The 247500-nt window shown below is 48.3% G+C and overlaps 2 protein-coding genes across 5 annotated transcripts; one reads left to right on the top strand and one right to left on the bottom strand.

Moving 5' to 3' along the window:
* The first annotated feature begins 27602 nt into the window (after window positions 1-27602).
* LDLRAD3 (low density lipoprotein receptor class A domain containing 3) lies at window positions 27603-185247 on the top strand. Of its 4 annotated transcripts, none has more exons than XM_072119045.1 (7): window positions 27603-27700; window positions 72000-72143; window positions 74030-74071; window positions 94820-94945; window positions 100812-100946; window positions 181915-182260; window positions 183836-185247. In XM_072119045.1, the coding sequence occupies exons 1-7, from the start codon at window positions 27661-27663 to the stop codon at window positions 184065-184067; spliced, it is 1065 nt and encodes a 354-aa protein (XP_071975146.1). In that variant the 5' UTR covers window positions 27603-27660; the 3' UTR covers window positions 184068-185247. The 4 variants fall into 4 exon arrangements, with proteins under 4 accessions (XP_071975146.1, XP_071975143.1, XP_071975144.1 ...); XM_072119042.1 differs by lacking the exon at window positions 27603-27700 and adding an exon at window positions 44327-44566 and having other exon boundaries at window positions 183836-185245; XM_072119046.1 differs by lacking the exon at window positions 27603-27700 and adding an exon at window positions 60531-60620 and having other exon boundaries at window positions 183836-185246.
* Window positions 185248-208847: 23600 nt separating this feature from the next.
* On the bottom strand, window positions 208848-232527 carry COMMD9 (COMM domain containing 9). Its single transcript, XM_072114399.1, has 6 exons — window positions 232268-232527; window positions 227143-227268; window positions 226918-227057; window positions 226576-226610; window positions 226327-226430; window positions 208848-209109 (listed from the first exon to the last, which is right to left on the bottom strand). The coding sequence occupies exons 1-6, from the start codon at window positions 232328-232330 to the stop codon at window positions 208969-208971; spliced, it is 609 nt and encodes a 202-aa protein (XP_071970500.1). The 5' UTR covers window positions 232331-232527; the 3' UTR covers window positions 208848-208968.
* Window positions 232528-247500: the final 14973 nt, after the last annotated feature.

Below are 247500 nucleotides of genomic sequence, written 5' to 3'. Positions count from 1 at the left end.
CGTACTACTGTACTCACTATCCCCCCCTACTACTGTACTCACTATCCACCCGTACTACTGTACTCACTATCCCCCCGTACTACTGTACTCACTATCCCCCCGTACTACTGTACTCACTATCCACCCGTACTACTGTACTCACTATCCCCCCGTACTCACTATCCCCCCGTACTACTGTACTCACTATCCCCCCGTACTACTGTACTCACTATCCCCCCGTACTACTGTACTCACTATCCCCCCCGTACTACTGTACTCACTATCCCCCCGTACTCACTATCCCCCCGTACTACTGTACTCACTATCCCCCCGTACTACTGTACTCACTATCCCCCCGTACTCACTATCCCCCGTACTACTGTACTCACTATCCTCCTCTACTCAATGTCCTCCCATACTCACTATCCCCCCGTACTCACTATCCCCCCGTACTACTGTACTCACTATCCCCCCGTACTACTGTACTCACTATCCTCCTCTACTCAATGTCCTCCCATACTCACTATCCCCCCGTACTCACTATCCCCCCGTACTACTGTACTCACTATCCCCCCGTACTACTGTACTCACTATCCACCCGTACTACTGTACTCACTATCCCCCCGTACTACTGTACTCACTATCCCCCCGTAGTACTGTACTCACTATCCCCCCATACTACTGTACTCACTATCCACCCGTACTACTGTACTCACTATCCCCCCCTACTACTGTACTCACTATCCCCCCCGTACTACTGTACTCACTATCCCCCCCGTACTACTGTACTCACTATCCTCCTCTACTCAATGTCCTCCCATACTCACTATCCCCCCGTACTACTGTACTCACTATCCACCCGTACTACTGTACTCACTATCCACCCGTAGTACTGTACTCACTATCCCCCCGTACTACTGTACTCACTATCCACCCGTACTACTGTACTCACTATCCACCCGTACTCACTATCCCCCCGTACTACTGTACTCACTATCGCCCCGTACTCACTATCCCCCATACTACTGTACTCACTATCCCCCCCGTACTACTGTACTCACTATCCCCCCGTACTACTGTACTCACTATCCCCCCCGTACTACTGTACTCACTATCCCCCCCGTACTACTGTACTCACTATCCACCCGTACTACTGTACTCACTATCGCCCCGTACTCACTATCCCGCCATACTACTGTACTCACTATCCCCCCGTACTACTGTACTCACTATCCACCCGTACTACTGTACTCACTATCCACCCGTACTACTGTACTCACTATCCCCCCGTACTACTGTACTCACTATCCCCCCCGTACTACTGTACTCACTATCCACCCGTACTACTGTACTCACTATCGCCCCGTACTCACTATCCCGCCATACTACTGTACTCACTATCCCCCCGTACTACTGTACTCACTATCCCCCCATACTACTGTACTCACTATCCCCCCGTACTACTGTACTCACTATCCACCCGTACTACTGTACTCACTATCCACCCGTACTACTGTACTCACTATCCACCCGTACTACTGTACTCACTATCCTCCTCTACTCAATGTCCTCCCATACTCACTATCCACCCGTACTCACTATCCCCCCGTACTACTGTACTCACTATCCCCCCCGTACTACTGTACTCACTATCCCCCCCTACTACTGTACTCACTATCCACCCGTACTACTGTACTCACTATCCCCCCGTACTACTGTACTCACTATCCCCCCGTACTACTGTACTCACTATCCACCCGTACTACTGTACTCACTATCCCCCCGTACTCACTATCCCCCCGTACTACTGTACTCACTATCCCCCCGTACTACTGTACTCACTATCCCCCCGTACTACTGTACTCACTATCCCCCCCGTACTACTGTACTCACTATCCCCCCGTACTACTGTACTCACTATCCCCCCGTACTACTGTACTCACTATCCTCCTCTACTCAATGTCCTCCCATACTCACTATCCCCCCGTACTCACTATCCCCCCGTACTACTGTACTCACTATCCCCCCGTACTACTGTACTCACTATCCCCCCGTACTCACTATCCCCCGTACTACTGTACTCACTATCCTCCTCTACTCAATGTCCTCCCATACTCACTATCCCCCCGTACTCACTATCCCCCCGTACTACTGTACTCACTATCCCCCCGTACTACTGTACTCACTATCCTCCTCTACTCAATGTCCTCCCATACTCACTATCCCCCCGTACTCACTATCCCCCCGTACTACTGTACTCACTATCCCCCCGTACTACTGTACTCACTATCCCCCCGTACTCACTATCCCCCCGTACTACTGTACTCACTATCCCCCCCTACTACTGTACTCACTATCCCCCCCTACTACTGTACTCACTATCCCCCCCTACTACTGTACTCACTATCCCCCCCTACTACTGTACTCACTATCCCCCCGTACTACTGTACTCACTATCCACCCGTACTACTGTACTCACTATCCACCCGTACTACTGTACTCACTATCCCCCCGTACTACTGTACTCACTATCCCCCCGTACTACTGTACTCACTATCCTCCTCTACTCAATGTCCTCCCATACTCACTATCCACCCGTACTCACTATCCTCCTCTACTCAATGTCCTCCCATACTCACTATCCCCCCGTACTCACTATCCCCCGTACTACTGTACTCACTATCCTCCTCTACTCACTGTGCTGTGCTACTTTCCCCCTACCCTACTGTTGCCCTGTACTCGCTATCCCCCTGGAAACCCTGTGCTCTACTCACTGTCCTGCACTACTATTCTTCTGTAGTCTCTGTACTCGCCGTCCCCCTGTACTCGCCGTCCCCCTGTACTCACTGTCCCCCTGTAGTCGCCGTCCTGTACTCACTTGTCCCCCTGTACTCACTGTCCTCCTGTACTCACTGTCCCCCTGTACTCACTTGTCCCCCTGTACTCACTGTCCCCCTGTACTCACTGTCCCCCTGTACTCACTTGTCCCCCTGTACTCACTGTCCCCCTGTACTCACTGGTCCCCCTGTACTCACTTGTCCCCCTGTACTCACTGTCCCCCTGTACTCACTTGTCCCCCTGTACTCACTGTCCCCCTGTACTCACTGTCCCTCTGTACTCACTGTCCCCCTGTACTCACTGTCCCCCTGTACTCACTGTCCCTCTGTACTCACTGTCCCCCTGTACTCACTTGTCCCCCTGTACTCACTGTCCCCCTGTACTCACTGTCCCCCTGTACTCACTGTCCCCCTGTACTCACTTGTCCCCCTGTACTCACTGTCCCCCTGTACTCACTGTCCCCCTGTACTCACTGTCCCCCTGTACTCACTGTCCCCCTGTTCTCACTTGTCCCCCTGTACTCACTGTCCCCCTGTACTCACTGTCCCCCTGTACTCACTGTCCCCCTGTACTCACTGTCCCTCTGTACTCACTGTCCCCCTGTACTCACTTGTCCCCCTGTACTCACTTGTCCCCCTGTACTCACTGTCCCCCTGTACTCACTTGTCCCCCTGTACTCACTGTCCCCCTGTACTCACTGTCCCCCTGTACTCACTGTCCCCCTGTAGTCGCCGTCCTGTACTCACTTGTCCCCCTGTCCTGTACTCACAGCAGCATCAGACAATGGGACTGTGGACCATGGAATAATGTGGGGACACTCCACAGATGTCCAGTCCCTGGGGACATTGTATAGGATGCTGTGCTGATCCTGTGGGAGGGGAGGAGGAGCTGCACTTGTAGTTCAGTGAATGAGAGCTGAGCTGAGGCTCCTGTTCTCTTACTTTTGGAACCTCCTGTAGTAATTATGTGTCATTTTAGAAAACCTTTCCTAGGTGGCGGCATTTAGGAGCTGTACAATGACTCCCCATCCCCCGGTGTAAGCTCTCTAATACCCGACACATGAAGAATGTAATAAACCTGGACGGATGGGGAAGGTTCACGATATTAAATCAGTTTTACTTCACAAATACAAATTAAAGGTAAAGACGACGACTCGGAAATTAATAAAAGAAAATTCCCCGGACGTCTCATCTCTGCCCCGCGGAATCCGGGATCTGGACCATATGAAGTAAATATATTACACATGGGAGGAGACTCATCACTATATATACTGTATACTGCACGAGGGGACATCTATGTCACCTGCCACATCATCTTATACCCCAGAGCTGCACTCACTATTCTGCTGGTGTACACATATTATATGTATTGGGGGGGGGGGGGGGCAGTGGGGTGCATGTCCTTCCTCCCTGGTTTGGGTGGATATAATCCTGTGCTGGATGTGATAGCGGTAATAACTTGCAGCGTGTGACATGGCGGTGTCTCTCCGGTGACAGCTGGTGACAGGGCTGGAGATGTATGAGGATTATGTCTCAGGGCCAGGACCTTGGAGAGAGCAGGAGGTCACAGGGAGAACATCTCCCGTACAAGTCATCACTGCTGTCATTAGAGGCCGAGCCGTGATGGATGAGCCCAAGGGACATGAAAGTGACAACGTGCCTCAGGGGGGCGCCACCACCTCTCCTCTGTGTCCTGTAATCAGGGATTTGCAGCAGTGGACAAAATATATCTCGCCCTCCGCTCCCCTCTACCTCTGCACCTCCGCGCCCCTCTACCCCGGCACCTCCGCTCCCCTCTACCTCCGCACCTCCACTCCCCTCTACCTCCGCACTTCCGCTCCCCTCTACCCCCACGCCCCTCTACCCCTGCGCCCCTCTACCCCTGCACCTCCGCTCCCCTCTACCCCTGCACCTCCGCTCCCCTCTACCTCCGCGCCCCTCTACCTCCACACCTCCGCTCCCCTCTACCCCTGCACCTCCACGCCCCTCTACCTCGGCACCTCCGCTCCCCTCTACCTCGGCACCTCCGCTCCCCTCTACCTCGGCACCTCCGCTCCCCTCTACCTCGGCACCTCCGCTCCCCTCTACCTCCGCACCTCCGCTCCCCTCTACCTCCGCACCTCCGCTCCCCTCTACCTCGGCACCTCCGCTCCCCTCTACCTCCGCACCTCCGCTCCCCTCTACCTCCGCACCTCCCCGACCCTCTACCTCCGCTCCCCTCTACCTCCGCACCTCCACGACCCTCTACCTCCCCGACCCTCTACCTCCGCTCCCCTCTACCTCCGCACCTCCGCTCCCCTCTACCTCCGCTCCCCTCTACCTTCGCACCTCCACGACCCTCTACCTCCCCGACCCTCTACCTCCGCGCCCCTCTACCCCTGCACCTCCGCGCCCCTCTACCCCTGCACCTCCGCGCCCCTCTACCCCTGCACCTCCGCGCCCTTTACCTCTGCACCCCTCTACCTCTGCACCACCGCGCCCCTCTACCTCTGCACCTCCGCGCCCCTCTACCTCTGCACCTCCGCGCCCCTCTACCTCTGCACCCCTCTACCTCTGCACCTCTGCGCCCCTCTACCTCTGCACCTCCGCGCCCCTCTACCTCTGCACCTCCGCGCCCCTCTACCTCTGCACCTCCGCGCCCCTCTACCTCTGCACCTCCGCGCCCCTCTACCTCTGCACCTCCACGCCCCTCTACCTCTGCACCTCCGGGTCCTATGGTTTCCCACACTCCAAAATATACTGTTAGGATCGTGAGCCCCATTGGGGACAGGGACCGATTTGGTAAACTCTGTGCAGCGCTGAGGAATCTGTGTGCGCTATATAAATAAAGGAATTATTATTATTAACGACCCATGATGTTCATGCTGCCTGTCCTGTTGTTAGATCCCACTAGAGGTCTCCTTGTGCAGGAAGAACCTGACCGAGTGACGGAAGATCAGCTGTGGCCAAATTCAACATTATCAAGAAGTATAAAAATCATCTAACAACAAAGTTATGATAAGTCTGCACTAGATCAGGTGACCTCCCCCACCAGACCCCCGAAGATCTGATGCTTAGGATGGGTCATCACTAAAATTCCTTAAACGCCCCTTTAAGATGGAATTAAGTAAGTTATGTCTACAACAGAATCTAAGGAAAGGAGACATAACTCAGGGATTTAAGGATTTAGCTTTTTTTTTTTTTTTGGAGTGTTCCATTACAGACCTTTCACCAATTCCACCAACCCCACTCTCTCTTAGGCTCTTTCATAGACATTGTCCCACTGATTCCGGAACAGTTGGAATTTTTTCTCTAGCCCCCACGGTTCCCGAGTTATCAATGCCGATAGATTCAGCATCTATTATGCTAATTAGGCTCTTTACCGTTAGGTGGGTGGGGCCAGACTGTTTGCTCCACCCCATATGACAGTTAATTAGTGCTAATTACTCTGGAACGGTGGAGGCTAGAGAAAAAATTCCAACAGTATTGGGATCAGAAGAGCTACAACTATTAAAGGATGCAAAGTGTTGGGGGTGGAGAAAATTTCCCCTTTAAGAGTGAAAAAGTTGGGGGTCCAGAACTTTTTGATGTCACTTTGTAACATTTTGAGAAAAGTCTTCCAGAAAAATGAAAAGCAATCCCCACTCCCTATGTCATTAGATCCACCCCCTATGTTACAGGCCCAACCCTATAAGATAATAAGCCCTGCCCCCTGCCATTGGTACCCTCCCCTTTTGTCTTTAGGACCACCTCCTTTTCTCAGCAACACCATCCCCTATCCCAGATTTTGCAACTCTTCTGATCATCCAAGATGTCAAGTATTTAGATACCAGAGCAATAAGAGGCGGTGACTTTTTCAGGTATAAAAATTACTACTTTAGGAGTCATTACTAAAAATGGCATTTTAGGCTTCTAACTGGAGTTCCCCTTTAAATCCTACTGTTTATTTTCCCTTCCCGGGTAATGACATTTCTTTTTTATAATTACTTGGTTTTCTCGAGAGGCAGAAGTCTCCCGCTAATCTTCTTAGGGTCTCGCGCTCGCGCTTGTTACAGACGCGTTTCACCGTAAGCTCTTATACAAACAGCAATCTAATATATCTCAAGGAGCCGGCAAAATCATAATTCAATCTTCCTGAGGTCCTGACATGACATCTAGGATTTATATAGCTCCATGTGTGACAACCGAGCTGCTGGGCCCCTCCGAGGCTCCGCGACAAAAAAATTTTCAATTTCACAGATTAAAGGGAAACTTAACTAAAATGCAGAAGCCATTTTGACAAAAACCGGTAAATTCAAACACCACTGTCACCCGACTGAACTCGATTTTGAGTAAATTGCTCTAAAAAAGTTTTTAAAGGGGATCTCTAACCACCTTGATCATCTCCAGTTTTTTGCATCAATGAATAGTCGCCACTCCACTAATTCCGGAACAGTTGAAATTTTTTCTCTAGCTCTCACCGTTCCCGAGAAATCACTGTCAGTAGTTTTGGCATCCAATATGCTAATTAGGTTGGGCAGTCCTTGACTTGAGTACTTCCCACTTGGCACTAAAACTATCAGCGCTGATATCTCGGGAACCCTGAGAGCTAGAGAAAAAATTCCAACTGCGCCGGAATCAGTGGAGCGGTGCCGATTAAAGGATGGAAAGAGTTGGATTTGTCAGGGGTAGTAAAAGGTCCTCCTTAAAGGGGTTGTATAGGATTACAAAAACAGGGGTTCTTTGTTCAATAAACAGCGCCACTCCTATCTACTGGTCGTGTGTCATATTGCAGGTCAGCTCCATTCCAAGGTAAAGGAGGATTATTGTGCAGAATTTTTCCAATGATTTGTATATATATATATATATATATATATATATATATATATATATATATATATGATTTGTAGATACTTATAGCCTCACCTGACCTTTAAATCACAGAGCAGTCACCCAATGTAACCCCTCTCCCCGTGCGGCCTCCGGCCAGGCAATGGCTTTCCGTCTGTTCATTGTGTGATTGGGAGATTACGGTCTAAATCCCACGCTGGGTTCTCCCGCAGCAGAACAATATTCTACATTATTATGGGGCAGCTTCTATCTGTTTGGCAGGACATCAGTGATCTCTTACAGACAATGTATTCAGGGTCAGATGAGGGTCTGACGAGACCCCGGGGCCCACCATAACATCAGGGGCCCTGTCATGTCTGTAGAAAAGAACAGAATAAATATCAGTAACACAGTGAAAAATACACAGTATCCAATAATACCGCCAGAGAATAGCGTAATAATCCGTTACACAGTGTGTTACCTGCTTAAAATCACCACCTCGTGGCGCTTATATAATACCGCCACATAGTACCTTCCTTCATTACATTGAAACATGATGATACTGTATTTTTTATTCTGATTTACCATTTACCAAGTAATGCTGCCTCTATAAAATTATCTTGACAAAAAAAATATATGATACTGCCATAATTTAAACATATGTTACACCCAAACTAACACAGTATTATGCCCAAATAAATACCATGTACAAATAATACCGCCATATTGCGCCATAATTACAAATGATGTCATTTACCACAATGGGGCTCATTTACTAAGGGTCCGCGGACCGCACTATCGTCGGATATTCTGACTATTTCCGATTTGCGCTGCTTTCATGCAACACAAATCAGGGGTGGCCGTCAGACGATCCGACTGATTCAGAATGAGCACGGGATTAAACATTGTGTCACAAGTACATGAACCAGGAAGAACTCCGGGGACCTGAGCGGGGAAGCGACACATGCAGGATATCGGGGGCAGGATCTTAGTGACTCCCTGGACAGCACATTATACACGGACAATGCACTTACATGCACCAGGAAGAAGATGGTGAACTCCAGGGACCTGAGCGGGGAAGTGACACATGCAGGATATCGAGTGCACGATCTTAGTGACTCCCCGCACAGCGCATTATACACGGACAATGCACTTACATGCACCAGGAAGAAGAAGGTGAACTCCGGGGACCTGAGCGGGGAAGCGACACATGCAGGATATCGGGGGCACGATCTTAGTGACTCCCCGCACAGCGCATTATACATGGACAATGCACTTACATGCACCAGGAAAAAGAAGGGGAACTCCGGGGACCTGAGCGGGGAAGCGACACATGCAGGATATCGGGCACACGATCCTAGTGACTCCCCGCACAGCGCATTATACACAGACAATGCACTGACATGCACCAGGAAGAAGAAGGTGAACTCCGGGGACCTGAGCGGGGAAGTGACACATGCAGGATATCGGGCACACGATCCTAGTGACTCCCCGCACAGCGCATTATACACAGACAATGCACTTACATGCACCAGGAAGAAGAAGGGGAACTCTGGAGACCTGAGCGGGGAAGTGACACATGCAGGATATCGGGCACACGATCCTAGTGACTCCCCGCACAGCGCATTATACATGGACAATGCACTTACATGCACCAGGAAGAAGAAGGTGAACTCCGGGGACCTGAGCGGGGAAGCGACACATGCAGGATATCGGGGGCACGATCCTAGTGACTCCCCGCACAGCGCATTATACATGGACAATGCACTTACATCCACCAGGAAGAAGAAGGTGAACTCCGGGGACCTGAGCGGGGAAGCGACACATGCAGGATATCGGGTGCAGGATCTTAGTGACTCCCCGCACAGCGCATTATACACGGACAATGCACTTACATGCACCAGGAAGAAGAAGGTGAACTCCGGGGACCTGAGCGGGGAAGCAACACATGCAGGATATCGGGCACACGATTTTAGTGACTCCCCGCACAGCGCATTATACATGGACAATGCACTTACATGCACCAGGAAGAAGAAGGTGAACTCCGGGGACCTGAGCGGGGAAGCGACACATGCAGGATATCGGGGGCACGATCTTAGTGACTCCCCGCACAGCGCATTATACACGGACAATGCACTTACATGCACCAGGAAGAAGAAGGTGAACTCCGGGGACCTGAGCGGGGAAGCGACACATGCAGGATATCGGGGGCACGATCTTAGTGACTCCCCGCACAGCGCATTATACACAGACAATGCACTTACATGCACCAGGAAGAAGAAGGGGAACTCTGGAGACCTGAGCGGGGAAGTGACACATGCAGGATATCGGGCACACGATCTTAGTGACTCCCCGCACAGCACATTGTACACGGACAATGCACTTACATGCACCAGGAAGAAGAAGGTGAACTCCGGGGACCTGAGCGGGGAAGCGACACATGCAGGATATCGGATGCAGGATCTTAGTGACTCCCCGCACAGCGCATTATACACGGACAATGCACTTACATGCACCAGGAAGAAGAAGGTGAACTCCAGGGACCTGAGCGGGGAAGCGACACATGCAGGATATCGGGCCGAGGATCTTAGTGACTCCCCGCACAGCGCATTATACATGGACAATGCACTTACATGCACCAGGAAGAAGAAGGTGAACTCCGGGGACCTGAGCGGGGAAGCGACACATGCAGGATATCGGGGGCACGATCTTAGTGACTCCCCGCACAGCGCATTATACACGGACAATGCACTTACATGCACCAGGAAGAAGAAGGTGAACTCCGGGGACCTGAGCGGGGAAGCGACACATGCAGGATATCAGGCGCAGGATCTTAGTGACTCCCTGCACAGCGCATTATACACAGACAATGCACTTACATGCACCAGGAAGAAGAAGGGGAACTCTGGAGACCTGAGCGGGGAAGCGACACATGCAGGATATCGGGTGCACGATCTTAGTGACTCCCCGCACAGCGCATTATACACGGACAATGCACTTACATGCACCAGGGAGAAGAAGGTGAACTCCGGGGACCTGAGCGGGGAAGCGACACATGCAGGATATCGGGCGCAGGATCTTAGTGACTCCCCGCACAGCGGATTATACACGGACAATGCACTTACATGCACCAGGAAGAAGAAGGTGAACTCCGGGGACCTGAGCGGGGAAGCGACACATGCAGGATATCGGGCGCAGGATCTCAGTGACTCCCCGCACAGCGCATTATACAGGGACAATGCACTTACATCCACCAGGAAGAAGAAGGTGAACTCCTGGGTCCTGAGCGGGGAAGCGACACATGCAGGATATTTTGGGGCGCAGGATCTTAGTGACTCCCCGCACAGCGCATTATACACGGACAATGCACTTACATCCACCAGAAAGAAGAAGGTGAACTCCTGGATCCTGAGCGGGGAAGCGACACATGCAGGATATCGGGCGCAGGATCTAAGTGATTCCCCGCACAGCACATTATACACGGACAATGCACTTACATGCACCAGGAAGAAGAAGGGGAACTCTGGAGACCTGAGCGGGGAAGCGACACATGCAGGATATCGGGTGCACGATCTTAGTGACTCCCCGCACAGCGCATTATACACGGACAATGCACTTACATGCACCAGGAAGAAGAAGGTGAACTCCGGGGACCTGAGCGGGGAAGCGACACATGCAGGATATCAGGCGCACGATCTTAGTGACTCCCCGCACAGCGCATTATACACGGACAATGCACTTACATGCACCAGGAAGAAGAAGGTGAACTCCGGGGACCTGAGCGGGGAAGCGACACATGCAGGATATCGGGCGCAGGATCTCAGTGACTCCCCGCACAGCGCATTATACAGGGACAATGCACTTACATCCACCAGGAAGAAGAAGGTGAACTCCTGGGTCCTGAGCGGGGAAGCGACACATGCAGGATATTTTGGGGCGCAGGATCTTAGTGACTCCCCGCACAGCGCATTATACACGGACAATGCACTTACATCCACCAGAAAGAAGAAGGTGAACTCCTGGGTCCTGAGCGGGGAAGCGACACATGCAGGATATCGGACGCAGGATCTTAGTGACTCCCCGCACAGCACATTATACACGGACAATGCACTTACATGCACCAGGAAGAAGAAGGTGAACTCCGGGGACCTGAGCGGGGAAGCGACACATGCAGGATATTGGGTGCAGGATCTTAGTGACTCCCCGCACAGCGCATTATACACAGACAATGCACTTACATGCACCAGGAAGAAGAAGGTGAACTCCTGGATCCTGAGCGGGGAAGCGACACATGCAGGATATCGGGCGCAGGATCTAAGTGATTCCCCGCACAGCACATTATACACGGACAATGCACTTACATGCACCAGGAAGAAGAAGGGGAACTCTGGAGACCTGAGCGGGGAAGCGACACATGCAGGATATCGGGTGCACGATCTTAGTGACTCCCCGCACAGCGCATTATACACGGACAATGCACTTACATGCACCAGGAAGAAGAAGGTGAACTCCGGGGACCTGAGCGGGGAAGCGACACATGCAGGATATCAGGCGCACGATCTTAGTGACTCCCCGCACAGCGCATTATACACGGACAATGCACTTACATGCACCAGGAAGAAGAAGGTGAACTCCGGGGACCTGAGCGGGGAAGCGACACATGCAGGATATCGGGCGCAGGATCTCAGTGACTCCCCGCACAGCGCATTATACAGGGACAATGCACTTACATCCACCAGGAAGAAGAAGGTGAACTCCTGGGTCCTGAGCGGGGAAGCGACACATGCAGGATATTTTGGGGCGCAGGATCTTAGTGACTCCCCGCACAGCGCATTATACACGGACAATGCACTTACATCCACCAGAAAGAAGAAGGTGAACTCCTGGGTCCTGAGCGGGGAAGCGACACATGCAGGATATCGGACGCAGGATCTTAGTGACTCCCCGCACAGCACATTATACACGGACAATGCACTTACATGCACCAGGAAGAAGAAGGTGAACTCCGGGGACCTGAGCGGGGAAGCGACACATGCAGGATATTGGGTGCAGGATCTTAGTGACTCCCCGCACAGCGCATTATACACAGACAATGCACTTACATGCACCAGGAAGAAGAAGGTGAACTCCTGGATCCTGAGCGGGGAAGCGACACATGCAGGATATCGGGCGCAGGATCTAAGTGATTCCCCGCACAGCACATTATACACGGACAATGCACTTACATGCACCAGGAAGAAGAAGGGGAACTCTGGAGACCTGAGCGGGGAAGCGACACATGCAGGATATCGGGTGCACGATCTTAGTGACTCCCCGCACAGCGCATTATACACGGACAATGCACTTACATGCACCAGGAAGAAGAAGGTGAACTCCGGGGACCTGAGCGGGGAAGCGACACATGCAGGATATCAGGCGCACGATCTTAGTGACTCCCCGCACAGCGCATTATACACGGACAATGCACTTACATGCACCAGGAAGAAGAAGGTGAACTCCGGGGACCTGAGCGGGGAAGCGACACATGCAGGATATCGGGCGCAGGATCTCAGTGACTCCCCGCACAGCGCATTATACAGGGACAATGCACTTACATCCACCAGGAAGAAGAAGGTGAACTCCTGGGTCCTGAGCGGGGAAGCGACACATGCAGGATATTTTGGGGCGCAGGATCTTAGTGACTCCCCGCACAGCGCATTATACACGGACAATGCACTTACATCCACCAGAAAGAAGAAGGTGAACTCCTGGGTCCTGAGCGGGGAAGCGACACATGCAGGATATCGGACGCAGGATCTTAGTGACTCCCCGCACAGCACATTATACACGGACAATGCACTTACATGCACCAGGAAGAAGAAGGTGAACTCCGGGGACCTGAGCGGGGAAGCGACACATGCAGGATATTGGGTGCAGGATCTTAGTGACTCCCCGCACAGCGCATTATACACAGACAATGCACTTACATGCACCAGGAAGAAGAAGGTGAACTCCGGGGACCTGAGCGGGGAAGCGACACATGCAGGATATCGGGCGCAGGATCTTAGTGACTCCCCGCACAGCTCATTATACACGGACAATGCACTTACATGCACCAGGAAGAAGAAGGTGAACTCCTGGGACCTGAGCGGGGAAGCGACACATGCAGGATATCGGGTGCAGGATCTTAGCGACTCCCCGCACAGCGCATTATACACGGACAATGCACTTACATGCACCAGGAAGAAGAAGGTGAACTCCTGGGACCTGAGCGGGGAAGCGACACATGCAGGATATCGGGCGCAGGATCTTAGTGACTCCCCGCACAGCACATTATACACGGACAATGCACTTACATGCACCAGGAAGAAGAAGGTGAACTCCGGGGACCTGAGCAGGGAAGCGACACATGCAGGATATCAGGTGCAGGATCTTAGTGACTCCCCGCACAGCACATTATACACGGACAATGCACTTACATGCACCAGGAAGAAGAAGGTGGACTCCAGGGACCTGAGCGGGGAAGCGACACATGCAGGATATCGGGCGCAGGATCTTAGTGACTCCCCGCACAGCGCATTATACATGGACAATGCACTTACATGCACCAGGAAGAAGAAGGTGAACTCCGGGGACCTGAGCGGGGAAGCGACACATGCAGGATATCGGGCGCACGATCTTAGTGACTCCCCGCACAGCGGATTATACACGGACAATGCACTTACATGCACCAGGAAGAAGAAAGTGAACTCCGGGGACCTGAGCGGGGAAGTGACACATGCAGGATATCGGGGGCAGGATCTTAGTGACTCCCCGCACAGCGCATTATACACGGACAATGCACTTACATGCACCAGGAAGAAGAAGGTGAACTCCAGGGACCTGAGCGGGGAAGCGACACATGCAGGATATCGGGTGCAGGATCTTAGTGACTCCCCGCACAGCGCATTATACACGGACAATGCACTTACATGCACCAGGAAGAAGAAGGTGAACTCCGGGGACCTGAGCGGGGAAGCGACACATGCAGGATACCAGGGCACAATTTTAGTGAATCGCGGCACAGTGCATTAATGTCGGACAACATAGGTAAGTAAATGGGCCCCAATGTGTAAAGCTCATTCACTTCTGTCCATGGGAAGGCTCAAAGTCTCTGTGCCAAAAACGAAAGCACCCAACAGGAAGGGGCGCTGTTAAAATGTAAAATAAGTGATACATTGTAACAAACCCTTAGTTGTTACAACAGGTTGCAATGGTATTCGGTCTTGGAATTAAAACAAGAATGTTTCCATTCACTGTCAGCAAGCAGAGACGTAGTATTCAGTACATCCTATCTCTGTCCTTACACGTGGGGGGTCTCTGGTGTCACATATACCCTTCCAGATGTTACACCGTCTCCCGCTGACTCCTGGGAGGTGAATCCTACAGTAACTAAGTTTAGAAACCCAATTTGCAGCAATCAAATTCCAATTTAATGCAAGAGCAACACAATTAACGTCTGGGCGACTCCGAGGTCAGAGGTGACTGTGCCGCCACCGCCGACGCTCCGATAATCCGTCTCTGTCCGGATCTCATTACTCCCCCTCTGTCTTCATGGAGGATCCATGTTCTCTGCAGACACAGTCATACAGCAATAATAACCGAACATCTAATACACAGTCTTAAAGGGGATGTCTATGTTCTCCTGATGTGAAGGACGGGGGCGGGCACAAGGCTCAGGATTTCTGATTTTTTGTACAAAGTGGTGAATGTTCTTCTGGTTACATAAATGATGTGTTTCTTACTTCCTGCAGCCACCACTAGGGGGAACTACATGTAGATGGATGTATACAGATGGAGAAGTCAGTATGGAGTGAGCGCCCCCATGTGGTGGCTGCTGGTAGCATGTATGACTGTACTAGGGTGGTCATACACTTCAGAGGACGGGGCATTAACCCAGGTATAGGGGAGGGGGCAATGACTTATGTGTAGTAGATGTAATGAGGGTCTGGATGTAATACAAAGGGAGGGGGCATTGGCCTGTATACAGAAGATGGGGAGGAACCCTTAATGTTATACACAGGGAGGGGGTAAAGACCTATATATAGCAGAAGGGGAGGGAGCCTGGACGCTATACACTGGAAGAGGGCACTGACCTGTATATGGGGAGGAACCCTTGATGCTATATACAGAAACCTTCATATAGTATATGGGGGGGTCTGGACAATATACACAGGGAGGGGGTAAAGACCTTCATATAGTAGATGGGGAGGGGTCTGGTTGTTGTACACAGGGACCTATATATAGTAGATGGGGAGGGGTCTGGACGTTATACATCTGGACCTTCATATAATAGATGGGGAGGGGTCTGGACGTTATACACAGGGAGGGGGTAAAGACCTTCATATAGTAGATGGGGAGGGGTCTAGACGTTATACATCTGGACCTTCATATAATAGATGTGGAAAGGGTCTGGATGTTATACACAGGGACCTATATATAGTAGATGGGGAGGGGTCTGGATGTTATACGCAGTGACTTTCATATAGTAGATGGGGAGGGGTCTGGATGTTATACACAGGGACCTTCATATAGTAGATGGGGAGGGGTCTGGATGTTATACACAGGGACCTTCATATAGTAGATGGGGAGGGGTCTGGATGTTATACACAGGGACCTTCATATAGTAGATGGGGAGGGGTCTGGATGTTATACGCAGTGACCTTCATATAGTAGATGGGGAGAGGTCTGGATGTTATACACAGGGAGGGGGTAAAGACCTTTATATAGTAGATGGGGAGAGGTCTGGACATTATATATAGGGACCTTCATATAATAGATGGGGAGGGGTCTGGACGTTATACACAGGGAGGGGGTAAAGACCTTCATATAATAGATGTGGAAAGGGTCTGGACGTTATACATCTGGACCTTCATATAATAGATGTGGAAAGGGTCTGGATGTTATACACAGGGACCTATATATAGTAGATGGGGAGGGGTCTGGATGTTATACACAGGGACCTATATATAGTAGATGGGGAGGGGTCTGGATGTTATACGCAGTGACCTTCATATAGTAGATGGGGAGGGGTCTGGATGTTATACACAGTGACCTTCATATAGTAGATGGGGAGGGGTCTGGATGTTATACACAGTGACCTTCATATAGTAGATGGGGAGAGGTCTGGACATTATACATAGGGACCTTCATATAGTAGATGGGGAGGGGTCTGGATGTTATACACAGGGACCTTCATATAGTAGATGGGGAGGGGTCTGGATGTTATACGCAGTGACCTTCATATAGTAGATGGGGAGGGGTCTGGATGTTATACACAGTGACCTTCATATAGTAGATGGGGAGGGGTCTGGATGTTATACACAGGGACCTTCATATAGTAGATGGGGAGGGATCTGGATGTTATACACAGTGACCTTCATATAGTAGATGGGGAGGGGTCTGGATGTTATACACAGGGACCTTCATATAGTAGATGGGGAGGGGTCTGGATGTTATACACAGGGACCTTCATATAGTAGATGGGGAGGGGTCTGGATGTTATACGCAGTGACTTTCATATAGTAGATGGGGAGGGGTCTGGATGTTATACACAGGGACCTATATATAGTAGATGGGGAGGGGTCTGGATGTTATACACAGGGACCTTCATATAGTAGATGGGGAGGGGTCTGGATGTTATACGCAGTGACTTTCATATAGTAGATGGGGAGGGGTCTGGATGTTATACACAGTGACCTTCATATAGTAGATGGGGAGGGGTCTGGATGTTATACGCAGTGACCTTCATATAGTAGATGGGGAGGGGTCTGGATGTTATACACAGGGACCTTCATATAGTAGATGGGGAGGGGTCTGGATGTTATACGCAGTGACTTTCATATAGTAGATGGGGAGGGGTCTGGATGTTATACACAGGGACCTATATATAGTAGATGGGGAGGGGTCTGGATGTTATACACAGGGACCTTCATATAGTAGATGGGGAGGGGTCTGGATGTTATACGCAGTGACTTTCATATAGTAGATGGGGAGGGGTCTGGATGTTATACACAGTGACCTTCATATAGTAGATGGGGAGGGGTCTGGATGTTATACGCAGTGACTTTCATATAGTAGATGGGGAGGGGTCTGGATGTTATACACAGGGACCTTCATATAGTAGATGGGGAGAGGTCTGGACATTATACATAGGGACCTTCATATAGTAGATGGGGAGGGGTCTGGATGTTATACACAGTGACCTTCATATAGTAGATGGGGAGGGGTCTGGATGTTATACACAGTGACCTTCATATAGTAGATGGGGAGGGGTCTGGATGTTATACGCAGTGACTTTCATATAGTAGATGGGGAGGGGTCTGGATGTTATACACAGGGACCTTCATATAGTAGATGGGGAGAGGTCTGGACATTATACATAGGGACCTTCATATAGTAGATGGGGAGGGGTCTGGATGTTATACACAGTGACCTTCATATAGTAGATGGGGAGGGGTCTGGATGTTATACACAGGGACCTTCATATAGTAGATGGGGAGGGGTCTGGATGTTATACGCAGTGACCTTCATATAGTAGATGGGGAGAGGTCTGGACATTATACATAGGGACCTTCATATAGTAGATGGGGAGGGGTCTGGATGTTATACGCAGTGACTTTCATATAGTAGATGGGGAGGGGTCTGGATGTTATACACAGGGACCTTCATATAGTAGATGGGGGGGGGGGGGTCTGACCATTCGGTTGCTGAATGCGATTTTCTAGTAGAAAAGTAAAATATGGAAAAGTTCTTCTCTTCTTAAGGAACAAATAGGAAAACCCCTCACGCAGCGCAGACACATTTGTCAACAATGAGTCTTCGGGGACGCACATAATACGGATGGAGATCCGGTCAGCTTGGCGCTGGCTATATATAGAGGCGGCGCTGGCTATATATAGAGGCGGCGCTGGCTGTATATAGAGGCGGCGCTGGCTGTATATAGACGCTTGTACACAGCTCATTAGCGCAATCCTTTATGTCTTCCAGATCCTTCCGCTGTCGGAGTAAACGAGCGGCCGCCACAAACGGTTGTAGACTCGGGAGCAAATGTCACGGTGAGAGACGAAGAGACGGATTGTGGGAGTGAAATAACCCAATTATATGGAGGTTCACCCCCCCCCCCCCATAACAAGAGACATCAAACCTCACAATAAGATGTCACATCTAATACATCTCCTCCAAATCCAACTAACGAGATCCGGTCTTAGAAGACGTCTGGAGACGTATTGTGACGGTTACACTGACTACATTCAGCCACCGCTGTACGAGGATTATTAGGAACAAGATACACAATTACTGGTGACCCAATCAAGAGGCCAACCCAAAATCATACCCCTAAAACTACCAAAAACACCAACCAGAATGTGAGCCTAAAACCCAACCCAGAAGCAATCCCCAAAACCCTACAAAGCTGAGCCTTAAGCTCAACCCACAAGCTAATCCCCCAACTCAGAACCTGCCCCCACAATCCAACCCAGAAGATGACCCTAATACCCAACCCTAAATCCTACCCCTAAAGCTGATCCTAACACACAACCCAGAAACCAAATCACAATCACACCCTCAAACCCAAGCGAGAAGCTAATCGCAAGACCAAAATCAGGAGTTGACCTAAAAACCGAACCTGTGACTTCATACCAACCTTAAAGCCAAGCTGAAACCAAAAGCCAACCCAGAAGCCGAGCCGTAAACCCAACCCAGAAGCCGAGCCGTAACCCCAACCCAGAAGCTGAGCCGTAACCCCAACCCAGAAGCTGAGCCGTAACCCCAACCCAGAAGCTGAGCCTTAACCCCAACCCAGAAGCTGAGCCCTAACCTCAACCCAGAAGCTGAGCCTTAACCCCAACCCAGAAGCTGAGCCCTAACCTCAACCCAGAAGCTGAGCCTTAACCCCAACCCAGAAGCTGAGCCTTAACCCCAACCCAGAAGCTGAGCCCTAACCTCAACCCAGAAGCTGAGCCCTAACCTCAACCCAGAAGCTGAGCCTTAACCCCAACCCAGAAGCTGAGCCCTAACCTCAACCCAGAAGCTGAGCCTAAACCCCAACCCAGAAGCTGAGCCTAAATTTCAAGATAGAAACTACCAAAAACCCCAACCCAGAATGTCAGCCTAAAACCCAACTCAGAAGCTGACCCCAAAACCCTACACAGAAGCTGAGCCTTAACCTCAACCCACAAGCTAACCCCCAACTCAGAAAACTGACCCCACAATCCAACCCAGAAGATGAGCCTAAATCCCAATCCAGAAGTTGACCCTAATAGCCAAGCCGAATGCTACCCCTAAAAAAAATTCAAGCTGAGCCTTAACCCTTAGCCAGAAGATGAGTCCTAACCCAGAAGCCAACCCATAATCCTAACCCAGAAATGGACCATACGGCCAAACCTAAAAACTGAGCCTAATTTCTAACCAAAAAGCTAACACTTAAAGCCAATACAGAAATTCATTAAAATCCCAACCTAAAATCCAGGCATAAATTTAACCTAGAACCTAACTCTTAATCAACCCAGCAACAGATTGTAAACCGTAACCCAGAAGCTAAGCCTAAATCTCAAACTTGAAGCTGAACCTAAAACCAAATCCAGAAGCTAAGCCTAAATTTTAACCCAGAAGCTGATCCTGAAACCCAACCCAGAATCTGAGCCTAAACCCCAACCCAGAATCTGAGCCTAAACCCCAACCCAGAAGCTGACCATGAAACCCAACCCAGAAGCTGACCATGAAACCCAACCCAGAAGGTGATCCTGAACCCCAACCCAGAAGCTGAGCCTTAACCCCAACCCAGAAGCTGAGCTTTAACCCCAACCCAGAAGCTGAGCCTTAACCCCAACCCAGAAGCTGAGCCTTAACCCCAACCCAGAAGTTGAGCTTTAACCCCAACCCAGAAGCTGAGCTTTAACCCCAACCCAAAAGCTGAGCCTTAACCCCAACCCAGAAGCTGAGGCTTACCCCAACCCAGAAGCTGAGCCTTAACCCCAACCCAGAAGCTGAGCCTTAACCTCAACCCAGAAGCTGAGCCTTAACCCCAACCCAGAAGCTGAGCCTTAACCCCAACCCAGAAGCTGAGCCTTAACCCCAACCAACAAGCTGAGCCTTAACCCCAACCAACAAGCTGAGCCTTAACCCCAACCCAGAAGTTGAGCTTTAACCCCAACCCAAAAGCTGAGCCTTAACCCCAACCCAGAAGCTGAGCCTTAACCCCAACCCAGTAGCTGAGCTTTAACCCCAACCCAGAAGCTGAGCCTTAACCCCAACCCAGAAGTTGAGCTTTAACCCCAACCCAGAAGCTGAGCCTTAAACCCAACCCAGAAGCTGAGCTTTAACCTCAACCCAGAACCTGAGGCTTAACCCCAACCCAGAAGCTGAGGCTTACCCCAACCCAGAAGCTGAGCCTTAACCCCAACCCAGAAGCTGAGCCTTAACCCCAACCCAGAAGCTGAGCCTTAACCCCAACCCAGAAGCTGAGCCTTAACCCCAACCCAGAAGCTGAGCCTTAACCCCAACCCAGAAGCTGAGCCTTAACCCCAACCCAGAAGTTGAGCTTTAACCCCAACCCAGAAGCTGAGCCTTCACCCCAACCCAGAAGCTGAGCCTTAACCCCAACACAGAAGCTGAGCCTGAAACCTCAAACTAGACCTGTTTAGTCTTGACTTACTAAGTAATCAGCAGATGTGCCGTTGGGCTGGGCCGGCCTTTTATTAACGGAGCAGGTGGTGACCCAGTGTCATAAGAGGAAGGTGTATTCAGAAACAAGTTCCGAGATATTTCCAGGATTATTACGACGTAACGAGTTAAATCTTTACAGGAAGTATTCGGAGGTCTCTGGATTTGGCGGTTTCTCTGTGGCACCCGGGGCTGAGCGGACTCTGCGGAGGCTCTCAGTAATCTCGCTCTGCGTAAGCACTTTTATTGACTGCGATATAGATCCGCTCCTCAGCCGCTTCCTTATCAAGTGAAAGGGAAGGGATTTATGAATAAAAATGACTTCCAGCGGAACGTTCTGCCAGGGAACGGGAAGACCAGAAGTTCTGATAATGGAAATTAAAGCGGGCGCCATTGTTTGGGTTTTTACTCATTTCGAGCAGATTGTGGCTCCGATCGACCGCCGCTCCACCATCATGTGCAGTGACTACAGGAACTACAAGACCAAAAGGGATTGTCCGGTCCTCCAGGACTATTTTATTCTGGTGATTTATCCTTAGAATAAGTCGGTATCATATGGGAGAGAGGGGCTCAGACCCTACCCCAATCAGCGCTGCTATATAATGGTCTGGAGGATCCTATAGAGACTACACTACACAGTGGGGGTCATTTAAAAAGGGCCCGACTTGCGGTTTCCCAACGTGTTACCCGAATATTTCCGGTCTGCACCGATTTTCCCTGAATTGCCCCGGGATTTTGGCGCACGCGATCGGATAGTGGCGCATCAGCGCCGGCGTGCACGCGACGGAAATCGGGGGTGTGGCCAAGCGAAAACCCGGCGGATTCGGAGAAACCGCCGCATTTTTTTAAAAAAAGTGTCGCTGGACACGCGCTTACCTGCACCAGGAATAGGATCGTGAACTCCGGAGGACTTCAGCACAGCAGCGACACCTGGTGGACGTTGGAGGAACTGCCTTAGTGAATCGCCGGAAGACCCGAATCCACCGCAGAGAACGCGCCGCTGGATCGTGAATGGACCGGGTAAGAAAATCTGCCCCAGTGTTTCCAAGTGAATGGGTACATGTCCTAACACTGTTGTGTCCTTAGCTCTCTGCCTTGAGATGCTCCTTAGCCCCTCCCTTCTCCTCTGAGTAAATCTGTAGCACTTAGAAATGGGAAGTCCATATCGTAAGGCTCCACTCACTATAAAGAGCCGGCTCTTCTGGCTTCTGAACAGTTCCCTATGAATTAACATAGGAAATCCTTCTTCAGGCTGCCAGCCACCCATTCCCACTCCACCCCTGACCACTGCACATGGGCAGGGCTATCTAAATCATGGCGGTGCTAAGTGAGCCGTTGGCTCCAAGTCCTCTCATTCGCCTAAAAGACTAAGCTTTTTGTGCTGATTGAAAACCCAACCCAGAAGCCAAGCTTAATTTCAACCTAGCAGCTACTCTAGGCTTCTGGTTGAATACTACAGCAGTTACTAAAGGGCAAAGGAGAGAGGTTGTAAAGCAGAGATTCAGAGAGCTTAGAACACAAAGTCCTGCTGCTACTGACAACATCTCTCCAGGGACAATACATGACACTCTCTGCAGGAAGCACAGAGCACAGCAGTGTGAGGACACATCTCTCCAGGGACAGTGCATAACATTGGCTGCAGAGAGCACAGAGCACAGCAGTGTGAGGTCTGATTACACATCTCTCCAGGGACAGTGCATAACATTGGCTGCAGAGAGCACAGAGCACAGCAGTGTGAGGTCTGATTACACATCTCTGCAGGGACAATACATAACACTGGCTGCAGAGAGCACAGAGCACAGCAGTGTGAGGTCTGATTACACATCTCTCCAGGGACAATACATAACACTGGCTGCAGAGAGCACAGAGCACAGCAGTGTGAGGTCTGATTACACATTTCTCCAGGGACAATACATAACACTGGCTGCAGAGAGCACAGAGCACAGCAGTGTGAGGTCTGATTACACATCTCTCCAGGGACAATACATAACACTGGCTGCAGAGAGCACAGAGCACAGCAGTGTGAGGTCTGATTACACATTTCTCCAGGGACAATACATAACACTGGCTGCAGAGAGCACAGAGCACAGCAGTGTGAGGTCTGATTACACATCTCTCCAGGGACAATACATAACACTGGCTGCAGAGGGCACAGAGCACAGCAGTGTGAGGTCTGATTACACATCTCTCCAGGGACTATACATAACACTGGCTGCAGAGAGCACAGAGCACAGCAGTGTGAAGACAAATCCCTAGTGTATTTGGAGAAGCTACAATCCTGAAATATAAATCCATAGTCTAACAACTTATGCTGGCTGCATTCTGATCGCTCACTCCTGCTGACAGGTTCCCTTTTCCAGATAATCACATGTACTGTATAGTTGTGTGTTTTTCCATCCCCTGTCTATTCTTACATAATACGTCCTCCGTGTGAGGTGTTGATATTCCGCTAGGTGAGCGCGCGGATGACGCTGATGCCTATGTGGATGTTATTTATTTTTATCCGGTCCATCATCGCGGTGTTGTCACAACTTCTCACCTCCCTTCATTTACCTTCTCTAAGATTCACAAATTACCAGACATTTCCATAGAAATTGCAGATGAGGGGATTAATGATAATTAGTGCAGATGTCATCAGTCAGTATCTGCAGCATGATGGGACATGATGGGTACCGCCGCCGGTCAGTGACCCCTCAGCAGAGGAAAGTGACCCCGCAGCAGAGGACAGTGACCCCTCAGCAGAGGACAGTGACCCCAGTCAGTGACCCCACAGCAGAGCACAGTGACCCCTCAGCCGGTCAGTGACCCCTCAGCAGAGGACAGTGACCCCGCAGCAGAGGACAGTAACCCCAGTCAGTGACCCCACAGCAGAGGACAGTGACCCCTCAGCCGGTCAGTGACCCTGCAGCAGAGGACAGTGACCCCTCAGCAGAGGACAGTGACCCCACAGCAGAGGACAGTGACCCTGCAGCACAGGACAGTGACCCCACAGCAGAGGACAGTGACCCTGGTCAGTGACCCCACAGCAGAGGACAGTGACCCCACAGCAGAGGACAGTGACCCCGCAGCAGAGGACAGTGACCCCACAGCAGAGGACAGTGACCCTGGTCAGTGACCCTGCAGCAGAGGACAGTGACCCCTCAGCAGAGGACAGTGACCCCACAGCAGAGGACAGTGACCCTGGTCAGTGACCCCGCAGCAGAGGACAGTGACCCCACAGCAGAGGACAGTGACCCTGCAGCACAGGACAGTGACCCTGGTCAGTGACCCCGCAGCAGAGGACATCCTCATCCACTACTCAGCACGACCTCCGCTCATAGACTCCTCACGTAAAAACATCTCCTATGATATAGACTAGAGGGAGGGTCCCACCACCGCGTCCTCCATGGACCCGCCCCATAAAGATTGCAGATAGGAGGAGTCTGAAGGCAGCAGCGGACGAGTCTATGGCAGTGACCTCCCTGTCCATCTAACAATGGAGGACAACACGCCAGAGTCTTAAGTAAGCAAAAAATGTGCCCCTCCCCAGCTTATATCCCTGTCGTACTAGCTGCTCCGTTTACTGAATTTTTTTCTTTCTTTTTATTTTAGGATCCGGCGTTGTGTAATCCATAATCTCATTATCTGTTGTTTGTTTTACACTAAAATATTTATAGTTTCCCTCTTTATCCATAATGGGTGATCTTATATAGAGGGCACATACTTGGTCAGATTCCTCAGGGGCGGGGCCAGAGCAGTGAGCAGGGGCGGTCTCTTTATATTGGGGGCTTTCTTCTTTCTTTTGTTTATATTTCTGTCTCCTTCAATTTCTTTTTTTCCTCTTCTTTCTCTGTTTCTTTATCCTTTTCCTTCACTCTTTTTTTATTTTTCTTCCATTCATTCATTTTTCTTTCTCTTTTTTCCCTCCATTACCTCTTTTTTTCTTAGTTGGTTTTTCTCTTTATTTCTTTTACCTTCCGTCCTTCTTTCTTTGTATCTTTTTCCTTCCTTACATTCTCCCCCTTTCTATACTTTACCTTTCGTTCATCCTTTTCATTTGTTTTCTTCTTTATGTTTTCTTTTCTCTCCATTCTTACTTTCAGTCTTTTTATGTCCTCATTCTTTTCCATCCACCTTTTACTTACTTTCCTTCTATCTTTGTTTCCTCTGTTTTATTCCTTCCCTTATTTCTTGTCCACCTCACTTCTTTCTTTTCATCTCTTCTCTACCTTCTTACCATCTTTGTTTTACCTTTTTATTTTCTCTTTACACAAATATTTCATCTTCTATTTCTCCTTTTATCTTTCTTCCCTTCTCTTTCTTCATTCATCTTTTGCTGCTTTTTCTTTCTTTCCTTCTCTTATTTCTTTTACCCTCTTTCCTCCTTTTTATTTCTTCCTTCTTTGTCCTCCGATTCATCCTTTCCCACTTTTATCCCCCTTCTTCCGTTTTCTTTCTTTCATGTTCCTTTTCTCAACCAACCCCAGACCCTCATGACATGGGCCCCGATCAGTAGCTGGGGGATGTCCTTCCATAAACCAGGCCCATTGATAACCCACCCCTCCATTGATCTTCGCCCGGTCTCCTGATCAGTATCTGGGGGTGTCCTTACATAGACCAGGCCCATTGATGACCCTCCATTGATCTTCTCCTGGGCTTCCGATCAGTAGCTGGGGGTCTCCTTACATAAACCAGGCCCATTTATGAGCCCCCCCCCCCCCTCCATTGGTCTTTGCCCGGTCTTCCGATTAGTAGCTGGGGGTGTCCTTACATAAACCAGGCACATTGATGACCCCCACCCCCAATTGATCTTCGCCCGGTCTCCTGATCAGTAGCTGGGGGTGTCCTTCCATAGACCAGGCCCATTGATGCCCCCCCCCCCTAATTGATCTCCGCCGGGCTTCTGATCAGTAGCTGGGGGAGTCCTTACACAAACCAGGCTCATTGATGACCCCCCCCCCCTAATTGATCTTTGCCCGGTCTTCCGATCAGTAGCTGGGGGTGTCCTTACATAAACCAGGCTCATTGATGACCCCCCCCCTAATTGATCTCCGCCGGGCTTCTGATCAGTAGCTGGGGGAGTCCTTCCATAGACCAGGCTCATTGATGACCCCCCCCCCCTAATTGATCTCCGCCGGGCTTCTGATCAGTATCTGGGGGTGTCTCCTTACACAAACCAGGCTCATTGATGACCCCCCCCCTAATTGATCTCCGCCGGGCTTCTGATCAGTAGCTGGGGGAGTCCTTCCATAGACCAGGCTCATTGATGACCCCCCCCACCCCCTAATTGATCTCCGCCGGGCTCCTGATCAGTAGCTGGGGGTGTCCTTACACAAACCAGGCTCATTGATGACCACCCCCCCCCCTAATTGATCTTTGCCCGGTCTTCCGATCAGTAGCTGGGGGTGTCTCCTTACACAAACCAGGCTCATTGATGACCCCCCCCCCCCTAATTGATCTCCGCCGGTCTCCTGATCAGTAGCTGGGGGAGTCCTTCCATAGACCAGGCTCATTGATGACCCCCCCCCCCCTAATTGATCTCCGCCGGGCTTCTGATCAGTATCTGGGGGTGTCCTTACACAAACCAGGCTCATTGATGACCCCCCCCCCCCTAATTGATCTTCGCCCGGTCTCCTGATCAGTAGCTGGGGGTGTCCTTCCATAGACCAGGCTCATTGATGACCCCCCCCCCCCTAATTGATCTCCGCCGGGCTTCTGATCAGTAGCTGGGGGTGTCCTTCCATAGACCAGGCTCATTGATGACCCCCCCCCCCCTAATTGATCTCCGCCGGGCTTCTGATCAGTAGCTGGGGGTGTCCTTACACAAACCAGGCTCATTGATGACCCCCCCCCCCCCTAATTGATCTTCGCCCGGTCTCCTGATCAGTAGCTGGGGGTGTCCTTCCATAGACCAGGCTCGTTGATGACCCCCCCCCCCTAATTGATCTCCGCCGGGCTTCTGATCAGTAGCTGGGGGTGTCCTTACACAAACCAGGCTCATTGATGACCCCCCCCCCCCTAATTGATCTCCGTCGGGCTTCTGATCAGTAGCTGGGGGTGTCCTTACACAAACCAGGCTCATTGATGACCCCCCCCCCCCTAATTGATCTCCGTCGGGCTTCTGATCAGTAGCTGGGGGTGTCCTTCCATAAACCAGGCCCATTGATGACCCCCCCCATTGATCTTCGCCCGGTCTCCTGATCAGTATCTGTGGGTGTCCTTCCATAAACCAGGCTGATTGATGACCCCCCCCCCCCCCATTGATCTTTGCCGGGTCCCCTGCCATGTAGCTCCAGGTATTCCCGGCGTCCTGGTCCTTCCATTTCCAGGATGTGATGAGTTTGGTTTCTGGAGGATATTTCATCCCGGTTAGTGGCTGCTCTAAGTCACAGATAATATGACACAGGCGGCGGCTGTAATGGAGACACGAGCCGCAGGTAATATAATCAGCGCTCGCTCCCAGCTCTACACCAGACGCTGATCCTTGCGCTGACTCTATGGCTGCTCCCGGGCTCGGGGCCAGGTCTGGTCTGGCTGGCAGGGAGGGGGGGGGACACAAATCTCAAGCTCAGGGAATAAGGAGACGTCTGCGATGTCACCTCCAGGCCTGAGGACACATCCCCGACCCCTGCAGATCACATTCACATATCAGGGAACGATGTCGCGCTGCACGCTTCTGCAGAGGGCCCATGCGTTCATGATACCTCTGGCCACGTAAAGACACCTGAACCTCTGTAAGCACGTGCCGCCATACGCTGCTCCTGTATGGGCCGGTATTATGCAGCAGATACTTGTACCTTACAATTTCATGGTAAAAGAGTTTCTCGGGATTATGACATCACATCCGTAGGTCACATGGTTGAAGTCTTATCCCATTCAACTGAGTGCGAATGAGCTGCAATACCAAGCACATCCACTATACAATGTACAGCACTGTACTTAAACAGAATGGGGCTCATTAACTTATAAATTCGGAAACTGCACTAAAAGTGCATTGTAAGTGTATAATGCTGCGTGCGGCGGTTCACTAAGATTGTGCGACAGAAATCATGAATGTGTCAGGGCAGTACAGGGGGCGCCAGATTCATGAAGAACGTGACCTAGAAATCCTGAATCTGGCGCCCCCTGTACAAAACACAGGACATTGTACACACACTGCACACAGCGCACATAGTACACACCCTGCACATAGTACACACCCTGCACATGGTACACACCCCGCACATGGTACACACCCCGCACATGGTACACACCCCGCACATGGTACACACACCGCACATGGTACACACACCGCACATGGTACACACACCGCACATGGTACACACCCTGCACATGGTACACACCCTGCACATGGTACACACCCTGCACATGGTACACACCCTGCACATGGTACACACCCTGCACATGGTACACACCCTGCACATGGTACACACACTGCACATGGTACACACACTGCACATGGTACACACACTGCACATGGTACACACACTGCACATGGTACACACACTGCACATGGTACACACACTGCACATGGTACACACACTGCACATAGTACACACTGCACATAGTACACACCCTGCACATAGTACACACCCTGCACATAGTACACACCCTGCACATAGTACACACCCTGCACATAGTACACACCCTGCACATAGTACACACCCTGCACATAGTACACACCCTGCACATAGTACACACACTGCACATAGTACACACACTGCACATAGTACACACACTGCACATAGTACACACACTGCACATAGTACACAGCACATAGTACACACTGCACAGGACACTGCACATAGTACACCCTGCACATAGTACACAGGTCACTGCACATAGTACACCCTGCACATAGTACACACACTGCACATAGTACACACCCTGCACATAGTACACACCCTGCACATAGTACACAGCACATAGTACACACTGCACAGGACACTGCACATAGTACACCCTGCACATAGTACACAGGTCACTGCACATAGTACACCCTGCACATAGTACACCCTGCACATAGTACACCCCGCACATAGTACACCCCGCACATAGTACACACCGCACATAGTACACACCGCACATAGTACACACCGCACATAGTACACACCGCACATAGTACACACCGCACATAGTACACCCACTGCACATAGTACACACCGCACATAGTACACACCGCACATAGTACACACCGCACATAGTACACACCGCACATAGTACACACACCGCACATAGTACACACCGCACATAGTACACACACCGCACATAGTACACACACCGCACATAGTACACACACAGCACATAGTACACACACAGCACATAGTACATACACTGCACATAGTACACAAGACACTGCACATAGTACACAAGACACTGCACATAGTACACAAGACACTGCACATAGTACACAAGACACTGCACATAGTACACACACTGCACATAGTACACACACTGCACATAGTACATACACTGCACATAGTACATACACTGCACATAGTACACACACCGCACATAGTACACACACAGCACATAGTACACACACAGCACATAGTACATACACTGCACATAGTACACAAGACACTGCACATAGTACACAAGACACTGCACATAGTACACAAGACACTGCACATAGTACACACACTGCACATAGTACACACACTGCACATAGTACACACACTGCACATAGTACACCCACTGCACATAGTACACCCACTGCACATAGTACACCCACTGCACATAGTACACCCACTGCACATAGTACACCCACTGCACGTAGTACACACACCGCACGTAGTACACACACAGCACATAGTACACACACAGCACATAGTACACACACAGCACATAGTACACACACAGCACATAGTACACACACAGCACATAGTAGATACACTGCACATAGTACACAAGACACTGCACATAGTACACAAGACACTGCACATAGTACACAAGACACTGCACATAGTACACACACTGCACATAGTACACACACTGCACATAGTACACACACTGCACATAGTACATACACTGCACATAGTACACAAGACACTGCACATAGTACACAGCACACTGCACATAGTACACAGCACACTGCACATAGTACACAGCACACTGCACATAGTACACAGCACACAGTACACACTACACAGGACACTGCACATAGTACACCCTGCACATAGTACACACCGCACGTAGTACACACCGCACGTAGTACACACACTGCACATAGTACACACACTGCACATAGTACACACACTGCACATAGTACACACACTGCACATAGTACACACACTGCACATAGTACACACTGCACATAGCACACACTGCACATAGTACACACTGCACATAGTACACACTGCACATAGTACACACACTGCACATAGTACACACCCTACACATAGTACACACCCTACACATAGTACACACTGCACATAGTACACCCTCCACATAGTACACAGGACACTGCACATAGTACACACTGCACATAGTACACACACTGCACATAGTACACCCACTGCACATAGTACACCCACTGCACATAGTACACCCACTGCACATAGTACACCCACTGCACATAGTACACCCACTGCACGTAGTACACACACCGCACGTAGTACACACACAGCACATAGTACACACACAGCACATAGTACACACACAGCACATAGTACACACACAGCACATAGTACACACACAGCACATAGTAGATACACTGCACATAGTACACAAGACACTGCACATAGTACACAAGACACTGCACATAGTACACAAGACACTGCACATAGTACACACACTGCACATAGTACACACACTGCACATAGTACACACACTGCACATAGTACATACACTGCACATAGTACACAAGACACTGCACATAGTACACAGCACACTGCACATAGTACACAGCACACTGCACATAGTACACAGCACACTGCACATAGTACACAGCACACAGTACACACTACACAGGACACTGCACATAGTACACCCTGCACATAGTACACACCGCACGTAGTACACACCGCACGTAGTACACACACTGCACATAGTACACACACTGCACATAGTACACACACTGCACATAGTACACACACTGCACATAGTACACACTGCACATAGCACACACTGCACATAGTACACACTGCACATAGTACACACACTGCACATAGTACACACCCTACACATAGTACACACCCTACACATAGTACACACTGCACATAGTACACCCTCCACATAGTACACAGGACACTGCACATAGTACACACTGCACATAGTACACACACTGCACATAGTACACACACTGCACATAGTACACAGGGCACTGCACATAGTACACACTGCACATAGTACACACTGCACATAGTACACAGGGCACTGCACATAGTACACAGGGCACTGCACATAGTACACACCCTGCACATAGTACACACCCTGCACATAGTACACACCCTGCACATAGTACACAGGGTACTGCACATAGTACACACTGCACATAGTACACACCCTGCACATAGTACACAGGACACTGCACATAGTACACAGGACACTGCACATAGTACACACCCTGCACATAGTACACACCCTGCACAAAGTACACACCCTGCACAAAGTACACACCCTGCACATAGTACACACCCTGCACATAGTACACAGGGCACTGCACATAGTACACAGGGCACTGCACATAGTACACAGGGCACTGCACATAGTACACAGGGCACTGCACATAGTACACACTGCACATAGTACACAGGGCACTGCACATAGTACACACTGCACATAGTACACAGGGCACTGCACATAGTACACAGTACACCCTGCACATAGTACACACTGCACATAGTACTCAGGACACTGCACATAGTACACAGGACACTGCACATAGTACACAGGACACTGCACATAGCACACACTGCACATAGTACACAGGACACTGCACATGGTACACACTGCACATAGTACACAGGACACTGCACATAGTGTACACACTGCACATAGTACACACACTGCACATAGTACACACCCTGCACATAGTACACAGGACACTGCACATAGTACACAGGACACTGCACATAGTGTACACACTGCACATAGTACACACACTGCACATACTACACACGGCACATAGCACACTGCACATAGTACACACTGCACATAGTACACACCGCACATAGTACACACTGCACATAGTACACCCTCCACATAGTACACAGGACACTGCATATAGTACACACTGCACATAGTACACACACTGCACATAGTACACACTGCACATAGTACTGCACATAGTACACAGGGCACTGCACATAGTACACACTGCACATAGTACACACTGCACATAGTACACAGGACACTGCACATAGTACACAGGGCACTGCACATAGTACACAGGGCACTGCACATAGTACACAGGACACTGCACATAGTACACACCCTGCACATAGTACACACCCTGCACATAGTACACAGGGCACTGCACATAGTACACAGGGCACTGCACATAGTACACACTGCACATAGTACACACTGCACATAGTACACACTGCACATAGTACACACTGCACATAGTACACAGGACGCTGCACATAGTACACAGGACCTGCACATAGTACACAGGACCTGCACATAGTACACAGGACACTGCACATAGTACACAGGGCACTGCACATAGTACACAGGGCACTGCACATAGTACACACTGCACATAGTACACAGGGCACTGCACATAGTACACAGTACACCCTGCACATAGTACACACTGCACATAGTACACAGGACACTGCACATAGTACACAGGACACTGCACATAGTACACAGGACACTGCACATAGTACACCCTGCACATAGTGCACAGGACACTGCACATGGTACACACGGCACATAGCACACAGGACACTGCACATAGTACACAGGACACTGCACATAGCACACACTGCACATAGTACACAGGACACTGCACATGGTACACACGGCACATAGTACATAGGACACTGCACATAGTACACACTGCACATAGTACACACCCTACACATAGTACACACTGCACATAGTACACAGGACACTGCACATAGTACACACTGCACATAGTACACACTGCACATAGTACACACTGCACATAGTACACAGGACACTGCACATAGTACACAGGGCACTGCACATAGTACACAGGGCACTGCACATAGTACACAGGGCACTGCACATAGTACACAGGGCACTGCACATAGTACACACCCTGCACATAGTACACACCCTGCACATAGTACACACCCTGCACATAGTACACACCCTGCACATAGTACACAGGGCACTGCACATAGTACACACTGCACGTAGTACACACTGCACATAGTACACAGGGCACTGCACATAGTACACAGGGCACTGCACATAGTACACAGGGCACTGCACATAGTACACACTGCACATAGTACACAGGGCACTGCACATAGTACACAGTACACCCTGCACATAGTACACACTGCACATAGTACACAGGACACTGCACATAGTACACAGGACACTGCACATAGTACACCCTGCACATAGTGCACAGGACACTGCACATGGTACACACGGCACATAGCACACAGGACACTGCACATAGTACACACTGCACATAGTACACAGGACACTGCACATAGTACACACTGCACATAGTACACAGGGCACTGCACATAGTACACAGGGCACTGCACATAGTACACAGTACACCCTGCACATAGTACACACTGCACATAGTACACAGGACACTGCACATAGTACACAGGACACTGCACATAGTACACACGGCACATAGCACACAGGACACTGCACATAGTACACACGGCACATAGCACACAGGACACTGCACATAGTACACACACACTGCACATAGTACACACACACTGCACATAGTACACACTGCACATAGTACACAGGACACTGCACATGGTACACACTGCACATAGCACACAGGACACTGCACATAGTACACAGGACACTGCACATAGTACACAGGACACTGCACATGGTACACACTGCACATAGTACACAGGACACTGCACATGGTACACACGGCACATAGCACACTGCACATAGTACATACACTGCACATAGTACACAGGACACTGCACATAGTACACACTGCACATAGTACACAGGACACTGCACATAGTACACAGGACACTGCACATAGGACACCCTGCACATAGTGCACAGGACACTGCACATGGTACACACGGCACATAGCACACAGGACACTGCACATAGTACACAGGACACTGCACATAGCACACACTGCACATAGTACACAGGACACTGCACATGGTACACACGGCACATAGCACACTGCACATAGTACACACTGCACATAGTACACACCCTACACATAGTACACACTGCACATAGTACACAGGACACTGCACATAGTACACACACTGCACATAGTACACACTGCACATAGTACACACTGCACATAGTACACAGGGCACATAGTACACACTGCACATAGTACACACTGCACATAGTACACACTGCACATAGTACACAGGGCACTGCACATAGTACACAGGGCACTGCACATAGTACACACGGCACTGCACATAGTACACACGGCACTGCACATAGTACACACGGCACTGCACATAGTACACACCCTGCACATAGTACACACCCTGCACATAGTACACACCCTGCACATAGTACACACCCTGCACATAGTACACACCCTGCACATAGTACACACCCTGCACATAGTACACAGGGCACTGCACATAGTACACACTGCACATAGTACACACTGCACATAGTACACAGGGCACTGCACATAGTACACAGGGCACTGCACATAGTACACAGGGCACTGCACATAGTACACAGTACACCCTGCACATAGTACACAGGACACTGCACATAGTACACAGGACACTGCACATAGTACACCCTGCACATAGTGCACAGGACACTGCACATGGTACACACGGCACATAGCACACAGGACACTGCACATAGTACACACTGCACATAGTACACAGGACACTGCACATAGTACACACTGCACATAGTACACAGGGCACTGCACATAGTACACAGGGCACTGCACATAGTACACACTGCACATAGTACACAGGGCACTGCACATAGTACACAGTACACCCTGCACATAGTACACACTGCACATAGTACACAGGACACTGCACATAGTACACACTGCACATAGCACACAGGACACTGCACATAGCACACACTGCACATAGTACACAGGACACTGCACATAGTACACAGGGCACTGCACATAGTACACAGTACACCCTGCACATAGTACACACTGCACATAGTACACAGGACACTGCACATAGTACACAGGACACTGCACATAGTACACACGGCACATAGCACACAGGACACTGCACATAGTACACACTGCACATAGCACACTGCACATAGTACACACTGCACATAGTACACACACACTGCACATAGTACACACACACTGCACATAGTACACACTGCACATAGTACACAGGACACTGCACATGGTACACACTGCACATAGTACACAGGACACTGCACATAGTACACACTGCACATAGTACACAGGACACTGCACATGGTACACACTGCACATAGTACACAGGACACTGCACATAGTACACACTGCACATAGTACACAGGACACTGCACATGGTACACACTGCACATAGTACACAGGACACTGCACATGGTACACACGGCACATAGCACACTGCACATAGTACATACACTGCACATAGTACACAGGACACTGCACATAGTACACACTGCACATAGTACACAGGACACTGCACATGGTACACCCTGCACATAGTACACACCCTGCACATAGTACACACTGCACATAGTACACACTGCACATAGTACACACTGCACATAGTACACACTGCACATAGTACACAGGACACTGCACATGGTACACCCTGCACATAGTGCACAGGACACTGCACATAGTGCACAGGACACTGCACATGGTACACTGCACATAGTACACAGGACACTGCACATGGTACACTGCACATAGTACACATGAGACTGCACTGTTTTTGATAGATGTGGGTCATGTAGTGAGCTCAGAGCACAGCAGTGTGAGGACACACACCCAGTGAAATTAAAGTAGCTTTACTGTTGTATGTTCTGCTATAAAGGGCATTTGTAAGTCATGTAGCCTCCTTTGTGGTTTGTCACCATTTAACCCCTACTTTACCATATCCCAGTTTTCACCAATAGCCTGTGAGCTAATAGTTATCAGTGCTGTGACCCGGAGCGTTATTGAGAGCTATTGATTCCCGGAGCAGGATTTATTGGTCAGATATTTTCACTAATGGACGTTAGAAGCCTCCGCGTTACGTGTAAAGCGAGAGGGGGGGCGCAACGCGAGGCCGGCCATTTATCGATCCCATAAGCATCTATCCCGCTCCTGCGAAACGTCGGCCTGATTATCTCTCTGCAATTGTTCGTGGAGAATCATCACAAATAACGAGCCATTTGCCGGGTGCTTCAGCCCCATTAGACTCCGAGAAAACTGCTGAGACAGAACTGCGGGGGGCCGGGGGGAGACAGAACTGCGGGGGGCCGGGGGGAGACAGAACTGCGGGGGGCCGGGGGGAGACAGAACTGCGGGGGGCCGGGGGGAGACAGAACTGCGGGGGCCGGGGGGGAGACAGAACTGCGGGGGCCGGGGGGGAGACAGAACTGCGGGGGCCGGGGGGAGACAAAACTGCGGGGGCCGGGGGGAGACAGAACTGCGGGGGCCGGGGGGAGACAGAACTGCGGGGGCCGGGGGGAGACAGAACTGCGGGGGCCGGGGGGAGACAGAACTGCGGGGGCCGGGGGAAGAGACAGAACTGCGGGGGCCGGGGGGAGACAGAACTGCGGGGGCCGGGGGGAGACAGAACTGCGGGGGCCGGGGGGAGACAGAACTGCGGGGGCCGGGGGGAGACAGAACTGCGGGGGCCGGGGGGAGACAGAACTGCGGGGGCCGGGGGGAGACAGAACTGCGGGGGCCGGGGGGAGACAAAACTGCGGGGGCCGGGGGGAGACAGAACTGCGGGGGCCGGGGGGAGACAGAACTGCGGGGGCCGGGGGGAGACAGAACTGCGGGGGCCGGGGGGAGACAGAACTGCGGGGGCCGGGGGGAGACAGAACTGCGGGGGCCGGGGGGAGACAGAACTGCGGGGGCCGGGAGGAGACAGAACTGCGGGGGCCGGGGGGGAGACATAGCTGCGGGGGCCGGGGGGGAGACATAGCTGCGGGGGCCGGGGGGAGACAGAACTGCGGGGGCCGGGGGGAGACATAACTGCGGGGGCCGGGGGGGAGACATAACTGCGGGGGCCGGGGGGAGACATAACTGCGGGGGCCGGGGGGAGACAGAACTGCGGGGGGCCGGGGGGAGACAGAACTGCGGGGGCCGGGAGGAGACAGAACTGCGGGGGCCGGGGGGGAGACATAGCTGCGGGGGCCGGGGGGAGACAGAACTGCGGGGGCCGGGGGGAGACATAACTGCGGGGGCCGGGGGGAGACAGAACTGCGGGGGCCGGGGGGAGACAGAACTGCGGGGGCCGGGGGGAGACAGAACTGCGGGGGCCGGGGGGAGACAGAACTGCGGGGGCCGGGGGGAGACAGAACTGCGGGGGCCGGGGGGAGACAGAACTGCGGGGGCCGGGGGGAGACAGAACTGCGGGGGCCGGGGGGAGACAGAACTGCGGGGGCCGGGGGGAGACAGAACTGCGGGGGCCGGGGGGAGACAGAACTGCGGGGGCCGGGGGGAGACAGAACTGCGGGGGGCCGGGGGGAGACAGAACTGCGGGGGCCGGGAGGAGACAGAACTGCGGGGGCCGGGGGGGAGACAGAACTGCGGGGGCCGGGGGGGAGACATAGCTGCGGGGGCCGGGGGGAGACAGAACTGCGGGGGCCGGGGGGAGACATAACTGCGGGGGCCGGGGGGAGACATAACTGCGGGGGCCGGGGGGAGACAGAACTGCGGGGGCCGGGGGGAGACAGAACTGCGGGGGCCGGGGGGAGACAGAACTGCGGGGGCCGGGGGGAGACAGAACTGCGGGGGCCGGGGGGAGACAGAACTGCGGGGGGCCGGGGGGAGACAGAACTGCGGGGGCCGGGAGGAGACAGAACTGCGGGGGCCGGGGGGGAGACATAGCTGCGGGGGCCGGGGGGAGACAGAACTGCGGGGGCCGGGGGGAGACAGAACTGCGGGGGCCGGGAGGAGACAGAACTGCGGGGAACATTGTCATTTCTCTAAAGAGAAGTTCACATCCAGCCGCAACGACGATCCATGAATCTTGTTTACAGCACAACCGAGGCCTCCGGAATGTGATCCTCCAATCCCGTATATACAGCGGGAACGGTAATGGCGCAGGACGGACCGCACCGCAGGATAATGGAGGACGGGGGCGAGGTGCATGCGCAAGGAGCAGATGATGCAACACAGAGACAATGGGGTTCATTTACTTACTCGGTCCAGTTCGCGATCCAGCGGCACATTGTCCGAGGAGGATTCGGGTCTGCCGGGATTCACGAAGATCGTGCGTCCGATGTCCACCAGGTGTCACTGTTTTGCAAGGTCCGCCAGAGTTCACCTTCTTCTTCCCGGTGCATGTGAGTGCTGATCTTGCGACACAATTTAATTTTTTTAATTCCCTGGTTTTTCCGACTCTGACGGCCACGCCCCCCGATTTCTGTCGCGTGAAAGCCGGCTCCACAATCCGATCACGTGCGCCAAAATCCCGGGACAATTCGGCGCAAAACGGAAATATTCGGGAAACCCGACGACAGTGCGGCGTTCGGACCCTTAGTAAATGAGCCCCAATATCTGTTTTGTAGATGAGTAAATTAGATTGCAAGTGCACAAGAGGCGGGATCAATCTACCTACATCTGCAGGTGCTTGTTTTTTTCTCGGAATCGTCACCTCTTTAGCTGTGAAGGACATTTTTAGTCTATGTCTGTGCCGCAGCCGCCTGGAAGCAAATGTGGAACTTCTGGCAAATTCCAAAACAAGAAGAGACTTAAAGGAAAAGAACATGAGAGCCCTGAATATTCCCAGCACTCTCACACACAGCGCAGTACTACTACTCCTATCCTGTATATATGGGCACAGTACTACTACTCCTATCCTGTATATACCAGCACAGCACAGTACTACTACTCCTATCCTGTATATATGGGCACAGCACAGTACTACTACTCCTATCCTGTATATATGGGCACAGCACAGTACTACTACTCATATCCTGTATATATGGGCACAGTACTACTACTCCTATCCTGTATATATGGGCACAGTACTACTACTCCTATCCTGTATATATGGGCACAGCACAGTACTACTCCTCCTATCCTGTATATATGGGCACAGCACAGTACTACTCCTCCAATCCTGTATATATGGGCACAGTACTACTACTCCTATCCTGTATATATGGGTACAGCACAGTACTACTACTCCTATCCCGTATATATGGACACAGCACAGTACTACTCCTCCTATCCTGTATATATGGGCACAGTACTACTACTCCTATCCTGTATATATGGGCACAGCACAGTACTACTCCTCCTATCCTGTATATATGGGCACAGTACTACTACTCCTATCCTGTATATATGGGCACAGCACAGTACTACTCCTCCTATCCTGTATATATGGGCACAGTACTACTACTCCTATCCTGTATATATGGGTACAGCACAGTACTACTACTCCTATCCCGTATATATGGACACAGCACAGTACTACTCCTCCTATCCTGTATATATGGGCACAATACAGTACTACTACTCCTATCCTGTATATATGGGCACAGCACAGTACTACTACTCCTATCCCGTATATATGGGCACAGTACTACTACTCCTATATTGTATATATGGGTACAGCACAGTACTACTACTCCTATCCTGTATATATGGGCACAGCACAGTACTACTCCTCCTATCCTGTATATATGGGCACAGTACTACTACTCCTATCCTGTATATATGGGCACAGCGCAGTACTACTCCTCCTATCCTGTATATATGGGCACAGCACAGTACTACTCCTCCTATCCTGTATATATGGGCACAGTACTACTACTCCTATCCTGTATATATGGGCACAGCAAAGTACTACTACTCCTATCCTGTATATATGGGCACAGCACAGTACTACTACTCCTATCCTGTATATATGGGCACAGCACAGTACTACTACTCTTATCCTGTATATATGGGCACAGCACAGTACTACTACTCCTGTCCTCTATATATGGGCACAGCACAGTACTACTACTCCTATCCTGTATATGGGCACAGCACAGTACTACTACTCCTATCCTGTATATATGGGCACAGCACAGTACTACTACTCCTATCCTGTATATATGGACACAGCACAGTACTACTACACCTATCCTGTATATATGGGCAGTGCACAGTACTACTACACCTATCCTGTATATATGGGCAGTGCACAGTACTACTACTCCTATCCTGTATATATGGGCAGTGCACAGTACTACTACTCCTATCCTGTATATATGGGCACAGCACAGTACTACTCCTCCTATCCTGTATATATGGGCACAGCACAGTACTACTACTCCTAACCTGTATATATGGACACAGCACAGTACTACTACTCCTATCCTGTATATATGGGCACAGCACAGTACTACTACTCCTATCCTGTATATATGGACACAGCACAGTACTACTACTCCTATCCTGTATTTATGGGCACAGCACAGTACTACTACTCCTATCCTGTATACATGGGCACAGCACAGTATTACTACTCCTATCCTGTATATATGGGCACAGCACAGTACTACTACTCCTATTCTGTGTATATGGGCACAGCACAGTACTACTACTCCTATCCTGTATATGGGCACAGCACAGTACTACTACTCCTATCCTGTATATATGAGCACAGCACAGTACTACTACTCCTATCCTGTATATATGAGCACAGCACAGTACTACTACTCCTATCCAGTATATATGAACACAACACAGTACTACTACTCCTATCCTGTATATATGAGCACAGCACAGTACTACTACTCCTATCCTGTATATATGAGCACAGCACAGTACTACTACTCCTATCCTGTATATATGAACACAACACAGTACTACTACTCCTATCCTGTATATATGAGCACAGCACAGTACTACTACTCCTATCCTGTATATATGAGCACAGCACAGTACTACTACTCCTATCCTGTATATATGGGCACAGCACAGTACTACTACTCCTATCCTGTATATATGGGCACAGCACAGTACTACTACTCCTATCCTGTATATATGAGCACTGCAAAGTACTACTACTCCTATCCTGTATATATGGACACAACACAGTACTACTACTCCTATCCTGTATATATGGACACAGCACAGTACTACTACTCCTGTCCTGTACATATGGACACAGCACAGTACTTCTACTCCTGTCCTGTATACATGGACACAGCACAGTACTACTACTCCTATCCTGTATATATGGACACAGCACAATACTACTCCTCCTATCCTGTATATATGGGCAGTGCACAGTACTACTACTCCTATCCTGTATATATGGGCAGTGCACAGTACTACTACTCCTATCCTGTATATATGGGCACAGCTTAGTACTACTACTCCTATCCTGTATATACAGGCACAGCACAGTACTACTACTCCTATCCTGTATATGTGGGCACAGCACAGTACTACTACTCCTATGCTGTATATATGGGCACAGCAAAGCACTACTACTCCTATCCTGTATATATGGACACAGCACAGTACTACTACTCCTATCCTGTATATATGGGCACAGCACAGTACTACTACTCCTATCCTGTATATACCAGCACAGCACAGTACTACTACTCCTATCCTGTATATATGGGCACAGCACAGTACTACTACTCCTATCCTGTATATATGGGCACAGCACAGTACTACTACTCCTATCCTGTATATATGGACACAGCACAGTACTATTACTCCTATCCTGTATATGTGAGCACAGTACTACTACTCCTATCCTGTATTTATGGACACAGCACAGTACTTCTACTCCTATCCTGTATATATGGACACAGCACAGTACTACTACTCCTATCCTGTATATATGTACACAGCACAGTACTACTACTCCTATCCTGTATATATCAGCACAGCACAGTACTACTACTCCTATCCTGTATATATGAGCACAGCACAGTACTACTACTCCTATCCTGTATATATGGGCACAGCACAGTACTACTACTCCTATCCTATATATATGAGCACAGCACAGTACTACTACTCCTATCCTGTATATATGGACACAGCACAGTACTACTACTCCTATCCTGTATATATGAGCACAGCACAGTACTACTACTCCTATCCTGTATATATGAGCACAGCACAGTACTACTACTCCTATCCTGTATATATGTACACAGCACAGTACTACTACTCCTATCCTGTATATATCAGCACAGCACAGTACTACTACTCCTATCCTGTATATATGAGCACAGCACAGCACTACTACTCCTATCCTGTATATATGGGCACAGCACAGTACTACTACTCCTATCCTGTATATATGAGCACAGCACAGTACTACTACTCCTATCCTGTATATATGGACACAGCACAGTACTACTACTCCTATCCTGTATATATGGGCAGAGCACAGTACTACTACTCCTATCCTGTATATATGGGCAGAGCACAGTACTACTACTCCTATCCTGTATATATGGACACAGCACAGTACTGCTACTCCTATGCTGTATATATGGGCACAGCACAGTACTACTACTCATATCCTGTATATATGGGCACAGCACAGTACTACTACTCCTATCCTGTATATATGTGCACAGCACAGTACTACTACTCCTATCCTGTATATATGGACACAGTACTACTACTCCTATCCTGTATATATGGACACAGCACAGTACTACTACTCATATCCTGTATATATGGGCACAGTGCAGTACTACTACTCCTATCCTGCATATATGGGCACAGCACAGTACTACTACTCCTATCCTGTATATATGGACACAGCACAGTACTACTACTCCTATCCTGTATATATGGGCACAGCAAAGTACTAGTACTCCTATCCTGTATATATGGACACAGCACAGTACTACTGCTCCTATCCTGTATATATGTGCACAGCACAGTACTACTACTCCTATCCTGTATATATGTGCACAGCACAGTACTACTATTCCTATCCTGTATATATGTGCACAGCACAGTACTACTACTCCTATCCTGTATATATGGACACAGCACAGTACTACTACTCCTATCCTGTATATATGGGCACAGCACAGTACTACTACTCCTATCCTGTATATATGGGCAGTGCACAGTACTACTACTCCTATCCTGTATATATGGGCATAGCACAGTACTACTACTCCTATCCTGTATATATGAGCACTGCACAGTACTACTCCTCCTATCATCTATATATGAGCACTGCACAGTACTACTACTCCTATCCTCTATATATGAGTACTGCATACTACTACTTCCATCCTATATATATGGAGACACAGTACAGTCACATGACAGACATTGTATATATGGTAAGTCTAGTCTTAGAGGCCGATCAATTCACCTAGATATATTCATATACATGTGGGTGTATGTGTTAGCTTGTTATCCAATCAAACATCACCTTGTATTTTTCCAAAGCAGATTTGATAATGAAAGCAGGATTGTGATTGGTACAGGTAACTCTGCATATTCTAGACAAGGAACATCTGAAGCTTAGAGTTAGTGGCCAATAGGCTCACTGGACTCTATTCACGTGTTACATGTTATCCAATCGAAAGTCACTTTTTATTTCTCCAACGTAGATATAAAAATGACAGCTAGCTTTTCATTGGTGCTGAATCCAGAAGTTTCAGTTGCCAATAAGAACTCTACAATCGATTCACGTGTTGCTAATTAACCAATCAAAATGTACCTTCTATTTTTTCCAACGCAGATTAAATAATGAAAGCTAAATTCCTATTGGTTACCGCGGCGCCGCTGTCATGGACTCTGTGGCGGCTGCACTGTGTGTGGAGGAGATGCGGGCGCCCGTACTGCGCATGCCCGGCTCCCTCACACACTCACACGGGTGATCTGCTTCCAGGGGAGGGCACGATGAGTCCCGGGCTGCCGGCATACTGAATGGAGAGAGTGGCGGCGGCTCCCGGGCAGCGGGTGGGCCCCGGGAGACGTGTCCGGGACATGTGGCTCCTGTGCCTGGTGCTGGGATCTGTAGGTGAGTAGTAAACACTGGGGAGGGGGGCAACGACTAGTGCAGTCCCCCTCCTCCTGTCACGTGCCCCAAGCCCCTCCCCTCCTCTGTTATTGTACAGTGTGGCCCTAAGAGAGCCCCGGGGCCCCAGCACTGAGGGGGATGTGACCCTGGTGTTATAGGGGGCCCCGGCGCTGAGGGGGATGTGACCCTGGTGTTATAGGGGCCCCAGCACTGAGGGGGATGTGACCCTGGTGTTATAGGGGGCCCCGGCGCTGAGGGGGATGTGACCCTGGTGTTATAGGGGGCCCCAGCGCTGAGGGGGATGTGACCCTGGTGTTATAGGGGGCCCCAGCACTGAGGGGGATGTGACCCTGGAGTTATAGGGGGCCCCAGCGCTGAGGAGGATGTGACCCTGGTGTTATAGGGGGCCCCGGCGCTGAGGAGGATGTGACCCTGGTGTTATAGGGGGCCCCGGCGCTGAGGGGGATGTGACCCTGGTGTTATAGGGGGCCCCAGCGCTGAGGGGGATGTGACCCTGGTGTTATAGGGGGCCCCAGCACTGAGGGGGATGTGACCCTGGAGTTATAGGGGGCCCCAGCGCTGAGGAGGATGTGACCCTAGTGTTATAGGGGGCCCCGGCGCTGAGGAGGATGTGACCCTGGTGTTATAGGGGGCCCCGGCGCTGAGGAGGATGTGACCCTGGTGTTATAGGGGGCCCCAGCACTGAGGGGGGTGTGACCCTGGTGTTATAGGGGGCCCCAGCACTGAGGGGGATGTGACCCTGGTGTTATGGGGGGCCCCAGCACTGAGGGGGATGTGACCCTGGTGTTATGGGGGGCCCCAGCACTGAGGGGGGATGTGACCCTAGTGTTATAGGGGGCCGCAGCACTGAGGGGGGATGTGACCCTGGTGTTATAGGGGGCCCCGGCGCTGAGGGGGATGTGACCCTGGTGTTATAGGGGGCCCCGGCGCTGAGGGGGATGTGACCCTGGTGTTATAGGGGGCCCCAGCACTGAGGGGGATGTGACCCTAGTGTTATAGGGGCCCCAGCACTGAGAGGGGATGTGACCCTGGTGTTATAGGGGGCCCCAGCGCTGAGGAGGATGTGACCCTGGTGTTATAGGGGGCCCCAGCACTGAGGGGGGATGTGACCCTGCTGTTATAGGGGGGCCCCAGCGCTGAGGGGGATGTGACCCTGGTGTTATAGGGGGCCCCGGCGCTGAGGGGGATGTGACCCTGGTGTTATAGGGGGCCCCGGCGCTGAGGGGGATGTGACCCTGGTGTTATAGGGGGCCCCAGCACTGAGGGGGATGTGACCCTAGTGTTATAGGGGCCCCAGCACTGAGGGGGGATGTGACCCTGGTGTTATAGGGGGCCCCAGCGCTGAGGAGGATGTGACCCTGGTGTTATAGGGGGCCCCAGCACTGAGGGGGGATGTGACCCTGCTGTTATAGGGGGGCCCCAGCGCTGAGGGGGATGTGACCCTGGTGTTATAGGGGGCCCCGGCGCTGAGGGGGATGTGACCCTGGTGTTATAGGGGGCCCCGGCGCTGAGGGGGATGTGACCCTGGTGTTATAGGGGGCCCCAGCACTGAGGGGGGATGTGACCCTGCTGTTATAGGGGGCCCCGGCGCTGAGGGGGATGTGACCCTGGTGTTATAGGGGGCCCCAGCGCTGAGGGGGATGTGACCCTGGTGTTATAGGGGGCCCCAGCACTGAGGGGGATGTGACCCTGGAGTTATAGGGGGCCCCAGCGCTGAGGAGGATGTGACCCTGGTGTTATAGGGGCACCCGGCGCTGAGGAGGATGTGACCCTGGTGTTATAGGGGGCCCCGGCGCTGAGGAGGATGTGACCCTGGTGTTATAGGGGGCCCCGGCGCTGAGGGGGATGTGACCCTGGTGTTATAGGGGGCCCCAGCACTGAGGGGGATGTGACCCTAGTGTTATAGGGGGCCCCGGCGCTGAGGAGGATGTGACGCTGGTGTTATAGGGGGCCCCAGCACTGAGGGGGATGTGACCCTGGTGTTATAGGGGGCCCCAGCACTGAGGGGGGATGTGACCCTGGTGTTATAGGGGGCCCCAGCGCTGAGGAGGATGTGACCCTGGTGTTATAGGGGGCCCCAGCACTGAGGGGGGATGTGACCCTGCTGTTATAGGGGGGCCCCAGCGCTGAGGGGGATGTGACCCTGGTGTTATAGGGGGCCCCAGCGCTGAGGAGGATGTGACCCTGGTGTTATAGGGGGCCCCAGCACTGAGGGGGGATGTGACCCTGCTGTTATAGGGGGGCCCCAGCGCTGAGGGGGATGTGATCTGCCCCATCGTTGATGCCCGCTTCCCCTTTCCCCTGTGTTGTGGGGTGTCTGCCTCTCCCGTCCCCTGCGTTGGGGGGGTGTCTGCCTCTCCCGTCCCCTGCGTTGGGGGGGTGTCTGCCTCTCCCGTCCCCTGCGTTGGGGGGGTGTCTGCCTCTCCCGTCCCCTGCGTTGGGGGGGTGTCTGCCTCTCCCGTCCCCTGCGTTGGGGGGGTGTCTGCCTCTCCCGTCCCCTGCGTTGGGGGGGTGTCTGCCTCTCCCGTCCCCTGCGTTGGGGGGGTGTCTGCCTCTCCCGTCCCCTTCGTTGTGGGGGGCTTTTCACCCAGGGGCTGTGTTTGGGGTTGTCCTGCTCAGTATAATCTATAGCAGTGTATGATTTATGTCTATATCCCAATGTTTATCTCTACATTCCTAAATATTTGGGGTCTTTCTTACCCAGGGACCTTATTGTGGGGCGTCCGTCGCGTTTAGGGCTGTGACAGTTAGTGTTTTTAGGGTGCAGCTATCCTCTGCACTGTGCTTTAGGGAACCAGTCTCCCCCAGGGGGCAGAAGTTTTGGAGGATCTTATTATATACTGTATTTACATTTGTCTGTACTGTGCACGGTATTTTAGGGTTCCCGTCTTGCCCCGCACAATGTATATTGGATCGTATGCTTTTGCTTTGGGATCTCGGTCTTTGCTATGCGCTGTATATGAGGTGCTGTGCTCAGGGGTTGGGGTCTCCTTTAGGTTTGTTGCTTTTCTTCTAGATGCACTGAGATGTCTGTCCATAATATGTTTTGCAGTTTGGGGCGCCTCTCGCCTCGGGGCTGCAGTTTGGGGGGGCCTCTCGCCTCGGGGCTGCAGTTTGGGGGGGCCTCTCGCCTCGGGGCTGCAGTTTGGGGGGGCCTCTCGCCTCGGGGCTGCAGTTTGGGGGGGCCTCTCGCCTCGGGGCTGCAGTTTGGGGGGGCCTCTCGCCTCGGGGCTGCAGTTTGGGGGGGGGGGGGGCTCTCGCCTCGGGGCTGCAGTTTGGGAGGGGGCTCTCGCCTCGGGGCTGCAGTTTGGGGTGGCCTCTCGCCTGCAGTCTGGGGTGTCTTGTTCATCTAAGGTCAATGTAATCTTAATGCTGAGGTTTGTGTTTGGGAGAGTTTGCATCTTCTGGTGATGTCTATACTTTCAGGTGTCTCTGCCGGGGGCTGTGTTGTGGGGTGTCCTATCTAATTTAGGGTATGTGTTGTCTGCACTGGCTCGTCTATTATGAGGGTGCATTTTCGGCTGATCTCTTCCTGTTCTCATGGTATTAGACTCTATATATCTGAGGGTCTGCATGGCCCCCCATTATGTGCATTAGTTTATCACATCCATTCCCACATCGCGGAGCCTGTATTTGCTTTGTTCTATCACCAGAACCCCCTGCGTTATTGCCACATCTGGAGGGGGGGGGGGGGGGGGGGGGGGGGTGGGGGGGGTAACAGCTTTTGGGGGAGGGGGAGTTGAGGCCGGGAGGAAAACTTTCATCTCCTATAGAAACTTTATCATGTGGAAAGTTTCAAAACAAGTGAAGGATAAGCTGCGGTACGGAGGAGGCAGATCCGGGCGGCTGATATTATGTATCTAATCGTGTAACGTATTATACACCCGGACGTGTCCTGGTCCACGATATAAGCCGCATGGATCGGCAATCACTTCCCTGACGGTCTCCGAAATGAATGGATGACAAACATTGGACTTCATAAAGTAGTCGGAGCCATTCCTGCAGAACTTGTAGGGAACAGATTTGTAAAAGGAGCAATGTGAATGAGGCTCTATCAGGGAGGGGGGGGGGGGGGCGCCATTTGTTTGGAGTTCTGTGTCTGTCAGGGGGCGCCACATCTCTGTTGCTTCCACGTAGTTACATTTTCTTCCTTGGTGATCCAGTCCAGTGGGGTCCTGGCTTATCCGTGCAGGTTATGTGCTCGATCCGTGACTGTGTGTCGCCCATAATTCCTGCTCTCTGCTGCTGTGACTACTTACCTCCCCAGGTCACTGTCCTGGTGTATGATCCCGCCCTCAGTATATGGACAGATAATGGTTCTGATGATCCGTACGCAGGTCGTGCACTGAATACTCCGGGGTTGTAGAGGGGCAGAAGTCTGTGCTGCGGAGCACAACTCATACAGTCGCTCCGTTCGTTCCTGTGATCATTGTGGGGGGGGGAGGGGTCCCCAAATAATGAGCCTGTTATCCCAAATCCGCAGGATGGGGCACCCAGAGCCCCGGCGCTACACCTGATGCCGTGTGTTGTATTAGGGGAATGTGGGGAAATCCTCCTGATGTGAACAGAGGCCGATACCTGGGATTATCCGTGACTCCGCTTCTCTTAATCCCGGAGATTATTTACTTCCGCCTCCTTTCTGTATCATATAGTAACGTGGGGGGCGCGGGGGTTTCTTGTCTGTCTGGCGGGGGGGTCCGGGTTTATGTCTATGTTAAAGGAATAAGCGCAGAGGGATTGTCCCCGAATCCTGCATATCGGGGGGGATAACTTTCTGATCTGTAGGGGCCGATTGCTGGGACCCTGACAAAAAATTGTTCCCCATAGTTGCCAAAGTGGTCGGAAACCGGACCTCCTAGAAGGGTTGGACCTCTCTCCTTGTTACTTTAACCCTTTATTATACATAAGCCGGTGTAAGGATCATCTGACCGCTGCAGGTTTGGCTCCTAGTAGCCACTGAGCCGGCGGTGCTCTTAACCACTGAGCCGCCTTACTAGCTATGACCTGCTTTACTCCAGGTTCTGTCTCCTGCACCTGCGGGGAGTAAGGTAATTGTGTCAGGAGTAATGAGGTTTTGGTTTTCAGGGCCTCACGTTCTGTAAATTGCTTTTTATTTTTAGAATTAATTAACATTTTCTAAACATAAATATGAAGAATTCGTCGTCCGGAAGAGGAGGACAAGATAATAGTTAGAATTCTGACGTTACTGATTATTGTAATGTGTGGGGAAAATTTCAACTAAGCTGAAATCTGACACATTCGGTGAAGCTACAATCCTGGAACGTAAATCCGTATATCACAGTCCTGCTGCTACTAACAACAACAACATACACAAAGGTCTGATTACACATCTTTCCAGGGCTGAAGGGTGAACACACCCAACAAACCTTCACCAAAGACACTTGTGTGGTTTCTCCTGCGCTCCTCCATTATGTGCTCAGCGGAGGTGATGACGGGTATGGAGCGCCAGGCGCCTCGCTGTGCAGACATTGCTCTACCTGCCGGGTTACATCTGTGTCATTACTTATTGGAAAAGTCTTCTGATCACAACGTCCTTTACATAGTATGTGGGATTCACGACGTCTGGAGCCGAGAGGCCGCATTTCTTGTTACATGGCTCCTGGCGCCAGTGTAATCTCTAGGCCTTAAGACGTCTCTTAGACAGTAATAGGAAGGAAATCCCAGAAAGTGACAAGCCGGCTGTAAGTGTCTAACTCCTGGGGCATCCGAGATCTGTCCAGAGGTGGAGTATAATACAGGATGTAACTCAGGATCAGTACAGGATAAGTAATGTCATGTATGTACACAGTGACTGCACCAGCAGCAGAATAGTGAGTGCAGCTCTGGGGTATAATACAGGATGTAACTCAGGATCAGTACAGGATAAGTAATGTCATGTATGTACACAGTGACTGCACCAGCAGCAGAATAGTGAGTGCAGCTCTGGAGTATAATACAGGATGTAACTCAGGATCAGTACAGGATAAGTAATGTCATGTGTGTACACAGTGACTGCACCAGCAGCAGAATAGAGAGTGCAGCTCTGGGGTATAATACAGGATGTAACTCAGGATCAGTACAGGATAAGTAATGTCATGTATGTACACAGTGACTGCACCAGCAGCAGAATAGTGAGTGCAGCTCTGGAGTATAATACAGGATGTAACTCAGGATCAGTACAGGATAAGTAATGTCATGTATGTACACAGTGACTGCACCAGCAGCAGAATAGTGAGTGCAGCTCTGGAGTATAATACAGGATGTAACTCAGGATCAGTACAGGATAAGTAATGTCATGTATGTACACAGTGACTGCACCAGCAGCAGAATAGTGAGTGCAGCTCTGGAGTATAATACAGGATGTAACTCAGGATCAGTACAGGATAAGTAATGTCATGTATGTACACAGTGACTGCACCAGCAGCAGAATAGTGAGTGCAGCTCTGGAGTATAATACAGGATGTAACTCAGGATCAGTACAGGATAAGTAATGTCATGTATGTACACAGTGACTGCACCAGTAGCAGAATAGTGAGTGCAGCTCTGAGGTATAATACAGGATGTAACTCAGGATCAGTACAGGATAAGTAATGTCATGTATGTACACAGTGACTGCACCAGCAGCAGAATAGTGAGTGCAGCTCTGGGGTATAATACAGGATGTAACTCAGGATCAGTACAGGATAAGTAATGTCATGTATGTACACAGTGACTGCACCAGCAGCAGAATAGTGAGTGCAGCTCTGGGGTATAATACAGGATGTAACTCAGGATCAGTTCAGGATAAGTAATGTCATGTATGTACACAGTGACTGCTCCAGCAGCAGAATAGTGAGTGCAGCTCTGGGGTATAATACAGGATGTAACTCAGGATCAGTACAGGATAAGTAATGTCATGTATGTACACAGTGACTGCACCATCAGCAGAATAGTGAGTGCAGCTCTGGGGTATAATACAGGATGTAACTCAGGATCAGTACAGGATAAGTAATGTCATGTATGTACACAGTGACTGCTCCATCAGCAGAATAGTGAGTGCAGCTCTGGAGTATAACACAGGATGTAACTCAGGATCAGTACAGGATAAGTAATGTCATGTATGTACACAGTGACTGCACCAGCAGCAGAATAGTGAGTGCAGCTCTGGAGTATAATACAGGATGTAACTCAGGATCAGTACAGGATAAGTAATGTCATGTATGTACACAGTGACTGCACCAGCAGCAGAATAGTGAGTGCAGCTCTGGAGTATAATACAGGATGTAACTCAGGATCAGTACAGGATAAGTAATGTCATGTATGTACACAGTGACTGCACCAGCAGCAGAATAGTGAGTGCAGCTCTGGAGTATAATACAGGATGTAACTCAGGATCAGTACAGGATAAGTAATGTCATGTATGTACACAGTGACTGCACCAGCAGCAGAATAGTGAGTGCAGCTCTGGAGTATAATACAGGATGTAACTCAGGATCAGTACAGGATAAGTAATGTCATGTATGTACACAGTGACTGCACCAGTAGCAGAATAGTGAGTGCAGCTCTGAGGTATAATACAGGATGTAACTCAGGATCAGTACAGGATAAGTAATGTCATGTATGTACACAGTGACTGCACCAGCAGCAGAATAGTGAGTGCAGCTCTGGGGTATAATACAGGATGTAACTCAGGATCAGTACAGGATAAGTAATGTCATGTATGTACACAGTGACTGCACCAGCAGCAGAATAGTGAGTGCAGCTCTGGGGTATAATACAGGATGTAACTCAGGATCAGTTCAGGATAAGTAATGTCATGTATGTACACAGTGACTGCTCCAGCAGCAGAATAGTGAGTGCAGCTCTGGGGTATAATACAGGATGTAACTCAGGATCAGTACAGGATAAGTAATGTCATGTATGTACACAGTGACTGCACCATCAGCAGAATAGTGAGTGCAGCTCTGGGGTATAATACAGGATGTAACTCAGGATCAGTACAGGATAAGTAATGTCATGTATGTACACAGTGACTGCTCCATCAGCAGAATAGTGAGTGCAGCTCTGGAGTATAACACAGGATGTAACTCAGGATCAGTACAGGATAAGTAATGTCATGTATGTACACAGTGACTGCACCAGCAGCAGAATAGTGAGTGCAGCTCTGGGTATAATACAGGATGTAACTCAGGATCAGTACAGGATAAGTAATGTCATGTATGTACACAGTGACTGCACCATCAGCAGAATAGTGAGTGCAGCTCTGGGGTATAATACAGGATGTAACTCAGGATCAGTACAGGATAAGTAATGTCATGTATGTACACAGTGACTGCTCCATCAGCAGAATAGTGAGTGCAGCTCTGGAGTATAATACAGGATGTAACTCAGGATCAGTACAGGATAAGTAATGTCATGTATGTACACAGTGACTGCACCAGCAGCAGAATAGTGAGTGCAGCTCTGGGGTATAATACAGGATGTAACTCAGGATCAGTACAGGATAAGTAATGTCATGTATGTACACAGTGACTGCACCAGCAGCAGAATAGTGAGTGCAGCTCTGGGTATAATACAGGATGTAACTCAGGATCAGTACAGGATAAGTAATGTCATGTATGTACACAGTGACTGCACCAGCAGCAGAATAGTGAGTGCAGCTCTGGGGTATAATACAGGATGTAACTCAGGATCAGTACAGGATAAGTAATGTCATGTATGTACACAGTGACTGCACCAGCAGCAGAATAGTGAGTGCAGCTCTGGAGTATAATACAGGATGTAACTCAGGATCAGTACAGGATAAGTAATGTCATGTATGTACACAGTGACTGCACCAGCAGCAGAATAGTGAGTGCAGCTCTGGGGTATAATACAGGATGTAACTCAGGATCAGTACAGGATAAGTAATGTCATGTATGTACACAGTGACTGCACCAGCAGCAGAATAGTGAGTGCAGCTCTGGAGTATAATACAGGATGTAACTCAGGATCAGTACAGGATAAGTAATGTCATGTATGTACACAGTGACTGCACCAGCAGCAGAATAGTGAGTGTATTATACTCCAGAGCTGCACTCACTATTCTGCTGGTGCAGTCACTGTGTACATACATGACATTACTTATCCTGTACTGATCCTGAGTTACATCCTGTGTTATACTCAAGAGCTGCACTCACTATTCTGCTGCTGGTGCAGTCACTGTGTACATACATGACATTACTTATCCTGTACTGATCCTGAGTTACATCCTGTATAAGTCATGTCATGTATGTACACAGTTGCAGGTCCTGTAGCTGTATACACTGTACTGTTCTCCCCTGGTCGGTGTATTGGGCTGTGTACCTCCTCCTCTGTGGTGTGGAGGTTCCCTCCTGTCTGTGCAGTATATACCGGGTCTCTCCTTCAGGCTTGGTCGCTGACGTGCGGTCCATGAGTGAGTTGTAGCGGCTCCTTGTATCCTGATCCCTGCTCTGGAGGACATAACGCTGCAGGCCGAGCACAGAGCCTCCTGCAGACATTGCTGTGTATCTCATGAATACATCACATTTCTGGTGCTTGTGCACCCCCGTAGGTTTGTGGAGCCGCTCTTATGTGTGTATATGGGTATAACTAGTAGTGATTGGTTTGGGATATAACGGCGCCCGGGTTACTTTGTAGCCGTTGAGCGCCAGGACCTGCGCCCCCCCATCTTCCTGGACCTGTTCCTGGGATACTATGTATCAGCATCCCCTGGATATTTCTCTCATCTCTCGCGCTCCCAGTGTTTGTCTTCTTTCTCGGCGCCTCCGGCTTCTCGCTCTTGTCGCTGTAATTAAACTCCCACCTACCTAATGGATGCGGATTAGGCAGGTAGGTCGTGCGCAGGGTGGGGGCGGAATCCTAAGTGTAATTGTGTATCTACATTCCAGACATTACTCATAATGAAGTGTTACATCGGAGGCCTCTCCGCATCCGGCAGAAGTCGCGGGAGTCGTGCAGGACTGGGGACATGTCTGGTTCTATCACCCGCGTAGCCTTCACCTTAGGGTGTCTTCTGCTTGTGGGGTCCCATATTTGTGGTGGTCCAAATCTATGGCTTGTTACAGATGAGCTACGGACTGAGTGCTGGATGCATCTGACCATCCTATATGCCTCCAAGCAGTATAGCAATGTGTGATGCAAGGATCCCCTCTACCTTGTCAGTGCAGGGACTCCTTGTCTCATACATTGGGGTCCTGTAAAATCCGGCCACCATATTGTCTGTGTGTAGTGTACAATGGCTGATCAGGGAGGGTCCTGGGTGTAGCACCCACGTGATCTATACTTTGAATACATTGTTGCTAGTTTTGAGTTTGGATACAAGATTAATGGAAATCTCCCATCACAATCCATCCTGATAAACCAGGGACATTACTCCTAGATCCAGGCACCGGGACTGTGATATCTTCTCAGATTTGTTATCTATGGACTCCTCCTTTTTTAAAATTGACTTATTTTATTATGTTAATGAGTCAAAAGCGCTCTGAGGGTGTTACCATGGCCCCTCCGTGCTGTAGCTTTACAGGCTGTTGCACTGTCTCCCTGCTACCCTCTACCTGCTGCAATCTCACACAGTGGGAGGTGGAAGTTCTTCCTCCGCAGTGTAACAGCCTATGATGCTAAAGCGCGGAGGGGCTCTGGTAACACCCTCCAGAGCCCTTCTGGCTCATTAGCATAATAACAGTTCGTTGTAGAAAGGAGTCCATGGATAAGAAATATAAGAGGAATCCACAGTCCCGGGGCCTGGATCTATGATTAATGTAGATGTTCTTGTATAATGTACATATATATATGAGTATATAGATATTCTTTAAACCTGCAGCCCCCTCTGGTCAGGGGTGAAATGTTATTTTCAGAATTTACTTTTTAATTTGGAATCTCACTTATTTACATATAAAAAAAAATTCTCCTCCAAAGTCACGTAACAACATGTAGAGTAGAGTCATATTTTACCAGAGATGCGTCAAATATAGAGGCTGCAGGGGGGGAGATCACTTCAGACTTCACTATAATCACTTCTAGTTCACCTACAAATATGCTGCTGGTGTCATATTAAAGATAAGAATCTTGTCTTTTGGATCACATCAGGCAGCCTCCACAGACTTAAACATCTCAGTTTCTGTAGCTCACAGAACCACAATCCTGGGATCTTAAAAATAAGATTCGTTCTCTTTAATCTGACACAAGCAGCAGCATATTTCTACGGGCTATAAAACTGAAGATTGTGGTGCCGGAAGTCAATAGTCACCTACAGCCTCTAAACTTGACTCATCTCAGGTAAAATTTGACTCTTCTCTGCACATTGTATCATGACTTTGGGGCAGATATCACATGAGAGGGAGTTCTAGAAAGGACATTTTCATCCTGACCTCAGGGGGTTAGTGGTTTAATGGGGTGAAAGCTGCTGACGGGTTCCCTTTAATCATATCCCAATTGGTAGTTTTCTCTTTATGTGCTCCATCTATCTGTACAGTATATAACCTGCCCCCTATATGCAACAATATGGAGCTGAGGTCAGGAGAATGATCTGTATACTGGTTGCTGTATATATCGGAGCGGGATCCATGACACAATGCGGGTGATGATGCTGTGACCCCCCCCCCCGTGGCCTCGGCTCATTCCTCCATCGCTATTTATAGCAGCTCCTTATTACACCGAACCTCTGCCGGTTATTTAAGGTTCCCACGAGGACGAGCGTACGTGATCGCCTCCGCTAAAACCTGCGCATGAGAGGAGACAGAGACGATTATTTAATAAATGTGCGTGTGACCCCTGACCTTTACCGAGATGAAAATCAGCAGAAGCTTCTTGATGAAATCAGCAGAAGCTTCTTGGGGGTCAGAGACAATTACAGCATTGACGATACCGCCATATAGTAGCATCCTCCGCCGCCATATAGTAGCATCATCCGCCGCCATATAGTAGCATCATCCGCCGCCATATAGTAGCATCATCCGCCGCCATATAGTAGCATCATCCGCCGCCATATAGTAGCATCATCCGCCGCCATATAGTAGCATCCTCCGCCGCCATATAGTAGCATCATCCGCCGCCATATAGTAGCATCATCCGCCGCCATATAGTAGCATCATCCGCCGCCATATAGTAGCATCATCCGCCGCCATATAGTAGCATCATCCGCCGCCATATAGTAGCATCATCCGCCGCCATATAGTAGCATCATCCGCCGCCATATAGTAGCATCATCCGCCGCCATATAGTATCATCATCCGCCGCCATATAGTATCATCATCCGCCGCCATATAGTATCATCATCCGCCGCCATATAGTATCATCATCCGCCGCCATATAGTATCATCATCCGCCGCCATATAGTAGCATCCTCCGCCGCCATATAGTAGCATCCTCCGCCGCCATATAGTAGCATCATCCGCCGCCATATAGTAGCATCATCCGCCGCCATATAGTAGCATCATCCGCCGCCATATAGTAGCATCATCCGCCGCCATATAGTAGCATCATCCGCCGCCATATAGTAGCATCATCCGCCGCCATATAGTAGCATCATCCGCCGCCATATAGTAGCATCATCCGCCGCCATATAGTAGCATCCTCCGCCGCCATATAGTAGCATCCTCCGCCGCCATATAGTAGCATCCTCCGCCGCCATATAGTAGCATCCTCCGCCGCCATATAGTAGCATCCTCCGCCGCCATATAGTAGCATCCTCAGCCGCCATATAGTAGCATCCTCCGCCGCCATATAGTAGCATCCTCCGCCGCCATATAGTAGCATCATCCGCCACCATCAGTGGTGTACAATCTGCTCAGCTCCTGCTGCTCTATAACATGCTGCCTGCAGATAGGACACTATGTACAATCTGCTCAGCTCCTCCTGCTCTATAAAATGCTGCCTGCAGATAGGACATTATGTACCATCTGCTCAACTCCTCCTGCTCTATAACATGCTGCCTGCAGATAGGACACTATGTACAATCTGCTCAGCTCCTCCTGCTCTATAACATGCTGCCTGCAGATAGGACACTATGTACAATATTCTCAGCTCCTCATGCTCTATAATATGCAGCCTGCAGATAGGACACTATGTACAATCTGCTCAGCTCCTGCTGCTCTATAACATGCTGCCTGCAGATAGGACACTGTACACTCTGCTCAGCTCCTCCTGCTCTATAACAAGCTGTCTGCATATAGGACACTATATAATATGTGCTCAGCTCCTGCTGCTCTATAGCATGCTGCCTGCAGATAGGAGACTATGTACAATCTGCTCAGCTCCTCCTGCTCTATAACATGCTGCCTGCAGATAGGACACTATGTACACTCTGCTCAGCTCCTCCTGCTCTATAAAATGCTGCCTGCAGATAGGACACTATGTACAATCTGCTCAGCTCCTCCTGCTCTATAACATGCTGCCTGCAGATAGGACACTATGTACAATATTCTCAGCTCCTCATGCTCTATAATATGCAGCCTGCAGATAGGACACTATGTACAATGTGCTCAGCTCCTCCTGCTCTATAACATGCAGCCTGTAGATAGGACACTATGTACAATCTGCTCAGCTCCTCCTGCTCTATAACATGCTGCCTGCAGATAGGACACTATGTACAATGTGCTCAGCTCCTCCTGCTCTATAACATGCTGCCTGCAGATAGGACACTATGTACAATCTGCTCAGCTCCTCCTGCTCTATAACATGCTGCCTGCAGATAGGACACTATGTACACTCTGCTCAGCTCCTCCTGCTCTATAACAAGCTGTCTGCATATAGGACACTATATAATATGTGCTCAGCTCCTGCTGCTCTATAGCATGCTGCCTGCAGATAGGACACTATGTAGCAATCATAGAGCTCGGTGATGTTCCGCACATCACACACACAGGGTAATAATTTTATTTTTCGCTCCCCTCTGTGTCTTCCTCTGTGTGTTCCTTACGAGGCGGCAGCTCCCGGTTTTGCATATTTTATCACAGACAATAAAACATAAGTCCTGCGCTCGTCTTTTTTTTTTTTTTTTTTTGTTTTAAAGGCAATTTTTGTTTTAACCAAATTAAAAATTGATGCGTTGTGTTTACCAAGTCAAATCGCGGCGTCTGCAGCCTCAGCCGGCAGAATGGCCGCACGGAGAAGACATCTGTTACACACACCGCCCTTATCCCGGAGATCTGCACTCCGCGTCTCCTCCGCTGTGAGTTAGCTTTTTTTTTTTTCGGATAAAAGTGCTGATTTTTTTTCCTTTTAATGTCCCCGCCTGACGGCAGAAGATCTCTTTACAGTCCGCGTCCTGCGAGATGGGGGGAAGGCGCGTCCCGTGATTTACAGCCACGCTTAACGCTTTTATTCGGCGATAAAAATATAAAGTCGCAAATTAAAAAGAAAACCGAAAAAGCTAATGTTTTAAGAGCGTTCCAAAAAAAAATAAACCCCTGGGGGGAGAGAGAGAAGCTGTGAAATATTAACCGGAGCGGAGGCTGAGACGGAACGGATGACTGTGCCTTTGTTATTGCTTCGCCGCTGCCCGCGGGGCACGTGGCTGGGGAGCGCTGGCAGACGATGGGTTAATCCGGTTATTTCCCAGGAAATTTTTTTTAGAGGCTGGAAATTCAGACGTCAAATAGTGGATTTTTCTCGACGCCTTGCAAGAGCAGCTTGTTCCATACATATGGGTAATAATAATTCTTCATGTATATAGCGCCTACAGATACCGCAGCGCTGCACACAGCTTGCCAAATCGGTTCCTCTACCCATGGGGCTCACAATCTAATCACGGATGGGACTTGCCGTAGATTTACAATCCATTTGAGATGTTCAAACAGTTGTGGATTATAGTTTGGGCAGTAGCCCAGGGCCCCAGCCTTCGAGGGGGCCCATGATCACCCACACCACCCACCAAATATTTTACCCGTAGAACCTTCACCCATGAAATACATATATACAGCCATTCCGGGACCTTTGAATGGCCTCCAAAGGTCCTGCAACCGCAGAAGGGGCGTATTCTTAATTCCCCAAGTAGATGATTCTAGTACCAAATGTAGGAAGTGATCCCCAGCCCCATTTATTTGAGTAAATGGAGCATGTGACCTGCGGTCGTGACATTACCGTCCTGGGAAGACACGGCGAGGGGTGCTGCAGTCCGGCGAGGTTAACCTGCTATACATCAGTATGTCGGTATATTGTATTAGCAATCTCGACACCCTGTCAAGACAAATTTAAAAAAATATAAAAAACAAAGAAATAATTCAAATACACCCCCCCTACATTCCCTAAAATGGACCTATGAACTCATTAGATAATGGCCTGTCTGTCAAAATAAAAAAAAAGTTTACCCTGAAAAAGGTTTTTTTTTTTTGCTGTATTACCTCCCGTAAAATGTAAGTAACAAGTGATCAAAAGATCAAATACTTCCCAAATTGGTATCGATGAAAACGTCATCTTATCCTACAAAATACAATCCCTTACTTGGCTTCTTAAACTGACGTACTAAAACGCTCAAGTGGCCGAAATATGTAGATCCAGGCTATTAAATGGTGCCAATAGGAAATGTGATGGGTCTCGTAGAAAACAAGCCCTGAAAATGGGAAAACTAAAAAAAGGTTATGGTTTTTGGAAGGTGGTAAGTGAAAAACTGAGAAAGATTTGGGTGAATCAGTCTATAAAAACTGGTCCGTCAATAGATTATTGTGAACGCAATTCCTGGCAAGCAGGGGGTTAAGCCATTTCCCGCTCACGTTGCGTCGGCGGCAGCAATCGCCTCAGGTAACGCGTTGAGTGCGCTGTCAGATTTGATAAAACCGCGAATTCCTCCGGTGAACTATACGGCAGTTCTGCCTATTAAAATATTAAACGTATATTCATGTTCACGGCAGACTCTGAGGGGACGTGGAGGCCGAGCAACGCCTGATATAATGTTCCTCATACCGCGCAAATTAGCATTTCGTCTGCCGCCGAGCAACGCCTCACACGCTGTCTGCCCCCTCAGGTTTCCAGGAATCGCCTTGTAGATGGGGAGATGAAGGGAAACATGGCTTCCAGGCAGATACTACAGTGTGAGGTAATGTGTGAGGGATCGCACTACAGTGTGAGGTAATGTGTGAGGGATCGCACTACAGTGTGAGGTAATGTGTGAGGGATCGCACTACAGTGTGAGGTAATGTGTGAGGGATCGCACTACAGTGTGAGGTAATGTGTGAGGGATCGCACTACAGTGTGAGGTAATGTGTGAGGGATCGCACTACAGTGTGAGGTAATGTGTGAGGGATCGCACTACAGTGTGAGGTAATGTGTGAGGGATCGCACTACAGTGTGAGGTAATGTGTGAGGGATCGCACTACAGTGTGAGGTAATGTGTGAGGGATCGCACTACAGTGTGAGGTAATGTGTGAGGGATCGCATTACAGTGTGAGGTAATGTGTGAGGGATCGCACTACAGTGTGAGGTAATGTGTGAGGGATCGCACTACAGTGTGAGGTAATGTGTGAGGGATCACACTACAGTGTGAGGTAATGTGTGAGGTAATGTGTGAGGGATCACACTACAGTGTGAGGTAATGTGTGAGGGATCGCACTACAGTGTGAGGTAATGTGTGAGGGATCGCACTACAGTGTGAGGTAATGTGTGAGGGATCGCACTACAGTGTGAGGTAATGTGTGAGGGATCGCACTACAGTGTGAGGTAATGTGTGAGGGATCACCTGACTGGAAGCCATTTTACACTCTGGTTTATATGATTTGACAGAAAATTCATGCCCACACCCAGCCAATCGCAATGTAGTTTTCATTTCATAAACTACCCTCAAAGCTGAACTATTTATCAGGCCGTTTTCTGTCATAGAAATATATAGGACACAAAATGGCTTCCAGTCAGGTGATATCTATAACTTACCTGGCGGCCATTTTGATTGTGGAAGTAGAAAGTGTCCTTGTTTTCCATAGAAACCAGTCGCTGTGTAGCTTCCATGACATTACAAGGTCTCTCTGTGAACCGAACCTGCCTGGGATCCATTTTAGATCTATATAATGTGTATGTCACCATGTTAGACTGAGCTATTAAGAACCTCATCTGCCCGGGAGCTATTTTGATCAATTTATCATGTATGTCACCTGCGTGGCAGCCATCTTAGACCGACTTATTGTGGACATTACCTGCTTAGGAGCCATTTTAGACCAATATTATGTGGGTGTCACCTGTCTGGGAGCCATTTTAGATCAATATGTTGTGGGAGCCATTTTAGATCGATATGTTGTGGATGTCATCTGCCTGGGATCCATTTTAGATCGATATGTTGTGGGTGCCATTTTAGACCAATATTATGTGGTTGTTACCTGTCTGGGAGCCATTTTAGATTGATTTGTTGTGGATGTCATCGGCCTGGGATCCATTTTAGATCGTTATGTTGGGGGTGTCACCTGCCTGGGAGCCATTTTAGATCGATATGTTGTGGATGTCATCTGCCTGGGATCCATTTTAGATCGTTACGCTGGGGGTGTCACCTGCCTGGGAGCCATTTTAAAACGATATGTTGTGGGTGTCACCTGCCTGACAGCCATTTTAGATCGATATGTTGTGGTTGTCACCTGCCTGGGAGCCATTTTAGATCGATATGTTGTGGTTGTCACCTGCCTGGGAGCCATTTTAGATCGATATGTTGTGGGTGTCACCTGCATGGGAGCCATTTTAGATCGATATGTTGTGGGTGTCACCTGCATGGGAGCCATTTTAGATCGATATGTTGTGGGTGTCACCTGCCTGGGAGCCATTTTAGATCGATATGTTGTGGGTGTCACCTGCCTGGCAGACATTTTGGACCTATATATTGTGAGCGTCACCTGCTTAGGAGCCATTTTAGACCAATATAATGTGGACGCCGCCTGGCCGGGAGCCATTTTGTGTGAATTTCTTTCAATTATCAATGGCTCCTTTTCCTGAATGCAGTTTCGGTATCAAATATTAAAGGATTGAGTGAAATATTATGCCATTTCAGGTCACGCACCCTGTCATGGACTCCTTGGCACACAACGCTGCCCGATCCTGAGGTATTTTTGGCTCGAAACTGCGCAACAAACTCAAGAGGCGTTTTTTTTTTTTTTTTTTTTTCGTGTACGAACCTAAAACAGAAGACGATTGTGTGAAGCGACCTGAGTGCTTTATGGGAAGTGAGGTGAAAAGTACACGTTTATAATGGAGGGCCCCTAAAATCTGAAAAGCGTGTTAATGACTTAATTATCAGCGTTCAGCCCTAGAAGTGATAAGATGGTTAGTGGCCAGGATTAAAGGCTTTGAGGTTTCACCGCCAGAAAGATTAAACGTTGGCTCGCACCAAAGGAAAATTATTATTTTTTATGAATTATGCAAATTTTTGGTTCCAGTCTGGAGCTGAATAAACATGAAAATTTACCACCTTTTTTATAGCATTTTTTTTTTTTATGCCTAGTTGGTCACAATTACCGAAAATTCCGAAATATGGAGGCAAGTTAAAGGGAGAGACCATGTTTAGGTGGCGATTTCGGCAAATTTTTTTGTTAGTTCGTTACACTGATGATCATGTTTATGTTTTGATTAGAGAGCGGGGGTGATCTTTTAAGATCAGTAGAATTAAAAAAAATTCTGTAGACGCAGACTAATGTATCGGAAAAGATTCCCGCGCGATAAACTTTACGTATCGGAAATTCAGATGAGTGGAGATGTGAAGGTTTTTTCCTGCCGAGGCTTTGAAGTGTTGAGTCTTCTGGGTTTTCGAGACTGTGTGAACCCGCAGCGACCTCATTGATCGGGAAGCAGTCACCGTGAGACGTAGCCTCCAGGAGGAGGAATGGATTTCAATGTCACCGTTTCCTTGAGAGTCGCGGTTACTCTATAAATTAGCATTTTTAAGAGGGGGGGGGGGAGTTTAATATTTGTAAATGTCAAAATTGGGTAATCGGACATGAAGGATTTGAGTGACTGACTATACTCTATGTACGTGGCTTATGTTGTGGTTGTTATGGGATGTCTTATAGTATTACATAAAATGACATTAAAAGGATTCGCAAGTGAGAACCTTCCAGTGCGTTTATACCCGACAAGTCGTTCTAGTAATTGCCCCTTATTAGTTTTATACAGTTGTCGGAACACGCTGGGAAAATATCATGTTTGCCGTGCGGATGAAATTGTCATACAACAATAACGAGAATGGAAGGAGGCGATAAACCTGTTATAGGAACCGCGGGGCGCCGGGGGCAGGGCAAATTACTTGGGAAAGAGGAAAATTTGAAGATCTACATTTTGGGGGTGGGATCAAAATGATCTTCTAATTATGTAAATTTACTTTGTATTGTAAAGTTCTGTGCACTGCTGAACTTTCATTTCGGACGAGGTTCTTTTTGGATTTTTCAACCCGAGCCAACTTTTTTCATGAACTTCTAGTACAAAAAGACAGGAGAGCCGGAGTGTGGGGGGGGGGGGGGATGGGTTGATACAGCAAGGAGATAATGGGGCACATTTACTTACCCGGTCCTGCGCGTTCCTTGATCCGGAGTGTCCGACAAGAATGAACTCTGCCGCAATTCACTAAGATCGTGCGCCCGATATCCTGCATGTGTCGCTTCCCCGCTCAGGTCCCTGGAGTTCACCTTCTTCTTCCTGGTGCATGTAAGTGCATTGTCTGTGTATAATGCGCTGTGCAGGGAGTCACTAAGATCGTGCGCCCGATATCCTGCATGTGTCACTTCCCCGCTCAGGTCCCTGGAGTTCACCTTCTTCTTCCTGGTGCATGTAAGTGCATTGTCCGTGTATAATGTGCTGTGCGGGGAGTCACTTAGATCCTGCGCCCGATATCCTGCATGTGTCGCTTCCCCGCTCAGGTCCCCGGAGTTCTCCTTCTGCTTCCTGGTGCATGTAAGTGCATTGTCCGTGTATAATGCGCTGTGCAGGGAGTCACTAAGATCCTGCACCCGATATCCTGCATGTGTCGCTTCCCCGCTCAGGTCCCCGGAGTTCACCTTCTTCTTCCTGGTGCATGTAAGTGCATTGTCCGTGTATAATGCGCTGTGCGGGGAGTCACTAAGATCCTGCGCCCGATATCCTGCATGTGTCTCTTCCCCACTCAGGTCCCTGGAGTTCACCTTCTTCTGCCTGGTGCATGTAAGTGCATTGTCCGTGTATAATGCGCTGTGCGGGGAGTCACTAAGATCCTGCGTCCGATATCCTGCATGTGTCACTTCCCCGCTCAGGTCCCCGGAGTTCACCTTCTTCTTCCTGGTGCATGTAAGTGCATTGTCCGTGTATAATGCGCTGTGCGGGGAGTCACTAAGATCCTGCGTCCGATATCCTGCATGTGTCGCTTCCCCGCTCAGGTCCCCGGAGTTCTCCTTCTGCTTCCTGGTGCATGTAAGTGCATTGTCCGTGTATAATGCGCTGTGCGGGGAGTCACTAAGATCGTGCGCCCGATATCCTGCATGTGTCACTTCCCCGCTCAGGTCCCTGGAGTTCACCTTCTTCTTCCTGGTGCATGTAAGTGCATTGTCCGTGTATAATGTGCTGTGCGGGGAGTCACTTAGATCCTGCGCCCGATATCCTGCATGTGTCGCTTCCCCGCTCAGGTCCCTGGAGTTCACCTTCTTCTTCCTGGTGCATGTAAGTGCATTATCTTGCGACACAATTTTACTGTTAAATCCCGCGCTCAGTCCAAATCCGTCCGATTGTCCAACGACCGAAAAAAATTATTTTTTTATCATGAAATCCGGCAATAATGCGCCAAAATCCGATCGTGTGTGACACAATCCCCTTCTAAATACCTGTCCCAGTTGCACGATCTCCGATCCTCTTGGTTCTCTGCATTGAGTTGCTCTGTAGTCCCTCCTCTTTGCTCTGAGTAAAAGCAGTAGCAGACTTCTAGTCCGTTGAATACTACACTAGTCAATCAGAGCAGAGGGTGTCAGGAAGCTCATTGTCCAGAACACAGCAGGGTGAAGATAGCCCCTGGTGCACTTGGAAAAGTTACTATACAGAAATATAAATCCATATTTCACAGTCCGGCTGCTACTAGCAACATACAGTTGTCTGATTACACTTCTCTTCAGGGACAATACATAACACTGGCTGCAGAGAGCACAGAGCACAGCAGTGTGAGGTCTGATTACACATCTCTCCAGGGACAGTACATAACACTGGCTGCAGAGAGCACAGAGCACAGCAGTGTGAGGTCTGATTACACATCTCTCCAGGGACAATACATAACACTGGCTGCAGAGAGCACAGAGCACAGCAGTGTGAGGTCTGATTACACATCTCTCCAGGAACAGTACATAACACTGGCTGCAGAGAGCACAGAGCACAGCAGTGTGAGGTCTGATTACACATCTCTCCAGGGACAATACATAACACTGGCTGCAGAGAGCACAGAGCACAACAGTGTGAGGTCTGATTACACATCTCTCCAGGGACCATACATAACACTGGCTGCAGAGAGCACAGGGCACAGCAGTGTGAGGTCTGATTACACACCTCTCCAGGGACAGTACATAGCACTGGCTGCAGAGAGCACAGAGCACAGCAGTGTGAGGTCTGATTACACATCTCTCCAGGGACAATACATAACACTGGCTGCAGAGAGCACAGAGCACAGCAGTGTGAGGTCTGATTACACATCTCTCCAGGGACAATACATAACACTGGCTGCAGAGAGCACAGAGCACAGCAGTGTGAGGTCTGATTACACATCTCTCCAGGGACAATACATAACACTGGCTGCAGAGAGCACAGAGCACAGCAGTGTGAGGTCTGATTACACATCTCTCCAGGGACAATACATAACACTGGCTGCAGTATACGTGGTCACACCTGCTGACAGGTTCCCTTTCATGGATATATTTGGTGACCAGAGCAATTGCCTGGATGGATAAGAATAGACTCCTATTCCACTGCATTACGCTCACAATGAAATCGCTGCCCCGCAGGTCACATATAACTCACCGGCGGCCCCCCGACTATATTCCAGCCTGGCATGAGAAATTCAATTTGCCTTCTTATCAGATCTCACGGTGTTATTAATGTGCAGCGATATTGAGGCAATGAGCCGCACACATCACTCGAGAAGCTTCATTTGCTTTCAAAGTGTCAACCTCTGCGCACAAATCCATAAAAAAAATCCCCGAAAAACACCGAGAAGCCGTCGCCACTCATAAAAGTCTTGTATCCCGTGGACCGTCGTGAATACTTACACCTGTCACTTCTCGGAAAAGTTTCCTGAACTTCACTTTCTATGACTACGGGGCTGGAGAAGAAATACTGCTGAGGACCGATCCCTCTCATAGACCGGGTGGGCTTATAGACATTGGAAAACCTAGGTGGCTTCAGATGTTCCCGACGTCATGGATGTTTGGATAGAAGAACATTGGGCACAGGGAAGTTGTAAGTTCAGCTCAGCTTAGAAGAGGAACCATATGTGGGGCCGTGACTGCGTCCCATGGGCTGGCGAGGACCCACGACCGCACAGTAGACAATGGTGTTGAGATCATATATGGCGACCTTGTTCCTTGGACCACACACTCTTTAGGAACGTCCTAGTTGTCCACATAATGCAGGATTACTGTGCCACGCGGCAAACACAAGCACTTTATGGTTCCGTTGTCCCATGAGGTGGCCAAGTCTTCAAGTCACTTAGTTGACCATGATGTAGGGAGTTATACGACAAAGGTAGTCAACTGATCCAGCAGAACTCCTAGGGCTTATTGGGTTTTCCAACTCTATAGAGACCTCTAGTTGATTATGGTGGCACAGATTCAGGGGACCTTGCGCGGTGTTGGGTCTGGAAAATACGGCCAACATACTGAAGACTTATTGCTTTGGTGCCGATCCGCTTTCAATAGGTCAGCTATTCCGACCAACTATCCACATGGCCTGGGAAGGAAGATGCCACCGGATATCTCTTGTCGTCGTATAGACCTGGAAAATCTCAGGTCTAATACTTTCTAACCACAACATCAAGACCTGCAATCCAGTGAGGAAGAGAACCTGCTCTATCATTCGCAATGCGGCCACTTGGGTCGGACATGGTCCGGTGAGAGGCGATGTGTTCACAGCGACGCTGCATAATGGAAGTCAGTGGTGGCCACGATTTACGGCCTTCAGGCTCATCCTTTGCCTGAGATACGCGTTGGCCAAGCTCTCGTTCAGTTGACCCTCCCACTCCCCTTGTCTCGTTGACCGTCTTGTTGACTCTAGTTGTGTTCTTGATGGTACTGGGTGAGGACAGCGTTGTCCAACCCCTCTGGTGGCAGCTTATCGTCCTGAGAACGGTAGGATCAGGCATGTTGGGATCCCGCATGCCCGAAGCTTCTCTTCCTGAGTATCTGTTGTCTTGGGAGAGTCGGGAAGGCTCCATACACATGAGATGGATCCTCAATCGTTCCGAAATCTGCCTCGACTTCGATAAAAAAGTCAACTAGATTGGCTCTGTCGTCGGCAGTACGTTGGGCGAGATGGAATCCGTATAGTAAATATGTTACAAATTTCTTCTGTATTTTTGTATTGCCGACGGCTCTGTAGTGTTTCAATCTTGGAAACTCCTTTTAACATTTTACCTTCTGCCTCTCACGCAGCCGTTTTTTGTTGCTTCTCTTTGATGTGGTCTTCTGAATCTGTAAGCCTAGAAGGTATTTCTTCGGCTTCTGGGGGAAAAAAAAAAAAAAGTAAAAAATCAAACGTTGCCAAGATAGCACAAACATAGCCGTCTAGGAGCTGTCTCGTGAAGACAACCTTCACCTTCATATGTGACCTATTAGGGCGTCCTAGTGAGTTGTGGACCCGTCATAGTGGGGTGATGCTAATGAGCAGAGCCCCGAGGCTTCACCTGCTGGAGGTTTTTGGATCAGGACTTGGTGATTAATGAATAGGACTATGTATCAGACCATGACCTCCTCTTTCAGTCGACCATCTTTGATGTTTGTGTAGGTCTAAGAAGACCCTCAAGATGTAAGATCAGTATATGGAGCTTATATGTGGAGTGCTTTAGCCAGCACCGATGGGCATTACATTTTTTTTATGTGCCTGAATCCTCAAAAAATGTGGTCCTGGTGTCATTGTAAAGATAAGAATCCCATTTTTTCAAAATTTTTGGGATTGTTGTTCTGTGTGCTACTCGAAGAACAGGATTAGAACTAGAGATGACATTAAACTCCTTACTACGTCTCTGTCTGTCTGTATCTTTGATTCCACTGAGTACCCCATTCATGATGCCTTGTAAAAGATTAGATTCTTATCTTTACAATGACACCAGAAACGTGGTGCTGCCCCTCAAGCACACGATGCTTCCCCTCAAGCACACAGGCCTGTGTCTATGGGCCCAACACGTCCGAATGTAGCCGGCCTAAAAGTGACCCATCTCGGCTAATTTGCACATGGCTTTTTTTTTAAGGCAAGCTTTAGCAAAAGAGGGAATGCTGGAAAAGATATAGTAGAGCATGTATGCTCTTCAAAACTGCTTGTACCTGCAAACGCAGTCTCCCTGGTGACATATTACATCGCCTGACCCACATTGCTAGAAATTAATCAATTGAAAAATCAATGACTCGTCTTTTTCCATTCTTATTATTATTGATCTCGACAAATATCGTCTCCCTCGTGTGAGTAGGACGGTGTTGGCTGTGATATAATTGTCATACATAACTTCACCACTTCGGTCAACAATGGGATGAACATTGGGCTACTTATAGAGATTGGATTTTGAGCTCTTCCCATGAGAAGAAGCATGGATTTTGGGTCTTGCAATCAATATGTCCCTTTGCCCTACCCTTAGTGAAAGAAACCTTTCCAACCGTCCAAGAATGAGATCTTGCCGGTGGTCTACCGGAGATCCTAGATCAGTTTACTGCCGTCTTGTCCAACCGTAGGTGTCGTAAAATTGACTCCAATAATTTTTACGAATAGAAACCTGAACTTGCCCATGTGGCCTCTAACAAGGTCAACCCCACCAAAGGGGTATTAAAAAGCTTCCAGGTGTCTGTATACGAGAAGAACGGCCATTACAGAACCTCGTCTCTCGTAACAAGAGCCGATGATGATCACTGACCTCATCATCGCGGATTGTAGCACAACGTGCACTTTACAAGGAGGGAGTCGAGTGACCTGAAACATTGCCTCGCCCTGTGAGGAAATATAAATCCTCAGGAAGATCGTCTTTCGGGCTGGCTCCTCGCCCAACATCTCACCCCGTGGCTTTAGAAATCTTGGAGGCAAATCAAGCACAACCGGCCAAGAGACGCTGCCTTGATTTAATGGAGGAAACCAACGACTACCGACCAGCACTATTGATGGTTACTTAATAAGAAAGTAATATATTACAAACCGGGTCTGCACTGAACACTTTTGGAAACTTGAAGGGTTAAAATATATTTTTAGGAAAAGCCGTAACGAAGTGCAAATCTACCAGGAGAGGAGAACATGTCTGCTAGATGGATCAGACTGGGGCAAAATGAACGAAACGTCACCAGTTTCCAAACACCTGGACTTTATGGTTTCGTTCCGGTCACTACTTCCCATTCCTGTTTTGACAAACAGGAAGTGCACGCCCACAATTTCTGGTGCTTCCTGTTGTTGATACGGAGCAGGAAGTAGAGACCACCATTGGTCCACAGAGATTGGTGAGGTGCACAATATTTTTTTTTATTGGGGTTTACGATGTTGCGATATCGGACCTTTGGCTCTACTTCTCCACACATGGTCCACTCTTTGGCCCTTTTGGATCTGGCTTGTCTTAAGATTGTCTTCTTATATCTTACTGGGTCAGGCCCAAGACAGAAATAGAAAACGTCTGACAATGGCCATACTCGAAAGAATATAAGGCAGCCGTCTTCTGAATGACCTCCGTTCATGGTTGGACTGCAAGCTTGTCACGTTGGGCACCAATCCCGCAAGTTACGTTGAGTGTTTATACAAGGCCGATAGATGACCTCTACAGAGCTCTGTGGGCTCATCTGAGTTTATATTGATGAATTGGAGAACTTGAATTCAGCATTTACAACCGTGTCAACGGCGACCAAAACATTCAACGCGTCAACTCAACTCAAGTTCTCTCGAGCTTGACGATTGAAAGGGAACCAATGGTTACCATAAAACGGTCTACGTTGGGTTCATAGGTTGTCTCTGTTGACTTGGATGTCTTGGATGAGAGTCCTCCAGCTAGACACATCTGGCAGGTACCATCCGAGCTTTCAGGGGTCACCACAACGTGATCGTGTTGCTCTATGATTCACATATTAGGATTGTAGGCCCATGTGCTCAGACAATGCGGCTGTGTCCTACACCCGTCGGCAGCTTCCCGGTTGCCGAGGACAATTATGACATTTTTTAAGATCCTCAGAAGGTGCCAGCAGCGCGCGACGTTCCAGGTTTTACATAACTCGACCTACTTCCAGGGAGCCGTGTATCTGTCTGGTTACATCGCTCCTCTTCACTCGGAGAAGTAGGTAAAAGCCTTGGGGGGTGGGGACCTTGTAGTAGGGGACACTGGGACCAGAGCTGTCACAACGAAATATTTCGGGAAATGTGAATGCGAGGATCTTATTGTTGTAAGTTGTAGTGATGTCAGAAACCATCGATCATTGTAGGCAGTGGCCGAAACGACGGCAATCGTTCTCGGTTACCTCGTCTTAACTCCGACTACTTCTAATGTGATACGGTGCAACTCGTTTGCATTCACAAATAGGAAAGCTGCCCAATTAGTCAGTCCTCGCGATTAAAAGACCTCGCTGTCCTTCTTGGAGGAGAGCCAGGTTACATACAATTCGTCATCTACTATCTCTACCACCTTGGTGGTCTCCACAAGGAGAAGCGTCGTCCCCCACCCAGACGGAGTACTGTTCTCTGTAAGTGGTTACGTGACCGTTGCTTACATGGAGCTCGCTGCTCCACCAGACCCCGAGCTCAAGTCTGTGATGACTTCTGACTTCCTCCACGAGTTTCCGCGTCTCCTGAAGCGTGAGGGATAGTCGTTAGCGATGCGTAGTAATGAGTTGTGGAGACCGTTAGTAAAGCGATAGAAGAGTGGAGGGTGTGATATGCCATAGCTGAGCTGCAGGGCTCCCACCAACCGTCCACGAGTCTCCGAGTCATGTCCATGGGGCTACTTACAGGTTCCACCATGTTCCTGCTCCTAAGGTTTGAGTAATTATGGTTTTGCACTGGTTTAGGCCTCGTTGTGTATACCGGATCCTCTGCCACCTCCCCTACTTCACACAAACTTCACCTAACTGTTCCTTGACTCAGCCGAAATCAAGAGGTAGCGACCTGGGAGACTACCCGCAACCATGTCCAGATCTCCATACTGGGGTTAATGGGAGGACACTGGACACTACCTTTGGCCATAAGAATGTCTAATTACCCATTTATTAGCGCCCCCTACTGTCTTCTGCTGCGGTTGCTGATGTTTTTTTGTCTTCTTCTCATTGTCTTACAGAAGGACAGCTGATACCGGAGAGCAACAGAACGAGATGTAACATCCCTGGGAACTTCATGTGCAGCAGTGGGGACTGTATCCCAGGGAGCTGGCAGTGCGATGGGGTCCCCGACTGCACTGATGGCAGTGACGAAGAGGAGTGTCGTAAGTTTTTCCCTCTCCAGCTCCTATAGGTTATTAGAGATAATTTAGTGGGTGTCCTTGTTTTGTCATGGAATTGATCAGCATCACAAGAATTTGGTGGTCTTCAACCCGAATGCCTTGGCCTGAAGTGTCCGGGGGTAATGGGATGGCTTCAGCCAATGGTTGCCCACAGCAGACCATCAGATGATATTTATGGTCCAGCGAGGGCACGGATTGGTCGAAGCCGGTCCCATGACCTACCTGGCACTTCTAGCAGAGCCGTCAGTGACTAAGACTAGAATCTGCAGCACAAGGTTTATTATGTATCGACTGTTTATAACAATAAATCTGACCTGTATACATCTGTATGCGGTTAGGCTCCCCCTGGTGGAGGCTGCAGGCACAGTCTGTTATGATATTTATGTCACAAATGTGAATTTGGCTAAACTTGAAGGTGCATGTCTAGCCCTCAGTGTCCTGCAAATCGGCTCAGGTGTAAGATTTTACACTATCACAAAGTTGGTGTCACCTCCATAAAAGGTGCAAATAATTTTAGGGTAACATTCACACCCTGTCTAGCAATTTCTTAGAGAAGATCATTGCATTGATCATGTGATTGGTCCATGTAACCGGGACCAGTGGTGTCTGTCACTTTCAGACCCGTAAGTGATCCAACTGGAAAAGCAGGAAGGTTTCCATGGAGAAAACCGCAAGTGTAACTGACGAGCAGAGGTGTCGTTACATTGTATCAGTGCAGGTTATATCCTGTAGGTTCCCAGTAGATGAGAGCAGGAGGAGCAGATGGAAGGTGACCTCTTGTCACTGAGGTCATTACTTAAAGGGGATGTGCCGGATTACATTGCAGAGGCTTTTCAAGATGAACAAAAACTTACTTTTACGTCTGCCCCACTCTTGAGTCCATCTCGGATATGAAGCTGCAGCAATGGTTTCACACCCTGTATCAGTGACGCTGCCATTGATCCATGACTAAAATCTGATTCTAGAAAACCTCCTCCGAAGTCATGTGAAAATGAGCAGAAGAGAGTCAGATTTTACCTGAGATGAGTAAAGTTTAGAGGCCGCAGGGGGAGGGACACTTCGGATGCCCGTATATTCCGTTATATAGCACCTAGAAGCATGCTGCCAGTGTCATATTAAAGATAAGAATCTCAGCTTTCTGTTCACATCAGGCTTGGGATGTACCGAACCGGAGATACAGGCTGTTACAGATGTAGTTGGAGGTGGAAAGTGGTTGTTTCTCTGCAGCTCACATTCCTAACTATGTCTATAGATACCCGCATCTCCGGTTCTGTAACTCACCTGATGGACTCTTAAAGATGAGATCCTTCTCTCTAATATCTGATGCAGTGGAATCGGTATCATGGGACTCTGCTGCCTCTGCTGGCCCTGAGCAGTACTGCAGCCGTCCTGATACTAGAGCATGTATAACCCGCGACTGTCCTCGGTCTGTGGCTCCTCTTATCTCCTCTCTTACACTGCGGCAGGGATATAGATAAAGCGATTCTGTGATGGATAAAGCCTGGGAGATACTTCCGGGGCCGCTCCGCACACCAGTCGTTTCTCCTGATGGCCGATAATCTGTTGCAGCGCAGGGAGGCTCCATAATGACTGATCTGCAGAACAGTCTATTCCCTCCAGTCTGGAGCCGAGGAAATACTTCATGTCTTGGAAAATGGAGCGTTTACACCCAAAACTGTGAGCTGGAACCGGCCGGTAATACAAGCACAGCTCTGCAGTGAGCAAAGTGTGAGGACACAGCCCCAGGGCACATGGAGAAGCTACAATCCTGGAATATAAATCCATATATCACAGTCCTGCTGCTACTAACATACATCCCTGTGACCGCTTCTCCTTTCTTTCCTCTTTCTTCTCTGCTTTTGCATCAGATAAATACATAAAACCAAGAAGAGCTGCGCCCCTGCGGACAGGTAACGCTCCACCATGGATGTTCTCCATCCCCTGCATGCAGTACATCATCCTCGCCACCGGAGGCAGCCAGTTTATCTGGGAGAACGTGTGTCTCGGTCCTTCCATTTGTAAGACTGAGATATAGTGGACTCCAACAAAATGGCTGCCTCTGACCTATTCCCGACCTCCTGCCTGCACCCCTGACCTCTGTAACCGGTAACCTCTGATGTGAGGGGGCTAGTAAGTCACCACCATCCTGGAGAAAGTCCTTGTGTCAGGATAGTGTCGTCCTCGGGAGAATTTATTGGAGGTCACGTCTCCTGGGAGGGCGTCCTGTCACAAGGTCAGACACCAGGGCCATGATTTATGGTAACACAACCCCTAGTATTATATCTGTGTCATCTCCAGGGCTTCATTGATCATATTAAAAGGGGAAAAAAAACAAAAATCCCACCCCCGTTGATCGATCCCCACCCCCCAAATGTTTTGTTGTATCATCAGTTTACAATGAAGACCCCCGGGGGGTACAAGACTCTACAACGTTATATAATCCTCTATTGGTGACAAAAAAATATACTAGTAAATAGTATCAATGTTTCCAAAATTTTATGGAACACTCAAATATTAAAGAACCACCCCCCGGCCCGGCTCCTCCCTTCTGCTATTGCAGGTGTCGGCCTATTCTCTGTTTCTGTCTCTCTATACTGGATGTTTTTGGATGGGTGGTGGGGGACTCACACCTTCTACATCGGGGGCTATGGAGGTACCAGACCCCCCCTGTATGATGGACTGTACCACACAGACTCTCCACTGGGGGGGCAGAATCTTCTATCATAGCTATTAATAGTAATCACACAGTTATATGTAGGAGCTCACAGCTCAGCCTCCCTGCCTGTATACTTTTGGTATGGAGAATACAGATGGGGAGGATGAGCATAGTGCACCGCCGGCTAGAAGAGGTGGATCTGTCTCTAGATGCTCATGTGATGCTGTGCTGAGGCATCATGAGATTGATGGCAGAGCAGAGGAGAAGAAATGACACCAGGAGATGGTAAGAATGTATAGAGTGTATACGCAGCTGACTGTATATCATGTCTTAGTGCAGGAAGGTGGAGCCGGGATTAGCCTGGAGGTCGTCTGCCAGTGGAATTAACTTTAATTACAACAAAAAAAAAAAATCTAAAAAATACATAATTGGTTTTTCGTTGTACATATGAGCTTAACTACATCCTTACCATTGTGCGACATATATATGATGTCATACAGCAGTAGGGGCTTTATGGAGAGAGCACATGGGCTGAACGTTCCGCATATGCAGTGGGTGTCTGCTGTATTACACCACTGTCACCTACCTGTGACTGCTGCGGTCAGTGCTGCCACATATTAGGTGCAACCAGGGCCGGATTAAAGGAGGGCTCCTGGGGCTCTAGCCCCAGGGCCCCCCACCCCTTTCAATTTTTAAGGGGCCCCCACCAGTTTCCAACAGTCAGCAACTCAGCTCAGCTAGGTGACCTTGGCACCTATCAGCTCTACTCGTGAGCACCACCAACTTTCAATACCGGTCAATGCCCCCGTGACGTCACCGGAGGGCGCCGATCAGCGCTGTCACGGCCGGAATCTCCATAGCCGTCGTTACAATCTCTATATTACAGTCTGGGGCGCACCATAGTATATCTACAATATGCTGCAGTGCTGCTGTATTGTATGAGTGATCAGGCCCCACTAGGGTTAAAGAACCCGAAGGGACCTGAAATAATGGTTACAAAAAAAAAAAAATGTAATTATTTAAAAACAATTCTTGTTCTGTGTTCTTTCTCCAGAACACATATAAGAATAAAAAAAAAAAAAAAAAAAAGTCAAACCATAAACATGTCGGGGATCGCCGTGTCCCATAATGCCCAATATTTCGAAATATTTAGAGATTATTCCCGACGGTAAACCCTGTGAGGGAAAATGTTGGAATTGCCACTTTTTTTCGACATATCTCAACACGTAAAAATTTTATTAAAAATTGATCAGGAGGTGGTAAAAATGGCGTAATGGAGTAAAAAGCGGAAAGGGTTAAACTACAAGACTGTTTTTGTTTCCTGCCGGTGGATACATCGGTGTCACGTGACGCTCGTAACATTGTGACCCCGGACGAGTGGCTTCTCCTGGATGCAGAGCGCGGCCTCCTGTCACTCCTGATTCTCATCACTGCGTACAACGCGCTGAGTTACATGATGGGACTGACAGGTGAAGATTTACCTCCCGCAGAGAGGAGACGAAAATTATGTGCACATAACAGCCTGCAGGCGGCTCCCCCGGGACCCCTAGTCAGGCGCTTAGAGGAGCGTGTGATCTTCTAGTGCCCCTTATACATATAGGTATATGTTCCTGCAACAAGGGAGACGTAGGGTCATGGGGCGGCAAGGATTACACAGACATTACTGCTTTATTTACAAAGAAACAGCGCCACAACTAGCTACAGGTTGTGTGTGGTACTGCACCTTGACTATACCATACACAACCTGTGGTCAGATGCAGTGAGAGGACACATCCAGGTACAATCCTGGAATATAAATCCATAAATCACAGTCCTGCTGCTACTAGGAGCATACACAAAGGTGTGATTACACATCTCTCCAGGGACAATACATAACACTGGCTACACAGAGCACAGAGCACAGCAGTGTGAGGTCTGATTACACATCTCTCCAGGGACAATACATAACACTGGCTGCACAGAGCACAGAGCACAGCAGTGTGAGGTCTGATTACACATCTCTCCAGGGACAATACATAACACTGGCTGCAGAGAGCACAGAGCACAGCAGTGTGAGGTCTGATTACACATCTCTCCAGGGACAATACATAACACTGGCTGCAGAGATCACAGAGCACAGCAGTGTGAGGTCTGATTACACATCTCTCCAGGGACAATACATAACACTGGCTGCAGAGAGCACAGAGCACAGCAGTGTGAGGTCTGATTACACATCTCTCCAGGGACAATACATAACACTGGCTGCAGAGAGCACAGAGCACAGCAGTGTGAGGTCTGATTACACATCTCTCCAGGGACAATACATAACACTGGCTGCAGAGAGCACAGAGCACAGCAGTGTGAGGTCTGATTACACATCTCTCCAGGGACAATACATAACACTGGCTGCAGAGAGCACAGAGCACAGCAGTGTGAGGTCTGATTACACATCTCTCCAGGGACAATACATAACACTGGCTGCAGAGAGCACAGAGCACAGCAGTGTGAGGTCTGATTACACATCTCTCCAGGGACAATACATAACACTGGCTGCAGAGAGCACAGAGCACAGCAGTGTGAGGTCTGATTACACATCTCTCCAGGGACAGTACATAACACTGGCTGCAGAGAGCACAGAGCACAGCAGTGTGAGGTCTGATTACACATCTCTCCAGGGACAATACATAACACTGGCTGCAGAGAGCACAGAGCACAGCAGTGTGAGGTCTGATTACACATCTCTCCAGGGACAATACATAACACTGGCTGCAGAGAGCACAGAGCACAGCAGTGTGAGGTCTGATTACACATCTCTCCAGGGACAATACATAACACTGGCTGCAGAGAGCACAGAGCACAGCAGTGTGAGGTCTGATTACACATCTCTCCAGGGACAGTACATAACACTGGCTGCAGAGAGCACAGAGCACATCAGTGTGAGGTCTGATTACACATCTCTCCAGGGACAATACATAACACTGGCTGCAGAGAGCACAGAGCACAGCAGTGTGAGGTCTGATTACACATCTCTCCAGGGACAATGCATAACACTGGCTGCAGTCTTTATGGTCACATCTGCTGACAGGTTCCTTAATGCACATTTTAACTATAGTGTTCAGTTCATCCTCAGTAGATGTAGCAGCTGATTATCTCGGCCGCGGTTGAGCTGTTGCCGGGTTGTGTTTGATCTGTATCCAGTGTCGGCTCCTGTATATCCCTTGGATATCGCTCTGATCCGCACTGACACGTTGCGCTGTGAGGCTGCAGAGGTTTTCTGCTCCTATCCCAGCCAGGGATTTATGAGAGCAGTCAGTATCTCATCCCGTCTGGGCTGTATGTGAGCAGTCAGTATCTCATCCTGCCTGGGCTGTATGTGAGCGGTCAGTATCTCATCCCGCCTGGGCTGTATGTGAGCAGTCAGTATCTCATCCTGCCTGGGCTGTATGTGAGCAGTCAGTATCTCATCCTGCCTGGGCTGTGTGTGAGCAGTCAGTATCTCATCCTGCCTGGGCTGTATGTGAGCAGTCAGTATCTCATCCTCTGAACTACCTGTTCTCTGGTAATGGTCACAGCTAATCTCCTCCACTTCCCTGCATAAGGCACAGAGCATGCCCACAACACCCTTCCATTGAAGACAATAGATTATGGGCACGGTAAACCTCCTAACCCTCCCTGCAAAGTGACCTGCACAGAGCATGCCCACTATACTCTCCTACACAGGTCACTAGATCACATCTCACCTCCTCCCTGCACAGGGCATAGAGCATGCCCACTATACTCTCCTACACAGGTCACTATATCACATCTCACCTCCTCCCTGCACAGGGCATAGAGCATGCCCACTATACTCTCCTACACAGGTCACTATATCACATCTCACCTCCTCCCTGCACAGGGCATAGAGCATGCCCACTATACTCTCCTACACAGGTCACTATATCACATCTCACCTCCTCCCTGCACAGGGCATAGAGCATGCCCACTATACTCTCCTACACAAGTCACTATATCACATCTCACCTCCTCCCTGCACAGAGCATAGAGCATGCCCACTATACTCTCCTACACAAGTCACTATATCACATCTCACCTCCTCCCTGCACAGGGCATAGAGCATGCCCACTATACTCTCCTACACAAGTCACTATATCACATCTCACCTCCTCCCTGCACAGAGCATAGAGCATGCCCACTATACTCTCCTACACAGGTCACTATATCACATCTCACCTCCTCCCTGCACAGGGCATAGAGCATGCCCACTATACTCTCCTACACAGGTCACTATATCACATCTCACCTCCTCCCTGCACAGAGCATAGAGCATGCCCACTATACTCTCCTACACAGGTCACTAGATCACATCTCACCTCCTCCCTGCACAGAGCACAGAGCATGCCCACTATACTCTCCTACACAGGTCACTATATCACATCTCACCTCCTCCCTGCACAGGGCATAGAGCATGCCCACTATACTCTCCTACACAGGTCACTATATCACATCTCACCTCCTCCCTGCACAGAGCATAGAGCATGCCCACTATACTCTCCTACACAGGTCACTATATCACAGCTCCCCTCCTCCCTGCACAGAGCATAGAGCATGCCCACTTTACTCTCCCACACAAGTCACTATATCACATCTCACCTCCTCCCTGCACAGAGCACAGAGCATGCCCACTATACTCTCCTACACAGGTCACTATATCACATCTCACCTCCTCCCTGCACAGAGCATAGAGCATGCCCACTATACTCTCCTACACAGGTCACTATATCACAGCTCCCCTCCTCCCTGCACAGGGCATAGAGCATGCCCACTATACTCTCCTACACAGGTCACTATATCACATCTCACCTCCTCCCTGCACAGAGCATAGAGCATGCCCACTATACTCTCCTACACAGGTCACTATATCACATCTCACCTCCTCCCTGCACAGAGCACAGAGCATGCCCACTATACTCTCCTACACAGGTCACTAGATCACATATCACCTCCTCCCTGCACAGAGCATAGAGCATGCCCACTATACTCTCCTACACAGGTCACTAGATCACATCTCACCTCCTCCCTGCACAGAGCATAGAGCATGCCCACTATACTCTCCTACACAGGTCACTATATCACAGCTCCCCTCCTCCCTGCACAGAGCACAGAGCATACCCACTATACTCTCCTACACAGGTCACTATATCACATCTCACCTCCTCCCTGCACAGGGCATAGAGCATGCCCACTATACTCTCCTACACAGGTCACTATATCCCATCTCACCTCCTCCCTGCACAGAGCACAGAGCATGCCCACTATACTCTCCTACACAGGTCACTATATCACATCTCACCTCCTCCCTGCACAGGGCATAGAGCATGCCCACTATACTCTCCTACACAGGTCACTATATCACATCTCACCTCCTCCCTGCACAGAGCATAGAGCATGCCCACTATACTCTCCTACACAGGTCACTATATCACATCTCACCTCCTCCCTGCACAGAGCACAGAGCATGCCCACTATACTCTCTTACACAAGTCACTATATCACATCTCACCTCCTCCCTGCACAGAGCATAGAGCATGCCCACTATACTCTCCTACACAGGTCACTATATCACATCTCACCTCCTCCCTGCACAGGGCATAGAGCATGCCCACTATACTCTCCTACACAGGTCACTAGATCACATCTCACCTCCTCCCTGCACAGAGCATAGAGCATGCCCACTATACTCTCCTACACAGGTCACTAGATCACATCTCACTTCCTCCCTCTCCCTGCACAGGGCATAGAGCATGCCCACTATACTCTCCTACACAGGTCACTATCACATCTCACCTCCTCCCTGCACAGGGCATAGAGCATGCCCACTATACTCTCCTACGCAGGTCACTAGATCACATCTCACCTCCTCCCTGCACAGAGCACAGAGCATGCCCACTATACTCTCCTACACAGGTCACTAGATCACATCTCACCTCCTCCCTGCATAGAGCATGCCCTCTATACTCTCCTACACAGGTCACTATATCACATCTCACCTCCTCCCTGCACAGAGCATAGAGCATGCCCACTATACTCTCCTACACAAGTCACTATATCACATCTCACCTCCTCCCTGCACAGAGCATAGAGCATGCCCACTATACTCTCCTACACAGGTCACTATATCACATCTCACCTCCTCCCTGCACAGAGCACAGAGCATGCCCACTATACTCTCTTACACAAGTCACTATATCACATCTCACCTCCTCCCTGCACAGAGCATAGAGCATGCCCACTATACTCTCCTACACAGGTCACTAGATCACATCTCACCTCCTCCCTGCACAGGGCATAGAGCATGCCCACTATACTCTCCTACACAGGTCACTATATCACATCTCACCTCCTCCCTGCACAGGGCATAGAGCATGCCCACTATACTCTCCTACGCAGGTCACTATATCACATCTCACCTCCTCCCTCTCCCTGCACAGAGCATAGAGCATGCCCACTATACTCTCCTACACAGGTCACTATATCACAGCTCACCTCCTCCCTGCACAGAGCATAGAGCATGCCCACTATACTCTCCTACACAGGTCACTATATCACATCTCACCTCCTCCCTGCACAGGGCATAGAGCATGCCCACTATACTCTCCTACACAGGTCACTATATCACATCTCACCTCCTCCCTGCACAGGGCATAGAGCATGCCCACTATACTCTCCTACACAGGTCACTAGATCACATCTCACTTCCTCCCTCTCCCTGCACAGGGCATAGAGCATGCCCACTATACTCTCCTACACAGGTCACTATATCACATCTCACCTCCTCCCTGCACAGGGCATAGAGCATGCCCACTATACTCTCCTACGCAGGTCACTATATCACATCTCACCTCCTCCCTGCACAGGGCATAGAGCATGCCCACTATACTCTCCTACACAGGTCACTATATCACATCTCACCTCCTCCCTGCACAGAGCACAGAGCATGCCCACTATACTCTCCTACACAAGTCACTATATCAAATCTCACCTCCTCCCTGCACAGGGCATAGAGCATGCCCACTATACTCTCCTACACAGGTCACTAGATCACATCTCACCTCCTCCCTGCACAGAGCATAGAGCATGCCCACTATACTCTCCTACACAGGTCACTAGATCACATCTCACCTCCTCCCTGCACAGGGCATAGAGCATGCCCACTATACTCTCCTACACCGGTCACTATATCACATCTCACCTCCTCCCTGCACAGGGCATAGAGCATGCCCACTATACTCTCCTACACAAGTCACTAGATCACATATCACCTCCTCCCTCTCCCTGCACAGGGCATAGAGCATAGAGCATGCCCACTATACTCTCCTACACAAGTCACTAGATCACATCTCACCTCCTCCCTGCACAGAGCACAGAGCATGCCCACTATACTCTCCCACACAAGTCACTATATCACATCTCACCTCCTCCCTGCACAGAGCATGCCCACTATACTCTCCTACACAGGTCACTATATCACATCTCACCTCCTCCCTGCACAGAGCACAGAGCATGCCCACTATACTCTCCTACACAGGTCACTATATCAAATCTCACCTCCTCCCTGCACAGGGCATAGAGCATGCCCACTATACTCTCCTACACAGGTCACTATATCACATCTCACCTCCTCCCTGCACAGGGCATAGAGCATGCCCACTATACTCTCCTACACAAGTCACTATATCACATCTCACCTCCTCCCTGCACAGAGCATAGAGCATGCCCACTATACTCTCCTACACAGGTCACTATATCACAGCTCACCTCCTCCCTGCACAGAGCATAGAGCATGCCCACTATACTCTCCTACACAAGTCACTATATCACATCTCACCTCCTCCCTGCACAGAGCATAGAGCATGCCCACTATACTCTCCCACACAAGTCACTATATCACATCTCACCTCCTCCCTGCACAGAGCATAGAGCATGCCCACTATACTCTCCTACACAGGTCACTATATCACATCTCACCTCCTCCCTGCACAGAGCATAGAGCATGCCCACTATACTCTCCCACACAAGTCACTATATCACATCTCACCTCCTCCCTGCACAGGGCATAGAGCATGCCCACTATACTCTCCCACACAAGTCACTATATCACATCTCACCTCCTCCCTGCACAGAGCACAGAGCATGCCCACTATACTCTCCTACACAGGTCACTATATCACATCTCACCTCCTCCCTCTCCCTGCACAGGGCATATAGCATGCCCACTATACTCTCCCACACAAGTCACTATATCATATCTCACCTCCTCCCTGCACAGAGCATAGAGCATGCCCACTATACTCTCCTACACCGGTCACTATATCACATCTCACCTCCTCCCTGCACAGGGCATAGAGCATGCCCACTATACTCTCCCACACAAGTCACTATATCACATCTCACCTCCTCCCTGCACAGAGCACAGAGCATGCCCACTATACTCTCCTACACAGGTCACTATATCACATCTCACCTCCTCCCTCTCCCTGCACAGGGCATATAGCATGCCCACTATACTCTCCTACACAAGTCACTATATCACATCTCACCTCCTCCCTGCACAGAGCATAGAGCATGCCCACTATACTCTCCTACACAGGTCACTATATCACAGCTCACCTCCTCCCTGCACAGAGCATAGAGCATGCCCACTATACTCTCCTACACAGGTCACTATATCACATCTCACCTCCTCCCTCTCCCTGCACAGGGCATATAGCATGCCCACTATACTCTCCTACACAAGTCACTATATCACATCTCACCTCCTCCCTGCACAGAGCATAGAGCATGCCCACTATACTCTCCTACACAGGTCACTATATCACAGCTCACCTCCTCCCTGCACAGAGCATAGAGCATGCCCACTATACTCTCCTACACAAGTCACTATATCACATCTCACCTCCTCCCTGCACAGAGCATAGAGCATGCCCACTATACTCTCCCACACAAGTCACTATATCACATCTCACCTCCTCCCTGCACAGAGCATAGAGCATGCCCACTATACTCTCCTACACAGGTCACTATATCACATCTCACCTCCTCCCTGCACAGAGCATAGAGCATGCCCACTATACTCTCCCACACAAGTCACTATATCACATCTCACCTCCTCCCTGCACAGGGCATAGAGCATGCCCACTATACTCTCCCACACAAGTCACTATATCACATCTCACCTCCTCCCTGCACAGAGCACAGAGCATGCCCACTATACTCTCCTACACAGGTCACTATATCACATCTCACCTCCTCCCTCTCCCTGCACAGGGCATATAGCATGCCCACTATACTCTCCCACACAAGTCACTATATCATATCTCACCTCCTCCCTGCACAGAGCATAGAGCATGCCCACTATACTCTCCCACACAAGTCACTATATCACATCTCACCTCCTCCCTGCACAGAGCATAGAGCATGCCCACTATACTCTCCTACACAGGTCACTAGATCACATCTCACCTCCTCCCTGCACAGAGCATAGAGCATGCCCACTATACTCTCCTACACAGGTCACTAGATCACATCTCACCTCCTCCCTGCACAGAGCATAGAGCATGCCCACTATACTCTCCTACACAGGTCACTAGATCACATCTCACCTCCTCCCTGCACAGAGCACAGAGCATGCCCACTATACTCTCCTACACCGGTCACTATATCACAGCTCACCTCCTCCCTGCACAGAGCATAGAGCATGCCCACTATACTCTCCTACACAAGTCACTATATCACATCTCACCTCCTCCCTGCACAGAGCATAGAGCATGCCCACTATACTCTCCTACACAGGTCACTATATCACATCTCACCTCCTCCCTGCACAGAGCACAGAGCATGCCCACTATACTCTCCTACACAAGTCACTATATCACATCTCACCTCCTCCCTGCACAGAGCATAGAGCATGCCCACTACACTCTCCTACACAGGTCACTATATCACATCTCACCTCCTCCCTGCACAGAGCACAGAGCATGCCCACTATACTCTCCTACACAAGTCACTATATCACATCTCACCTCCTCCCTGCACAGAGCACAGAGCATGCCCACTATACTCTCCTACACAAGTCACTATATCACATCTCACCTCCTCCCTGCACAGAGCATAGAGCATGCCCACTACACTCTCCTACACAGGTCACTATATCACATCTCACCTCCTCCCTGCACAGAGCACAGAGCATGCCCACTATACTCTCCTACACAAGTCACTATATCACATCTCACCTCCTCCCTGCACAGGGCATAGAGCATGCCCACTATACTCTCCTACACAGGTCACTAGATCACATCTCACCTCCTCCCTGCACAGAGCACAGAGCATGCCCACTATACTCTCTTACACAAGTCACTATATCACATCTCACCTCCTCCCTGCACAGAGCATAGAGCATGCCCACTATACTCTCCTACACAGGTCACTATATCACATCTCACCTCCTCCCTGCACAGAGCATAGAGCATGCCCACTATACTCTCCTACACAGGTCACTATATCACAGCTCACCTCCTCCCTGCACAGAGCATAGAGCAGTGATGGCTAACCTATGGCACTGGTGCCAGAGGTGGCACTCAGAGCCCTTTCTGTGGGCACACAGGCCATCATCAGAGATGACTCCAGGTATCTTCCTGCAGTCCCAGACAGCCCAGGACTTGCTGTGCACAGAGGTATTTTAAAGAGAAAGCTCTACCTGGGACTTTTTTCTGCTTTATTGGTGCCTCAGGTGCCGGTATCAATGAAAGCTGTATCAGAGAAGGGAGTATAAATCACTAATTACATTTCTGTGTTGGCGCTTTGCGATAAATAAGTGGGTCTTTGTTGAAGTTTGGGCACTCGGTCTCTAAAAGGTTCGCCATCACTGGCATAGAGCATAGAGCATGCCCACTATACTTTCCTACACAAGTCACTATATCACAACTCACCTCCTCCCTGCACAGCGCATAGAGCATGCCCACTATACTCTCCTACACAGGTCACTAGATCACATCTCACCTCCTCCCTGCACAGGGCATAGAGCATGCCCACTATACTCTCCTACACAAGTCACTATATCACATCTCACCTCCTCCCTGCGCAGAGCATGCCCACTATACTCTCCTACACAGGTCACTAGATCACATCTCACCTCCTCCCTCTCCCTGCACAGAGCATAGAGCATACCCACTATACTCTCCTACACAGGTCACTATATCACAGCTCCCCTCCTCCCTGCATAGAGCACAGAGCATGCCCACTATACTCTCCTACACAGGTCACTATATCACAGCTCCCCTCCTCCCTGCATAGAGCACAGAGCATGCCCACTATACTCTCCTACACAGGTCACTATATCACATCTCACCTCCTCCCTGCATAGAGCACAGAGCATGCCCACTATACTCTCCTACACAAGTCACTATATCACATCTCACCTCCTCCCTGCACAGAGCATAGAGCATGCCCACTATACTCTCCTACACAGGTCACTATATCACATCTCACCTCCTCCCTGCATAGAGCATGCCCACTATACTCTCCTACACAAGTCACTATATCACATCTCACCTCCTCCCTGCACAGAGCATAGAGCATGCCCACTATACTCTCCTACACAGGTCACTATATCACATCTCACCTCCTCCCTGCATAGAGCATAGAGCATGCCCACTATACTCTCCTACACAGGTCACTAGATCACATATCACCTCCTCCCTGCACAGAGCATAGAGCATGCCCACTATACTCTCCTACACAGGTCACTAGATCACATCTCACCTCCTCCCTGCACAGAGCATAGAGCATGCCCACTATACTCTCCTACACAAGTCACTATATCACATCTCACCTCCTCCCTGCACAGAGCATAGAGCATGCCCACTATACTCTCCTACACAGGTCACTATATCACATCTCACCTCCTCCCTGCATAGAGCATGCCCACTATACTCTCCTACACAGGTCACTATATCACATCTCACCTCCTCCCTGCACAGAGCATAGAGCATGCCCACTATACTCTCCTACACAGGTCACTATATCACATCTCGCCTCCTCCCTGCACAGGGCACAGAGCATGCCCACTATACTCTCCTACACAGGTCACTATATCACATCTCACCTCCTCCCTGCACAGAGCATAGAGCATGCCCACTACACTCTCCTACACAGGTCACTATATCACATCTCACCTCCTCCCTGCACAGAGCATAGAGCATGCCCACTATACTCTCCTACACAGGTCACTATATCACATCTCGCCTCCTCCCTGCACAGGGCACAGAGCATGCCCACTATACTCTCCTACACAGGTCACTATATCACATCTCACCTCCTCCCTGCACAGAGCATAGAACATGCCCACTATACTCTCCTACACAGGTCACTATATCACATCTCACCTCCTCCCTGCACAGAGCATAGAGCATGCCCACTATACTCTCCTACACAGGTCACTATATCACAGCTCACCTCCTCCCTGCACAGAGCATAGAGCATGCCCACTATACTCTCCTACACAGGTCACTATATCACATCTCACCTCCTCCCTGCACAGAGCATAGAGCATGCCCACTATACTCTCCTACACAGGTCACTATATCACATCTCACCTCCTCCCTGCACAGGGCATAGAGCATGCCCACTATACTCTCCTACACAGGTCACTAGATCACATCTCACTTCCTCCCTGCACAGAGCATAGAGCATGCCCACTATACTCTCCTACACAGGTCACTATATCACATCTCACCTCCTCCCTGCACAGAGCATAGAGCATGCCCACTATACTCTCCTACACAGGTCACTAGATCACATCTCACCTCCTCCCTGCACAGAGCACAGAGCACAGAGCATGCCCACTATACTCTCCTACACAGGTCACTAGATCACATCTCACTTCCTCCCTCTCCCTGCACAGGGCATAGAGCATGCCCACTATACTCTCCTACGCAGGTCACTAGATCACATCTCACCTCCTCCCTGCACAGAGCACAGAGCATGCCCACTATACTCTCCTACACAGGTCACTATATCACATCTCACCTCCTCCCTGCACAGGGCATAGAGCATGCCCACTATACTCTCCTACACAGGTCACTATATCACAGCTCCCCTCCTCCCTGCACAGAGCATAGAGCATGCCCACTATACTCTCCTACACAGGTCACTATATCACATCTCACCTCCTCCCTGCACAGAGCATAGAGCATGCCCACTATACTCTCCTACACAGGTCACTATATCACATCTCACCTCCTCCCTGCACAGAGCATAGAGCATGCCCACTATACTCTCCTACACAAGTCACTATATCACATCTCACCTCCTCCCTCTCCCTGCACAGGGCATAGAGCATGCCCACTATACTCTCCTACACAGGTCACTATATCACATCTCACCTCCTCCCTGCACAGGGCATAGAGCATGCCCACTATACTCTCCTACACAGGTCACTATATCACATCTCACCTCCTCCCTGCACAGGGCATAGAGCATGCCCACTATACTCTCCTACACAGGTCACTAGATCACATATCACCTCCTCCCTGCACAGAGCATAGAGCATGCCCACTATACTCTCCTACACAGGTCACTATATCACATCTCACCTCCTCCCTGCACAGGGCATAGAGCATGCCCACTATACTCTCCTACACAGGTCACTAGATCACATCTCACTTCCTCCCTGCACAGAGCATAGAGCATGCCCACTATACTCTCCTACACAGGTCACTATATCACATCTCACCTCCTCCCTGCACAGGGCATAGAGCATGCCCACTATACTCTCCTACACAGGTCACTAGATCACATCTCACCTCCTCCCTGCACAGAGCACAGAGCATGCCCACTATACTCTCCTACACAGGTCACTATATCACAGCTCCCCTCCTCCCTGCACAGAGCATAGAGCATGCCCACTATACTCTCCTACACAGGTCACTATATCACATCTCACCTCCTCCCTGCACAGGGCATAGAGCATGCCCACTATACTCTCCTACACAGGTCACTATATCACATCTCACCTCCTCCCTGCACAGGGCATAGAGCATGCCCACTATACTCTCCTACACAGGTCACTATATCACATCTCACCTCCTCCCTGCACAGGGCATAGAGCATGCCCACTATACTCTCCTTCGCAGGTCACTATATCACATCTCACCTCCTCCCAGCACAGAGCACAGAGCATGCCCACTATACTCTCCTACACAGGTCACTATATCACATCTCACCTCCTCCCTGCACAGAGCACAGAGCATGCCCACTATACTCTCCTACACAGGTCACTAGATCACATCTCACCTCCTCCCTGCACAGAGCATAGAGCATGCCCACTATACTCTCCTACACAGGTCACTATATCACATCTCACCTCCTCCCTGCACAGAGCACAGAGCATGCCCACTATACTCTCCTACACAGGTCACTATATCACATCTCACCTCCTCCCTGCACAGAGCATGTCCACTATACTCTCCTACACAGGTCACTATATCACATCCCACCTCCTCCCTGCACAGAGCACAGAGCATGCCCACTATACTCTCCTACACAGGTCACTATATCACATCTCACCTCCTCCCTGCACAGAGCACAGAGCATGCCCACTATACTCTCCTACACAAGTCACTATATCACAGCTCCCCTCCTCCCTGCACAGAGCATAGAGCATGCCCACTATACTCTCCTACACAGGTCACTATATCACAGCTCCCCTCCTCCCTGCACAGAGCATAGAGCATGCCCACTATACTCTCCTACACAGGTCACTATATCACATCTCACCTCCTCCCTGCACAGAGCACAGAGCATGCCCACTATACTCTCCTACACAGGTCACTAGATCACATCTCACCTCCTCCCTGCACAGAGCATAGAGCATGCCCACTATACTCTCCTACACAGGTCACTATATCACATCTCACCTCCTCCCTGCACAGAGCACAGAGCATGCCCACTATACTCTCCTACACCGGTCACTATATCACATCTCACCTCCTCCCTGCACAGGGCATAGAGCATGCCCACTATACTCTCCTACACCGGTCACTAGATCACATCTCACCTCCTCCCTGCACAGAGCATAGAGCATGCCCACTATACTCTCCTACACCGGTCACTATATCACATCTCACCTCCTCCCTGCACAGAGCACAGAGCATGCCCACTATACTCTCCTACACCGGTCACTATATCACATCTCACCTCCTCCCTGCACAGAGCACAGAGCATGCCCACTATACTCTCCTACACCGGTCACTATATCACATCTCACCTCCTCCCTGCACAGAGCATAGAGCATGCCCACTATACTCTCCTACACAGGTCACTAGATCACATCTCCCCTCCTCCCTGCACAGAGCACAGAGCATGCCCACTATACTCTCCTACACAGGTCACTATATCACATCTCACCTCCTCCCTGCACAGAGCATGTCCACTATACTCTCCTACACAGGTCACTATATCACATCCCACCTCCTCCCTGCACAGAGCACAGAGCATGCCCACTATACTCTCCTACACAGGTCACTATATCACATCTCACCTCCTCCCTGCACAGAGCATGTCCACTATACTCTCCTACACAGGTCACTATATCACATCCCACCTCCTCCCTGCACAGAGCACAGAGCATGCCCACTATACTCTCCTACACAGGTCACTATATCACATCTCACCTCCTCCCTGCACAGAGCACAGAGCATGCCCACTATACTCTCCTACACAGGTCACTATATCACAGCTCCCCTCCTCCCTGCACAGAGCATAGAGCATGCCCACTATACTCTCCTACACAGGTCACTATATCACATCTCACCTCCTCCCTGCACAGAGCACAGAGCATGCCCACTATACTCTCCTACACAGGTCACTATATCACAGCTCCCCTCCTCCCTGCACAGAGCATAGAGCATACCCACTATACTCTCCTACACAGGTCACTATATCACAGCTCACCTCCTCCCTGCACAGAGCACAGAGCATGCCCACTATACTCTCCTACACAAGTCACTATATCACATCTCACCTCCTCCCTGCACAGAGCACAGAGCATGCCCACTATACTCTCCTACACAAGTCACTATATCACATCTCACCTCCTCCCTGCACAGAGCATGCCCACTATACTCTCCTACACAAGTCACTATATCACATCTCACCTCCTCCCTGCACAGGGCATAGAGCATGCCCACTATACTCTCCTACACAGGTCACTAGATCACATATCACCTCCTCCCTGCACAGGGCATAGAGCATGCCCACTATACTCTCCTACACAGGTCACTAGATCACATATCATCTCCTCCCTGCACAGAGCATAGAGCATGCCCACTATACTCTCCTACACAAGTCACTATATCACATCTCACCTCCTCCCTGCACAGAGCATAGAGCATGCCCACTATACTCTCCTACACAGGTCACTATATCACATCTCACCTCCTCCCTGCACAGAGCATAGAGCATGCCCACTATACTCTCCTACACAGGTCACTATATCACATCTCACCTCCTCCCTGCACAGAGCACAGAGCATGCCCACTATACTCTCCTACACAAGTCACTATATCACATCTCACCTCCTCCCTGCACAGGGCATAGAGCATGCCCACTATACTCTCCTACACAGGTCACTAGATCACATATCACCTCCTCCCTGCACAGAGCATAGAGCATGCCCACTATACTCTCCTACACAAGTCACTATATCACATCTCACCTCCTCCCTGCACAGAGCGCAGAGCATGCCCACTATACTCTCCTACACAGGTCACTATATCACATCTCACCTCCTCCCTGCACAGGGCATAGAGCATGCCCACTATACTCTCCTACACAGGTCACTATATCACATCTCACCTCCTCCCTGCACAGAGCATAGAGCATGCCCACTATACTCTCCTACACAGGTCACTATATCACAGCTCACCTCCTCCCTGCACAGAGCATAGAGCATACCCACTATACTCTCCTACACAGGTCACTATATCACAGCTCACCTCCTCCCTGCACAGAGCACAGAGCATGCCCACTATACTCTCCTACACAGGTCACTATATCACATCTCACCTCCTCCCTGCACAGAGCACAGAGCATGCCCACTATACTCTCCTACACAAGTCACTATATCACATCTCACCTCCTCCCTGCACAGAGCACAGAGCATGCCCACTATACTCTCCTACACAAGTCACTATATCACATCTCACCTCCTCCCTGCACAGAGCACAGAGCATGCCCACTATACTCTCCTACACAGGTCACTAGATCACATATCACCTCCTCCCTGCACAGAGCATAGAGCATGCCCACTATACTCTCCTACACAAGTCACTATATCACATCTCACCTCCTCCCTGCACAGAGCATAGAGCATGCCCACTATACTCTCCTACACAGGTCACTAGATCACATATCACCTCCTCCCTGCACAGAGCATAGAGCATGCCCACTATACTCTCCTACACAGGTCACTAGATCACATATCACCTCCTCCCTGCACAGAGCATAGAGCATGCCCACTATACTCTCCTACACAGGTCACTAGATCACATCTCACCTCCTCCCTGCACAGAGCACAGAGCATGCCCACTATACTCTCCTACACAGGTCACTAGATCACATATCACCTCCTCCCTGCACAGAGCATAGAGCATGCCCACTATACTCTCCTACACAAGTCACTATATCACATCTCACCTCCTCCCTGCACAGAGCATAGAGCATGCCCACTATACTCTCCTACACAGGTCACTAGATCACATATCACCTCCTCCCTGCACAGAGCATAGAGCATGCCCACTATACTCTCCTACACAGGTCACTAGATCACATATCACCTCCTCCCTGCACAGGGCATAGAGCATGCCCACTATACTCTCCTACACAGGTCACTATATCACAGCTCACCTCCTCCCTGCACAGAGCACAGAGCATACCCACTATACTCTCCTACACAGGTCACTAGATCACATATCACCTCCTCCCTGCACAGAGCATAGAGCATGCCCACTATACTCTCCTACACAGGTCACTATATCACAGCTCCCCTCCTCCCTGCACAGAGCACAGAGCATGCCCACTATACTCTCCTACACAGGTCACTAGATCACATCTCACTTCCTCCCTGCACAGAGCATAGAGCATGCCCACTATACTCTCCTACACAGGTCACTATATCACATCTCACCTCCTCCCTGCACAGAGCACAGAGCATACCCACTATACTCTCCTACACAGGTCACTAGATCACATATCACCTCCTCCCTGCACAGAGCATAGAGCATGCCCACTATACTCTCCTACACAAGTCACTATATCACATCTCACCTCCTCCCTGCACAGGGCATAGAGCATGCCCACTATACTCTCCTACACAGGTCCCTATATCACATCTCACCTCCTCCCTCTCCCTGCACAGAGCATAGAGCATGCCCACTATACTCTCCTACACAGGTCACTATCACATCTCACCTCCTCCCTGCACAGAGCATAGAGCATGCCCACTATACTCTCCTACACAGGTCACTATATCACATCTCACCTCCTCCCTGCACAGGGCATAGAGCATGCCCACTATACTCTCCTACACAGGTCACTATATCACATCTCACCTCCTCCCTGCACAGGGCATAGAGCATGCCCACTATACTCTCCTACACAGGTCACTATATCACATCTCACCTCCTCCCTGCACAGAGCATAGAGCATGCCCACTATACTCTCCTACACAGGTCACTATATCACATCTCACCTCCTCCCTGCACAGAGCATAGAGCATGCCCACTATACTCTCCTACACAGGTCACTATCACATCTCACCTCCTCCCTGCACAGAGCATAGAGCATGCCCACTATACTCTCCTACACAGGTCACTATCACATCTCACCTCCTCCCTCTCCCTGCACAGAGCATAGAGCATGCCCACTATACTCTCCTACACAGGTCACTAGATCACATCTCACCTCCTCCCTGCACAGAGCATAGAGCATGCCCACTATACTCTCCCGTAGAATATGGTAGCCATATCTGATGCTTTTGAAAGGACTGGACGATGCATGGGGGTAGTAAAGAGCCCTTGTATGTCACATGGCTGCAGAGATGTTGTGGCTGCCGCTATATAACCCCTGCTCATGGCCTCAGCTGCCTCATCTCTTCTTATCCACGTCCTTGCAGTGACCTGCCTAGTATCACCTTTCCCTCCCGCCTCGGTGCCTCTGGGTCTCTGCCTTGGGCTCAGTGTTGGGTGCAGCGGTGACATTGGGGAGAGATGTGATGATTCTCCTCCGCGCTCCGTTACTATTGTGCCGTATAATTGCTGGCGTTTAATCCGTCATTCTCTTCTTTCTTCCCAGCGTCTTCCCTTCCCTATTTTTTTTTTCCGGGACGTCTAATAATAATTCATACATTTTTTTTTCCCTCCCGCCGACTTGTAGCTTCTCATTTCCCTTAAATGTATTCCACATGCATTAAACTACGTCGTCCTAATACCGTAATAACCTACCGAAGATTATATGGCGGTAATTGCGGAATAATCATACGGACGGCGCGCAATTATACTCGGAGGGATCGCTATTATGGAAATTGTATGGAGCTAAAGGGGGGGGGGGCGCGATATGTCTCAATATATAGATGGCATAAAGCAGGGCAGGCACTTAAAGGGAACCTGTCACCAGAATTTGCCTCGTTAAATTGCTCACCCCATTAGGTTGGGGATGAAATGATGAAAGTCCTTTGTAACATTCCCATTTTTATGTGAAATTACACCCGTTTACATGTAGAAATCTCTGCCAAAGTCAAGTGAAAATGAACAGAGAAGAGCAACTTTTTGCCTGAGATGAGTCAAGTTTACAGAGTCACTTCATGCCATTTTGTGTCCTTGTGATTCTATGCTGTATCTTCTAGTACCTATAAGATTTGGGTGTGTAGAAGACATCTCTGACCTTGTTGTTCTCTTTTTTTTACTTACAGCTAAAGCCAAATCCAAATGTGGCCCGAAGTTCTTCCCCTGCGCCAGCGGGATCCACTGCATCATCGGGCGCTTCCAGTGTAACGGCTTTGAGGATTGTCCCGATGGGAGCGACGAGGAGAACTGCAGTGAGTGATTCTGAGGCTCTAATAATCTCATTATATTATATATACCAGATTCACTGTGAATATAGAACATAGGCAGCACGTTATAGAGCAGGAGATGCTTCCCACACACTGGGGGTCATTTAATAAGGGCCCGATTCGCGTTTTCCCGACGTGTTACCCGAATATTTCCGATTTGCGCCGATTTTCCCTGAATTGCCCTGTTTTTTTTGGCGCACGCGATTGGATTGTGGCGCGCTGGCGTGCACGCGCCGAAAATCGGGGGGCGTGGCCGAACGAAAACCTGATGGATTCGGAGAAACCGCCTCATTTAAAAAAAAAAAAAAAAAGGGTCGCTGGACATGCACTTACCTTCACCAGGAATAGGATTGTGAAATCCCACGGACTTCGGCGGACTTCAGCGCAGCAGCGACACCTGGTGGACGTCAGAGGAACTGCCTAAGCGAATCGCCGGAAGACCCGAATCCTCAGCAGAGAACGCGCCGCTGGATCACGAATGGACCGGGTAAGTAAATCTGTCCCATTGTGTATAAAATGTGTCAGTTTCTCTTTAACAATATAAAGAATAACATGTTTCTGAATGTTGGTGCATCAGACCTCAGAATCCAGCACAGATTTCCCAGCTCTGCTTCTCATCTATACTGATGGTTACCCCCTACAGAGAACCACCATGCAAGCTGTCACATGTAGTAACAGAATAGAAATAAGAGATACCAAGAAATTCTACACAATCTTTGCTTCACCGGAATTTTCATCTTGAGAAATAATACAACCTCCTATATAAAAGAATATAACTACTATAATACTGCCCCTATGTACAAGAATATAACTACTATAATACTGCCCCCTATGTACAAGAATATAACTACTATAATACTGTCCCCTATGTACAGGAATATAACTACTATAATACTGCTCCCTATGTACAGGAATATAACTACTATAATACTGCCCCCTATGTACAGGAATATAACTACTATAATACTGCCTCCTATGTACAGGAATATAACTACTATAATACTGCCTCCTATGTACAAGAATATAACTAATATAATACTGCCCCCTATGTACAAGAATATAACTACTATAATACTGCTCCCTATGTACAGGAATATAACTACTATAATACTGCCCCCTATGTACAAGAATATAACTACTATAATACTGCCCCCTATTTACAGGAATATAACTACTATAATACTGCCCCTATGTACAAGAATATAACTACTATAATACTGTCCCCTATGTACAGGAATATAACTACTATAATACTGCTCCCTATGTACAGGAATATAACTACTATAATACTGTCCCCTATGTACAGGAATATAACTACTATAATACTGCTCCCTATGTACAGGAATATAACTACTATAATACTGCCCCCTATGTACAGGAATATAACTACTATAATACTGCCTCCTATGTACAGGAATATAACTACTATAATACTGCCCCTATGTACAAGAATATAACTACTATAATACTGCCCCCTATGTACAGGAATATAACTACTATAATACTGCCCCCTATGTACAAGAATATAACTACTATAATACTGCCCCCTATGTACAGGAATATAACTACTATAATACTGCCCCCTATGTACAGGGATATAACTACTATAATACTGCCCCCTATGTACAGGAATATAACTACTATAATACTGCCCCCTATGTACAAGAATATAACTACTATAATACTGCCCCCTATGTACAGGAATATAACTACTATAATACTGCTCCCTATGTACAGGAATATAAATACTATAATACTGCCCCCTATGTACAGGAATATAACTACTATAATACTGCCCCCTATGTATAAGAATATAACTACTATAATACTGTCCCCTATGTACAGGATTATAACTACTATAATACTGCCCCCTATGTACAAGAATATAACTACTATAATACTGCTCCCTATGTACAGGAATATAACTACTATAATACTGCCCCCTATGTACAGGAATATAACTACTATAATACTGCCCCCTATGTACAAGAATATAACTACTATAATACTGCCCCCTATGTACAGGAATATAACTACTATAATACTGCCCTCTATGTACAAGAATATAACTACTATAATACTGCCCTCTATGTACAAGAATATAACTACTATAATACTGCCCCCTATGTACAGGAATATAACTACAATAATACTGCCCCCTATGTACAAGAATATATCTACTATAATACTGCCCCCTATGTACAGGAATATAACTACAATAATACTGCCCCCGATGTACAAGAATATAACTGCTATAATACTGCCCCTATGTACAAGAATATAACTACTATAATACTGCCCCCTACGTACAAGAATATAACTACTATAATACTGCCCCCTACGTACAAGAATATAACTACTATAATACTGCCCCCTATGTACAGGAATATAACTACTATAATACTGTCCCCTATGTACAGGAATATAACTACTATAATACTGCCCCCTATGTACAAGAATATAACTACTATAATACTGCCCCCTATGTACAGGAATATAACTACTATAATACTGCCCCCTATGCACAAGAATTTAACTACTATAATACTGCCCCCTATGTAGAGGGATATAACTACTATAATACTGCCCCCTATGTACAAGAATATAACTACTATAATACTGCCCCCTATGTACAGGAATATAACTACTATAATACTGCCCCCTATGTACAGGAATATAACTACTATAATACTGCCTCCTATGTACAGGAATATAACTACTATAATACTGTCCCCTATGTACAGGAATATAACTACTATAATACTGCCTCCTATGTACAGGAATATAACTACTATATTACTGCCCCCTATGTACAGGAATATAACTACTATAATACTGCCCCCTATGTACAGGAATATAACTACTATAATACTGCCCCCTATGTACAAGAATATAACTACTATAATACTGCCTCCTATGTACAAGAATATAACTACTATAATACTGCCCCCTATGTACAAGAATATAACTACTATAATACTGGCCCCTATGTACAGGAATATAACTACTATAATACTGCTCCCTATGTACAAGAATATAACTACTATAATACTGCTCCCTATGTACAAGAATATAACTACTATAATACTGCCTCCTATGTACAGGAATATAACTACTATAATACTGCCCCCTATGTACAGGAATATAACTACTATAATACTGCCCCCTATGTACAAGAATATAACTACTATAATACTGCCCCCTATGTACAAGAATATAACTACTATAATACTGCCCCCTATGTACAGGGATATATCTACTATAATACTGCCCCTATGTACAGGAATATAACTACTATAATACTGCCCCCTATGTACAAGAATATAACTACTATAATACTGCCCCCTATGTACAAGAATATAACTACTATAATACTGCCCCCTATGTACAGGAATATAACTACTATAATACTGCCCCCTATGTACAGAAATATAACTACTATAATACTGCCCCCTATGTACAAGACTATAACTACTATAATACCGCCCCCTATGTACAAGAATATAACTACTATAATACTGCCCCCTATGTACAGGAATATAACTACTATAATACTGCCCCCTATGTACAAGAATATAACTACTATAATACTGCCCCCTATGTACAAGAATATAACTACTATAATACTGCCCCCTATGTACAAGAATATAACTACTATAATACCGCCCCCTATGTACAAGAATATAACTACTATAATACCGCCCCCTATGTACAAGAATATAACTACTATAATACTGCCCCCTATGTACAGGAATATAACTACTATAATACTGCCCCCTATGTACAAGAATATAACTACTATAATACTGCCCCCTATGTACAAGAATATAACTACTATAATACTGCCCCCTATGTACAAGAATATAACTACTATAATACTGCCCCCTATGTACAAGAATATAACTACTATAATACTGCCCCCTATGTACAGGAATATAACTACTATAATACTGCCCCCTATGTACAAGAATATAACTACTATAATACTTCCCCCCTATGTACAAGAATATAACTACTATAATACTGCCCCCTATGTACAAGAATATAACTACTATAATACTGCCCCCTTTGTACAGGAATATAACTACTATAATACTGCCCCCTATGTACAAGAATATAACTACTATAATACTGCCCCCTATGTACAAGAATATAACTACTATAATACTGCCCCCTTTGTACAGGAATATAACTACTATAATACTGCCCCCTATGTACAAGAATATAACTACTATAATACTGCCCCCTATGTACAGGAATATAACTACTATAATACTGCCCCCTATGTACAAGACTATAACTACTATAATACTGCTCCCTATGTACAAGAATATAACTACTATAATACTGTCCCCTATGTACAAGAATATAACTACTATAATACTGCCCCTATGTACAGGAATATAACTACTATAATACTGCCCCTATGTACAAGAATATAACTACTATAATACTGTCCCCTATGTACAAGAATATAACTACTATAATACTGCCCCTATGTACAAGAATATAACTACTATAATACTGCCCCTATGTACAAGAATATAACTACTATAATACTGCCCCTATGTACAGGAATATAACTACTATAATACTGCCCCCTATGTACAGGAATATAACTACTATAATACTGCCCCCTATGTACAGGAATATAACTACTATAATACTGCCCCCTATGTACAAGAATATAACTACTATAATACTGCCCCCTATGTACAGGAATATAACTACTATAATACTGCCCCCTATGTACAGGAATATAACTACTATATTACTGCCCCCTATGTACAGGAATATAACTACTATATTACTACCCCCTATGTACAGGAATATAACTACTATAATACTGCCCCCTATGTACAAGAATATAACTACTATAATACTGCCCCCTATGTACAGGAATATAACTACTATAATACTGCCCCCTATGTACAGGAATATAACTACTATAATACTGCCTCCTATGTACAGGAATATAACTACTATAATACTGTCCCCTATGTACAGGAATATAACTACTATAATACTGCCCTCTATGTACAGGAATATAACTACTATAATACTGCCCCCTATGTACAGGAATATAACTACTATAATACTGCCTCCTATGTACAGGAATATAACTACTATAATACTGCCCCCTATGTACAGGAATATAACTACTATAATACTGCCTCCTATGTACAGGAATATAACTACTATAATACTGCCCCCTATGTACAGGAATATAACTACTATAATACTGCCCCCTATGTACAGGAATATAACTACTATAATACTGCCCTCTATGTACAGGAATATAACTACTATAATACTGTTCCTATGTACAAGAATATAACTACTATAATACTGCCCCCTATGTACAGGAATATAACTACTATAATACTGCCCCCTATGTACAGGAATATAACTACTATAATACTGCCCCCTATGTACAGGAATATAACTACTATAATACTGCCCCCTATGTACAAGAATATAACTACTATAATACTGCCCCCTATGTACAGGAATATAACTACTATAATACTGCTCCCTATGTACAAGAATATAACTACTATAATACTGCCCCCTATGTACAAGAATATAACTACTATAATACTGCCCCCTATGTACAAGAATATAACTACTATAATACTGCCCCCTATGTACAGGAATATAACTACTATAATACTGCCCCCTATGTACAAGAATATAACTACTATAATACTGCCCCCTATGTACAGGAATATAACTACTATAATACTGCCCTCTATGTACAGGAATATAACTACTATAATACTGCCCTCTATGTACTCTATATGTATGCTGTATGTGTGGACTTGCTGACCTCTCTGCTCTTGTCTTTCAGCCTCTCATCCTTTGCTCTGCTCCAGTTCTCGCTTCCACTGTAATAATAAGATGTGTATAGACACAAGTTTTGTGTGTAACGGGAAGAACAATTGTCGGGATAACAGCGACGAGAAGCATTGCTTCAACTCCCAAGGTAACGTGTCCCTCCTCTGTTACACGTCACGAAGAAGCCGTGACTCAGGATTCTGCACCTGCTCCAGTAAATGTTTTATATTTAGTTCCATCGCCGTGAATGCCGTCCTTTTTTCCCTCATTATCCCTGTAGTGCGGTATTATAAGTACAGATCCCCGTAGTGCGGTATTATAAGCGCAGATCCCTGTAGTGCGGTATTATAAGCGCAGATCCCTGTAGTGCGGTATTATTAGCGCAGAACCCTGTAGTGCGGTATTATAAGCACAGATCCCTGTAGTGCGGTATTATAAGCGCAGATCCCTGTAGTGCGGTATTATAAGCGCAGATCCCTGTAGTGCGGTATTATAAGCACAGATCCCCGTAGTGCGGTATTATAAGTACAGATCCCCGTAGTGCGGTATTATAAGTACAGATCCCTGTAGTGCGGTATTATAAGTACAGATCCCTGTAGTGCGGTATTATAAGTACAGATCCCTGTAGTGCGGTATTATAAGTACAGATCCCTGTAGTGCGGTATTATAAGTACAGATCCCTGTAGTGCGGTATTATAAGTACAGATCCCTGTAGTGCGGTATTATAAGTACAGATCCCTGTAGTGCGGTATTATAAGTACAGATCCCTGTAGTGCGGTATTATAAGTACAGATCCCTGTAGTGCGGTATTATAAGTACAGATCCCTGTAGTGCGGTATTATAAGCACAGATCCCTGTAGTGCGGTATTATAAGCACAGATCCCCGTAGTGCGGTATTATAAGTACAGATCCCCGTAGTGCGGTATTATAAGTACAGATCCCTGTAGTGCGGTATTATAAGTACAGATCCCTGTAGTGCGGTATTATAAGTACAGATCCCTGTAGTGCGGTATTATAAGTACAGATCCCTGTAGTGCGGTATTATAAGTACAGATCCCTGTAGTGCGGTATTATAAGTGCAGATCCCTGTAGTGCGGTATTATAAGCGCAGATCCCTGTTGTGCGGTATTATAAGCGCAGATCCCTGTAGTGCGGTATTATAAGCGCAGATCCCTGTAGTGCGGTATTATAAGCGCAGATCCCCGTTGTGCGGTATTATAAGCGCAGATCCCCGTAGTGCGGTATTATAAGTACAGAGTATGGCGGCTGCAGCGCTGAGCGCAGGGTAAGTGACAACGTATCATCAGACAGGGTATAATGTGCAGATTACTGTACAATGAGAGGCTGCAGCCCACGTTCCGTCACAGTGTGGCAGCATTTGTGTGGCACAGCTTCTGCACTACACGGGATAATTCCCGATTTGTCGGAAACCGCTCCCCCGCCCCCCCTTCTCCTCCTCCTCGGTGGTGCTTTGATATATAACTTTCTAAGGGCATCGCTCCCCGGAGGATCCACCTTCTCTACTCTCCCCTGAGGTCTCGGGAGTCTCGTGGAGGACATGAAAGGATCAGGGTTGTCTCGTGCATCTCTCACTCCTTTCATAGACTCGGATCAGAAGATGCTTTTTGTTACTAGTAAATAAGGGGGGTCGGCATGTGCACCTGTCAGAAATTTAGAAGACAGGGAGATCATTTTTAACCCTGTATCAGCTGAGCTATTATATTGCAGGTGTCACACTTTGGGAGGGGATTTGCATCATTATTACATCATCATTGCATTAGATTAAAGGGGTGGGCCACCTATAGGAAACTTTAATAGGGTCACCCATATTATAATTACCCTGTTACATTTTCTTGTTCGCTGCCGGGAGCCGCGGGGCTTCCTGTGACTTCCCATGTCTATCTTCGTTCCGGGAGACGGAGGAGGCCATTATGTCATTACAGTATGCTCAACCCCCTCCATCATTATCCAGATATATCAGGGCAATTATAATTTGGGTGATCCTTATACTTACCTGTTAAAGTAGCTTGTTGCCCCAAGAGACCGCAGGTCACGTGACCCCCGGGCAGCTGCATTAAGGACTACTCTGATGTCCAGTGTCATCCTGGCTTCCAGTGGATGGAGGAGGCCGTGCAGTCATTATCGTCTACACGACCCATTCGTTATAATGCAGAAATATCAGGGTAATTATAATGTGGCTGGTCCCATTAGAGTCTTATAATTACTCTTTTGAAGTTTAGTATTCGGCACTGGGAGCCGCTGGATTCAGTGATTCACTTCCTCCAGTAATGTCCAGTGTAATGCCAGCTTCTGGGGGACGGAGGAGGCCGTGCAGTCGTTATCGTCTACACGACCCCTTCGTTATAATGCAGAAATATCAGGGTAGTTATATTATTGGTGGGCCTATTACAGTATTATAATTAGTCTTTTGAAGTTTAGTGTACGCCACTGGGAGCGGCAGGATTCGGTGATTCACTACCTCCAGGAATGTCCGGTGTAATGCCGTCTTCTGGGGGGGGATGGAGGAGGCCGTGCAGTCATTACTGTCTACATGTCCCCTTCTTCATAATGTAAATATATCAGAGCAATTATGATTTGGTGATGCTATTAGCATCTTATCCTTAAAGGGTTATTCTCATCCGTGCATTCACATTCAGTTTCATGAATCTTCCATAAATAAATATTTCTTCAATTGGATTTTATAAAAAAAAAATGTTTCCGTGTGAAGATAATTTCCCACAAACATAGCCATGTTGTCCCTTAGAAACGAGATAGCTTTCTCGGTTACGACCACACTACATTTTGGCAGCGGTGGCCAGACATGCGCTATTGAGTCCTGCCTGACCTCCTGGATTCAGGGTGCCTTACCACAGGACGGCTGTGGGACCTGCAGTAACTTCCAGATATTTCATATACAAAAACTTTTTGTTTATTTGTGCAATCCCTCCAGCAGAGGTGGCCGTATCCGAGGAAGCCATCTCGTTTCTAAGGGACCATATGACTACATTTATGAGAAATTATCTTCACACAGGAACATTTTCTTTAATGACATCTAATTGAAGAAATGTTTTTATATGGCAGATTTATCAAACTGAATGTGAATGCCCAGACGAGAATACCCCTTTAACCTGGCTAGCGGGATTCCGATCTTCCTCTGATGTCTGGTGTCCTTCTGGGGGACGGAGGAGGCCGTGAAGTGATTTACTGTCTTCATGCCCCCTTCATCAAATAGCAGATATATCAGGGTAATTCTAATATGGGTCTTATAATATTAGAGTCTTATCATTACCCTCTAGTTTCTCATTTGCCACTGGGAGTTGCAGGTCATGTGACCCCCAGGTAGCAGGACTCAGGACTTCCTGTGACTTACTGATAGATGGAGGGAGTTATGTAGTTATACCTGTAGGCACCCGTCACTGTCATAATACAGGGTAATTATAATATGGATGATGCTATTAGGGTCTTGTACTTACTCTGTTAAAGTTTGGGGAAAGTGGCCAACCCCTTTAAGAATGAACAGTACAGAGATATCTCTAATGATCTCTTTACGACTGTAACCATGACGAGGTTACACCTATAGGAGAGATGTAATGACAAGTCGCAGACAGGAGAGATCATTGGTATAATCCTGGCTACCCGCAGTCACCACTAGAGGGAGCTCTGCTGCATAATGTTGTCAATAGGTTTTAAAGGGGTTTTCCAGGCAAGTTCTACTAAAGATATTCCTAGGATAGTTGATCGATGACGGCAATCTCTGATACCATTCACTGCAATGAGAGATGATGGACTAAGCAGGAGGTGAGATATAATATGGCACCTGGTGATGGCACCCAGCGCGCCCACTGCCGGTGTGATACAGTAGGTGCTACGTGTCCCCTCACCCCGTTACACCCGCTGCTGTATTAACAGCTACCTCCTCCTTTTATTCTCCTATCTGACACATGGGGGGCCGCGTTCCCGGCCACCGAGAACCTTCTCCATTCTGCTGGATAATTTCCAAATTGCCCCGGTTGCTATGGAAATGTAATTCTGCAGCCTGTGTGATGTGCGGCTCCTTTCATCGGGTCTCCTTTCATATCGCCAGGTCGTCCTATAAAAGACACCGGATCACGCGGCTTCCAGTCTGAATCCATAGCAATGGGGAGACAGCGGCGCAGCGCAGGAGAACGCCTGGGATCTGTATGCCATATCTGACCGGTGATTTGGTTCATCCAGATTTACACAAAATTCACAACCGTTTGATATTCCGGTTATCAGTCTCTTTTGGGTAAAGTAACATCTAACGGCGAGCCACCGCCCCCCTCCCCCCAGTGCAGAGCGTTACCTGCAGTCCCATGTAAAAGCCACTTCTGCTCAATGATCACTGTGTCATCTCTGTGGCTTCTTCATCAAAGTCTTGTTACAAGTCAGGGGACACAGTGGACGCAGCTTACACAGCCAAGGAGTCACAGAGCTGAATGCATCCACCGCGGGGCACATTTACTAAGGGCCGTGCACTAGTTTTCTGCAGGATTTTGCACGTTCTTTCTAGTGCAAGCTGCTTGTACTGGTATATAAGAAGGGTCCGCAGCACATTTGTGTCACACGCTACTCATTTGTGTCGCGGCTGCACTAGGCATCATGCAACACAGATTTCTGTACTGAACGGGGCGCTGCATTGCTCAGTCGGACCGTGCACCAGATTTAGCATGCAGAGTCCGACAGAATTGTGTCGCACTCCCCGTGTTAAAGGTGCACCAAAAAAAAGTGGTGCCCTCTGTCTGTCATCTCTGATTTATCTCTGCATTATGTTATTGTTACAACTTGCAACTTCAGATTATCCATGCATTATCCACGGTCCGTCTCTGCATCGTCCGCGATCCGTCTCTGCATCGTCCGCGATCCGTCTCTGCATCGTCCGCGATCCGTCTCTGCATCGTCCGCGATCCGTCTCTGCATCGTCCGCGATCCGTCTCTGCATCGTCCGCGATCCGTCTCTGCATCGTCCGCGATCCGTCTCTGCATCGTCCGCGATCCGTCTCTGCATCGTCCGCGATCCGTCTCTGCATCGTCCGCGATCCGTCTCTGCATCGTCCGCGATCCGTCTCTGCATCGTCCGCGATCCGTCTCTGCATCGTCCGCGATCCGTCTCTGCATCGTCCGCGATCCGTCTCTGCATCGTCCGCGATCCGTCTCTGCATCGTCCGCGATCCGTCTCTGCATCGTCCGCGATCCGTCTCTGCATCGTCCGCGATCCGTCTCTGCATCGTCCGCGATCCGTCTCTGCATCGTCCGCGATCCGTCTCTGCATCGTCCGCGATCCGTCTCTGCATCGTCCGCGATCCGTCTCTGCATCGTCCGCGATCCGTCTCTGCATCGTCCGCGATCCGTCTCTGCATCGTCCGCGATCCGTCTCTGCATCGTCCGCGATCCGTCTCTGCATCGTCCGCGATCCGTCTCTGCATCCTCCGCGATCCGTCCCTGCATCCTCCGCGATCCGTCCCTGCATCCTCCGCGATCCGTCCCTGCATCCTCCGCGATCCGTCCCTGCATCCTCCGCGATCCGTCCCTGCATCCTCCGCGATCCGTCCCTGCATCCTCCGCGATCCGTCTCTGCATCCTCCGCGATCCGTCTCTGCATCCTCCGCGACCCGTCTCTGCATCCTCCGCGATCCGTCTCTGCATCCTCCGCGATCCGTCTCTGCATCCTCCATTGACAGTATAACTGTTTGTTGGCTACACAACAAATTTGGCCGCAACACGCGTTCCATATCGCAGTCAATGTAAACCAAAAGTGTTTTGAGCCCAAAGTTGCTTGACCCCCTGAAGTTGAATTGAAGGTGCCTCATGTGGCAGTGAGACATCAGATCACAGGAAGCTGCGACACTGGGGCTGCAGTACGACCGTCTGACCTGCATGGACTGTGGCTGTAACTTGCAGTGTGAATAGCAGCCAGAGCCCAGCTACAAGTGCATCGGCTCTGCTATATCAAGATTAAACGCCTTTTAGGGGAGCCCCACAATGACTCGCCGCCCCTTTAAGATACCCAACCAAGAATCGAGAAGCTTTCATTATGTGCGACATTAAACCGCAGAACACGGGGGGGGGGGGGGGGGGTCCGGTCTTGGCGCCTTTCAAACAGGACGTCCCCCCCCCCCCACGGTGTGAATATATTTTCGTTAGATCTTAATGGATTTCTTCCCGTGTGAAATAAAGAATCCCGTGTGGTCGGTAAACAATCGGCGGTCAGTGAAATGCGCGTTATCCTGCATCTCCTGTAGAGTTAAAAGCCTTTCAGGTCCGGCTGCAACGAGGAGCGCGGCGAGTGGCCGCTGCGGATAAGGTGGTCTCTGTATGAGCGCTAAACCAGAGTTTACTGGGAATATGGAAAATATTAAAGGGATACATCATCGCTCTACTCCCTCATTCGCTACCTGGCGACTGCCAAATATTCGCATTTTACCGTATTCCCTCTAATTGCAAGTCGCTGTAGGTAGTAATAATAAGCATTCGGCGGTACGTAGGCGAAATATTTAGGGTGCGCTCCATGCATGATCCATGCATTAGCTAATGACTATTAGTGAAGGTCCCGGAGGAGATGTCCCCCCCCTCCCCCACCGCCCACCTTCCGTCTTTTCCGTGGAAGCAATTAATCCTTGGCATATGCGAGTCCAGATGAAAGCGGCAGCTTGTTTATTAAGTGACCACAAGACCGAAATGCAATTTGGTCCAAATAGATTGGAAAACCGTCACGAAACCTCCACGGATATTTCCCGGAAAAGCTTCTATAGTCATAGCTCTTCTGGGCATGGTTTTAGAATAATTTGGATTTTATGTATGATCAGCAGGAGGCTCATTTATAGGTAATGCTCCATAGGGGGGGGGGGGCAGTATGCAAATTATATCAGCAGAACCATTCTCAGTACTGACAAGAACCCCAGAACCAAGATCACACAAATTTAGCATATCTGTGTCCCAGTTATTTATCATTGGTCATACACTGGTTGTCCAGGATGATGTGGTATTTGGTTTGTGCCTTTGGGGTGGTATATTGTGCTGCACTTGGTTGTATGCTACTTCTGAGCTGGTATTCTCTGCGTGTATTGTTGGGTGTATGAGTGGTACTGTTGCATTGATTGTTTGCAACTTCTGGGGTAGTGTTTGGTGCTGACCCACTACATTTGGCACTTTATTTGGTATATTTGCTATACAACAACATGTGGCTCCGCTGCTATATGTAGTGTCTCTGGGGTGGTATTTAGCACTGCCCTGCTATATGTAGTGTCTCTGGGGTGGTATGTAGCACTGCCCTGCTATATGTAGTATCTCTGGGGTGGTATTTAGTACTGCCCTGCTATATGTAGTGTCTCTGGGGTGGTATGTAGCACTGCCCTGCTATATGTAGTGTCTCTGGGGTGGTATTCAGCACTGCCCTGCTATATGTAGTATCTCTGGGGTGGTATTTAGCACTGCCCTGCTATATGTAGTATCTCTGGGGTGGTATTCAGCACTGCCCTGCTATATGTAGTGTCTCTAGGGTGGTATGTAGCACTGCCCTGCTATATGTAGTGTCTCTGGGGTGGTATTCAGCACTGCCCTGCTATATGTAGTGTCTCTGGGGTGGTATTTAGCACTGCCCTGCTATATGTAGTGTCTCTGGGGTGGTATTTAGCACTGCCCTGCTATATGTAGTGTCTCTGGGGTGGTATTTAGCACTGCCCTGCTATATGTAGTGTCTCTGGGGTGGTATTCAGCACTGCCCTGCTATATGTAGTGTCTCTAGGGTGGTATGTAGCACTGCCCTGCTATATGTAGTGTCTCTGGGGTGGTATTCAGCACTGCCCTGCTATATGTAGTGTCTCTGGGGTGGTATTTAGCACTGCCCTGCTATATGTAGTGTCTCTGGGGTGGTATTTAGTACTGCCCTGCTATATGTAGTGTCTCTGGGGTGGTATTTAGCACTGCCCTGCTATATGTAGTGTCTCTGGGGTGGTATTTAGTACTGCCCTGCTATGTGTAGTATCTCTGGGGTGGTATTCAGCACTGCCCTGCTATATGTAGTGTCTCTGGGGTGGTATGTAGCACTGCCCTGCTATATGTAGTGTCTCTGGGGAGGTATTTAGCACTGCCCTGCTATATGTAGTGTCTCTGGGGTGGTATTTAGCACTGCCCTGCTATATGTAGTGTCTCTGGGGTGGTATTTAGCACTGCCCTGCTATATGTAGTATCTCTGGGGTGGTATTTAGCACTGCCCTGCTATATGTAGTGTCTCTGGGGTGGTATTTAGCACTGCCCTGCTCTATGTAGTGTCTCTGGGGTGGTATTTAGCACTGCCCTGCTATATGTAGCGTCTCTGGGGTGGTATTTAGCACTGCCCTGCTATATGTAGTGTCTCTGGGGAGGTATTTAGCACTGCCCTGCTATATGTAGTATCTCTGGGGTGGTATTTAGCACTGCCCTGCTATATGTAGTATCTCTGGGGTGGTATTTAGCACTGCCCTGCTATATGTAGTATCTCTGGGGTGGTATTTAGCACTGCCCTGCTATGTGTAGTATCTCTGGGGTGGTATTTAGCACTGCCCTGCTATATGTAGTGTCTCTGGGGTGGTATTTAGCACTGCCCTGCTATATGTAGTATCTCTGGGGTGGTATTTAGCACTGCCCTGCTATGTGTAGTGTCTCTGGGGTGGTATTTAGCACTGCCCTGCTATATGTAGTATCTCTGGGGTGGTATTCAGCACTGCCCTGCTATATGTAGTTTATCTAGGGTGGTATGTAGCACTGCCCTGCTATATGTAGTGTCTCTGGGGTGGTATTTAGCACTGCCCTGCTATATGTAGTGTCTCTGGGGTGGTATTCAGCACTGCCCTGCTATATGTAGTATCTCTGGGGTGGTATTTAGCACTGCCCTGCTATATGTAGTGTCTCTGGGGTGGTATTTAGCACTGTCCTGCTATGTGTAGTGTCTCTGGGGTGGTATTTAGCACTGTCCTGCTATGTGTAGTGTCTCTGGGGTGGTATTTAGCACTGTCCTGCTATGTGTAGTGTCTCTGGGGTGGTATTTAGCACTGCCCTGCTCTATGTAGTATCTCTGGGGTGGTATTTAGCACTGCCCTGCTCTATGTAGTGTCTCTGGGGTGGTATTTAGCACTGTCCTGCTCTATGTAGTGTCTCTGGGGTGGTATTTAGCACTGCCCTGCTATATGTAGTATCTCTGGGGTGGTATTTAGCACTGCCCTGCTCTATGTAGTGTCTCTGGGGTGGTATTTAGCACTGTCCTGCTATGTGTAGTGTCTCTGGGGAGGTATTTAGCACTGCCCTGCTCTATGTAGTATCTCTGGGGTGGTATTTAGCACTGCCCTGCTATGTGTAGTATCTCTGGGGTGGTATTCAGCACTGCCCTGCTATATGTAGTGTCTCTGGGGTGGTATTCAGCACTGCCCTGCTATATGTAGTGTCTCTGGGGTGGTATTTAGCACTGTCCTGCTATGTGTAGTGTCTCTGGGGTGGTATTTAGCACTGCCCTGCTATATGTAGTGTCTCTGGGGTGGTATTTAGTACTGCCCTGCTCTATGTAGTGTCTCTGGGGTGGTATTTAGCACTGCCCTGCTATATGTAGTGTCTCTGGGGTGGTATTTAGCACTGCCCTGCTATATGTAGTATCTCTGGGGTGGTATTTAGCACTGCCCTGCTCTATGTAGTATCTCTGGGGTGGTATTTAGCACTGCCCTGCTATATGTAGTATCTCTGGGGTGGTATTTAGCACTGCCCTGCTCTATGTAGTGTCTCTGGGGTGGTATTTAGCACTGCCCTGCTATATGTAGTGTCTCTGGGGTGGTATTTAGCACTGCCCTGCTATATGTAGTGTCTCTGGGGTGGTATTTAGCACTGCCCTGCTATATGTAGTATCTCCTGGGGTGGTATTTAGCACTGCCCTGCTATATGTAGTATCTCCTGGGGTGGTATTTAGCACTGCCCTGCTATATGTAGTATCTCTGGGGTGGTATTTAGCACTGCCCTGCTATATGTAGTGTCTCTGGGGTGGTATTTAGCACTGCCCTGCTATATGTAGTATCTCTGGGGTGGTATTTAGCACTGCCCTGCTATATGTAGTGTCTCTGGGGTGGTATGTAGCACTGCCCTGCTATATGTAGTGTCTCTGGGGTGGTATGTAGCACTGCCCTGCTATATGTAGTGTCTCTGGGGTGGTATTTAGCACTGCCCTGCTATATGTAGTATCTCTGGGGTGGTATTTAGCACTGCCCTGCTATATGTAGTATCTCTGGGGTGGTATTTAGCATTGCCCTGTTATGTGTAGTATCTCTGGGGTGGTATTCAGCACTGCCCTGCTATATGTAGTGTCTCTGGGGTGGTATTTAGCACTGCCCTGCTATATGTAGTATCTCTGGGGTGGTATTTAGCACTGTCCTGCTATATGTAGTGTCTCTGGGGAGGTATTTAGCACTGCCCTGCTATATGTAGTATCTCTGGGGTGGTATGTACCGGTAGTACTGCCCTGCTATATGTAGTGTCTCTGGGGTGGTATTTAGCACTGCCCTGCTATGTGTAGTATCTCTGGGGTGGTATTTAGCACTGCCCTGCTCTATGTAGTGTCTCTGGGGTGGTATTTAGCACTGCCCTGCTATATGTAGTGTCTCTGGGGTGGTATTTAGCACTGCCCTGCTCTATGTAGTGTCTCTGGGGTGGTATTTAGCACTGCCCTGCTATATGTAGTGTCTCTGGGGTGGTATTTAGCACTGCCCTGCTCTATGTAGTGTCTCTGGGGTGGTATTTAGCATTGCCCTGCTATATGTAGTGTCTCTGGGGTGGTATTTAGCACTGCCCTGCTCTATGTAGTGTCTCTGGGGTGGTATTTAGCACTGCCCTGCTATATGTAGTATCTCTGGGGTGGTATTTAGCACTGCCCTGCTATATGTAGTGTCTCTGGGGTGGTATTTAGCACTGCCCTGCTATATGTAGTATCTCTGGGGTGGTATTTAGCACTGCCCTGCTATATGTAGTGTCTCTGGGGTGGTATTTAGCACTGCCCTGCTATATGTAGTGTCTCTTGGGTGGTATTTAGCACTGCCCTGCTATGTGTATTGTCTCTGGGGTGGTATTTAGCACTGCCCTGCTATATGTAGTATCTCTGGGGTGGTATTTAGCACTGCCCTGCTATATGTAGTGTCTCTGGGGTGGTATGTAGCACTGCCCTGCTATGTGTAGTATCTCTGGGGTGGTATTTAGCACTGCCCTGCTCTATGTAGTGTCTCTGGGGTGGTATGTAGCACTGCCCTGCTATGTGTAGTATCTCTGGGGTGGTATTTAGCATTGCTCTGCTCTATGTAGTGTCTCTGGGGTGGTATTTAGCACTGCCCTGCTATGTGTAGTATCTCTGGGGTGGTATTTAGCACTGCCCTGCTATATGTAGTGTCTCTGGGGTGGTATGTAGCACTGCCCTGCTATATGTAGTGTCTCTGGGGTGGTATGTAGCACTGCCCTGCTATATGTAGTGTCTCTGGGGTGGTATGTAGCACTGCCCTGCTATATGTAGTGTCTCTGGGGTGGTATGTAGCACCGCCCTGCTATATGTAGTGTCTCTGGGGTGGTATGTAGCACTGCCCTGCTATATGTAGTATCTCTGGGGTGGTATTCAGCACTGCCCTGCTATATGTAGTATCTCTGGGGTGGTATGTAGCACTGCCCTGCTATATGTAGTGTCTCTGGGGTGGTATTCAGCACTGCCCTGCTATATGTAGTATCTCTGGGGTGGTATTTAGCACTGCCCTGCTCTATGTAGTGTCTCTGGGGTGGTATTTAGCACTGCCCTGCTATATGTAGTGTCTCTGGGGTGGTATTTAGCACTGCCCTGCTATATGTAGTGTCTCTGGGGTGGTATTTAGCACTGCCCTGCTATGTGTAGTGTCTCTGGGGTGGTATTTATCACTGCCCTGCTATATGTAGTGTCTCTGGGGTGGTATTTATCACTGCCCTGCTATATGTAGTGTCTCTGGGGTGGTATTTAGCACTGCCCTGGTATATGTAGTATCTCTGGGGTGGTATTTAGCACTGCCCTGCTCTATGTAGTGTCTCTGCGGTGGTATTTAGCACTGCCCTGCTATATGTAGTGTCTCTGGGGTGGTATTTAGCACTGCCCTGCTATATGTAGTGTCTCTGGGGTGGTATTTATCACTGCCCTGCTATATGTAGTGTCTCTAGGGTGGTATGTAGCACTGCCCTGCTATATGTAGTGTCTCTGGGGTGGTATTCAGCACTGCCCTGCTATATGTAGTGTCTCTGGGGTGATATTGAGCACTGCCCTGCTATATGTAGTGTCTCTGGGGAGGTATTTATCACTGCCCTGCTATATGTAGTGTCTCTAGGGTGGTATGTAGCACTGCCCTGCTATATGTAGTGTCTCTGGGGTGGTATTCAGCACTGCCCTGCTCTATGTAGTGTCTCTGGGGTGGTATTTAGCACCGCCCTGCTATATGTAGTGTCTCTGGGGTGGTATTTAGCACTGCCCTGCTATGTGTAGTGTCTCTGGGGTGGTATTTATCACTGCCCTGCTATATGTAGTGTCTCTGGGGTGATATTGAGCACTGCCCTGCTATATGTAGTGTCTCTGGGGAGGTATTTAGCACTGCCCTGCTATATGTAGTGTCTCTGGGGTGGTATTCAGCACTGCCCTGCTATATGTAGTGTCTCTGGGGTGGTATTTAGCACTGCCCTGCTATATGTAGTATCTCTGGGGTGGTATTTAGCACTGCCCTGCTCTATGTAGTGTCTCTGGGGTGGTATTTAGCACTGCCCTGCTATATGTAGCGTCTCTGGGGTGGTATTTATCACTGCCCTGCTATATGTAGTGTCTCTGGGGTGGTATTTAGCACTGCCCTGCTATGTGTAGTGTCTCTGGGGTGGTATTTATCACTGCCCTGCTATATGTAGTGTCTCTGGGGTGATATTTAGCACTGCCCTGCTATATGTAGTGTCTCTGGGGTGGTATTTAGCACTGCCCTGCTATGTGTAGTGTCTCTGGGGTGGTATTTAGCACTGCCCTGCTATGTGTAGTGTCTCTGGGGTGGTATTTAGCACTGCCCTGCTTTATGTACTGTCTCTCGGGTGGTATGTAGCACTGCCCTGCTTTATGTACTGTCTCTCGGGTGGTATTTAGCACTGCCCTGCTATATGTAGTGTCTCTGGGGTGGTATGTAGCACTGCCCTGCTATATGTAGTATCTCTGGGGTGGTATTTAGCACTGCCCTGCTATATGTAGTGTCTCTGGGGTGGTATGTAGCACCGCCCTGCTATATGTAGTGTCTCTGGGGTGGTATGTAGCACCGCCCTGCTATATGTAGTGTCTCTGGGGTGGTATTTAGCACTGTCCTGCTATATGTAGTATCTCTGGGGTGGTATTCAGCACTGCCCTGCTATATGTAGTGTCTCTAGGGTGGTATTTAGCACTGCCCTGCTATATGTAGTATCTCTGGGGTGGTATTTAGCACTGCCCTGCTATATGTAGTATCTCTGGGGTGGTATTTAGCACTGCCCTGCTATATGTAGTGTCTCTGGGGTGGTATTTAGCACTGCCCTGCTATATGTAGTATCTCTGGGGTGGTATTTAGCACTGCCCTGCTATATGTAGTATCTCTGGGGTGGTATTTAGCACTGCCCTGCTATATGTAGTGTCTCTGGGGTGGTATTTAGCACCGCCATGCCAATTGTTTGTATGGCCAAAGCTCCGGAACGTGTAGTTACCATTGACCTTCTGTTATGGGCGATCCTGACCTGTGAAGGTTCCCGCTGTGGCGTAAGCCGGCCGGACGCGTCACTTGTTTTGCTCCCCTTTCATCTGTAAACAATGCGTTCCCTTCCAGTCACCGCCACGTGCCAGCGACACAAAGCGAGCGGGCCGGCGTATCTCGCAATCCGATCATAGCTAATCACACCATTCATCACAAAAGCCGCCTGATTGCTCGGCACGGCTTAGAAAACCGAGGGAACGCGGAAAGACATTTTCATTGCGGGTAAAATCTATAATTACTCCACACGCGGGTCCAATCGGAGCGCGTTCCACCAAGGACGGGCGCACGTTTCATACATTTGGGCTTCAGCTATAAATTTAATAGGAGGAAACGATGGGTATTGGAAGGTACGGAGCAGCTGTCGAGGAAGGACGTCACTAGTTTTTTTGCTATAATAGTCATTTTGAGATGTAAAAATTGGGACACCTTTCTAAAAGATATGGATTACATCTCTCATCGTATGGTATCGGAGAACCGAAAACCCCCCAACATCCATGATCAGCAGAATAGACTACCAAAATTTCCCATAATCTGATGTGGGGCTACAACAGGGTCACAGTGGTTCCGTATAAGGCAGTGGACTAGAGAAGGACCAATGCCCAATGTCCTTATAGATTTTTAGGGCTCATTAGATGGTCTAGTTGTTGCCCAGTCCCAGCTGATCCCTGGGAAGAGACAACACTGCGTGGCAACAAGGGAACAGTCAGGAGTGTAGTCAAAGAACAGGCCAAGGTCAGGACAAGTAGAGTTTGTACTTAGTTGATGATTCAGGCAAGAGATTCAGGAAGAAGTCACAGGTTTGGGAAACGAGCCATGCTCAAACATAGGTACATGGAAGCCAGGATCTGAAAGTAGCTCCTTCCTGTGGGGTAACATTCCAAAAATTACTGGGGATTACTAGAAATGGCACTAGTTGAGCCACTTGCCTCAGGCAGCACCATCTACAGCAAGATAGGGGCGGCAGGATCTGCCACTTACAAATAGGGACTCTTCACACTTCTGATGTCAACACGGTTGTGAGACACATGTGAGACACTTTAACTATTGCACGGGGACGGAGAGGGCATCATTTTATAGCTCTCCTCAGGCCGCAGAGAGTTTAGGTTTACACAAGGGTAAGTATCCTGTAAGTGTGCACGAGGTTGAAGAGGACGGTCACAGAAATCGGCACAGAAGAGACGGTGGCCACCGCTGTCTGGAGGATCAAGGTGCCACTTTTTTTTTTTTCTGGTATAAGGAAGTGTGACTGCAGGAGCTGACTGCACAATTTATGTTTGTAGTCTGTTACCATGGAGATACATAGCTCTGCCTAACAGCCGCGGACATGAATCAGAACAAATTGTTTCCTTTTTCCACTGAATGTAACAATGTGAAGCTGCTACAATGCTGCAATCAGCTTCGCTACATCTGCGTCTGGTTAGACGGGCCTACAATATAGGGTCGGTGACCCTCAAGAGCTGAAATCCCTTTTCCGTGAGATGATCCAGTGAGTTCTATTACGCATTATTGTGTCGGATTTTCTCTGGATTCTGCTGACAGGTTGAAGATTTCCTAAAGTACACGGATAACACGGAGCCGAGCTGCCGCCCACACTCGTCCTATTATCCCCCTCTCTCCAGTGATATGGGGGGGGGGGATTTCTTCCCTTGTTTGGCTGATGTAACATAGACCGTAAGACTTTCAATAAGGTTTCATGATGAAGGATGAAGCTTTGCTACAATGTAATATAAGGAAGGAGACATGATGAAAGGGGCTCAGCCTAGTGGGTGGTGGGGGGAGGGGAGACGGTAAAGAAATTTTTTCCACATTTTCGTCATTTTCTAATTACGGCTGCTGTGGCTGCTTAATATTTTATGAGCACAACGAGACGCATCTTCATGGCAAGTAATTGCACCTTGGCCCCCGGTGCGACGGTGCGGATGCTTTGTGTCTGGTAACGCACCGCAGGCTGATGTGATTATTCAGGCGTAATTACACATCGCTGCAAACGGGTCACGTCTCCAGCTATTCCCCGGCGAATATAAATCCACACGCCAACCATGGCGGCCGCAGCCCGGCACCCTGTGAGTTATTTATGGCACCATGTAGGACAGCCGGTCGCCCCGATTTGTAACAAGAGGGTCCCAGCTATGAAGACTAACAGCGAGCTGTCTCCCTGTAACACAACCTGTAGACATTTCCGCATCAAACATATAACACCAATGGTCTTTTCTTCTGGCTGCACGCTGGTTAATTGGTTGAGCAGCTTTTTGTACTTCAGAGCTGTTCTTCCTACAGTAAATTAGGACAAGAAGTAACCATAGTCACACTTTTTGGAATTTTTTTCACTGCATTTGGCCACCACTTTGGGGGATGTCTTACTTATTGTTATTGGAGTGGTTCACGGCATCCTGCAGTGTCCTGCGCTTCCTGGTGGTCACCGGTCAACAAATTCCACAATCTGATTGGTGCCCCCTTTTGCCTCCGACCCTTATCAGGTTAATGTCTACAGTGAAGATAAGTCTCCAACGATCAGCAGTGATCCCTGGCTACATAAGGCGACTTTGTCGCCCAGGAAGGTCCCTTTCAGGTGAAATTTCAGTTCCTGTCCTAGTTTGGTTCCCACAAAGATGTCCTGTTCGATATATGAACTCTTGGCCCCTTCTCTGACCTCAGCTTTGTATGAACTGCCCCATCCTGATGCCTGAATCTCTGTATGCAGATGCGGTCTGTCTGCCATGGCCTGTGTGTACACTATTTAATTCCTGTATCGAGAGCAGTTCAAGAGGTAGCGACCTGGTGGTCTCCCCACAACAATGTTGTGTTAAAGGGTAAAAATGAGGGTGTCACTTGGAGAACTTTCTAAAGGAGTTGACAAACGTTCTAAAGAAGTGTCAGGATGTCCAGCACTTCCATACAGAAGTCTCCTGTTCTCACCAAGTCTTGGGTGTGCACCCTTGCCTTGTACTCCCTGAAAATCCAGACAGGGTACCCTCTCGCCGCGCTAGGTGGCTGAATGGTGCTATGAAGTTTCGGTATCTCCAAACTTGAGGTTGGGGGTCCTGTACACCTCATCTTCTTCTACAGTTCCGCTAATATTGAGCTGCCAACATGAATGCGTCCTGATGCGTAGCGATCTGAGGCTGAATGCCAGGCCCGCGGGAGCCATTACTGCCCCGGAGAGACGTTGCGACCACCGTCTACTAATATGGAAATCTTAAGGCTCTGAGCGAGAATAAATATTTCCCCGGAATGACATCTACATGGAGGAATAAACGCTCCCCCTTCATCTCTGTATCAACAATCACAAGGCATTGAGATGCTTAGAATAACATCAGCGGAAGAATGGCGCTAATGAAGCGTGATGGAAATAGACTTCCTCCGCACACTTCACACATTCTCCTTGGAAGTGATTGTTCGATGACATGTTTACTGCCGAGAGCCCCGCTGATTGCCGAAATGTGACGTTCTGTCTACTGGAAGACGAATGCGTCCGGTCCGCTGGTGGAGAGAGATTCATCAATTCATTTATTTGCATTCAGCAAACAACTTGACTCTACAGATCCCGTCCTGTTTATGTGTCTGGGTTGTTCCGCTTCTGCGCCGTTGCATTGATTTATGTGGGGAACGTGAAGTAAAGCGTACCAGAGGAAATATTTCGGGGGTCTGTTGTTCCATGGTCAGGAGCCGCAGGAGATATTTCACCAGGAATCGGGCCACCACAACTGATTTTGTGGGTCTTCAAGTGTGTTCCTCACCTAGTTCCAAGAAAAACTGGTTACTAACACACATGACAACTCTCCTGAAAAATCCAGGAAGTTTCCACAAAAATGAGAGACCGTTTGGCAAATCTGCTGGAGAAGGTAAGAGGGTGGTCCTGGTCACAGAAGAACATTGTTTCCCTGATGGTTGAAGACAAGACTATGATCTTGGGGATGATCCCGATGACCTGGTCAGATTATGTAGGGGCTGGGTTGGGTTTACTCTCTGACCCGCCCCTAAAAGTTGTCCCAAATGTTTTGAAGGTCATCTATTGGCATTGTTGTTTCCCCTTCCTCAGGTAGGAGTCGAGGGAAGACCACCAATGGGTAGATACTGATTGTACTTGTGACGTTTTAGAACACAGTTGTTGTTTATGGGCAAATTTATTCATCAGGCATCCCTGTGCTTTACATATCATATCCATTGTATTGATCATAGTTAAAGGGGTTTTCCAGGGAATAGCTGCGTTGTTCTGGTAGTTACAAGTATTTCAAAGCTGTGCCCAGGAGATTAAAGGACCCAATTTAGTAGCAATTAGAGGACCCCATTTCAGTTTGGTGCAGCTGAACTCTGTATGGGTTTAGATACCAGATGCTTACCCCCACTGGTAGCACCGATCATGGGTGTATTACCCTTTGGTTGCCCACGGTGAATGCGCTGTAATTTTTCCAGGGATTGTCGTGACGCTGTGCAAGCCTTACCAGCAAGAGTTGACTCCGGCGGTCAGTGCACCATGCATATATCTGATCACATGAAATCACAGCAGCCTGCATGGACTTATACTCCTCTCCATGTGATCAGATACATACATGGGGTAGACTTTGCAGATGTAACAGGACCTTAGATTGTGTCATCCTGTTCACATGACTTTAAGCGCCCAATGAGCTCTCTCTCTGTGATGGACTCATTTAACTGCATCTAAGTTTACAAACTGATATTTGTAAGATTGCAGCCATGGAAAGGAACCATTTAGGGATAAGGGTGATGCTTTTTAAACATAATTATTAATTAAGTCTTTTATTTTGGGTGGGTTCATTTTAATGACAGGTTCTCTTTAAGGGGCTCGTAACCCACAATCTTCGGTATTGACCAAAACAGGTTCAGGTCCTCTCATCACTACAATTCGGCCAATGAGAAGTCTCCTTGAACCACCGGGCGTCACTTCTGTCGACCATCGTAGGTCTATTCCGTTGCTGTAAAGGGTAAAAATTTGCATAGAATTTGGAAGCTATCCTCAGGAATCCTTGGGAATCCTTGCATCAGACACTGATGTCTTCTGAGATATCCGTCCTAGGGTGTGCGCAGATCCAGAGATACTCCACACAAGTCCGCTCCACAAAGCCGTCCTTGTCAGATTGGAACCTGTGAATTTTAATCATCTATTTTTGTTTTCTTGCAATATGCAGGAAATTAAAAGCGCTATCAGGTCTGTGTAATTGATGACGGGTGCGCGGCCGGGATCACAAGAAGAGACTGCTGAGACTGCGGAAGGAGGGTAGAGGTTACCTGTGCGAGATGATCCATTATCCTGTATTACTACAACACCAGCAGATTCTGCAGAGAGTCACAAAGGGCATTTACTGAGGTCCTCGTATTAATCATCGTGTAATGACAGATTCTGCTACTTTGCCATGTACTCTGTGCTGTAATTCCTTATAAACCATTTCCCATCTGGAGATTGCAAACCAATATATAGAGATGCTCTGACCCCTCTGTGACTACACCCCCCATACACAGTGAGCTGCCATGTCCTGTGTCCTGACACCTTTCTATCATAGCCCGCAGTGGTCAGTGGTCAGCATGGGTGCTCTGACCCCTCTGTGACTACTCCCCCCATACACAGCGAGCTGCCATTTCTTGTGTCCTGACACCTTTCTATCATAGCCAGCAGTGGTCAGTGGTCAGCATGGGTGCTCTGACCCCTCTGTGACTACTCCCCCCATACACAGTGAGCTGCCATGTCCTGTGTCCTGACACCTTTCTATCATAGCCAGCAGTGGTCAGGGGTCAGCATGGGCGCTCTGACCCCTCTGTGACTACACCCCCCATACACAGCGAGCTGCCATGTCCTGTGTGTCCTGACACCTTTCTATCATAGCCAGCAGTGGTCAGGGGTCAGCATGGGCGCTCTGACCTCTCTGTGACTACATTCCCCATACACAGCGCGCTGCCATGTCCTGTGTGTCCTGACACCTTTCTATCATAGCCAGCAGTGGTCAGGGGTCAGCATGGGTGCTCTGACCCCTCTGTGACTACACCCCCCATACACAGTGAGCTGCCATGTCCTGCGTGTCCTGACACCTTTCTATCATAGCCAGCAGTGGTCAGGGGTCAGCATGGGCGCTCTGACCCCTCTGTGACTACACCCCCATACACAGCAAGCTGCCATGTCCTGTGTGTCCTGACACCTTTCTATCATAGCCAGCAGTGGTCAGGGGTCAGCATGGGAGCTCTGACCCCTCTGTGACTACACCCCCATACACAGTGAGCTGCCATGTCCTGTGTCCTGACACCTTTCTATCATAGCCAGCAGTGGTCAGGGGTCAGCATGGGCGCTCTGACCCCTCTGTGACTACACCCCCCATACACAGCGAGCTGCCATGTCCTGTGTGTCCTGACACCTTTCTATCATAGCCAGCAGTGGTCAGGGGTCAGCATGGGCGCTCTGACCTCTCTGTGACTACATTCCCCATACACAGCGAGCTGCCATGTCCTGCGTGTCCTGACACCTTTCTATCATAGCCAGCAGTGGTCAGGGGTCAGCATGGGCGCTCTGACCCCTCTGTGACTACACCCCCATACACAGCAAGCTGCCATGTCCTGTGTGTCCTGACACCTTTCTATCATAGCCAGCAGTGGTCAGGGGTCAGCATGGGAGCTCTGACCCCTCTGTGACTACACCCCCCATACACAGAGGGCTGCCATGTCCTGTGTCCTGACACCTTTCTATCATAGCCAGCAGTGGTCAGGGGTCAGCATGGGCGCTCTGACCCCTCTGTGACTACACCCCCCATACACAGTGAGCTGCCATGTCCTGTGTGTCCTGACACCTTTCTATCATAGCCAGCAGTGGTCAGGGGTCAGCATGGGCGCTCTGACCCCTCTGTGACTACACCCCCCATACACAGTGAGCTGCCATGTCCTGTGTGTCCTGACACCTTTCTATCATAGCCAGCAGTGGTCAGGGGTCAGCATGGGCGCTCTGACCCCTCTGTGACTACACTCCCCATACACAGCGAGCTGCTATGTCCTGTGTGTCCTGACACCTTTCTATCATAGCCAGCAGTGGTCAGGGGTCAGCATGGGCGCTCTGACCTCTCTGTGACTACACCCCCCATACACAGCGAGCTGCCATGTCCTGTGTGTCCTGACACCTTTCTATCATAGCCAGCAGTGGTCAGGGGTCAGCATGGGTGCTCTGACCTCTCTGTGACTACACCCCCATACACAGCGAGCTGCCATGTCCTGTGTGTCCTGACACCTTCCTATCATAGCCAGCAGTGGTCAGGGGTCAGCATGGGCGCTCTGACCCCTCTGTGACTACACCCCCCATACACTGCGAGCTGCCATGTCCTGTGTGTCCTGTCACCTTTCTATCATAGCCAGTAGTGGTCAGGGGTCAGCATGGGTGCTATGTCCCCTCTGTGACTACACCCCCATACACTGCGAGCTGCCATGTCCTGTGTGTCCTGTCACCTTTCTATCATAGCCAGCAGTGGTCAGGGGTCAGCATGGGCGCTCTGACCTCTCTGTGACTACACCCCCCATACACAGGGAGCTGCCATGTCCTGTGTGTCCTGACACCTTTCTATCATAGCCAGCAGTGGTCAGGGGTCAGCATGGGCGCTCTGACCTCTCTGTGACTACACCCCCATACACAGCGAGCTGCCATGTCCTGTGTGTCCTGACACCTTCCTATCATAGCCAGCAGTGGTCAGGGGTCAGCAGGGGTGCTCTGACCCCTCTGTGACTACACTCCCCATACACAGCGAGCTGCCATGTCCTGTGTGTCCTGACACCTTTCTATCATAGCCAGAAGTAGTCAGGGGTCAGCATGGGCGCTCTGACCCCTCTGTGACTACACCCCCCATACACAGCGAGCTGCCATGTCCTGTGTGTCCTGACACCTTTCTATCATAGCCCGCAGTGGTCAGGGGTCAGCATGGGCGCTCTGACCCCTCTGTGACTACACCCCCATACACAGCGAGCTGCCATGTCCTGTGTCCTGACACCTTTCTATCATAGCCAGCAGTGGTCAGGGGTCAGCATGGGCGCTCTGACCCCTCTGTGACTACACCCCCCACACACAGCGAGCTGCCATGTCCTGTGTGTCCTGACACCTTTCTATCATAGCCAGCAGTGGTCAGGGGTTAGTATGGGCGCTCTGACCCCTCTGTGACTACACCCTCCATACACAGCCAGCTGCCATGTCCTGTGTCCTGACACCTTTCTATCATAGCCAGCAATGGTCAGGGGTCAGCATGGGCACTCTGACCCCTCTGTGACTACACACCCCCCATACACAGCGAGTTGCCATGTCCTGTGTGTCCTGACACCTTTCTATCATAGCCAGCAGTGGTCAGGGGTCAGCATGGTCGCTCTGACCCCTCTGTGACTACACCCCCCATACACAGCGAGCTGCCATGTCCTGTGTGTCCTGACACCTTTCTATCATAGCCAGCAGTGGTCAGGGGTCAGCATGGGTACTCTGACCCCTCTGTGACTACACTCCCCATACACAGCGAGCTGCCATGTCATGTGTGTCCTGACACCTTTCTATCATAGCCAGCAGTGGTCAGGGGTCAGCATGGGTGTTCTGACCCCTCTGTGACTACACCCCCCATACACAGCGAGCTGCCATGTCCTGTGTGTCCTGACACCTTTCTATCATAGCCAGCAGTGGTCAGGGGTCAGCATGGGCGCTCTGACCCCTCTGTGATTACACCCCCCATACACAGCGAGCTGCCATGTCCTGTGTGTCCTGACACCTTTCTATCATAGCCAGCAGTGGTCAGGGGTCAGCATGGGTGCTCTGACCTCTCTGTGACTACACTCCCCATACACAGCGAGCTGCCATGTCCTGACACCTTTTTATCATAGCCAGCAGTGGTCAGGGGTCAGCATGGGCGCTCTGACCCCTCTGTGATTACACCCCCCATACACAGCCAGCTGCCATGTCCTGTGTCCTGACACCTTTCTATCATAGCCAGCAGTGGTCAGGGGTCAGCATGGGTGCTCTGACCCCTCTGTGACTACACCCCTTATACACAGTGAGCTGCCATGTCCTGTGTGTCCTGACACCTTTCTATCATAGCCAGCAGTGGTCAGGGGTCAGCATGGGTGCTCTGACCTCTCTGTGACTACACTCCCCATACACAGCGAGCTGCCATGTCCTGACACCTTTCTATCATAGCAAGCAGTGGTCAGGGGTCAGCATGGGTGCTCTGACCCCTCTGTGACTACACCCCCCATACACAGCGAGCTGCCATGTCCTGTGTGTCCTGACACCTTTCTATCATAGCCAGCAGTGGTCATGGGTCAGCATGGGCGCTCTGACCTCTGTGACTACACCCCCCATACACAGGGAGCTGCCATGTCCTGTGTGTCCTGACACCTCTCTATCATAGCCAGCAGTGGTCAGGGGTCAGCATGGGTGCTCTGACCCCTCTGTGACTACACCCCCCATACACAGCGAGCTGCCATGTCCTGTGTGTCCTGACACCTTTCTATCATAGCCAGCAGTGGTCAGGGGTCAGCATGGGTGCTCTGACCCCTCTGTGACTACACCCCCATACACAGCGAGCTGCCATGTCCTGTGTGTCCTGACACCTTTCTATCATAGCCAGCAGTGGTCAGGGGTCAGCATGGGCGCTCTGACCCCTCTGTGACTACTCCCCCCATACACAGCGAGCTGCCATGTCCTGTGTGTCCTGACACCTTTCTATCATAGCCAGCAGTGGTCAGGGGTCAGCATGGGCGCTCTGACCCCTCTTTGACTACACCCCCATACACAGCGAGCTGCCATGTCCTGTGTCATAACACCTTTCTATCATAGCCAGCAGTGGTCAGGGGTCAGCATGGGTGCTCTGACCCCTCTGTGACTACACCCCGCATACACAGCGAGCTGCCATGTCCTGTGTGTCCTGACACCTTTCTATCATAGCCAGCAGTGGTCAGGGGTCAGCATGGGCGCTCTGACCCCTCTGTGACTACACCCCCCATACACAGCGAGCTGCCATGTCCTGTGTCCTGACACCTTTCTATCATAGCCAGCAGTGGTCAGGGGTCAGCATGGGTGCTCTGACCCCTCTGTGACTACACCCCCCATACACAGCGAGCTGCCATGTCCTGTGTGTCCTGACACCTTTCTATCATAGCCAGCAGTGGTCAGGGGTCAGCATGGGCGCTCTGACCCCTCTGTGACTACACCCCCATACACAGCGAGCTGCCATGTCCTGTGTGTCCTGACACCTTCCTATCATAGCCAGCAGTGGTCAGGGGTCAGCATGGGTGCTCTGACCTCTCTGTGACTACACCCCCCATACACAGCGAGCTGCCATGTCCTGTGTGTCCTGACACCTTTCTATCATAGCTAGCAGTAGTCAGGGGTCAGCATGGGTGCTCTGACCTCTCTGTGACTACACCCCCCATACACAGCGAGCTGCCATGTCCAGTGTGTCCTGACACCTTTCTATCATAGCCAGCAGCGGTCAGGGGTCAGCATGTGTGCTCTGACCTCTCTGTGACTACACCCCCCAAACACAGCGAGCTGCCATGTCCTGTGTGTCCTGACACCTTTCTATCATAGCCAGCAGTGGTCAGGGGTCAGCATGGGTGCTCTGACCCCTCTGTGACTACACCCCCATACACAGCGAGCTGCCATGTCCTGTGTGTCCTGACACCTTTCTATCATAGCCAGCAGTGGTCAGGGGTCAGCATGGGTGCTCTGACCCCTCTGTGACTACACCCCCATACACAGCGAGCTGCCATGTCCTTTGTGTCCTGACACCTTCCTATCATAGCCAGCAGTGGTCAGGGGTCAGCATGGGCGCTCTGACCCCTCTGTGACTACACCCCCTATACACAGCGAGCTGCCATGTCCTGTGTGTCCTGACACCTTTCTATCATAGCCAGCAGTGGTCAGGGGTCAGCATGGGAGCTCTGACCCCTCTGTGACTACACCCCCCATACACAGCGAGCTGCCATGTCCTGTGTGTCCTGACACCTTTCTATCATAGCCAGCAGTGGTCAGGGGTCAGCATGGGCGCGCTTACCCCTCTGTGACTACACCCCCCATACACAGCGAGCTGCCATGTCCTGTGTGTCCTGACACCTTTCTATCATAGCCAGCAGTGGTCAGGGGTCAGCATGGGTGCTCTGATCCCTCTGTGACTACACCCCCATACACAGAGAGCTGCCATGTCCTGTGTGTCCTGACACCTTTCTATCATAGCCAGCAGTGGTCAGGGGTCAGCATGGGTGCTCTGAACCCTCTGTGACTACACCCCCCATACACAGCGAGCTGCCATGTCCTGTGTGTCCTGACACCTTTCTATCATAGCCAGCAGTGGTCAGGGGTCAGCATGGGCGCTCTGACCCCTCTGTGACTACACCCCCATACACAGCGAGCTGCCATGTCCTGTGTGTCCTGACACCTTTCTATCATAGCCAGCAGTGGTCAGGGGTCAGCATGGGCGCTCTGACCCTTCTGTGACTACACCGCCATACACAGCGAGCTGCCATGTCCTGTGTGTCCTGACACCTTTCTATCATAGCCAGCAGTGGTCAGGGGTCAGCATGGGCGCTCTGACCCCTCTGTGACTACACCCCCCATACACAGGGAGCTGCCATGTCCTGTGTGTCCTGACACCTTTCTATCATAGCCAGCAGTGCTCAGGGGTCAGCATGGGCGCTCTGACCCCTCTGTGACTACACCCCCCATACACAGCGAGCTGCCATGTCCTGTGTGTCCTGACACCTTCCTATCATAGCCAGCAGTGGTCAGGGGTCAGCATGGGTGCTCTGACCCCTCTGTGACTACACCCCCTATACACAGCGAGCTGCCATGTCCTGTGTGTCCTGACACCTTTCTATCATAGCCAGCAGTGGTCAGGGGTCAGCATGGGAGCTCTGACCCCTCTGTGACTACACCCCCCATACACAGGGAGCTGCCATGTCCTGTGTGTCTTGACACCTTTCTATCATAGCCAGCAGTGGTCAGGGGTCAGCATGGGTGCTATGTCCCCTCTGTGACTACACCCCCCATACACAGCGAGCTGCCATGTCCTGTATCCTGACACCTTTCTATCATAGCCAGCAGTGGTCAGAGGTCAGCATGGGCGCTCTGACCCCTCTGTGACTACACCCCCCCATACACAGCGAGCTGCCATGTCCTGTGTGTCCTAACACCTTTCTATCATAGCCAGCAGTGGTCAGGGGTCAGCATGGGCGCTCTGACCTCTCTGTGATTACACTCCCCATACACAGCGAGCTGCCATGTCCTGTGTGTCCTGACACCTTTCTATCATAGCCAGCAGTGGTCAGGGGTCAGCATGGACGCTCTGACCCCTCTGTGACTGCACCCCCCATACACAGCGAGCTGCCATGTCCTGTGTGTCCTGACACCTTTCTATCATAGCCAGCAGTGGTCAGGGGTCAGCATGGGTGCTCTGATCCCTCTGTGACTACACCCCCATACACAGAGAGCTGCCATGTCCTGTGTGTCCTGACACCTTTCTATCATAGCCAGCAGTGGTCAGGGGTCAGCATGGGCGTGCTGACCCCTCTGTGACTACACCCCCCATACACAGCGAGCTGCCATGTCCTGTGTGTCCTAACACCTTTCTATCATAGCCAGCAGTGGTCAGAGGTCAGCATGGGCGCTCTGACCCCTCTGTGACTACACCCTCCATACACAGCAATCTGCCATGTCCTGTGTGTCCTGACATTTTTCTATCATAGCCAGCAGTGGTCAGGGGTCAGCATGGGCGCTCTGACCCCTCTGTAACTACACCCCCCATACACAGCGAGCTGCCATGTCCTGTGTGTCCTGACACCTTTCTATCATAGCCAGCAGTGGTTAGGGATCAGCATGGGTGCTCTGATCCCTCTGTGACTACACCCCCCATACACAGCGAGCTGCCATGTCCTGTGTGTCCTGACACCTTTCTATCATAGCCAGCAGTGGTCAGGGGTCAGCATGGGTGCTCTGACCTCTCTGTGACTACACCCCCCATACACAGAGAGCTGCCATGTCCTGTGTGTCCTGACACCTTTCTATCATAGCCAGCAGTGGTCAGGGGTCAGCATGGGGGCTCTGACCCCTCTGTGACTACACCCCCCATACACAGCGAGCTGCCATGTCCTGTGTGTCCTGACACCTTTCTATCATAGCCAGCAGTGGTCAGGGTCAGCATGGGTGCTCTGACCCCTCTGTGACTACACCCACCATACACAGCGAGCTGCCATGTCCTGTGTGTCCTGACACCTTTCTATCATAGCCAGCAGTGGTCAGGGGTCAGCATGGGTGCTCTGACCCCTCTGTGACTACACCCCCCATACACAGCGAGCTGCCATGTCCTGTGTGTCCTGACACCTTTCTATCATAGCCAGCAGTGGTCAGGGGTCAGCATGGGCGCTCTGACCCCTCTGTGACTACACCCCCCATACACAGCGAGCTGCCATGTCCTGTGTGTCCTGACACCTTTCTATCATAGCCAGCAGTGGTCAGGGGTCAGCATGGGCGCTCTGACCCCTCTGTGACTACACTCCCCATACACAGCGAGCTGCCATGTCCTGTGTGTCCTGACACCTTTCTATCATAGCCAGCAGTGGTCAGGGGTCAGCATGGTCGTTTGCTTCTATTAACTTATTATAATGGTATGGATTTTTGACAAATATAATCTAGAACTTTTTGATAAAACTACTGACCCTCCTCCATTTATAATGACTCTGAGCCTGCAGATGTCTTCAGACACATACCTCTCCTCTCTGTGACCGCAGATATCGCTCCTCCGCTTTGTTATGGTGAGCGCCGCTGCCTTCCGTGTACCCGCAGCCTTCAAAGCCCGCTCCTCTTTTTCATCGTTCATTATTTTGCCCATTAATTTCACTCTATTTCCCTCTGTAGCCGCATTGTTCTGTTTGCTGAGCAGCAGGAGCTTTCACAGACGATCCGAGCTGCGTAGAACATCGCCAATAAATTAGCCGCTAGTTATGTCCAAACACATCTGCCGGCAGAAGTAGCGAGGAGGCCTCCGACTGATGCAAGGATTCCTGGAAGATGCCAGAACGCGTCGGGTTTTATCGTGACACCTGTTGTCAATCCACACTAACGATGTCAGCCCTTAATTGGGTTAAAATACAATGTATCCGTTTTTATTGTCAAATGGTATCTCTAAAGGTTCTATTCCATACTGAGACTACATGAGCTGCATTCACAGTTCTGCTGGATGTCTAGCTGAAATCGCTAGGGCATCTGCTGCTTGTTCAGTGGCTTACTTTTGAAAGTATAGGAATTGGTTGAAAAACATGTTAATTAACAAGCCAAAATAGACACAATCCATTTAGGATACTGATCCTACAAGAGCCGCCTTCACAGTAGTTATGTTGAGTGTCTAGCTGAAATCTAGGGCATATTCTGCTTGTTCAGGGGCTTAAGTACAGGTATGGCAATTAACAAGCCGAAGTAGACATGATCCATTTAGGATACTAGCTGAAATCCCTAAGGCAACCCCTGCTTGTTCAGTGGCTTATTTTGGAAAGTAAAGGCATTGGTCGAAAAGTATGTTCATTAAGAAGCCAAAACTGACGCATTCTCACTTTGTAGCTGTAACCCCTATCTTGTTCGGTTGCTGTAAAGAAGACTTATTGTGGTAAGTCTATTCCATACTGAGCCTACATGAGCTACATTCACAGTTCTGCTGGCTGTGTAGCTGCTTGTTCAGTGTCTCATTGTAGGAAGTATAGGGATCGGTTGAAAAGTATGTTAATTAACAAGGCAAAATAGGAATTGGCAGAAAGGACTTTTCTGTAAGGAAGAGTGACCCATCTGTAGACCGTTCTACAAACCCCCCTCATTGGCGCGGATTGGCTGAGATGAGTTACCTTAGGCACATCCATCACATCAAGTCAACCTGTACCACGCAATGTGCCGACAGACGGCAAGACCCCCCAGAGCAATGATCTATAAGTAGGTCACACGCCGTTTACTCATTTCCGTACTTCCTACTGAACAATTCTACATCATATACGAGCTGGGTCTTTTATATGGGGGCCATTGCCTGTTTGGATACGAACAAGGGTTGAATCTGTTCTTTTCGGTTGTGACACTGGGACCTCGTGGAAAATGGTGGTAGGATGTAAAGAAGGGGAGGCCTCCAATCATGACCCTTGCTGTCCCATGGGGGGGGGGGGGGGGGGGCGATAGACTGCGCCCTTGTGCCCTTTTTGTGGGGGACGTTGTCATTTTCTTGTGCATTTTGGTAAAAACGAGCACAATCTCTGGCTTTCAAAAAAAGCCCCCGGCAAATACTTCGTGGCTCGTCCTACTCTGACAGGTTAAATCCTCTCCCCGATACTTCAGAACGCGGCTGGAAAATAACGTGATGTATCTTTTAGTTTTCACGCTTAAGGTGGTATTTTTAAAAAAAAAAAATAGAATTTTTCTACTTTTGTAAATTTTGCTGCGTTCAGCGCTTCTTCACAGGAAAGAACAATCTGGAGGAATGTAATATCGGGGAATCGTTTACCGTACGACACATTCTTCTACTTTAGCTCTTGTACGCGCGAAGGATTAGGACCGCTTGTCTGAGGGGAGGCTCAGAGCTTAGTGCTGTTATATGTAACATGGACGGCAGCAGGTTCTGAGGTTCCTCTGAGCAGGTCCTGAGGGCAATGTCCGAGGGGTTTTATTTAACCATCATGCAGGCCTGCAGGACATTCTCCTGGGAACCACCAGGTCACTACCTCTTTGATGTGTATTGAGTCTGGTTACAAGCTACTGGCATGTGCACTGATGTTTGGGCAAGCTGAGCAGAGGGCAGAGAATTTTAGAGTCGGGTAAGGCACATTCACACAGCCGTTGGGGGGTGTATATATACGGCCGACGTATATACATCTTATATGCATCCCCCAAGGCCGGCTATGGGTGCACGGCGCCGTACGGAGCAATATGGTGACGCACATATGCGGCTCCGTACCAGGGGAAAAGATAGGACATGTCCTATCTTTCCCTGAAATACGGCGCTGTGCGCCATGTTTCTCTATGGAGAGGGGCTGGATAAGCACCAATCACCCCCTCCTCCTCTCCTGGGCACCGACATGTGGCCGCCGTGCTACGGTACGATGGCAACACGTTTGTGTGAATTTAGCCTTGTGGGTGATGTTGACAAAGAATAGCAGGACTTTAGGAACTTATTGCTCAGGCACCTTACCATTGGAGAACCAGTTGTACAAACCTACCTGATTAAAAGCGGGGGGGGGGGGGGACGCTTAATAAGAAAAGCTTATGGTTACATAGACATAGGAGAATAGGAATAGCCCCCTATGTCATTATGTCAGAGCTACGGGGGGAATCTCTTTGTTCAGACGAGAGACTTGTTGGTCAAACTGAGCAAGACATGGAAAAGCCACACAGCCGTGGTCTACGTGCCGTGAGAATAGTGGCGCAGGCATCCTGCCATCCACCATGCCCAGTCCTTCCATCATCAAACATCTGCCATTGAGGGAGAGTTAGGACATCCCCACCCGTATCACATGGACAACCGACCTGACAGAAGGGGTGATAATGTCTATGACCACCTTAGAAGGGGCTTCCAGGATTTGAATACTGATGATGTATCCTTGAGGTATTGACTTTCTGGGACTCTCCAGTAGGGGTCTTCGGTGTTTGACCTCCACCAGTCTATTTTATTTACCTCTCCTCGAGAGATCAATGACCTAACCCTGGACCACCCGTTTGAAGACAGGTTTATAGTAGACGACTTTTAAAACTGACCGTAAAGTTTCTAAAACACATCGAAAATTTTGGTCACGTAAAAATTGACTCTGGATTTTGATCCATTTCCATCAGTAAATCTCCACCATGGTAGTTGAGGTCAGTAATGAGGTAGTCCTAGGGCATTACACATTTCACGGAACTTTAACGTTCACCAAAAACTTGAAAGTTCCATTGATTATGAGATGCCGGCAATGCAAAGTACATCCTACCCCCGCGCTCCGTCGTCTTAGTGGGAGGTATTTTAATTAAGACACTTTGTTCAAAGAAATCGCAGTTTGACTCCGGGCTGTCACCCAGGTGTAAGAACCTCGAGCTGGAAGAGAGATGTTCTCCAGCTCCCAGCACGGGGCCCGGCTCTCTGGGAAATCACTCATCTGTTAGAGCAGTATGGGATAGGCAATGGGAGGATATGTACGGGGAACAAAACACACATCTCATGGGGAGACCATTCTGCAGCTGGCGGATGACAAACGCCTAAACAAGACGGCGCCGCAGAGATTTAGTGAAGAAAATTATAACCCGGAGAAGAGCGTGTAGAAGCAATTCATATTCCACCATTAAGATCCATAATTTAAAGAAGCAATCCGGAATTTTATAGGATATAAGGATATTTCTGGGATCTCCATCCTTCGTTGGGACATGTGGTTTTATGTTGACTCCCCGCGGGTCACATGGTTTTCCGTAGAATTAGTGAGGTGACTATGTCAGACGTCCAGCTCCGAGGATGATGTATCGACCTAAAATGTATCACATAATAACAAACTTGTAAAATGGATACTTTTTTGCACAGTCCTCCCAGCAGGCGGGAGGATGAAACGGTCTGTAGCTGCACATGTGATTGTGCTGAGGAATCATGGGATTGGTAGTAGACTGGACAGAAAAGCGAAATCTGCACATGACGATGCTGTCTGATCAATTTCGGACTTTTTATGGACATTGCCATTTGGTAAGAGATGGAAAAACCATGAAGAGAAACCAAATTTAGCTTAAGTACTTCTCAAACTCCTCATTGAGTTTTTGGGAGCAGATTGCCAAAAAAAAAACCAAAACATAAAAAACAAAATGCTGAAGGACCTCGGTTCTAGCACCGTAGTCTCAAAGTGATGACAAGACAAGTTTCTTCCATGTCATTGGTCAAGCGATCGCCCTTCACATTACTGGGCCCGTTTTTGTAAGGTTTATCTGCTTGTTGATCGATTTTTAAATACTCCTTTAACTTTCATTTTTACCATCTGAAAGAATTTTTTGTGAGTGTTTAGACCGACTTCACAGGTTATGTTTTTGTTGCTTTTTGGATGGACGCAGCATGAAGTCAACTTGAAAGGCTTTTTCTTCTTTTTAACTACAGAAGGTTTTCCTTGCAGGGATATGTGCAGGTTTACAAAATAGTCTGCTTTTAGTCTACAAAAAAACCCCCGGGCACCAATTGAGGCTCAACCCTATTAATTTTGGTGACGGTATCAGAGACAGTATCAGAGACAGTATCAGCGACAGTACATTGTAATTAGATAATGATTCCACCAGTTTCGATTTGTCCAAGATTCCAAACATGTATCCATCTCCTCTGGATGTTCTCTCTTCCTGAGGTTCCTGTCCTGGTGTTGAGGTCCAGGCAGGATCCTCACGTGCTGCTCGATGACTGCCGCGCCACCAGTCTTCTTTTCCTGTCTGTTTTATTATAACACAATGAAAGTCAATGTTTTCGTTTCATATTGGTGTTGACTTTTTGATCTTTCCGAGAGCTGCTAACGATGACATGATCCGGGCACGTAGCCAGCGCGTGGCTTCTCACAGTTCTGCATTTAGTATAATTGCTGAGAATGTAAAAGGTGTATGCGGCACGATCCCCCTGGGCTGAACCCGTCTTTCACACATCACTCTACTTGAATTGTGTTGTTGCGTGGGCGCCGACTAATGAATACCCTGTGTGCCACCACGTGCTTTGTCTTTCAGAGACACAGCCTGCAAATCTGTGTAAGGTCCGGGTTATTCTCCTTTCTACCAGTGCCCGCATTCTCCACCAATTTTTAAGCAAAAAGACAAATTTCATCCTTCTTTGTGGTTAACCCTCAGCTGGGGCATCGTAACCCGCCGATCTTTTTATTCTCTACCGCTGAGATTTTCTCTGTTTCATTATCATGCACATGACATTTCAGGTTGGTGACTGCTGCACAGAACAATTTATCTCCTGGAAACCAGCCTTCAATGCCCTCTTTATGTGGGAAATCTTACAAATGGGCGCATGTCATACACTGGATTGCTGCACGGCATGGAAAGCAATTAGAAAGAGGAGTAAAGGAGCTATTCCTGGAGGACCCCATACATCGCACCGATGGATACTGCATTAGTTACAGATGATAAGTGCGCCTTTTAGATGTACATGGAGGGTATTCTTTAGGTTTTTGGACACGCGCCTGGACCTGATCTGTGGTCTAAGTGTGAATAATTGAGCGTCAAATGCTTTAAAGGCATTGGCCCAGATGCGTTGCTGTGTATTATCCTGCAAATAAGATGTTGATCTATAGGGGTACAACTGGTAGGACTCCCACTGATTGCTAGACTTGGTGGGCCACTCCTGGGTCCTCTCCTGTTTTTGGAGCTGCTCTGCTCTAGCTCCTGATGCCATTGCATACAACCAGTTTCAGGAAACGAGGCACAGAGTAGAGCGGAAGGAGAAGACCTGGGAGCAGCTGCACTCACCGCTACCCGACCTCCTTCACCTTCAATCCTTCTATCAGTTATAGAAGTGCTAATTGGACTGTGACTGTCAACGGGGTGTGGGATGCAACACAAGGCTTGACAAGCAACGGCTGCAGATTGTACACCCCCTCTTCTAGGAGTTTGGTTGAGATGAATGTGGCTGCACTTTATGTACATGCTCAGCAGTGAAGCTCTTCCGCTACAGATCAAATAAGGCACTGGGTAGTCCGCACTACAACCAGGAAAACTGGACTGTGGAGTCAGAGTTAGGCGAATTTGAGGAATCCGAATTTCGGCTTACCGACTCTGCAGCCCTGCTTGACGTGGCCGTTTTAAACTTTTTGAAATTTCATGCTGCCTTTTTTTTTTCCCTCTGCTTTTAATTAGAGAATGTAAGATGTGCCAAATCTGTAAGTACAGTAGCTCTTCTCTTGCCGTTAGCAAATGTCAGTGTTCTCTTTAATTGGCAAGGAAGGTTCTCGAGATGAAGTGGGTGAAGGTCGAATTAACCGGTTGTGGGATGTTCCCACGTGGACTCTTATCTCATCAGACGGTGGAGTAAATTATTCGTGATCGTGTCTCTTCTTCGTTACTGGGCCAGAAGATTTACAGTTCTGCCACTTAGTTCCTTCTTTGTTTTTGTGATTTATGGAGGTTCCAACGGTCGATCGTTCAACAGTAGCAGATTATCCTCCGTGCCATGGAGAGGCGACAACTCTGTAGCTTGGGTCAGCCCTTTTATAAGCTGGAGATCTCCTTGTAATGTTGTAGTCTTGATCGGTGGAGCGTCACATGTTTGACTCCTACCAATCCAATCGAAGGATCTATCCTACCTTTCAGTCCCCTAAACTTGGTTTTGGAAGAGGTATCTTCCTTATCATCTTCGAAGAGACATTTTTCTTTGAAGTGGTCATCCTAAGTTATATCGTTGCCCATCACGGGATAGGTGATAAACAAGTGATCCGACCAACAAGACCCCCAATGTCAAAAACCGGGTGTTCCAGAACTTGTCGTCTACAACCCAATACCAGGGCACTCCGAAACCCCCAAAGACACTCACTTGAGAAACTTGAGAAGCTCAGCCTGACTCTGTTAGTTCTTGTGATTGTTGGGAATCCCAGTTGTCGGACCCCTCCAATCGGTTTGTTAATCCTTAGCCTGTGGTTCAAGGATAGTTAAATAACTTGGATGCGGTCTGGCCTTGGTGGCCAAAATGACCGGTCTCGGGCATTAACTATGTAACGAGAAGAATGACTCTACACCATGGCTGTTGCTCGTTTCCGTTCTTCTACAGACGCCAAACAATTTGGCCAAAACTGAGACCAGGTTGCGGCACCAGATTGCACCATTTGTTGTCGGCCCAACAATACCGCGGCCGTGACTGCATCGGGCCAACAATGTGTTTTCCTTTTTTTCGAATAAACTAAGACAGAGGAAAGCAAACAAGTCTGGGATCCCGGCCAAAGATTCCTGATTACGATGAGGCTCGGGGCAGCGCCACCACTTAATTATCCCGGTGCCCTATGCAGAGCGCGGAGCTCACCGGGACGGCAACACCACAATTAAGGACTTTGTCAATATTGAAAGGACGACGTGACTACGGGGGAGGGAAGGAATCCTGACAATGAATTTATGCGGAGGTGTAATGGAGCCGTCATTAAGACGTTACGGCACCGGGCAGAGGACGGGGCTCTGTGTGTGCCGCATGTCGAGCAGCCGTGACCTTTCTCTATACCTGGATTCGCAGTAATAGGGTTCTATTCTTTCTATTGTAATTATCCACTGATTTCCTCTGTGCCTAATTGTACAGAATGCCGCCGCCATTAGGAAAGGAATAAATGAGAATTCCGCGAATAGGCGGCAACATGGGGCTTTCTTATAAATGGGAACGGTCACACCAAAAAGTAATGGCTTAATTACATAGAGCTCTCCGTGCTACGCAGGGAATGGGAACAAGCTAAAAAGGTTTTGTTGGCCGTCGCCCCGGTGTAGGCGCCCTCTGATGGACAGCTCACTCATGGGAAGGATGATGGAGGGGGAGTTATTGGGAACTTTCCAAGATTTCCAAAAATGGCCCCTGGAATATCGTTTAAAGGGAGGCAAAAAGATACTTAACTGTTGAGACTCCCGAGACTCCAACGCTGGTGACCGGGTGGCCCTCCAGGGATCTAGTGATTGCATCGATGACATGCGCAGGTCATAAATAAGCGATTGGGGGTGGGTCTGACACCTGAACCGGAACTGGTCACTAGCTCCGAATTCCAAAAGCCGGAAACGGAAGGAGCTGTAACTGAACTCCAATTTGGCTGGCCCCCTGACTGTAAATTTTTGATGTGTTAACTTTAGAAGAGAATATAGAACAAAGGTTTATCCCTCTGTCCTCCCAGATGGTCCATTCTCCAGTTGCACATGTGATTCTCTGCTGAGGCATCATGGGACTGACAACAGACTGCACAGATATACAGTGAAGATGGTGTCTGATCAAAGTAGACAGGAGACCACATTACTGAGGAGCAGGTGTCTGTCGCTCAGTCAGTGGGATTCTGATTCTGTGCCGAGGCATCATGGGATTGATAGCAAACAGCACATTTATTGAGAAGTCTAACCATCATAATGGGGTCTGATTGAAGTAGACAGGAGACAGTGGTCCTATAGAGTCGCGTGAGGACGACGTGACCAAAACGGCGTAAGAAATGTCATTAGCCGGAGCCCGGAATGAATATCCGGCGGATGCGACGTGGCTCGTAGTGTTGTCTGTGATCCGCCATAACATATGTCCTCTAGCGAGAAGGATCGGCGCTTGTATGAGAAAGCGTCAGGAATGTTTACCTTCTAAATTACAGGGAAGTTTAGAAAATCCTTCCCCGGGGTCACGACGACTGCGGGAAACCGAAACATTGTCACCGTCGTTTCAGTCTCGAAAATTGCAGTGTGTGACTTTCCGTGACATTGTGAAGCTTTTAAAAATAGCAGCGATGCAGCAGGGGATGCGCGTTATCAAAGCGGCAGCTGGACGCAGCTCAACGGGAAGCGCGCCGTTACAGTGTGCCAGGAGATGGGAAGAAATAAAGGAAAAATGGCGCTGGTTTCTTCTACAAATGGCGCCACCCGCAGGTGGTGCGTGTCATTGCATCCCTCCTCACTTCTATGGGGCGTGGCTACAATGCCAGGCCACACCCAGGGGGCAGGAGAGGCGCGGCTTCAGGAAGCGGGAGAGGAGCAGCGCGATTTGTTATTGTTCTAGATTTATGATTTCTCTCTGGCAGATGATGGACGTCTTATTGGATAATGATGGAGCGCGGAGCCGTCATGTAGAAGCCTCCGGATAGTGAGGGATTTGTTACCTCGGATAGATTTTGTATATTGTGGGTTTTATTATCAGGTTTTCTCTCTCGGTGGCCGGAGCTGACGCCTGCGGTTCCACTTGATTTCATCTGTGTGATACAGGAAGATGCTCCTGAGGAACAATCCTTGTATCTGTGCCCTGCGACACTTCATACCCATGAGGGCTGCATGTGCACAAACGTATGCCCACACGACTACGGCCGTCACCCCTCCCCTCCCCATAGAGATCCACGGTGTACGACATGTCCTGTCTTGTATCGTTGTACAGAGCGGTACGGTATTTCTCCGTGCGCCCATTGCCGTCTATGGAGGACGTGTGCATGGGGCCTTATTGTGTACACTGCTCCACCATAGTGCTCTGCAGACATGTACACTGCTCCGCCATAGTGCTCTGCAGACATGTACACTGCTCTGCCATAGCGCTCTGCAGACATGTACACTGCTCCGCCATAGTGCTCTGCAGACATGTACTGCTCTGCCATAGTGCTCTGCAGACATGTACACTGCTCTGCCCTAGTGCTCTGCAGACATGTACACTGCTCTGCCCTAGTGCTCTGCAGACATGTACACTGCTCCACCATAGTGCTCTGCAGACATGTACACTGCTCTGCCATAGTGCTCTGCAGACATGTACACTGCTCTGCCATAGTGCTCTGCAGACATGTACACTGCTCTGCCCTAGTGCTCTGCAGACATGTACACTGCTCTGCCCTAGTGCTCTGCAGACATGTACACTGCTCTGCCCTAGTGCTCTGCAGACATGTACACTGCTCTGCCATAGTGCTCTGCAGACATGTACACTGCTCTGCCATAGTGCTCTGCAGACATGTACACTGCTCTGCCCTAGTGCTCTGCAGACATGTACACTGCTCTGCCATAGTGCTCTGCAGACATGTACACTGCTCTGCCATAGTGCTCTGCAGACATGTACACTGCTCTGCCATAGTGCTCTGCAGACATGTACACTGCTCTGCCATAGCGCTCTGCAGACATGTACTGCTCTGCCCTAGTGCTCTGCAGACATGTACACTGCTCTGCCCTAGTGCTCTGCAGACATGTACACTGCTCTGCCATAGTGCTCTGCAGACATGTACACTGCTCTGACATAGTCCTCTGCAGACATGTACACTGCTCCGCCATAGCGCTCTGCAGACATGTACACTGCTCCGCCATAGCGCTCTGCAGACATGTACACTGCTCCGCCATAGTGCTCTGCAGACATGTACACTGCTCCGCCATAGTCCTCTGCAGACATGTACACTGCTCCGCCATAGCGCTCTGCAGACATGTACACTGCTCCGCCATAGCGCTCTGCAGACATGTACACTGCTCCGCCATAGCGCTCTGCAGACATGTACTGCTCTGCCATAGTGCTCTGCAGACATGTACACTGCTCTGCCATAGTGCTCTGCAGACATGTACACTGCTCTGCCATAGCGCTCTGCAGACATGTACACTGCTCTGCCATAGCGCTCTGCAGACATGTACACTGCTCTGCCATAGCGCTCTGCAGACATGTACACTGCTCCGCCATAGTGCTCTGCAGACATGTACACTGCTCCGCCATAGCGCTCTGCAGACATGTACACTGCTCCGCCATAGCGCTCTGCAGACATGTACACTGCTCCGCCATAGCGCTCTGCAGACATGTACACTGCTCCGCCATAGTGCTCTGCAGACATGTACACTGCTCTGCCATAGCGCTCTGCAGACATGTACACTGCTCTGCCATAGCGCTCTGCAGACATGTACACTGCTCTGCCATAGCGCTCTGCAGACATGTACACTGCTCTGCCATAGCGCTCTGCAGACATGTGCACTGCTCCCACTTAGTGCTCTGCAGAAATCTATGCATTGTGCTCTGCAGAGCTCAGCTCCCCGAATACTTGCTTGTTTTTGCTCGTCCAGCAGACAGATTGTTGCCTTTAATGCTCTGCAAAGCTCAGTACATTAATTTTATTGCCTTGCAAAGCTCAATATAGCAATTATTCCCTGTTCTGCTCGGCAGAGCTTAGTGCGCTTAGCCTGACCGTTCATCGCAACGTTCTGCAAACACAGATTTATTTTCCTCTTTTTGCTCGGCTCTGCTTCCCTCCATCCATCCTTACATATCACGCTCCGCACCCTCCTGGACCATTGATGTGTGTGGTGTAATGCTCCGAGCAATGCGGCTTTCACAACGCTCCGCTCAGGACGCTTTATGGCCGCTACGCTCTGTAGTTTTGCCTTCGTGTCTCTATTCATAGTAATCGGCCTAGTGCAGCCTAACATTGCGCAGCGCTCTGCAGCCGGGAGATTTACAAAAGTGTTTTCTATCCGTCCAGAATGTCTACGTCTAGCAAATTTGGTCTTAAAGGGAAACTATCAGCAGCAGTGACCGTGCAGACTGCAGTTAGAGTTATGTATTGTCCCTGGAGAGATGTGTAATCAGACCTTTGTGTATGTTGTTTGTTGCAGCAGGACTGTGAGATATGGGTTGTATAGATTTTTCTGAATTTTTATACCAGAAATATCCACAGAGCCCCCTACACGACTTCTCTAACTGAAATATCCGCAGAGCCCCCTACACGACTTCTCTAACTGAAATATCCGCAGAGCCCCCTACACGACTTCTCTAACTGAAATATCCGCAGAGCCCCCTACACGACTTCTCTAACTGAAATATCCGCAGAGCCCCCTACACGACTTCTCTAACTGAAATATCCGCAGAGCCCCCTACACGACTCCTCTACCAGATATATCCACAGAAACCATCTAATAATAATAATAATAATAATTCTTTATTTATATAGCGCACACAGATTACGCAGCGCTGCACAAGCATGACAAATTGGTCCCTGTCCCCATGGGGCTCACAATCTAAACAACCTAACAGTATGTTTTGGAGTGTGGGAGGAAACCGGAGTACCCGGAGGAAACCCACGCAAACACGGAGAGAACATACAAACTCTTTGCAGATGTTGACCTGGGAAAATACCAGAAATATCCACAGAGCCCCCTACACTACTCCTCTACCAGTAATATCCGCAGAGGTCCCTAACAACTCCTCTACCAGTAATATCCGCAGAGCCCCCTACACTACTCCTCTACCAGATATACCCGCAGAGCCCCCTACACGACTCCTCTACCAGATATTTCCGCAGAGCCCCCTACACGACTCCTCTACCAGAAATATCCGCAGAGCCCCCTACACGACTCCTCTACCAGAAATATCCGCAGAGCCCCCTACACAACTCTTCTACCCGAAATTTCCACAGAGCCCCCTACACGACTCCTCTACCAGATATATCCACAGAAACCATCTACATGACTCTACCAGAAATATCCGCAGAGGCCCCTAACAACTCCTCTACCAGAAATATCCGCAGAGCCCCGTACAGTGCTCCTCTAACAGATATACTCGCAGAGCCCCCTACATGACTCCTCTACAAGATATATCCACAGAAACCATCTACATGACTCCTCTACCAGAAATACCCGCAGAGCCCCCTACACAACTCCTCTACAAGAAATATCCGCAGAGCCCCCTACAGTGCTCCTCTAACAGATATACCCGCAGAGCCCACTACATGACTCCTCTACCAGATATATCCACAGAAACCATCTACATGACTCCTCTACCAGAAATATCCGCAGAGCCCCCTACACTACTCCTCTACGAGTAATATCCACAGAGCCCCCTACACTACTCCTCTACGAGTAATATCCGCAGAGCCCCCTACACTACTCCTCTACCAGAAATATCCACAGAGCCCCCTACACTACTCCTCTACCAGTAATATCCGCAGAGGCCCCTAACAACTCCTCTACCAGTAATATCCGCAGAGCCCCCTACGCTACTCCTCTACCAGATATACCCGCAGAGCCCCCTACATGACTCCTCTACCAGATATACCCGCAGAGCCCCCTACACGACTCCTCTACCAGATATACCCGCAGAGCCCCCTACACGACTCCTCTACCAGATATACCCGCAGAGCCCCCAACACTACTCCTCTACCAGATATACCCGCAGAGCCCCCTACACTACTCCTCTACCAGTAATATCCGCAGAGGTCCCTAACAACTCCTCTACCAGTAATATCCGCAGAGCCCCCTACGCTACTCCTCTACCAGATATACCCGCAGAGCCCCCTACATGACTCCTCTACCAGATATACCCGCAGAGCCCCCTACACGACTCCTCTACCAGATATACCCGCAGAGCCCCCTACACGACTCCTCTACCAGATATACCCGCAGAGCCCCCTACACGACTCCTCTACCAGATATACCCGCAGAGCCCCCTACACTACTCCTCTACCAGATATACCCGCAGAGCCCCCTACACGACTCCTCTACCAGATATACCCGCAGAGCCCCCTACACTACTCCTCTACCAGATATATCCGCAGAGCCCCCTACACTACTCCTCTACCAGATATACCCGCAGAGCCCCCTACACGACTCCTCTACCAGATATTTCCGCAGAGCCCCCTATACAATTCCTGGCTGCTCCATTTATTGTGCCCGGCGGAGATGCCAACCTGTGCCTGGCGCGGCAGTGGCACTCGCTAACATTTGCTTTGCAGTGTCGCCCGGAGAGGGATGTTTTTACGAGTCGTGGTGGGACCGGCGCTCCGCAGCTCCGAGATAATTAATAGTGTAATTAAATACAGCAGTAAAAGCAGAAAAAGCTGTTTGGAGCCTCCGCGTTCTCGACAAGCGGTGATACCCATTGTCTGCCGATCTCCACGTAACCCTTTCCTCTCCTGGAGGCTCCTTCTCGCCCATGTGCTCGGCCCGCACCTCCTGTCCGTGTCACATTGGGGAAGGACGTTTCGTGGTCGGTCTCTCTCTACGTTCTCAGAATTTCAAATATCCTTTTAAAACCAATTAGGTAAATTACAAAGCCAGGAACTCGCCGACTGGAAGTGACCCCGACGACCTCGCCACGATAAAACCGAGGATGCCGATAAACTTTTTGACACCGGGCCGCACTTAATTTGGAAATGAGATCAATTTATGGGACAGATTTGGAGGAAAGTGAAGACTTTTTTATGACCCTGGTGTAAACGGAGGTCGGAACAAACTCATCTGCTGAAGGTTTTTCCATAGAGGCGGCGGGTGCTCTCTGTGCAGCACTTCCCACCATGGCATTGCTGTAGGCTTGTGCCAGAGACTACACCACTAGTAAATCTGTCAGCAGGTGAGAGGTCCCCTAGGTGCCCATCTGCCTCCATGCAGTTGGGGTTAATGGAGTTATATAAAGAAAGAAACGCACCACTGTCACGTGTCTCCGATTCCGAGTGGCACCGCCCATCACCTCCGGCCTCTATAAGTATACATAGGCTCAGCTGTGATGTGAGGCTGATGGGAGCAGCCAGTGGGTATAACGGGTGAGCAGCTGTCGACGTAACGTCAACCACTGAACCTCGATGTACAAACGAAGGCCGATAGAAGAGCACGAATGTGCATAGAACTCTACAAACGGACTGTGGAACCTTTTAGGCATGGGGTGGAACAATATAAGGATAGTTGTCCTTCTGTATTATAGCAGTTTTCAGAGATATGTTCACTTAGTGTGGGTTAGTTTTAATTGACAGGTTCTCTACATGCGGTGCACTTGTGCTTGGGGTCCGTGCCAACCCAAAGCATCGGATCCCCTCTAAATTTCCATGGTTCTCCTGTATGATGTGCACTAGTAACACTCTGGAACACAGTCCTCTGTGGCCTGATCATTACCAAGCCCCGGCTATCCTGATCAGTCCTACAGTGCTACTCGAAAACCTAGCCCACCCAAGTAGCCTCATAGCTAATATGTAGTATTACATCTCACCCATGACTCTTTCATCGCAACGTGTGGTTGCACAGTTCCGATTCTAATTAGGACAACCTCAAAATGAAGGACCAGACCACTTAAGGCTGAAGCTCCACCCACTTGTAAATTTGTAATTTTTCAGTCCAGGATGAGCCTTCCCGTAGTGACCTCCGCTAAGTTGTGTAACTATTGGGGCATCTAAGTGATAGCATTGGGCGAGGCGCCGGGGGGGGGGGGGGGGGGGGTTGGCGCAACCTCCAGGGAGACCAGAGGAACAGTAACACTCACTGAATGATATGTTGGTGCATTTCCATTAGGAATAACAGAGGAACAGCACAACGCAGGTTTCTACGCAAAAAATATCGCTCCGAGATTGTGCAGCGGACAACAACGGGAAAGGGCTGTTACGGCGAAATTCGGCAAGGAAAACGGAACGAGAGTTGGAGAAACTTTTCTTCTCTCCGTTGTTCCTGACAAATTAAAACGCGGCGTAGAGAGAGAAAAAAAAAAAAGGGATCATTGTAAGGAATTAGACGACGAGAATGTAATTACGGCGCTGATGGAGCTGACAGGCGCGATGCGGGAGGAGGGGGGGGCTGCGCAGATGAGACGATTAAAAAAAGATAATTGGCTCAATGGAATTACACGGCGCTCCTCCTCTCTCCCGACCGCCAGGCGCTCGTCTGCTCCTCCACCCCGGGGTACAGGACCGGAGCTCTGGTGCTACAGATACAAGTGCAACCCAGAGCCCCAGACACAACACACAGTGCTTTATGTTATATAAAATATATATTACACATGTGTGTAGTGTCCTCTATTCACAGCCAGAGCTGAAACCCGAATTCTGCCAGCTCCGTAAAGGGAACCTGTCAGCAGGAGTGACCATACAGACTGCAGCCAGTGTTATGTTTTGCGCATAGAGAGATGTGTAATCAGGCCTCACACTGCTGTGCTCTGTGCTCCCTGCAGTCAGTGTTATGTACTGTCCCTGGAGAGATGTGTGACCAGACCTCACACTGCTGTGCTCTCTGCAGCCAGTGTTATGTATTGTCCCTGGGGAGATGTGTAATCAGACCTCACACTGCTGTGCTCTGTGCTCTCTGCAGCCAGTGTTATGTATTATCCCTGGAGAGTTGTGTAATCAGACCTCACACTGCTGTGCTCTGTGCTCTCTGCAGCCAGTGTTATGTATTGTCCCTGGAGAGATGTGTAATCAGACCTCACACTGCTGTGCTCTGTGCTCTCTGCAGCCAGTGTTATGTATTGTCCCTGGAGAGATGTGTAATCAGACCTCACACTGCTGTGCTCTGTGCTCTCTGCAGCCAGTGTTATGTATTGTCCCTGGAGAGATGTGTAATCAGACCTTACACTGCTGTGCTCTGTGCTCTCTGCAGTCGGTGTTATGTATTGTCCCTGGAGAGATGTGTAATCAGACCTCACACTGCTGTGCTCTGTGCTCTCTGCAGCCAGTGTTATGTATTGTCCCTGGAGAGATGTGTAATCAGACCTCACACTGCTGTGCTCTGTGCTCTCTGCAGTCGGTGTTATGTATTGTCCCTGGAGAGATGTGTAATCAGACCTCACACTGCTGTGCTCTCTACAGCCAGTGTTATGTATTGTCCCTGGAGAGGTGTGTAATCAGACCTCACACTGCTGTGCTCTGTGCTCTCTACAGCCAGTGTTATGTATTGTCCCTGGAGAGATGTGTAATCAGACCTCACACTGCTGTGCTCTGTGCTCTCTGCAGCCAGTGTTATGTACTGTCCCTGGAGAGATGTGTAATCAGACCTCACACTGCTGTGCTCTGTACTCTCTGCAGCCAGTGTTATGCACTGTCCCTGGAGAGATGTGTAATCAGACCTCACACTGCTGTGCTCTGTGCTCTCTGCAGCCAGTGTTATGTATTGTCCCTGGAGAGAAGTGTAATCAGACCTCACACTGCTGTGCTCTGTGCTCTCTGCAGCCAGTGTTATGTATTGTCCCTGGAGAGATGTGTAATCAGACCTCACACTGCTGTCCTCTGTGCTATCTGCAGCCAGTGTTATGTATTGTCCCTGGAGAGATGTGTAATCAGACCTCACACTGTTGTGCTCTGTGCTTTCTGCAGCCAGTGTTATATATTGTCCCTGGAGAGATGTGTAATCAGACCTCACACTGCTGTGCTCTGTGCTCTCTGCAGCCAGTGTTATGTACTGTCCCTGGAGAGATGTGTAATCAGACCTCACACTGCTGTGCTCTGTGCTCTCTGCAGCCAGTGTTATGTATTGTCCCTGGAGAGATGTGTAATCAGACCTCACACTGCTGAGCTCTGTGCTCTCTGCATCCAATGTTATGTATTGTCCCTGGAGAGATGTGTAATCAGACCTTTGTGTATGTTATTAGTAGCAGCAGGACTGTGAAATAAGGAATAATAATCCAGGATTGCAGCTCCTCCAAGTGCACTGGGAACATGTCCTCACACTGCTTTGATCTCTGCACCTTTATGCCAGAGTTTGGTTTTGTCCTTGGAGAGATGTGTTATCAGACCTTTGTGTATGTTGTTAGTAGCAGCAGGACTGTGATGTATGGATTTATGTTCCAGAATTGTAGCTCCTCCAAGCTGTCCACACACTGCTGTGCTCTTAGCTCTCTGCAGTGCACTACACTTTTCCCTTTGCTGTAAATGAAACTTGCAGCAGGATGTTGTTCGGTCACCGGGGGCGCTGTGGAGCTGATGCTATTACCAGGAGCACAGAAGTGTGAGGAAACGCCCTCCGTGCCCTTATGCAGCATCACAGCAGTGAAATCCCACCCGCCAGCAGAGACTCACAGGTCAGTGACCAACGACAAGTGACAGGTCCTTCAGAACAAGGTGACGATCAGTCGTCTTCCTAACATTCCCAGCTCTGGAGAATCCATCATAATCCCATTCTAAGGCCTTGGCTCGGGGCAGCGCCACCCCTGCCCTCAGGCCACGTTGGGTATTGCAGCTCATTTACTTGAATCCAGTATTTCCAATCACAGCGAGGAGTCAGGTTGTTGTTCTTTTAGAAATGTATTTCTTGTAATTTTCCAGCTCCCTGTGACACGATCCATCGCTGATGTATTATAGCGACTCCGTGTCCGCGAATCATCTCCGCTGTCAGCAGCGTCAAGGCGATTACGCAGTTACAAAAGGCTTCTTTGTGTTTCTTTTAATTAAGTCGCCTTCCTCAGGACGAGGCGATGGCGGTGCGTATCGGTGCTGGATGTTCTCTGCATCTCGCTTTCTCCGTAACACGTAATTTCCAATTACAAAGATGAGCGCGTTCTGCGGGGCGGACGATGACGGCTGAAATGTCAGCGAGGAAGAGGGTAAAGAGCGGGCGGGTGATTCCCTCAGATAATAGCGCTCTGGGTTATCTGACACGACACTTCATACTAGTTGACGTTCAAGGGGTTAATACCGCACCATTTTCTAGGACTTGACAGAAGCGACAAAATCCATGCGGTTTTATAGTCCTCGCCCCGTCTATCTGTGAAAGACTCTGATAGGAAAAATAGATTTCCACATCCAATAGTGAGGGGCGACCGGCATAATCACCTGTCAAGGCTGGTGCCCCCCTATGTACAAGAATATAACTACTATAATACTGCCCTCTATGTACAGGAATATAACTACTATAATACTGCCTCCTATGTACAAGAATATAACTACTATAATACTGCCCCCTATGTACAGGAATATAACTACTATAATACTGCCCCCTATGTACAGGAATATAACTACTATAATACTGCTCCCTATGTACAAGAATATAACTACTATAATACTGCCCCCTATGTACAAGAATATAACTACTATAATACTGCCCTCTATGTACAGGAATATAACTACTATAATACTGCCCCCTATGTACAAGAATATAACTACTATAATACTGCCCCCTATGTACAGGAATATAACTACTATAATACTGCCCCCTATGTACAGGAATATAACTACTATAATACTGCCCCCTATGTACAGGAATATAACTACTATAATACTGCCCCCTATGTACAGGAATATAACTACTATAATACTGCCCCCTATGTACAAGAATATAACTACTATAATACTGCCCCCTATGTACAAGAATATAACTACTATAATACTGCCCCCTATGTACAAGAATATAACTACTATAATACTGCCCCTATGTACAAGAATATAACTACTATAATACTGCCCCCCTATGTACAAGAATATAACTACTATAATACTGCCCCCCTATGTACAAGAATATAACTACTATAATACTGCCCCCTATGTACAGGAATATAACTACTATAATACTGCCCCCTATGTACAAGAATATAACTACTATAATACTGCCTCCTATGTACAGGAATATAACTACTATAATACTGCCACCTATGTACAGGAATATAACTACTATAATACTGCCCCCTATGTACAAGAATATAACTACTATAATACTGCCCCCTATGTACAAGAATATAACTACTATAATACTGCCCCCTATGTACAAGAAAATAACTACTATAATACTGCCCCCTATGTACAAGAATATAACTACTATAATACTGCCCCCTATGTACAAGAATATAACTACTATAATACCGCCCCGTATGTACAGGAATATAACTACTATAATACTGCCCCCTATGTACAGGAATATAACTACTATAATACTACCCCCTATGTACAAGAATATAACTACTATAATACTGCCCCCTATGTACAGGAATATAACTACTATAATACTACCCCCTATGTACAAGAATATAACTACTATAATACTGCCCCCTATGTACAGGAATATAACTACTATAATACTGCCCCCTATGTACAAGAATATAACTACTATAATACTGCCCTCTATGTACAAGAATATAACTACTATAATACTGCCCCCTATGTACAAGAATATAACTACTATAATACTGCCCCCTATGTACAAGAATATAACTACTATAATACTGACCCCTATGTACAAGAATATAACTACTATAATACTGCCCCCTATGTACAAGAATATAACTACTATAATACTGCCCCCTATGTACAGGAATATAACTACTATAATACTGCCCCCTATGTACAAGAATATAACTACTATAATACTGCCCCCTATGTACAAGAATATAACTACTATAATACTGACCCCTATGTACAAGAATATAACTACTATAATACTGCCCCCTATGTACAGGAATATAACTACTATAATACTGCCCCCTATGTACAAGAATATAACTACTATAATACTGTCCCCTATGTACAGGAATATAACTACTATAATACTGTCCCCTATGTACAGGAATATAACTACTATAATACTGCCCCCTATGTACAGGAATATAACTACTATAATACTGCCCCCTATGTACAAGAATATAACTACTATAATACTGCCCCCTATGTACAAGAATATAACTACTATAATACTACCCCCTATGTACAAGAATATAACTACTATAATACTGCCCCCTATGTACAAGAATATAACTACTATAATACTGCCCCCTATGTACAAGAATATAACTACTATAATACTGCCTCCTATGTACAAGAATATAACTACTATAATACTGCCCCTATGTACAGGAATATAACTACTATAATACTGCCCCCTATGTACAGGAATATAACTACTATAATACTGCCCCTCTATGTACAGGAATATAACTACTATAATACTGCCCCCTATGTACAGGAATATAACTACTATAATACTGCCCCCTATGTACAGGGATATAACTACTATAATACTGCCCCCTATGTACAAGAATATAACTACTATAATACTGCCCCCTATGTACAAGAATATAACTACTATAATACTGACCCCTATGTACAAGAATATAACTAGTATAATACTGCCCCCTATGTACAAGACTATAACTACTATAATACTGCCCCCTATGTACAGGAATATAACTACTATAATACTGCCCCCTATGTACAAGAATATAACTACTATAATACTGCCCCCTATGTACAAGAATATAACTACTATAATACTTCCCCCTATGTACAAGAATATAACTACTATAATACTGCCCCCTATGTACAGGAATATAACTACTATAATACTGCCCCCTATGTACAGGAATATAACTACTATAATACTGCCCCCTATGTACAGGAATATAACTACTATAATACTGCCCCCTATGTACAGGAATATAACTACTATAATACTGCCCTCTATGTACAAGACTATAACTACTATAATACTGCCCTCTATGTACAAGAATATAACTACTATAATACTGCCCCCTATGTACAAGAATATAACTACTATAATACTGCCCCCAATGTACAAGAATATAACTACTATAATACTGCCCCCTATGTACAAGAATATAACTACTATACTACTGCCCCTATGTACAGGAATATAACTACTATAATACTGCCCCCTATGTACAAGAATATAACTACTATAATACTGCCCCCTATGTACAAGAATATAACTACTATAATACTGTCCCCTATGTACAAGAATATAACTACTATAATACTGCCCCCTATGTACAAGAATATAACTACTATAATACTGCCCCCTATGTACAAGAATATAACTACTATAATACTGCCCCCTATGTACTGGGATATAACTACTATAATACTGCCCCTATGTACAAGAATATACCTACTATAATACTGCCCCTCTGTACAAGAATATAACTACTATAATACTGCCCCCTATGTACAAGAATATAACTACTATAATACTGCCCCCTATGTACAAGAATATAACTACTATAATACTGCCCCCTATGTACTGGGATATAACTACTATAATACTGCCCCTATGTACAAGAATATAACTACTATAATACTGCCCCCTATGTACAAGAATATAACTACTATAATACTGCCCCCTATGTACAAGAATATAACTACTATAATACTGCCCCCTATGTACAAGAATATAACTACTATAATACTGCCTCCTATGTACAAGAATATAACTACTATAATACTGCCCCCTATGTACAAGAATATAACTACTATAATACTGCTCCATATGTACAAGAATATAACTACTATAATACTGCCCTCTATGTACAGGAATATAACTACTATAATACTGCCCCCTATGTACAGGAATATAACTACTATAATACTGCTCCTATGTACAAGAATATAACTACTATAATACTGCCCCCTATGTACAAGAATATAACTACTATAATACCGCCCCCTATGTACAAGAATATAACTGCTATAATACTGCCCCCTATGTACAAGAATATAACTGCTATAATACTGCCTCCTATGTACAAGAATATAACTACTATAATACTGCCCCCTATGTACAAGAATATAACTACTATAATACTGCCTCCTATGTACAAGAATATAACTACTATAATACTGCCCCTATGTACAAGAATATAACTACTATAATACTGCCCCCTATGTACAGGAATGTAACTACTATAATACTGCCCCCTATGTACAAGAATATAACTACTATAATACTGCCCCCTATGTATAGGAATATAACTACTATAATACTGCCTCCTATGTACAGGAATATAACTACTATAATACTGCCTCCTATGTACAGGAATATAACTACTATAATACTGCCCCCTATGTATAAGAATATAACTACTATAATACTGCCCCCTATGTACAAGAATATAACTACTATAATACTGCCCTCTATGTACAGGAATATAACTACTATAATACTGCCCCCTATGTATAAGAATATAACTACTATAATGCTGCCCCCTATGTACAAGAATATAACTACTATAATACTGCCTTCTATGTACAGGAATATAACTACTATAATACAGCCCCCTATGTATAGGAATATAACTACTATAATACTGCCCCCTATGTACAAGAATATAACTACTATAATACTGCCCCCTATGTACAAGAATATAACTACTATAATACTGCCCCCTATGTACAAGAATATAACTACTATAATACTGCCCCCTATGTACAGGAATATAACTACTATAATACTGCCCCCTATGTACAAGAATATAACTACTATAATACTGCCTTCTATGTACAGGAATATAACTACTATAATACAGCCCCCTATGTATAGGAATATAACTACTATAATACAGCCCCCTATGTATAGGAATATAACTACTATAATACTGCCCCCTATGTACAAGAATATAACTGCTATAATACTGCCCCCTATGTACAAGAATATAACTGCTATAATACTGCCTCCTATGTACAAGAATATAACTACTATAATACTGCCCCCTATGTACAAGAATATAACTACTATAATACTGCCCCCTATGTACAAGAATATAACTACTATAATACTGCCCCTATGTACAAGAATATAACTACTATAATACTGCCCCCTATGTACAGGAATGTAACTACTATAATACTGCCCCCTATGTACAATAATATAACTACTATAATACTGCCCCCTATGTATAGGAATATAACTACTATAATACTGCCTCCTATGTACAGGAATATAACTAATATAATACTGCCCCCCTATGTACAAGAATATAACTACTATAATACTGCCCCCCTATGTACAATAATATAACTACTATAATACTGCCCCCTATGTATAGGAATATAACTACTATAATACTGCCTCCTATGTACAGGAATATAACTAATATAATACTGCCCCCCTATGTACAAGAATATAACTACTATAATACTGCCCCCTATGTACAGGAATATAACTACTATAATACTGCCCCCTATGTACAAGAATATAACTACTATAATACTGCCCTCTATGTACAGGAATATAACTACTATAATACTGCCCCCTATGTATAAGAATATAACTACTATAATACTGCCCCCTATGTACAAGAATATAACTACTATAATACTGCCCCCTATGTATAAGAATATAACTACTATAATACTGCCCCCTATGTACAAGAATATAACTACTATAATACTGCCCTCTATGTACAGGAATATAACTACTATAATACTGCCCCCTATGTATAAGAATATAACTACTATAATACTGCCCCCTATGTACAAGAATATAACTACTATAATACTGCCCCCTATGTACAAGAATATAACTACTATAATACTGCCCCTTATGTACAAGAATATAACTACTATAATACTGCCCCTTATGTACAAGAATATAACTACTATAATACTGCCCCCTATGTACAAGAATATAACTACTATAATACTGCCCCCTATGTACAAGAATATAACTACTATAATACTGCCCCCTATGTACAAGAATATAACTACTATAATACTGCCCATATGTACAGGAATATAACTACTATAATACTGCCCCCATGTACAAGAATATAACTACTATAATACTGCCTTCTATGTACAGGAATATAACTACTATAATACAGCCCCCTATGTATAGGAATATAACTACTATAATACTGCCCCCTATGTACAAGAATATAACTACTATAATACTGCCCCCTATGTACAAGAATATAACTACTATAATACTGCCCCCTATGTACAAGAATATAACTACTATAATACTGCCCCCTATGTACAGGAATATAACTACTATAATACTGCCCCCTATGTACAAGAATATAACTACTATAATACTGCCTTCTATGTACAGGAATATAACTACTATAATACAGCCCCCTATGTATAGGAATATAACTACTATAATACAGCCCCCTATGTATAGGAATATAACTACTATAATACTGCCCCCTATGTACAAGAATATAACTGCTATAATACTGCCCCCTATGTACAAGAATATAACTGCTATAATACTGCCTCCTATGTACAAGAATATAACTACTATAATACTGCCCCCTATGTACAAGAATATAACTACTATAATACTGCCCCCTATGTACAAGAATATAACTACTATAATACTGCCCCTATGTACAAGAATATAACTACTATAATACTGCCCCCTATGTACAGGAATGTAACTACTATAATACTGCCCCCTATGTACAAGAATATAACTACTATAATACTGCCCCCTATGTATAGGAATATAACTACTATAATACTGCCTCCTATGTACAGGAATATAACTACTATAATACTGCCCCCCTATGTACAAGAATATAACTACTATAATACTGCCCCCTATGTACAGGAATATAACTACTATAATACTGCCCCCTATGTACAAGAATATAACTACTATAATACTGCCCTCTATGTACAGGAATATAACTACTATAATACTGCCCCCTATGTATAAGAATATAACTACTATAATACTGCCCTCTATGTACAAGAATATAACTACTATAATACTGCTCCCTATGTACAAGAATATAACTACTATAATACTGCCCCCTATGTACAGGAATATAACTGTTATAATACTGCCCCCTATGTACAGGAATATAACTACTATAATACTGCCCCCTATGTGCAGGAATATAACTACTATAATACTGCCCCCTATGTACAAGAATATAACTACTATAATACTGCCCCCTATGTACAGGAATATAACTGTTATAATACTGCCCCCTATGTACAGGAATATAACTACTATAATACTGCTCCCTATGTACAGGAATATAACTACTATAATACTGCCCTCTATGTACAAAAATATAACTACTATAATACTGCCCCCTATGTACAAGAATATAACTACTATAATACTGCCCCCTATGTACAAGAATATAACTACTATAATACTGCCCCCTATGTACAAGAATATAACTACTATAATACTGCCCCCTATGTACAAGAATATAACTACTATAATACTGCCCCCTATGTACAAGAATATAACTACTATAATACTGTCCCCTATGTACAAGAATATAACTACTATAATACTGTCCCCTATGTACAGGAATATAACTACTATAATACTGCCCCCTATGTACAAGAATATAACTACTATAATACTGTCCCCTATGTACAGGGATATAACTACTATAATACTGCCCCCTATGTACAAGAATATAACTACTATAATACTGCCCCCTATGTACAGGAATATAACTACTATAATACTGCCCCCTATGTACAGGAATATAACTACTATAATACTGCCCCCTATGTACAAGAATATAACTACTATAATACTGCCCCCTATGTACAAGAATATAACTACTATAATACTGCCCCCTATGTACAAGACTATAACTACTATAATACCGCCCCCTATGTACAAGAATATAACTACTATAATACTGCCCCCTATGTACAAGAATATAACTACTATAATACTGCTCCCTATGTACAGGAATATAACTACTATAATACTGCCTCCTATGTACAGGAATATAACTACTATAATACTGCCCCCCTATGTACAGGAATATAACTACTATAATACTGCCCCCCTATGTACAGGAATATAACTACTATAATACTGCCCCCTATGTACAAGAATATAACTACTATAATACTGCCCCCTATGTACAAGAATATAACTACTATAATACTGCCCCCTATGTACAGGAATATAACTACTATAATACTGCCCCCTATGTACAGGAATATAACTACTATAATACTGCCCCCTATGTACAGGAATATAACTACTATAATACTGCCCCCTATGTACAAGAATATAATTACTATAATACTGCCCCCTATGTACAGGAATATAACTACTATAATACTGTCCCCTATGTACAGGAATATAACTACTATAATACTGCCCCCTATGTACAGGAATATAACTACTATAATACTGCCCCTTATGTACAGGAATATAACTACTATAATACTGCCCCCTATGTACAGGAATATAACTACTATAATACTGCCCCCTATGTACAGGAATATAACTACTATACTGCGTTGTGATGGGGGTGCAGGGTGAGAGGTGGAGATGCTGCTCCTCTCTGTGGATGATGAGATGTGATACATGTGGTTGTGGTTTGGTCTCTGTAACATTTTCTGTATCTGGAGCTATAATCCTCGGGTTCTTATGTGCAGGACATGGCTGCGCCGGTGTTAGAAATGTTACATGAAGGGTGAGGATGGTCACACTCCTGCGCCAGTGATGTAATCTCTGTGCTGTGTATGTGGCGGTATTATCAGTGCTGGGTGCAGTGTAGACGCCTGGTTACATGTCAGCGCTGTGCATCTGTGCCGACCAAATAATCTCCCGGAGGAGACGTCATCCCACTACACTTTCATGTCTAAGATCTATGCCAGGGGCATCCTGATGGAGTGGTGCATTATGGGAACAATGACCAGGTGACCCCCATGGATACGACCTGGTGGCCCTGGCTTAGGGCTAATCCTAATGTAAAGTAAAGGGAACCTGTCAGCAGGTGTGACTGCAGCAGCATCACATCCATCATAGTCAGTAATGAATGGCTGTAGCGCTGATACATTGTAACAAATCATCTGTAACACTGCAATTGCTTGGGGTGTCCGTCCCACCTCATACATATTCATCACCGCGCGGTCCCTCTCATTACAGCGCACCCCCTCCTGCACACCCCCAGCTTTGTTATACTCTGTTATACACGTCTTATAATGGGGGGTTATAAGTGATGAGTAACCCTTTCATCACCGTATTATCAGGCTCCTGGACTAATTGCACTTTTGTGGAGAAAAAAAAGTGTAAAAAATGTTTTTCTATGTCCATAGGGGGCAGTATTGCTGGAGGTATAGTGATTGCTGTAGTATACAGACACTAGCTGCAGCTTGTACTCAGGGGATAGTGGCTGTGAAGCAGTTATCTGCAGAGAGCCCAGAGCACAGCAGTGTGAGGACACACCCCCAGTGCACTTGGAGAATCTACAATCCTGGAATATAAATCAGTATATCACAGTCCTGCTGCTACTAACAGCATACAGTGATGACTGATTGCACATCTCTTCAGGAACAATACATAACACTGGCTACAGAGAGCACAGAGCACAGCAGTGTGAGGTCTGATTACACTTCTCTCCAGGGACCGTACATAACACTGGCTGCAGAGAGCACAGAGCACAGCAGTGTGAGGTCTGATTACACATCTCTCCAGGGACCGTACATAACACTGGCTACAGAGAGCACAGAGCACAGCAGTGTGAGGTATGATTACACATCTCTTCAGGAACAATACATAACACTGGCTGCAGAGAGCACAGAGCACAGCAGTGTGAGGTCTGATTACACATCTCTCCAGGGACAATACATAACACTGGCTGCAGAGAGCTTAGAGCACAGCAGTGTGAGGTCTGATTACACATCTCTCCAGGGACCGTACATAACACTGGCTGCAGAGAGCACAGAGCACAGCAGTGTGAGGTCTGATTCCACATCTCTCCAGGGACAGTACATAACACTGGCTGCAGAGAGCACAGAGCACAGCAGTGTGAGGTCTGATTCCACATCTCTCCAGGGCCAATACATAACACTGACTGCAGAGAGCACAGAGCACAGCAGTGTGAGGTCTGATTCCACATCTCTCCAGGGCCAATACAGAACACTGACTGCAGAGAGCACAGAGCACAGCAGTGTGAGGTCTGATTACACATCTCTCCAGGGACAATACATAACACTGGCTGCAGAGAGCACAGGGCACAGCAGTGTGAGGTCTGATTACACATTTCTCCAGGGACAATACATAACACTGGCTGCAGAGAGCACAGAGCACAGCAGTGTGAGGTCTGATTATACATCTCTCCAGGGACAATACATAACACTGGCTGCAGAGAGCACAGAGCACAGCAGTGTGAGGTCTGATTACACATCTCTCCAGGGACAGTACATAACACTGGCTGCAGAGAGCACAGAGCACAGCAGTGTGAGGTCTGATTACACATCTCTCCAGGGACAATACATAACACTGGCTGCAGAGAGCACAGAGCACAGCAGTGTGAGGTCTGATTACACATCTCTCCAGGGGCCAATACAGAACACTGACTGCAGAATGCCGATATTAACCATTTCATCACCAGGGGAGGCCCAGACATCACTGAACATGTGCTGGACTGATCCGGTGTCACATATGAGGCTATGAGTAGGTAATGAGCTTGTGGTTTTGGGACGGGTGCACACTATGGCCTGGATCTTCCTGACCTAGGACACCATGAGCATGGAGTCGCTGGCCTCTCCAGTCGACCCCCCCATCAGTCGCCGGGCTCGGGCCTCGGCCCCCGTCCACTGTCAGCAAATTAATAAACGTGGATCTGGTACTGAAACCATAACTATCCATCGTAGTAGTGATTAGGCCTGAATACGAAGACACTTAATAACATATTATTCTACCTCTGCTCAGAGGAGACAAAACTCAGAGCACAGCAGTGTGAGGACGAGCCCCACATTCAACTGGGGCAACAGCCTGACCTGCAGTACCATACACAGCCAGTGCAGAGGAGTGGCGCTGTTCATAAATTCACATAAGACCCCAGTAATGTGCCTCACTTCAGATATAGACGTGTCCTGCACCTCCTCACATAACGTTACCCATCTACTCTTGTACCTCGCTGTGTCTGCGCGTGTTACCAGTGACGCCGCTCTAGTGTCAGGATCCCCCCCGCCGCCGCCACCAATTGCACTAATGGATTATAAAATGTTTATGTGCGCTGACAGCGGAGGACGCTCCCTATATAAATCATCTCCCTCTGTAATTACGGGGATGTAGTAGTGGGCGGTAATATCTGCTGCCGAGAACATGGAGAAGTGTATGAGCCCGATACATCCCATCCCTACTCACTGCCGCTACATCCCCCCATCCATCCCTACTCACTGCCGCTACATCCCCCCACCTACCCCTACTCACTGCCGCTACATCCCCCCACCCATCCCTACTCACTGCCGCTACATCCCCCCACCCATCCCTACTCACTGCCGCTACATCCCCCCCCCATCCATCCCTACTCACTGCCGCTACATCCCCCCCATCCATCCCTACTCACTGCCGCTACATCCCCCCCCATCCATCCCTACTCACTGCTGATACATCCCCCCCCATCCATCCCTACTCACTGCCGCTACATCCCCCCATCCATCCCTACTCACTGCCGCTACATCCCCCCATCCATCCCTACTCACTGCCGATACATCCCCCCACCCATCCCTACTCACTGCCGATACATCCCCCCCCATCCATCCCTACTCACTGCCGATACATCCCCCCACCCATCCCTACTCACTGCCGATACATCCCCCCCCATCCATCCCTACTCACTGCCGATACATCCCCCCACCCATCCCTACTCACTGCCGATACATCCCCCCCCATCCATCCCTACTCACTGCCGATACATCCCCCCACCCATCCCTACTCACTGCCGCTACATCCCCCCATCCATCCCTACTCACTGCCGCTACATCCCACCCATCCATCCCTACTCACTGCCGCTACATCCCCCCATCCATCCCTACTCACTGCCGCTACATCCCCCCCCATCCATCCCTACTCACTGCCGCTACATCCCCCCACCCATCCCTACTCACTGCCGCTACATCCCACCCATCCATCCCTACTCACTGCCGCTACATCCCCCCATCCATCCCTACTCACTGCCGCTACATCCCCCCCCATCCATCCCTACTCACTGCCGATACATCCCCCCCCATCCATCCCTACTCACTGCCGCTACATCCCCCCATCCATCCCTACTCACTGCCGATACATCCCCCCCACCCATCCCTACTCACTGCCGCTACATCCCCCCATCCATCCCTACTCACTGCCGATACATCCCCCCCCATCCATCCCTACTCACTGCCGATACATTCCCCCCCATCCATCCCTACTCACTGCCGATACATCCCCCCACCCATCCCTACTCACTGCCGCTACATCCCCCCATCCATCCCTACTCACTGCCGATACATCCCCCCCCATCCATCCCTACTCACTGCCGATACATCCCCCCCCATCCATCCCTACTCACTGCCGCTACATCCCCCCATCCATCCCTACTCACTGCCGATACATCCCCCCCACCCATCCCTACTCACTGCCGCTACATCCCCCCATCCATCCCTACTCACTGCCGATACATCCCCCCCCATCCATCCCTACTCACTGCCGATACATCCCCCCCCATCCATCCCTACTCACTGCCGATACATCCCCCCACCCATCCCTACTCACTGCCGCTACATCCCCCCATCCATCCCTACTCACTGCCGATACATCCCCCCACCCATCCCTACTCACTGCCGCTACATCCCCCCACCCATCCCTACTCACTGCCGCTACATCCCCCCCATCCATCCCTACTCACTGCCGCTACATCCCCCCCCATCCATCCCTACTCACTGCCGATACATCCCCCCCCATCCATCCCTACTCACTGCCGATACATCCCCCCACCCATCCCTACTCACTGCCGCTACATCCCCCCACCCATCCCTAGTCAGTGCCGCTACATCCCCCCACCCATCCCTACTCACTGCCGCTACATCCCCCCCCCCATCCATCCCTACTCACTGCCGCTACATCCCCCCCCATCCATCCCTACTCACTGCCGCTACATCCCCCACCCATCCCTACTCACTGCCGCTACATCCCCCCATCCATCCCTACTCACTGCCGCTACATCCCCCCCATCCATCCCTACTCACTGCCGCTACATCCCCCCCATCCATCCCTACTCACTGCCGCTACATCCCACCCCACCCATCCCTACTCACTGCCGATACATCCCCCCCATCCATCCCTACTCACTGCCGATACATCCCCCCCATCCATCCCTACTCACTGCCGATACATCCCCCCACCCATCCCTACTCACTGCCGATACATCCCCCCACCCATCCCTACTCACTGCCGCTACATCCCCCCCATCCATCCCTACTCACTGCCGCTACATCCCCCCCATCCATCCCTACTCACTGCCGATACATCCCCCCACCCATCCCTACTCAGTGCCGATACATCCCCCCACCCATCCCTACTCACTGCCGCTACACCCCCCCCCACCCATCCCTACTCACTGCCGCTACACCCCCCCCCACCCATCCCTACTCACTGCCGCTACATCCCCCCCATCCATCCCTACTCACTGCCGCTACATCCCCCCCATCCATCCCTACTCACTGCCGATACATCCCCCCACCCATCCCTACTCAGTGCCGATACATCCCCCCACCCATCCCTACTCACTGCCGCTACACCCCCCCCCACCCATCCCTACTCACTGCCGCTACACCCCCCCCCACCCATCCCTACTCACTGCCGATACATCCCACCTCACAAAGGTCACGTAACTTGCTGACAATGTTACATGTTGTCCCTGGGGAGAAGTGCAATTGTACCTTTGTGTCATCACACTGCTGTGCTCTGTGCTCTCTGCAGCCAGTGTTATGTATTGTCCCTGGAGAGATGTGTAATCAGACCTCACACTGCTGTGCTCTGTGCTCTCTGCAGCCAGTGTTATGTATTGTCCCTGGAGAGATATGTAATCAGACCTCACACTGCTGTGCTCTGTGCTCTCTGCAGCCAGTGTTATGTATTGTCCCTGGAGAGATGTGTAATCAGAACTCACACTGCTGTGCTCTGTGCTCTCTGCAGCCAGTGTTATGTATTGTCCCTGGGGAGATGTGTAGTCAGACCTCACACTGCTGTGCTCTGTGCTCTCTGCAGCCAGTGTTATGTATTGTCCCTGGAGAGATGTGTAATCAGAACTCACACTGCTGTGCTCTGTGCTCTCTGCAGCCAGTGTTATGTATTGTCCCTGGGGAGATGTGTAGTCAGACCTCACACTGCTGTGCTCTGTGCTCTCTGCAGCCAGTGTTATGTATTGTCCCTGGAGAGATGTGTAATCAGACCTCACACTGCTGTGCGCTGTGCTCTCTGCAGCCAGTGTTATGTATTGTCCCTGGAGAGATGTGTAATCAGACCTCACACTGCTGTGCTCTGTGCTCTCTGCAGCCAGTGTTATGTATGGTCCCTGGAGAGATGTGTAATCAGACCTCACACTGCTGTGCTCTGTGCTCTCTGCAGCCAGTGTTATGTATTGTCCCTGGGGAGATGTGTAGTCAGACCTCACACTGCTGTGCTCTGTGCTCTCTGCAGCCAGTGTTATGTATTGTCCCTGGGGAGATGTGTAGTCAGACCTCACACTGCTGTGCTCTGTGCACTCTGCAGCCAGTGTTATGTACTGTCCCTGGAGAGATGTGTAATGAGACCTCACACTGCTGTGCTCTGTGCTCTCTGCAGCAAGTGTTATGTATTGTCCCTGGAGAGATGTGTAATCAGACCTCACACTGCTGTGCTCTGTGCTCTCTGCAGCCAGTGTTATGTAATGTCCCTGGAGAGATGTGTAATCAGACCTCACACTGCTGTGCTCTGTGCTCTCTGCAGCCAGTGTTATGTATTGTCCCTGGGGAGATGTGTAATCAGACCTCACACTGCTGTGCTCTGTTCTCTCTGCAGCCAGTGTTATGTAATGTCCCTGGGGAGATGTGTAATCAGACCTCACACTGCTGTGCTCTGTGCTCTCTGCAGCCAGTGTGATGTATTGTCCCTGGAGAGATGTGTAATCAGACCTCACACTGCTGTGCTCTGTGCTCTCTGCAGCCAGTGTTATGTATTGTCCCTGGAGAGATGTGTAATCAGACCTCACACTGCTGTGCTCTGTGCTCTCTGCAGCCAGTGTTATGTATTGTCCCTGGAGAGATGTGTAATGAGACCTCACACTGCTGTGCTCTGTGCTCTCTGCAGCCAGTGTTATGTATTGTCCCTGGAGAGATGTGTAATCAGACCTCACACTGCTGTGCTCTGTGCTCTCTGCGGCCAGTGTTATGTATTGTCCCTGGAGAGATGTGTAATCAGACCTCACAGTGCTGTGCTCTGTACTCTCTGCAGCCAGTGTTATGTACTGTCCCTGGAGAGATGTGTAATGAGACCTCACACTGCTGTGCTCTGTGCTCTCTGCAGCAAGTGTTATGTATTGTCCCTGGAGAGATTTGTAATCAGACCTCACACTGCTGTGCTCTGTGCTCTCTGCAGCCAGTGTTATGTAATGTCCCTGGGGAGATGTGTAATCAGACCTCACACTGCTGTGCTCTGTTCTCTCTGCAGCCAGTGTTATGTAATGTCCCTGGGGAGATGTGTAATCAGTCCTCACACTGCTGTGCTCTGTGCTCTCTGCAGCCAGTGTTATGTATTGTCCCTGGAGAGATGTGTAATCAGACCTCACACTGCTGTGCTCTGTGCTCTCTGCAGCCAGTGTTATGTATGTTCCCTGGAGAGATGTGTAATCAGATCTCACACTGCTGTGCTCTGTGCTCTCTGCAGCCAGTGTTATGTATTGTCCCTGGAGAGATGTGTAATCAGACCTCACACTGCTGTGCTCTGTGCTCTCTGCAGCCAGTGTTATGTATTATCCCTGGAGAGATGTGTAATCAGACCTCACACTGCTGTGCTCTGTGCTCTATGCAGCCAGTGTTATGTATTGTCCCTGGAGAGATGTGTAATCAAACCTCACACTGCTGTGCTCTGTGCTCTATGCAGCCAGTGTTATGTATTGTCCCTGGAGAGATGTGTAATCAGACCTCACACTGCTGTGCTCTGTGCTCTCTGCAGCCAGTGTTATGTATTGTCCCTGGAGACATGTGTAATCAGACTTCACACTGCTGTGCTCTGTGCTCTCTGCAGCCAGTGTTATGTATTGTCCCTGGAGAGATGTATAATCAGTCCTCACACTGCTGTGCTCTGTGCTCTCTGCAGCCAGTGTGGTTCTGGGATGTCTGCAGGTCACTAGGAACCCTCCGTGTGGTTCTGGGATGTCTGCAGGTCACTAGGGACCCTCCGTGTGGTTCTGGGATGTCTGCAGGTCACTAGGGACCCTCCATGTGGTTCTGGGATGTCTGCAGGTCACTAGGGACCCTCCATGTGGTTCTGGGATGTCTGCAGGTCACTAGGGACCCTCCATGTGGTTCTGGGATGTCTGCAGGTCACTAGGGACCCTCCATGTGGTTCTGGGATGTCTGCAGGTCACTAGGGACCCTCCATGTGGTTCTGGGATGTCTGCAGGTCACTAGGGACCCTCCATGTGGTTCTGGGATGTCTGCAGGTCACTAGGGACCCTCTGTGTGGTTCTGGGATGTCTGCAGGTCACTAGGGACCCTCCATGTGGTTCTGGGATGTCTGCAGGTCACTAGGGACCCTCCATGTGGTTCTGGGATGTCTGCAGGTCACTAGGGACCCTCTGTGTGGTTCTGGGATGTCTGCAGGTCACTAGGGACCCTCCATGTGGTTCTGGGATGTCTGCAGGTCACTAGGGACCCTCCATGTGGTTCTGGGATGTCTGCAGGTCACTAGGGACCCTCCATGTGGTTCTGGGATGTCTGCAGGTCACTAGGGACCCTCCATGTGGTTCTGGGATGTCTGCAGGTCACTAGGGACCCTCCATGTGGTTCTGGGATGTCTGCAGGTCACTAGGGACCCTCCATGTGGTTCTGGGATGTCTGCAGGTCACTAGGGACCCTCCATGTGGTTCTGGGATGTCTGCAGGTCACTAGGGACCCTCCGTGTGGTTCTGGTTCTCTCTCTGTTCTTGTGACAAATTTTCAGATGCAGTTTTTTGATGTCCAAACCAGGAGTGGGGTGAGAACAGAGGAGGAGCAGAACCTGATCCATCATCAGCTTAAACTCCTTATGATCCACATCTGAAATACTGATCGTGTGAACAACACCCTAAGGGGGAAGTTACAGGTCTGTGAGAGCCAGAAATCTGGTTTTCACCATCATTTGCAAATCAATTATTTAAATATCGGACCATGTGATGTTCTGGGTGATGTTCTGGGTGATGTTCTGGGTGATGTTCTGGGTGATGTGATGTTCTGGGTGATGTTCTGGGTGATGTTCTGGGTGATGTGATGTTCTGGGTGATGTGATGTTCTGGGTGATGTGATGTTCTGGGTGATGTTCTGGGTGATGTTCTGGGTGATGTGATGTTCTGGGTGATGTTCTGGGTGATGTTCTGGGTGATGTGATGTTCTGGGTGATGTTCTGGGTGATGTTCTGGGTGATGTGATGTTCTGGGTGATGTGATGTTCTGGGTGATGTGATGTTCTGGGTGATGTTCTGGGTGATGTTCTGGGTGATGTGATGTTCTGGGTGATGTGATGTTCTGGGTGATGTGATGTTCTGGGTGATGTGATGTTCTGGGTGATGTGATGTTCTGGGTGATGTTCTGGGTGATGTTCTGGGTGATGTTCTGGGTGATGTGATGTTCTGGGTGATGTTCTGGGTGATGTGATGTTCTGGGTGATGTGATGTTCTGGGTGATGTGATGTTCTGGGTGATGTGATGTTCTGGGTGATGTTCTGGGTGATGTGATGTTCTGGGTGATGTGATGTTCTGGGTGATGTGATGTTCTGGGTGATGTTCTGGGTGATGTTCTGGGTGATGTGATGTTCTGGGTGATGTGATGTTCTGGGTGATGTGATGTTCTGGGTGATGTGATGTTCTGGGTGATGTTCTGGGTGATGTTCTGGGTGATGTTCTGGGTGATGTTCTGGGTGATGTTCTGGGTGATGTGATGTTCTGGGTGATGTTCTGGGTGATGTGATGTTCTGGGTGATGTGATGTTCTGGGTGATGTGATGTTCTGGGTGATGTTCTGGGTGATGTGATGTTCTGGGTGATGTGATGTTCTGGGTGATGTGATGTTCTGGGTGATGTGATGTTCTGGGTGATGTGATGTTCTGGGTGATGTGATGTTCTGGGTGATGTGATGTTCTGGGTGATGTGATGTTCTGGGTGATGTGATGTTCTGGGTTTGTTTCCTCATTTTGTCCTTTTTTTGGAGGGTCCAGTCCCGCTCATGTTGTCCCGTATATTTCTGTGTAGTCTTTCCCTGTCCTGTGTATTTCGTGTTCCGTGTTGTACCTGCGCCGCGCAGCGTCGTTCTCTCTCCGGTTTCCAGGTTCTTTGTTATTTTGATACTACTGAGCCGCCTTTCATGAGGTTTGGCCGGCGCGGCGCGTGCATATGGCGCTATAATGGCAGCGCTCTTATCTGCCGCTCACAAGTCGCTCAGTCTTACGGTTTTATCTCCTAAAGAATTCGCCGTCCAGATGTTTCCCGCTGCGTTCTCCTTCGGAGGCGGCCGCTCCCGTTCTCCCATCTGTTTACCGCCACATCCCGCTACCTATCGCATCCTCCAAACACAGAACTCAATGGAAGGAGCCGCAGCGCTACAATGTATCCACCAAAGAGAAAGGACTGAGCATCTGCCGCCGCATTCTGGAATTAAAGGGATGAAACAGACTGCGCCGCGTCTTACTGGCGTCCTGTGCAGACGATTATACAAATGTACCCCCCCCCCCCTAATAACTAGGAAGTATCACATATGTTTACAGCTTACATCTGCTCAGCTCCCCCTGCTCTATAACATGCTTCCTGCAGATAGGACACTATGTGCATACATGACATTACTTATCCTGTACTGATCCTGAGTTACATCTTGTATTATACTCTAGAGCTGCACTCACTATTCTGCTGCTGGTGCAGTCACTGTGTACATACATGACATTATTTATCCTGTACTGATCCTGAGTTACATCCTGTAAATCTTTTATTTTATATAAAAATGAAAAACATAACAATAATAAACATAAATGAAGCCATAACTTCTGGCAAAATAATTACAACAAATATAATCGAAAATAAACTTACAAAACCTCCTGGCCCAGCCACACACACACCACACACTCAGCATGAGAACAACCAAAACCCTCACACAGTCCCACCACCTAATTTTTTTTTTTAAATTTTTTTTTTTTTTTATATATATATATATTTTTTCCCATAAATAACTAAAGAATACACAGCAAAAAAAAGACATAAAACAGGAAATAAAAACATTAAATATAACTAACTAAATCCCACGCCCATCACCCTCCCCCCAGACACTGGTCTAACATCCAAAGTTTGCGCTATATAGTCCAGACCAGTGCCCGGGATCGTATAGTCCAAATCCCGTCCACCCCCCTCCCAACCTAACACCCTAACACCAACACCCCAAAACCAACCAGCCTATATACACAAGAACTATAACTACATATAACTATAAATAAATACACACTGTACACAAGATACAAATACATTAAACAAATCAACATAACAAAACCAAACCACATAAAGCCCAGGTTCGGCGCCTGCAAGCCCCACATCACTACATGCTCAGATACAAAACAAAAATCTACTGTGCGGCATCAGCCCCAACACCAGGAGTGGAGATGACAGACTAAGGGACACTAAAGGAGAACCCCCTCCAAAGGAGAGAGGCCCTCCCCGTGCCCAGCCTCTCATACTCCAGAGAGCGCACCTTCACCAGGTCACCCAGAATGTTCCTAACCACCTCATCCACCGGGAGGATTTTACGCTGCGTCGATACTAAACACCGTGCGTTCCACGTGTGGTACCTGACCACTAGACTAACTAGGAATAATGTGCAGCGGTCCCGGCCACCCAGGCCTCTGAATGCTCCATAGGCCCACTCCGCATAGGAGAGACCGGCCAACCCGGGCCAATGGATGGAAGCGCCCACCCGGTTGTACACCTCTGTGTTAAAGGGGCACTGAAGCAGGAAGTGGTCCATGCTCTCCAGCAGGCCACCGCACTCCTCCCGGGGACAACCCCTTTCCTCAGAGCTCCTACACTTCAGATTGTCCCTCACACACAGCTTTCCATGGAAGCAGCGCCAAGTCAAGTCCCAAAACTTCAAGGGGATCCTGATGGAATTCAATAAACTCAAACCCACCCCCAGATCCCGACTTGGGCAATCCCTGAGGGCCAGAGGCTTCTGGAAACGGGCAAACAGAACCCTTTTGTCAAGGACTTTCCTCGACATGGTCCTGATCTCCCACATTCCCAGACCCCACCGGCGAATCACCTTCAGAACCGGGGTAGCATAAGCCGGAAGATGCCCATGCGGTGTACGGAGATCCTTCACTCGCCCTCCTGTCTCCCATTCCTGGAAGAAAGGCCAAAACCATCCCCTGCAGGAGTATACCCACGGAGGAGCCCTCTCTTTCCAGAGGTTTGCGATATTGATCTTAAGAAAGGTATTCACTAGGAACACCACAGGGTTGACCATACACAACCCTCCTTGTCTCCTCGTGCGGTAAGTAACCTCCCTCTTGATTAGGTTCAGCCTATTCCCCATAACAGCTGGAAGAACAGACTGTACACCCGAGTCCAGAGGGGTTCTGGCAACATGCACACACTGCCCAGATAAATCAGCAACGGGAGCAGGTAAGTTTTAATCAAGTTCACCCTTTCCCTGAGGGTCAAAGACCAACCCTTCCACTGGTCCACCCTCTGAGCGGCAATCTTAAGCCTGCCGTCCCAGTTTTGCATGGGGTAATCCCCCTGGCCAAATTCGATGCCGAGAACTTTGGCAGAGTCCTGGGGCCCTGGAAGAGTGTCCGGGAGATCAAAGCCTGGATCCCCCTCTCCCAGCCAGAGACTCTCACACTTATCCCGGTTGATCTTGGACCCAGAAGCCTCTGAGTAGTGGTCAACCTCTGACATCACCCATTGCGCCTCCCCTCTCGAGGACACAAAAACGGTGACATCATCGGCATACGCTACCACCCTTAGAGTGGCTTCCGGTGCCGCCTGGTCCATCCCGACTCCCACCAACGGCCCACGATCAACCCTCCTAAGGAATGGGTCAATCGCGAACACGTATAAAAGTGGGCTCAGAGGACAACCCTGGCGAACACCAGACCCAACCTCAAAAGAGCGGCCAATCCAACCGTTCACAAGCGGGAAACTCTCTGCCCCTGTGTACAAAACCTTTAGCCAATTGACAAACTCCCCCGGCAGGCCATACCTCAGAAGGACAGACCAGAGGTACTCGTGGTTAACCCGATCAAACGCTTTTGCCTGATCCAAGGACAGCAAGTACCCCTTCCAGTTACCAGCCCTGCCCTGCTCCACTGCCTCCCGAACACAAAGCACAGCACTAAATGTACTGCGGCCTGGAACAGAGCAGTGCTGGGTCCCCGAAAGGAGCCGGGGCGCAAACTGCACCAGCCGATTAAACAGCACCTTTGCCAAAACCTTTCTGTCCGTATTGAGAAGCGCTATGGGACGCCAGTTCTCAATACGAGATCGGTCCTTACCCTTTGACAGGATGATCAGGGCAGACCTCCTCATTGACTTCGGCAGAGCGCCCGAGGAAAGACACTCATTGAATACCTCAGTCAAGAGGGGAACCAAGGCGTCCTTAAAGGTTTTATAAAACTCAGATGTTAAGCCATCCGGACCTGGCGATTTCTTGAGGGCGAGCCCTTCAATCGCCAGGCTGACTTCCTCTTCCCTGATCATCTCTGTCAAAACATCAAGAGAGGGGTCTACTCCTGGCTCAGGGACAGTTTCAGCCAGGAAAGCCGACATCACATCCCGATCTAGATCCTTCCTGCCCAAGAGGTGCGAGTAGAAGGATCTGACGACCTCCAGAATCCCTGATCTGGACCTTTTCAGGGATCCCGTACTGTCAACCAGTCCTGTGACAACTTTACCATTCACTGACATCTTGCAGTTCCTGTAAGGGTCGGGCGAGCGGTACTTCCCGTAATCCCTCTCAAAAACCAAAGATGCGTGTCTATCGTACTGACACCTCTTCAGCAAGGATTTCACTCTGGAGATGTCCTCACGACTACCTCCAGTCGAGACGAGATGCTCGAGTTTCCTCCTCAGGCCCTGATACAGGCGGTACCTGTCCAGACTCCTGAGGCTCGAGAGCTGGCGGAAGAATCTCGCCACCCTTTTCTTGAGCATCTCCCACCACTCTGACTTACTGCTACAAAGGCCCAGCAATGGTACCTGGCTCTGAAGAAAGTCCTCAAAGGATTGTCTTATCTCTGCTTCTTCCAGGAGAGACGAATTGAGCTTCCAGTAGCCTCTTCCCATCCGGGGGGTCTCTGTAACATTCAGAGAAAACAAAATTAAACAGTGGTCGGAGAACTCCACCTCAACAACGGACACTGCTGAAGAAATGGCTTCCTCCTTTAAATAAAACCTGTCTATTCTAGACCTGCAGCTACCCCTATAATAGGTGAACCCCGCGTGGCCTGGGGTGTGCCGGATGTGGACATCCACCAGGCGAGCCTCACTGGCTATGCTATTAAGAGCGACGCTATCATAAGTCAGCTTGTCTCTGGAACCTCCCCTATCCTGGGACCTCGTGACAGCATTGAAGTCCCCTCCAAAGACCACCTGCCGACTTGTAAAAAGGTAGGGCTTGATCCTCATAAAGAGACACTTCCTGTCCCACTTGGACTGGGGACCATAGATGTTAATAAGACGAAGTTCTTGTCCCTTCATGAGGACATCCAGGATCAGGCACCTCCCCATTTCTAACTCAATAACTCGTCGGCATTCTACCGGTGCGGTAAAAAGGACCGCCACTCCGCTATACGGCTCGGCCGCAAGAGACCAATAGGAAGGCCCGTGTCTCCATTCCCTCTTAGCTTTAAACACGGCCGCCAAATCTGGCAGCCTGGTCTCCTGCAAAAATAAAATGTCGGCTTCAACGCGGCCGAGAAAATCAAAGGCCGCAAATCTAGCCGCATCAGACTTAATGCTGGCGACATTAATGGACGCCAGTGTCAACGGAGTGGGTGCCGCCATCATGAGTGATTGAGTTAGACGGCTTTTTTCTTACTATTTCCCTTCCCTCTACTGTCCTCTGAGGATGATCCCTTTTCCCTTTTACCTTCAGAATTGGGGCAACTTCTTTTTAACGAAATTGAGGTGTCCATGTTATTACTGGCCCCCAAGGACCCACCCGGACCACCCTCTCCTTTGTCCTTGTCTCCTGACTCTGAGTCAGTCTCCCACTCTGAGGACCCAGCATCCCCAGAGGATAGAGACTCGGCGCCCCCTGCAGGCTGCTCCGCCGCCACCTCCAGAACCCCACCCTCAGCCCCTCCTTCCGAGGAGGCGATCTCATCGAGGGTGAGGAACCGGTTGGAAAGCTCAACCAGAGGGGAGGAAGTTTTCCCTTCCTTAGGTACCTTAGATACGCCGCGTTTTTTCTTTTTCTGCTTGCGCTTATTTTCTAGCCAAATCCTGTTATCCTCATCCATACTCTCATAATGGGAGGACGTGGAGGACATGGCACCTTTCTCGCGCTCCATCCTCCTGACCTCCTCATCCAACTCATCATCCCTCAGGGCCTCAGTAGCAAGACCAGCCTCTGAGGAAGGACCAAGGGTCACCCCAGCAACCTGAGGCTTCCCCAGTTCTCTCCCTTTTTGTCTGGCTTCAAGCCGCCTCAACTGAGAAGGTGACTTATTCTTACTTTTCTTCACAGGCCCCTCAGCTCCTCCACCTCTGCTGGTACCTTCCCCAGCAGAAGCAACCTCATGGCTCTCCTCCACTGGGGTCACAACCGCATTGGCAAAGGAGCGAGGACAACGGCTGAAAGGGTGACCGAGCTCACCACACAGGTTACACCTAATGTCCTTACAGGATGCAGCGAGATGACCTAGCCCACCACACAAAGCGCACTTCTGCACTTGGCAGCTGGCGCTAAAGTGTGTGGGGTCACCGCACCTGTGACAGACCTTCGGCTGCCCCTGGTAGAAAATCAGGATTCTGTCCCGCCCAAGAAAGGCTGAAGAGGGAATGTGGGCGACTGTGCCGCCTGAACACTTCAACTTCATCATGAAGGTCCAGGCTCCAGACCAAATGCCAAATTCATCGCGGTTTTTCTGAGGTACCTGAACTACTTCGCCATAACGACTCAGCCAAGTCATGATGTCCATGCAAGAAAGTGACTCGTTACGGGTCAAAACGGTCACTCTCTTGACTGTGTTTTGGCGAGACACTGCTTGCACAGCAAAGTCTCGCCATGCGGGCTCGTTCTTTGCCAGCTCATAATTCGACCAGAAGAGCTCTAAGCCCTCCGGCCGGACAAAGCTGACATCGAACTCCGGAGTACCATAAGGATGTATCAGGGCAAAGATGTCACTAGCCCTGAAGTTCATCTTCAGGAGGAGCTCCACCACCCTTGACCTGGGTGGGCATGCGTCACTGCCCCTCCAGCGAAGACGAACCACATTCCTACGGGCAGCTCCGGGCCCGGTTGTGGGTAAAGACCATACAGTCTCTCCCCCCCTTTGCTCTTGGAAGGCTGCCAGGCCATGTCTGTCTGTCCAGAAGGACAGATCAACCTCTCTCCCCTCTACATTGATTGACTTTTCCCCTCTCCTGAGAGCCTCCAGAAGACGCCTTTGCAAAACGCTGTTCCCAGAGCCAGGAGACAAGGAGTTAACCCCACTTGCCCCAGCGGTGACACTCGCATAGCTCCTTATGGGAGCGGCCACCACTGGGGGTGCAGATGGATCAGCACTCCTTCCAGGATCCCCCCCATCACCATTCACCACCCCCACATTCACCACACTATGTACATTACTGCCTCGCTTCCTTGCATCACTGCCTCGCTTCCTTGCATCACTCACACCAGCTGGGCCAGGAGGACCTGGGGTTGCCTCGGCGTCACTGGACACTGGGGGTAGAGCCACCTCCATAGCTGATACAGCCTGAGAAGAGGCAGCTCCAACCCCGATCTTACTTGTGCCCTCTGCCTCATTGGCATTAACCCCTTGTTGTCCAGTAGTTTTTCGCTGCTCGCTGGATGCCAGAGGCCGCTTGTCTTTATTAACTCCGGACAGTCTCTTATGGTCATCTCCAGGGTCAGATGCACCGATACAAAATAACACGTTTCCTGCGCCCTTTCCCACAGGCTGCACAGGACGATTGGGAGGCGCCGCACCACAAGCCCCAGCAGCCCCATCACACTGCCGCTGCTTACCGGAGCAAGCAACAGCCACAGCGCTAGGGGCCACAGGAGCCACCGCCACTGCCCCTGGCACAGGGCCACCCCCACCTCCCACTGGGGGGCAGCGCACAGTACCAGGACCTGCTGGATCGCCCTCACTGTCCGGCCTTTCAGCCGATGCCTTCCCTGCACCATCCTTGCTACTACAAACAAGGCTGGTGCTCTGCGCCATGATGGAACGTGGCTTTGCACTCTCCCCGCACCCTGGCACCGAGTCCACTGCAGGATTCGTGCTGGGCTGGGTAACGGGGCCTACACGACAGGCTGGCACTGCTGCCCGCCCAGAGGGAACAGGGAGGGGACGAAACACCAGATTCACCTCCTGAGACGCCTTGATCTTCCTGGCTCTCTTCTTTCTCTTTAGGTCGTCATCTGGCATATCATCGCCGAAGGAGAAGTTCTGGAGGTGAACTGGGGACTCAAGCTGACGGATCTGAGCCATTAGCGCCCCCCCCTGGCCGCTGTCATCACTTTCCTCCTCCAGGTTGGCAGAGCCGCAGCCTGATGGTAATGGCGCTTGCTCCGCAGGCAGCCTGTCGTGCGAGGCCTGCTGGTGTTGGCGCAGGCCACCAGACGGACACGGCAGGTCTTCCTCATCCTCCTCATCATCGCCATCATCCGCCTGGATCTCAAGCCCCTTCAGCTTTCTCAGCTTATCCTGGCGCATTTCTTCAAACCTCATGTCGTTCTCCAGCTTTTCCCGGAACGGACCGCTGTTGTCACGGATAAGCCGACGCTTCTCCTCCAGAGCGGTGACCTCGGCTTTAAGCCTGTTGATGGTGGTTAGAAGATCAGGCTTCTTCTTCTTAGTGGCCACCCCCGCTAGGGCCAAGGTCTCCCGTATCTCCTCCTGGAGTCTCCTCAGCGCCTTGCCAGCTTCCTCGTACTCACGGAGGTGCTCAGCAATCCGGGAGCCATAGATGGTAGCAGACTCCCGGGTTTTTAGATCTCCCCATGCCTTTTCCACACCTCCGTGAGCACCCAGCTTTCCAGCTGAGCCACCCAGCTTTCCCGCACATACACCCAGCTTTCCAGGAGGAGCACTTAGGCTGATGTCACTTGCCTTGATCTTTTGTGTTCCGGAGACCTTGCGGCTTCCCTGGGTCTTGGGGGTGGCAGCCGAGGTCACATCGCTGCGTCCTTGGCTCCGGGCAGATCTTCTCACCCCCTCCGCTTTGGCCGGTATCTGGCTTCTCCTGCCCCCCGCCGGCCTGGTCCGGGAGACAGGAGCCTGGGACTTTCCTGCAGGATTCATCCCAGTGAACCCACTCCCTCCCTGGGGAGGAGAGAGCAGGCCTGGGTGGATCGGTCTTCCACCAGGTGGTGCAGGAGCTCAGCAGCACACAACCACACCCTTCAGTAGCACACAGCAGAATGAGATTGCACTCACTATTCTGCTGCTGGTGCAGTCACTGTGTACATACATGACATTACTTATCCTGTACTGATCCTGAGTTACATCCTGTATTATACCCCAGAGCTGCACTCACTATTCTCCTGCTGGTGCAGTCACTGTGTACATACATGACATTACTTATCCTGTACTGATCCTGAGTTACATCCTGTATTATACTCCAGAGCTGAACTCACTATTCTGCTGCTGGTGCAGTCACTGTGTACATACATGACATTACTTATCCTGTACTGATCCTGAGTTACATCCTGTATTATACCCCAGAGCTGCACTCACTATTCTGCTGCTGGTGCAGTCACTGTGTACATACATGACATTACTTATCCTGTACTGATCCTGAGTTACATCCTGTATTATACTCCAGAGCTGAACTCACTATTCTGCTGCTGGTGCAGTCACTGTGTACATACATGACATTACTTATCCTGTACTGATCCTGAGTTACATCCTGTATTATACCCCAGAGCTGCACTCACTATTCTGCTGCTGGTGCAGTCACTGTGTACATACATGACATTACTTATCCTGTACTGATCCTGAGTTACATCCTGTATTATACTCCAGAGCTGAACTCACTATTCTGCTGCTGGTGCAGTCACTGTGTACATACATGACATTACTTATCCTGTACTGATCCTGAGTTACATCCTGTATTATACTCCAGAGCTGAACTCACTATTCTGCTGCTGGTGCAGTCACTGTGTACATACATGACATTACTTATCCTGTACTGATCCTGAGTTACATCCTGTATTATACCCCAGAGCTGCACTCACTATTCTGCTGCTGGTGCAGTCACTGTGTACATACATGACATTACTTATCCTGTACTGATCCTGAGTTACATCCTGTATTATACTCCAGAGCTGAACTCACTATTCTGCTGCTGGTGCAGTCACTGTGTACATACATGACATTACTTATCCTGTACTGATCCTGAGTTACATCCTGTATTATACCCCAGAGCTGCACTCACTATTCTGCTGCTGGTGCAGTCACTGTGTATATACATGACATTACTTATCCTGTCCTGATCCTGAGTTACATCCTGTATTATACTCCAGAGCTGCTCTCACTATTCTGCTGCTGGTGCAGTCACTGTGTACATACATGACATTACTTATCCTGTACTGATCCTGCGTTACATCCTGTATTATACCCCAGAGCTGCACTCACTATTCTGCTGGTGGTGCAGTCACTGTGTACATACATGACATTACTTATCCTGTACTGATCCTGAGTTACATCCTATATTATACTCCAGAGCTGCACTCACTATTCTGCTGCTGGTACATACATGACATTACTTATCCTGTACTGATCCTGAGTTACATCCTGTATTATACCCCAGAGCTACACTCACTATTCTGCTGCTGGTGCAGTCACTGTGTACATACATGACATTACTTATCCTGTACTGATCCTGAGTTACATCCTGTATTATACCCCAGAGCTGTACTCACTATTCTGCTGCTGGTGCAGTCACTGTGTACATACATGACATTACTTATCCTGTACTGATCCTGAGTTACATCCTGTATTATACTCCAGAGCTGCACTCACTATTCTGCTGCTGGTGCAGTCACTGTGTACATACATGACATTACTTATCCTGTACTGATCCTGAGTTACATCCTGTATTATACCCCAGAGCTGCACTCACTATTCTGCTGCTGGTGCAGTCACTGTGTACATGCATGACATTACTTATCCTGTACTGATCCTGAGTTACATCCTGTATTATACCCCAGAGCTGCAGTCACTATTCTGCTGCTGGTGCAGTCACTGTGTACATACATGACATTACTTATCCTGTACTGATCCTGAGTTACATCCTGTATTATACCCCAGAGCTGCACTCACTATTCTGCTGGTGCAGTCACTGTGTACATACATGACATTACTTATCCTGTACTGATCCTGAGTTACATCCTGTATTATACTGCAGAGCTGCACTCACTATTCTGCTGCTGGTGCAGTCACTGTGTACATACATGACATTACTTATCCTGTACTGATCCTGAGTTACATCCTGTATTATACCCCAGAGCTGCACTCACTATTCTGCTGCTGGTGCAGTCACTGTGTACATACATGACCTTACTTATCCTGTACTGATCCTGAGTTACATCCAGTATTATACCCCAGAGCTGCACTCACTATTCTGCTGCTGGTGCAGTCACTGTGTACATACATGACTTTACTTATCCTGTACTGATCCTGAGTTACATCCTGTATTATACCCCAGAGCTGCACTCACTATTCTGCTGCTGGTGCAGTCACTGTGTATATACATGACATTACTTATCCTGTACTGATCCTGAGTTACATCCTGTATTATACCCCAGAGCTGTACTCACTATTCTGCTGCTGGTGCAGTCACTGTGTACATACATGACATTACTTATTCTGTACTGATCCTGAGTTACATCCTGTATTATACTCCAGAGCTACACTCACTATTCTGCTGCTGGTCCAGTCACTGTGTACATACATGACATTACTTATCCTGTACTGATCCTGAGTTACATCCTGTATTATACACCAGAGCTGCACTCACTATTCTGCTGCTGGTGCAGTCACTGTGTACATACATGACATTACTTATCCTGTACTGATCCTGAGTTACATCCTGTATTATACCCCAGAGCTGCACTCACTATTCTGCTGCTGGTGCAGTCACTGTGTACATACATGACATTACTTATCCTGTACTGATCCTGAGTTACATCCTGTATTATATCCCAGAGCTGCACTCACTATTCTGCTGCTGGTGCAGTCACTGTGTACATACATGACATTACTTATCCTGTACTGATCCTGAGTTACATCCTGTATTATACACCAGAGCTGCACTCACTATTCTGCTGCTGGTGCAGTCACTGTGTACATACATGACATTACTTACCCTGTACTGATCCTGAGTTACATCCTGTATTATACCCCAGAGCTGCACTCACTATTCTGCTGCTGGTGCAGTCACTGTGTACATACATGACATTACTTATCCTGTACTGATCCTGAGTTACATCCTGTATTATACTCCAGAGCTGCACTCACTATTCTGCTGCTGGTGCAGTCACTGTGTACATACATGACATTACTTATCCTGTACTGATCCTGAGTTACATCCTGTATTATACTCCAGAGCTGCACTCACTATTCTGCTGCTGGTGCAGTCACTGTGTACATACATGACATTACTAATCCTGTACTGATCCTGAGTTACATCCTGTATTATACCCCAGAGCTGCACTCACTATTCTGCTGCTGGTGCAGTCACTGTGTACATACATGACATTACTTATCCTGTACTGATCCTGAGTTACATCCTGTATTATACCCCAGAGCTGCACTCACTATTCTGCTGCTGGTGCAGTCACTGTGTACATACATGACATTACTTATCCTGTACTGATCCTGAGTTACATCCTGTATTATACCCCAGAGCTGCACTCACTATTCTGCTGCTGGTGCAGTCACTGTGTACATACATGACATTACTTATCCTGTACTGATCCTGAGTTACATCCTGTATTATACCCCAGAGCTGCACTCACTATTCTGCTGCTGGTGCAGTCACTGTGTACATACATGACATTACTTATCCTGTACTGATCCTGAGTTACATCCTGTATTATACTCCAGAGCTGCACTCACTATTCTGCTGCTGGTGCAGTCACTGTGTACATACATGACATTACTTATCCTGTACTGATCCTGAGTTACATCCTGCATTATACTCCAGAGCTGCACTCACTATTCTGCTGCTGGTGCAGTCACTGTGTACATACATGACATTACTTATCCTGTACTGATCCTGAGTTACATCCTGCATTATACTCCAGAGCTGCACTCACTATTCTGCTGCTGGTGCATGGGTTTGGATTGTGCCAGCAGGGGGCGTCCTGTTGCCGGCGGCTTCCGTCAGCTGATGGGAATCTGGGATGATGATGAATGGAATACAGTTCCGGCCGCTATCTCCTCTCTCCTCTCTGATTTCCTGTCTCGGCGCTCGTCATTCTCGTCTTAAAGGAAAAAATCCGCCTTCTGTAGAAAAGCAATTATAGTCCTGAGATTCCTTCCCCTCCAATCTCAGATTCTTTCAAAACACAGATTTTTTTTTTTAACCTGGTTTTTACAAGAAACTTAGTTTTGGAAATTAAGAGTTATTTCATTATCATCACATTGAGCAGGGAAGCTACAGCTGTGCTCTTAGCTGTGCTGTGGGCACCTAAAGCTGTTGTGCAGCTCCATGACCAGACCTAAGGGGTGTCTGGAGGGTGGGGCGGGGGCCGGGGTGTCTGGAGGGTGGGGCGGGGGCCGGGGTGTCTGGAGGGTGGGGCGGGGGCCGGGGTGTCTGGAGGGTGGGGCGGGGGCCGGGGTGTCTGGAGGGTGGGGCGAGGAGCCGGGGTGTCTGGAGGGTGGGGCGGGGGCCGGGGTGTCTGGAGGGTGGGGTGGGGCGGGGCGTTCTCCTGTTACCACAGTGTCTCCTCCACCAATGCTCTTATCACTGTCTGTTAGTTCCTCGTGGGCGTGTCTCCTTACCAGAGATGGGCACATTGAAGATTAATTTCTATGTAGGAGGCCGGTTCTGTCTTGCTATACGACCATCGGGGGCTCTCCATTCCTGTTGTTGCTGCTACACAGTTCCTAGGGGGAAGAGCTTCTTAAAGGTGCCACAAAGGATGAGGTTATAAAGTAGAATTCATATAAAATGCAACATAGGAATCCATTTTCATGTAACACTGGCACCCACATACTTGCCCACTGTGTTTGCCCCTCTATAGATCTAGAAAATGAATGGGGAGTGTAACAGCTATGAAGCGAGTGGAGCCTCCTGCCTCAGGCAGCACCACCTGCAGCAAGATAAGGGGTACAGTCGCCAGATATATCTGTAGAGCTGAGGTCATCAGGGGTAAGAGACGCTGCATTACTAAACAATAATCTGATCTATTACTGCTGGAGGGGGCTGAGGGGGCGCCGGTCTGTACTTCGCCTCAGGCGGCAGGGGGTTTCGGTCCCTTCCTGCACGGATAATAAATCGTAGGTTCCTGTCCCTTTAAGCCCTGCTCTTTGTGGATAAGCTGCAGCCGCAGCAGGATTCTCCATCCGCAGTGATTGTTATCTCCCCTGCCGTTGTGTGTATTCAGGAGGTCCAGAGGCCGGCACCGCTCCAAGCCCTCGCTGAGCCTCTCCGGCGGAGGAGCCATTGTGAGGAGCAGCCCAGTCATTCACCTCCATTATGTCTGTATTTACTCCGTCCCCACAAAGCGTTATCCCTCCCAGATCCCGGGTCTTGGCAGACCCAATGTTGTTATTTAACTCCAAAGCCGCAATATTACAGCCATCCTCCCCTGCCGGAGCCGAGTAATGTGGGAAGCGGCAGCGGACATCGGCCATGGATCTGGAGTCTGCGGGCACAGAACCAGCTGCTGGTTAAAGAGATTTTCTTAATAAAAGCGGAAGAAAAAAATTTGGATTCTGTGATTTTTACCACCAGACTTGGTGACATCCAATATGGCAGCATGAAGACTTCACCGAAATAGTCACCTTGTACCCCCTCAGCAGAGATCACATCCCACCAGATTTGTCATACAGGCAATGGTGGCCATGGTGATTAGTGCTCCAGTCCAAAAATGTTATTGTACCAAAGCTTAGGTCACTCCACCGAATATAGTCCAACTCCAGCACCTCCCACCCTGGCGCGCCTGGAGGTTGGGGCGGGGGCTGGCGCGCCTGGAGGTTGGGGCGGGGGCTGGCGCGCCTGGAGGTTGGGGCGGGGGCTGGCGCGCCTGGAGGTTGGGGCGGGGGCTGGCGCGCCTGGAGGTTGGGGCGGGGGCTGGCGTGCCTGGAGGTTGGGGCGGGGGCTGGCGTGCCTGGAGGTTGGGGCGGGGGCTGGCGTGCCTGGAGGTTGGGGCGGGGGCTGGCGTGCCTGGAGGTTGGGGCGGGGGCTGGCGCGCCTGGAGGTTGGGGCGGGGGCTGGCGCGCCTGGAGGTTGGGGCGAGGGCTGGCGCGCCTGGAGGTTGGGGCGAGGGCTGGCGCGCCTGGAGGCTGGGGCGAGGGCTGGCGCGCCTGGAGGCTGGGGCGAGGGCTGGCGCGTCTGGAGGTTGGGGCGAGGGCTGGCCTGCCTGGAGGTTGGGGCGAGGGCTGGCCTGCCTGGAGGTTGGGGCGAGAGCTGGCCTGCCTGGAGGGTGGGGCGAGGGCTGGCGCGCCTGGAGGGTGAGGCGGAAGGGATTTCCTCCCCTCTCACTTTTGAAGGTACATGCACACTTGGCCCCCCTGGGGTGGGGTATCAGATGTCTCGTGTATACATAGAACCCGCTTCTGTTAGTCTCTGCGATTATGTGTAATAACATTTTGGGTTCATCTGCACAAAACATATTTAGGAGTGTAGTTTTTTGTGAAGTAATTGGATGACGCTGGGAGTATTGGCAGGAGGGTGAGCCGTGCGCCTCTCAGTCTGGCGCGTCACTGAACGTGAAATCGGGGAATTGGGAAAGGTTTTTATTGATTCGCACTTCACATGAGATCTGCTCAGATGTCAACACAGAGAACATAATCCAGACATAAAGTCACTGAAGAAGAAAATCCACTGTAGGAAGCCAGTTCTGTGTCATTGTACAAGATACGAGCAGTGAGGCACTTCCTGCTGCTCTCATCATTGCTGGAGAGTTCCTCAGGGGAGGGGCTTGTTTGTTCACTAATGAATAAGAAGGTGTCATTATGTTATTTAACCAGATGGTTGCAGATTATATGTAAAACATTATGTAGAAGGCTGGTTTTGGATTGTTGTACATTCTTGCATTTGCTCTTTTCACTATTCAATAGTTCCTCGGGGGCGGATCTCCTTAACCTGCCGTATGGATTATAGAGGGTAGTTGGGTCCCTTTACCAGAGGGGCACAGTACAGGTTCATTTTAACACAAGAGACTAGTTCTGTCACTATACAACCATCCTGGGCTCTCCATTACTCTTGCTGCTGCTAGACAGTTCCTAGGGGGCGGGGCTTCTTAAAACTGTTGTGCCACAAAAGATTAGATTAGTGTTTCAAAGCAGAATTTGTGTAAAATTCAACTTAGGGATCAATAGTTACACTAACTATAAAGAATACAATCTGTATGGCTACACCCAGAACTCATGACTTCTGGACAGTTCTTCCTGGGTGTTTCTTCTTAAACTTCTGGAAACCAGTGCATTAATGAAGGTAGTTTTGTGCTTTGACCAGATGGGGGCAGAACATATGTAAAATTTTATGTAGGATGCCATACTGTGTCACTGTACAACATACAACAAATGGGGCCCATCCATTGATTTTGCTGAACATTTGACAGTTCCTCAGGGGTGGGGCTTCTTCAAACAGCTGTTCACCAATGGACAACAAGGGGTATTTTTGATGTTTACACCAGATGAGGCAGAGCATATGTACAATTCGATGTAGAAGGTTGTTTCTGGGGTACAGAATATAATCAGTATGACCTCTCCAATCACTGCTGGATAGTTCCTCAGGGGTGGATCTCCAGAGGCCCGATGGATTATAGGAGTTATTTTGTCCTTTTAACAGAGAGGATCATCAATGTTGTCAATGTACAACATTTTTGTGTTGCTATACATCGATTGTGGCCCCTTCATTGAGTTAGTGGGAAGTTGGGCGGTTCCTCAGGGGTGGAGCTGCTTAAAGCTGTTATGCTCCAATGGATTACAGACTGCAGTTCTGTGCTTTCACCAACTAGCTGCAGATAATATGTATCACACGTGTCCCCAAGTAAACTAGGATTTAGGGTTGGTTGGTGTTATGACAAATTACAGGGCTCTGCGTGGGCGGAGCTTGAATTATAACTTTCTATAACTAGACATTCCCTTTAACAGTCTATAAAAAGGGGAAATTAGTTTCCCGGCTTCGCTCTTCTCCCCAGTGACACGTTTCATTGTCGGCCGCGTCAGACTTTCGGAGCGCTCACCCATGTAACGTCGTCTCTGCTGCTGCGGGACGCGAGGATCTTCATTCTAATTTATAGGTTATTGCTCTGCAAATTTGGGACCACAAATCAGACATCGGGAATCTCTGCAAAATGTCAGCGAGCAGATGGCTCCCGCTCTACAGGGGAAACTCCGGAGCCGCTTCACCGTCATGGAGGACGAATCATCGGACAAAGGAAGCGGCGCTCACCTTGTATCGGAGGGTTCTCATCCGTCTGCGAAATCCTCTAAGGCCTCGTGTACACGGCGGAGACCCGACAGGAACTCACCGATGACCCAGAATTTTTTTAAAGGCCACGCGGTACCAAAGGGACAGTGTAGGAAGTGGTCAGAGGAGAATCCAAGGTCAGGGCAGGCGGCAGGATACATAGAAGCAGCACAGGAACCCTCTGCTCAGGCACCAGACTGCAGGGGGAGGGAGAGATGAGTCAGAGAGGGCACAGAACCTATAGGTACCTACCTGGATATAAAGCGAGCTTCATACTGCTATGTAGAGATCTCCTACTCCAGTCACATCCAGAGCTGCAATAATATGCAATGTCTAATATCCTGTAGAATCAGTGTGGATGTTGCATTGCACAGACTGCACCACCTGCTCTATAATCTCCCTCTTCATCTCAAGCACTTTCTGTTCTCTCCCCAGAGGGCGCCAGCGAGCAGGAGTACGTGTCCTCGGAGATCCAGCTCCTCTATTACCCCAGTATTACCTACACCATCATCGGGAGCTCGGTCATCTTCGTCCTGGTGGTGGCCCTGTTGGCCTTGGTCCTGCACCATCAGAGGAAGCGCACCAACCTGATGAGTCTCCCTGTGCACCGGCTGCAGCACCCGCTGCTCCTCTCCAGGCTGGTGGTCCTGGACCACCCCCATAGCTGCAGAGTCACCTACAACGTCAACAGTGGGGTCCATTACGTGTCCAGCGAGGGATATCAGCCTCCGGTCAGCATCGAGTCTCCACCGTCTTACAACGAGGCCGTGCTGGATGACAAGTGAGTGTCTCTGCTGTGCCAAGCCCTGATGTAGCAGAGCCGAGCAGGAGATGTGGCTGAGGACCTGGACTTCCAGCAGCAAATGCATCAGCAGGCGTCTATACTGCTGCACCTGTCCCCTATAGGGACTCAGATAGTGATCTCACATGTAGTCAGGGACTCCTAGCATCATAGATGACTATGCTGGTCCCACATGTAGTCAGGGACTCCTAGCACCATAGATGACTATGCTGGTCCCACATGTAGTCAGGGACTCCCAGCATCACAGATGAATATGCTGGTCCCACATGTACTCAGGGACTCCTAGCACCATAGATGACTATGCTGGTCCCACATGTAGTCAGGGACTCCTAGCATCTTAGATGACTATGCTGGTCCCACATGTAGTCAGGGACTCCTAGCATCATAGATGACTATGCTGGTCCCACATGTAGTCAGGGACTCCTAGCACCATAGATGACTATGCTGGTCCCACATGTAGTCAGGGACTCCTAGCACCATAGATGACTATGCTGGTCCCACATGTAGTCAGGGACTCCTAGCATCATAGATGACTATGCTGGTCCCACATGTAGTCAGGGACTCCCAGCATCACATATGACTATGCTGGTCCTACATGTAGTCAGGGACTCCTAGCATCTTAGATGACTATGCTGGTCCCACATGTAGTCAGGGACTCCTAGCATCATAGATGACTATGCTGGTCCCACATGTAGTCAGGGACTCCTAGCATCATAGATGACTATGCTGGTCCCACATGTAGTCCGTGACTCCTAGCACCATAGATGACTATGCTGGTCCCACATGTAGTCAGGGACTCCTAGCACCATAGATGACTATGCTGGTCCCACATGTAGTCAGGGACTCCTAGCATCATAGATGACTATGCTGGTCCCACATGTAGTCAGGGACTCCCAGCATCACATATGACTATGCTGGTCCTACATGTAGTCAGGGACTCCTAGCATCTTAGATGACTATGCTGGTCCCACATGTAGTCAGGGACTCCTAGCATCATAGATGACTATGCTGGTCCCACATGTAGTCAGGGACTCCCAGCATCACATATGACTATGCTGGTCCTACATGTAGTCAGGGACTCCTAGCATCATAGATGACTATGCTGGTCCCACATGTAGTCAGTGACTCCTAGCACCATAGATGACTATGCTGGTCCCACATGTAGTCAGGGACTCCTAGCACCATAGATGACTATGCTGGTCCCACATGTAGTCAGGGACTCCCAGCATCACAGATGACTATGCTGGTCCTACATGTAGTCAGGGACTCCCAGCATCACAGATGACTATGCTGGTCCCACATGTAGTCAGGGACTCCCAGCATCACAGATGACTATGCTGGTCCCACATGTAGTCAGGGACTCCCAGCATCACAGATGACTATGCTGGTCCCACATGTAGTCAGGGACTCCCAGCATCACAGATGACTATGCTGGTCCCACATGTAGTCAGGGACTCCCAGCATCACAGATGACTACAGCTGCCCATGCTGCAGGGAGTCGAGGTCCCAGTTGCTGTGATATGTGTATAATGATGCCGTGTCCCTCTCTTGCAGCTCGTGCCCCCCGTGGTTCTCCCTGCCGCCGCCCCCCTACTCCTCAGACATAGAGACTTCCAGCCAGACGGACCTCCCCCCGTATCGCTCTCGGAGCGGCAGCGCCACCACCTCCACGGGGAACACCCTGGACACCCCCAGCAGCTCCTGGGAATCCGCCAGCCCCTCCGAAGCGCCGGACACAGCGTCCTCTCCCAGCGACTCTCAGCTGAACACAGCGCTGGAGGTCTGACTGAAGAAGGTCCCGCAGGGGCTGTAACGAGAGACTCGGGGCGCAGGGGAGTCCTGGCATCTTGTTACCAGCCCCGTATATTTTTCTAGAGTGCAGAGGTCTATTTTTTTAGCTGTTTTTTTTCTCCTCCTGTTCGAGTTGTTTTTATGTCGTTTCCTTCTATGTTCTCCTCCCAAAGCAATAAGGCACTTACCCCCGAGCGCAGGTCATGTGATCACTACAGGTTACGGGGGGGGGGGGGGGTGGTGGTGACATTTGGGGTGTCCTCCTCTGCGTCCTCCAAACCCTGGAACATTATATCATGGGAGGAATTCATCATAAAGGGAACCTGTCAGCAAGACTGCAGCCAGTGCTATGTATTGTCCCTGGAGAGATTCGTATGTTACAGATGTGCACTGGGGGGGGGGGGGGCCTCACACTGCTGTGCTCTGTGTTATGTACTGCTCCATGGACCCTCATCTCTGTGTAAAAGCTGTGGGAGGCTTAGGGTTTATTATTGCAGCCGTCATGCAGAGGTGAAGAACTGTGGAGAACATAACAGTCCTGCTGCTACTAACAACCCACACAAATGTCTGATTACACATCTCTCCAGGGACAATACATAACACTGGCTGCAGAGAGCACAGAGCACAGCAGTGTGAGGTCTGATTACACATCTCTCCAGGGACAGTACATAACACTGGCTGCAGAGAGCACAGAGCACAGCAGTGTGAGGTCTGACTACACCTCTCTCCAGGGACAGTACATAACACTGGCTGCAGAGAGCACAGAGCACAGCAGTGTGAGGTCTGATTACACATCTCTCCAGGGACAATACATAACACTGGCTGCAGAGAGCACAGAGCACAGCAGTGTGAGGTCTCATAACACATCTCTCCAGGGATAATACATAACACTGGCTGCAGAGAGCACAGAGCACAGCAGTGTGAGGTCTGATTACACATCTCTCCAGGGACAATACATAACACTGGCTGCAGAGAGCACAGAGCACAGCAGTGTGAGGTCTGATTACACATCTCTCCAGGGACAATACATAACACTGGCTGCAGAGAGCACAGAGCACAGCAGTGTGCGGTCTGATTACACATCTCTCCAGGGACAATACATAACACTGGCTGCAGAGAGCACAGAGCACAGCAGTGTGAGGTCTGATTACACATCTCTCCAGGGACAATACATAACACTGGCTGCAGAGAGCACAGAGCACAGCAGTGTGAGGTCTGATTACACATCTCTCCAGGGACAATACATAACACTGGCTGCAGAGAGCACAGAGCACAGCAGTGTGAGGTCTGATTACACATCTCTCCAGGGACAGTACATAACACTGGCTGCAGAGAGCACAGAGCACAGCAGTGTGAGGTCTCATTACACATCTCTCCAGGGATAATACATAACACTGGCTGCAGAGAGCACAGAGCACAGCAGTGTGAGGTCTGATTACACATCTCTCCAGGGACAATACATAACACTGGCTGCAGAGAGCACAGAGCACAGCAGTGTGAGGTCTGATTACACATCTCTCCAGGGACAATACATAACACTGGCTGCAGAGAGCACAGAGCACAGCAGTGTGAGGTCTGATTACACTGCTCTCCAGTGTCCACCTATAACACTGGGTGCAGTCTGGATGGTCACAGCTGCTGACAGGTTCCCTTTCAGCTGCCATGTTGTACCCTCATGCTCTATATGGCAGAGGGTACTGGTCTGGAGGTGGATGCTGGGGTCGTGGTCCCTGTGTGCCGGGGATAGCGGTGACTCGCTGTTATATATCGCAGCATCGCTGAGCAGGAGATACAGTTTTTCCAGTATTTTTGCCTTTTTGGTTCTGGTCCTGCCGGTGCTGCTGGACCTGGGATCTATCCATGTCATGAGAGACCTCCATCATGAAGAATCCTAGCAGTAGAGGTGCGGGTGAGACCCTCTGTGTGCAGACACTAAGCCTGCGCTGTGTTGTATTACCGCCCCCATGTGGCTGTGAGCTGCATTACACATCCCATCATTCATATTCTATACAATCCATATGACGTCACTTGTGATCGAGGCGATCGATGTCTACTACATGCAGGAAATAACCAATACACTGAGCCTTTAAGGGGATGTGTCGTCTAGAAGGTCATAGGTCATCTTTAAAAGTGAAGCTTTGGAGGACTGATCCATCCCTCAGGCAGCAGAGTATGAGCCTTCTACCCCCGAGGACAATCATAACGCGAGTCTAATGTACAAATCCTTTTACTACTACAATGTGTGCAGAAGTGTATATAGTGGGGGGGGGGGATCAGCGGGTGACCCCAATATTATATATAATGTATTGTAATAAAGAGGATTTCTCACTGACACAAGACATGAATCTGTTTCTATACATCCAACATCTATGTCTTCTATAATACTGCCCCCAATGTACCAGAATATAACTACTATAATACTGCCCCCTATGTACAGGAATATAACTACTATAATACTGCTCCCTATGTACAGGAATATAACTACTATAATACTGCCCCCTATGTACAGGAATATAACTACTATAATACTGCCCCCTATGTACAGGAATATAACTACTATAATACTGCCCCCTATGTACAAGAAAATAACTACTATAATACTGCCCCCTATGTACAGGAATATAACTACTATAATACTGCCCTCTATGTACAAGAATATAACTACTATAATACTGCCTCCTATGTACAGGAATATAACTACTATAATACTGCCCCCTATGTACAAGAATATAACTACTATAATACTGCCCCCTATGTACAAGAATATAACTACTATAATACTGCCCCCTATGTACAGGAATATAACTACTATAATACTGCCCCCTATGTACAAGAATATAACTACTATAATACTGCCCCTATGTACAGGAATATAACTACTATAATACTGCCCCCTATGTACAGGAATATAACTACTATAATACTGCCCCCTATGTACAGGAATATAACTACTATAATACTGCCCCCTATGTACAGGAATATAACTACTATAATACTGCCTCCTATGTACAAGAATATAACTACTATAATACTGCTCCCTATGTACAGGAATATAATTACTATAATACTGCCCCTATGTACAAGAATATAACTACTATAATACTGCCCCCTATGTACAAGAATATAACTACTATAATACTGCCCCTATGTACAAGAATATAACTACTATAATACTGCCCCCTATGTACAAGAATATAACTACTATAATACTGCCCCCTATGTACAAGAATATAACTACTATAATACTGCCCCTATGTACAGGAATATAACTACTATAATACTGCCTCCTATGTACAAGAATATAACTACTATAATACTGCCCCTATGTACAGGAATATAACTACTATAATACTGCCCCCTATGTACAAGAATATAACTACTATAATACTGCCCCCTATGTACAGGAATATAACTACTATAATACTGCCCCCTATGTACAGGAATATAACTGCTATAATACTGCCCCCTATGTACAGGAATATAACTGCTATAATACTGCCCCCTATGTACAGGAATATAACTACTATAATACTGCCCCCTATGTACAAGAATATAACTACTATAATACTGCCCCCTATGTACAAGAATATAACTACTATAATACTGCCCCCTATGTACAGGAATATAACTACTATAATACTGCCCCCTATGTACAGGAATATAACTACTATAATACTGCCCCCTATGTACAGGAATATAACTACTATAATACTACCCCCTATGTACAGGAATATAACTACTATAATACTGCCCCCTATGTACAGGAATATAACTACTATAATACTGTCCTCTATGTACAAGAATATAACTACTATAATACTGCCACCTATATACAAGAATATAACTACTATAATACTGCCCCTATGTACAGGAATATAACTACTATAATACTGCCCCCTATGTACAGGAATATAACTACTATAATACTGCCCCCTATGTACAAGAATATAACTACTATAATACTGCCCCCTATGTACAAGAATATAACTACTATAATACTGCCCCCTATGTACAAGAATATAACTACTATAATACTGCCCCCTATGTACAAGAATATAACTACTATAATACTGCCCCCTATGTACAGGAATATAACTACTATAATACTGCCCCCTATGTACAAGAATATAACTGCTATAATACTGTCCCCTATGTACAGGAATATAACTACTATAATACTGCCCCCTATGTACAAGAATATAACTACTATAATACTGCCCCCTATGTACAAGGAATATAACTACTATAATACTGCCCCCTATGTACAAGAATATAACTACTATAATACTGCCCACTATGTACAGGAATATAACTACTATAATACTGCCCCCTATGTACAAGAATATAACTACTATAATACTGCCCCCTATGTACAGGAGTATAACTACTATAATACTGCCCCCTATGTACAGGAGTATAACTACTATAATACTGCCCCCTGTGTACAGGGATATAACTACTATAATACTGCCCCCTATGTACAGGGATATAACTACTATAATACTGCCCCCTATGTACAGGAATATAACTACTATAATACTGCCCCCTATTTACAAAAATATAACTACTATAATACTGCTCCCTATGTACAGGAATATAACTGCTATAATACTGCCTCCTATGTACAGGAATATAACTGCTATAATACTGCCCCCTATGTACAGGAATATAACTGCTATAATACTGCCCCCTATGTACAGGAATATAACTACTATAATACTGCCCCCTATGTACAAGAATATAACTACTATAATACTGCCCCCTATGTACAGGAATATAACTACTATAATACTGCCCTCTATGTACAAGAATATAACTACTATAATACTGCCCCTATGTACAGGAATATAACTACTATAATACTGCCTCCTATGTACAAGAATATAACTACTATAATACTGCCCCTATGTACAGGAATATAACTACTATAATACTGCCTCCTATGTACAGGAATATAACTACTATAATACTGCCCCCTATGTACAGGAATATAACTGCTATAATACTGCCCCCTATGTACAGGAATATAACTGCTATAATACTGCCCCCTATGTACAGGAATATAACTACTATAATACTGCCCCCTATGTACAAGAATATAACTACTATAATACTGCCCCCTATGTACAAGAATATAACTACTATAATACTGCCCCTATGTACAGGAATATAACTACTATAATACTGCCTCCTATGTACAGGAATATAACTACTATAATACTGCCCTCTATGTACAAGAATATAACTACTATAATACTGCCCCCTATGTACAGGAATATAACTACTATAATACTGCCCCCTATGTACAAGAATATAACTACTATAATACTGTCCCCTATGTACAGGAGTATAACTACTATAATACTGCCCCCTATTTACAAGAATATAACTACTATAATACTGCCCCCTATGTACAAGAATATAACTACTATAATACTGCCCCCTATGTACAGGAATATAACTACTATAATACTGCCCCCTATGTACAGGAATATAACTACTATAATACTGCCCCCTATGTACAAGAATATAACTACTATAATACTGTCCCCTATGTACAGGAATATAACTACTATAATACTGCCCCCTATGTACAAGAATATAACTACTATAATACTGCCCCCTATGTACAAGGAATATAACTACTATAATACTGCCCCCTATGTACAAGAATATAACTGCTATAATACTGTCCCCTATGTACAGGAATATAACTACTATAATACTGCCCCCTATGTACAAGAATATAACTACTATAATACTGCCCACTATGTACAGGAATATAACTACTATAATACTGCCCCTATGTACAAGAATATAACTACTATAATACTGTCCCCTGTGTACAGGAGTATAACTACTATAATACTGCCCCCTGTGTACAGGGATATAACTACTATAATACTGCCCCCTATGTACAGGGATATAACTACTATAATACTGCCCTCTATGTACAAGAATATAACTACTATAATACTGCCCCCTATGTACAGGAATATAACTACTATAATACTGTCCCCTGTGTACAGGAGTATAACTACTATAATACTGCCCCCTGTGTACAGGAGTATAACTACTATAATACTGCCCCCTGTGTACAGGAATATAACTACTATAATACTGCCCCCTATGTACAGGAAAATAACTACTATAATACTGCCCTCTATGTACAAGAATATAACTACTATAATACCGCCCCCTATGTACAGGAATATAACTACTATAATACCGCCCCCTATGTACAGGAATATAACTACTATAATACTGCCTCCTATGTACAGGAATATAACTACTATAATACTGCCCCCTATGTACAGGTATATAACTACTATAATACTGCCCCCTATGTACAAGAATATAACTACTATAATACTGCCCCTATGTACAGGAATATAACTACTATAATACTGCCCCCTATGTACAGGAATATAACTACTATAATACTGCCCCCTATGTACAAGAATATAACTACTATAATACTGCCCCTATGTACAGGAATATAACTACTATAATACTGCCCCCTATGTACAGGAATATAACTACTATAATACTGCTCCCTATGTACAGGAATATAACTACTATAATACTGCCCCTATGTACAAGAATATAACTACTATAATACTGCCCCTATGTACAAGAATATAACTACTATAATACTGCCCCCTATGTACAAGAATATAACTACTATAATACTGCCCCCAATGTACAGAAATATAACTGCTATAATACTGCCTCCTATGTACAAGAATATAACTACTATAATACTGCCCCCTATGTACAGGAATATAACTACTATAATACTGTCCCCTGTGTACAGGAGTATAACTACTATAATACTGCCCCCTGTGTACAGGAATATAACTACTATAATACTGCCCCCTATGTACAGGAAAATAACTACTATAATACTGCCCTCTATGTACAAGAATATAACTACTATAATACTGCCCCCTATGTACAGGAATATAACTACTATAATACTGCCCCCTATGTACAGGAATATAACTACTATAATACTGCCTCCTATGTACAGGAATATAACTACTATAATACTGCCCCCTATGTACAGGTATATAACTACTATAATACTGCCCCCTATGTACAAGAATATAACTACTATAATACTGCCCCTATGTACAGGAATATAACTACTATAATACTGCCCCCTATGTACAGGAATATAACTACTATAATACTGCCCCCTATGTACAAGAATATAACTACTATAATACTGCCCCTATGTACAGGAATATAACTACTATAATACTGCCCCCTATGTACAGGAATATAACTACTATAATACTGCTCCCTATGTACAGGAATATAACTACTATAATACTGCCCCTATGTACAAGAATATAACTACTATAATACTGCCCCTATGTACAAGAATATAACTACTATAATACTGCCCCCTATGTACAAGAATATAACTACTATAATACTGCCCCCAATGTACAGAAATATAACTGCTATAATACTGCCTCCTATGTACAAGAATATAACTACTATAATACTGCCCCCTATGTACAGGAATATAACTACTATAATACTGCCTCCTATGTACAGGAATATAACTGCTATAATACTGCCCCCTATGTACAGGAATATAACTGCTATAATACTGCCCCCTATGTACAGGAATATAACTGCTATAATACTGCCCCCTATGTACAGGAATATAACTACTATAATACTGCCCCCTATGTACAAGAATATAACTACTATAATACTGCCCCCTATGTACAAGAATATAACTACTATAATACTGCCCCTATGTACAGGAATATAACTACTATAATACTGCCTCCTATGTACAGGAATATAACTACTATAATACTGCCCTCTATGTACAAGAATATAACTACTATAATACTGCCCCCTATGTACAGGAATATAACTACTATAATACTGCCCCCTATTTACAAGAATATAACTACTATAATACTGCCCCCTATGTACAAGAATATAACTACTATAATACTGCCCCCTATGTACAGGAATATAACTACTATAATACTGCCCCCTATGTACAGGAATATAACTACTATAATACTGCCCCCTATGTACAAGAATATAACTACTATAATACTGCCCCCTATGTACAGGAATATAACTACTATAATACTGCCCCCTATGTACAGGAATATAACTACTATAATACTGCCCCCTATGTACAGGAATATAACTACTATAATACTGTCCTCTATGTACAAGAATATAACTACTATAATACTGCCACCTATATACAAGAATATAACTACTATAATACTGCCCCCTATGTACAGGAATATAACTACTATAATACTGCCCCCTATGTACAGGAATATAACTACTATAATACTGCCCCCTATGTACAGGAATATAACTACTATAATACTGCCCCCTATGTACAGGAATATAACTACTATAATACTGCCCCCTATGTACAGGAATATAACTACTATAATACTGCCCCCTATGTACAAGAATATAACTACTATAATACTGCCCCCTATGTACAGGAATATAACTACTATAATACTGCCCCCTATGTACAAGAATATAACTACTATAATACTGCCCCCTATGTACAGGAATATAACTACTATAATACTGCCCCCTATGTACAGGAATATAACTACTATAATACTGCCCCCTATGTACAAGAATATAACTACTATAATACTGCCCCCTATGTACCAGAATATAACTACTATAATACTGCCCCCTATATACAAGAATATAACTACTATAATACTGCCCCCTATGTACAGGAATATAACTACTATAATACTACCCCCTATGTACAAGAATATAACTACTATAATACTGCCCCCTATGTACAAGAATATAACTACTATAATACTGCCCCCCTATGTACAGGAATATAACTACTATAATACTACCCCCTATGTACAAGAATATAACTACTATAATACTGCCCCCCTATGTACAGGAATATAACTACTATAATACTGGCCCCTATGTACAAGAATATAACTACTATAATACTGCCCCCTATGTACAAGAATATAACTACTATAATACTGCCCCCTATGTACAGGAATATAACTACTATAATACTGCCCCCTATGTACAGGGATATAACTACTATAATACTGCCCCCTATGTACAAGAATATAACTACTATAATACTGCCCCCTATGTACAGGAATATAACTACTATAATACTGCCCCCTATGTACAGGAATATAACTACTATAATACTGCCCCTATGTACAAGAATATAACTACTATAATACTGCCCCTATGTACAAGAATATAACTACTATAATACTGCCCCTATGTACAAGAATATAACTACTATAACACTGCCCCCTATGTACAGGAATATAACTACTATAACACTGCCCCTATGTACAAGAATATAACTACTATAATACTGCCCCCTATGTACAAGAATATAACTACTATAATACTGCCCCTATGTACAGGAATATAACTACTATAATACTGCCTCCTATGTACAAGAATATAACTACTATAATACTGCCCCTATGTACAGGAATATAACTACTATAATACTGCCCCCTATGTACAAGAATATAACTACTATAATACTGCCCCCTATGTACAGGAATATAACTACTATAATACTGCCCCCTATGTACAGGAATATAACTGCTATAATACTGCCCCCTATGTACAGGAATATAACTGCTATAATACTGCCCCCTATGTACAGGAATATAACTACTATAATACTGCCCCCTATGTACAAGAATATAACTACTATAATACTGCCCCCTATGTACAAGAATATAACTACTATAATACTGCCCCCTATGTACAGGAATATAACTACTATAATACTGCCCCCTATGTACAGGAATATAACTACTATAATACTGCCCCCTATGTACAGGAATATAACTACTATAATACTACCCCCTATGTACAGGAATATAACTACTATAATACTGCCCCCTATGTACAGGAATATAACTACTATAATACTGTCCTCTATGTACAAGAATATAACTACTATAATACTGCCACCTATATACAAGAATATAACTACTATAATACTGCCCCTATGTACAGGAATATAACTACTATAATACTGCCCCCTATGTACAGGAATATAACTACTATAATACTGCCCCCTATGTACAAGAATATAACTACTATAATACTGCCCCCTATGTACAAGAATATAACTACTATAATACTGCCCCCTATGTACAAGAATATAACTACTATAATACTGCCCCCTATGTACAAGAATATAACTACTATAATACTGCCCCCTATGTACAGGAATATAACTACTATAATACTGCCCCCTATGTACAAGAATATAACTGCTATAATACTGTCCCCTATGTACAGGAATATAACTACTATAATACTGCCCCCTATGTACAAGAATATAACTACTATAATACTGCCCCCTATGTACAAGGAATATAACTACTATAATACTGCCCCCTATGTACAAGAATATAACTACTATAATACTGCCCACTATGTACAGGAATATAACTACTATAATACTGCCCCCTATGTACAAGAATATAACTACTATAATACTGCCCCCTATGTACAGGAGTATAACTACTATAATACTGCCCCCTATGTACAGGAGTATAACTACTATAATACTGCCCCCTGTGTACAGGGATATAACTACTATAATACTGCCCCCTATGTACAGGGATATAACTACTATAATACTGCCCCCTATGTACAGGAATATAACTACTATAATACTGCCCCCTATTTACAAAAATATAACTACTATAATACTGCTCCCTATGTACAGGAATATAACTGCTATAATACTGCCTCCTATGTACAGGAATATAACTGCTATAATACTGCCCCCTATGTACAGGAATATAACTGCTATAATACTGCCCCCTATGTACAGGAATATAACTACTATAATACTGCCCCCTATGTACAAGAATATAACTACTATAATACTGCCCCCTATGTACAGGAATATAACTACTATAATACTGCCCTCTATGTACAAGAATATAACTACTATAATACTGCCCCTATGTACAGGAATATAACTACTATAATACTGCCTCCTATGTACAAGAATATAACTACTATAATACTGCCCCTATGTACAGGAATATAACTACTATAATACTGCCTCCTATGTACAGGAATATAACTACTATAATACTGCCCCCTATGTACAGGAATATAACTGCTATAATACTGCCCCCTATGTACAGGAATATAACTGCTATAATACTGCCCCCTATGTACAGGAATATAACTACTATAATACTGCCCCCTATGTACAAGAATATAACTACTATAATACTGCCCCCTATGTACAAGAATATAACTACTATAATACTGCCCCTATGTACAGGAATATAACTACTATAATACTGCCTCCTATGTACAGGAATATAACTACTATAATACTGCCCTCTATGTACAAGAATATAACTACTATAATACTGCCCCCTATGTACAGGAATATAACTACTATAATACTGCCCCCTATGTACAAGAATATAACTACTATAATACTGTCCCCTATGTACAGGAGTATAACTACTATAATACTGCCCCCTATTTACAAGAATATAACTACTATAATACTGCCCCCTATGTACAAGAATATAACTACTATAATACTGCCCCCTATGTACAGGAATATAACTACTATAATACTGCCCCCTATGTACAGGAATATAACTACTATAATACTGCCCCCTATGTACAAGAATATAACTACTATAATACTGCCCCCTATGTACAGGAATATAACTACTATAATACTGCCCCCTATGTACAGGAATATAACTACTATAATACTGCCCCTATGTACAGGAATATAACTACTATAATACTGTCCTCTATGTACAAGAATATAACTACTATAATACTGCCCCCTATGTACAGGAATATAACTACTATAATACTGCCCCCTATGTACAAGAATATAACTACTATAATACTGCCCCCTATGTACAGGAATATAACTACTATAATACTGCCCCCTATGTACAAGAATATAACTACTATAATACTGCCCCCTATGTACAGGAATATAACTACTATAATACTGCCCCCTATGTACAGGAATATAACTACTATAATACTGCCCCCTATGTACAAGAATATAACTACTATAATACTGCCCCCTATGTACAAGAATATAACTACTATAATACTGCCCCTATGTACATGAATATAACTACTATAATACTGCCCCTATGTACAAGAATATAACTACTATAATACTGCCCCTATGTACATGAATATAACTACTATAATACTGCCCCCTATGTACAAGAATATAACTACTATAATACTGCCCCCTATGTACAGGAATATAACTACTATAATACTGCCCCCTATGTACAGGAATATAACTACTATAATACTGCCCCCTATGTACAAGAATATAACTACTATAATACTGCCCCCTATGTACAAGAATATAACTACTATAATACTGCCCCTATGTACATGAATATAACTACTATAATACTGCCCCCTATGTACAAGAATATAACTACTATAATACTGCCCCCTATGTACAGGAATATAACTACTATAATACTGCCCCCTATGTACAAGAATATAACTGCTATAATACTGTCCCCTATGTACAGGAATATAACTACTATAATACTGCCCCCTATGTACAAGAATATAACTACTATAATACTGCCCCCTATGTACAAGGAATATAACTACTATAATACTGCCCCCTATGTACAAGAATATAACTGCTATAATACTGTCCCCTATGTACAGGAATATAACTACTATAATACTGCCCCCTATGTACAAGAATATAACTACTATAATACTGCCCACTATGTACAGGAATATAACTACTATAATACTGCCCCTATGTACAAGAATATAACTACTATAATACTGTCCCCTGTGTACAGGAGTATAACTACTATAATACTGCCCCCTGTGTACAGGGATATAACTACTATAATACTGCCCCCTATGTACAGGGATATAACTACTATAATACTGCCCTCTATGTACAAGAATATAACTACTATAATACTGCCCCCTATGTACAGGAATATAACTACTATAATACTGTCCCCTGTGTACAGGAGTATAACTACTATAATACTGCCCCCTGTGTACAGGAGTATAACTACTATAATACTGCCCCCTGTGTACAGGAATATAACTACTATAATACTGCCCCCTATGTACAGGAAAATAACTACTATAATACTGCCCTCTATGTACAATAATATAACTACTATAATACTGCCCCCTATGTACAGGAATATAACTACTATAATACTGCCCCCTATGTACAGGAATATAACTACTATAATACTGCCCCCTATGTACAGGAATATAACTACTATAATACTGTCCCCTATGTACAAGAATATAACTACTATAATACTGCCCTCTATGTACAGGAATATAACTACTATAATACTGCCCCCTATGTACAAGAATATAACTACTATAATACTGCCCCCTATGTACAAGAATATAACTACTATAATACTGCCCCCTATGTACAAGAATATAACTACTATAATACTGCCCCCTATGTACAGGGATATAACTACTATAATACTGCCCCCTATGTACAGGAATATAACTACTATAATACTGCCCCCTATGTACAATAATATAACTACTATAATACTGCCCCCTATGTACAGGAATATAACTACTATAATACTGCCCCCTATGTACAGGAATATAACTACTATAATACTGCCCCCTATGTACAGGAATATAACTACTATAATACTGCCCCCTATGTACAGGGATATAACTACTATAATACTACCCCCTATGTACAGGAATATAACTACTATAATACTGTCCCCTATGTACAAGAATATAACTACTATAATACTGCCCCCTATGTACAAGAATATAACTACTATAATACTGCCCTCTATGTACAGGAATATAACTACTATAATACTGCCCTCTATGTACAGGAATATAACTACTATAATACTGCCCCCTATGTACAGGAATATAACTACTATAATACTGCCCCCTATGTACAGGAATATAACTACTATAATACTGCCCCCTATGTACAGGAATATAACTACTATAATACTACCCCCTATGTACAGGAATATAACTACTATAATACTGTCCCCTATGTACAAGAATATAACTACTATAATACTGCCCCCTATGTACAAGAATATAACTACTATAATACTGCCCTCTATGTACAGGAATATAACTACTATAATACTGCCCCCTATGTACAGGAATATAACTACTATAATACTGCCCGCTATGTACAGGAATATAACTACTATAATACCGCCCCCTATGTACAAGAATATAACTACTATAATACTGCCCCCTATGTACAAGAATATAACTACTATAATACTGCCCCCTATGTACAGGAATATAACTACTATAATACTGCCCCCTATGTACAAGAATATAACTACTATAATACTGCCCCCTATGTACAAGAATATAACTACTATAATACTGCCCCCTATGTACAGGAATATAACTACTATAATACTGCCCCCTATGTACAGGAATATAACTACTATAATACTGCCCCCTATGTACAGGAATATAACTACTATAATACTGCCCCCTATGTACAATAATATAACTACTATAATACTGCCCCCTATGTACAGGAATATAACTACTATAATACTGCCCCCTATGTACAGGAATATAACTACTATAATACTGCCCCCTATGTACAAGACTATAACTACTATAATACTGCCCCCTATGTACAAGTATATAACTACTATAATACTACCCCCTATGTACAAGTATATAACTACTATAATACTGCCCCCTATGTACAGGAATATAACTACTATAATACTGCCCCCTGTGGTGATACATTTTAGCAGATCCTGAATATAGAATGTTCTTAGATTGAGAATAAAAGGAAATCTTCTGCGCGTCTCATAATTGCTTCCCTTGAAATGGTAAATTGAGTTCCCGCTGTGTTCTCTGTATTGTGCAGATTCGGGGCCTCGGGGTGGACGTCTCTGTACATGGAGAGAGACTGTGACTCTCAGGATTATATAGACATGTGCCCCTCCCCCGTCAGGGGACAAATTTCATATAATTTGAAGTGATTGATCTCCAAATATAATCACAGGTCACTGCAGGGGGTGAGGAATCCATCTGCAGCTCCCCCACAGGCGACATGTAGTATTACACACCGGCCATACTCTTATGTATAACCAGAGTCCTCCAGAGACAATATACAGGGGGCGACAGGAACCCAAATCTGGGGAAGGGGATGGAGAGAGATGATCACTACCCATCAACCTACAGAAAACCAATGTCATGGTGTCGACAGGTACCTACCTGGGCCTGGGACTCAACCAATCAGGAGGCTTCATGCCCTCCAGGGCTCAGAGACAAGGCCTGGAGAACCTACCGTGCAGTCAGGAGACGATTGTACAGACCTAAACCTCCGGTGACAGCGTCATATCCCCCGTCACGTCCCCCATCATATCCCCCATCACATCCCCCATCATATCCCTCCATCATATCCCCCCATCATATCCCCCGTCATGTCCCCCATCATGTCCCCCGTCATGTCCCTCCATCATATCCCCCCATCATATCCCCCATCACATCCCCCATCATATCCCTCCATCATATCCCCCCATCATATCCCCCATCATATCCCCCCATCATATCCCCCCATCATATCCCCCATCATATCCCCCATCATATCCCCCCATCATATCCCTCCATCATATCCCCCATCATATCCCCCCATCATATCCCTCCATCATATCCCCCCCATCATATCCCCCATCATATCCCTCCATCATATGCCTCCATCATATCCCCCATCATATCCCTCCATCATATCCCTCCATCATATCCCTCCATCATATCCCCCCATCATATCCCCCATCACATCCCCCATCATATCCCTCCATCATATCCCCCCATCATATCCCCCATCATATCCCCCCATCATATCCCCCCATCATATCCCCCATCATATCCCTCCATCATATCCCCCCATCATATCCCCCATCACATCCCCCATCATATCCCTCCATCATATCCCCCCATCATATCCCCCATCATATCCCCCCATCATATCCCCCCATCATATCCCCCATCATATCCCTCCATCATATCCCCCCCATCATATCCCCCATCATATCCCTCCATCATATGCCTCCATCATATCCCCCATCATATCCCTCCATCATATCCCTCCATCATATCCCTCCATCATATCCCTCCATCATATCCCCCCATCATATCCCCCCATCATATCCCCCATCATATCCCTCCATCATATCCCCCCATCATATCCCTCCATCATATCCCCCCATCATATCCCCCCATCATATCCCCCATCATATCCCTCCATCATATCCCCCATCATATCCCTCCATCATATCCCCCCATCATATCCCCCCATCATATCCCCCCATCATATCCCCCATCATATCCCCCATCATATCCCCCCATCATATCCCCCATCATATCCCTCCATCATATCCCCCCATCATATCCCTCCATCATATCCCCCCATCATATCCCTCCATCATATCCCTCCATCATATCCCCCCATCATATCCCCCCATCATATCCCCCATCATATCCCCCCATCATATCCCCCCATCATATCCCCCCATCATATCCCCCATCATATGCCTCCATCATATCCCCCATCATATGCCTCCATCATATCCCCCATCATATCCCTCCATCATATCCCCCCCATCATATCCCCCATCATATCCCTCCATCATATCCCCCATCATATCCCTCCATCATATCCCCCATCATATCCCTCCATCATATCCCCCCATCATATCCCCCATCATATCCCCCCATCATATCCCTCCATCATATCCCCCCATCATATCCCCCCATCATATCCCCCATCATATCCCCCCATCATATCCCTCCATCATATGCCTCCATCATATCCCCCATCATATGCCTCCATCATATCCCCCATCATATCCCCCATCATATCCCCCCCATCATATCCCCCCGTCACGTCCCCCCGTCATGTCCCCCGTCATGTCCCCCGTCACGTCTGTCACCACGTCCCCCCGTCACGTCCCCCATCCTTCTGTATGGCAGTGCGGTCTGGGGCTCAGACTGGTCAAGGTGCAACTCCAGTCCAACCACAATATCCCACCTGGGGTTCTGCAAACACCTTCTCCCGGTCCATCGGAGCAGCTCCTGCAGCGGCTGTAGAGGAGAACTGGGCAGATTCCCCTTACATATTACAGTCCAGAAGAGGGCGCTATCATTCCTGGCACCTACAGAACCGCAGTCCAGATCCTTCCACCATGAAGCCTGGCAGCACCAGGGGGTCCCTGGGAACCCAAACCCAGCCAGACCCAAACATGGACCAACCACAACTGACCAAAGCCAAAATCATGGCCCAGGAGGAGCATGTCAGTGACTGGAGGACCACCATAGAGTCATCCCGGAAGCTGAGGATCCACCAGGGTCTTGTCGGATGAGGTCCACAATATGTAATATAATATGTCACTGCCATAGACTGAGAGACACGTGATACCAGGGACTATAATAACCCCCGCGCCCCATGTCCCCTTCATCCTGCTCCCTGCCCCCCACCTCATCCCCCACAATGCAATGCTTTGGCAATGATAACTTGTCTGTGGTCCTGGTAATTCTCTGAATGGATGTGAGACCCTGGATGGAGGAGCCGCCTCCGGGTGATGTTATTGTGTATCAGGGTCCTGTATTCCCATCCAAACCCCCCCCCCCCCCCCCCGTCTAATCCCGAGGACCGGTCCATTGGACACGCAGCGTTCTGCCCTGAGCTGGAGGTGACGGCTCGGGTGGACAGACAGCAAGCAGAGATCCTGCAAGCCATGAGGAATGTATATACACAGCACATACAGTAACATTGTATCCGAGGAGCCGCCTTTATCTTTCCTCGTCCTGTTCTCCTGCACCGGGGATGATAAAGAAACAAAGCAGCAGCTGTGAGACAGCGGATGAGCGGGGATCGGGGCGCAGGGGGCGGGGCTATTCTGCATTGTAGACGCCGCGGCGCAGTGAGACTCATTTACATTTCAATTCCAACCAAACAAAAGGGAAAGTTCTGCAGAGATCCCCGTGCCGGAGGAGGAGGAGGGGACGGGACGCTCTTAAAGGGATCCTCCAAGCATATGGCCTGATTTTGAAGTCTCAAATCAGCATTTTGGTGCACTGTGGGTGTGGCCATGAGATCCGGCGCACTGTCTCTTATAGGAGGAGCAAGGACCTGTCAATCAAAGATGAGGAAATGGAGATGCAGTGGACCTCCAAGCCACGCCCATGGTGCACCAAATATCAAGCCACACCCCGTACACCGAAGATCATAGTCTTGCGCCCTCCCCCCACAAAATTTTATGGTCACACCCACAGTGCACCAGTCCCATGACAACACTTCAAATTGTGTCAAATCTCATGGTCACGCCCCCAGTGCACCGCATCTCAAGCCACGCCCCCAGTGCACCGCATCTCAAACCACGCCCCCAGTGCACCGCATCTCAAGCCACGCCCCCAGTGCACCGCATCTCAAGCCACACCCCAGGGCAACGCATCTCAAGTCACGCCCCCAGTGCACCGCATCTCAAGCCACACCCCCAGTGCACCGCATCTCAAGCCACACCCCCAGTGCACCGCATCTCAAGCCACGCCCCCAGTGCACCGCATCTCAAGCCACACCCCCAGTGCACCACATCTCAGGCCACCTAAAAATGAAAATGTCTCTAGACTGAGGTTACAGCTTTTTATGAGAAACACATTAGTCCTGGAAGGATCCTCACCCTGCTGTGCTCTTATCTGTCTGCATTCATCTTCTCCACAGCCCTAAATCCCTTAGAACTACTTACAGCAGCCAATACCTTTGCCCCTTAAAGCTGAGATGTCAGAGCAGACCCCGTGCTCTACGAAGCCCCTCAGACCAGTGTCAGTCTTTACTGTATTTCCGGAATTGTATTCATGAACCAGGAGGCTCAGGATGACATCACACACAGAATTTGAATACAATAATTTTGTAACAAAATGCAAAATTTTGTTTCTTTTTCTTTTAATTTATTTTCAGCCGAAATTGTTTTTACCCCCGGCTGCGCCCTATTGGAGGGTTGTGAGGGGGAGTATAATGATAGGCCGTCATTGACTGTGAATACAATGTTACAATTCCCCGTCCCTTTAATTCCGGCCCCATGTGACCCCCATAGACTTGTGTGCAGCTGTGGGGGGGGGTCGGGGGTCATTGATATTCAGAGCACAGGGGAGACGCTCACAGATCAGGGGGGGGGCACTCAGCTCCGGAGCCCGAGGGGCCGCAACGTTTTATTCTTTCGCTTCTTTGTGTTGTGAAGCAGCGGAGCAGGAAATGAGCAGAGAGCGGCTGATAACAGAGACAATAACCCGCCTGCACCCTGTTATCACCCCAATATCCTGCCGCACCCAGCATTTCCATTTTTCAGAAATGTTGTGATTTCTGATTGCTGTCAGTGAATGGAAACATGCCTGCAGCCGTGTGGCCCTGTCCTACTCCTAGAGCTGTGTTTGTTACAATGTACCGGCGGATGAGCAGATGATTGGCGCCGCGCAGAGATGTACGGAAATTACTCGTCCTCCGGGAATAAGGAGAAAAAAGAACAAAAAATACAGAAAAGGAGAAAAACAGAACGAGAAACACAAAGCACTTACCAGCCGCAACACGTGGGACACAATCATCTGCACCAGCCGCCACCTCATGTGTAACACACTGTAACGACTCCCCAGCGACAGCACAGACCTCACAGGACCCAGGACTGTAGCTTCTCCATGTGAACGGAGAGCGTCCTCACACTGCTGTGCTCTGTGCTCTCTGCAGCCAGTGTTATGTATGGTCCCTGGAGAGATGTGTAATCAGACCTCACACTGCTGTGCTCTGTGCTCTCTGCAGTCAGTGTTATGTATTGTCCCTGGAGAGATGTGTAATCAGACCTCACACTGCTGTGCTCTGTGCTCTCTGCAGCCAGTGTTCAGTATTGTCCTTGGAGTGATGTGTAATCAGACCTCACACTGCTGTGCTCTGTGCTCTCTGCAGCCAGTGTTATGTATGGTCCCTGGAGAGATGTGTAATCAGACCTCACACTGCTGTGCTCTGTGCTCTCTGCAGCCAGTGTTATGTATTGTCCCTGGAGAGATGTGTAATCAGACCTCACACTGCTGTGCTCTGTGCTCTCTGCAGCCAGTGTTATGTATTGTCCCTGGAGAGATGTGTAATCAGACCTCACACTGCTGTGCTCTCTGCAGCCAGTGTTATGTATTGTCCCTGGAGAGATGTGTAATCAGACCTCACACTGCTGTGCTCTGTGCTCTCTGCAGCCAGTGTTATGTATTGTCCCTGGAGAGATGTGTAATCAGACCTCACACTGCTGTGCTCTGTGCTCTCTGCAGCCAGTGTTATGTATTGTCCCTGGAGAGATGTGTAATCATACCTCACACTGCTGTGCTCTGTGCTCTCTGCAGCCAGTGTTATGTACTGTCCCTGGAGAGATGTGTAATCAGACCTCACACTGCTGTACTCTGTGCTCTCTGCAGCCAGTGTTATGTATTGTCCCTGGAGAGATGTGTAATCAGACCTCACACTGCTGTGCTCTGTGCTCTCTGCAGCCAGTGTTATGTATTGTCCCTGGAGAGATGTGTAATCAGACCTCACACTGCTGTGCTCTGTGCTCTCTGCAGCCAGTGTTATGTATTGTCCCTGGAGAGATGTGTAATCAGACCTCACACTGCTGTGCTCTGTGCTCTCTGCAGCCAGTGTTATGTATTGTCCCTGGAGAGATGTGTAATCATACCTCACACTGCTGTGCTCTGTGCTCTCTGCAGCCAGTGTTATGTACTGTCCCTGGAGAGATGTGTAATCAGACCTCACACTGCTGTGCTCTGTGCTCTCTGCAGCCAGTGTTATGTATTGTCCCTGGAGAGATGTGTAATCAGACCTCACACTGCTGTGCTCTGTGCTCTCTGCAGCCAGTGTTATGTACTGTCCCTGGAGAGATGTGTAATCAGACCTCACACTGCTGTGCTCTGTGCTCTCTGCAGCCAGTGTTATGTATTGTCCCTGGAGAGATGTGTAATCAGACCTCACACTGCTGTGCTCTGTGCTCTCTGCAGCCAGTGTTATGTATTGTCCCTGGAGAGATGTGTAATCAGACCTCACACTGCTGTGCTCTGTGCTCTCTGCAGCCAGTGTTATGTATTGTCCCTGGAGAGATGTGTAATCGGACCTCACACTGCTGTGCTCTGTACTCTCTGCAGCCAGTGTTATGTATTGTCCCTGGAGAGATGTGTAATCAGACCTCACACTGGCTGCAGAGAGCACAGAGCACAGCAGTGTGAGGTCTGATTACACATCTCTCCAGGGACAATACATAACACTGGCTGCAGAGAGCACAGAACACAGCGGTGTGAGGTCTGATTACACATCTCCCCAGGGACAATACATAACACTGGCTGCAGAGAGCACAGAGCACAGCAGTGTGAGGTATGATTACACATCTCCCCAGGGACAATACATAACACTGGCTGCAGAGAGCACAGAGCACAACAGTGTGAGGTCTGATTACACATCTCTCCAGGGACAATACATAACACTGGCTGCAGAGAGCTAAGAGCACAGCAGTGTAAGGACTGTATCGCACATGGCTGTACAGACGAGTTAGGAGCCGCCCTGAGTCCATACCCCCAGACCACCAGGAACACTACAGAGAAGCAATCAGAGCACAACCTCGTGACCACCAGGACCAGTACAGGGATTAAGCAAAGGATCAGAGCGCACCCCCCGGACCACCAGGACAACTACAAGGATTAGAGAAGGGATCAGAGCGCACCCCCGGACCACCAGGACAACTACAAGGATTAGAGAAGGGATCAGAGCGCACCCCCGGACCACCAGGACAACTACAAGGATTAGAGAAGGGATCAGAGCGCACCCCCGGACCACCAGGACAACTGCAAGGATTAGAGAAGGGATCAGAGCGCACCCCCGGACCACCAGGACAACTGCAAGGATTAGAGAAGGGATCAGAGCGCACCCCCGGACCACCAGGACAACTACAAGGATTAGAGAAGGGATCAGAGCGCACCCCCGGACCACCAGGACAACTGCAAGGATTAGAGAAGGGATCAGAGCGCACCCCCGGACCACCAGGACAACTACAAGGATTATAGAAGGGATCAGAGCGCACCCCCGGACCACCAGGACAACTGCAAGGATTAGAGAGGGGATCAGAGCGCACCCCCGGACCACCAGGACAACTACAAGGATTATAGAAGGGATCAGAGCGCACCCCCGGACCACCAGGACAACTGCAAGGATTAGAGAAGGGATCAGAGCGCACCCCCGGACCACCAGGACAACTACAAGGATTATAGAAGGGATCAGAGCGCACCCCCGGACCACCAGGACAACTACAAGGATTAGAGAAGGGATCAGAGCGCACCCCCGGACCACCAGGACAACTGCAAGGATTAGAGAGGGGATTAGAGTGCAACCCCCTGGACCACCAGGACCAGTACAAGTATTAGGGAGAGGATCAGAGCACTACAGGGGGGGTGACATCCCCTGCCGTGGGCTCATTGTATATGACACCCATTATCCGGAGGCCATCAATGCCCGGATTATCCTGCGCCGCCGCCTCCGCCGCGCTCGCAGGGAGATTTGCATTTTTTGCGCTGACGTATAAATCACAGGGAGAAGACAATAAGAAAACACGCGGCTATTTATAGAAACGGCTTTGAAGTTGTGAATTATTCCGCAGTCACATCCGCCGGCGTCAGAGCTTCAGTACAAAACACGAGGATTAGGAGAGAATCAGCGGCTCGGCAGAAGAGCTGACACTCAGGAGGTCAAATATCAAGAGAAGGGGGGGGGGCTAGAGGGGTTTCTGTGTAACTGCAGGGAGCACCCCAATACCCAGGGTGAGGGGGAACGGCCATTGCAGGGGCTTCAGGGTCATAAATATCAATCACCTCAATATCTCTGATCATCGGGGTCTGACAACCAACACCAGAAGCTGCACCGACTAGGATCATGCAGAATACAGCCAGGAGTGTAGCTTCTCCAAGTGTCCTCACACTGCTGTGCTCTGCGAAGTTACAATATATCACAGTCCTGCTGCTACTTACAAGACATACACAAAGGTCTGATTACACATCTCTCCAGGGACATAACACTGGCTGCAGAGAGCACAGAGCACAGCAGTGTGAGGTCTGATTACACCTCTCTCCAGGGACAATACATAACACTGGCTGCAGAGAGCACAGAGCACAGCAGTGTGAGGTCTGATTACACATCCCTCCAGGGACAATACATAACACTGGCTGCAGAGAGCACAGAGCACAGCAGTGTGAGGTCTGATTACACCTCTCTCCAGGGACAGTACATAACACTGGCTGCAGAGAGCACAGAGCACAGCAGTGTGAGGTCTGATTACACATCTCTCCAGGGACAATACATAACACTGGCTGCAGAGAGCACAGAGCACAGCAGTGTGAGGTCTGATTACACATCTCTCCAGGGACAATACATAACACTGGCTGCAGAGAGCACAGAGCACAGCAGTGTGGGGTATGATTACACATCTCTCCAGGGACAATACATAACACTGGCTGCAGAGAGCACAGAGCACAGCAGTGTGAGGTCTGATTACACATCTCTCCAGGGACAATACATAACACTGGCTGCAGAGAGCACAGAGCACAGCAGTGTGAGGTCTGATTACACATCTCTCCAGGGACAATACATAACACTGGCTGCAGAGAGCACAGAGCACAGCAGTGTGAGGTCTGATTACACATCTCTCCAGGGACAATACATAACACTGGCTGCAGAGAGTACAGAGCACAGCAGTGTGAGGTCTGATTACACATCTCTCCAGGGACAATACATAATACTGGCTGCAGAGAGCACAGAGCACAGCAGTGTGAGGTCTGATTACACATCTCTCCAGTGACATAACACTGGCTGCAGAGAGCACAGAGCACAGCAGTGTGAGGTCTGATTACACATCTCTCCAGGGACAATACATAACACTGGCTGCAGAGAGCACAGCAGTGTGAGGTCTGATTATACATCTCTCCAGGGACAATACATAACACTGGCTGCAGAGAGCACAGAGCACAGCAGTGTGAGGTCTGATTACACATCTCTCCAGGGACAATACATAATACTGGCTGCAGAGAGCACAGAGCACAGCAGTGTGAGGTCTGATTACACTTCTCTCCAGGGACAATATATAACACTGGATGCAGAGAGCACAGAGCACAGCAGTGTGAGGTCTGATTACACATCTCTCCAGGGACAATACATAACACTGGCTGCAGAGAGCACAGAGCACAGCAGTGTGAGGTCTGATTACACATCTCTCCAGGGACATAACACTGGCTGCAGTGTGTAGGGTCACAGCTGCTGACAGGTTCCCTGTGGAGAGAATACAGAGGTGATGGTGGGGCTCGGATACACCACATTACAGGGATGTCACAGCTCGGGGATCGCTGAGGCTGCAGAAACCTTTTCTCCGACTCCATTGTCCTGGGAGAAGCTGAGGGAACGGAGCGGGAGCCGGGAACACAGGAAGAGTCACAGCGCCGCCTGCTGGAGAGGATGAAGAACTGCAGGCCTGGTCTATAATGACAAGCATTGTGAATAGCAGCCTGTCAATAATGTCACATTAAAGGGATTTCTGAGGCTACAGAACTGATGGCCCTTCCCATATCAGGGGGGTCCGGGAGACCTGAGCAGCGTCTACAGTAACAAATCTGCAGCCACACACCGGATATAGCAATATAATATTACACATACAATATTTACAGGAAATGCAGTTATATCTCCGGTCACATGACCTCTGCAGGGGTCACGACATCACATACAGGGGCTTCTAAGGGGTCACACACTACTTGCTCGCCACAGCAGAGAGCTGGTCCCTTATCCGGCCCAGTCCTTCCAGCATCGTGTCCAGAGTTTCCTTACTCAGCTCCATAGTCAGGGAGGAGATCGCCGGCTCCGACCCACACAGGTCCGAATCCTCCTGGATCTGGTAAACAAGTCACATAGGTCACATAGGATACACTGGAGACCCTGCACACAGCACACAGATAGTATAGACAGGCAGTGTGATGTCACATCTCATAGGATACACAGGAGACTCTGCACACAGCACACAGATAGTATAGACAGGCAGTGTGATGTTACATCTCATAGGATACACTGGAGACTCTGCACACAGCACACAGATAGTATAGACAGGCAGTGTGATGTTACATCTCATAGGATACACTGGAGACTCTGCACACAGCACACACAGATAGTATAGACAGGCAGTGTGATGTTATATCTCATAGGATACACTGGAGACTCTGCACACAGCACACAGATAGTATATACAGGGAGTGTGATGTCACATCTCATAGGATACACTGGAGACTCTGCACACAGCACACACAGATAGTATAGACAGGCAGTGTGATGTCACATCTCATAGGATACACTGGAGACTCTGCACACAGCACACACAGATAGTATAGACAGGCAGTGTGATGTCACATCTCATAGGATACACTGGAGACCCTGCACACAGCACACAGATAGTATAGACAGGCAGTGTGATGTCACATCTCATAGGATACACTGGAGACTCTGCACACAGCACACAGATAGTATAGACAGGCAGTGTGATGTTACATCTCATAGGATACACTGGAGACCCTGCACACAGCACACACAGATAGTATAGACAGGCAGTGTGATGTCACATCTCATAGGATACACTGGAGACCCTGCACACAGCACACAGATAGTATAGACAGGCAGTGTGATGTCACATCTCATAGGATACACTGGAGACTCTGCACACAGCACACACAGATAGTATAGACAGGCAGTGTGATGTTACATCTCATAGGATACACTGGAGACCCTGCACACAGCACACAGATAGTATAGACAGGCAGAGTGATGTTACATCTCATAGGATACACTGGAGACTCTGCACACAGCACACAGATAGTATAGACAGGCAGTGTGATGTCACATCTCATAGGATACACCGGAGACTCTGCACACAGCACACACAGATAGTATAGACAGGCAGTGTGATGTCACATCTCATAGGATACACTGGAGACCCTGCACACAGCACACAGATAGTATAGACAGGCAGTGTGATGTTACATCTCATAGGATACACTGGAGACCCTGCACACAGCACACAGATAGTATAGACAGGCAGTGTGATGTTACATCTCATAGGATACACTGGAGACCCTGCACACAGCACACACAGATAGTATAGACAGGCAGTGTGATGTCACATCTCATAGGATACACTGGAGACTCTGCACACAGCACACAGATAGTATAGACAGGCAGTGTGATATCACATCTCATAGGATACACTGGAGACCCTGCACACAGCACACAGATAGTATAGACAGGCAGTGTGATGTCACATCTCATAGGATACACTGGAGACCCTGCACACAGCACACAAATAGTATAGACAGGCAGTGTGATGTCACATCTCATAGGATACACTGGAGACTCTGCACACAGCACACAGATAGCATAGACAGGCAGTGTGATGTCACATCTCATAGGATACACTGGAGACTCTGCACACAGCACACAGATAGCATAGACAGGCAGTGTGATGTCACATCTCATAGGATACACTGGAGACCCTGCACACAGCACACAGATAGTATAGACAGGCAGTGTGATGTCACATCTCATAGGATACACTGGAGACCCTGCACACAGCACACAGATAGTATAGACAGGCAGTGTGATGTTACATCTCATAGGATACACTGGAGACCCTGCACACAGCACACAGATAGTATAGACAGGCAGTGTGATGTTACATCTCATAGGATACACTGGAGACCCTGCACACAGCACACAGATAGTATAGACAGGCAGTGTGATGTTACATCTCATAGGATACACTGGAGACTCTGCACACAGCACACACAGATAGTATAGACAGGCAGTGTGATGTTACATCTCATAGGATACACTGGAGACTCTGCACACAGCACACAGATAGTATAGACAGGCAGTGTGATGTTACATCTCATAGGATACACTGGAGACCCTGCACACAGCACACACAGGTAGTATAGACAGGCAGTGTGATGTCACATCTCATAGGATACACTGGAGACTCTGCACACAGCACACAGATAGTATAGACAGGCAGTGTGATGTTACATCTCATAGGATACACTGGAGACCCTGCACACAGCACACACAGGTAGTATAGACAGGCAGTGTGATGTCACATCTCATAGGATACACTGGAGACCCTGCACACAGCACACAGATAGTATAGACAGGCAGTGTGATGTCACATCTCATAGGATACACTGGAGACTCTGCACACAGCACACACAGATAGTATAGACAGGCAGTGTGATGTTACATCTCATAGGATACACTGGAGACCCTGCACACAGCACACAGATAGTATAGACAGGCAGTGTGATGTCACATCTCATAGGATACACTGGAGACTCTGCACACAGCACACACAGATAGTATAGACAGGCAGTGTGATGTTACATCTCATAGGATACACTGGAGACTCTGCACACAGCACACAGATAGTATAGACAGGCAGTGTGATGTTACATCTCATAGGATACACTGGAGACTCTGCACATAGCACACAGATAGTATAGACAGGCAGTGTGATGTCACATCTCATAGGATACACTGGAGACTCTGCACACAGCACACAGATAGTATAGACAGGCAGTGTGATGTCACATCTCATAGGATACACTGGAGACTCTGCACACAGCACACACAGATAGTATAGACAGGCAGTGTGATGTTACATCTCATAGGATACACTGGAGACCCTGCACACAGCACACAGATAGTATAGACAGGCAGTGTGATGTTACATCTCATAGGATACACTGGAGGCTCTGCACACAGCACACAGATAGTATAGACAGGCAGTGTGATGTCACATCTCATAGGATACACTGGAGACTCTGCACACAGCACACAGATAGAATAGACAGGCAGTGTGATGTCACATCTCATAGGATACACTGGAGACTCTGCACACAGCACACACAGATAGTATAGACAGGCAGTGTGATGTTACATCTCATAGGATACACTGGAGACCCTGCACACAGCACACAGATAGTATAGACAGGCAGTGTGATGTTACATCTCATAGGATACACTGGAGACCCTGCACACAGCACACAGATAGTATAGACAGACAGTGTGATGTTACATCTCATAGGATACACAGGAGACCCTGCACACAGCACACAGATAGTATAGATAGGCAGTGTAATGTTACATCTCATAGGATACACTGGAGAGACTGCACACAGCACACAGATAGTATAGACAGGCAGTGTGATGTTACATCTCATAGGATACACTGGAGACCCTGCACACAGCACACAGATAGTATAGACAGGCAGTGTGATGTCACATCTCATAGGATACACTGGAGACTCTGCACACAGCACACAGATAGTATAGACAGGCAGTGTGATGTTATATCTCATAGGATACACTGGAGACTCTGCACACAGCACACAGATAGTATAGACAGGCAGTGTGATGTCACATCTCATGGATACACTGGAGACTCTGCACACAGCACACACAGATAGTATAGACAGGCAGTGTGATGTCACATCTCATAGGATACACTGGAGACCCTGCACACAGCACACAGTATAGACAGGCAGTGTGATGTTACATCTCATAGGATACACTGGAGACCCTGCACACAGCACACACAGATAGTATAGACAGGCAGTGTGATGTTACATCTCATAGGATACACTGGAGACTCTGCACACAGCACACAGATAGTATAGACAGGCAGTGTGATGTCACATCTCATAGGATACACTGGAGACCCTGCACACAGCACACAGATAGTATAGACAGGCAGTGTGATGTCACATCTCATAGGATACACTGGAGACTCTGCACACAGCACACAGATAGTATAGACAGGCAGTGTGATGTCACATCTCATAGGATACACTGGAGACCCTGCACACAGCACACACAGATAGTATAGACAGGCAGTGTGATGTTACATCTCATAGGATACACTGGAGACCCTGCACACAGCACACACAGATAGTATAGACAGGCAGTGTGATGTCACATCTCATAGGATACACTGGAGACCCTGCACACAGCACACACAGATAGTATAGACAGGCAGTGTGATGTCACATCTCATAGGATACACTGGAGACCCTGCACACAGCACACAGATAGTATAGACAGTCAGTGTGATGACACATCTCATAGGATACACTGGAGACTCTGCACACAGCACACAGATAGTATAGACAGGCAGTGTGATGTTACATCTCATAGGATACACTGGAGACCCTGCACACAGCACACAGATAGTATAGACAGGCAGTGTGATGTCACATCTCATAGGATACACTGGAGACCCTGCACACAGCACACAGATAGTATAGACAGGCAGTGTGATGTTACATCTCATAGGATACACTGGAGACCCTGCACACAGCACACACAGATAGTATAGACAGGCAGTGTGATGTTACATCTCATAGGATACACTGGAGACTCTGCACACAGCACACAGATAGTATAGACAGGCAGTGTGATGTCACATACCATAGGATACACTGGAGACCCTGCACACAGCACACACAGATAGTATAGACAGGCAGTGTGATGTCACATCTCATAGGATACACTGGAGACCCTGCACACAGCACACACAGATAGTATAGACAGGCAGTGTGATGTCACATCTCATAGGATACACTGGAGACCCTGCACACAGCACACACAGATAGTATAGACAGGCAGTGTGATGTTACATCTCATAGGATACACTGGAGACCCTGCACACAGCACACAGATAGTATAGACAGGCAGTGTGATGTTACATCTCATAGGATACACTGGAGACCCTGCACACAGCACACAGATAGTATAGACAGGCAGTGTGATGTTACATCTCATAGGATACACTGGAGACTCTGCACACAGCACACACAGATAGTATAGACAGGCAGTGTGATGTTACATCTCATAGGATACACTGGAGACTCTGCACACAGCACACAGATAGTATAGACAGGCAGTGTGATGTCACATCTCATAGGATACACTGGAGACCCTGCACACAGCACACAGATAGTATAGACCGGCAGTGTGATGTCACATCTCATAGGATACACTGGAGGCTCTGCACACAGCACACACAGATAGTATAGACAGGCAGTGTGATGTCACATCTCATAGGATACACTGGAGACTCTGCACACAGCACACACAGATAGTATAGACAGGCAGTGTGATGTCACATCTCATAGGATACACTGGAGACCCTGCACACAGCACACAGATAGTATAGACAGGCAGTGTGATGTTACATCTCATAGGATACACTGGAGACTCTGCACACAGCACACAGATAGTATAGACAGGCAGTGTGATGTTACATCTCATAGGATACACTGGAGACCCTGCACACAGCACACAGATAGTATAGACAGGCAGTGTGATGTTACATCTCATAGGATACACTGGAGACCCTGCACACAGCACACAGATAGTATAGACAGGCAGTGTGATGTTACATCTCATAGGATACACTGGAGACTCTGCACACAGCACACAGATAGTATAGACAGGCAGTGTGATGTTACATCTCATAGGATACACTGGAGACCCTGCACACAGCACACAGATAGTATAGACAGGCAGTGTGATGTTACATCTCATAGGATACACTGGAGACTCTGCACACAGCACACAGATAGTATAGACAGGCAGTGTGATGTTACATCTCATAGGATACACTGGAGACCCTGCACACAGCACACAGATAGTATAGACAGGCAGTGTGATGTTACATCTCATAGGATACACTGGAGACTCTGCACACAGCACACAGATAGTATAGACAGGCAGTGTGATGTTACATCTCATAGGATACACTGGAGACCCTGCACACAGCACACAGATAGTATAGACAGGCAGTGTGATGTTACATCTCATAGGATACACTGGAGACTCTGCACACAGCACACAGATAGTATAGACAGGCAGTGTGATGTCACATCTCATAGGATACACTGGAGACTCTGCACACAGCACACACAGATAGTATAGACAGGCAGTGTGATGTTACATCTCATAGGATACACTGGAGACTCTGCACACAGCACACAGATAGTATAGACAGGCAGTGTGATGTCACATCTCATAGGATACACTGGAGACTCTGCACACAGCACACAGATAGTATAGACAGGCAGTGTGATGGCACATATCATAGGATACACTGGAGACTCTGCACACAGCACACAGATAGTATAGACAGGCAGTGTGATGTTACATCTCATAGGATACACTGGAGACTGCACACAGCACACACAGATAGTATAGACAGGCAGTGTGATGTTACATCTCATAGGATACACTGGAGACTGCACACAGCACACACAGATAGTATAGACAGGCAGTGTGATGTCACATCTCATAGGATACACTGGAGACTCTGCACACAGCACACACAGATAGTATAGACAGGCAGTGTGATGTTACATCTCATAGGATACACTGGAGACCCTGCACACAGCACACAGATAGTATAGACAGGCAGTGTGATGTTACATCTCATAGGATACACTGGAGACTCTACACACAGCACACAGATAGTATAGACAGGCAGTGTGATGTCACATCTCATAGGATACACTGGAGACTCTGCACACAGCACACAGATAGTATAGACAGGCAGTGTGATGTTACATCTCATAGGATACACTGGAGACTCTGCACACAGCACACAGATAGTATATACAGGCAGTGTGATGTCACATCTCATAGGATACACTGGAGACTCTGCACACAGCACACAGATAGTATAGACAGGCAGTGTGATGTTACATCTCATAGGATACACTGGAGACCCTGCACACAGCACACAGATAGTATAGACAGGCAGTGTGATGTCACATCTCATAGGATACACTGGAGACTCTGCACACAGCACACAGATAGTATAGACAGGCAGTGTGATGTCACATCTCATAGGATACACTGGAGACTCTGCACACAGCACACAGATAGTATAGACAGGCAGTGTGATGTCACATCTCATAGGATACACTGGAGACTCTGCACACAGCACACACAGATAGTATAGACAGGCAGTGTGATGTCACATCTCATAGGATACACTGGAGACTCTGCACACAGCACACAGATAGTATAGACAGGCAGTGTGATGTCACATCTCATAGGATACACTGGAGACTCTGCACACAGCACACAGATAGTATAGACAGGCAGTGTGATGTCACATCTCATAGGATACACTGGAGACTCTGCACACAGCACACAGATAGTATAGACAGGCAGTGTGATGTCACATCTCATAGGATACACTGGAGACCCTGCACACAGCACACAGATAGTATAGACAGGCAGTGTGATGTTACATATCATAGGATACACTGGAGACTCTGCACACAGCACACAGATAGTATAGACAGGCAGTGTGATGTTACATCTCATAGGATACACTGGAGACCCTGCACACAGCACACAGATAGTATAGACAGGCAGTGTGATGTCACATCTCATAGGATACACTGGAGACCTTGCACACAGCACACAGATAGTATAGACAGGCAGTGTGATGTCACATCTCATAGGATACACTGGAGACTCTGCACACAGCACACAGATAGTATAGACAGGCAGTGTGATGTCACATCTCATAGGATACACTGGAGACTCTGCACACAGCACACAGATAGTATAGACAGGCAGTGTGATGTTACATCTCATAGGATACACTGGAGACTCTGCACACAGCACACACAGATAGTATAGACAGGCAGTGTGATGTTACATCTCATAGGATACACTGGAGACTCTGCACACAGCACACACAGATAGTATAGACAGGCAGTGTGATGTTACATCTCATAGGATACACTGGAGACTCTGCACACAGCACACAGATAGTATAGACAGGCAGTGTGATGTCACATCTCATAGGATACACTGGAGACTCTGCACACAGCACACACAGATAGTATAGACAGGCAGTGTGATGTTACATCTCATAGGATACACTGGAGACTCTGCACACAGCACACAGATAGTATAGACAGGCAGTGTGATGTTACATCTCATAGGATACACTGGAGGCTCTGCACACAGCACACACAGATAGTATAGACAGGCAGTGTGATGTTACATCTCATAGGATACACTGGAGACCCTGCACACAGCACACAGATAGTATAGACAGGCAGTGTGATGTCACATCTCATAGGATACACTGGAGACTCTGCACACAGCACACAGATAGTATAGACAGGCAGTGTGATGTTACATCTCATAGGATACACTGGAGACCCTGCACACAGCACACAGATAGTATAGACAGGCAGTGTGATGTTATATCTCATAGGATACACTGGAGACTCTGCACACAGCACACAGATAGTATAGACAGGCAGTGTGATGTCACATCTCATAGGATACACTGGAGACTCTGCACACAGCACACAGATAGTATAGACAGGCAGTGTGATGTTACATCTCATAGGATACACTGGAGACCCTGCACACAGCACACACAGATAGTATAGACAGGCAGTGTGATGTCACATCTCATAGGATACACTGGAGACTCTGCACACAGCACACAGATAGTATAGACAGGCAGTGTGATGTTACATCTCATAGGATACACTGGAGACTCTGCACACAGCACACAGATAGTATAGACAGGCAGTGTGATGTTACATCTCATAGGATACACTGGAGACTCTGCACACAGATAGTATAGACAGGCAGTGTGATGTCACATCTCATAGGATACACTGGAGACCCTGCACACAATATACACAGATAGTATAGACAGGCAGTGTGATGTCACATCTCATAGGATACACTGGAGACTCTGCACACAATATACACAGATAGTATAGACAGGCAGTGTGATGTCACATCTCATAGGATACACTGGAGACCCTGCACACAGCACACACAGATAGTAAAGACAGGCAGTGTGATGTCACATCTCATAGGATACACTGGAGACTCTGCACACAGCACACAGATAGTATAGACAGGCAGTGTGATGTTACATCTTATAGGATACACTGGAGACCCTGCACACAGCACACAGATAGTATAGACAGGCAGTGTGATGTTACATCTCATAGGATACACTGGAGACCCTGCACACAGCACACAGATAGTATAGACAGGCAGTGTGATGTCACATCTCATAGGATACACTGGAGACCCTGCACACAGCACACAGATAGTATAGACAGGCAGTGTGATGTTACATGTCATAGGATACACTGGAGACCCTGCACACAGCACACAGATAGTATAGACAGGCAGTGTGATGTCACATCTCATAGGATACACTGGAGACTCTGCACACAGCACACAGATAGTATAGACAGGCAGTGTGATGTTACATCTCATAGGATACACTGGAGACTCTGCACACAGCACACAGATAGTATAGACAGGCAGTGTGATGTTACATCTCATAGGATACACTGGAGACTCTGCACACAGCACACAGATAGTATAGACAGGCAGTGTGATGTTACATCTCATAGGATACACTGGAGACTCTGCACACAGCACACAGATAGTATAGACAGGCAGTGTGATGTTACATCTCATAGGATACACTGGAGGCTCTGCACACAGCACACAGATAGTATAGACAGGCAGTGTGATGTCACATCTCATAGGATACACTGGAGACTGCACACAGCACACAGATAGTATAGACAGGCAGTGTGATGTCACATCTCATAGGATACACTGGAGACTCTGCACACAGCACACAGATAGTATAGACAGGCAGTGTGATGTTACATCTCATAGGATACACTGGAGACCCTGCACACAGCACACAGATAGTATAGACAGGCAGTGTGATGTTACATCTCATAGGATACACTGGAGACTGCACACAGCACACAGATAGTATAGACAGGCAGTGTGATGTTACATCTCATAGGATACACTGGAGACTCTGCACACAGCACACAGATAGTATAGACAGGCAGTGTGATGTTACATCTCATAGGATACACTGGAGACTCTGCACACAGCACACACAGATAGTATAGACAGGCAGTGTGATGTTACATCTCATAGGATACACTGGAGACCCTGCACACAGCACACAGATAGTATAGACAGGCAGTGTGATGTCACATCTCATAGGATACACTGGAGACTCTGCACACAGCACACAGATAGTATAGACAGGCAGTGTGATGTTACATCTCATAGGATACACTGGAGACTCTGCACACAGCACACAGATAGTATAGACAGGCAGTGTGATGTCACATCTCATAGGATACACTGGAGACTCTGCACACAGCACACACAGATAGTATAGACAGGCAGTGTGATGTCACATCTCATAGGATACACTGGAGACTCTGCACACAGCACACAGATAGTATAGACAGGCAGTGTGATATCACATCTCATAGGATACACTGGAGACTCTGCACACAGCACACAGATAGTATAGACAGGCAGTGTGATATCACATCTCATAGGATACACTGGAGACCCTGCACACAGCACACAGATAGTATAGACAGGCAGTGTGATGTTATATCTCATAGGATACACTGGAGACCCTGCACACAGCACACAGATAGTATAGACAGGCAGTGTGATGTCACATCTCATAGGATACACTGGAGACTCTGCACACAGCACACAGATAGTATAGACAGGCAGTGTGATGTCACATCTCATAGGATACACTGGAGACTCTGCACACAGCACACACAGATAGTATAGACAGGCAGTGTGATGTCACATCTCATAGGATACACTGGAGACTCTGCACACACCACACAGATAGTATAGACAGGCAGTGTGATGTCACATCTCATAGGATACACTGGAGACCCTGCACACAGCACACACAGATAGTATATACAGGCAGTGTGATGTCACATCTCATAGGATACACTGGAGACTCTGCACACAGATAGTATAGACAGGCAGTGTGATGTCACATCTCATAGGATACACTGGAGACCCTGCACACAGCACACACAGATAGTATAGACAGGCAGTGTGATGTCACATCTCATAGGATACACTGGAGACTCTGCACACAGCACACAGATAGTATAGACAGGCAGTGTGATGTTACATCTCATAGGATACACTGGAGACTCTGCACACAGCACACACAGATAGTATAGACAGGCAGTGTGATGTCACATCTCATAGGATACACTGGAGGCTCTGCACACAGCACACACAGATAGTATAGACAGGCAGTGTGATATTACATCTCATAGGATACACTGGAGACCCTGCACACAGCACACAGATAGTATAGACAGGCAGTGTGATGTTACATCTCATAGGATACACTGGAGACTCTGCACACAGCACACAGATAGTATAGACAGGCAGTGTGATGTCACATCTCATAGGATACACTGGAGACCCTGCACACAGCACACAGATAGTATAGACAGGCAGTGTGATGTCACATCTCATAGGATACACTGGAGGCTCTGCACACAGCACACAGATAGTATAGACAGGCAGTGTGATGTTACATCTCATAGGATACACTGGAGACTCTGCACACAGCACACAGATAGTATAGACAGGCAGTGTGATGTCACATCTCATAGGATACACTGGAGGCTCTGCACACAGCACACAGATAGTATAGACAGGCAGTGTGATGTTACATCTCATAGGATACACTGGAGGCTCTGCACACAGCACACACAGATAGTATAGACAGGCAGTGTGATGTTACATCTCATAGGATACACTGGAGGCTCTGCACACAGCACACACAGATAGTATAGACAGGCAGTGTGATGTTACATCTCATAGGATACACTGGAGACCCTGCACACAGCACACAGATAGTATAGACAGGCAGTGTGATGTTACATCTCATAGGATACACTGGAGACTCTGCACACAGCACACACAGATAGTATAGACAGGCAGTGTGATGTTACATCTCATAGGATACACTGGAGACCCTGCACACAGCACACAGATAGTATAGACAGGCAGTGTGATGTCACATCTCATAGGATACACTGGAGGCTCTGCACACAGCACACAGATAGTATAGACAGGCAGTGTGATGTCACATCTCATAGGATACACTGGAGACCCTGCACACAGCACACACAGATAGTATAGACAGGCAGTGTGATGTTACATCTCATAGGATACACTGGAGACTCTGCACACAGCACACACAGATAGTATAGACAGGCAGTGTGATGTCACATCTCATAGGATACACTGGAGACCCTGCACACAGCACACACAGATAGTATAGACAGGCAGTGTGATGTTACATCTCATAGGATACACTGGAGACTCTGCACCCAGCACACACAGATAGTATAGACAGGCAGTGTGATGTTACATCTCATAGGATACACTGGAGACCCTGCACACAGCACACAGATAGTATAGACAGGCAGTGTGATGTTACATCTCATAGGATACACTGGAGACTCTGCACACAGCACACAGATAGTATAGACAGGCAGTGTGATGTTACATCTCATAGGATACACTGGAGACCCTGCACACAGCACACAGATAGTATAGACAGGCAGTGTGATGTTACATATCATAAGATACACTGGAGACTCTGCACACAGCACACAGATAGTATAGACAGGCAGTGTGATGTCACATCTCATAGGATACACTGGAGACTCTGCACACAGCACACACAGATAGTATAGACAGGCAGTGTGATGTCACATCTCATAGGATACACTGGAGACCCTGCACACAGCACACAGATAGTATAGACAGGCAGTGTGATGTCACATCTCATAGGATTCACTGGAGACCCTGCACACAGCACACAGATATTATAGACAGGCAGTGTGATGTTGCATCTCATAGGATACACTGGAGACCCTGCACACAGCACACAGATAGTATAGACAGGCAGTGTGATGTTACATCTCATAGGATACACTGGAGACTCTGCACACAGCACACAGATAGTATAGACAGGCAGTGTGATGTTACATCTCATAGGATACACTGGAGACTCTGCACACAGCACACAGATAGTATAGACAGGCAGTGTGATGTTACATCTCATAGGATACACTGGAGACTCTGCACACAGCACACAGATAGTATAGACAGGCAATGTGATGTTACATCTCATAGGATACACTGGAGACCCTGCACCCAGCACACAGATAGTATAGACAGGCAGTGTGATGTTACATCTCATAGGATACACTGGAGACTCTGCACCCAGCACACAGATAGTATAGACAGGCAGTGTGATGTTACATCTCATAGGATACACTGGAGACCCTGCACACAGCACACACAGATAGTATAGACAGGCAGTGTGATGTTACATCTCATAGGATACACTGGAGACCCTGCACACAGCACACAGATAGTATATACAGGCAGTGTGATGTCACATCTCATAGGATACACTGGAGACCCTGCACACAGCACACAGATAGTATAGACAGGCAGTGTGATGTTACATCTCATAGGATACACTGGAGACTCTGCACACAGCACACAGATAGTATAGACAGGCAGTGTGATGTTACATCTCATAGGATACACTGGAGACCCTGCACACAGCACACAGATAGTATAGACAGGCAGTGTGATGTCACATCTCATAGGATACACTGGAGACTCTGCACACAGCACACAGATAGTATAGACAGGCAGTGTGATGTCACATCTCATAGGATACACTGGAGACCCTGCACACAGCACACACAGATAGTATAGACAGGCAGTGTGATGTCACATCTCATAGGATACACTGGAGACCCTGCACACAGCACACAGATAGTATAGACAGGCAGTGTGATGTTACATCTCATAGGATACACTGGAGACCCTGCACACAGCACACAGATAGTATAGACAGGCAGTGTGATGTCACATCTCATAGGATACACTGGAGACCCTGCACACAGCACACAGATAGTATAGACAGGCAGTGTGATGTCACATCTCATAGGATACACTGGAGACTCTGCACACAGCACACAGATAGTATAGACAGGCAGTGTGATGTTACATCTCATAGGATACACTGGAGACCCTGCACACAGCACACACAGATAGTATAGACAGGCAGTGTGATGTTACATCTCATAGGATACACTGGAGACCCTGCACACAGCACACAGATAGTATAGACAGGCAGTGTGATGTCACATCTCATAGGATACACTGGAGACCCTGCACACAGCACACAGATAGTATAGACAGGCAGTGTGATGTCACATCTCATAGGATACACTGGAGACCCTGCACACAGCACACAGATAGTATAGACAGGCAGTGTGATGTTACATCTCATAGGATACACTGGAGACCCTGCACACAGCACACAGATAGTATAGACAGGCAGTGTGATGTTACATCTCATAGGATACACTGGAGACCCTGCACACAGCACACAGATAGTATAGACAGGCAGTGTGATGTCACATCTCATAGGATACACTGGAGACTCTGCACACAGCACACAGATAGTATAGACAGGCAGTGTAATGTTACATCTCATAGGATACACTGGAGACCCTGCACACAGCACACAGATAGTATAGACAGGCAGTGTGATGTCACATCTCATAGGATACACTGGAGACTCTGCACACAGCACACAGATAGTATAGACAGGCAGTGTGATGTTACATCTCATAGGATACACTGGAGGCTCTGCACACAGCACACAGATAGTATAGACAGGCAGTGTAATGTTACATCTCATAGGATACACTGGAGACCCTGCACACAGCACACACAGCTAGTATAGACAGGCAGTGTGATGTCACATCTCATAGGATACACTGGAGACTCTGCACACAGCACACAGATAGTATAGACAGGCAGTGTGATGTCACATCTCATAGGATACACTGGAGGCTCTGCACACAGCACACAGATAGTATAGACAGGCAGTGTAATGTTACATCTCATAGGATACACTGGAGACCCTGCACACAGCACACACAGCTAGTATAGACAGGCAGTGTGATGTCACATCTCATAGGATACACTGGAGACTCTGCACACAGCACACACAGATAGTATAGACAGGCAGTGTGATGTCACATCTCATAGGATACACTGGAGACCCTGCACACAGCACACAGATAGTATAGACAGGCAGTGTGATGTTACATCTCATAGGATACACTGGAGACCCTGCACACAGCACACAGATAGTATAGACAGGCAGTGTGATGTCACATCTCATAGGATACACTGGAGACCCTGCACACAGCACACAGATAGTATAGACAGGCAGTGTGATGTCACATCTCATAGGATACACTGGAGACTCTGCACACAGCACACAGATAGTATAGACAGGCAGTGTGATGTCACATCTCATAGGATACACTGGAGACCCTGCACACAGCACACACTGATAGCATAGACAGGCAGTGTGATGTCACATCTCATAGGATACACTGGAGACTCTGCACACAGCACACAGATAGTATAGACAGGCAGTGTGATGTTACATCTCATAGGATACACTGGAGACTCTGCACACAGCACACAGATAGTATAGACAGGCAGTGTGATGTCACATCTCATAGGATACACTGGAGGCTCTGCACACAGCACACACAGATAGTATAGACAGGCAGTGTGATGTTACATCTCATAGGATACACTGGAGACCCTGCACACAGCACACAGACAGTATAGACAGGCAGTGTGATGTCACATCTCATAGGATACACCGGAGACTCTGCACACAGCACACACAGATAGTATAGACAGGCAGTGTGATGTTACATCTCATAGGATACACTGGAGACCCTGCACACAGCACACAGATAGTATAGACAGGCAGTGTGATGTCACATCTCATAGGATACACTGGAGACTCTGCACACAGCACACACAGATAGTATAGACAGGCAGTGTGATGTCACATCTCATAGGATACACTGGAGACCCTGCACACAGCACACAGATAGTATAGACAGGCAGTGTGATGTTACATCTCATAGGATACACTGGAGACTGTGCACACAGCACACACAGATAGTATAGACAGGCAGTGTGATGTTACATCTCATAGGATACACTGGAGACCCTGCACACAGCACACAGACAGTATAGACAGGCAGTGTGATGTCACATCTCATAGGATACACCGGAGACTCTGCACACAGCACACACAGATAGTATAGACAGGCAGTGTGATGTTACATCTCATAGGATACACTGGAGACCCTGCACACAGCACACAGATAGTATAGACAGGCAGTGTGATGTCACATCTCATAGGATACACTGGAGACTCTGCACACAGCACACACAGATAGTATAGACAGGCAGTGTGATGTCACATCTCATAGGATACACTGGAGACCCTGCACACAGCACACAGATAGTATAGACAGGCAGTGTGATGTTACATCTCATAGGATACACTGGAGACCCTGCACACAGCACACAGATAGTATAGACAGGCAGTGTGATGTTATATCTCATAGGATACACTGGAGACTCTGCACACAGCACACAGATAGTATAGACAGGCAGTGTGATGTTACATCTCATAGGATACACTGGAGACCCTGCACACAGCACACAGATAGTATAGACAGGCAGTGTGATGTCACATCTCATAGGATACACTGGAGACTCTGCACACAGCACACAGATAGTATAGACAGGCAGTGTGATGTTACATCTCATAGGATACACTGGAGGCTCTGCACACAGCACACACAGATAGTATAGACAGTCAGTGTGATGTTACATCTCATAGGATACACTGGAGACTCTGCACACAGCACACAGATAGTATAGACAGGCAGTGTGATGTTACATCTCATAGGATACACTGGAGACCCTGCACACAGCACACACAGATAGTATAGACAGGCAGTGTGATGTCACATCTCATAGGATACACTGGAGGCTCTGCACACAGCACACACAGATAGTATAGACAGTCAGTGTGATGTTACATCTCATAGGATACACTGGAGACCCTGCACACAGCACACAGATAGTATAGACAGGCAGTGTGATGTTACATCTCATAGGATACACTGGAGACCCTGCACACAGCACACAGATAGTATAGACAGGCAGTGTGATGTCACATCTCATAGGATACACTGGAGACTCCAGTGAATGCACTTACCTTCATGTTCAGTAGACAGGTAGGTACGGCCATTTTTGTGACGGAGTCTGACGAGGTCTTGATGTCCACTAACCAGTCCATATCCACCAGACGCGGCAGAGAGACTATAGGAGAGACGCAGCAGAGTATAAATCACCTTCATTTGTGTCTCCTGCTGCAGTAACCCCTACAGCTCGGGTGCTGCTCTCTACTGTTCTCTGTTATCAGCCAATCCTCCTATCACTAGTTTATGTGCAGGCGCATACTTACTGCTTGTGTTCTGCGCTTCGCTTCTCCAGGCCGATCTGCAGGGAGATAACAGAAGTTATAGATGATAGCATTGTGTCATATAACGGCTCAGAAATGTCTCCCATGTACGGTGGAGGCAGCCATATTTGTGGAGCCTGGATTATACTATAGACTTATACACTGATACATTGTCCCATTCTCCAGTCTACACTGGATACAATTGATTAGAAAGGTTCCATTCACTGGCAGGAAGCAGAAGCACTGACTTGTTACTTGTGTTTATCTGAAGGCTTCTTAACTTATCCCATGTGAGACCCCAAGATGATCCCTCCTCGCCCCCTGCCCGGGATGCTCCCTACTCACACATTGTCCAGGAGGATCTTGGTCAGGAGATTCTTCAGGTTCTGGTGGAAGTCGTCTGGGAAGACGGAGAGGATCTGTTCTGCGGAGGTCAGACCCCTGTGCACCACGTGGCGGGAGAGTGAGTGCACCGCATGGATGACCTGGCAGGAGGGCAGGAGCAGAGGTTACAGCGCAGGGGCACAAACATTTTATCCTGACAGTAGGGATCGGGGACAACGTCCTCACCTGAGACGCCTCCTCCGCAGTCACCGACAAATGGGACGACACATTGTCAATCAGCGGGGCGGAGCCAAGGGCGGAGCGAGGGAAAGCCTCCCGAAACAGCTTCTGGACCACATCCTTGGAGGAGGCCTGAGACAGCGGGAGACAAGACACTGCAACAAACCCTCAGCTGGGAGAAGTAAGAGCTCCTCCAACGACTGAGCATGATGGTACTTGTAGTCCTCCCATGTAACATACAGACCCCCCCCCTCTATGCTGGGACTTGTAGTCCTCCCATGTAACATACAGACCCCCCCCCTCTATGCTGGGAGTTGTAGTCCTCCCATGTAACATACAGACCCCCCCCCCTCTATGCTGGGAGTTGTAGTCCTCCCATGTAACATACAGACCCCCCCTCTATGCTGGGAGTTGTAGTCCTCCCATGTAACATACAGACCCCCCCCTCTATGCTGGGAGTTGTAGTCCTCCCATGTAACATACAGACCCCCCCCTCTATGCTGGGAGTTGTAGTCCTCCCATGTAACATACAGACCCCCCCCCCTCTATGCTGGGACTTGTAGTCCTCCCATGTAACATACAGACCCCCCCTCTATGCTGGGAGTTGTAGTCCTCCCATGTAACATACAGACCCCCCCTCTATGCTGGGAGTTGTAGTCCTCCCATGTAACATACAGACCCCCCCCTCTATGCTGGGAGTTGTAGTCCTCCCATGTAACATACAGACCCCCCCTCTATGCTGGGAGTTGTAGTCCTCCCAGGTAACATACAGACCCCCCCCTCTATGCTGGGAGTTGTAGTCCTCCCATGTAACATACAGACCCCCCCCCCCTCTATGCTGGGAGTTGTAGTCCTCCCATGTAACATACAGACCCCCCCCTCTATGCTGGGACTTGTAGTCCTCCCATGTAACATACAGACCCCCCCCCTCAATGCTGGGAGTTGTAGTCCTCACATGTAACATACAGACCCCCCCCTCTATGCTGGGAGTTGTAGTCCTCCCATGTAACATACAGACCCCCCCCCTCTATGCTGGGACTTGTAGTCCTCCCATGTAACATACAGACCCCCCCCCTCAATGCTGGGAGTTGTAGTCCTCACATGTAACATACAGACCCCCCACTATGCTGGGACTTGTAGTCCTCACATGTAACATACAGACCCCCCCCCTATGCTGGGACTTGTAGTCCTCCTACGTAACATACAGACCCCCCCCTCTATGCTGGGACTTGTAGTCCTCCCATGTAACATACAGACCCCCCCCCCTCTATGCTGGGACTTGTAGTTCTCCCATGTAACATACAGACCCCCCCCCCCTCTATGCTGGGACTTGTAGTCCTCCCATGTAACATACAGACCCCCCCCCTCTATGCTGGGAGTTGTAGTCCTCCCATGTAACATACAGACCCCCCCCCTATGCTGGGAGTTGTAGTCCTCCCATGTAACATACAGACCCCCCCTCTATGCTGGGAGTTGTAGTCCTCCCATGTAACATACAGACCCCCCCCCTCTATGCTGGGAGTTGTAGTCCTCCCATGTAACATACAGACCCCCCCCCTCTATGCTGGGAGTTGTAGTCCTCCCAGGTAACATACAGCCCCCCCCCCTCTATTCTGGGAGTTGTAGTCCTCACATGTAACATACAGACCCCCCCCCCTATGCTGGGACTTGTAGTCCTCCCATGTAACATACAGACCCCCCCCCCCTCTATGCTGGGAGTTGTAGTCCTCCCATGTAACATACAGACCCCCCCCCCCTCTATGCTGGGACTTGTAGTCCTCCCATGTAACATACAGACCCCCCCCCCTCAATGCTGGGAGTTGTAGTCCTCACATGTAACATACAGACCCCCCACTATGCTGGGACTTGTAGTCCTCACATGTAACATACAGACCCCCCCCCTATGCTGGGACTTGTAGTCCTCCCATGTAACATACAGACCCCCCCCCCCCTATGCTGGGAGTTGTAGTCCTCCCATGTAACATACAGACCCCCCCCCCCCTATGCTGGGAGTTGTAGTCCTCCCATGTAACATACAGACCCCCCCTCTATGCTGGGAGTTGTAGTCCTCCCATGTAACATACAGACCCCCCCCCTCTATGCTGGGACTTGTAGTCCACCCATGTAACATACAGACCCCCCCCCCTCTATGCTGGGAGTTGTAGTCCTCACATGTAACATACAGACCCCCCCCCCTATGCTGGGACTTGTAGTCCTCCTACGTAACATACAGACCCCCCCCTCTATGCTGGGAGTTGTAGTCCTCCCATGTAACATACAGACCCCCCCCTCTATGCTGGGAGTTGTAGTCCTCCCATGTAACATACAGACCCCCCCCCCCTATGCTGGGAGTTGTAGTCCTCCCATGTAACATACAGACCCCCCCCTCTATGCTGGGAGTTGTAGTCCTCCCATGTAACATACAGACCCCCCCCCCTATGCTGGGAGTTGTAGTCCTCCCATGTAACATACAGACCCCCCCCCCCTCTATGCTGGGAGTTGTAGTCCTCACATGTAACATACAGACCCCCCCCCCCCCTATGCTGGGACTTGTAGTCCTCCTACGTAACATACAGACCCCCCCCCCTCTATGCTGGGACTTGTAGTCCTCCCATGTAACATACAGACCCCCCCCCTCTATGCTGGGAGTTGTAGTCCTCCCATGTAACATACAGACCCCCCCCCCTATGCTGGGAGTTGTAGTCCTCCCATGTAACATACAGACCCCCCCTCTATGCTGGGAGTTGTAGTCCTCCCATGTAACATACAGACCCCCCCCCTCTATGCTGGGAGTTGTAGTCCTCCCATGTAACATACAGACCCCCCCCCCTCTATGCTGGGAGTTGTAGTCCTCCCAGGTAACATACAGCCCCCCCCCTCTATTCTGGGAGTTGTAGTCCTCCCATGTAACATACAGACCCCCCCCTCTATGCTGGGACTTGTAGTCCTCCCATGTAACATACAACCCCCCCCCCTCAATGCTGGGAGATGTAGTCCTCACATGTAACATACAGACCCCCCCCCCTCTATGCTGGGACTTGTAGTCCTCCCATGTAACATACAGACCCCCCCCCTCAATGCTGGGACTTGTAGTCCTCCCATGTAACATACAGACCCCCCCCCCCTCTATGCTGGGAGTTGTAGTCCTCCCATGTAACATACAGACCCCCCCCCCCCCTCTATGCTGGGAGTTGTAGTCCTCCCATGTAACATACAGACCCCCCCCCCCTATGCTGGGAGTTGTAGTCCTCCCATGTAACATACAGACCCCCCCTCTATGCTGGGAGTTGTAGTCCTCCCATGTAACATACAGACCCCCCCCCCTCTATGCTGGGAGTTGTAGTCCTCCCATGTAACATACAGACCCCCCCCCTCTATGCTGGGAGTTGTAGTCCTCCCAGGTAACATACAGCCCCCCCCCCTCTATTCTGGGAGTTGTAGTCCTCCCATGTAACATACAGACCCCCCCCCCCCCCTCTATGCTGGGACTTGTAGTCCTCCCATGTAACATACAGACCCCCCCCCCTCTATGCTGGGACTTGTAGTCCTCCCATGTAACATACAGACCCCCCCCCTCAATGCTGGGAGTTGTAGTCCTCACATGTAACATACAGACCCCCCCCTCTATGCTGGGACTTGTAGTCCTCCCATGTAACATACAGACCCCCCCCTCAATGCTGGGACTTGTAGTCCTCCCATGTAACATACAGACCCCCCCCCCTCTATGCTGGGACTTGTAGTCCTCCCATGTAACATACAGACACCCCCCCCTCTATGCTGGGACTTGTAGTCCTCCCATGTAACATACAGACCCCCCCCTCTATGCTGGGACTTGTAGTCCTCCCATGTAACATACAGACACCCCCCCCCCCCTCTATGCTGGGACTTGTAGTCCTCACATGTAACATACAGACCCCCCCCCCCTATGCCGGGACTTGTAGTCCTCCTACGTAACATACAGACCCCCCCCCCCTCTATGCTGGGAGTTGTAGTCCTCCTACGTAACATACAGACCCCCCCACTATGCTGGGACTTGTAGTCCTCCCATGTAACATACAGACCCCCCCCCCTCTATGCTGGGACTTGTAGTCCTCCCATGTAACATACAGACCCCCCCCCCTCTATGCTGGGAGTTGTAGTCCTCACATGTAACATACAGACCCCCCCCCCCCCTATGCCGGGACTTGTAGTCCTCCTACGTAACATACAGACCCCCCCCCCTCTATGCTGGGAGTTGTAGTCCTCCCATGTAACATACAGACCCCCCCCTCTATGCTGGGAGTTGTAGTCCTCCCATGTAACATACAGCCCCCCCCCTCTATTCTGGGAGTTGTAGTCCTCCCATGTAACATACAGACCCCCCCCCCCTCTATGCTGGGACTTGTAGTCCTCCCATGTAACATACAGACCCCCCCCTCAATGCTGGGAGTTGTAGTCCTCACATGTAACATACAGACCCCCCCCCTCTATGCTGGGACTTGTAGTCCTCCCATGTAACATACAGACCCCCCCCCCCCTCAATGCTGGGACTTGTAGTCCTCACATGTAACATACAGACCCCCCCCACTATGCTGGGAATTGTAGTCCTCCCATGTAACATACAGACCCCCCCCCCCTCTATGCTGGGAGTTGTAGTCCTCACATGTAACATACAGACCCCCCCCCCCCCTCTATGCTGGGACTTGTAGTCCTCCCATGTAACATACAGACCCCCCCCCCCCTCAATGCTGGGACTTGTAGTCCTCCCATGTAACATACAGACCCCCCCCCCCCTCAATGCTGGGACTTGTAGTCCTCACATGTAACATACAGACCCCCCCTCTATGCTGGGAGTTGTAGTCCTCCCATGTAACATACAGACCCCCCCCCCCCACTATGCTGGGACTTGTAGTCCTCCCATGTAACATACAGACCCCCCCCCCCCCTCTATGCTGGGAGTTGTAGTCCTCCCATGTAACATACAGACCCCCCCCCTCTATGCTGGGACTTGTAGTCCTCCCATGTAACATACAGACCCCCCCCCCTCCCTCTATGCTGGGACTTGTAGTCCTCCCATGTAACATACAGACACCCCTCCCCCCCCCCCTCTATGCTGGGAGTTGTAGTCCTCTCTCCCTCCTCCGTCTCTCACCTTTAACAAGAGCTGCAGACTAGTGAACCCTTCCTCCGGCAGAGCCGCCATCTCTCCTGTCATGTGACTCGGTGGTCACGTGCTCCTGTCATGGCTGCGCCGCGGCAGCGCAAAGCATCTTGGTAGATGTAGTTTACAAGGCGCGGCCTTGCACTTAGAGCGCGGGGATGAGGGCCGGGGCCTGGGGTGGTTTCCTCTCCGTTACACCTCTGCTACTCTCTGCCATAGACGACCTGTCAGAGGCTGCGGCCTAGAGGAGGGGAGCGGCGGCTCAACATGGTCCAATCCTGTCACTGCTTTCATTTAACTTCTCATTGTGAGCCTGGTTGTGATTGGTTACTGGAAAATAAGACTGTCCTGATTCGCTTACAGCAGCCAATGGGATTTTATCTAAGGGAAAGATTATTGGGCCAGAAAGTGCACAAAAAATGTGGTTTCCAATAGCAACCGATTGCAAAAAGTAAAATTTTGTCGATTATGGTGGTTTTCTCTTTTCAGTTATATGGATAAAGTGGGCTATCGCCTTTCTATATGGATCAGTGGTCCTACAGGCCTAGAGTTTAGATTACTACTCCCCCTTAAAGTCACAGCCCTGTTTTGGGAGTATCGCCCAAATTGCCTTTAGACCCCGCTGGAGTTCATCAGTGCCTTGGGGAAATGCTTTCTTATGGTTTTGGGACTCCCAGGTGTCTCCCGATTTTGTCGGGACCGACCACTTTTGCAAATCTCTGAGGGCGCGGCGCGTTCACACGTTGCGTTTTGACCTGCGTTTTCATTGCGCTTGAAACACATATACATAGCTCCCAACCGTCCCGATTTTGACGGGACTTTCCCGTTTTTCTTACCTCTGCCCCACGTCACTGGCAGCTATGAGATTGTCACGGATTCTTCCCCCAGGTCCCGCTGTGTCCCCATAGTAAATACTCTGAAAGCCAGAACTGATAGTACAGAATGGCTTCTACAGACATCGGGAGGGAATCCTTTTCAGAGAAGTGTCGGGTTTAGCTTCAGATCAGATCTGTCCATATATGGTCACTGCAACTCCTAGGCTTCCCCAGAGCAGACATCAGGCAGGGAATCCTTTTCAGAGAAGTGTCGGGCTTAGCGGAGAGCAGGGACCACGTCATCAGCTTCAGATCAGCATCTGTCCATATATGGTCACTGCATCTCCTAGGCTTCCCCAGAGCAGACATCAGGCAGGGAATCCTTTTCAGAGAAGTGTCGGCTTAGCGGAGAGCAGGGACCACGTCATCAGCTTCAGATCAGCATCTGTCCATATATGGTCACTGCATCTCCTAGGCTTCCCCAGAGCAGACATCAGGCAGGGAATCCTTTTCAGAGAAGTGTCAGCTTAGCGGAGAGCAGGGACCACGTCATCAGGTCTGATCACCATCTGTCCATATATGGTCACTGCATCTCCTAGGCTTCCCCAGAGCAGACATCAGGCAGGGAATCCTTTTCAGAGAAGTGTCAGCTTAGCGGAGAGCAGGGACCACATCATCAGCTTCAGATCTCCATCTGTCCATATATGGTCACTGCATCTCCTAGGGTTCCCCAGAGCAGACATCGGGAGGGAATCCTTTTCAGAGAAGTGTCGGCTTAGCGGAGAGCAGGGACCACGTCATCAGCTTCAGATCTCCATCTGTCCATATATGGTCACTGCATCTCCTAGGCTTCCCCAGAGCAGACATCGGGCAGGGAATCCTTTTCAGAGCAGTGTCGGGTTAGTGGAGAGCAGGGACCACGTCATCAGGTCAGATCATTATCTCTCCATATATGGTCTCCAGGGCTTTCCCAGACACAAGCTATTTATTTAATTAAATTAAATAAAGTTTTGGCCAGGCTGAGATTTGAACCTGGGACCGTCTGCACTGTAGACAGGAGCCCTAACTAACTGAGCTATAAGCCCAGTGATACAGAGCTGAGGATTTCTGGTAACTAAGAAGTGTTATCTGCCATTTACACTGTGACACAGACTAATGCACTGATCTATAGAGAGGGATCTTCTCAGAGATTATTATTGTACTTATTGAGACTATTATTATTATTATTATAAATTTTATTATTATTATTATTATGGAGATGATTATTAATAATAGTAAAAATAATAATAATCATCTCAATAATAATAATAATAATAATAATAATAATAATCATCTCCATAATAATAATAGTCTCAATAATTACAATAATCTCTGAGAAGATCCCTCCCTATATACCAAAGCATTAAATCGGTGTCACAGTGTAACAGTAGTCATAGTTCTTAGTTACCAAAATTCTATACCTTGTTAATCACTGAGGTTATAGCCAAGTTGGTTGGGGCCCTGTGTCATTATTATACATGGACACTGCAGTTTCTGGGTTCTAATCCCAATGAGGATAATATTTTTTTTCTTTTTTATTGAGATCATTTTTATTATTATAATATGGCTAAAATTTGGGGCGTGGCCAGGGAGTGATTGGGGGTGCGGCTTAGGGGGATCGCCGCGGCACGCTACGCGTGCCGCCATTTTGTGCCTCTTTCCCTTTCACAAATGTTGGGAGGTATGGATATACAGAGACTGACACCATGTGTGCGACCAGGGCAGGATTAAGGGAGATGGGGGCCCTGGGGTGCGCACCCACCCTATAATCTGACCCTGTGCGTGACACAGCTCTATGTTTATTGCAGGAAGACAGAAAACATTTTCAGGATTAGTGTTTAGCTGACCTGGACTGCGAAGATCTGAACTTTCCCCAAACCTGGACCAGAACTTTAGTCAGAATGACACCCGCGATCCGAGCTTTAAATGTATCCTGATGGCTACACAGGGAGCAACGATCCTCCCCCACGGGGTCTGGTTAAGACACCCAATCAGTGCTGCCACCCATGATGGGGGCTACTGGTGGGGGTTGGGGTTCAGTACCCAGACCCGATCAGATTTGTCCATTTCGGGTTCGGCTGGACCCTTAATTTCTCGGGTGCGCTCATCACTAATCCGGATCATTGGGGGTCCCAGCAGACGGACCCCTCAATCTCTAATGTACACATCTTAAATTTCTTTAATGGAACAATCCCTTTAAGGTGAATGGAACAGCAGCAACATCTACATCCAGATGGAGGAACCAGAGACGTCCAATCCTGCAGATCCCACAGATCCCCCAATACTAATATCCAGGGGGGGGATCAAAAAGTCCCCCGGACCCCTTTATATTTCAGAAATGAAAGTGTCATTGAGTTTTGTGCACCCCCCCCCCCCCCATAACTTTTAGGTTATGTCTGGTACACATCCCCCATCTTGAAAGCCGCCATATTGGATGGGTATTCCAATGGGGAGGTGTCATGTAGCAGATCAACACAGACCAGAATTGCCCCCGAAACCGATTCTTCCAATCAGATCTCTTGTGGGTCAGTAGTTATCAGAACCGAGATTCTCCATTATAGTTAATGACTGTTGGATCCTGAACCTTCAGCTCTGTTTTCAGCACCAGGGACAAAACGTCACGTAGCTGTGCATCACAGGGCACCTTCCCGGTTGTTGTTACAACTTTCTGTGCTGAACCACATGAGATATTACAGATCTGATTGCAGCAATCAATATCTGGAGACCCATCACAGTCAATCACTTACCCTTAGGATAGGTCGTCCATATCAGAACATCTACAGATAAGAGCTTTATAAGACATATTAATCCTGCATCTGTTTACTTCTTCCCATATTCCGTGCACTTTTATACTTTTTGGATTTCAAAAAGAGATGTAATGACTAAATATATCCACTGGGTGGCAGCAAAACACAGAAAAGTGGAACGCATCTTTTTGGGATTATCCAGCTGTGATAGTTTACAATGTTTTGAAAAAATAAATCTACCATCTTGATAAACCAGAGACACTTACACATAGATCCAGGCACCGGGACTGTGGGAATTTTCTTATATTTCTTATCCATGGCCTCCTTCCTTCTAAAAATCAGCTTGTGTAATTATGCTAATGAGTCAGAAGGGCTCTGGGGATGTTACCTGTGCCCCTCCATGCTGTAGTTTTACAGGCTGTTACAATGTCTCCCCCTCCCTGATGTAATCTTGCATAGTAGGAGTGGGAAGTGCTCCTGTACAGTGTAACAGCCTATGAAGCTACACCTCCAAGGGAAGTTGCCTGAGAAGTAGTTTCCTATATTGACGATAAACTTGTTAATTGGATTCAGAACCTGCCCTGATCCATTGACACAGCAACATGACAGAGCCCGGAGACTTTTTGTAATGTCTGATGGCCCCTTGGTCCTTGTGATGAATATTATAGGACTTATTATTCATCCATGGATGATATTCAGCAGGACCCCATAATGTGTCCTTATGGCTGCAGACCCAGGACTTCATTCAGATCCCTAGTTAATGTAAAACTACAACTCCCAGGATGCCCTAATAGCCGTCAACATGCAAAAAAGAATGTGTCTACTCACTGACAGCAAGCAGAGATCTGCATAATGGTGATGGAGTGACACAGTTCATGACATTAGAAAGTTGCAGAAGTTTTCATTCTAATTTCACTTTATGGACAGAACTCCGGAAATTTCACTTCCAGGTGGATGTTGTGAATTCCGATTTATATGAAATGACCCCCATTTCGCAACGTAGGAAGGAGATGTCACGAGGGAAGAGGTGAGTGTGACAGGAGATGAGGAAACATCTGCCTCCCCCTCGTCTTCTCCACTCCTGCACCCCCGACACGTACCAGGCAGCAGCCCCTGTCTGTCAGGGACATCATCGCTTCCTTCCTGAGGAGAAACAAACACAAAATCCCCCAATAAATCCAACAGGGTTAACCCTTTCCCTGCTGCCAATGCAACCACAGGAGTAGCCACCCAGCTTTCCCTGAGTCCAAAGCTGCACTGAAAGTTGCAAGTAGATTGTAGCTTCTAATGTACTGGGGGGCATGTCCTCACACTGCTGTGCTCTCTGCAGCCAGTGTTATGTATTGTCCCTGGAGAGATGTGTAATCAGACCTCACACTGCTGTGCTCTGTGCTCTCTGTAGCCAGTGTTATGTATTGTCCCTGGAGAGATGTGTAATCAGACCTCACGCTGCTGTGCTCTGTGCTCTCTGCAGCCAGTGTTATGTATTGTCCCTGGAGAGATGTGTAATCAGACCTCACACTGCTGTGCTCTGTGCTCTCTGCAGCCAGTGTTATGTACTGTCCCTGGAGAGATGTGTAATCAGACCTCACACTGCTGTGCTCTGTGCTCTCTGTAGCCAGTGTTATGTGTTGTCCCTGGAGAGATGTGTAATCAGACCTTACACTGCTGTGCTCTGTGCTCTCTGCAGCCAGTGTTATGTATTGTCCCTGGAGAGATGTGTAATCAGTCCTCACACTGCTGTGCTCTGTGCTCTCTGCAGCCAGTGTTATGTATTGTCCATGGAGGGATGTGTAATCAGACCTCACACTGCTGTGCTCTGTGCTCTCTGCAGCCAGTGTTATGTATTGTCCCTGGAGAGATGTGTAATCAGACCTCACACTGCTGTGCTCTGTGCTCTCTGCAGCCAGTGTTATGTATTATCCCTGGAGAGATGTGTAATCAGACCTCACACTGCTGTGCTCTGTGCTCTCTGAAGCGAGTGTAATGTATTGTCCCTGGAGAGCCGTGTAATCAGACCTCACACTGCTGTGCTCTGTGCTCTCTGCAGCCAGTGTTATGTATTGTTCCTGGAGAGATGTGTAATCAGACCTCACACTGCTGTGCTCTGTGCTCTCTGCAGCCAGTGTTATGTATTGTCCCTGGAGAGATGTGTAATCAGACCTCACACTGCTGTGCTCTGTGCTCCCTGCAGCCAGTGTTATGTATTGTCCCTGGAGAGATGTGTAATCAGACCTCACACTGCTGTGCTCTGTGCTCCCTGCAGCCAGTGTTATGTATTGTCCCTGGAGAGATGTGTAATCAGACCTCACACTGCTGTGCTCTGTGCTCTCTGCAGACAGTGTTATGTATTGTTCCTGGAGAGATGTGTAATCAGACCTCACACTGCTGTGCTCTGTACTCTCTGCAGCCAGTGTTATGTATTATCCCTGGAGAGATGTGTAATAAGACCTCACACTGCTGTGCTCTGTGCTCTCTGCAGCCAGTGTTATGTATTGTCCCTGGAGAGATGTGTAATCAGACCTCACACTGCTGTGCTCTGTGCTCTCTGCAGCCAGTGTTATGTATTATCCCTGGAGAGATGTGTAATCAGACCTCACACTGCTGTGCTCTGTGCTCTCTGCAGCCAGTGTTATGTATTGTCCCTGGAGAGATGTGTAATCAGACCTCACACTGCTGTGCTCTGTGCTCTCTGCAGCCAGTGTTATGTATTATCCCTGGAGAGATGTGTAATCAGACCTCACACTGCTGTGCTCTGTGCTCTCTGCAGCGAGTGTAATGTATTGTCCCTGGAGAGCCGTGTAATCAGACCTCACACTGCTGTGCTCTGTGCTCTCTGCAGCCAGTGTTATGTATTGTTCCTGGAGAGATGTGTAATCAGACCTCACACTGCTGTGCTCTGTGCTCTCTGCAGCCAGTGTTATGTATTGTCCCTGGAGAGATGTGTAATCAGACCTCACACTGCTGTGCTCTGTGCTCCCTGCAGCCAGTGTTATGTATTGTCCCTGGAGAGATGTGTAATCAGACCTCACACTGCTGTGCTCTGTGCTCCCTGCAGCCAGTGTTATGTATTGTCCCTGGAGAGATGTGTAATCAGACCTCACACTGCTGTGCTCTGTGCTCTCTGCAGCCAGTGTTATGTATTGTTCCTGGAGAGATGTGTAATCAGACCTCACACTGCTGTGCTCTGTACTCTCTGCAGCCAGTGGTATGTATTGTCCCTGGAGAGATTTGTAATTAGACCTCACACTGCTGTGCTCTGTGCTCTCTGCAGCCAGTGTTATGTATTATCCCTGGAGAGATGTTTAATAAGACCTCACACTGCTGTGCTCTGTGCTCTCTGCAGCCAGTGTTATGTATTGTCCCTGGGGAGATGTGTAATCAGACCTCACACTGCTGTGCTCTGTGCTCTCTGCAGCCAGTGTTATGTATTGTCCCTGGAGAGATGTGTAATCAGACCTCACACTGCTGTGCTCTGTGCTCTCTGCAGCCAGTGTTCTGTATTGTCCCTGGAGAGATGTGTAATCAGACCTCACACTGCTGTGCTCTGTGCTCTCTGCAGCCAGTGTTATGTATTGTCCCTGGAGAGATGTGTAATCAGACCTCACACTGCTGTGCTCTGTGCTCTCTGCAGCCAGTGTTATGTATTGTCCCTGGAGAGATGTGTAATCAGACCTCACACTGCTGTGCTCTGTGCTCTCTGCAGCCAGTGTTCTGTATTGTCCCTGGAGAGATGTGTAATCAGACCTCACACTGCTGTGCTCTGTGCTCTCTGCAGCCAGTGTTATGTATTGTCCCTGGAGAGATGTGTAATCAGACCTCACACTGCTGTGCTCTGTGCTCTCTGCAGCCAGTGTTATGTATTGTCCCTGGAGAGATGTGTAATCAGACCTCACACTGCTGTGCTCTGTGCTCTCTGCAGCCAGTGTTATGTATTGTCCCTGGAGAGATGTGTAATCAGACCTCACACTGCTGTGCTCTGTGCTCCCTGCAGCCAGTGTTATGTATTGTCCCTGGAGAGATGTGTAATCAGACCTCACACTGCTGTGCTCTGTGCTCCCTGCAGCCAGTGTTATGTATTGTCCCTGGAGAGATGTGTAATCAGACCTCACACTGCTGTGCTCTGTGCTCTCTGCAGCCAGTGTTATGTATTATCCCTGGAGAGATGTGTAATAAGACCTCACACTGCTGTGCTCTGTGCTCTCTGCAGCCAGTGTTATGTATTGTCCCTGGAGAGATGTGTAATCAGACCTCACACTGCTGTGCTCTGTGCTCTCTGCAGCCAGTGTTATGTATTGTCCCTGGAGAGATGTGTAATCAGACCTCACACTGCTGTGCTCTGTGCTCTCTGCAGCCAGTGTTATGTATTGTCCCTGGAGAGATGTGTAATCAGACATTTATGTTTGTTGTTAGTAGCAGCAGCAGGACTGTGAAATATGGATTTATATTCCAGGATCGTACTGGGGGACATGTCCTCACACTGCTGAGGCTCACAAACCTTGGCCTCTGCCATCAATAAAGTCTGTGGTCAGCAGCAGAGAGTAGGGACTGTGTAGCAGCTCAGTGTGGAGAGCTTATTGCACAGCAGTGTGAGGACACCTACAATATTTCCAGAGCTAATTTTCCATCACTTCTTGTTGCTCTTACGGGGTGTAGTCAGCAGGTGGTGCCAAAGAGCACAGAGAAAACGCTACCCCTACCCAGGAAGGGGTTAATGATCCTACCTGAGACATGAAAGGAGGCAATCAAATTCCACGAAAAATTATATATATATATTTTTGGAAAGATTTTTGTTATATGTAAGGAGTGTTTCCTGTTAATATGGAGAGTAAGTGGTGCAGCCCTTTAAGGGCCTCATGTTCTGGAGATTTACGAGAAGGTAATAAGATGAGCGCGGCGGTGATGAGGTCCGCAGGTATGCTATATATAACCCCGGATAATCCCACAAGCCGCTTTCCCAGGTGCCCCGGGGGCGGGGGGATTAGTCTGCGGGGGCACCCAGTGTGCGGCACTTTACATGGCGCTGCATTAAGTGGACACTCATCCCCAAATGTGAGGAACAAGTAGTTAACTCATGTCCTGCCAAGCGTCTGCCGCCCCGGGCCCCGCGGGTGATGAGGGCGCCCCTGTCACTTGTGGATCAGGTTCTGGGAAGAATATGGGTCTGGTACTGACACCGGGGTTACATAAGGCCCTATTAGGGTGAAAGGGGCCCTATTCTGCACGTCAGCGCCCCCTAGAGGGCAGAGTAGTGTTACCCTGGGGGGACCCCAAACCCACAATCCGGGGGCAATTCACTATCCAGGTCCAAAGAGAAATCATAGAACTTTTCCCCTAAAGATCCAAACTTACTGCTGCCCCGAAACAGTCACAGGACACAAAGAATCTCGTAGGGGGGAAAGGAAACACTATAACTTATAGGATGACTGATACTTATAGGGACATACCTTATAGAAGGGGACACTATTATAAACAAGGGCACAAAGTAGGGAACACTGTTACTTATAGGGGCACAGCCCTGTGTGTATAGGGGAATAATGACTATTACCTATGGATTTACTGTGGCTTCTATAGGAACAGCAGTGGGACATTGTTATATATATATATGGACACAAAAGGGGTGATATTATCTGTACGGGTCCTATTACTTGTAGGGGCACAGGCAGGGGGGTATTTCTTATAGGGGCACAGGCAGTGGGGGTATTATAGGGGCACACGCAGGGGGATATTACTTATAGGGGCACAAAAGGGGGGTATTTCTTATAGGGGCACAGGCAGTGGGGGTATTATAGGGGCACACGCAGGGGGATGTTACTTATAGGAGCACAAAAGGGGGGATATTACTTATAAGGGAACAGGCAGGGGGGATATTACTTATAACGGAACAGGCAGGGGGGATATTACTTATAGGGGCACAGGCAGGGGGGGGTATTAATTATATGGACACAGGCAGGGGGGGTATTAATTATAGAGGCACAGGTAGGGGGGATATTACTTATAAGGGAACAGGCAGGGGGGATATTACTTATAAGGGAACAGGCAGGGGGGATATTACTTATAAGGGAACAGGCAGGGGGGATATTACTTATAGGGGCACAGGCAGGGGGGGTATTAATTATATGGACACAGGCAGGGGGGGTATTAATTATAGGGGCACAGGCAGGGGGGGTATTAATTATAGGGGCACAGGCAGGGGGGGTATTAATTATAGGGGCACAGGTAGGGGGATATTATCTGTAGGGGGCATATTACTTATAGGGACACATGTAGGGATTTTATTATCTGTAGGATGGATATTACGTATCGGGGCACTATAGTGATATTATCGGTAGGGGGGATATTACTTATAGGGGCACAGGCAGGGGGGGTATTAATTATAGGGGCACAGGTAGGGGGATATTATCTGTAGGGGGCATATTACTTATAGGGACACAAGTAGGGATTTTATTATCTGTAGGATGGATATTACGTATCGGGGCACTATAGTGATATTATCGGTAGGGGGGATATTACTTATAGGGGCACAGGCAGGGGGGGTATTAATTATAGGGGCACAGGTAGGGGGATATTATCTGTAGGGGGCATATTACTTATAGGGACACAAGTAGGGATTTTATTATCTGTAGGATGGATATTACGTATCGGGGCACTATAGTGATATTATCGGTAGGGGGGCTATTACTTATGTATAACCCAGAACCTTTAAGCCATAACCTATGACCCCCCACCCTATTTGTGGGACCGTTCTCAGTGGAATATTACAGCCCCGCAGCAGACGGAGACTAATCCTGACCTCCGGGGCGTTAATCATTGTGCCACCTTGACATTCCCTTCCAAAGAGAATTCTCCAGAGCTATAAACCTACAAAATGCTAAACACACTGCACCCTCCTCAGATTTACAAGTGTGTCACCTACAGGCGTCCTGGGTGATGAGGGTGGCAGCGGGCGCCGGGGACTTGGCTCAGACGCCGGTCACACAGGACACTCTGCTGCGGCCGCCGTGTCATAGAGGTTCACGCTTTCCCAATAATTGCACAATGACTTCTGGGAAATATCTAAAATAGACATTGGGCATTTTATTCTGGAAGCCAAATATCTTCTAATGACTCAGTCTAGTGAAAGTGGTGTGAGATGTCCTCATCCATAGGACTGAGGAGTGATGGCTGATTTCTGAGAGGCGCAGAATGACCCCATATATTCAGCATGGACCTCATTGTTCTAGATCAGTAGTAGTTTAAGGTTGCCCTGCTCTACAGTGTTCTAGATCAAGTTGTCATTCACTGCATTGTTCTAGATCAGTAACGGAAGGTTGTCCCACACTACATGTCTGTCTTCACAAATGTGCCAATCCGACCTCCAGATGACAAAAGATCCCCTTGGGCATATGGTAAAGCTGGCCGATCCTCCTGGGTCTATACTGAGGCTGGCCGATCCTCCTGGGTGTATACTGAGGCTGGCCGATCCTCCTGGGTGTATACTGAGGCTGGCAGATCCTCCTGGGTGTATACTGAGGCTGGCCGATCCTCCTGGGTCTATACTGAGGCTGGCAGATCCTCCTGGGTCTATACTGAGGCTGGCCGATCCTCCTGGGTGTATACTGAGGCTGGCAGATCCTCCTGGGTGTATACTGAGGCTGGCAGATCCTCCTGGGTGTATACTGAGGCTGACCGATCCTCCTGGGTCTATACTGAGGCTGGCAGATCCTCCTGGGTCTATACTGAGGCTGGCAGATCCTCCTGGGTCTATACTGAGGCTGGCAGATCCTCCTGGGTCTATACTGAGGCTGGCAGATCCTCCTGGGTCTATACTGAGGCTGGCCGATCCTCCTGGCTGTATACTGAGGCTGGCAGATCCTCCTGGGTGTATACTGAGGCTGGCAGATCCTCCTGGGTGTATACTGAGGCTGACCGATCCTCCTGGGTCTATACTGAGGCTGGCAGATCCTCCTGGGTCTATACTGAGACTGGCAGATCCTCCTGGGTCTATACTGAGGCTGTCAGATCATCCTCGGTGTATACTGAGGCTGTCAGATCCTCCTGGGTGTATACTGAGGCTGTCAGATCCTCCTGGGTGTATACTGAGGCTGTCAGATCCTCCTGGGTCTATACTGAGGCTCGCAGATCCTCCTGGGTGTATACTGAGGCTGGCAGATCCTCCTGGGTGTATACTGAGGCTGTCAGAACTTCCTGGGTGTATACTGAGGCTGGCAGATCCTCCTGGGTGTGTCCTAACACTGGCAGATCCTCCTGGGTGTATACTGAGGCTGTCAGATCCTCCTGGGTGTATACTGAGGCTGGCCGATCCTCCTGGGTGTATACTGAGGCTGGCAGATCCTCCTGGTTGTATACTGAGGCTGTCAGATCCTCCTGGGTGTATACTGAGGCTGGCCGATCCTCTTGGGTGTGTCCTAACACTGGTAGATCCTACTAGGCATATACTAATACTGGCTGAACCTTCTTGGCATATACTAGGGCAGGCAGATCCCTTTGGGAGTATACTAACACTAGTAAATGCTCCTGGGGGGTATACCAACACTGACAGGCCCTCCTGGGTGTATACTGACAGTTGGCATATACTTGCAGATCCTCCTGGGCATATATTACCACAGTCAGATGCTCCTGGTTGTGTCCTAACACTGGAGAATCCTCCTGGGCATATAATCATGCTGGATGATCCTCCTAGGCATCTGCTAACACTGGCAGATTCTCCTGGAAATATACCAATGCTCGAAGATCCTCCTGGGTGTAAGCTAACAATGGCAGGTCCTCCTGGGGATAAAGTGTCACTGCCAGGTCCTCCTAGAGTGTACTAACACTAGCAGATCCTCATGGGTGTATACTAATGCAGGCAGATCATCCTGGGCATATAGTCACACTGGTCGATCCTCCTGGGTGTATACTAATTCTTGAGGATCCTCCTGGGTGTTTACTAATGCTGGAAGATCCTCCTAGGCATATACTAAAATTGGTCGACCTTGCTGGAAATATACTAATGCTGTCAGATCCTCCTGGGTGTAGACTAATGCTGTCGGACCTCCTGGGTGTAGACTAATGCTGTCAGATCCTCCTGGGTGTAGACTAATGCTGTCGGACCTCCTGGGTGTAGACTAATGCTGTCAGATCCTCCTGGGTGTAGACTAATGCTGTCGGATCCTCCTGGGTGTAGACTAATGCTGTCGGATCCTCCTGGGTGTAGACTAATTCTGTCGGATCCTCCTGGGTGTAGACTAATGCTGTCGGATCCTCCTGGGTGTAGACTAATGCTGTCGGATCCTCCTGGGTGTAGACTAATGCTGTCGGATCCTCCTGGGTGTAGACTAATGCTGTCGGATCCTCCTGGGTGTAGACTAATGCTGTCGGATCCTCCTGGGTGTAGACTAATGCTGTCGGATCCTCCTGGGTGTAGACTAATGCTGTCGGATCCTCCTGGGTGTAGACTAATGCTGTCGGATCCTCCTGGGTGTAGACTAATGCTGTCGGATCCTCCTGGGTGTAGACTAATGCTGTCGGATCCTCCTGGGTGTAGACTAATGCTGTCGGATCCTCCTGGGTGTAGACTAATTCTGTCGGATCCTCCTGGGTGTAGACTAATGCCGTCGGATCCTCCTGGGTGTAGACTAATGCTGTCAGATCCTCCTGGGTGTAGACTAATGCTGTCGGATCCTCCTGGGTGTAGACTAATGCCGTCGGATCCTCCTGGGTGTAGACTAATGCCGTCGGATCCTCCTGGGTGTAGACTAATGCTGTCGGATCCTCCTGGGTGTAGACTAATGCTGTCGGATCCTCCTGGGTGTAGACTAATGCTGTCGGATCCTCCTGGGTGTAGACTAATGCTGTCGGATCCTCCTGGGTGTAGACTAATGCTGTCGGATCCTCCTGGGTGTAGACTAATGCTGTCGGATCCTCCTGGGTGTAGACTAATTTTGTTGGATGCTCCTGGGTGTAGACTAACACTGTAGGGTCCTTATCACGGGTGAAATAGCACCACAGACCAGTACTGTGTCCTGCCAATCCAAGACTGGGACCTAAGGGTGCACAGTCAGCACATGGATCCTCAGTCTTACAGGGAACCTGTCAGCTCCCCATTCTGAACTATACACAGGAAGCAGAGTAACATTTACTAGACATTTTGCAATGTTGCTACTATCACTCCGGACGTGTCACTGCTTTACCATGTGTTGTAACAACAGCCGTATATTTATATCATTGTTGTTTATGAAACACGGATACAACATCATTAGGAATTAATGAGACGACACCAGAGCGGCTCTTCTCAGGTCATTATCCTCGGCTGCAGGTGACAAGGAAGCTCGTGCCAAGGGGCATTAAAGGGCTGTGGCAATTATATGAAACCATCCCCTTAACATGACGATCGGTGGGGGTCTAGGGGCTGATATGAAGACCCTCAGGCGGCTTTAATGACTTGATAAAAGCGGAACAAACCTTTAAGGTAGAAATCCATCAAAAACATTTGGTGTAGATTTGGGGGATGCAGAGTTATTTGGGGGGTTATGCTTTGCCCCCTGTGATGAAGACCCCTTAATACGTCTGATTCTGGCGCCCCCTGGCACAGACACCATTGTATCAGCTCATATATACAACCACAGGGGGGATCAGTTATGACGATTATTTATGGGGGGCTCCTGACCCACCTCTGACCTCAGGCTATTTCCAGTTGGGTGCCAGGTGTGTGCCGTGCGGGGGTCACATCTCCCAGAGAATTTGTCTCATTCCACAGACAAGAATAGCAGGAGGAGGATTGTTTGCCCTCGGGGTCCTGAAGTCAAAAATGTGAGTGTGAGACTCGTCTGGATGTGAAATCTGTAGGACGACCCTCTTATACATCAGCTACAGGGGCCATGAGGGAATTGGGGGTCACCCGTCAGGTGTCCAGGCTGCACCAGTGGGGTCCAGGTTGTGCTCTATGCCAGTCTGCAATGGGAAGGGCATTGATCCAAAACTCTGGGGTCCCAAATATAATGCACCATCTATAGCACCGATCTACTTGGAAGGGCCCCTGGTGCGACCACATGCTCTGTACTGTAAAATATGGATTCATAGTCAGGGATTGTGTCCTCACACTGCTGTGCTCTGTGCTATCTCAATTTAGATGTTCTAAAGACCCTCCCCCAGCTTTGATTTACTGCTATATTATTCAGGCAGAGTCCTGATTTTACTCAAAGAACTGTAGGGGAGCTATGGTGCAGCTCAGTGCAGACAGAGAAAAGCACAGCAGTGTGAGGACACTCAGTTTCACACTTCAGTTTTTTTCCCACTGATGGTTGGTCAATTTACAACCTGTTCATTTGTGTTCACTGACAACATTGGATCAGTGGAAAAAAACTGAAGTGTGAAAAAGCCCATTGAAAACCAAGGTTCAGTAAAACACTGAAGCCAGGAAGAGAAAACCCATCTGTACGTGTCCATAAGCCAAAATGGGTTCAGTGAAAGATCACTAATGTGAAAACTATATCTACGAGCAACATACACAAAGGTCTGATTACACATCTCCCCAGGGACAATACATAACACTGGAGGCAGAGAGCACAGAGCACAGCAGTGTGAGGTCTGATTACACATCTCTCCAGGGACAATACATAAGTGTCTGCAGAGAGCACAGAGC

This window comes from Engystomops pustulosus, chromosome 7, assembly GCF_040894005.1.
Source record: "Engystomops pustulosus chromosome 7, aEngPut4.maternal, whole genome shotgun sequence".
Taxonomy (NCBI): domain Eukaryota; kingdom Metazoa; phylum Chordata; class Amphibia; order Anura; family Leptodactylidae; genus Engystomops; species Engystomops pustulosus.
Note: the sequence above shows the minus strand (reverse complement) of the source record. Positions and strands in the feature narration are given on the sequence as shown.

What these genes read in the sequence shown, in the direction of transcription:
- LDLRAD3 (XM_072119042.1), top strand. Translation starts at nt 44,473, where the DNA reads ATGGAGAGAGTGGCGGCGGCTCCCGGGCAGCGGGTGGGCCCCGGGAGA. An exon ending in CCTGGTGCTGGGATCTGTAG is followed by an intron (nt 44,567 to 71,999) that starts GTGAGTAGTAAA and finishes ATTGTCTTACAG; the next exon opens with AAGGACAGCTGATACCGGAG. An exon ending in GAGGCCGTGCTGGATGACAA is followed by an intron (nt 182,261 to 183,835) that starts GTGAGTGTCTCT and finishes CCTCTCTTGCAG; the next exon opens with CTCGTGCCCCCCGTGGTTCT.
- COMMD9 (XM_072114399.1), bottom strand. Translation starts at nt 232,330, where the DNA reads ATGACAGGAGAGATGGCGGCTCTGCCGGAGGAAGGGTTCACTAGTCTG. An exon ending in GTCTGCAGCTCTTGTTAAAG is followed by an intron (nt 227,269 to 232,267) that starts GTGAGAGACGGA and finishes CCGCTGTCTCAG; the next exon opens with GCCTCCTCCAAGGATGTGGT. An exon ending in CCTGTCTACTGAACATGAAG is followed by an intron (nt 209,110 to 226,326) that starts GTAAGTGCATTC and finishes CTTGTTTACCAG; the next exon opens with ATCCAGGAGGATTCGGACCT.